At 41.6% G+C, this 217,668-nt stretch overlaps 11 protein-coding genes across 24 annotated transcripts; 5 read left to right on the top strand and 6 right to left on the bottom strand.

Moving 5' to 3' along the window:
* Window positions 1-7,007: 7,007 nt before the first annotated feature.
* LOC135494637 (remodeling and spacing factor 1-like) lies at window positions 7,008-17,549 on the bottom strand. The gene is made up of 16 exons (XM_064782788.1): window positions 17,405-17,549; window positions 16,940-17,031; window positions 16,515-16,607; window positions 16,245-16,373; window positions 15,957-16,033; window positions 15,569-15,681; window positions 12,979-15,428; window positions 12,418-12,706; window positions 12,092-12,174; window positions 11,813-11,917; window positions 11,413-11,544; window positions 10,905-11,157; window positions 10,654-10,701; window positions 10,170-10,440; window positions 9,697-9,857; window positions 7,008-9,418 (listed from the first exon to the last, which is right to left on the bottom strand). The coding sequence occupies exons 1-16, from the start codon at window positions 17,547-17,549 to the stop codon at window positions 8,562-8,564; spliced, it is 5,298 nt and encodes a 1,765-aa protein (XP_064638858.1). The 3' UTR covers window positions 7,008-8,561.
* A 238-nt stretch (window positions 17,550-17,787) lies between these two features.
* Window positions 17,788-22,722, top strand: LOC135494536 (iduronate 2-sulfatase-like). The gene is made up of 8 exons (XM_064782593.1): window positions 17,788-17,899; window positions 18,943-19,094; window positions 19,478-19,658; window positions 19,837-19,925; window positions 20,232-20,448; window positions 20,637-20,797; window positions 21,150-21,276; window positions 21,602-22,722. The coding sequence occupies exons 1-8, from the start codon at window positions 17,854-17,856 to the stop codon at window positions 22,387-22,389; spliced, it is 1,761 nt and encodes a 586-aa protein (XP_064638663.1). The 5' UTR covers window positions 17,788-17,853; the 3' UTR covers window positions 22,390-22,722.
* A 547-nt stretch (window positions 22,723-23,269) lies between these two features.
* Window positions 23,270-25,457, bottom strand: LOC135494873 (ragulator complex protein LAMTOR4-like). 2 transcript variants are annotated; one of them, XM_064783181.1, is made up of 4 exons: window positions 25,234-25,457; window positions 24,542-24,652; window positions 24,152-24,269; window positions 23,270-23,645 (listed from the first exon to the last, which is right to left on the bottom strand). In XM_064783181.1, exons 2-4 carry the CDS (start codon window positions 24,623-24,625, stop codon window positions 23,548-23,550), a joined length of 300 nt encoding a protein of 99 aa, XP_064639251.1. In that variant the 5' UTR covers window positions 24,626-24,652; window positions 25,234-25,457; the 3' UTR covers window positions 23,270-23,547. The 2 variants fall into 2 exon arrangements, with proteins under 2 accessions (XP_064639251.1, XP_064639252.1); XM_064783182.1 differs by lacking the exon at window positions 25,234-25,457 and adding an exon at window positions 25,038-25,165.
* Window positions 25,458-27,634: 2,177 nt separating this feature from the next.
* Window positions 27,635-32,801, top strand: LOC135494993 (UV radiation resistance-associated protein-like). Its single transcript, XM_064783375.1, has 9 exons — window positions 27,635-27,788; window positions 28,055-28,492; window positions 28,826-28,917; window positions 29,187-29,419; window positions 29,537-29,621; window positions 29,921-30,069; window positions 30,190-30,355; window positions 30,563-30,733; window positions 31,697-32,801. The coding sequence occupies exons 1-9, from the start codon at window positions 27,732-27,734 to the stop codon at window positions 32,577-32,579; spliced, it is 2,274 nt and encodes a 757-aa protein (XP_064639445.1). The 5' UTR covers window positions 27,635-27,731; the 3' UTR covers window positions 32,580-32,801.
* A 743-nt stretch (window positions 32,802-33,544) lies between these two features.
* Window positions 33,545-57,476, bottom strand: LOC135494253 (sodium leak channel NALCN-like). Of its 6 annotated transcripts, XM_064782116.1 has the most exons (36): window positions 57,370-57,476; window positions 56,218-56,945; window positions 55,624-55,853; window positions 55,335-55,463; window positions 54,872-55,017; window positions 54,483-54,625; window positions 54,208-54,312; window positions 53,797-54,021; window positions 53,406-53,579; window positions 53,070-53,129; window positions 52,801-52,932; window positions 52,062-52,214; window positions 50,963-51,100; window positions 49,451-49,599; window positions 48,999-49,247; window positions 48,700-48,810; window positions 47,393-47,425; window positions 45,014-45,169; window positions 44,719-44,898; window positions 44,203-44,323; window positions 43,809-43,940; window positions 43,352-43,519; window positions 42,912-43,016; window positions 42,444-42,547; window positions 42,071-42,191; window positions 41,346-41,645; window positions 40,907-41,101; window positions 40,566-40,649; window positions 40,127-40,369; window positions 39,744-39,873; window positions 39,370-39,485; window positions 38,993-39,150; window positions 38,663-38,813; window positions 38,179-38,361; window positions 37,231-37,359; window positions 33,545-35,311 (listed from the first exon to the last, which is right to left on the bottom strand). In XM_064782116.1, the coding sequence occupies exons 2-36, from the start codon at window positions 56,506-56,508 to the stop codon at window positions 35,033-35,035; spliced, it is 5,523 nt and encodes a 1,840-aa protein (XP_064638186.1). In that variant the 5' UTR covers window positions 56,509-56,945; window positions 57,370-57,476; the 3' UTR covers window positions 33,545-35,032. The 6 variants fall into 6 exon arrangements, with proteins under 6 accessions (XP_064638186.1, XP_064638188.1, XP_064638187.1 ...); XM_064782118.1 differs by lacking the exon at window positions 37,231-37,359; XM_064782117.1 differs by lacking the exon at window positions 47,393-47,425.
* A 110-nt stretch (window positions 57,477-57,586) lies between these two features.
* Window positions 57,587-62,600, top strand: LOC135494649 (uncharacterized). 6 transcript variants are annotated; one of them, XM_064782812.1, is made up of 9 exons: window positions 57,587-57,714; window positions 59,049-59,400; window positions 59,732-59,836; window positions 60,016-60,181; window positions 60,306-60,401; window positions 60,674-60,778; window positions 60,958-61,185; window positions 61,323-61,409; window positions 61,605-62,600. In XM_064782812.1, the coding sequence occupies exons 2-9, from the start codon at window positions 59,304-59,306 to the stop codon at window positions 62,266-62,268; spliced, it is 1,548 nt and encodes a 515-aa protein (XP_064638882.1). In that variant the 5' UTR covers window positions 57,587-57,714; window positions 59,049-59,303; the 3' UTR covers window positions 62,269-62,600. The 6 variants fall into 6 exon arrangements, with proteins under 6 accessions (XP_064638882.1, XP_064638883.1, XP_064638878.1 ...); XM_064782813.1 differs by lacking the exon at window positions 57,587-57,714 and adding an exon at window positions 58,461-58,488; XM_064782808.1 differs by lacking the exon at window positions 57,587-57,714 and adding an exon at window positions 58,464-58,518.
* Window positions 62,601-62,863: 263 nt separating this feature from the next.
* Window positions 62,864-65,400, top strand: LOC135495152 (uncharacterized). Its single transcript, XM_064783594.1, has 4 exons — window positions 62,864-63,057; window positions 63,567-63,718; window positions 63,986-64,217; window positions 64,879-65,400. The coding sequence occupies exons 1-4, from the start codon at window positions 62,988-62,990 to the stop codon at window positions 65,094-65,096; spliced, it is 672 nt and encodes a 223-aa protein (XP_064639664.1). The 5' UTR covers window positions 62,864-62,987; the 3' UTR covers window positions 65,097-65,400.
* A 93-nt stretch (window positions 65,401-65,493) lies between these two features.
* Window positions 65,494-68,722, bottom strand: LOC135495150 (thiamine transporter 1-like). The gene is made up of 5 exons (XM_064783593.1): window positions 68,349-68,722; window positions 67,069-68,090; window positions 66,508-66,700; window positions 66,169-66,310; window positions 65,494-65,781 (listed from the first exon to the last, which is right to left on the bottom strand). The coding sequence occupies exons 2-5, from the start codon at window positions 68,078-68,080 to the stop codon at window positions 65,641-65,643; spliced, it is 1,488 nt and encodes a 495-aa protein (XP_064639663.1). The 5' UTR covers window positions 68,081-68,090; window positions 68,349-68,722; the 3' UTR covers window positions 65,494-65,640.
* Window positions 68,723-69,327: 605 nt separating this feature from the next.
* On the top strand, window positions 69,328-82,118 carry LOC135494936 (protein Wnt-11b-2-like). 2 transcript variants are annotated; one of them, XM_064783285.1, is made up of 6 exons: window positions 69,328-69,758; window positions 73,074-73,312; window positions 75,532-75,938; window positions 78,547-78,675; window positions 80,470-80,633; window positions 81,003-82,118. In XM_064783285.1, the coding sequence occupies exons 1-6, from the start codon at window positions 69,679-69,681 to the stop codon at window positions 81,175-81,177; spliced, it is 1,194 nt and encodes a 397-aa protein (XP_064639355.1). In that variant the 5' UTR covers window positions 69,328-69,678; the 3' UTR covers window positions 81,178-82,118. The 2 variants fall into 2 exon arrangements, with proteins under 2 accessions (XP_064639355.1, XP_064639356.1); XM_064783286.1 differs by lacking the exon at window positions 69,328-69,758 and adding an exon at window positions 69,986-70,211.
* Window positions 82,119-83,253: 1,135 nt separating this feature from the next.
* LOC135494889 (uncharacterized) lies at window positions 83,254-88,519 on the bottom strand. The gene is made up of 12 exons (XM_064783202.1): window positions 88,305-88,519; window positions 87,971-88,085; window positions 87,412-87,556; window positions 86,976-87,063; window positions 86,637-86,822; window positions 86,285-86,459; window positions 85,866-85,994; window positions 85,391-85,497; window positions 85,122-85,231; window positions 84,749-84,915; window positions 84,392-84,540; window positions 83,254-84,168 (listed from the first exon to the last, which is right to left on the bottom strand). The coding sequence occupies exons 1-12, from the start codon at window positions 88,359-88,361 to the stop codon at window positions 83,860-83,862; spliced, it is 1,737 nt and encodes a 578-aa protein (XP_064639272.1). The 5' UTR covers window positions 88,362-88,519; the 3' UTR covers window positions 83,254-83,859.
* Window positions 88,520-95,262: 6,743 nt separating this feature from the next.
* LOC135494585 (neuroligin-4, X-linked-like) lies at window positions 95,263-211,640 on the bottom strand. 2 transcript variants are annotated; one of them, XM_064782687.1, is made up of 8 exons: window positions 210,720-211,640; window positions 110,616-110,771; window positions 106,718-106,903; window positions 105,797-106,462; window positions 105,164-105,296; window positions 104,712-104,827; window positions 103,653-103,685; window positions 95,263-100,517 (listed from the first exon to the last, which is right to left on the bottom strand). In XM_064782687.1, exons 1-8 carry the CDS (start codon window positions 211,153-211,155, stop codon window positions 99,709-99,711), a joined length of 2,535 nt encoding a protein of 844 aa, XP_064638757.1. In that variant the 5' UTR covers window positions 211,156-211,640; the 3' UTR covers window positions 95,263-99,708. The 2 variants fall into 2 exon arrangements, with proteins under 2 accessions (XP_064638757.1, XP_064638758.1); XM_064782688.1 differs by lacking the exon at window positions 103,653-103,685.
* Between the last annotated feature and the right edge of the window lie 6,028 nt (window positions 211,641-217,668).

Below are 217,668 nucleotides of genomic sequence, written 5' to 3'. Positions count from 1 at the left end.
CCCTATCTATGGTACTATATCGTTCTGGCAGCTAGAAAATGAGACGATCTGGTCATGTCTGCCATGTTTTATGACGTCACACGCCACGTGCTTGGCGCAATGTGTCACGTGCTCATAGCACATTCTATCTCTGAACCAATCAGCCCTTGATACTGTGACATGTGATATGTATGATGAGGACCTTGACCGGATCAGAAAGATAAGGCATACAATCGAAGTAGTTCAGAGACATTTACATGGCAGAAATTACCAATCGTCTCATTTCACCTCTGTGCTGCCAACTGTGCGACGATCGAGGATCAATCGGAGATCAGCATCCCAGAGATTTGATAAACCCTGCCAGTTGTTCCCAGGCTTGTGTTATGAAATGACCATGGTTTAGTGATATGCCTACCCCCTCTTGTATTCAGTGGTATTAAATGGACAACTGTGGCATGAGATATGGTGGTTTTTCCTACAAAAATGGCTTCCAGTCGAACCGTGACTTCTCAGTCCAAACAGGACAATTGAAATACATAAACAGTGCACACAAACTGGGTGTAACCTTAAGCTCTGTACACACTGACAACATTTTGGGAAACATGTTGGCCAACATGTTGTCCAGGTGCGATGTTATCGAAAATTTGGCCCTGTATACACATGACAACATTCGACAACATGTTGGGCAACTTGTTGTCGAATGTTTCCAAATGTTTCCGAACTGTACACACTGCCAACATTTTCGATAACATCGCACCTGGACAACATGTTGGCCAACATGTTTCCCAAAATGTTGTCAGTGTGTACAGAGCTTTAGGCCTGCCTCAATTTCACAGGTCATGTCCAAAACTGCCTCGCACACTGGAGAAAATCGTTATTTGAGATAAGTGGCGGCGCATGGTGACAAGCAGAGGTATTATCCTCCTGGCCAGGGAAATCCCACGCCCAGGTTGTCCCTTTAAATCTGACATGCATGCATAAAAACCCTGACGGCCAATAGAAAAGACGGAAAGGATGAAGTGCCGAGGGTTCCGAGTTCGAATCCGCTCGAGGAATATTTTTTTATTTCTCTGTGAAATGTCTCGTGAATGAACTTGTGTTTGTGCAGTCAAGTGTCCTGTCGCTGGGTGTCTATCATGTTTCAAGTGCAGTTTGTCTTTTGGTGGTCGGGCGTTTGTGTTTTCTATCTTTGTCGTTTGGGTTTTTATGCATGCATGTCAGCTTTAAGTGTGTTTTCGCGTGGTCACGAAGATGATAAATGTGATTAATGACACCAATGCATTGGCCCTGCGGTACGTGGTGGCTTTCAAAGATATCCTTGTGCCGTCGGTAGGAAGCTGCTGAAGCAGCAGCAAGCCAGCAGCAAACAAAAGACTTAGGCTACTTAAAATCTCTTTCGGGAGCAGTAATAATCTCGTCACCATTGAGTTTTACCTATGGCTCCTATACAAGTATAAAGACGTTGTGCGAAGATAAATTTCGGCCATTTTGTTACCATTTTAATATCTAACTGTATGCGCCTGCTTAATCGCTCGCCCGCCCTTTTCAGATAGACAGTTAGCCCATCTATCACTTCGATCTATCTGCCGTAGCTGTCATGGCCAATTCTTTTTTCTTTCAGAAGCCCCGACGTCCTTTGAACTTCAAGAAATGGTTGGGTTTGGTCAAGGGACTGGTATTGGATCTGATATATTATCATTGTTGTCACACCTTTTCGCTAAATATGAGGTCTTGAAAATGCTTGGTATTGCTCCTTGTGAGGTGTTACCCAACGTTAATGACGCCTGTCTGTATAAGTGGTACATACTTGACACCTAATGGCGAAGGATGAGCCAGTTATTTTCGAGTTTGTACTTTGGGTGCATCTCGTTCCTCGGGTTGCATTGCGCCCGCGACCCCATAGGAGTTCCTGGTCTTGTCTCTTCGCCCCCAACCCCGATAAACTCTATGTACCGTGAACGAATGCTCATCAGGTCGACAGTTATTTGACGACGTAAATCCATCCATATTAACTGGCGCTGCGGCTGCGCTCAATAGACTCCGTTGGGGAGTCTGAGCCTGATAGGGTGTACCAGTCCAGCCGGTTATGTACGGTTGGTATGCTCTATGATATGGATCTCCAGCCACCTGTCAGCTAGGGGCAGACCCCAGTGTCTCAACCCTGGGTCTCAGAGGCGGTAACTTCTAGTCAGGCAGCGCGCTATGTCTGGTTAGGCGACATGGGTTACCAGGGCATCCACAGCCAAAATGGTTTGCACATGGAGGTCATCGCGACCGACTTGTGAGGGGGAAGAAGTGATGTCCATGGCGGTTTCAAATTGATCTGACGACCCCCGCGTCTTTGGACCGGAGGGGTTCATGTGGCCAAATCCTGTCAGCTAAATCCTATCGTTAGCATCGTTCGCGGTACATGGAAACCAAGGGCATGGAACCCTTTTTTGTCTTGGTTTAATTTCTCTGAGGATTTCAATGATGATATATATATTTAGATCCACAGGTATAGTCGGTACATGTGGCAACTCGCCACATGAACATTTTAAAAGTTTTTTTCGAGCATTGTTAAAAGTTATGAGAATAAATTACTTCTTTGGACGTGTTTTTTTTTTTACCAGAATGACAATCAAAAAGTTTGTCACTGGAGAATTTCCCTATCCCCCACCCCAGCCCTAGAATAATATACAGACTAAATAGTATCTTTGGACTGTACTGGTAATATAGGTCAGTCACGAAAAATATAATATATATTGGACTGTACTGGTAATATAGGTCAGTCACGAAGAATAGAATATGTTTTGGACTGTACTGGTAATATAGGTCGGTCACGAAAAATGAAATATATACATGTATTGGACTGTACTGGTAATATAGGTCGGTCACAAAGAATAGAAGGATATTGGACTGTACTGGTAATAGAGGTCAGTCAAAAAAAAGAAATATATATTGGACTGTACTGGTAATATAGGTCAGTCACGAAAATATCTGAAAGTCTGTGCCCCATTGTTGACGAATATAATATCGTGAGGACTTTATCAATAGTCACGGTCCCTGTCCCCTCCCACATAAAAATCATTAGCAAGGTCACTGCAGGCAATAGCTTCAGCATTGTTATTGTATAAACATGTCTTAAACATTATAAACGGCCCTATTTGTGGGGTTACATTGGGTTCTTGCTGGGGTAATGATGTCCATGTCCGATTCTGCGTTTTGTGGACTTGTAAATCAGTCCAGCAGTGACATTGCGTTTTGTGGACATGTAAGTCTGTCCCGCAGTACCAAGTTTCACCCCAGCAATTACCAATAAGACCTGCACGTGACCTTAAAGTAAATAGCTATGCAAGTGTGGTCGAGACAAAACGCGATGTATGCATTTGAAGAAGGAAATCTGCGAAGAGGAGCTGGAACTGTCTGTCCAGCTCTCGTTTATGAAACAATGGGCGATTTGAAAGACGTCTCCTGAACAGATCGCCCATTGTTCACTGAAGCAGCATTCGAATTGTCTCCAATTTTTTCAGGTGGATTGCTCCATCTCGTGTGGTTTCGCTGTCCCGTCCCAAGAATCGAGCCAACGCGACCGAGGCCACTTCTGAGAGATAAATATTCAGGATGCCAGATTTGTGGAACACAATTGAGGTAAATGAGATAAAACTCGATAAGCTGGCTACAGTTGATGAAATGAGGCTTCAGGTCCGTCATCATGTGACTGATATTGGGACAATCCCGAGGCAGGTTGACCACCATTGCCTGACAATTCAATTTAATTGATTCATCTTATTAGTGCCAATGAGGCTGTCACAGGCATAGACATGTGTATAGACATATTTCTGATATGCTATAATTGAAGATTTTTAAAAAAAACGTCATGAAAAATGATCAAATACTTCACTTTCTTAAATTGTATATTTCAATGTTTCTTGGTATCTAAATCTTCCCTTTCTATTCCAGGCCAGTAGTCAAGAGCCATGATCAGGGAACAGCAGTTCCCAACGGAATTGACCCTTTTCTTGTTGTAATTCCTGCTGTTGGCTCAGAATGGGTTGACACTCACTTGTTTTCGACCCTGAAAATATGTGCTTATTCCTGAAATCAATAGCACTTCATGTATGTACTCGCTGATCCAGAATATTGCTATTTCTTGTTCCGTTTTCAATGTGGCAATCCATTTACCGTATCTGAGCTATTTCACAGCACAATAAGTGCAACATTACAACAATGGAGCTATTTCTTGATCACAGCAAAAATGTGTTTCTACATTGTTTTACTCAAATGATGCATGGATGAGCCTTATTGACATATTTGTTTTCAAGAGGAATTGGTTGTAGGTTTTTTTTCTTTTTTTGCAGGCCTTTAACAGAAGGCCTATATTTTAGGTAGGATATTATTTATACTATAGGCCCATATCAGTTTCGAGATCAATTTTCTCTTGAAGACAATAAACGTCAATCGAGTCTCTGCACCATTTTGATTGGGGGGTTTGGGCTAAAATACAGTACAAGAGAATGCTCCATTGGTGTTAACAGAATATGTCATTGTTTTGGTCAGCAATCCGTTCTTGCCACCTTGAAAGCGGTCACGGTTACTTACGACTTGTACATTGTTCCATTATTATTATGCTATTGTCATTGTCATTTGCCTTTGCCCCCCCCCCTCCTTATCGACACTCACAGTGCACAACCCTCCATCCCATGCCCCGCATGCGCACTGACCCAACATCTGATCCCTTGACACGCTTGCTCAAGCGGCTCAAGCGGCGTCAGCAGTATCAACGTTGTGTTATTGTATTCCAAGTTTTGCATTATTCATATGTATGTACTTGCCAAATAAATGTTGTCATATCATAACCTTCGTCTCTTGTCCTTCGGTCAATAAGTGTGCGGATCACTCCAAACAGGTTCGATTAACACACTACACTATCTTCACGTGCAACAATTTACGGTCAGCCTTTTCTGATTCCGCATGCCGGCCACTAATTCTAAGTTTTGTAATATATGTTATGTACTTGCCCAATAAAAGTTGCCATATCATCAGGCTTTGTCTCTTGTCCTTCGGTCTCTCAGCGTGGGGGACACTCTCGAAAAGTTAGATTTATGCACTTACCAAACGACACCAAATGCACCTTCCTCACCACTCATCCTGCAATGCTGTGCATCATGCATTTTCACATGACATGTACATCGCATGTAAATTGGACATTTCGCCCGGCGCCCGCGGAAATCTAATTGATAAACCTTTAGAACCAATTCCTTACTGGCCGTATCTATGCCCTGTGCGTTGTCTTCGGCTGGTCTCCGATACAAAGTGCCTATCAGACAGGCTTTCTTCACGAGGGCTGCGAATTTTTTTCCTGACCCTTTCAGCAAAGCTTTGATTTAGTAATGAAATCTTACTTAACTACTTAATACTTACTTCCCTAAGTACATCCTCTGGAACAACGTTGCCGTCCTGTCTTCTTCGAAACATCACTGACGGGACGTATATGATGTTTCGTTCTGTCTGAGGCAGGTTACCAGGCCGGTGTTTTGCTGGACGCTGGAGACACTAGACGACCACCAGTTACGCTGTACTCGGGGCAAATTTAACCAGGCCGGTGGTTGGTATGGTACCACTGCCATAGACGCACATTCTCTGAATCGACGCTTTTCGGAGACGAATTTAGGGAGACTAACCGCTTACTGAGACGCTGAGACACCAAAACCACGCCATGGACGTACATATAAAGACGCCAGAAAATCTCGCCGTATGCTGTCTTCGACGACATCTCGATCCCACGGTCGTATTCGAATGTTGTTGCTGTCGGAGGCAGGTCTAGTCCAGGCTGGTGTCTTGCTGGATGATGGAGACACTTCGACCGCCAGCGACAAATCGAAGTCGGCGCTGTCCGAGGCGAATATATAACCAGGCCAGTGTAAGACATCATGCCAACGCCAAGGACGCATGACATAAATATCGACGTCTTCACAACTTGCTGACCAATGGACATTTTTCCTGCTGCTATACAGGATGTCCTAGAATAGGACCTGTAGCTCTTCATGGCCTCACACGAAGACATTGTCACAACTCATCTCTGTCTGACCAGTTGGACAATCTTCTTTGTTCGTACAGGATGTCTCAGGAAAGGATCTGTAGTACCTCATGGTTTGATACGAGGACATCATTTCAAATCTATCAATATATCTGTCTGACCAAATGTACAACCTTTCTTGCTGTACAGGAGGTGCCAGAAACGGTTATTTAGAGCCTAAAGGGCCTGGCATGGAGACATCGTCACAACCCATCTCTGTCTGACCAGTTTGACAATTTTCCTTGCAATACAGGATGTCTCAGAAAAGGATCTGTAGTGTCTCATGGTTTGACACCAGGACATCATTTCAAAGAGCCTGGTTTGGAGACATCGTCACAGCCAGTCTGTCTGACCGTTTTTGCTATACAGCTCTTACATGCTCAAGGCCAGACGCAAAGATATTGTCACAACCTGTCTCTGACATAGACATGTCTGACCAGTCGCACAATCTTCCTTCGATTTCTATGCAGGATATCTGAGAAAAGGATGTAGAGCCTTAAAGCCATAAAGTATTGTCACAACCTATCACTGTCAGACCGGTTCAACAATCCCTCTCAGAAAAGTGAATGTAGAGCCTGGAAGGCCTGGCATGAAGACATCATCACAACCTAGCTCTGCTGACTGGAGTCATTGGACAATCTGCCATGTTATACAGGATGTCCCAGAAAAGGTTATGTAAAGCCTCCAGGGCCAGACACGAAGACATTGTCACAACCTGTCACTGTCTTGACCAGCTGGACAATCTTCCTTGGTCACTAACAACCTAGTTTTGACCAGGTTATTTAGTCCTTGTTAGAGGAGGTTGTGACACTGCATGGCCATGGCCAGATGAGTGCACTAAGTGATCCATGGTTAGAATCCGTCCTGCAGCGGAGAAGTTTCCCCATCCCAATCAAACAGTCCGATAGTGCTGTTTGGGCAAATGTGATCAAGTGAAGAATATCATTCTTTTCTTATCAAAAGACTTCATTTTTACTTCATTTTACATTTTAATATATTACAATAATCTATTTGAGGTTCATTTGTCAAGTACCTGATTGATATCAAATAATTGGGGGTAACTATCTAAAAGCTAGCTTGGGAACATGCGGTTGATGTGACAAACCCCAGAACTTATTAAATACCTCAGGCATGGATACTTTACAAATGATTATAAGCCTACAATAACCTGGGACTTCAACACTATAACTGTACTATAATACAACCATGATATGATGTAAGATTATTGTACATAGGTAAGCCATTCGAAGATAGAGACAGCATTAAGGACAAATTCAAGTAACAGCTATCATCCTGGTGAATCAGTCCCCAAACTCTCTGAAAACCAGTCGCGAAACATACTGTGAACCTTAAGAGGTTGGATTCTCCATAGGACAAACAATGAGGTTAAGATGGACCATCAACCACATCTAACCCTGGAATATCAGTCCCCCAACTCACTAAGAACCAAGTTTGGTCGGCGTCTCTAAAGGTCTAAAATGAGGTTTAGGCGGAGATGTAAGGTACGTCACGCCACAACTAACCATTGAGAATCAGATGCCAAACTCTCCAAGAGCCAAGTTTAAAGGGGTTGGCCTTTCTGAAGGACCAAATGATATTTCAGAGGCTATCAAATGCACATGATGCAACAGACCAGCTTCTCCCATTTTAGAGTTGAACGTTAGAACACAAAATTCACTTTGACAAATGTAAAATTTCGACAACAATGTTTTGCGACAACAAAATCTCATATGTATCAATTGTAAATCTACTTGTATGTGAACTTCATTATAGATGTCAGTGTAAACATATTAGAGAGTAATAAATGAAGTAGGTTTGGTGTCCGCCAGGTAGATAATATCACTATACCCTCCATCCAATTACAACAGTATGCGAGAGATTCAATTATTATCCCAGGTAAACACTGGATTTGTACATGTTTAGGATGCTTGAGAAAGACGTGAACGGATTATGTTGGTGACCTCAAAGGGAATGCATCCAATGGTAAATGACTTTCTCAAGTAAGCCCTGTAGTTTCACAAACCCAAAGGATACCAGTATTATACATATAGATACAAAAATGAACACTTAGACATCTACTCTTCAAAAATAAAGAACTGTCAATCAAATAAAAATGTCTGATTACTACCAATTACAATTAAGATGAACACCAACCAACTTTTGAAAGTTGCCTGTACAAAACTGAAAAATTCAATCAGAGAGTAAGTTGGCAAAACTGACAGTTGGCCAAAAAGACACATATGGATACAACAAGTGGAAGATGTTTTTACCTCATTAGCACAATGGAATGGCCTAATTTGCATGATGATCATATGACTTGGGTCATACCATTTTGGATTTACAGGTGTGAAAATAATCATCCTTTGATGAGCAGAATTGATTTACTGCTGGAAAATGAACAGAAGAAAGCATTGTCTTCAAATGTGAGTGCACTATAGGCATGAGACAGCCTGACAGTAAAGTACGCTACTATTCCTTGAAATTGTCAACTTTTTCACAAAATGTCTCACCAAATTCTCTCAGATCAATGTTGATCAATGTAGGAGACCAAATCTGAGACATCAGAAAGATCAGAGTTTGCAATTTCCTCATCCTCGGACACGCCAGCACCCTCTAAAAATGCCTCCTTGAACCCAGCGGACTTCATCACATCATCAAAACTACCCTGAACCGCTACTGATGACTTTTCACGATGTCCGTTCATTTTTTTCACTCGTGGTGCCTCATTTTCAGACTCAGATTCACTTTTCAAAGTCCGTGATTTTTTCGTTGATTTTGGTTCCTCCGATTTTTTAGCACTTTTTTCATCAGTTTCTGATTCACCCTCATTTTCCGAATCTTCGGAACTACTTTTGATAACATTACGCCGTTTAGCTTTTGGCTTTGATGGACTACTTTCCTTATCTGATTCCTCCGTCACCGACTCTGACGATTCAGACTTTGACTCCTCCTCCTCACTGTCCGACACCATACGCTGATAACTCCGACGCCTTGCTTTACATTTCACCGTCGCTTTTAACCGTGAAAACTTAGTTGCCATGGCAGCACTGTGGCGTTGAAAGCGAGACAATGGTTTGACCCGTATATGGTCCTCAAAGTCACTATCCTCCTCATAGCGTTTACGCTTTTTAACTGGTGTATCATCCTCTGTTTCCACCACATCTACTTCTGGTTCAGAATATGACGATGAGGATTTCTCACTGGCAGTATAGTCCTCTTCTGATTCATGCACACGACGTTTTTTCTTTGAGGTAGTAATGACCGGTGCAGAAACATCCGTGTCTGATGATTCGTTATATTTGACAGGTTTCTTTGCGGCAGCACGGCGTCTCGAGCGGCGCACACCGTCATCGCTGTAGTCACTTTCACTTTCTTCAACCACTGAAAGATGAACAGAATACTGTAAGATGAACAACAAGTATCACAATGTTTGCGTCGTCTTGGGAGCCATTGTTAGTAGTGTACTCACACACCATGTACGTATACTTGTGGCTGAAATACCATCAGCCTATACACTGCCATTTGTCTCATGGCAATACCTCTCACATCAGCCTGTACACTGCCATTTGTCTCATGGCAATACCTCTCACACCAGTGTAAGGTTATTTCTTCATAAAAGAAGCCACTGACTATTGAATGATCAACGAATGAATGCTCACCGAAATTATCCACCACATAGTCCTGCCATCTATTCGATCGCTTGCCTCGCTTGTTACGCGGTTGACGTCGGTGAGACTTGACAGACTGCCATTTGTAATCACTCTCCTCCGAGACGACGTCAGACAGACTGGCCTCTTCTTCCTCTTCATCAACAGAGTCCCTGCAAGGAAGCGATATCAACAGGTTATCAGGAGCCAGGAGATCAAGATATCATCTATCAATAAGATCACAGCAGCTGGTGCCATGGCCAGGCAAGCAAAGAGACATTTCAAGTAAGAACCATGAGAAGCCAGAGATGGATTGGCCCTCATCGATGCAGACAAGACTTGGCCTTGGTTTAACTCTTACCCCGACTGAATCTTTGTCACTAACTTTGTGACACGTGATTAACACAAAGACAAAGGCGGCGATGATACGAGGTGGTTATTCAGCAGATGTCAACACCAGCTCACCATCCGAATCACAAACTTACTCAGTAGCTCGGTACTCCTCACTGTCATCACCTTCCTCATAATCATCGAGGTTGGTCAGGCGAGGTTTGGGTGTTCTCTTTACGACTGGCGGGGGCCGCCCCTCATACTCCTCCTCCTCCTTCACCTCATCGCCACCATCTTTCTCGGATTCTTCGCTATCTTTTTCTGAGTCTTTTTCCTCGTCTTTCTTCTGCTCGAACTCCTGGAAGCAATCCTCCGTCTCTTGCATGGCCAGGATATTCTCCATGTCCTTACCACGACTCTTGGCAGCTGAAATCAAAGCAGACGAGAACATAAGATGAATAATACTGCAGATATGCTAATTCTTGTAGACATTGAAAAAAGTGTAGGTATCAAATGACAGTGGAACAGCCAAACTACACAACTCAGAACACTGACCCAATGAGTCCACTGGCCAACCTAAAAAAAGGACCACATCGCATTGTAAACAATCTAATACTTCAGTATTAAAGTTCAACTTACTTTTTTTCTTGACTTCTTTCTTAGGCTTTTCAACAGGAACATCAAGTGCTGAAATACACAAAACAAGACAACTGGATGAGTGAAAGTTCTATACAACACCAACAACCAACGATATCTGAGCTAACATACTGATCCACTATCAAAGACCTATATTCAGTTGGTTTTTTCTCTTGTTTATAAAACTGCTGACTATGAAAATTCATCTTTTGATCAAGGGTGTGTCAAGTGCTTTGCCAAAGGTTGCAACTCACCCGCAGGGTCATACTCCTCCTCCGCATCATCTGCTATGGCGCTATTAATCATTTGATCATAATCGGTGAAATTGTAATTAACGGTCTTGCGTTCTCGGGTTGATCGCGTGTACAACCATTCGTCATCTTCCTCAGATTCTTCCGTTTCCTCGATGAACCGTGGCCGCAGTCCACTCGACCGATGATGTGACTTCTCTTTCTTCTTCTTCTTCTTCTTCTTTTTATGGTGTTGAGGCTCTTCTTCTTCTTCTTGCTGAAATGTACAAAGTGACCAGTCTGGAAAAGTAGAGCCTGGGAAGCCTAAACTGGGTTAAGTTTGAAATGCACTTTTCTGTATGTCTAAAGTTCAAATCGACTACCGGTATTTGTACCAGCTCAATACCAATACTTGACAATAAGGATTGTACATTACTGTAGCAGGAACCAAGGCCATGATGGAAGTGTATACTCTTACAGATCAGTCCTCTATCACAAAACAAATGGTATGATTAGGTATCAAGCACCTTACCTTGAGGAGAATATTATCCAAACTGATGTTAACAAACGCCAATCTCTCTTTCCTTTTGACAAGACGCTCATTTTCCTTCAATTGTTTGTCAAGATCTTTCAATTTGAATTGTAATTTATCCAACAATTTAGCCTGAAAAGAAGATTGACGAATCATAAGACATGGACAATGCAATAAACGACATACCTGGTACAACAAAAACAAGAAAAACAAAAGAAGGACGATGCAATAATGTGTCTTGCTCAAAGAGTTAGGACACAGAAAAACAGTGAGAGTACTGAGAGTAGAACCCATCACTTCCTGAGAAACAGTGGAGGCCCTTCTGAGAGTAGAACCCATCACTTCCTGATCTTCTTCTTCTTTTTAGCATTCGATGACAGTACTCCTATTCAATACTTACATGTTCACATGGTGGGCAGAACCAGTCTCCCTCAGGGACCAGGAGTAGTGGGGGAAGGGTGCAGGTCGTGTGATAGCCAGCATCACACTTGTCGCACAATAAGATCTGAAATAAACAAAAAGTGTAGATTCCCGTAAGACTGAGAGGACATCATTCCCGTGAGACTGAGAGGACATCACTGGCTCTGCAAACAATATTGGTAGAAGGTATGAAAATATGAGGAAAACGGTGGAAAGGAAGTAGCTTTGGACAAAGAGAAAAGATTCTGAAAAAACTTACCAATTCAGGGTGGTCATATTTATGACATTTTGTACAAGGTTTATCATCTCCTACCACAACTGGTTCATCGCTGACGCCTTTACCTAAAATAGGAATTTAGAGTTACAAACAGCTTCAACATCCATGATAATGATCAACAAGTGCTCCAAACACAAGCAGTCAAACAACATGTACTCCGATTCAAACAATACAAGAGGGCATTTAACAGTATGTGAGCTCATCAACAAGCCAGCAGTGACTGAACTCACAGCCAAAAGTTACAGAACAGCCAAACTATTCACAAATGACACACATGATATCGAACTCTTAACCAATTCACTCCTTACCAACTATAGACATTGCTCTCTTATAGTTCCGTCCTAACTTTGGCGTAAAGTTCGGGTCGTTTTCTTCACAGGCGAACTCATCGTAGCTATTTTCACCGAAGCTGAGTTCTGATTCGCTCTCTTGCTGAAGATGGAGTAACTCAGCAAACTCGCTATCCTCACTCGATTCCACATCCGCTGACGACGAGTCTTGGTTTTTCCGTTTCTTGCCCCTCGACTTAATGGACTTGCCCTGCTTGCCTTTCTTCTTTGATAACACAAAGTCGCCATCGCTTTCTGGTTTACGTTTCTGTGGAGATGAATGGAGATTTAAACACATTGATGATTAGACTAGGTCTGGTTGACCATGTGTTTGAGGTAACTGGAAGGAGTGTACCCCTTGCTCCGGCTGTTAGAAACAGATATTAGCTCTTATCATCATGCTGACATGTTTGAAAACACTTTAAAAACATTTCAAATCAGTATTTCTAAAGTTCTCAAAGAAAACCCTTTCATTTCTGCACTTTTATCAAGTTGGTGACTAATTCTATAAGACTGACCTGAGAAAGAACCATGACTTACTCTATTCTTCTTTCCTTTCTTGCTGGTCGTTTCTTCCTCTTCTTCCGGTTCCTCCTCCACCTCCTCATAGTCCTCATCATCCTTCTTCTTCTTCTTGCTCTTCCTCTTCCCTTTGCCCTTCCCCTTCTTACGCACCTGACTCAGCGGGATATCATCGTCACTACTCTCGAGGGTCACCGTTGCCGCAGCCTTACGGTTCGCCTTCTGAGGCGACTTCTGTGGAGACTTGGGACTTGCCCGACTTTTGATCACTTTGACCGGTGGAACATTTTCTAAATCCTCCAGGATATTCGGCCGCTTCCTCTGACGAGAACTCCGGCGTAAGTTTTCCGTATCAATTGGAATCAGTTCCTGTTTCCGTGGACGTTTCCTCCCCCTCCGTTGCTCTCCATCTTTTTCCACAGCTCCAGTATCGCCATCTTTTTTCTCAGCCTGACTAGAGTCCTGATTGTCATTTCCTGCGATCTGTACCTCGTCCTCGACAACTTCAGAGCCTTTCTCATCGCCACACTCCCCATTCTCTTTTACCTCCTTCTCTGGACTTGGCTGATCCGCATCCTCTTTCCCCGAGCCTTCTTTCTCTCCCTCTTCAGAACCCGCATCGTCCTTTTCAGCTTTTCCTTTCCCCGTCCTCCCATTTTCTCCCTTCTCCATCTTCCCATCCTCTTCTTCCTCAGAAGGACCCGACGGCTCCTTCAACGTTATCTGTTTCTCGTTGGGAATTCCCTCATCCTCCTTCCTCACATCAGAAGCTTTTCGCTTGCCCTTCCTCTTCCCATTTCTTCCTTTCCTATTCTTCCCATCCTGTTCCTCCCCAGGACCTTTAGGAGACAGCTCCACGACATTGAGTGTCTCTATATCCCCACCACATCTGTCTCTCTTCGCTTCCTTCCCATCTTCTTTTCCGTCTGAGCATTCAGACATCTCCTTCTCCTCATTCTTTCCACCGCCCCCATCACAACCCCCTGATCCATCTCCTTCAGGAATCTCAACAGCCTCCTTCTCATCCTCAACCCTGTCATCTGCTTCAACACTTTTATCATCAGCTTCAACATTCTCATCGTCTGCTTCAACTTTTTCAATGTCTGCTCGTTGTTTCTTCCTTTCCTCATCAATCTCATCTACTCTTTGATCAGCTTCTGCCTTCTCTTCTCCAGTATCTCTCGTCTTGGTATCTGGTCTCCCTTCAGAGTCCTTTGCCTCCTCCTCTTGATCTTTCTCCTTCAAACAACCTCCGCCATCACCATCAACTGTTTCATCCATTTCCACTACATCACTCTTCTCTTCGACTGCCCTGCTCCCAGTCTCTTCCTCACTAGCTCCAACTTTCTTTCCATCACCAACAGAATCTTTCTCATCAGTTTCTTTCTCCTCAGTTTTCCCCACATCTCCCTCACTTAGTTCCTCTGCAACATCACATGGCGTCTGCTGCAGTGAATCCTTCAGATCACTTCCTCCATTCGGATCATCCTCTGACACCTTCTTGTTTTCATGACCCTTCCCAATCTCAGGTGATTCCCTCTCTCCCTCAGTCGTTTCTTCGTCAACATTCTCAGTATCAGCACCTTTGGAAGCATCACCACCATCTCCAGATTTACACTTCTCCTCTGTTTTATCCTTGACATCCCCCAGAGAGGAAGCTGCACCCTCTGTCTCCTCTGGCTCATGCTTATCAGAACCTTCTCCTGGTAGGTTTCCTCCATCAGCTGCCATCTCTAAATCTTTTTCCTCGACTTCTTTGTTGTTTTCATCTTTCTTTCTTTCCTTGTCCTCAAGAGCAAGATTTTCATCTGATGTCTTGGCATCCTCATCAACAGCATCATTGGACTGATCAATCTTACTACTAGTTTCCTTGGCAACGCTTCCATTCTTATCACCAGAAGCACCATCATGCTTGGAAACAGAACTATCCAGTGATTCATTAGCAACAGGGGTATCATCAGTTTCCTTTGCAACTGCAGCATCACCACAGCCATAATCTATTGATTCCTTTTCTTCCACATCCTCTGATACTACACTGATGTTTGTCTCTGGTGCTGTTCCACCACTATCCTGAATTTCATCTTTCCTTTCTTCAAAACTGTCCTTCCCTTTTTTCACGTCTATCTTGTCTTCCCCATCTTCATTGTCAGCATTATTTTCCTCCTCCTGAAATTCAGCTTCTTCATCTTTCACCACAGCATCTTTCTCAACCTTGTCCTCAGCTTCTTCCTTACATTCAGTAGCCTGGATACCAGGCTCAACTTTGACCTTGACATCATCTTCAACCTTGACCTCTTCACCACCTTTGACTTTCTCATGGTCTATTGCACTTTCTTCCTCTGTTTTGATTTTCTCACTCACTCCATCTTCACGTCTGCTGTTGTCTGCCTCATCTTTCTCTTCTGGCTCACACTCTCCTTGGAAGATCAACTTCTCTTCTTTGATTTCTCCAATGTTCGGTTTGACATCTGAAATACACAAAGAAAATCTGTCAAAAATTGTAATTATAAGAAAAAGATGCTGAGGTTTTGAATCCATAGCAGGTAGTGTTGGAACGTCAAACAGTCCTCAGGTTATAATCGCAAATATTGAGATTTATCAAGTTTACCTTTCTCATTACTGGCTGTAGTACTTGGTGTTGATGACCGGCTGTCCTCATCCTTAATAAATGGACTGCCTGTCGATAATTTCGAAATAAGACAAGCAAGTTCCTCCCGGGTTCTGAAATTCAAGAAACAAACCAGTTAAATGCAGTGTAAGAAACCCTTCCTGTTCACAGCTAGGCAGACAAGACTAATTCACAGCACAGCTGTAAGACATTATTATCTGAAATCATTTTTATGGAAGACCTTGACTATTATTGTCTGGTACTTTTTGACAGGGTTTTGTTGCTCATGGAATTAATTCACTTTAGAATATAAAACCTATCTACTGATGGTTCTGGTTTTGTGACTTCTTTCAAATCCCACCCCTTCTTCTCCTCTATTTCAACTCACTGGCAGACGAGTTTCCATCCTTCGTTTCCAGAATTGTCCGGTTCTTCTTGGTAAACGAGAAGATTCAGTTCTTTATCCTGTAAAAAAACAAACAGAGTTTAATCCTGAGAAAAAAACTTTTGCCAGTTTAAAAAACTGTCAAAGACAACCAGCCAGAACTTAGGGTCACAAAAAATAAAGGGGTTTCCATTATCATGAATCGTGCGCAAGCTGTAACATATCTTGGTTAATGATACAAGCTATACCTGATACTGCTAAATCAGGTTCTACAGGTATAGCATCACTTACCAGTAGATACCAATAGGCAAGTCCTGCCCGATCCCGTCCCAGGGGTTGAAAGCGTAGGTCCTCAGCTGTTTTCTCATTCACCTTCTCCTTGAATTTGGCAAAGCCATCAAACTGGGCTTCAAGCAGATTCTGAAAGAAAGAGAAATGAAAATGAGTGATCTGACTGAGTCTTCATACAATAACCCACATGACACCATCTAACATGTGCTGGATAAATATATAGAGAAGTTATTTCATTCATCAGCAACTTCACCTCGCTTAGATGCATACCTTCAATATCCTTAATTTCAAAGCAAGGTTTGAATTCTTGAAGCCGAATCTCTCCAGCTCCCAAGCATCGAACTGGGAATATTTATGGCAGAACTGAAACAAGAACAACACTGAATAAAAATAAAAGTTTTACAATGGAACTCATAAATAATTTCCAATGTCTAATTCTTGCATATGTAGCATTTAAAGCAATAGCATATGACTGGTTGCTAAATACTAGACGTCCCACATGAAACTGAACAACATAGCCTATTCAGCTGTCTTCATAATCATAATCATAAATCCTGATATTGAATTTTAAATCTGAAGTCCAGCAAATCTGAGAAGAGGTAACCTTGTATCTGTAATACCAGTGTCAGAAACCTTAAGATTTCTCAAATTCCGCAGAAGATGATATTATCATTGACATGATAACCCAGTAGTACCTTGATTAATCCCTTCTGCCATTTTTCAAATGTTATCTTCTGTCCAGTCCTTCTCATCAGCCGGACAAGGATGTTCAGGAGTTCATCATTCACTGCAAAGATACATGCAAGCATAAGGAATCCTACTGTAACCTGGGAAATTTTTATGAGCATTGTGTTTTTTGCGATGAGCAAAATTGGCAACAAAATATTGCAACAACAAACATCTTTTTAATTGAAATTATATTGCAGTTGGCCTTCCTTGGCCCTAGACCTTTTGTCATTGACATCAGAAAGGCCATACAATGAATATAGAATGTAAACAAATGCACATGATGATGTCATAATTTTGGCTTTGCTCTGTTCTGTAAGTCAAGTGTAGGCCTAGTCATCATCATATCATCATCATCATGTTGCTGTAAAAATGCCATTGTTGTTTTTTCAGGCATTTGCATTTAGGGGTAATTAGCACGAAAAATGGCTCACAATTTCTTGTATCCTCCAGGTAATTTTGAACATCTTTAAATGTCAGATCGGGAAGTCCCAAAAGTTCACCAAATTGATCTAGGAAGCTGCAAATAACAGCATAATTTGGGTCAGAAAGACAACAATTTTGGCTTGCAGAAGCCATTTTGGATGCAAACATAATTAGCCAGAGCTAGCAAAAAATTACAAGGCAGTTTCGAATATAATTTTCAATCGCCTTAATCTCCTTATCCAGCTATTGAATAATCACGAAAGTAGAAACAAGGCTTCTTTTAGACAAGTTCTTTTGATCTAGTTAGGCATCATATTTTAGGAATCGTTAATTACACTTTTACTCGTATTGAGTAATTGAGCAATTTGTTCAATCAAAGCTAGGAGGCAGCACTGACAATGAGGAAGTCATTGTGTTGACACCTATTTTGTTGGTATACAAAAATCATGACATAATAATGCGTAATATTGTGGTGTTGTTATTATCGTGTTATGGAGCATTTGGTGAGCTTCCCCCAAAGACAAGAATGATCCCTTGTCTGATGTGAACAGTACCGGTGTGACAGCGGATATAGTCCCCCTGGGGCCTGGAGTCATAGTCCGGTAGCATTGTATTTGATCAATTAAGCACTAAGCAGCATGCTATATTGTATTGTACCGCTAACCCTCACCAAAACATTTAGCAATGCGGGCTATTGTTACACGGACTATCAGCCCTGGGACTACTATCCCTTGCTCACCGGTTCCCTAGAGGATGTAGGGGCCTGAAATGGCTGCATCATGGGATTGGGAGGATAGGTCATGTCCCAGACAGCAACAATCGGTGATCCTCAATTTGGTCACCGTGGCATGCATGCCTATCTCAGAATAAATTAACTATGTTGCATATACATGGCTGTATAGCAAAATAGTCAAAATTAGCAAAGATATGCACATGTCACTGTGCTACGAGTATTTGGTCAGCAGGCGTTCGTCTATTACGCGATCACGACCACTTCGTTGAGCAGATAAACGAAAGTTTGATACCTAACTAATTTCTGAAAGATCAATATTTTGGTTTTGCTAATGTGCCTTCACTAATATGTTCTTTCGTTTTCATCACAAGAAATATCAACCTGAAAGTGATCTTGATTTTATCGATAGATACCTCTTACACTAATTAATATTCTAATGCAAGTGTTTTTTTTATATATTTGTCATAACAATTTTACATTACCCAAAATATGTGTGATACCAGCAGACCACAGGCCTAGTCCACATATAGGCCCCTATTATAAATCAGATACTTGGTCTTGGTCAATTGGACAGATTACCACTCGGAAGAGATTGTCCCCATGTTTATCAGAAATGTCTTCAGGACGGACTGACTGATGAGACTGTCCATATGATTATTGGAGATGTCTCTTGGACAAATTTCTCTTTGGGGAATTTCTAATTGAGGAGCCAGCACAATTAAATACTCCATTGGCATGTGTGATGTTATCATCAGTATCTTTGTCACTATTCTGTATTCACTTTCATCTCGGTTGTGTTGGCATTTGTTTCAGGTCTCGCACATTCCCAGAAACCCAATGTTTTGTTTATTGTTGTGGATGATTTGAGACCAGCTATTGGCTGCTATGGCTACAACAAGGTCCTCACTCCAAACATTGACCAGTTGGCTGCCAGGTCCATTAGATTTACCCAAGCACATACACAAGTAAGTTGTTTGTGGTGTCTCCTCTTTCCTCAGGTTGTGACTGATGTCTTTGCAGACGGCATGAACACTTGCACCCTTGGAAGTCTGAGAGGTTGTGACTGTCTCCTAACAAGATACATCTGGCACAGAAAATCATATAAATGATCAGACCGCAGAGGTGCTTGTGAAGTTGATGATGCTTTGGGGCACAGAGGCATTAACAAAGCTCCTCCATATCTGCTCTCTTTTTCTCGTTTTCTTAAGATGACACTCTTAAGGCAATGGTGCCCGAGTCCAATTGGTGCTCATGATTTGATCACCTGTGTGCTCTTGGAAGTCAAATACGCAAAGGCAAATAGCTGATTTATTACTAATAGTAATCTCTGATTTAAACTTATTTCCAGCAAGCAGTCTGTGCTCCTAGCCGGACCTCATTCTTGACTGGCAGGAGACCAGATTCGACCAGAGTGTTTGCCTTCCATCCCTACTACTGGAGAGATGCTGTGGGCAACTTTACAACTCTTCCACAGCACTTCAAGGAGAATGGGTACCATACTCACAGTATTGGCAAGATCTTTCATCATGGTGAGTACAGGGTGTCTCGACTCAATATCGGGATGGATGTAGTGACAATGTCACAATCAGGTTCCGAAGACGAATGAGACAAAGTCACAACCTCAACTATCATTGCAGTACACGACACAAACATCGAAGACAACTTCAATTTCTTATTTGTCCAAGATCGCACCTTTCTCTTTTTAAGGTCGACCCTCCAATAACACTGATGACTACCCATACAGCTGGTCCCAGCTTCCCTACCGACCGTCAACCATGGATTATAAGATGAAAAAGGTAAGTTGTGACCTTGGTCAAAACACTTTGACTTAATATCCGTCCCTTCTGTATGAATGAGACTTTGGTGCTACTTGTCATAGCTGCAATGGACAGTGAGGATGATCTTGAATAGTCACTTGATTGTTCTTGTAACTATGATTAACACCTTGAGTGCCCAATGACATGTCTTCAAAGCCCAACCATTCAGATCTATTTCTTCAAAGCCCAACCATTCACTGCCCAATTTCATAAAGCCTTGGGCACCCAAGGTGTTAAGAAATTTCGTGATTGCCTAGACATTTTCATGTATTGACATTGTTTAAGGTTTGTCCTGGACCGGGTGGGAACAAGTATATGAATCTCTTGTGTGCCGTTGATGTCTCCACCCAACCAGAGGAGACGCTACCAGATATACAAAATGCTGAACATGCCGTAGAGTTCCTCAAGACACGAGCCACGATGCAAGACAGCGAACCATTCTTTCTTGGCCTTGGGTTGTACAAGCCACACGTGCCTTTCAAGTTTCCTAAGAGGTATCTAGGTGAGTGGCCTACGCTGGCAGATATCCGTACACACCCAGAAGAAGACCTTCAACGAATCTGACTAATCTGGATGAAACGCTTCGAGTGTAGAAGAGTTTTAAAATTTTTGAAAATATTCTTTTGTCCTTTGTTTCCAGTACATACAAGCTTACTTCATGGATCTATAAATTTTCATGTGATCTTTCAGACCTGTACCCATTGTCAGACATCGATCCAGCACCTAACCCCCACCTTCCCCCTGGCTTGCCACCAGTCGCTTGGAACCCGTTCACCGCGATGAGGGTCAGGGATGACATAGCTCGCTACAATATCAGCTTCCCTTGGGGGCCTGTCCCTGATGATCTGGCGGTAAGTGAAATGCATTCCTCTCTCCGTTCTCAAGTGACCATTTTGGAGTTACAATGAGAGTAGTTCTACGATATTTGTTGGAGCCAAATTTCATACATGTAACAGAAATTGTAATGCTGACGGTCCTAGTTTAAACTGCCCCCTGTCACCTTGTAATGCTGACGGTCCATGAGTAGTTTAAACTGCCCCCTGTCACCTTGTAATGCTGACGGTCCTAGTTTAAACTGCCCCCTGTCACCTTGTAATGCTGACGGTCCATAAGTAGTTTAAACTGCCCCCTGTCACCTTGTAATGCTGACGGTCCATGAGTAGTTTAAACTGCCCCCTGTCACCTTGTATTTGTCCTTTTCAGCTCAAGATTCGTCAGCACTACTATGCGTCAACAACATACATGGATTACTACCTCGGTCAAGTCCTCTCAGCTCTGGACAAGTACGGCTTCAGTAATAATACAATTATCACATTCATGGGGGACCATGGTTAGTGTTCTTGGAAAAATCCTGCGTGAATGCATGTTTGTTAATATTTACAGTACGAGACAAAGTTGATAAGTATCTTTAAGTTTGAATTTGCCTCCAAGAGCTATCTTATCTTACTGTTTTGCCCTCGTTGGTAGCTTCAAATGACACCTTGGCAACTGAAGTGGGATGTGGTGTAGATATGTCCATGCTGTTAGAACTTGCCTGCAAGGATACTATAGTTGCAATCCACTTTCCACAACTTCAGTTGTGACTTGGAGCACTGAATTTAGATTTACTGATATATTGTACAGCGGACTGTTGATTGTTACTACTTTTATTCCAGGATGGTCCCTCGGTGAACATCAAGAGTGGTCCAAGTTCAGCTTGTTCGAGATCTCCACCAGGGTCCCAATGATGATCTATGTGCCACAACTCACACACTCTCCAACAGCACTTCCATTATTCACGCACATTGACCCATTCATCTCAAGAAGGAACTCTGTTTGGAAGAATGGCAGTACACTGAAGTTCCACGCTGGACTTGTCAGTGATGCCATGGTGGAATTAGTTGACATTTTCCCCACATTAGCTGACTTAGCAGGGCTGAAAGTGCCCCCTATTTGCCCTGAAAATCCCTACATGGTGGATTTGTGCACAGAAGGATCAAGCCTTGTGCCATTACTAGAGGAAAAGGTGAATGGTGTCGGAGGAATCTCACAATTTAGATGGAAAAATGCCACATTTAGTCAGTATCCACGACCATCAGATATGCCGCAGGAGGACAGTGATAAACCTTATCTGAAACATATCAAGATAATGGGTTATTCCATAACCACCTCATGTTGTCGTTACACCGAATGGGTCGGGTACAATCCAAAGACGTTCACAATAAACTGGCATGACGTGCATGCTCGCGAGTTGTACTTACATGAAACAGACTCCCTGGAGGACGAGAATCTGGCAGACAATCCTAACTATAAGGAATTGGTGGAGAAGTTTTCTTTTTCGTTGAAATTGGGTTGGAGAGCAGCTTTGCCAAATGTAGTTGCTGTGAATTTGGCAAACATGAATGACCATGCTTTCATTTTAAGTCTTTTCTGCGTTATGATCTGCAAGGTGCTGGATATTTAGGAGGCTGCCTTGTTCTCTGTGCCAAATTGGAAGTAAGTGGGTCTTAGGTCACACACGGACGAGTGGTGGAACATCACTTGTCAACACAGCAAACAAGTCCTTTACAATGGGTTTATTTACAAGTCGGGGGAAACCATCAGTATATTATTGGCTTGATTGTACGGGACATTCTGTGAAGGGTTGAAGCTGGAAGAAATAGAACAGTGCGAGTTGATCTGAGTATCTGAGAGATAGTCTGCCATTAGAATCTATGTAGTTGCTATAGACAGATATGTGTTCGTTTTGTATTTTCATACGGAATGTTCAAGTTTAATAAAATGGGTTTAACTATGAGAGATATTGTGCCTTGTGTCTTTGTTCTCTGAAGTGTCTTACGGCAACCTCAAGTGGTTGTCCCTTGTGAAAAGACATCAACGTTTTACTTGGGTTGTGATGTCACTTCATGTGACGTAAGAAGTGACCTAGCCAGTCACGAGAGCAGGGTGGTGTACAGTGATGAATAAGGGACATACAATCCAACCCCCACTCTAGAGCAAACTCGACATAAATCAGCCGTGTCAATCCATAATGGCGTCGGAAGGGTGTACAAGTCACAATCTATGGAGGTACAGACTTCTCAAGTTTGACAAGCATCCCAATACCACTTTCCATCTGAAGCCATGTAGACACCAACTCTCCAGGGGAGCGACCGCCCTGTCAGTATCCATATGGGGTTGTGGGAAATCACTTGCTAAGGGTTAACTAGTCTCAAAACGCATGCCATTCACAACCAATGATGTCATTGGAGTAACATGTCCTCCAAGGGTGAGATGAACTGGTATACAAGTTCGAGTATCCAAAAGGAATTCTAGACAAAAAGACAAACATGGAGATGAGAGTATAAGTAATTATATATTTTCATATTTACAATGTCAAATGCTGTTAGCATTGATCGTATCAAACTTAAATGCGGACAAAGAGTACTCCACATGTACCAAATTAGTCCAGGTGCATATAAGTCAAAATGCGCTCAATGAGGCTTGAAAAATATCAAATGGAAGTCCAAATTAAGATTAAATTGGATCCTAATGTAATAATATTTCATGATCTGAGGTCGAAATCATTCTGTTTATACATATAAATATACATTGTCTATCAGCACAATATCGCCGGCCCCTACTATACGTTGGCTGGTTCAGTGGGTATGTGGTGTCTCTTGCAGATATACACTTGGCCTGAAGTGGCAGTTATGACATACATGAAGTTGTCATACATAACTGAAATAATGAAAAATGAAAATACAGTGTTGTAAACCAAGCTATATTCTAATGTACACAGTATCTAACTTGCTCAACATTTCTCATGTTACTGTTAACAAAAGCTTGATTGCGAACAAACAAGCTCAAAGGATTCCAGGAAACTTATAGAGTAAGTAGATTAGAGCCACACTGCTTTTCATTACTGTAATCACAGCGAGCATTTGAAACAACCCAAAAACTTCTGGGACATCCTTCTTGGATATTACATAGTATGACGTCACTTTCCAAAACATGGCCGACGTCTGCTTTTGGTGCCGATATATTTGCGCTTTGAACGGCCGATTTAAATCCTCGATATAGGTCATGTAGCAATATTTCGGTACGGAAATTTGGTCATTTGTGATATATCGAGTTAATGTCTCACGGGTAAACCGTATTTCGAACGATTTTAAAAGCTTTTTACTTCGTCTTCAAACCTACACAATGTAGAGATGGATGAGCTTATGCTTCGAATTGGTTCTTACTTGATAATCTTTTTAATGGCGTCCTGTCATCAGCTGACATCTGTATCTTAGCAGCTTTCTGTATCAGGTTCATAAAAATATCTGCCTTAACTTCGTCATTCTCCAGTTCTCCACCAGACTGAAAGAGAGAAGTGATAAACCAACAATGTTATGAAATCAGCAAAACAGTTGAAAGCATACATTTCAACATATGACCGGTCATACACTGCTGTACAGTAATCAAACAGACCGTATTTTTACAGATCAATTCACTTACAAAATCTGTTATTGTCAAATCCAACTCAGCTCAGCTTGAGCTTGTAGCAACAACCTGACTCTGGCATCATTCTGTGGATAATCATGTTTGTTACTTATGCTTTTGCAGGCTTCACAAATCTGCCAGAAACTTACACCAAGTACAGCACCATCTTCATTGAGGACCAGAAAGCCGAGAGAATCGGGAATGCGATCAATTCCTTGGGTGATGGTGGACATTCTACCTGGTGGGCTGGTCACTGTTCACTAAAAGATTGGAGAAACAAGTCGTCACAATTCTGTTGGCGTCATATGCAATTTGAAGTGCAGCGGACGTCACGGTTGAACATAAGTTGTGCACTGGTTCAACGGAATACGCTGCATGACACAAGGGCCTCAACATCACAGTAGAAAAGAATCATATTGAATTTGGCTAAATCACAGGGCTGGGCCAGGGCTCTGAATCTGATATGGGGGGTGGGTGAGGCCAGGGGGTTGATCCAGCAGGCTGGCAGCGGACATTTGTCTTGACCTAGCTTGGCGCTGCTACAGCTTAAAGTGCTGTGGTGCAGCCTAGAAGCAGTGTCATCATTGGCGAAATCGACCCAAGTTTGTGAGGGACTGAGTTTCGTCCAAAAATAGATCTGTTTACACACAAATGGCAATGGCGTATTGCAGGTACACGTCAACGGGCCATTGTCGGACGTCAGTTCGCCAAGAAAACTAAAGGGAAAGGAATCGAAGGATTCATTGAACTCATCAACAAATCATTAGTTTTCAGTGAGGTTCAACTGTATTCCTAGGTAAATCACTTTGGTATATAGAGAGTAAGATTACAATTAACTCACGTTAAAGTTTGAGTTCCGGGGAGGTAGCGTTGTCAGTACGTTGGTTTAGGGGCGCAATAACCTAGCTTATAGCGAGCAATTAGTACACTAAGATTTCAGTGATTAACATAATAGTTGCAAGTATTTGGCATTTTAGACTCATATTTCGTGCTATAATAACTACGTTGTAAACATAATGCTCAAAATTGATTCATGAAAAAGTTGTTAGGGCAATATCAAGCAAGCAGTAATGGAAAAAAGTGTAATTCCATTAACTGAATATTGTTTTTAGACACTATAACATTTTAGGCCTACTTTTCCGTAAACCACGAGAACAATGTATGTGAAAAAAACAACACATATAAGTGAGGCGCCGAGTATACAGTAATTGTAAGGTAAAGAAAAGCTCGGTCTCTAAAGTCTGGAGGTCCGGAGTCCGTAAACGTGACGGTCACGAGAGTGATTTGTTCTTACGGATAGATCGAGAGGGCGGTTTGGGGTTCCGCCGACGGTGCTCGCATGCATTAGTCGTATCCCCGAAACCTTTACAACGCGAACAAAGCTCGTGGCATCCATGACGGTATAGGAATTGACGGTGAGGTAACAAAAAAACTCGTGGCATATCGGATGCGCATCCGATGACGGTAAAGAAATTGACGGTAAAGGATCTCGTGGCATATCGGATGCGCATCCGATGACGGTAAAGAAATTGACGGTAAAGGATCTCGTGGCATATCGGATGCGCATCCGAAGACGGTAAGGGAATTGACGGTGAAGGATCTCGTGGCATATCGGATGCGCATCCGATGACGGTAAAGAAATTGACGGTAAAGGATCTCGTGGCATATCGGATGCGCATCCGACGACGGTAAGGGAATTGACGGTGAAGGATCTCGTGGCGTATCGGATCCGAAGACGGTAAGGGAATTGACGGTGAAGGATCTCGTGGCATATCGGATGCGCATCTGATGACGGTAAGGGAATTGACGGTAAAGGATCTCGTGGCATATCGGATGCGCATCCGAAGACGGTAAGGGAATTGACGGTGAAGGATCTCGTGGCATATCGGATCCGAAGACGGTAAAGGAATTGACGGTGAAGGATCTCGTGGCAAATATAAATTTTAGTTTTACACTATTATGTAAGTGCAAGCTCCAGTGAGCTCACACAACTGTTTGACAGTCCTGGCTCCTCCATCGTGCTGACAACATGATGAGAGAGATGAGACAGTCACAGCCAGGCAAAAAAAGTCTTGGCTGCTCTGCCAAGTTGTCAACATGGTGAGAGAGATGAGGAAGTCACAGCCAGGCCGAATCAGTCCTGGCTGCTCCACCGTGTTGACAACATGATGCGTGTGATGAGACAGTCCGCATCAATCTTCGCCGCACTGCCTAGTTGTTAATAAGGCGAGAGAGATGAGACAGTCAGAGCCAGGCCGAATCAGTTCTGGCTGCTCCACCGTGTTGACAATAATTATGGTGAAAGAGATGAGACAGTCACAGCCAGGCCAAATCAGTCTTGGCTGCTCTGCCAAGTTGTCAACATGGTGAGAGAGATGAGGCAGTCACAGCCAGGCCGAATCAGTCCTGGCTGCTCCATCATGTTGACAACATGATGAGAAAGATGAGGAAGTCACAGCCAGGCCGAATCAATCCTGGCTGCTCCACCGTGCTGGCAACATGATGAGAGAGGTGAGGAAGTCACAGCCAGGCCGAATCAATCCTGGCTGCTCCACCGTACTGACAACATGATGCGAGTGATGAGACAGTCACAGCCAGGCCACATCAATCTTCGCCGCACTGTCTAGTTGTTAATATGGCGAGAGAGATGAGACAGTCACAGCCAGGCCGAATCAGTTCTGGCTGCTCCACCGTGTTGACAATAATTATGGTGAGAGAGATGAGACAGTCACAACCAGGCCAAATCAGTCTTTGGCTGCTCTGCCAAGTTGTCAACATGGTGAGAGAGATGAGGAAGTCACAGCCAGGCCGAATCAGTGGCTGCTCCACCGTGTTGACAACATGATGAGAGAGATGAGGAAGTCACAACGTGACAACCTCAACTTTCATTGCACCACACAACACAAACATCGAAGACAACTTGAATTTCTTTATTGTCCAAGATTGTACCATTCTCTTTTTAAGGTCGACCCTCCAATAACACTGATGACTACCCACACAGCTGGTGCCAGCTATAGTATCAAAAACTTTTGTCTCAAGATGATTAATATTTAAGTACTTTCTCAATACCCCCGAAAAGTCCCAGGGAGTCGAATTGGAGCGAAACGACTGGGGGCGAAAAGGTCAGGAAGCGAAACGACCGGATACCACGTGACCCTTACTCGCAAAAACCCAGGGAATCTCGCTGAAAATGTAAAGGAAATCAATTAGATCATGTGACAGGTGCGAGAAGTGCTCAAAATGGTGGACGGATGGCAAAAGTGATTCCACCTCCTTCAAAACTTTCACCGAATTCTCATTATTTGTGGCTGTTAATGGTCGATTGATTAGTTCTTCGTCATGGCCAGTTATTTCCAGACCCTCAGAGAGAAATTTGCAGGCCTCCCCACGCATCAGGTGAGCAGTTGTAATGACACAATTTTCAGTTTTGTTACAAAATCTGTTCACCTCCACCTGTGGAGTGTTCACTTTTGTCACTCTCACCACTCGCCCACTATCTGTCGTCAGTGTGTGACTTTTCGGGCGGACTTTTCAGAACTGTCTTTCTTCTGACTGTTCCTACAGTATCTCACCTGCTCACACTGCACATATACAGTAGCTACAAAATGTGTCATCATAGACGTCATAATAGGTCATAGCCTTTCTTTCACTTTTTATTCAAGTATCGGCTGAGACACCTGAAGAACATCGCTGCAAGAAACCTCATCCTTCCTGATGACTTGCAACACAGCGATGTCTCATATTTCCAAACCTATTTCACCCTCCACCAGACTGCAGAGTCCAAGGCTTTCTACACCAGTGAGATCATCGAGGGCTCATTAAATCCAAACTGGAGAAGTTTTGATCTTGTTCGATTCCAAGATGATATCAATACAGCTTCATCATCTTTCACCATCCGAGTCTGGGGTGGCAAGAACCACAACTTCCGCCTGATGTGCGAGTGGGTGCTCGACTTGAGTGGATTAGTTTTCCTTGGAGAGCAGACACAGAAAGATGCCATCAAGTATAAACCAAACTCATTGTTGTTTGGAATGTTCGATGTTTATTTTGGTGCTCCAATGGAAGAATTCCAAGAGTTCCCAGTGCAGGATGAAAGGGATGTGAGTATTTTAGAGAAAAAATGTATTAAATGATGAGAGTAATTGAGCATTGGGCACTATATCTACCAAATTATGTAAGCTACAATTGTGGTTTGCTACAGAAAAGCCTTCACTGGTATGTAACAACCAGCTGCCTCTTCAACAACAAATTTATTGCACCTTGTTTTAGCTGATATTTTCCAATGACGTTATCGGGACAAATTTGGTCAGTTTGAAGAAACTCATTTATAAATTTGTTGTCAGTTTTGACAAACAATAATACAGATACTTGATTTTTCTTTGGGAGAATCTGAGGCAGAATGAATGTGTAAATATTGATGTCTCTTCTGACAGGCTGGGCCACGGTCTCCTGATGTGCTGCTTCACTCAAGGAAAGTTGAACAGGCCTCAGTCAGGATGTCTTACACCACAAACTCCCTGGCAAGGTAACATCCCAGAAGCAACTTTCTTCTGTTTATTACTATCTCAGTTGTGCCATACTTTACTCAGGTCCTAAATGCATAGAGCATTAGACTGAGTGCCGGTTGGAGCTTTCAATTTCCCCCTTGTTAAGGAGAACTTGTCTCAGTTGGAGCTTTCAATTTCCCCCTTGTTAAGGAGAACTTGTCTCAGTGTCCTGTCACAAAGTCATGGACAAACTCTAACTTTTCACTTCGTGTTTGTGAGATACTTTTGATCTCTTTCTGTATTCCAGAATCATCACCGTTCTGCGCGCCATCAAACAAACGCAGGCTACAGTAAGGAAGGTGCGGACATCAATCGAGGACCGTCTCCTGCTGTCTCAGTCACGATCAAGGAAGCTGGCAGAGAGGGAGATGCTATTACTGAAGGTGAACCAAGCGAGGCAGGAGCTGGAGTGGCAGACCAACCAACTTCAACAGGAGAAGGATGCGTATGAGAGGCTGCAGGCTACCAACCATCAGAAAAGTAAGTTGCATTTGCGTAATATTAACCAGGGGAGAATTAATGCAAAAATTGGTTGTCAGTTACATGTCACTTTTCCTCTTTTAGTTTTATAATGAATTGTCTAATCTTTCTCAACAGATATCTCGCTGCGCAACCGGCATGACACATTGACAAGAGATGGTGACCGGCATATTGATAAATCCAAAGGATATTTTGATCAGAGGTAATTACCTTAAATCTTTCCTGCACTTATCAACCATTATTCTCTTATTCTCTTGTGTGGTTGGTACTGACCCAAATATTGTTGTCTAACTCTTGGCTCGTCTTTGCTTCAACAAGAACGGAAGGTCAAGGGTTCGAGCCTTGTTGGTTGATTAGCGGCCAGCTAGTTGAATACAGGATACAAACTGCGTTCTCACGAGGCGCCTGGCATCAAGAGATAAGAGTTTGGAAGTAAAGAGTGTCTCATAAGCCAAATCTGAGGGGCAACACTTTTATAAACAAACCTTACTTATTTTTCAGGGACAAGTATATCAAAACCAATGCACAACTCTTCATGAGAAGGAAACAACTGATTTCCGAGTTAGCCATCATCTACCCGATAGAAGAGAATAAAAACCAACAACATACAGTGTGTGGAGTCAGGCTGCCGAATTCAGAAGATTTTCAGGGTAAGTTCCCTAATGCTATTTCTGCAATTTCCAGTTCAGTACAAGATCCTAGCACTGCATTGTCTGTTGGTTATTTGAATGTAAAGATTGATCTGACTTTTATGTTGTCTATTCCTCCAGGTGAAGACGAGACGATGATAGCGTGTTCCCTCGGTTATACCTGCCACCTTGTCCAGATGATCAGTCAGTTCCTGGACATACCGCTACGCTACCCAATGGAGTTCGGCGTGTCGAGGTCGCGGATTCATGATCATATCATAGATAAACTATCCGACTCCGATAGAGAGTAAGTGGACTTCTTGTATTGCCGGGTGATATTTTGGAAAAGATCAAAATCTGATTTGAGATGCTGATTAATTAAAAAGAGAACTCTGATTGGTGGGAAAATATGCATTATTTCTGTTGGGTGTTATAGTAACCAAGGACATGGCCTCCATTGTGATTGACCAAAATATTTCGACAGTATCTGAATAGATTCAATGTTTTTTTTCAGGTTCCCATTATATAGCAAAGGAAAAGAACGCTTCAAATTCAACTATGCCGTTTTCCTCCTCAACAAGAATATAGCCCAGCTACGCAACTACTGCGGCCTTGGTACGACCGATCTCAGACTGACATTACCTAACCTGAAGAGTCTGTTGGAGCTTCGACTAGGAGTCCGATTGTAAGTCAGTTTGGAATACTCTCCTATTCTCAATCTAGTTTCAGTGATCTTACAAATTGCCTTGATGTTGTTCAGGCCAGTGTCTTTCAAATACAAGACCAAGCCACCATTTATGGCTGCTGCTACACCCGCTCAAAATAGGATTTTTATGGGTCCCACACTATTTAAGGAGGGTCTCTAGTGTTGTTACTAAAAGAGATTTCCAATCTGCAGTGGTCCTTTCTTCATTTTGGTTGGTAAAATGATACTTTTCAGGGATTAGCAGAAGCCCTGTTCCATAAGTTTATAAGAAGACCTTGTCCTTGTTAATCTCTGTTAGATGTGTTTAGGTGAAACAACGCACGACCAGTACCTTCTTCATCAGTGGTATCAATGTGAAAAGACAGGTTTATGCGGTGCTCTTCTGTTGTAACCAAGTTTTGCCATTTAGGTTTGAACTTTAGGAGCCATCTTGACAGTCATGTGTGAGATCTGTTTTCTGTCTATAGTTATAGTTATGGTAGCACCTAGTTGGTGTAGCCTTCAACTGCTAAAGGCAGACTTATGACTTGCATCATTTGTAGTTGTCTAATCGGTGAAGCACAATATAGTTTCTATGCTTACATTTAAGTTTATCACTTTTGATATCGATTAAATGCTTCGCCTTTCAAGAAAAAATACACCAGATTTTTGCCAAATAACACAGCCAGCTTGAATTTGACTTCACTAACTTGTGGTAGGGTTAGGTGTTTGCTTGAGTGTGTATAGCTGTCAACTGTGATGAATGTTGCCGAAGGCCGGTTTTATATAGATTTCACAATATGACAACAATTCGAAGGATAACTAGTAAATGGTCTTGCTCAATTTGGGTCAATCCACTATGTCAAAGTGCCAGATCAAGTGGTGCACTTCCAGCCTTTTTGGTGGTCAGTTTTAACTGTATCAAGATATATTGCTCTAAGAGATTTTTCAATATATTTGTAGTGACAGCCCTGAGAAGCTTCTGAGCGGTTCGACTAAAGACTTGTACATCCAGCACCGCAGTGAGAAGCGTCCGATGCAAGGCCAGAGTGCCAACACGTCTCCAAGCAAGACCCAAACTCAAAAGCAATCGCCAACCAAATCAGACAGCATGCTACAGCGGCGAAACAGCGGGTTCGACGACATTCTAATTCAAGAAGTGGCAAAAATGCAACCACCGAAATCTAACTACAATAGTAACAGTTTATCAAGCAGTCCAAAGAAGTCCTATCCACCTAGTCCAACGCAGAAATTGGATGCGGAGTTTGATGAAATCTTCAAAGGCTCGCCAGATAGTTTTTTCGAAGTGAAAAATCAGGTGGCGGAGATTGATGATAGCCGGGAAAGCAGTGTTGATAGAGGACATGATCAGTTATACCCTCTACGTGAACACTTTTTGAAAAATCGCAGCCGTGATAGCAGCCTGGAGCGGTCGGAGTGTGCAGAGACAATGAACGTGGACTTCTATAACACAGTGTCGGTGGAGTCGGACTTGTTGAAAGATAGTGACAATGGGGATGTAAACCGGGGGATGACGCCCCCTGATGGTGATAGTGAGAACTATGATTCTAAATTCAAAACGTGGCATAATACAACGCGGATAAACGCAGATGGAGCAGTGCAAATAGAACACGGTCATTCGTTGAATAAAAATGAACCGTTAGAAATACAAATTGGGGAAACTCGTGAAAACGATTCTGGCAATAATCAGGAGGATCATTTCACCGACAGGTTACATGCATTGTCTATTGGGTCGAGGTTTCAGATGCCAGTGGGTAACATTGTCTCCGCAGATCACTCGGATGATGACATTCATGTAGAATCGAGTGCTGGCGCTGGTGATTGATTGACAGCAATGTGACAGAGTGTCAGGTCTGTGATTGGTTGATGTGGATCATGTGTTCATTAGTCAATTAAGTGATTGGTTGTGATGTACATGTAGGTGCCATATCTGGACTATAACAAACGGTTTGAAGCTTTAGTCTAGGGGACGCCTCAGTCTCAAATCTGCCTGTCATTGAAAACCCCCAGAAGTTATTGAATCCTTGAAAATCTTGGGGGGGGGGGGGGGGGGGAAGAGTGCAGTACAGTACAGAAGGTCACAATTATTCTGTGATTTTGATGCAGATCTTTGAACTAGGAGCCTGACATGTCTTCTCCACAACATATTTGTCTCACTCAATGTTTGGAAGACATGATGATCTGTGATAATTTCTAGTTGGAGGAAGCAGCAGATATGTAAGATTTTCATCTTTCACAGTCCTGGTTACACTTGTAGTTCTGACAGTTTCAGAAGAAAAAACCTGGTAACAAGTGGGTCGGGGGTTTCTCACCGAGAAAAATAGGAAATTCCTTATTATTTTGACCATGGACCTTTCCGGATATTATTTGCTCATCATGTGAGTTTGTTCCTGAAGACTGTTGGTAGTCCAGGAAAGGGGGGTGTCTTGGGTATCAAAGCCCATCTTATATTGTATAGAAATTGTAAATTGTATATACATGTAATTGTAAACTATGAATGTGAATGTTGAAGTCCAAAACCTGAATAAAATTCATAAATATGATATTTCTTGTTTCTAGTCTTGTATCTCAGATATCTATATGAACCAGAATCAGCATTGCATTCAGAATTTCTTCTTCTGCCCTTTAACATAATTAGTCTCTTTTGACATGGATGTGCCCTGGAGCCTGAGCTCACAGACAGCGCCACCAAAATCACTCTAGCGGCAACGGGTAGAACTACAATGCAGACGATAGCAACCAGGTGTGATGACAGCGCGGCCGCCCGCAAATGATAAAGTTTCACTGACTAACGATCGTTCCTTGGTGCATTTGGTGTGGAAGTGGATCTTTTTGATAAACTTTGATCAAATGCAAACGGGCGCGCCAACCCTGTACATGTATAGTAGAGAAAGAAGTATCATTCAACTTTGCTACTGCATCAACAAAACAAGCTCCGTATCTCCAATAATGCATAGACATGAAAAACACAGTTATATCAGATTTATCTGCTTTCATTTATTTCTGACATACAAATCTCTTATGTACAGTCAACAACAATATATATTAATTTTGATAATAAAATTTATATCGATGTCTTACTAAATATAGAACAATCTCGCTAATTATCAGACAAGTTTTACATTCCGATGAAAGGTTGGGACCATGACTGGTTCGTGTTGTGTTGTAAAATGAAAGGAACACCAGATTGTGACCAAGACCACAGGGGGAGACACACTGAGAGGATGACGTCTTGTACACACGCCTTAATCATCATCACGGTCTGTTAACGTATAGTTCTGGTCCTTTACAAAGTGACATCAATACCTGGTTATCCATCCTTACTTGTCAACTAGCACCATTCATACACACATATCTCCACAACAAATATATTTACAATAAGTTAAAGCTGCAATGACATCTAATTCCATTGGGCGACCTGTATCGAACAAAGAAGTTATTTGGTAATTATCAATTATAACAGAATTACTGTGTCAACACTATTAAGCCAACTGAGGTGCATCTGTTTCCTATTACATGTAAAATAGGTCTCTTGTACAGGTGCCTCTTAACTGGCTCAATAGAATCAACACAGTATATGACCTGATTTCCAATCAATCAAGACCAAACTTCAACAAATCACAAATCAATAGACATTTAGGAAATCTGTGTCTATTTCAATTCAGTACACAGCCAGTTAACAGTATGCACCATAAAACATCCCATAGTCTCTATTAGTAAACAATTGATAACATTCACTCAGAAACAACATGGATCCTTTGCAAAAACCTGAACTTCGTCCAAACAGGTGTATTTAATCGACTTCAGGTCAAAATGGTGATTTCTAATGATATTTACAGTAATGAAATCACCTTGAAACAAGTCGCATCACCTTTAGATACATGTATTCCGTGCTAACATTCATAAACTTAATCTGTCATGTATTCTCTTGTGACTAGATTTTATAATAAATCGTACCATTTATAACTGAGCAATCACACATTTGTTTTACCTCAACAATCCGAATTCTGACCAAATCACAGTGTCAAGAGTTACTAACAATTTCCGACATCTATCAGTAATTTATGATTTTCTCATAGCCCCCCCCCCCCCCCCAGTGCATTAGGTCATGACAAGTCAGTTAACCTAATGGTGTGAAAATACACAGGAACCCTGTAGTTTGCCTCGAGCTTCCAATGAGCTTAACATTTAGAGATCACAACAGTTACTTTGAATCAGAACCTTCAAGATTGCACTCTTATTTCAAAATGCTCACATGTAAACCTGATTAAAACACAATCAATTACTATCAGAGTCGGAGCCGCTGTTGTAGTTCATCTGTTCCTTCCACCAATCCTTCACCTCGGCGGTGACATCACTGGTCGGTTGGCTGAATGACGAGATTGCTGCCTTGCTCACATCAGGTGGTGTTGTGACCTCCATGCCTTCAGTCACGTTAGCCAGACCCTTGCCTCCTTGTGCAATCCTCGTGTTCCTTTTCTTCAGTCCCGTTCTCTCCTTGTCTGTTCTCAGTGCTCCATCACTCAACGTCGGAGCGAGATATTTCCGGCTTGGTGCCTGAAATCAAGCAACTCAACAAATAAGCAAAGTGGAAACATGTAATTCATAGCACGATTTCTCCAAGGAGGACCTCACCTATTGGTAGATTAGGAGCCAATGATGTCATCTCCACTGCACTGGATGGCAACATTGCTTTGGCATTTTGCCGACCACAGCCACATTTTGAACAACATGAAATGTTGTACTTGAAGCGTCTCAGGCATGACTCAGAAGCAGATAGCTGAACGAACACATGCATACACAAAGCTATATTATGAAATCTAAATGGTAGAGCCCTTGGTTAAATAGCGGTTCATCAACTGGTTGACCAGGTGGCCCAAACTCCACACATGGTGAATTCATCTTCAGTGTTATGAGTGTATGAATTCACAACTAGGACCACCTTGCACATGTTTAGGGAGGAGCATAAAACAGCAGTTCTCGGAGGCCTCCTTGTAAACCAGTCCATAAACACACCTGGTCTCTGTACAACAAGATGGAATGTAAAGAGTACTCTAGTTTATCTAACATGGAATAGAATCATGAACTGTTACCGTCAGCTGCATTGGCAAAGTGGAGGTGAACATTGGAACAGAATTAGTGGAACAAACACAACAAGATGGAAAGAGATTCCTAAATGAAAAGTCGATTTTTTTCTTAACAAAGTGACTTGAATTCAAATATCAACTGATTTTTAGCTGGAAAATAAGTGATTATCATAAACATCAAGAACAGTAGTAGGAACTAGTGATGGCAACCCACAATATGACTTGTTGTTGTTTAGAAAGCAGTAGCCCCTCAACATTTACTTCAATATTGAACAAGAAGAAAGTTTAGAAGTGCCATCCAATACTCTTTTTAGGGCAATGAATCAGTGTGATTGGCAGAAGCTGGAAAGAATCGCCAGAGTTTATCTCTGGTTGCGCTTGCACATGAATGAAACACACAATGGGCCACATGAGCTCATTCATGCGCATGCGTTACCAAATAACAACTGAGATGTTCGTTCAAACGTCTGTCGACCGCGGTGCTGATGACAAGTCCAAGGATTATTCCAGATTTACATGTACATTTACAACAATATATTCTACAGTTCCGTTGGTAAATAATATCAGTGTGTGACCAATTCTATAACTTCTGTGTCGGATTACAAAAGCGAGCAAAGATTGAGTGAAAATGGGAGTGTGATAATAACACATGAAGAAGGAAAGAATCAAAGTGGCCAATTTTTTATCAAGCCGACGTATTTATGTCAACTGCAAAAGCAAAGCAGCAAAAGCGAAGCAGAGTTTCTGATTTTGGAGTTGGGTCATTCGTTTTGAGCGATAGTATCTTAATCTTATCATGCTTGAAGGTAGTGGTAGCACACCATCGGCATGGAGACTGCTAACAGCCGTCTGGTTGGCTTCAAGGGGAGACAGAAAAAGATGCTTTTATAGAGAAGAGAGGTTCATATGAAAGTTAAGTTGGAAATTGGTTCAAGTTGAAAGAGAAAAGGAGTTGAGAAAGAGTCAAGTAATTCAGAGAAGAGAAGAAAGTCGAAGAACTGGAAACATTAGAATTTGTAAACTTTGCAAAGGAATGCGAGATATGAAGCAAACATAGCAAGAAGCAAAGTCTAGAGGAACTAATGAAGATCTTGCCACAAATCAGGCGAGCAACGATCGTGGATACTGTCGTGTTATGTAGGAGGAGACTGGCAGAAGTTTGTGGTATGACAGCGAGTACAACTCAACCCTCACATGATGAGGAAGCTCTCTCATCGTGAATGCACAAACTCACAGACATGACCAGATATGAGTACTGTAAGTTAAGTATCATAGCTTGCCTGATTTGAGATGAAATTCATTGCAGCAGAAGCGTTTTAAACTTTAATTCAAAGTGAATGAGGAGGGATGGAGAAATTTAAGCAGCAAGAACATGGCACTCTAAATTACCAATTTTCTTTTTTGGCGGTAGACCGATTTCAACCGCGCCCACTTTCCACTGGCACCTAATTTTGTGGGCACTTTTGGAGAATGCGGGGCTTTGGGTGACGGAGGCCCCTCCGATGTCACCTCAGCTTCCTGAAACGTTCACAGACGACAAAACATGAAAAGCTGTTATCAGCAGACGATAGGTGAACATGTAAATAAACAGTGCAGACGTACAGAATGGACAAATACGTGTCAGAAGGTGGTCGATCACAGGATGTCTATTCAAACACCTCTTATAACAGCGAGCTTTAATACTCCATATAGCAACCCATTTTCAACCAGCGCCATCTAATGGAGCTCAGACAACAAACCTAGTTGCTGAAGCCACAACACCAACTGGTGACCTACAACCCCTAAGTTTAGACAAGCGACCACCTTCTAACACGCATGATGTTGTACAATGGTTTAACAGTGCTTGCTACAAAACAACAACAAAACAAACCAAAATGAACATCTTCACCAACACAAAACAAGTCCTCTATGAACCGGCCATTTCTCAACGGCATGAGAAGAATCACTAAATTCTTCTGTCAAATGAAAAACTGTTAACACAATCCAAAGAAAAATAGGAAACAAAGGTTATTGACTACAAATGCCGTACTTAAGTACGAATGCTGGCATCATTCTAATGGTTTAGCTTAGGCTACCGATGACTAGGTTGAGGCAGGCAAGGATTTCTTGCCTTATCATTCAAAGGCGACAAAAGCTGCTTCATATCAGGGAGGAGGGGTCTACACTGCACACCTACAATCGACATCAATCAAGAGATGTTCTCCACAAAGCAGCACATGAGTATGTTTCAACTCGGTACGTCACCTGGGGCACACATCAGCCAATTCTACATCAATTCACACGTTACACCTATCATACAATCAAACGATTTCAAAGTTGAATCCATGAAACGCTCACCTGTAGCATGCCAGGTGTTGGAGCGCTCGGATTCCTCTCCAATTTCTTCCTGGTTCTTGTTGTAGCGGCCGCTTCCTCCTTCCCGTCTTCCTTGGCCTCGTTAGGCATCTGAGCATGCTCAGTGACGGTGAAGAGAGGTTCATTGGTCGCACGGAGGTTCGTTATCAGATTAGAATGCTCTTTCTGTAATAAGAAGTAAGAGATATTTGAGTTGGTTGAAGAAGAAGCAATTTGGCATTTGAAGGAGAGAGACATATGAATTGCTCTGTGGACTGAAGACTTCAGCACCACCTAGTCATCATATCAAAGCGGCATCACCAGTCTTAGACAAGAGTCAAAGTAATCAGGATGGCTCCTTGACGACAAAGTGCAAATGACAATACAGACATATTCGAGATAAGAATTGTCAGTGTGATCCGATTCTGTTGATTACGCAGAAACCATGCCATGTTAACTGGGGAGGTGCTTGGCGTATCCTACTCACGGCCCTGATCCTCTTGAGACACTTGTCCAACCAGTTCCTGATTGTCTGTTTGGCCACCTCCTCCTCTATCGTGTACTCAAGCTCCTCTCGTGCCAGCAACTCTTCCAGCTGGAGACTCTTCCTGATGTCCACGGAGCGATACGCCAACATACTGAAAAGGTCAAGCAGGGATGGTATAAAAACTGACTGAGGTGATATTCTCCAGAGAGTATTCTTCCTCCAAATCGAATAAGAGAGAAGGTACGACAGTGATTTAGAGATTGATGTTTGTATGCACATCACTGTGTATGCAGTAGTTTGGAAATAGCCTAGCAGGCGTCTTCTTCTCACCTGAGGACGTCATGGAAGGTGACATCATTGCCGTTGTGTAGTTTCTCGATCTCATAACACATGTGCTTGAAGAGCAGACGGTCCCTCTCCAGGTCAACCTCCAGACGACCTTTCAAGAGCCGCAGGACGAACTTGACTCTCCGTACAGGTATCACTCCCTGAAAATAAGGAAGAAATGTCGAGTTTTTTTCATTTGCATTCACCCTTAAAGATCAGTAGAGTATCATACTGAGATGAGGGGTCCAACATGGCCCAGTCAGGGTTCAAACAAGGGCCAAGTATTCAAGATGTAAGAAGGTGTGCAAACGCCATTTCGTTTATAATCCACAGATTGTGGACCTGAATTCAGCCATCTCAGATGATACCACACTCCATACCTTTCTGTTGATATCGAGTAAGTTCCACGTGTTTTGATATTGTCTGATATCGTTGTAGCTGAGCAGGGCGTCTTCTTCATTGGAGTAGAACAGCGAGAAGTTCTCCATGATGATAGCTGAAACAGAGAGAGACACTCAAACATCACAATCAGGTCTAAGTATCTAGTCAACATGAAGAGTCTGAGTACTGGGTCATGACCAACACTCCTGCCTGCTCATCACTTATGTAACTGTCAGCTCCAAGTTTAGCCTACTCATGGTGGGGTTGGATGACTTCAATCCTCTGAGCAGATGTGGCCTGTCTGCTCGGCAATGTTATTCATATCGGAGACAAAAAACTGACCCAAACTCTGGCTGATGGTGGCCTAACTTACCCACAAGTAGATTGAGTACGATATAAGTGATGATGACGTAGAACGTGATGAAGTAGACCACGGATGCTGAGAAGTTGCCACAGTCAGAGTCCCAGAAGTTTGGACCTTTTGTGCAATATGGTGGACTGATCTGGAAAGGAATTGATGGGAAGTCATACTACACTGCTCTTCTCATGATAACAGCAGGTAGTACTTGATAATATCAGTCAAGACTGACACTGAAACCATCCTTGATCACCACGCCAAGCTCAAATGATGAGTCAAGTGTCTGAATCACCGGATATCTTCAATACTGTCATAGGTCCTCAACGTCAGCACTTGGACAACAGAAGTCGGTGACAAATGGAGTAGAGGTTGGTGTGGTCAAGGTGTATAGAACCTACCATACAGTCATGCATGATCTTATTCCAATCCTCTCCGGTTACGATGCGGAATAAAAGCATCACCGCATTAGAAGCTGTCTGGAAGTTCGCGTGTCGCCCTAGATTCTCTCCGAACTTGACGCAGCCGAAAAGGATGACTCCAGCAAAGGCATAGAACAGCATGAGGAAGAACATGCCCATGATGATGAAGAAACTCTTCAAGACGGACATGATGACTGTCAACATCAACATCTTCAGGGTCGCCTGCAAGTACACAATCAGGTAGCAGGTACAAGGCCTTGCAAGTCTATAACACCACAAGAGAATGGCAAGTTTTGGTCTGAGACATTTTCGTTATGATCTCTCGCTACTAGAATTCAGTTCTATCAGACTTTTATAATAAAAGTCAAGGCAATATGATTGAGTGTTGGATACCAGTGACACTATCAACATAACTTACATGTTTCCCAGTGATGGTAAACAACCTGAGGATGATGATGATCAGACCGATGTAGTTACTGATGACGCGTAGGTACTCTTTGAACTGAAAGACAGAAAACACAAGATGTCAATTGCAAGAGGAGAAGAATGTATCGAAAGCACATATCTTTTCTTCACAGTTACTGCTGTACACTTGATGTACTCCACATGTATCTAGTCAGTAGGTAAGTGCTGTCTTGACAGACTTTCTGAGGGTCTCATGCAGTGGACGGCTTAGCTTGCACTATCATTAGCCTATGGAATACAGTTCAAACGCCAGTAAATTTACAGCAAGGTAAATTCACAGCAAGGTAAACTTACAGCTAAACTAAAGTGTAGAACGATCCATACAACACCAAACATGGTGACCATGAGATCAAAGCGATTGCGACGACTCTGCCAGTATCCGCGGGGAGTGAGTGCCATCATCTTCATGACCACCTCCATCAGGAAGAGCAGCGTAAACACAGCAGACGTCGTCGCCAGTTTGAATGTGTCAGAATCTTCAACTGTCCACTGAAATCAGGAAAAATTTATAATTTGTAACTTGTCTGGTCTCGTTTGCTAACGAATGCTACACAAGTCTTGTTCTGATCTCAAAGATAATTCCAACTGGTTTCAACGAATTTGACTTCATAAGCTCAGACCTTGAGAATGTTGTTTTCTCCGGATTGCCAATTTTGTTATGGGGTGACTTTTGATTAAAGATAATGATCTGGATCTAAAGTAGGACGCTTGCACTAACAACCACGAAACTCACCGGTTTAGAAAGCAAGGCACAGTTTGCAATCACCATGATTGCCACCAGCCTCTTGAACAGTATGTTCTGTGTGATATCGTACATGATCGCCCTCAGCCCTTTCCCTTCCGGCCGCGGCGGTATATGCAGTGGCTGGGCAAGTTTAATCCTGCCTTTCAGGTCGAGCCAACGTTTCTGCTCGACGGTCATGAGTGCTGTTCCCTTGTTCTCGCTGTAGTTGGCGATGACAACACCGACAAACAGGGTGAGACCGATCATACAGCCGATGAAAACAAAGATGTGGACGTAGATACCATGGACCTATGATGGAGAATAGGAGGCATTCACACACGCAGAGATACTAAAGGCATTAAACAACTTAGCTTTTTAGCTTGAAGACTTGAACATTACATTGGTAATGTCATTTGTGTAACAGGACCTTACGTACATTGGCCTACTTTATAAAGTTGACAGTTGACAGTTGAGTTTAGCACGCCCTTGGTCACCAAGGCCTATCATACAAGTACAAATCTTCTGACCAAATCTGATTCCAATGAAATCACTCTTGAAGTGACTAGACATTTGTTTAGGATGAATACAAATGACACCGAAGGCAATATTCAGGTCCCAGATGTCTCAACTTATAGACATTTCAAACTTCTTCTATTCTGCAAGGGGTTGACTACCTGGCTTACTTAGCCTTCTTCCTTTCACTCGTCATAGGGACATACAGTATCAATACTCACGGCACCCACTCTCTCAATGATGATGTCTCTCACATCAACCCAGCCCTCCAAAGACAGCACCTCAAACAACGTCAGCATAGCATTGGCAATGTTGTCAAAGTTGAAGTTTCTTGGGTTGGACCTGGAATAAAAGAGCAAGGTGCACTTTTCTGCATGTTCACCTACAGGCTTGAGTTTTGTTCCAACTCGGTTGCCCAACTGTCATTAGAAAGAAATGCCAGCATTAACTCAAGTAGGCTTGAGCCCACAGAATCTTTTAGTGAATGTTTGGATCCAACTCCAGCCCACTGTGAGAGGAAGGTTATGTTCAGATCCCACCTCAGTCCAAACTAAATCCCATCTACATTTCATGAAAGTCGTAACTCAAACTTACCAGACCCTGGGCACCAATATAGCTGGATGAGCCTGATTCTCTCCTGGTCCAAGTTTCAGCTTGGTGACAAACACTCTCCTCATATAGTAACCTACACAGTCCTCCTGGAAAACACAACAGACTTTGGATAAGACACTCTGGACTAAGGGACTGCTCTTACAGCACATCACTTGATGTTCATATTGGGAGGAGAAAGTGGCCACCAGACCAGGTTCAACCCCTTTGAACCTTGGATTGGGAGCCAAACCACTGTGAAACCTTCCTTCACTTCACATCACTGGGTCTCCATCATAGCCTATGTTACCATCCTACAGTATGAAGAGACAAGCCAACATACAGCCAACTATTAAACGGATGAGATATGGACAGTGTGAAGCACTTGACCACTGGCACATTTGATGTTAACAATATTAACCTTGAAGGTGCAGCAAACCAATGCTTCTCAGTAGTTAGAGAATAGGCCCTTACCCTGGTAGTTATATTCCTGTCATTGCATCTTCCTAGCTTTCCACCAAAGAGTAGGACACCGTAACTCGCAAACATGAACATCAACACTATCAACAAGATTGAGACCTGGAATAGTCCAAAATGTTGTTTGAGACAGGTGTCATACTCTACCAATGCTCTCCACTGGGGTCTGTAGTTGTATTCTTGTCTCATGGTGAAGACTGGTGTACATGATACAGCCCGTAGGCCAAATTAGGGTAGAACTGAGTTCCTCTTTGGTCCTCAATGGCCCAATTAAAGGGGATCTGGAAGTTACATGTGTCAGCCATGTGAGGTTCCAGGATTAGCTTTTATCATCAACTTCAAGGATGAGTGAGGAGAGGATGAATCGTACCCCAGGTTTCACCCAATCTTGTCGGAAGCTGCTTGCCAGAGTTGAATACTAAGTCCAGATAACTTACCAGAACTATCTCCCTGAAGCCTCGACACAACTCAAACACGACTTTCCTCATATGGGGTACCAGTGTGAAGAGACGGAGAGGCCGCATACAGCGGAGCAACATGAGGGCCTGGGCACCCGACTGGGGGGAGACTGCATGGGGCATCCAGCACAGGAAGACTAGGCTCACCTGAAATGAGAAGGAGAATCAGACCAGGGTTAGGGTCACATACAGCGGAGCAACATGAGGGCCTGGGCACCCGACTGGGGGGAGACTGCGTGGGGCATCCAGCACAGGAAGACCAGGCTCACCTGAAATGAGAAGGAGAATCAGACCAGGTCTAGGGTCACATACAGCGGAGCAACATGGAGGCCTGGGCACCTGACTGGGGGAGACATTGTGTGGCATCCAGTAGACCTTAAGTGAAAGACAAACGACTGGCCAGGATCTTGTAAGTTCATGTTAGGTCTATGCTTACCATATAGATGAACACATCAAGTACACCCCCGAAGTCCTTGACCACTGCCTTAGGTGTGAAGAACAAACCGTTGGCCAGGATCTTGAGTGACATCTCCAGGCTCATTGCGATGACAAAGCTGTACTCCGCCACCTGGAGAGACAAGAGAAGAACTTATTGCAAAACAGAAGGCAGAAGGGTCAGACAAGTTTTCAGGTTGATAACCTGAACACTGTTCGAGTCCTTTGCCAAGTCACTTTTCTTTATTGTTAGTTCCAGCGACTGAGATATCGCACCATGTCTACTGCTACCTATGCCAAGGAGAACAATGATCGATACAAGTGAGCACTATGAGTATCTAGGGATGTACTCCTCTTCCCTGGCTGCGAATGAAGGAACGGTCCTGCTCACTCACCTTCAGCTCTTTCTTTACAACCACTCTGTAATGGGGCGTCTCAAACATCATAGATATGGAGGAGAGGATGGTGATGATTATCATCACCCAGTCGAGGTAGGTGACCAGGCCCAACAGTTTGCTGAAAAGGAGAAGCGGATAGCATGATGTTGTGGTGGATTACTACTGTTAGTAGAATGCCACCTGCTTGTCTGCTGGGCCTAGAGGCCATGGACTGGTGTGTCAGGCCAGTAAGCTCACTTGTGCCCCATGACGTCAACCAGACAAGATGGACACACTGCCTTGCAGCGTAGAGTGAAAGTGATGAGAATCTGGATGTCCATACTCGGGGCTCAAGTCACAACACTCAATAACCTTTCTACATCATAATAGATCAGCATATATCAACTCAATACCTCCAACAGAATTGCAGAGAAGACTGGAGACCTAAAGCTGCAATGTCGCCCCTACTGGTTGACATGCTTCTGACACTCTAAAACCAAACTGGGTCAAATAGTCCAACCACTGTCAACTTACTGTAACTGTTTATATTTGCTCTTGATCTCCTTCCCCGTGACAGGGTCTCGCATGATATGGGTGTACTTAGCATCGACCACCAGCTGACAGAACCGCCTCAGCCTGCTGTCGCGACCGACAGCGAATAACGGGGTGTCAAAGTACGGGTGGTTCTCGCGCAGGTCCTCTTCTTGCTGATTACTGAAATGAGAGGTGGAGGATCTCAACGGACTTAGAGTTTGAATAGATTGGAGAGTTGTCACAGCACAAAGAACTGATTTCATGATCACTGGGTAAACTATAGAAATCTATGTACCGTTTGAGTTCAGCCTGTTGTTTCCTCTGCTGCAGGATCTTGATGTCGATATCCTCTGTCCGTCTCGAGCTCGTCATCGTACCGATGTCACCATTTTCCTTCAGTGACTGATACTGCTTGATCTTGATGCTGCCCGAGTTACGACGACGTACGCTCCTACAAAACAGAAGAGGAATTGAAAGCGGGTACGAAGAGTAAGTTGTCTTTGCTGCAGGTCAGCCGGAACTGTCAGTCACTCGTGTGAAAATTCAAATTAGATTAATGGTACGGAGCAAACCACGCAACAGGGATGTTCTGCTTATCTGTCAAATGTATTCTTAGCTGCTGAATTGTCTGTTTTTCTTGAAAAGTTTGCTTCAAAATTGCAAATTTTCATACACGCACAATAGAACATAACTTTTTCTGTAAAAACCAGTGAACTGGATGACTTCTAGCACACTGTTAAATCTGTGTACATACTCTGTTTTGAAACGTTCGAATTCATCATTTGACACACAGAGATGATAGACAAAAGCACTGAGACATTTTCACCAGGGAATCAGCAGCTCACACTTGGGTTCAGGTCCATAGCCAAAGATGACTGGACAAAGGGGGGTGAAATGTTCACAAGGTGTACCCAAGCCTGATGAAGTGACACGGATCAAGATGTGGGGAGAGACTGAGAAAATGACAAGCCACAATTAGGGTATCAGCATCCCAATAGGTGGTGCTTTTTACTCGGGTATACATCGAAATGACATCAAACTGGGACAACTTGACGTCAACAAAGCAAACCCTAGTAAGAGTCAGCGCCATCTTTCAGCAACTGGAGTTTTGCTGGTACCCTATTGAGATAACAGTGCCATGTGGAGAGTCAAGACCGTCGTTACAAAGGGTTAAAAGGCACCAAAAGCTGAGAAGAGAAAAACCGAGACCGACCAGGTCTATAGAACACGGAGTTATAACAAATGATGAAAATGTTACCTTCCAAAGTTTGATGCTCCATGAGTATTGGTACTTAGACTTTATAAAGCATCACCAAATTGGTTGCAGAATAAAAATTTGAATATTTTAGAACAATTTGCAATATTATGATGTTGATGAAACTCTAATCTTAATAAGCACGCACCAATATCTAAGCTTGATAACTAATTTATTCAATATTCACGATAAACAGTGTAGCCCACCGGTTGTCTTGACCTCAGTGATTCTAGTAAAATATCAGCACAGAGGTGTACACACTGTTAATACTCGCCAGGAGAACAAGGAAGAACAATCTTGGCACATCTTTGCCAGGATCCAAAACCAACCTGCTCCACTATTCCCAGACTATGCCTGAAAATTTGATACACTTAGGCGAAGGTTTGATAGGAAAGGAGAGGCACCTAAAAGCCCTAAACCATGCCGAGTTTGAAGCGGTATACGATTAGTAAGCCCTAGGCAGTACACCAAAGCTTGTCAACATCCGGAGACATGAAGCTTATCGAAGCTGTACCTTGAAAAGTTGAGACAAAATAACTTGAGAAAAGAATATTTCTAGGCTGAAAATTAACCCCTTGAACCCCAGGCTCTTTGACCCACGTGCACTCCCCCACCCTGAGCTCCCAGACAAAGATTCACTGGAATGCTAAAAACTATAATAGACATTTAGTCTTTGATAAAAGTCAAAGAAGCAAAACTTGCAAGTGGGGTTCAAGGGGTTAAGTCAAGGTACCCTTTCCAGACCTAAATCAAAGCCACAAAACCCAGTTGATTCATTCGTTTCTTTATGAGCAAGTTGGTCCAAATTGAAAGAGTTCACACATAGTTTTTATGAAGCAGGGCAATGACTTTGTAAATTTTGGCCTACGCTTTTGATTACAACACTGATAACCACATGAAGCACAATTGTCTTCAAGAAAAGGCGTTTAATTGTTCTAAAGCAGCTGAAATGAAGGCGGTTAGATAGAGGGAATGTGGATGAACCAGATCTTTGGTTACGACGGGCGACAAAACGTGTGCTGTGAATGGAACCAGAAATGTGAGGTCACATCGAACACGCAGTGAAGAAATGAACAACACATCGCACACATATCACTTCTTCCTTTTTTCTCGCACAACATTTTCTAACACATTTTTTACACTATGACAGGCCAAGTTGATGACGTCATGACCAAAAGCAGGTATCATTCATGACGCATTGTGTTACGCTATGATTTGGGTTGTACCAAGTGTCATAACACGCTGAGCTGACCTCAGCAGTGCAACAATCTCCTACCCAAAATATGACACTTCTCTTCTATTCTTGTCTGGAAAGGGCCAAGCTTAAAAGAATTGCTATAGGCAGTTTATAGATAAAGAAAAAAAAGGTCCAAGATTTCAAGATAATTGACCAATGAAAAGAAAAAATAGAAAATTTACCTTCCAAGTTTGTAAGATCCGCGGGTACTCAAACTGTATACAAAATAAATCAAAGTTAGAGTCTTGCTCTGCGCGGAATTAGAGCATTCTAATGAACCACATTCTCCTGCATGGGATTCTGTCCCTTCTCAATTTCATGCAAACAGGACAACAGGAGTCTTTCACCTGAATCTTCATCAGCAGTAGACCAACAGAGCATTTTTGGTTTGCAAGTGCAATCATGTGTTCAGAATCAAAGCTGGCACACAAATTGTAGTGCATCATGGCAGGACGTGTATGGCAGAGTCTAGGGGGACATCAGTGTCTGTTGACTAAAGTGTACAACTCATTTAGTGACTTTGTGATTGTGAATCTGTGCAAAAATACCAATTGTGGAGAAAAATGCTACGCAGCCAGTACAAGAAAATTTGCATTCTTGATTTGGGTAGCAAATCCATCTATCATGCTAAATTTGCCTCTTTTCAGATGAGTACCTCTTGTTGGGTTGGAGCTCTGTTAGGGGAAATGCAATAGGAGTTCAATGAGGTCTCAACACATGATGGGTGCGGAATTCCGACAGTTATGTGACATCCATAACAGAACCCAACCACGACTTACTCATCTGGAAAAAGCGGAATTGGGGAGCGTTTTTCGTCCACATTCCAGAAAAGTAATGATTGTGAAATAACCTTGAAAGGAGATTTGTCACTGAGTAGCGGCCGAGTCTTAAGCTGAGGGGAAGAAATGGAAAATATCTGTAAATATCGACATATAAGGTATCCATGATCAACACGGATGCCAATGTTACACTGGTAGTAGGTCCAAGTGAGGCGTTTGTACTGAACTCTTCAATGATGTCAACTGATGGTTTGGTTCATGATGATGGTAACAACACAATGCCACCACACACCCAGTAAGTCATTCAACACTTAACCGCTGGCAAGATAGACTCAGGGGACAAGAACTGGGCAACTGCAAGGTATGGTTCAAGCTCGAGTTGTTCCAATCTGACCCAAGTCGTCTCCTTTCACATTACATACATTTGAAGCAAGCATTGATAATCACAACTTGAAGTTCCCAGGCTAAACATGGAACCAACCCGACCATGCTCATTATAACAACAACTACACACATGAAACCTTTGAAGAACCTTGACATGCCCATGAAGTTGTCGGATCAGATTATTGGTCTGATCATTCATACTCAGCCTGGTATAAAAGGTTCAATCGAGGACTAAATCACCTTGCAATAACTGGCTCAAACAAATAGAGCTGTATCGCAATAATGCCGACGCGTTTTGATACATCATTTGGTTCGTAGACACTCACCTCCTGTCCATTCTAATCTGATGCTGCTGAGAGAGTAGTGACTTGGTGCCCACATTGCCTGGAATCATCTGAGCTGACTCTCCTCCCAGGATCTTATGGCGGTTCGAATCCCTGAAGATCAAGCAAACATGTGAGAGTCAATTTTTCAGAATTTTGGCGGGAAAACCTAATCATGCATTTTGTCCCCAGATTTTCAACTTCACTAACGCGACCACCCCGGTAACGCGACCATTCAACCTCGGTCCCATGAGTGGCCGTGTTACCGGGTTCCAATGTAGTTAAAAACACCCCAAACCCACCTTATGATAGCCGACACCCCTGACATCTTCTGGTGTATATCTCCATTGCGATCCTGAGGTTTAAACGACAGCAGGTTATTCGTATCCTTCTTACGAAGCTTCGGGAATTCCTCCTGGGAGTTCCTCGTATCCATCACAAGGTCAAGGTCACCACTCGGCTCCACGAATTGTCGCATGAAGCTGTCGCGGACCTTCGGTGAGCTGAAGTCTGATGGAATCTTTGTCAGACTGATCATTTGGGGCCGATCACTGGAAACAAAATTGAAATCCATGAAGCTAAAAGTTTGAGATGTGCGGGGAAGTGTGCCTCCACTCGCTTCTCATTCACTGAAGGGAATGCTGCCAGAAGATCAGAGGAACCTGACAAGTACAAGATTCAGGGGTTTCAAGCTACTTCCAACATCAAACACAGAGAGAAAGTAGCAGATAAGACACCAAAACACGCTACTTACGGGAATTTCTCAAACACTCTCAACCTGAGTGGTAACGTCTGCTGGGTCTCAGCACTCGCCTCTCTTGCCTTGAGCTGTTTCAGCTTCTTGATATCCTCATCGAGCTCCAAGTTGTCCAGGATGACAGCCACAAACAAGCTGAGCACAATCTGGACAGGAGAAGGATGATGTAGAAGTGAAGAGGCATGATCCATAAGGCATCAATGAACAACATAATGCAATCAACAGACTAGTGTCTTACTGCAGCTGGTGATGCTCAGTACATAATGTGCGACCCATTGACTGGGTTGAAAGATCTTATTAATCTTCAGGCTCATTATCTTTATAGTCAAACTATTTTTGGGCACTTCCAGAATATGACATATCCCTCCTAAGGATTTATCTGCATGGGACCCTAGAAGCTCTCTACTTCAACAAATGACGAGGTTTTCAGTAAATCATGCAAAGTGCAAGGAAAACCTACTAACATTCCAAGTAAAGGTGCATATACAGTGTCTCCCCTGGCTGTTTTGAACACATCGGGCTGACGTGTTTTAAAAAAGTGTCAAACAACAAAAATGGCGTCCATGTAGTTCGGTAGGTCTAACATGTTCAAATCAAAAGCCCAGGGTAAACACTGAGATACATGCAGAGATTACAGTGTTGTCTCTAAAGGAGGCCATCAAGTATTTTTTCCGGCTGACAGTGACGTTTATTTCGGCTAATGTAAAGTCACAGTATTCCTCCCATTGACGGATTGTATCATGAAATCGTGTCCCGCCTGTTTGCGGCAGAAAACCACCTGATGAGATACTTAGAGACAACACTGGTCAGACATGGGGCAAAACTAAGCTCAGCAGAACCAGGCAAGTACAGGATCTGCATCAACCACTCTAATCAAGCAAAATAAAAACAATCGCTTACTACTTCAAACTGCACTCCCAGCATGCAACAGTGCGGACGAGACGCCCTGAAATTCATAGCACAAAACGTTACAAGTCCATGCAGAAGTAAGACAGATAGACAAGGTGACTACGAGTGGGGAGAAGGACAGGCTCGTAGAGAATCATGGAAGTTTCATTTGGACACAGTGCTTGAATAAGAACTCTACCTTCTGGACAGTGGCCGAGGGGAGGGGAAGGTAATTTGGGCCCCCCTAATTTGTAATACACCATTAAACGTTATAGGTTATGGGTAACTGAATGCCATGACTGAAGTTCTTGATGAGTTCCATAGATGTCAGTGCGGAGATGCGCATGGTTCGGTCGGAGCCAAGTGTACTGGGGGTAAGAAAAGATAACTGAATAGAAGAACAAGTGCAGGAGGGAACTTGGATTTAGAAATGTGTCGTTTGCCTCCAACCTGAATTCAACAGAGTGAACAGCGATCTACTACGATGCATAACAATAATCTATCATCTAACATCGACAAAAACGACATCAACCAGTTTCGAATTGCTGCTATAAGATCACACAACGTCAAAAAAGGATCATAAAGTGTGACCTCCACCTAGTGGCAGCAAACGGTACTCACCAGCGTAACAAACAAGTGATAACCTATGAAATAGATGGCGACGAGCGGTGCAAACCGCTCGCCCGTTTTCCACATGGTGACGTGCATCACCTCGACCCAACCTTTCTGGGTCAGGATTTGAAACATGGACATGAAGGCCTGCAGCATGGAATAGCAAGGGGAGAAAGAATAATTAGCTTGGGGTTGGGGGGAGGGGGAGGGGTTAGTCAGCCACAACAGACCTTTCTCATTCACCACTCTTCTCAAAAGCTCTCCCAAAGAGATAAACTTTGGGCGAGGATCAAATTCAAAAGTATCACAAAAATTAAATTTGGCATAATATTCAGTTTGAGGCTTGCCCCTACTTCTCAATTTCCTATTTGAAGTGGTGAATTAAAGACTGTTGTAGGTTAGCTGTTAGAAACTAGAAAGCTGGAAAACAAGAAGTTATAAATGTATTTGGGACAAAAAGTCTGAGCAACTGGATGAGTAATTCTAGTCTTCACTGAAACTCAAGGGAAGAAACAAATGGGGTGTTAAACTGCCCTTTAGATATAACTGTGTTCAGTGGGATTGTCTGATCAACATAACAAAAACAAAAAGCGAGCCAGACGCATGCAGGAACATAAACAGGACATAGTCTCAGCTGTAATCAGGAGATGATTAGTGTCTGTAGCAGTGTCCAAGCCCAACACAGCCATGCCTGCCAATAGGAGGCAGTACTTACCACACTTATAATGTTATGATAAACGACATAGATGACCGCCACAGGGATAACTGCATACTCGTTAACCGCCTGCATAGTCTCAATCATAATCTCGGTCCACGCTTCATTTGTTAGAAGTTGGAACATTGACGTAAAGGCCTAACAAGCAAGATAATTAAGGGAGAAAAAACACAAAATGAGGAGAGACTAGATATGTTTACATACAGTGTGACAAAGAAAGCCCATGCAAAGATCTCTATTGTTCCATGCGCTTGCAGAGCAATCTACTAGTAAGTGTGCTAGCTTTTCAAGAGTGACAAGGAGAAATGAGTGTCACAGCCTATCGTTGCCCAAGCAGTGAGTTCAGCTCTCCTTGACCACTGAAAAAGCCGCACCATTGCCCTTTTTACTCACCACACTGAGAACCATATGGTAAGTGACAAACAACACAGCGACCGGTATTACGGCGTAGTGCGTACCGGTGTGTTGGTGAACCTTCTGCATAGTCTCCACCATAACCTCCGTCCACGATTCTTGGGTAAGAATTTTGAAAATGCTGACGTAGGCCTTAACGGGAGAATGGACAACATCAAGACTCAACTACAGCGAGCAAGACAAGGACACAAACCAGGACAACATTCCAACAACATCCATCACAATACACATACGCTACACTTAAACAACTAAGTCACAATAGGGGCCATTATTTATTTCCTGAAGGATTTCAACATCGAAATGATTCCAGTTATCAGACTGGTTTATGCACAAATAACACAGGATTCAATAACAACCGTTAAGAGGGCTCTCCAACCACATGGCTTTGCAGATTGGCCCAAAACGCGCTCTCATTTTCTGGCATTCGCAGGTAATTTCTTGGTCATACCTATGCTTTGCCATTACAACACCCTCCTCCAGGAGGACTACAACATCAACATGCACTCACTAACACTTGACACGATCAAATTATATTTACACTTTAAAACATTAACAACACATTTTGGTCCATCCCTAAGGCCTGATGCCCCAGCACCAGGGACTAAGAGGACTAATTATGTTGGTCTATCCCTGTGTCCAAAAAAAGACACTTAACCCTCCATTGTGCAAACTCTGAGTGGCTGAAAATGAACACAAGACAGAGAGGTCGACGACTCACCTGCGGGAATGTATCAAACCGCTCGAAGTCCTTGACGAAGCAGAATAATTGTAAGCTGATGCTGGACGTGATAATCAACAAACACATGGTAAACAGCACAAGACTTCCTAACTTCTTCACGGGGCCAAAGATCTGAAATGGAGATGACGAAATGTATTTACATCCAAATTACTGCAAATATAGCGGTGAGAAAAGTGACGGCTTTTACAGTTGGTTTGTCAGCTGTGCTCATCTTGTACATCTGAGGCTGAGGTTCAAACTTGACTTACCTTAAAGCAGAAGTCCTCCAACATCGGTGAAGCCTTGATGAGGCGGACCACACGCAGACACTGCAAGATCAAAATGAAACTATAGGCTCAACAAACTTAGTCTACCTTTACTCTGCTCCCCTACTCTCTTATCGAAGTGTTTTCAGGGAAATCTTGATAAGATCAACCCCCACGAAGCAGCTTTCATGGAGTCGATAGGCCAAAACCAGCAAGGAGAAATCAACCTATGTTGGTATTGTATAAAGCCTGATGCGATCAAAGCCTGCTTGTAACTATAGAGCAACAGGTGGTGGGTCAAACCAAGAGAGTTGACGGTCAGCCTAGATAACTGCATACCTGGAAATATGTGAGTTGACTGTTTGACCTGTATAGACTTGGAATGAGGTGCAGTGACGTCCCGATGGCCAGCAGCAACTCAAACTTGTGCAGCGATCGTTTCCAGTAGCGTAAGAAGCCCAGACACCAGATCTTGAAGATGGCTTCGATGACGAAGAGGACAGTGAACACCACCTGAAATCAATGGCATAGTTTATTTTAAGGCTTTACCTTTCAACACTGCTACATTTTGAGCTGCTAAAGTCTCCTGTGACTTGTCGATTTCCTACACTTCAAGCCAGTCAGTGCACATGCCCCGAGTAGTTTGACAACGTTCCTAGACATTGCATCGTGAATCTCTTCTGTAGGGTTCAAGTCCATCAATCCCATTCAATCATCAAAGACATCCTACCTCAGCATAATAGTAGGCATCCAGTTTATCCTCGTACTTGACCTCTATGTGGGGGTCACACCGCACGCTTGCCATTGTGAACGCGTTCGCCAAGACGAGCAGGAGAATGATGCTGTGGAATACAGTTGATTTGAGGATCCGCTGGAACATAGGAGGCGCTGTGCCACGTGGTTTGCTCTCATCGACGGTCACCATTTTCCACTGGTTGCCATCTCCGTGAAGTACCTGAAAGAAGAAAGGTTCAAATGAGGTTAAAACAGACTAATCTTTATCGACCCTTTCAAACTGAAAGCAAGACTAAGCGACACAACTGACCAATGGAAAGCCTTGACGAACAATTCCTTCCGAATCTGACAGATTTTCAAAGGAAGAAAGACTTTTTTTAAATCTTCAATTCAGATACTTGCTTACCTGAGAGGCATCCGAGTCCAATGCTGACTTTGGTGAGCCCCACATCTGCTGGAAGTGAACACGGATCTCAGCGAACGTCTCAATGATGACAGCTATGAAGACATTCTGAAAGGGTGATGAATGAAGAGTCAGTTACGTACCCAGCTGTGCATACCCGAAGGAGAGTAATGGCTACCAAGTTTAGTTGACACAAAAACTTACTTTTAAACAACTGGGTCAAAAAGGAAGGCATGTGTAAGGAGATTTGGCACATGTGATCATAGCACACTACTTACTTTTACCATCCAAGCCAGGAAGAAGATCAGCGAGATGAAATAGATGAATGCCCAGTACGAGGGCAGGCTGTCAATGGATCGATACATGAGGAACACCCAGCCTTCTTGGGAGGCACTCTGGTACACAGTGAAGAAACTCGTTGCTGAAATCAAGGATACTTGGAGTAAAATGGTGAGAGGGCAGTTAAGATGCAGGTCATGTTGATGTATGATGGTACAGCGTCACAATGTAGAAAGAGACAGCAATGGGAAACAACCTGCTTTCCATTCTTCTAAGGTCTGATGGTGAATATGGGTTTTTGGGCTAGAATAATACCATCTTGAAACCTTATAAAAATAGCACAACTCCTGCCAAGTAAGAATATCCAAACAAAGAAAACACAGTCTACCTATTTCATCAAATCCATTGAATCCCCTATCATACTTGGAGAGCTGCAGGGCAAGGCATTTCATTCCTTTAGGACACTGGTAGCCAGACCTCTTATCCATGGAGCAATACACGTCGGGGATGGCGAGGTCATTGATGGTCACGTTCCTGGAAGGTAACAGCAAGACATCAATGATGGTACCAATGATGGTACCAATGGTGGTACCAATGATGGTATCAGTGATGGTACCAATGATGCATAAGGACACAACAAAGCAAAGACAACGAAACCAATACCAGTATTGATTTAGATATCTTGAATTACTCCAGATAGACACAATACTACAACCACTCACATCAATGTAGAGTCAGAGTAAGTATGTAGAGCAGAGTAAACTGATGACTTGTGACTGTATCAAAGACTGCTGGACTCTAATTTCACTTGAATGAGATGAGAGATCCTGGCCTTTTGACTGAACACTTACTCTGGAGAGACACCCTCCTTTACACAGTGGTGCTTGAGATGTCCGAACAGCTGGACACCAAGGATGCCAAGGAGAGACATGAAGAACAGGAAGAAGATGGTGACATTGTAGATCTGGTTACTCGAGCGCCTGAATACCAAAATACAAACGCTATTACACAGGTGGCGAGAACTTGAGCATATCATTGACAACTGAGTGCAGAATTGAACACAAGATTATGATAAGGATAAGTTGCCTTGTTCACCAAATGTAATAACTAACCAATAGAATAGGCTCTTGATATACATACTGCAAGATGGAGTTGATCCTATTCTTTGGGAGCTGGAACTTGAGGAAGACTCTGAACACTCTAACCAAGATGAGAGGTCTCGGACACCTCAGGATGGCCAGGTAGGAGTAGGACGGCTCCTCTGTCTCACGCAGCTCAAACGATTGAAGGATTACGGATACCCAGAGGAAGAAGACCATTGCACCATCAAACTGACACCATCGGTCTCGTAGGTAGGGGACTTCTGTATGCTGGAAATGACAGGATTCAGTAGATCTTATAGTTATACCAGTTCTATTAAATGCAGCAGGAAGCATTGTTGAATACATGTTTAACTGGTTAGTGTTTGATAAACATAGCGTCTGTGATCCATCTCCTTGTGACCTGAGGAATGGTACAAAGACAAAAGCACATCCACGGATTGAAAATGTCAATCTCATACTTCTTGTTTCAAAGAAATCAAGTTAAATAACTAAACTATCGCTGCTATTCAAGAGTGCCTTTCTTGATTGAATAAGTCACAGCAACTCTCCTGAAAAAGGTGAGTTTTTACCATCAGGAGTTAGAAAATATGAGATAGTGTTATGGCCGAAACCACATGGCTCATCACCTTACCTTCCATAAACCTCTTATTCGAATCTTGGCCACCATCTCTGCTGTGAACAAGAATGTTATGACCAGATCCACGGCGTATGTGATATACTTCAGCTCCGGATAGGAGACAAATGTTGCTGGTGTATTCATACTGACGGAGATCATACTCAGTAATGCACATCCACGCAATACCCAGCGCACCCAGTTTTTATTCACCCATTCAATGTCTGCACTGTCGTTTAATAATTCATCTGGACCATAGTCTGCCAGAGGGACGGCATCCCGCCCCATACTTTGCTTCCTAGTGAGCATTTTGACAAGGTCACAGTCAATTGTTAGTGATCAGAGATTTCTATGAAATGACCAGCAGGAACCAGCCACAATCTCATCAGTCATCAGTAATCTATTTGGTTCCCAACTTCAGAACCATTGCATTATAATGTTGTTTACACTTCTCATATCAATCAATTTCATATTAGATGAAATAAGTGAACTTGCTATTTCACTTCTGTTCTAACCATATCAAAATATAAAATTGCACTTTAAATCAATGCAACAATTGATGACGATAATCTTCACTTCATGTTCTAATCAATTATTAACTTTTTTCATGCAAAGACTTCCTGGTGTGTTCAACTACCACAAAGGAACTTTCCCTGCCTATCACAGTTCATGAGGGAGTCAATAGCACGATAGTGGTATCACGTTCTTCTCACACGCTGCAGTCTTGTAACTTCAGGAGTTGACACCTGAAAGGGAGGACAAATAACTCATTTTAGATGCAAGATCAAGACTTGTCGAGAGATGGTTATGCAAAATAATACTAGGCCTATAGGCCTAACTAAAACTATTACTATCGTCACGACGTCAGTATCGACTCGGCGTAAATGAACACAGAATGCACCATTCATCTACAGTGTAATTTCATGCAATGATGGTCATGATGAATGATATTGATATTGAACAAAGATAAATGTTGCAGATTTATCAACTGACAGTGACCTGTCAGTGTATGGTCTAATGAACATACATGCATGATGATACATGCAAACATTTGCATGTGAAATTGCAGAGCAAAATAACTTGTTGATTGTTGAGATGTTTCAGCTGCTGCAAAATCAAGGAAGATAGTCAACAAGCCAGACATGCTTTTCTTCACAGAAGGATTTTTACCTTATTTACAATAGAATAACAAAATCAATTAAATCCATAGAAGACTTCAGGTGAAATATATCATTTTTCGAGAGGATGCTGAGATTTTTTTCACATCCTCATCTTCTCAAAATACCCGGATGTTATTAGAGGCATCCGGTCGTTTCGATCCCGAACCTTTTCGCCCCCACTCGTTTCGCTCCAAATCGCCAGGACGTCTGGCTCGACCCGTCTTCGTGAGTCGGTCCAGGTCTGGGAATTCAGGGCTGACCCAGACCTGATTCCAGCCCAGCCAGGTCCAGCCAGTCACGGCCAGGTGTATTCCCAGTCCAGGGTTGGGCCGTACGTGCCAGGGCTGGCCAAAAGGTAGGAGTCCCTTCATCAGCATCAGGCCAGTCAGAGTATTTCATGGTGCGCCAGATCATATTTCTGACACCAGTACTCTGACCGGGGGACTGGAGGGGGTCCACCAAAGTGCAATGGTGGTCATCTCCAGAGGAACAACCCATAACATGAATCGTTCCAGATGAGCAGAATACCCGAGACCTGTACTTGAGAGAAACAAACAATGGTGTGGTGCCGAAAATTAACCTAAGGCAATCTGCCTGCATCTTAAACAAGTAGGTTATACAAAATAGGACGTTTTTTTCTTTTCTTGACTTGCTGTACGGCATGTATATGTAATTCTTATACAAAAAAACTGGTCAATTCCCAGTGCATTTATTTTAAAAAGACGATCTTGCAAATGCAGGTCAAGATGCCAAGCCAGGTCTGGGCCAGACCTGGAAAGCCAGGGTAAAGCCGGGGTCTTTTGTTTGCTGAAACGACTGGGGGCGAAAGGTCAGGGAGCGAATTCGTAATTAGTCCAAGAGATGGCGACGCTGTCTCAAGAAAAACCAACTGGAGCTTTGGAGTTGAGACTAATCTATATTAACGATTATGACCCTTTTAAAAAATTTTCGTCCGTGAAAATGCAAATTATCTCGAATAAATATAAAATAGTTGCTTTTGATAGATCACTATGATCAGAAATTTCGAAGAAATTTATCATTTTTTCCTGATATCGAATGTCATATCCCAACTTCCAATAGAGCCGCAATATTTACACTACCGACGAAACATGTGTGTTTGTGTGTGGAGGTATTGTTGACAGAAGTAAACAAATAATCCGTAAGAACTCCATCTGAAGGGCTCTGATCGCGATCAAAGGTTGTTGACAACCTGTGTATACGACTTAAGATAAATATATTCTATTTACAAAGCGTTTAAGGTTAAAACTGCTGAGAATCTCAATTCTGCATCGACTGTCACACTCGTAATGAACGAGGAAAACCATCAAAGCTGAACTGGCGCATTAAAACTAGCAGAATGTCAATCTGAACTGGGCAATTTGAATATAATATTTGAAGATTTGTATTTAGTTTCCCATTGCCTTGCTGCGCTAACTGTGACTGAGGTACAACATGTGCGTGTAGAGTGATCTTTCAATAGACGAATTTGAAGAACGCCAAAACAAATCAAATGCGCTCACACTGAACATGTCAGAAGGCCTTAGCCGACTTCAGACAATGCCTAGAGACACAGCGATCCTTTGTTCAAGGTGACATGTATGACTGGTCAGTGCCAAAACAAGCTTCTTCCAATTCGTCTATTCTAGCGAAGGCCTACTTCGTCTCAAAGACTGTTTTTAAAAATTTCAGATTAACAGAAATGTCGAGCTTCTGTCTGTAAATCTTGATCAATCCATGGAAAACCTGGTCAGCGCCATAATACATGAGGCAGAGTACGCGTCCAGTGATCGTGAGAGTTCGAGTGGCATTCCTGGTAGCCCAACATCTCTGGAGACCAGTCACACCAAGTTTTGAACCAGGACACCTACACTTCTGCTCATCCTAAAGGAGAGGGCACTGCTCCAGATAATGAGTAGGCCCCTACCCTTGGGCACATTTTAGACCATGTCACAGTCTTTGTCTGCACCAGGGCTTGTCTGGGAGATTGATGTTGGAGGTTGGCAGGGTACTGGTCCTACTCCACCCAACATTCCTAAAAAAGGTATAAGACAACGCTCCCTTGCATTCTCCCTTACATAAAAGCTTGGAAACTTTTCATGGACAATATTCTGCATTTCATTTTCTTGTGGTGCTAGTGGTAGTGAAGAGAATGTTGAATTCGATGAATGAGTATAAAAGTCCAATTGGAGTTCAAGTCATAATTCAGTTTATTGGCAAAAACATGACATGGTCCTCTATATTAGTGTGTATAGTCATAACCAGTGGGGCACTTGGGTCAGAAAAGAACATTATTTGGAAAGTCCATGATCATTCTCCCCTGCTAGTGCTAGCTCTGAGCAGGCAAGCTTATGGTTGAATGGTAATTTTTGCAGGTGTATTGAGAGGGAAAAAGAAGAAGGCTCCAAAAACAGGGAAGTGTGCTACTGGCCAGAGCAATGGAGATCGAGTGGGAAGTGGGAAGTCTCTGTCAGGGAGTGGTAAGTAACATAGTTTGAAATCACCGCCTGTTTACTTGCGAATCTGACAGCTATGATCATCATTTGTTCATTATTTCTAATTAACTCGATTTCTCTGCATGGTTTTTGAAAAGTCTCGAGTCAATGCGAGCTCAATTGTATGTCCATTTTGTTGCTCAAGCGAATATCTTGTTCTTCAGCTCTGCCAGACATCTCAACAGACGACATGCCTTCAGGTGATCTGAGGGAACACGACGAGGATGAGTCTGTCTTCGGAGATGACATGGCCATTGATTATGTCCCACCCAAGAATCATGCTACAGTTGATCTCATTTCACAACGGAAGTTCATCGATCTCAAGAAATGGTCAGTCTTCCCATCATCTCCTCTGCCAATTTCTGATACAGTCATTAAATGATTTTTGGTTCCCTAATTTCGATGTTGACTACTTGATACACACATTCACTTCTTTGCCACGTCTTATTTCTAGGTACTGTATCAGCCGGCCGCAATATTCCAAATCCTGTGGCATCTCGTCACTGGTGTCTTGTTGGAATTACCTCTTCAGTAAACTTGGTGCTGGAAGGTAAGTCTATAATCGCAGACTTCTCACCTTTGAACTGGTGGGTCTCTTTTGAGGAAACACACAATATACCCATTAAGCAAAATTCAAGTAGACAAGTTCAGACAGGATCTGCAGTCATATGGGCGTTCCAAACCTCTTGCTTTAAAATCCATTGCCAACCTATTTATGAAAACTTACATCAGGTTTTGGCATCCTTCTATAGTCATTTCTTCTACACCTGGCTACAGATTGTCGTACAAATAACAACTAAGAGTTCCTTCCTTGTTTTCCAGTCTTAAGCCCATCACTCAAGAAGAGGCTTTGACCGTCTTAGACTTCAAACCACCGTTTGGGCAAATTAAGTTTGGTCCCTTCACTGGTAATCAGACCCTGATGAGGTAAGCTGTCAAATGACTTGTCTCATAATCGTGATGAGGAGACAGTTACACAAACATGATAAGAACCTGAGTCAGTTCTTTCTCAGTGGAGTTCAACCCTTTCTTCTGGAGACATACATGTATGCATGAACTTTTCACAGATGAATAAATGATACATGATTGACGCTCTGTTTCTCTAGGTGGTTCAAGCAGCTGAATGATCACTATGGTGTTCGGGGTCGTGGCTACTTCCTCTACAAGCCCATTGGGAAGAACAGAACATCAGGTCTGAGAGGCGTGCAGGCTGTGACAAAACTGAAAGAGTGTTTGAGGAAGGATGATACGGCCATCATCTATCACTGCCTGAATCACTACTTCTGCCCGATCGGGTATGAGGAAGTCCCCCGCAAGGCTTGGGATGCTTACAGGTACATTTCTTCATGTGACCAGGGTGTTGGAGAATCAGTCACTGCTATCATTTCTTGAACAGATTGAAATGAAAGACCAAGCCAACACCTTTAAATGTTAATGTTATGTGTACTAGTGTATGTTTGTCTATCTTCAGCTGTGAGACGGTTCCCGAGAAAGACCTGACGACCTGGATCCTGGTTGGTGACCCCAGCAAGAAACATCCTGGCATGCACTGCATCAAGTGAGTAAGAGCTGCAGAATTTCAATCGTCATAGGTTACAATTGAAAGATGCCGAGTTTTAGGTAGAGGCTTTTCAAAGCATAAATCACTCTTTAATTTATTTAGTATACGAGTCTTTTAAAGGCAAATTTAACCGCTCAGTTATCCAACTTTTTACCGGCTTGTATGTACATATCCTCCTTGTCAACTTTTTAGATGGGACGACATCGAACAAGATCTGAACCTCGAGATGCCTGAGTTCCTGAATGTCCGTCAGCTGCACAAGGGAATTCAGAAACGTAACACGGCTAAGAAGTCTGGTAATATGCACTGTCTGATGGCCTTCCAGAGAAGTATGTGGCAGGGCAGGAAGAACAGTCTACAGAAGGGCATCAAGAAAACAAAGTGTACACAAAGAGATAAAATCGCAAAGACCGTGTTCAAGTCTAAGTCAGCTGGGAGACGACAAGACTTGTTGAAATCTGATACCGATTCTGATCTACATTTGCCACCAATAGGTGGTGCTAATAGCATGCTGAGCGACGAGATGGATGAGCTGATGCATTGGGTAGAGACTGGTGCTCTCACTGACTACAGACCAACTCATGAACTTGTGGATGAGGGGAATGCTTCTCAATCCGGCACATCATCTTGCGGACAAGATGAACAAGACGACTTTCCAAAAGTTGAAGGTCACAAAGTTCCTGAAAGATTAGAATTTGACGATGTTCCAAATGGACAGGAATGTGTTAAGTCTGTGATGAATCTCTCAATAGGTGGTGCTAATGTTTGCCATCATGAGGAAGATAGCACTACTGGACATGGAGCCGAGAATGATATGGAGACAGAGTCAGACTGTATGTCAGGGGAGGACCTGTAAGAGATGCAAATGACAGGTGAAAACCATGACAGCTGTCTGGTCCACCAGTGAGTGGAGGATAATTGTAATCATATCCTCAGGCTATACCTTGTGTGATAGGAGTGACCTTATCCTTATTCTGTACATTATGAGTGTCCATACATGTAACCCAGTGATGCAGAGAGGTGCTAAAATGAAGAGACATTTTTCCGTCCATGTTCAGTCCTACTTGTTGTACTGAACATACTTGTTGATATATATTGTTAGAATAGTAGCAGACACTGCAATCAGAATTGTTCAGTTGAGGTTAGAAAGTGTAACTACATTTGTGTGTGACCTTAGGTGTGACAAACATGAATAAACAAATAGTTTTATAGAAGACATCGCTACTCTTCATTCATGCTTTCATTTCAATGGATCATCTTCAAAACCACTCCACTCTGGTAGCAGAATGTGACTGCTGAGGACCAAACCATATGTCGTGGCTGGTCCCATACAACCAACAAGGTGCCATGTCGATCACATCCAGGTTTGTCCTGGACAGACGTAACAGGACAATGTCACAACCTGGTTATTAGTTTACGACTCTGCTGATAGAGGCGCTGCTAACCCGGAAGTTCCAGATGTAAACATTGAAATTGATCGAATTTGGCCTGAACAAAGTCACTGCAAACACGTCATCATGTGAAGAAAAGTGTGTCACTTTTGTTAAGAAAGTAGAGTGCTCATGAGAGAAGAAGATGGGACAAAGTTTCACCAAAAGTGTTGTCCGATTATTCAAACCAAGAGAGGTCCGTGTACTGGTTTCTGGTAGGTTTTCTGACGGATCACCGTCTCGGAGTCTGTTGTCAAGGCGAGTGTTTGGCCTTGCCTGGCACCCTTTGACTTGCTGTTGTAATTTTAATGTTTCAAGGCTGCTCGGCTGGATTTTTTTTAGTAAAGGTTGGCCAAATCATTAGTCTGTGATGCCACTGAGATCGTCTGCCTCAATCTTGATCTGGTGTAACAGGACAAAAGGTACAAGGGAATGTCATTCGGTCACCAAACATGGGTTCTGGGTCAGAGACAGAGTTAAGTCATCTCTTTGATACACAGACACGGCAATTATTGTGATCACACAAGTTAGACTCTTTCTCCAGTCTCGATCTCTTTCATTCAATCATTGCAGCAGAGTGGAGGGTCGAGACTTTCAAGGGAGCAACTAAAATTTTACCTACCTTGCTAACTAAAATTTGACCTACCTGGCTCCTGCCTATATTCTCCCTTTAATTCGATGACTATGCTCTATTCTTCATCTGTTCTTCTTTCTGATTCCACAGGTTTAGATGCTGCAGGAAAGACGCAGATGCTCTACAAGTTAAAGCTTGGTGAATGTATCACAACCATTCCTACTATTGGTTTTAATGTTGAGACGATACCCTACAAGAATTTGGCTTTTACTGTTTGGGATGTTAGTGGAAGAGATAAATTGGTAAGAACAGAAGAGTATGGATGCCGGTCTTGGATGATCCAAATAAAGTTGAAATAGAATAGCTATGTTGTGACTCTTCGTCTTTCTGGTTGTGACAGAAGTTGTGGGAGCATCCCAGGGCCATCCTTGGGGATCTTTGGGACGACTCGGGATCAGCTGGTTTTGGGTATGGTGACACAACCCTGGTGGAGACGCCATAAACCACGCCCGAAGTGATGACCACAAGCAATGAGATCATCAGTCCTCACCAAATGATCCTCTTTTCAGCGGCCTTTGTTGCGACACTATTACCAAGGAACCGACATCTGTATCTTGGTCGTTGATAGCAATAACCGGGAACGTCTACATGAGAGCCATGAAATACTCGGAGACTGGATGAATGGTGATGAACTTCAGGAGGCCGTCTTTGTCGGGATGGCAAATAAGCAAGATTTAAAAAATGCCATGTTTGCATCAGAAATGGAGACAATGATGAACAAAGGCTTACCTAGGCATGTCAGTAAGTAGGATGTCATTACTGGTCTGACTAGGCCTTCTTTTGGGATAAGCATCAAAGTTATCCAATTGTCGATTGTTCCAGTGTTGCTCGAAAGAGGTGAAAGATGTGCCTTGTACTGGGGAAGATCACTATGTTGTGCAAAGTAGACGACAGTTGTGGTTTTGATCGATTTATCTGTCAGATATAAGTGCGGTGATCGTTTTTTCCCCATCAATTAGGAAAGAGACCAGTGGTTGTGACTAAAGGTGTGACAACGCCGACTGCTCTAATGAATGCACTGTTTGCTCTGCCAACCATACTGCTGGTTGTGACGAAGACGACATTTGTGGTTCTGACCAGAGGTGCCAGTGGTTGTGAACATGACTGCTCTACTAAATCAATCAATCAATCAATCAACAATGTCTTATAGAGCGCCAAACTCCAGGTAAACCTGCTCAAGGCGCTACCTCCCCACCAAGAAATGCTTCCTCGAACAGCCAGGATTTTAGGAGAAATACAATTTGCTCTGTCAGCCATTCTGCTGGTTGTGACGAAGACATGGACACTATCTTGTGGTTGTGACACAAACCACTATGAAAATATTACCATTCAGATATTTAAACAATACCAGCATCTATCGAAGGCACATGCATTGCGCCTAATTACATCTTGCTCATTTCAGAATTCTTTCCAACTACAGCCACAACGGGTGAAGGACTCTACGAGTGTCTCGATTGGCTGGTTGATGAGATGAATGGCAAACACACGCTTGACATCGTATCAGAACCCTGGAAAGAAGTCGCCAAGGACATGAAAGAAGATGGAAAAGCTGGCTACAAAATCGTCTCAAGTACTCTGAAAACACTGCTGTATACGTTTGATTTGAACTCAAAAGTGTGACATGTGATTGTGACAAAAACATTTTACTGTAATTAAACATTTTATTAAGTACTGATATGGGAGTACAGTAAGCTTCGATCTTCTTGCAGCAGTATGGTATTATCAGTTCTGCGGTGCCTTACTTAATGTGGACAATCTGTCCTTCTTTTCATCACTGTTTTATTGCTGACCATGTCCTTCTGTCTATATGAACATGTAACTGATTACTGCCAGAAGAATGTATGTTGTATTTGTGTCAAATTATTGTTTTATTGCATTTGAATTTTTGTATCGAATTGATAATAAACCTTTATTGATAACAATCGATTCGTTTTTGGCTTGGACATGCAGTAGTGGGCACAAATTACATCTGAGGGGACAGGAACTTGGGCACTCCTAAAACTTATAAAGTCTCTGCGGAGACATTGTCACAATAGTGAAGGACACCCGTCATTCCTCATTCTGTCTCTTGACTGCTGACGAAGACAACAACACAGTTTAGAGTAGACTAGACATAAACAAATACATCTAGTCCTCCGTGACGGACATCATGAGACGGCCGTATTTAAGAAGATTGAACATTTGCTTCATCTGTGTGGCCTTGATTGTCGACCTCTGTTGCCCTCAGGCGGCGGTATGTGCTGTAGATTGCTGCTCCAGCGAATACTGCCGAAATGATGCCGAAGTAGCAGCCGTATACCACAAACTGGAACAAAGAAAATCAAAATTGAGCACAATCTACTGACAGAATGCTGGCTGGGCTGAGGACATCCTAAAGATCACGACTACGGCAGCTTGGTCATACTGTTCCCTAGCGCCGTTATTAGAACTTGTTCTTGCATTGAGGTTGTGACTTTGTCCTCAAAAATCGAATTTGCGACCAATGGAAACTGTGATCAGACACGTGCTTCACATCATTGTTATTGATGATTTGTTATGCCTCTATTTCCATGACAACTATGTTCGTGCGAAGCTAGGCTTATTGATGAAGGAACGGGAAGAAGTTTGGTCCATTTTCACAGCCCATGAAAATTCCTTTTTTGTGTGATATTTGATTGTGGAGGGAGATGGACAGCATTTAAACTGTATTCACCTGTGTCCTAATTGGTGTGTCTAACCCCCTCTTGTCCACGACTACAGCTGTGATGATAGTCTCGAGCAAAAGAGCCATGAACGTGTTACATCCGAAGACAAGTCCATGGCGGTCGGTTTTCAGATAAGATGCGATCTGGAAACTGGAGATTAAAAAGGAGAAATATAAAGTAATTTATATGGGCATGGATGCATTCTTCTGTTTGTTGGGACGCTATGCACACACGTGGATGGTCTCTCGTTCACCAGACTCCTGTATCCCTCGCACCAAGTCCAGGGAGGCGGTAGGGAGGGCCAAGAGAAGAGAGGGAGCAACTACTGTAGGTTTCCGGGCGCTTACCTTGCAGCTGTGATACCAGGCTGATAGAACGCCCTGAAGACTATGTACATAGCATAAGCCAGCCAGATATTGGTGGCCTGAGACATGACGAGCAAGCAGACACAATCCAAGGCTGTCACAATAAACAGTAACAGCTCCCCGTACTTTTGCCAGTCTGCCTTTATGAAGCCGGTTGCGAAAGCCATGACCGCCCCTGAAATTGATAAAATCACTATGAACTCGCTTCTGTGTGATCTCCTATGACTGCAGATGTCTATTTCCTGGCCAAGCGCATTATGATAGTTGGGTAATAAATACTTTTAATGAGATTATTGACTCTTGTGAGGTTGATCTCTTCTGTCGTATGGGACCTAAATCTCCATGTACATGTACACTAGGCCTTTCTGTACAAAACTGAAGTAAAAGCATTTACTAGTCTTTATTCATATCACCCATTATCCTAGGTTGTACCAATGTCTTTCTAATGGTTGTGCCATCAAGACGGAAGGCCGCCCATCCCAGCGAGTCACCACTTGGACGGCACACTGAGACCAGCAGCGGCAATGTGACTGTCCTCGTTACCTGTCAGTGTCGTAATCGCCTCCACTCCGCCGTTGTAAATCTTTGGATTGTCCCTAGAAGGGCTGATTTCATCCCAAAGATTCTGTCCGAAGTTTCCCACTTGGAAGAAGCCGCATGTCGCAAACGCCCACCACAGGGACCATTTCAACATGTTTGGGTTCGTGTAGCATTTGATGACGTCATAGAATAGGCTTCTCATCTCGAATTTGCATCGCTTGTTACACCGGTGGCAGCACCTCGTTTCAGAGAGGCTGACGTCGACGAAGCTGCTATCGTCGTCTGTTTCCTGGTTGCAGCACGTGCAACAGCTACAACCCCGCGGGGTTTCCATTTCCTCTGCCAAGGAGTCCGCTGTCACACCGACGTCACTTGTCGATATTTGGGCAGACGACATGGTGGAGACAGTCCTCTCTCGGAATGCATCATCAGCGTCCTTTTTGGCCGAGTTCAGTTTATTTGCGCATGGCAAAATAAGAGACATGATGAAAGCGACTCCAACGCAGGACATAGAAATATAATTCAGCTGCAAGTAGTTCATTGCATGCAGTGATATCACCAACTGCCCCACCACACCCGCCGTAAACCGTCCGCAAAGTAGCACCGCCCGAATCAGTCCAGTCAGTTTCTGATACTTATCCATAGAGACCACAAGATATATGTAACAAGAATAGGAGATCTCGGTGGCTGTAGCGAACCCATAGACAAACTGCATCAATTGCATTGCCATGACGCCCTCACCCCATATAAGGAGAGACCACGTGATCAGGTACATCACTCCTTCGAAAATGATGAGCGGGTTGTGACGCAGTAGATCCGTCGTCAACAGCACAAGGAAAAGGGCTGCGAGATAGGAATACGTCCAGACGGGGTATATCTGGTTGTTGACTTCATTTTCTGTAAGATTCTTGAAGTCACTTTTCAGGTATGGTGTCAGGAAGGCTTCGGACGGACGCAGCTCCTTGAAAAAGCCGTAGAGGCAGAGGATAAGGACAGCACGTTGCCAAGGCTCCATGGTCAGTAATCTGGTGAAGAGACAAATGCATCAGGGTCAAAAATCATCTGTAATGATGGAGGCCTCACATCACAATTTGTAGCGTAGAATGATGTTTGTCAGTTGCGAAACATGATAAAGGTGACGACCACGGGTGAAGACGTAAAGGGGGGGGGGGGGTGCAAGACCAAGATCAGCCTCCTTACGGCACAGAAGTGTTGATGACGTATATGCTTGAGTATCATGTCTGCTTTGGTGAATGGCACGAGATATGTGACAAAATACAAACCTTGCGACGATCTACTACAACTCTCCGAACGCAGTGAACCGGCCTCGTCCTGTCGCCCGGAAATAAGATAAGGATGACGAAATGGATTGCAGTCTACGGTCTACAGGCATCTACAATCACTACCAAGCGCCAGCGTCCGCAGTTTTCAATTGTAGAAGACTGAACCTACCACCGAAAGTCACAACTGATATGATTATTATCTCATGCGATACTCGTAGCTCCAATCGGCTGCCGAGACACATGCCCCAGCAGGCCTATAAAATGATAAACATTGTCAAAAATCATGGAGATAACAAACGTCTGCCCATTTTTTGTTGGTCAATTACAGGTTGTCCTTCGCTTCCGGGATCATATCGGACATGTCGGCCCATAAAGGATATGCAGCCTATCATTTAGGCCATGGAGCATGGCATACATGCCTGTACACCCCAATGACCTACATTTTCGAAAATATGCCACCATATGGCCTGGCCTATACACGAGTAGGCCTACTTTATAATACCAGAGGACACCACGCTGCGGAGCTGCTTTCCCGCCACGTGAGCGAACAGTTTTTATGAAGCACGTGCGCGTAGCATTACCATGGTTACATTGGTGTATGGAAACATTGAAATTTAGGGAACAAGCTCAGATGTAACACCGTCCTTACAGCTCGGTCAAGCAAGCTAAGAGTATCGCATCGCGCTCCGAGAGGGAGCGCCATAGGTTTGCGCCGACTTGTTCGAGAGAAAACATGACATGGAAGACCAATGGGTCCTGTCCTTCACATAGTCATGGGAGGGGGGGGGGGGGGGGGCGGGGCTAGTTTAAGACGAAGCGGGGTTTGTCTTTCTTGCTATACATCCCTTAGCACGCTGATTGAACAAAAGGGTAGAACGGCGAAGGGTAGGGGATTAAAGATACCTTTACACCGAGTTCTTTAACCGGAAGACGGCATATCAACGATGTACAGATTAGAAACTCTAGTCTCTATTTTATAGCGCTCTTCCCTGCCAGCGTGGGCAAGGCAATATACCTCAGCCAGGAGCCATAACATTGGTGAGTCAATGGCTTACTGCGCCGGTTCCTCTAATTGTACTGGCCAATACGGTCATAAATAATCCTGGAAACATTCTCCAGTGACTTTACGACCAGAGTGAAAAGTTAAATGGTTCCGCAGGATGACCGAGGAGCGCTAGGCCGTCCGTGGGCAGAGCCTCGCGAAACCAACGAAACAATCACACGCAGTGGAGGAGTAACTTGTCTTCTCGCTGGCCTAGTGAACGGAGATGTAGCGCCAAGGAATATTCCGTAGGATTATTACTAGGATTGTTACATAAGGACTCGGGGGATGCCGAATTCTATCTCACTTGTATTTGGTATACTCGTGTTGAGCCTGGCCGGGCCTGCCGTTGATGCCGTCAAATGGTTGTAAGTACCATTGTGTCCCTTATAAAATACTCCAGTCGCGCTCTCGCAACAACATTATCATTAAACTGATAATTAGGGCATGACAATCTACGGTCATAAATTGTTATTTTTATTCCAAACTCTGAACGAAATGACTTTATTGTGTGGTATATTTGGCTCATATCACTGGTCAAGGCTTGTTTTGGCGGCATGACCTGCCAAGCCTGCCGAGTCATCTCAATCTGATTTGGTCTGGCAATGCATCACGCAGAGCCCGATATAGCCAAATTTGGATACAAAGAACCGCATAATATTGCAATCTGGTATATATTGCTGAAAAGAACGTAATTATCTTGGATTTTTGTGGAGATTTGAGTTTTTTATCCAATACCGGAATTCCCAAGAAACTGGTATAGGTCCACAATAACACTGTCAGTAGCCCTATACTGACAAGGACCAGCAGAAATTGCCCAGGTAATTCAAATTATTCAGTTGTGAGTGTATGCTCTTAAAATACTTTTATCACCACAGTAAAAGTTATAATCAAACCACCACATTGAGAATCTGATGGATTTCAGCCGATATTACTTTTTCGATGAGACGAAAGAGATACGATCCTGAGATTCAAGTTCTACGTCGATTTACCAAAATCGAATAAAAAAAGTGAAAGAATTTTTCAGGAAAATAATAAATCGGGAAGATCATGATTCGTATAAACATGATAACGGAGGATTTAAATACTTAAGAATGAGTAGATGAAATTTGTCAAATTCTCCAATATTCCACTAACATTTCCTTGGAAAAGTTGGTAATCAAAGTATGGACATCCATGTATTTTTTCTTCGAAATGACTACAGTCTTAATTAATTGTTTAATTTTAGTGGAAAAATCTACTGAAAATTTGTGGCCAGTTTCCCGATTATCAAAAATATAAAAGTTCAGATTTTTGGATATTTTGGATTTTCAGATAGCGTTTGATAGAGCGTTTGATATGTTACAATTTTGAAATACATGTACAAATTATAAAATGGAGGGAACCACATTCCCTGGAATAGCTATCTTATGTAAGGAAATACCATATCCTCACGCCCACCGTCCAGGTTTTGGCTTATATATCTAATGGACACCAACCCTGGATATAAGATTTATATCCAATGGATTGGATGACTAAAAGTTTGCTTGGTAATTATCACCACCATCATCACTCTCTTTCTACTTAAATTGCCTCACCCCCAAAAGCAACCAGTACAATCAAAAAAGAAAAACAAAGCAGCCACACGCACTTGCGTACAAACTAATAAAGTTGTCTTTTCCTGGGAAGCGAGAAGCGGTGTACCACGAGTGCAGCCCGCTGACTAACGATATCTTCAATGACCTATACTGCTTATCAATCATAATCGGCATGTCTTAGTCACTTTGTTAGTAAACTCCATCAAACCTTGACGGAAGAATAACGTAATTAGATCAATAAAAAGAAATGTAAAATTGCATTAAATGTCAGATGATTTAGGTCATAATACGATTGATAAGACAGACGGCAGCCAACCCAAAGTGGCTGTGTATTTAGCTTTATTAGTTCTATGAAACAATAAGATCATATCAGATATTATAATTGGCTGCAAATATTTGTCATTGGTAGAACAATTATAGGCAAATGCTGTATAGTATGAACTATCAGTGCCCGCCATAGAGTACTTTTTGGGACTGATGATGTTTCTTCATTTTGAGCAGAAAAAAAGTTCATTTTTTGCTGGCTTTGTATATTTTGAGTACCATTCATGTACCACCTTGGAATCAGAGTTGTACGCTATGCCTGGTTTGATATGTGAAGAGACGCATGTCAGGAAATGCTCCTCGTGTTTAGTCTAGTTAGATAGCACATAGATTGATATTAATAGTTTCTTTTCCCATGTTTGCTACTAGAGAAAATAACGTGCATCATTCTCTGGTAACTCTATGTGCAGCACAAATGTACAGAGCTACATTGAGCCAAATGAAACAATCAGAAAACACAGGCATTTTTGAAATCATAATCAAGTACATATGTATTACTTTAACATATCATATAGAAATAATAGCATAAGCCTTTGTTTAATGGCAAGGATGAAGAACGGGAGCTTCAAAAATGAAGCAAACTTTACTCATAAAACTTCATTTACCGCCCGTTTGATAATTTTCGCAATAGACGTCCTTAACTTTGCCAAATAATTGTGGTCGAGACGATCTTATTTCGCACCACTGCGACAGCCATGTTTTCAGTACAGAGATCGCTATCATAGATCAAATTTGCTGATCAATCTCCGGATTTGTTTCAATGTTTGCACCTCAATTGATCCAGGATCATAACCCGACACTAGACGTGAGTTAATGGAGGTGATAGAGTAAAACAGAGGTAAACGCTTGACTTCTCAAAGCAGTAGAACCAAGTGACAAAATACCCCTCAACCAGTCCAGGAACATTCGACGTGTAACGCGTGGTGGGCGACTTCATAGATAGCGATCTCTTCGTAATCGGCCATTTGGGACCTGCATTTAAGTTGTGGTGATAAAGATCTATTCTCGTACCCGACAATCACGACTTTTCAGCAATAGCGAAAGTGCCAGTGTATTATTATTTCAGTGACGAAATATCATTTCCATTTGCAATACCTTCGCGCACCCATCAACGATCTATCCGTCTATGGGTGTTTTTGGATGCCACCAAATATCAAATAAGCACTCGTTCTGTCGTTATAATTAACCAATCATGTTTTCCCGAGATTCGGTTCAAATGAAATAAAATAGGTGCCATTGAACTAGTAATTGTGAAATTAAAATTCCGCATTGTCAGATGATATCATGATGAAGTTGCCTACAATGGTTTCAATTTTCTGATCCTAAAGGACGGAAGGCCAACATGTTTACTCACAGATCCTCTACGGCCTTACGTTACCTCTGACATTTTGTCTGATGCCTGACAGGGCTTGTCAGTTCGTATTCTCAACGTGCCAAGCGATAAAGAAGTCATAAAATCATCGCAAAAGTACTAGCAGAAAGGGGGATACAACATAAAACCCTCATAAAATCCTTGCCATGATTCACCCGGTTAGTTCTATTCTGAGTCTCGCCTCTTTCCCAAATCGCACCGAAGTAATGGACCTTGTCCATAAAATTATGGCCTAAATATTTAAGTGCATTTAGAAAGATGATGATGATGACGGATGATGATGATGATGCCAGACGCGGCGCGACGACGATGATAATGACGATAATGAAAATAATATTCTCTTTTTGGTAGGCCTATAAACTATTAGTTCATTTCGCGGTATCATAATTCTCCTCATTCTATCCTTTCAGAGCTCTTCACCGCACCGACCAAAGACACTGGAATCAAACAGTACATTGTGTTCGCTCAAAGGTCCATGGATTAGTATCGAAACAAGTGAAAATATGTAAGAACAATTTAGACTTGATGTCCCCTGTGGCGCACGCCACCCGGTTGACAGTCGCAGCGTGTCAACAATTATTTCAAGATAGAAGATGGAATTGCTCAAGTATTACAAATGCACCAAAATTACCTCCAGATCTTACCTCAGGCAAGTACTCAAAAAATGGAGAGAAATGTTTTTCCCGCTCTCCTCCAAAAGTGATAATATCTTAAGTGCAAAGTTCTCAATGGACAAGGAGAGGTAAATGTTGCTCAACTATATATGGTGCCGCACTGAAATCTTATCGCTCCAAGTCCCTTTATCGCCTAACTGTTGGACCCCATGCGTCCTACCATCAGATAAGATGTCTTGAAACCTTTTAATGGTCTTTTTAGACGTTTATTGGTCAAACATGTCGCCTTAAAAGCAATCAACTGATTTGGCACTTGTTGTTAAAATCTAAAACCGGTCACTTTCTAACATGTAGCTAGTGATGCGAAATAACACTAAAATCATTTGACGAAACTCAGCTTTTCCAGTTCGTTGACACTTGCATAGTGTACCTAACCTGATGAGAGTGATTCTTGCTCCCTGAGCAAACGGACAAACTTTATTTTGCAATGGAACTCATTGCTTCATTGCTTTATAGTTCGTTTAAAGGGCTATCAGCATTTCAGGATCGGGAGAGATATTGGCTCAAGAATATCATAAAAACAAGTGTTTCGTCTACGTTATGTTTCCGCATTGAACTTGTGAACTGCCATAAATATCAAATTTGGCTATGGTGGCTTGACTTTGCTATAAATGACCTCGTCATTGTCCATCAGGTACCTGACCTTGAAGTCTGCACTTTATTTCTCCAATCATTTTCATAAAAGCTGTCAAAATTATATCGCAATTTATCGCTTGCAATGGAACATTCATAGAGCAAGTCCGAAGTCATCGTTAGCTTAATCCCATATCGCCATTTTATACATTTTGACAGTTAACATACATATAGGGAAAGTTACCCTCGTAAACTATAAGATAGTACAATAACGTGATACATAATTTGGCAACTAATAAGGTTTATGTATCCATAGATCATCTTTGAATTATCATAATAAGTTAGACTTCCTTGCAAGAGGTGATTAATAACATCATGTTATTGAAAGCGTCATGCACCTTGCATTGAGTTGCCTATAGCTCGAGGGACATTCCTGGCCTGTTTGAAGCATGCATACATAGGTCAATTCAGACCAGTTCATAGATACGGTAATTGGGAAGATACTGTAATTGACGATAAGTGTCTGATGAGAGATGCTTTAATAAAAAAAACAGAGATGTCCTTGGAAAAAGTGTCTGGGGACGGAGGACTGTTAATTTCTGAGCTATTGACGGTCATGGTGGGTACGAAACCATACTTTAGTTCGTCACCATATAATAGGGACGGATATCTTGTCAGAGGAATGAGGAGGAGGGGGATTTTAGACTGTTGCACCGGTGCTAAAAATGTTTTCCGCAACCACATCAAAGGGCAGATAATCTACGCAGCAAAAATGAAATCTAGTAAATGTGGCCGGATATTCTGCAAGAGCTGATTTATACTGAAAATCATCTTATCGCTTAGAGTGTGCTTTCTAAGAGGCAAGGCAACCCTTTGTATCTTCGGCAACTTAGAGACGCCTGATTCAGGGATAGTGAAGCGGAACTAGCAATAGGACCGATTAATCTTAGGCTACAGGTATCCCACCCCAGTAATGTTTCCCTGACAGGCAAACACAAGGAGTATAGATTAAGCTGCCAGACTCGCTACAAAACAGGTTTGAAAACTCTGTCTGACGCTAGTGACGGCCAATTAACCACCATTGTGTTTTGACATGAATATCATCAATTCGAATTCTCTCATTTAAGACTTTTAACTATTGTGGCAATAATGGCCCGCCTCGAGGTTTGGAGTTGATCGATGATTTGGTAAAGTGTATACATCTAGAATGCATATGCGCTGGGAAACTAACTCCGATATTTTCTCTTGGAAGATTTAAACGCCCGAGGTCACTTTCAAACTAGTTTTTATACGTCAAGAAACTGAGACTGGGTGCGGTAAAAAGTGTCTTCAGAAACAACAAAATAATTGCGTTCGTTTTGAAAAAAACCCATGTGATCGCCGGAAACATGAATCGAAGTTCCACATGTATCATACTTAACACTGACAGAAACTTTAACACTGACTGAAATTTCCCCAGTAAATAACTCTAAAGGCTGGCTATTTGTGTTGGCCGGGGCCGAAACATCCCTAAAAGTATTTTCAAAGGTTAAATATTTTTTATTTCGGTGTTTACAATTTCACTACAGAGTAAAAAACTACAAGTGACAAACAATGTAACTGTATTTTTCTGAACTTTCAGGAACGAGAGAACAAGCTTTCGTGTACGCACTGTCAGCTGCGGCGGTGGCACATGCCGTGGCGCGGTCATGCAGCACGGGCGGCACCACACGGTGTAGCTGTGGACGACTCCCAAGAGAGGCCCCCGATGGGGACTTCAAGTGGGGAGGATGTAGTGACAATACGCGCTTCGGAGCACAATTCGGCAAATTATTCGTCGATGCACCATGGACAAAATCATCAAAAGAAGGATCAAACAAACGGACTAAAAGTTCATTGAATTCTGCGTCGAATTCTGCTTCGGCTGTTCCGCCACCGGAAGTGGTTACAACAGCGACTCCTGGCGTGAGGAAAAAGAAGCGGAAGGGATCGCATTCGCGATCAAAACGAGCGTTGATGAATCGACATAACAATGAAGCAGGGAGGCAGGTAAGAACAAGAAAAAATAAAAGCAGTCCTAAGAACACTGGCCTGCAATAATCGTCGCCTGGTACACTAACCTGAACATCACGACCATTGGTTGCCATGGATGGTAATCGATCGAATAAACGTTGTGTTTTTCAGAAAATAACGAGTCGACTCTAAACATTGAAGCCATCCAGAGGTGATTGGCACCGATCTTTCCATGTAATAGGGATGGCCAAGCGCATCATGGTCCAGTGTATTTTTTTTCATATCCGTTTGAAGTGCCGACAAACAACTTAAGATTACGACCGCAGAAATAGACCAAAACATCCCTTTACAACGGAAAAATAGGGGTCATCAAGTACATTTGTCAGACGCTACAGGTTAAAGAACATGGTCATTGATTTATACCTTTGCACCGAGTAGCCAGACCGGCTTGTTAAATTCTAAAACACCTTGGATAAAATTTACGTTTTGATATTGGACTACGGTCTCGTTTGGACCACAGAGGTCAGCTCTAGGTTGAAGTGTTTTAGCAGAGAAAATGATAGGCCTATATCACTGTCAGTTTTGGTTAGCGTAAGGAGCTGTCATTTCGCCTTAAACCGATGTTGACCTACATTAGTTGAACCCTCGTGGTATTTGGTGAGACAACAGCCAATAGAACCAGTTCGGTATCGGTTCCTCAAGCCACTTTCCTGTAGGCCTACTGACCAACTGAGGAGAGCCTCGCCAAGCTTGGGTTCCCATCATCAGTAAACCAATTGGGTTTCTTTGCTCTATCGTCTACATATAAGGGTTAACCTGCTTCTCTGTACGTCTGCGTGTATCTACGGTTGTTTCCTTGCTATTGCCAGGAGTAATTCTTTCGGCCCATAAATCTCATCAAAATCCGGAAGTGGCATCGTCAAGGTAGACGAACAAGAAATGCAGGTTCGCGTGGAGTTTTATTTACATGTATTTTAAGCTAGTTCGCCTCGTGTTGTACTTTTCTTAACGTGTACCAAGAAATACCCATAAAATACGTTATTATAGCTGTCAAAAGTATGCTAGGCCCATCTCCGACTCGACGAAGAATGAAGATGATCTTCATCTAAACGTATTCGATGATTTTTATCCGACAAGGCCAAGCCTTATCTACCTCTCCTTCTAAAAGCGTTTGAAAATTTCTTCAACTGGGAGTTAGCTCATATCCGCGCAATCCGATATAATGCTCACCACCCTGCATGGGGAAAAACCCCACTTTCAAAGGAATGCATTCACCAAAAAGTGCAATACCGGATGTTTTTCGCCATAAATCTGCAGTAGGCCTACCATTTATTCCGTCGTCATCCTAAAGACAAGTCCCGGACATGTAAACATGACTTCTTCCAGTGCCAAGGCGAACTGAGTCACATAGAAAGTCTCCTTGAACTACTTGCCATGGACCAAACTTGTTTTCCTTCATGGCCGTCATGCTGGAAAACAACTTTGAAATGAGGACACAAAACTCAAATTGAATCACACAACAGATAACCTTGTGCAACTCGATTCTGGCAGCTTCCTCGTCTCTGTTTATTCCTTGTTCAAAGATTTATGTCCTAGTTATACGCAAATTGTCCAGTCATATTCCGATAGCTACACGGCATGGCGTAGTATTTCAAACGGGCTGACATTAATGGCCTGAATATGGCATCTTCATGGTGTATCGTCTCAGTAATCATTGATTGACTTGTTCGAGGTCTCACTTCAGCGTTTATGTATCAAGCGGTGTTGACATAAGGCGATCTGAAATCAATTTCCATTGCTTGAGGTTAATCGATTGGGACTTTAAAGTACCCGGAATCAACCATATTGTTCACAAATTCACAAAAATACATTGATGTTTTCATTCACATATGTCATAATAAGTATTTCGCACTTGAAATTCTGATAACTGTTCATAAATATACAGGCAAAAGAGACCGTAGATAATCGAAACCGGCATATGAAATGGAGGAAGCGCATGTCAGAAGTCACTCTATATCAAATAATAACTATAAAATGTAGAAGTTTTTGTTTGACATTTTTCGCTTCCGCACATGATTTGTGTCGCCAGTCGTCTATAAATCGTTGAGCTCAGTGTTTGCCTGTCTCAACTGGGGAAATTAGCTAACCACGGGACGAGCAATACATTACCCCATTTAAATACCATGCTTGTTATATCCGCCTCATAAGTTTCTTTTTTAAAATGCGAACATGTTCCCTTTGATTTTCTCATGTGCAAACTACGAGGAAAACACCTAAGCGTTGCTGAAAAAAATGCATAACAATTTTAGGAAGAGAGGCAGGACGTTTCTCGGGAACGGTTCTACCGACCGCTTGTAACGAATACATCAATACTTCACTGAAATATATCAACGTTTTATAGTGCATTTCATTACATATCATATGAATACATTTATATGAGCGGTTTTCTGGCGTTCGTGTTATAATGTATCCTTTTCGATAAATATATCAGCGTTTTACAAATTTTGACGAGGCCATTTTAGTATGTCACTATATCAGCGTTTAAGCGCTTACTACGAATCGTTTCCAAATGAAACCGCTTATAACGAATGTATTCAATATTTCGCATTGATCAGTCAATTATTAAGGATATTCTATATTTCAGGCATTACTACTAAGTTTAGACAAATCATGTAAATGCCATGGAGTGTCTGGATCCTGCTCATTAAAAACATGCTGGAAAGCGCTTCCTGATCTCATAACAGTTGGGTCACTTATTAAAAAAAGATATCAGGTAAGTGTCATGATATGGATACACAATGTAATGTCTTAATCAAATCATTAATTTTTTTCTTAGAAGATTCTTACAACAAAAATCTTAAACCTTATTCTACTGTAGTACATTTACTGTTGTACACGTATCCCGCTTACATGTAGTAAGGAGTATGTAAGGTGGACTACTTTCTTAGGAATCTAAGGAAAGCGGGACAAGTCGCTTAAGGAGGACTCAGTGAACCTCACCGAGTAGTTCTAAGGGCGATCAATCGATTTCGTGGGGCTGAGATTGATCCAACCGCAAGTCTTAGCTAGAAGGCGTCCCTATTCTTCTTATTTTAGAGCAGAATCCCATAAAAATTCCCATTGATTTAATGAGAAACTAAAAGGCAGATTGGTAAACTAATCGCTGGAAAGTGTGCTAAATAATTGCTGAACAGTTTGTCAGTCTGTCTGCGGTAGGCGATCCCACCGCATGGCAAACCACCCAAGTAAGTACGATTTCGGCTTACAAGCAAACCGTCTCCTCACGGAGCCGGTTTGAGATATATCTGTTGAAGAATAATGCATTTCGCTGCCATAAATCTGTAACTTGTCCGACAACCACTTTATAGCTCCCCCCATAGATATGCCAGAGCAAACAGCAAGCAAATATACATTGGTGTTGGTGTAAGGGATTTTACAGTCAGGCGAAAGGAAAACAAACTTGGTTTCTGTTTTATACAAGATAATGATCAGAAGTTGCATCATGGCTTCACCATTTTCAGTGATTAGATTTTACATTTCCAAAATCACTGCAATATAACTGCTAAAACACTGCCCACTACTGGTTGTTTTAAATCCCATTTGACCATCCTTCATCCAAAATTGGCAAACGAGGGAATCTCTTAGAGAAACCACTAAGATATGGAAGGCTGAAACCCCCTACATTACACTGCTCTGTCCATTGGCAATAAGCGATCTACCTCCAGCGAGAGCGAATGGATAAAAAAGATTGAGTGTTCTCTTTGGTCGTCAGCAGAAGCGATGGATTTGTTTCTTGGCCTGCATTGGAATATTTCTCGAGTTCCCTCCCTTATCTCTGAAGCCATTAGCAGACTTGTATCTCATTTGCCTCGGCTATAACACCACTGCATATCACCAGAGAGAAATGTCCATCGTAAATTACTTGACCAATCACACGTTATTCATTTGAGCAATAGATGCGTTTAGTGAGATTGCGCCAAGAAGTATTGTTATAGCACCATAAGCAATGCAATTAATCACCGGGAACAGAGGACCAATTGATACTATCGAAGCCTGACTGGAGCAGGGACAAAATATTGGGCGGACCACCCCAAATTCCGGCCATAATCCTGAATATTTGCGGCAGAGACAGAATCTTTATGTTAATTGGTGTTTCTGTCCTTATTTATGGGCCATTTGTCTGTCGTTGATGCTGGCCAGGCGCCTCTAAGTGTGGAAGCACCCCTTAATTTCTGGATTACATATTTATGATGTTGTTTTGACAGTGCGTAGTTGTCCTTCGAAGGATGGCCACCCAAAATATTACCATACAACGCCAGTATATTTGATGTAAACTTGTATAAGGCTTGTCTACATGTTGTCCATATTCATCCAAAGTTTGGAGTTCTATGGTGACCAAATGCGGCGAGACCACCCAGTCCCGACAGTGGTCACTTTGGGACCCGGGTTGAATCCGCGACTCGAAAATTCGATGTCTTCAGTTTCAGTTGGCGTTGTTGGATCTCGAATCTCGGATCCTGGAATATACCAAACCCTCCAGTTTCATAACTGTACATTGCCATTTCAGATTGCTGTTGAAGTAGCTAAAAGGAAGGTTGGGAAGAAGAAGATGCTAGTCCCTATTGATTCCCAGAGGATATTGTTTAGAGCTGACGAGATGATATATTATACAAAATCACCCGATTATTGTAGTCCAGAGAAAAAGCTCGGCTCTATTGGCACGCACGGAAGGTGGGTTATAAGAGTTTTTCATCAACATCTTATAAAAAGATTCAAAATCACTTGAAAAGTAAACATCCCCTGTCAAGGAAAGTGTTTTGAGAAAAGTCATTGGCAAGTTTCTCACCCAAGTCAATTTCAAACTGATACGCCTTGTTTTTAGCAAGGTATTCATGAACAAGACTAGGCCAGACACAAGTTTTCTCGCTGATGCTGACGTTAACTTAACTTCGCTTTGGTCTAATGGAGTTAACTGAAGGAGATAACGGTAAAGTATGAGATAAAGTTAACGTCACGTGCCGATCTACCGGCGTTATGGCGCGTCAGTTGCCATCCTTCAAAACAGCGTTTGCCATCAGGTTCTAAATGTTATGATTTCAGGGAGTGTAAAAAAGGTTCCGAAGGTTCGGACGGGTGCGGCTCGATGTGCTGTGGGCGGGGATTCTACAGTTACACCAAGTTAGTCAAAGAACGTTGCCACTGTAAATACTACTGGTGTTGTTACGTCAAATGCAAAACATGCACGAAGAACGTTGAAGTACACACGTGTAAATGATGTGTTTACCAACAAAATGGGCAAAATGGCGGATATCTTTGAAGCAAATAGTTCGGACACGGAGGTCGCAAGGTCAGAACAACGTTTTGCTGCTGTACAGACTCTTAATCATGATTCAGTGCAAAGCTTATGGAGTGAATGCACACTATGTGTACATGTAGTTCTAATGCAAGTGTTGAAGCAGGGGAAGTATAATGCTCGGTTATGGTTAATAGCCGATACGTTTTTTATTGGAAAATGAAAATGTAAATGTGGTCACTATGGGCAGCTCAGAGCAAGAGTGGAGGTCATATCACCGTATAAAGTGCCTTTTCACTGTGACCGAACCCGTATTACCTCGTGCGTGCGTAGGGATTTATCAGAAATGGAGCTCCGTTGTCAGTCAAGGGACAAGAATACGAACCAAGTTTAACCGTAGACGAGTTCTTCTAGCTCTCCTAGCTGTAATGTCGACAGGGATTTTGTTCGTGTCCCCTGCCTCTGGACACAGGGAAGTCTGTTCTTCAGCATTGCTCCACCCGGCATTGTTTTTTTCTCTCCTTAAATTTATATTTTGAGCAGTTATATGTAAATAGTCTAAGATTAATCTCAAAAGAAGCAAACTAATGGCATATCCTTCTCAAATACGAACTCACATAAAACACTCTTTGAGGAATAAATTCGTCGAATGTCACACTCGTGTCTTGAAGAGCCTGAACGCTAATATCACCACCGAAGTTACATTCAAAGATAAAAACACGTGAAAATCACAAAGAGGTAACATAATTGGAAGAATCCTATCCTGGGTAGGCCTATGCATTTGTGCCTTTGACAAGATCCAACAGTATTATTGGAGGCTAACACGACTATTCATTAATTTTGTACATGTTGAATTAATATGATATGCATATGTTTATGGTGACGGTCTTAAATTAAACAAAATGTAAAAAAGTTATTTCCGAGAGGCGTTGTTTCCTTATTGTTAGTCAAAACTATAAAGGCCCCGGCCCAACATGGCTGGAGTTAGATTGCCTCGAAGTTAGATTGCCTGGAAGTTTTGTCTTTGATAGAAGGGAACTTTTTCAAGATATGTGATCGCGGGTCTCGGTATTCAGGAATACCGGAGCGCTCTAATCCTGGACCTGCCTCGTAATGCCTGCACTGGAGTTCAGGTGATGAGCAATGAGTGATTCCAGCTCCAGCTAGTGGCGTATATCAACGTTGTGGAAGTAGATTAGCTCAAAGTCAGTTCGCAGATCTGAGCGAGCGCAGATTACCTTTTCAAACACAAAACTGAGCAAGACCAAAAGCCACTGATGCAATCTTGGGCCGAGTTGCTCAATCGGTGTTGGAGACTAACGCCAGCGGTAGCTGAAGTATGCGTTATCTCCTTCATGAAAGTTTACAAGAGATTGGCATAAGGACTTGACACCAACATTACTGCTAACGCCGATTGAACTGATGAACAATGCACAAAACAACACGGCTCATAAACCTGTCCAAATGAAGGATACGGAGATCCCATTACAGACAATCTGATCCTATCTTTCGATGTTTTGTGCGATGTTATTGCTGTAGCCAGGATGACAGCAGACCATCTTAGGCGATTTACGATCGCAACATCTAAGAGTACATTCCGCGAAGCTCATTCAATGAAACAATAGCTGAGTTCCGCGTAACAACAAGGCAATTCTGATATGAGTATCGCCTTTATCTCGTTCATGAAACATGGAAGAAATAAAACAAGAGAGAGTACATTCGGAGGACATTCTAAAGTACACCAATCCTTGATAAAGAATGCTGCGCCCAGTTTACGATTTCTTCTTTTCTTGGTATCGGAATTTTGAAGACGTGATGTGACACATCAGTAACATAATCAGTGATATGACACTCATAAAGATAAACACAACACAGCCGACACAAGTAATGTCTGAACTTGGAATGCCGGAGATGGATGCTGTTGGCGCACCCACCTAAAAACTTTGAGTTGAGTGTTGTTGCCAACTATAGGACATTATTAGCTAAATCAGCTAATCAGACTAACTCAGCCATGATGTTGAAACAGAATAAAGATAAACACTGCTATAAAGTGCCAAATTTATTCAATATATATCCACTAATGATGATAGATATTTACAAAATATCATGGTTAGGAAATCATTTGCTGAAGGTGCTACATTTCCGATCCACTCGTTAAAGAAGAGCTCAGTCAGATGAGTAAAAAGAAGGGAATTTGTATGGAGAATGAACATGACGAAGTGTCGCGATCGCGAATACATAAGAATTTTTCAAGTTGAATATAGCATGTTAATAATAAAAACTGGATGAGTTAATCTTATGTGGCCTTTGACTGCAAGAGGTAGAAAAATTGGTATGATGTTCATTGTACAGTCGTTTAATGTATCATAGAAGATACTTCTCATGGCCGGTTGTTTCGACAGGTTGAACAAAAAACCAAATAAAGCAGGTAACGAGGAGACCTTCATACAATGAGCTAAATACACCGTCAGCATTTCCTTGACCTTGATAGTTCGAAACATATACACCAGTAAAGATTTGCTGAAGACTTCATGCATATTTTCACCGGAGGCCTTGCCGTACAAAACAACAGAAGTGAAATCTTTACCTGTCACGATCATCTCATGAGCTACATTTATCAGAGACGCCGATTACTTCCATACACTACATGACTATGGCGTGCGCTTACCAGCACAGGCCTACTATCCCGACCAAAACAACTGCTACGAAAACCACAGCAATACGGGCCCCAAGTTTAGGAACTCCACACTGCAGGGGCGTCGTGATTGGGGTAAGCTGGATCCTATTCTTAATAGCTGTGAATGGGTCATCCCCTTTCTTTGCAGCGCCTTCCTTGTTACAGAGAGGTGTCTTGCAGCAGATGGTACACTGTTTGTTGTTCCTGCAAGCTTCCTCGTTATTTACGCATGGCTCGGTCGGTAGGGCACATGACTTGCTAATTGTTAACGCGTCTCCCTGCTTCGTAACTTGTGTCTGAAAGTACAACACAATCAATTGCAGAATATTTCCGAGGCATATTCTCATTCAATGACGATGAATATCGGTTCGAGGCAAAAAAATCAGAATATTGAAGAATATCTGCAACTCTACAATGATGAACATAGTCATCACGATTCACCGTCACATCAAGAACTGTACCGATGGCTGCCGGTCACAAAATCTTTAACTATTGACTGATATGGAAAGTGAAACTTACATAGCACGAGCTGCCTGCTTCACATTTGATGGTATCAAGAGGGTTAAGTGTCGAGCCCAGAGCACACAGCGGATTGACACTAGAGTTGCAGTTGTAACAGTGGATAGGCTTGGTGGCGTCCCAGTTCTTTGTATCCGGTAGACAGAAACCTGGAGGTACACAAAGACGTAAGATTCCTTTATCAAAATATACATGTTCAACATATATGTCGTACCAACCGTGTATGACGTTATACACTGCTGGTCGTAGACATGTACACACCCTGCAAAACGAAACGAACAAAACACACCCCTTGATGAACGCCAAAGGACGCCTATGCTAATAGAAGTTCCAAGGTTTTCTATCGTGCCAACCTACCGACTTTCCCTTCGTCGTCTACGCATCCTTCAACAAACGAGAACTTGAAGCCGTTGCGACCTGTCTGCACTTTGTCTTCTGTCTTCCACGCCACTGCCATGTAGGAGAGCTGGGAACTGAACCACTTGTCAACGAAGGTCTTCTTAAGAAGTTCATTACAACTGAGCCTACAACATAAAAAGGTGGTTCAATTCCAGAAACCATTTCAAACTGTTAAATGTTGATTATATCTTTATCTGCTCTTATGAGACTTGTCCTGACTGACGGTTACTGACCTCCTAACCATCATACCACTTCCCCGAGAAATCTCAAATTAACCGACCGATATACTCGGACGTTCCCTTTGGCCGTGGTACTAAATCATCATACTCACGGGTGGAGGTCCACCTCTGGTCCGTACATGTAGATGGTCAGTTTTGATGTGTCGCATGATGAGTTGAATAGCTCCAAGTTGAACATGACCCTCCTCTTGGTATTCGTGGACTGAATGTAGAAACAATTCATCAGTAACTATTGCTAAGGTTAAAATATTTCAAACAGTTTCAAAATGTCTGGGTCACGAATAAAACTTGAAACGTACACTTGTCACACACATATACACAATGTAATTTTTGAATCAGTATTTTTATGCAGCCATCTCACCTTAATCAGCCAGAAGCAGTTCTCCCCAGTTGTGTAATCGTCAGGGAAATGTGGGGCTAGCACAGTCTTTAGGGTCTGTGTTGCTTTTGTTACGTTTCCACAGGTGGCTGAGAGAAAAACGATATTTGAATGATGTTAGAATCGAACTTTTCCAAGTCATACATAGTTCAAGACCAGTGTAGTATCTGCGAGTGTTTCCCCAACATCAGTAAATCTGCCCTCAAATGGTAGTTGTTCGGTAAGTGCCGAATGATCACCACCGAGATCCTAACTCAGAATTTGACATGATTCTCGAAGGAATCTGACAAGATACTAAGTAGTATATCAATAACGATTCTTACTGGGATTTTCGAAGTTTTAATTGGATGTGGTATTTTTCAATAGTTAGTATTGGCACTTCAGGATGTATTTCATTTATCATGTCTGAAAAACACTGTGGTACCGTAATCATTGGCTTAAGTTCGACTCTACTTACATGGCAGAAGGTTCTTCTTAGCAACCATTTGACACGTTGTTCCGTTAAGGCCTCGCGGGCATATACACTCACAACTGGCGTCAACGTAGCCACCGTTGTCACAGTCAGTAAGTGCACACAGACTGTCAACTATAGATAGAGAATAAGTCAGTATAGAGAGCTCGACATATTGGGTGATTTTTATCAGTTTTAAAATTTCGTGATGAACATTGCACTTCTTTGCCCACCAGCCGCGAATCTATATTATTCTATTCCTTAATATCGCCAGTAAAGGGAAAAAGTAAGCTAACTACAGCCAATTTTTCGTCCCAATTGGTCAAGGCACACGCACAATGTACATTTTAAGTATACATGTAGTTTAGAACTATCAATGATCTAAAAAATAGAGAATCGTTATCCTTAAAAACATCCCAACATACCATTCTCGCACTCGAAGTGACTGCTCAGCGTCTTGACATCTCTGAAACTTAGGTAATTCCCTTCCCTTGCCAACCTGGCTCCCATACCGAGGTTGTCGTACTTTTCATGTTGTAGCATCGGGAAGAGTGGCTGCAACTTCACCTTGGTACCAGTTTTGTTCTGATACAAACCAAACTGGAAAGTCAATGAATACAATAGGATTTGAGTAAAAACAAGCTCTTGTCACCCGCCGAGGCGTTCGCGCTGTTCTACGCATGGGTAGTCCTTGCTGTTGGAGAAAGAGTTGGTACAAACTCGGAGACTGGCCAAACTGTGTCTGAATAATTTGCTGTAGGAGGAAAGACGAACTACCTTATTCTTGTGGAGGAATGACGAGACGTCGTAGGGCACCTGATCAACATGCTGTATGTCGGCCGACGGGTATTCAGCATCTTCGAACCGACCGCTAGCGGCTTTGATGTAGTGGTTCCGGTCCGGGCTCCTGTCTTCGTACAGAAGGCCAAATGCGGTCACGGTCAAGTTCAAAACATGCATTGCCTGAAGAGGAACATTTGAGGCGTTTTAGTATAGAACTTAGTCCCCCACTGTCGGTACTAAAAGCGCTCGGATGGCGCCGTCGATTCTGACACCTCCAGTTTGACATCAATCCCCTACACAAAACATTGATTTATACTCATTTCAAATACATACATTTACGGCAGTAGCGGTAGTGTCATCTCCAATGAGGACGTCGATTACTGCAGAATCTTTATTTACGACAGCGATGCCTTTTGGGTGACTGAAACAACGAAGAACGTTTTAGTCAAGTCCTCGAAACGTCAACGCGAACGGCAACCACATTGTTCCGAGATCATCGATTGAGAGATATGTGATAGAAATCAACTGATAAACCGAATGCGGCAAGTCAACGGTCATGTATGGAAAGACTTCATTTATGGAAAGCAGCATTCGCCATTTTCCTCCCGCAAAATTGGCAGGCACTCCTGTCAGTATTACGGTAGCCAATCAGAGGTCCTATTTTCACCACGCCAATATTTTCGCTGAAGGCATAGAGGTCTTTTGGTCGATCTTACCTGGAAGCCAAATTGCTGATTACTGAAAGAAGCAAATGTGTTTGGCATCTTACCTCCGATTCGTCTTGACCAAGAAGTGTCGGGCGGTCCTAATAACCCAGGTATATAACTCAAACTTATTTATAAGGCACTTTTCCATTCCATAGGTCTCGATTGCCTTCTTTACTGCAGTGTTAAACGCTTTCGCCTTGGTTGTATCTAAAATGAGACAGCACATCTCCTCTCATTTGGAGTACGTTGGCATACATCACGACGTTGGTCCTTGATAATTTTTTTTTCGTTTTTGGTAATTTTCAAAGATATTGACCCTGTAGTTCCACAAACAAGTTGTGCATGGCCCATTTGTAAAGACTCCGTAGTACATTCGCTTGTGCATCGGATAAACGCAGTTTCATACTTTCGAACTCTACATCGGGCGAACCACTTCTACATGCGATAGCAAGACTAGTGTACTCTCTCTATCATAGTATACACCACTCAAAGGGTCCTGAGCTTCCACAAAAATTACATTTTGAATTGTGCAGTGGGTGAATAAGGCTTATAACAATGTCTTAGCCAATGCTCAGCTCTCAACTCAATATTAGATAGGAAATCTACGCATTACCACCTTACCATCTTCTGTCTTTGGTTTGACACGGATCGTGTTTTTAGCACCCCATTTCTTGAATGGGTATTTGGCAATAGCTCGCTTAGATCTTTCAGTTTCTCCAGAATCCACTTTGCTGACCTGGAGGAGGATTTGAATGGGCACAGTGAGAACTTCATCAATGAAATCATTTCAACTGGGTCGAATTTCTAATGCCAGGCTCATAAGGAGAATCGAAGCGTAAAGATACGCGTTAGCCTATGGCGGCTCAGTAGTTCGACATGACTACATGTATATCAAATGGATTAAAACTCAAAACAGAATCGAAAAAGTATCTAAACTGTGCAGTTGGATACTCACCTTGCTCAGACACAGAATAGCCAGCACTCCCAACCAAGTTGCTCCATAAAACATCATACTTTCTTCTAAATCTTATCTAATGTGATTGTTCACTGATGAGCGTACAAAGATACTTGTTGGTACAGTGCTTCGTCTTTTATAGCGGAGACATCCCTTTCATTTTACCTTATACAACACATTCAGCCTGATTGGTCGAACCGCAAAAATAACCTGCACTGATTTGGCACGTTCTCAGATTTCTTCAAACAAAACTGAAATTGTCATCTGATTCTATCGAATGTACTGCCGATGAGCTAGTATCAGCATTTTGTCTGTTTAGTTTCGATACAAACTATGTTATGACGAACTTTACTGAACTCTGGAAAAGCACAATAAACCCATCTATCAACAGAAAACAACTGAACACTGTCTATGTGTTGTTCGTTACTACTGTATTATGCGGTTGTTGCCTTAGTCGTGTTGATAAACAATAACATATACCACTTAATCTCATGTTGTTTTCTCAAATATTATAAATGGATCCATTTTTATGGCATATTTTGAATATCTTCTGGTATTTCGTACCCCTCCGCTTGAATCCAGCAATGTCCCAAGTTCACCCATGTCATGGTGGCCCCAACGTTTCAACGAGGTCTGTCTGCTACAACGAGATTATCGCCAATTCCTTCCTAATGTAAGAGTATAAGATTCCAATGTTAGTGAGGTTTCGCAACCACCCTGTTAGGCCCTTCGACGACGTTTATCTATTGTTCAGGTAAACTTACACAATAGATAAACGTCGTCGTAGGGCCTAAACGGGTGGTTGCGAAACCTCACTAATGTCATAGTGATGCCTTCTTATGATTCTATTCGATTCATTCAAAACCTAGTGAAATAATCACTGGTATAGTCTCGGCCTCAACCGGTTCTCGCTGGATACGACTGACTCTGGATTTTCGAGAATGGGGGGGGGGGGGAGGGTTGACCAAGAAGCCACGGTAGCAATTCCCTAATGATACAAACATAACCCAACTTTACAAAAATGTCATATTTATTGATCGGATGATATAATATGTTACATTCATGAACATCAGTGACTATGTTCCGTTCAGCGGTCATTTAACGAACCGCATGAGATCAAAAATAAACGAGAAAAATGAATTTATTTACAAATCGAATGACGAAAATCGACTGTAACTGGCGGATTCTAAACATATTTCACGTAATTCTCAGAATAATTCTGTAAACAACAAAAAATTCGCGTCCTATTATTTTAGCGATTCGGGAAAAAATTTCTGCAAAAATAATAAAAGAAATGACGATTTTTATTTTTGCAGACTATGAAATTTCTTCTGGTTTTTAAAATGATAGCATAAATTCGCGATTTTTTCCCACTAATTTAGATTATTCGCAAAATCAGCAAAAATAAAAAAAAAAATTTGACGGTTTTTCAGTAAGTGGGAAATGGAATCATTCACATGACACGAAGATAGCGACAGAAAATGTCTGTTCTGGCATGTGTACATTTCACACTGATTATCCTTCTCTCTTAGACTAGATAATCTTCGTAAAGCTACCAAAAGCACCAGCTCCATTACTCCGTGAAGCAAGTAAAGGCTCTTAGAAATACAGGTAGTTGAGCTTTTGAAAGACCTTGGAAGGGTTGTCGGCCAACGCAGAATGATTTTCGGAAAAGTGATAGACCCCTTCAGGCTATTTCATTTTGCGTGACATCCTCTTAGGGGTGCGTATTAACGAGAAAAAAACACACTTAGCACTCAATTTAGGACGAATGTCAATTATACACGAAGACAACCGAGTTGCTCTCAATGCACTGCAGTCATGACGCGGTTGATAATTCTCTGCTCTCGCAACAGGAAAGTTGAACAAGACAGGCGGAGGCTCTTTAACAGGAAGAAAGGGGCAATTGGTTCCATTTTGAGAAATATCTCGTAGGATAATTTCGCTGTTCTCCACGACCAACAAAGACTAACTGTGTAAGCCTGGCTCGATGAAAATGCATTTGACGAGTTGATATAAATAAAACATAAATGAGATTAAATTACTGGGGCTGAATGACAAGACTGAACCAGGTGATTCAATATTTGATATAAAAAACATAAATATACATCGCATCAATTTGAAACCGATACATTCAAATTCAGATGCGAGTAGCTAAAGGTAAAAACAGAACGCTGTACGATAAAATGTTGAAGAACGATGCATGGTTTAGGATTTATAGTAAGATAACTAACACAAACAATGGCAGCTTTACCACGGCAAGTGCGATTGTGAAATTGCGATTATCAAATATACTTTATATGTCACCAGTGTATGTCAGATTACTGAAGTTCAGACTGAGCTACATAATACAGACTGGTTAAGTGTATTTTTCCTTACACGCTCCCTTTTCTTTCTCATTCGCCGATACGCACCTAAAATACACAATTTGGGGGTTCCGACATGCAAGTGCTGAACGTATCAGCCAAAAGCAGTTAATACACACATCTCTTTCTCCTGTGCCACAGCTGTAAATCAAAATATTCGTCTGTGTTAAGATTTGAATACTCCTTCCCACAAGGGACCTAATTAACTTAAAAGAAACAAGGACAAATAACAATCATTGTCAATCATTTTAAACAAATATTACCTCATGGGTCAGTCATTTTCCCCGAAGGGGGTTGTTATTTTCCCGGCCTGACTCCGCTCTGGCAAAGCCTATGCAGCTAAACATTAATTTGCGTTGTTTTGCGTTAGTCTAGAAGTTTTACATGACCCTATCCCCTGGAAAGCATGTTCTACTCTATCATATGGTGCCATATTAAGGTGCAGTACTATTAGAGGCACAAGCTATCTAACGTAACATCAATTATGGTACAGCACGTTCTCAAAAGGTTTTCAATTGGCGCATTTAACGCGCAGCGCACGCTATCAAACAGAACATCAAACCTAACTCAAGTGTTTCAGTGGGTGCAATTTGCGAATTGCTTATCAGATGATGAGAAGAAATTAAAGACTAAGAGGACCTTACGTAACACTATTATAGTGCTCATTGTGCTTAGTTGGTATCAGTGCAAACACAATGGTTACAGAAAGCTAGAAACGCATTAGCAATACTATTTACATGGTCAGATCAAGACCAAGGTCACGTACAACCAAGAACAGTTTCCCCACATTTTCATTAATGCGACCTCACAGATTTATCGTTCAAGTAGTATTTTTTTGGAAGATGCTTCCACTTTAGAAGTAAGGGAAGAGTTGACAGTAACTGATTAGTGTCACGTGTTAACCTAATTAGCCCTGGACAACATGACCAGCCAAAACAGAATATTTGTAACGTGTGAGTTACAGAAACGTTCTACGGTACCTAGATAAAATAAAGCGTCCATGTGCGTGTCTTCCGTAGATGTGAAAACGTTTAAGATACCTTTAATGAATTAAAGCTCAAAATTTGAAATATACACGATAGTGCAATAGCATGGTTCTTCCGTCAATTTAAAAACTGTTTACAGAAGCGTATTTGCGGACTACTTGGCTAATTCAGATTTGAACACTATTGTTCTTTAGGAGTCAAACCGCATCCCGCCCGCCTGTCGACGCACATGCCATAGTGATGGCGACACTTATTTTCTTACACCAATATATTAGCAGACAGGACTGGATATAATTCTTTGCCGCTGGTATAAAACTTAAAAATACTGTTTCAAAAGTCAATGCCGGCTTAGACAATCACACATATGGGCCTGTTTCAACACCGAAGGGGGAATAAACTTAGAAATTAACCGAATTATACTACGGTTGGTAAGAGACCCGAGATACAAACGAATGAACAACTGGTTGCCATTTTTCATGTGTGAATGCGAATGACTCAGGTGAATGTTGCACTAAGCTCTTCAAATAAAGCTGATAACCAAAGATATAGATCAAGAAAGAAAGCCAAAGGACCTCGCAACAAAACCTTTCGTGAAAGTCACCTGCAGAACAATGCCATTTCATTGACGCAGAGGCTTTATCATGTTGCACTCAAAGGATGGTACAACACACCAACATGCACGAGTCAGAGAGAGCTTGTCGCCCAATGCCTTTTTTGGGCAACGCAGCATCAAATAACAATGACATTCAGTGACAAACGCTCTCTGAAAACGCGTATGCCGGGATGGACCATTTATTAAATGTATTTAGGAATACTTCACCATCTAGACGATAGGGCACCATACTCAAAATACAAAGATATATACAATATGTATAAACACACATAATACAAAAGTCTCTTATTTGAAACCTTTTCAGCCCAAAATGATATTTACAGTTTTATCAATGGATTGAAGAGTCCACGATGCAAAACAATGACCCGTCGCTATCTTCAAAGGAAGAAATATTTTTGCCCAAGCCATGCAAACGTGCTGCACCACAATCTTAAGGCCAAATACCAATTTTGAGAAGTAAACAAATAAGAAATAACATTGAATATTCGATCCTGCACTCAGGTACAATAATGCTCTTGTTGAAGAAGTTGCTTTTTGACTCACACATAGATTGTGTGATGTATACCCACTTCGCGATCACAGAACAGTGCTCAAATGCATACGTGATCTTGCCTACCGATTCAAAACGGAGACAACACACACAAGTTGATTTTTGAATAAACTAAAGGCCCTGAGGCCTAGTTAGCACAAAATCTTAGTACTTGATGACTGCTGGAAAATGTTACTACCAGATAATTCTCTTGTATCAGGAAACTGGTGCATGTTTATTTACACGATTTCTCGGTACGTCGCAATAAAGTTCGTCGTCAAAGCTCATGTTGTGCCCCACATGAACGCAGTATGATAACATGTTCAGATTTAAAAATAATGGTGATGTTCTTATAATGCACAGTAAACAACTAATATAAACACAAATTTAGGAATAATTTACACTCATAAAATGAATATCACATAATATGGGTTTTATATGGGTTTTGTAGTACTTTCGATTACCCAGCTGGATACGTTACATTCCACAAGTTCTAGCGACTCAGTGTGCCACAAGAATACTTTAGTTATAATGCACAGTTAATCTTCAAGTTTCAACGGCCATATCACGAAGGGGGCACATCATGCACTTGTATACATGCTTCCCGAAATTGGTGGCTTGCATTGGAACTAACTTTTTCCCCCTTGTCCGTCATTAAAGGCATTCAAGTGTGTTGGTCAACCATGACTATCTCCTTTGTCCCTCCACCATAAGGCCTAGTTTCCCCTTATGACATCACTATTTCGGACACTCAGCGCCCCATTTCTGGAAAGGTGTATACAGTGTCGTGGCATGTCTCTGCACGAGTAGGAGGTTTTTTCCTACTTCTTGAGGGTTTAAGGGAAAAAGCCTCCTACTAGAAATATGGTGGCATGTTATTTGTTGTGCTGTTTTGATCGGATGTCCCAATGCATTGTTAGGTTTCAACCACGAAGACTGAGGAGCATTCTAGAGTGACCAGGTTACTCTATAGCAAAGATCATACCCTTAATTCTACTTTTACCATATAAATGTACTGATTAACGAAAACAACACGACGTATAGGTATATCCAAGATGACAGAGGTATTCGCTAATGTGCCGCTTAGGTCACCCCAGCATGCCTTTGTGCTGATTTTGGATGATTAGTTAACAGCGATATTGTCGTTCGTGATACCAGTAGCATCGTCAGTCCCTATGAGTTGGCAATTAAAATCCAACTGGAGACTGCCAGGATAACTATCCGAATTTTTGTTTAGCCACTAATTGCCCGATTTAGCCCGCTGTGTTAAGTCATTTCATTCCTGAAGCAAGCCAAATATTCTGTTAGCAAAAACATTCTATTATTTCGTACAGCACCTCATGTAAAATCAGTCAGTATGTGATGAATGCACGCAATAATCGCTCATTTCGATCTATTATGCGATGTGGGGGAAATCTGGAAATTTCATTCAAAATCGAATAGTTAGAACCAGCGATTGATTGTAGAACAAAGAACTAGAAGCAGTCAAAGACTTAATAGTTAACAGGGTGTTTGTAGCCTTACGGTATGTTAGCACTTACTAACTGGTATATCCATAGGTAAAAACGTTTGACAATATCCATGCAGTACGAGGCACTTTGGAAAAAAGTGCTAAAAACCTGCTAAACTCATTATTATCACAAAATATCTACAAAGTAGAGTGAAACGGCCTCAGACAATAAATCACTAAAATGAATAAAAAGTCGGCTATTTTTCATTTGTTAAAATTGAACTATACTACGTCTTCTGTGCTGTACAAACATTGTGCCGATGGAGCTCATAACCTCAAACGCAGCTGATTGACGACTCTTACTTGTACAACAGTTATTTCCTACATATAGTTTTTAATCTTCACTTCGTCAAAGGACAAACATCCGTTCATCAGGCTATCCAACCCAAAGGACCAACATTTGTTCATTAGATAGTTCCGCATCAATGTTAGAGCTAGCCTGAGGAGAGGAGTGCGCTAAGGACCCTGTGGCTTGGATGCAATCTAGCCTAACATCAACTAGCTAATGACCATGTAGTCTGGATGCAATATGAGTAAAAGTAGCTTAGGACCATGACATCTGGATGCAATCTAGCCCAATTTGACAAACCAACGAGTGTCAACCGTGACATCAATCGATTAAGACTGACGATAGCAACGATTGGCAGTTGGATGAAGAAGAGTGACCCGTTATAAAGAAGAAAAACTCACCAAAAATGATAACACAAATTAAACCCTACACTGACACAAGAAGCATATCGTACAACCTTAGACAAAAAGGTTTTTAAGCTCCCAAAATATGCAACCCGGTGTGCAAGGGATAGTAGTCCTAGGGCTGATAGTCCGTGTAACAATAGCCCGCATTGCTAAATGTTTTGGTTAGGGTTAGCGGTACAATAGATCATGCTGCTTAATGGATCAAATACAATGCTACCGGACTATGACTCCAGGGGGACTATATCCGCTGTCACACCGGGTTGGCAGTCGTTATTAACCTGATTTTGGCGTCGTCTTGTATTCTTTGAGGACAACTTGTTGTCGCTAACTAAAATATCTCCTCGGACATAGGTTTTCACCCATTATTAAGTTACCCAACGAACGTCGCTAAACGATATCTTCGGTGACTTAGCTAGGTAAACTTGGTAAGATTTCATTTAGTAACGAGAATCGAAAGTGTTTTAATTGACGCGTATAGTAACTGCCAGGAACTGCACTGACGAGTAACTTAAGTGGCGACACCAGTCTGGAAGACAACTAGCTCCTTTAGTCTATGAATTGTTGGCAGAGAGACATTTGTCATTTTACCAAAACACGCACACTAAATGCCTTTAATATACATGTTCCCGTAAACCCTGTCTAAAACAGAGACATTGAGTCGAATTACAAACCCAAACTGCAAACTTAGACAACAGGCCGTAAGCACAATGATCTCGTTTTGCTTGCAAATGTTGCACAACACGTACTCGTACGATAGCTACCCATATAAGAAGTAATGATTACGACCTGAAACTCATCTGGATTTCGCTACCTCTTTAGCTATATATTAGAAAAATATCAACAAATCCGGTTATAGGCCTGATCAAGCATTTTTAAAACCAATCATTAACATGATCAACGAAATATCAAATTATGAAAGAGTGCCGGATTTTTGTCACCGTTACTCATTACACTGTCACTCGTTACATGCATTGTTACATAAATACACAGTACATGTTTGCGCGTGGATTATTACTTATATACACGCTTTCAGACTTATAATGAACATACTAGGCCAAGGTCATCGTATCTGGTTGGTTCACCATAAGAAAGAAATGTATCAGAATGGTGAAAGCATGAATGACAAATGAACACTTTCGTCACAGCTAGGAAGAACCGGTGGGTCTTGACCCCATCTGAAAGAACGTGCATTCCCAAGCGAATTAACACGATGATGAACATTGCAACATGTCTTTGATTTCTCCCGACCCCTTTCTATCTTCAATCTTGTTTTATTCTTTCCACATGATACATAATACACCTCTACATGATACACTATATTCCCTTCATTTATATCAAAATGAACACACCAGATGTATGGCCCTGATTTTTACCTAATCATGAAACAAAGATATCAAAGCGCTTTGTCACATCGCCCTACGATTCTGGAGTTACGATCAAGTCTTAAGCATATGTACAGCATCACGAATGTCTGGTGTGACGTTCAAAAGCAAAACAATGGAGCACAGAAACGACGACGCGTAAACCTTAACACTTCACCACAGTTTCAAGTGCCCCCAGTTTATGAACAGCGATATCTTTGTTGAAGTACGTGAAAGGCTAAGCATTGTATATGGCTTTGTTCTGCTCTGGCGGATCTCAATGTGATCGGATCATTCTGCCATGACAGGGTTGAGGGATCAACCTCGAGCCCTTGTTACCATGCTCATATGGTCTGATTCCATTGTGGTCCAATGAAGAGGAACAAAGCGGAACAACATCCAAGCTGTTTACTATTACGTGAATCACCATTGACACTTGACAGTATAAATCAAAACCTCCTGATGTTGTTCAAGCATGACTGTTTTGTAAACTGAAGACAAGAAAGCAATGACGTCTGTGACGAAATACTTGTGGCGTCTCTAGTTCGGTTTGTAAAGTAGATTGATAGCAATACATATGTGTATAGATACGTAGAAGCTGTACATTCCCGGTAATGCAACCCAGTGACTGATGGCAGTCCATCCGACATCTTTGTCCAGCCTTACTTGTTGTAATATCACCACCGAATTCTAACAGTTATGACCTTGGACCCAGAAAGCCAAATATTGTTACCAACTTGAGACCATGGATGGAAGAAAAGACTCCATTATTACGAGTATGATGCATCAAAATAAGAGGACACCAGCGAGTCTCAGAAAACCTCATTTCTTAGATTCACAAATGCTAAGACCAAAACAAGAGGCAGCACCAATACAATGCAATGCAATATTGTAACAACGCTCTTCCCTAGTGTCAGCTTTAGGTGGAATTAGCGAGGATACTGCAGGGGAGTTTAGGCGGTAACTAACAATTGTTGCTGGAGTAAGCTGCTCCAAGTCAAGTGACTGTCGGTTAAGTTCAAGCTCATGCTTCGGATGATGTCATCGGTACACGATCACGCCCTTTTTGATGTATAGGGGGCCTATATTTTTAAAACTTATCGATATGGAGACCTGTGTTCCAGTTTGGCACATATCCTCCGTGACACTGGTGCTTAACATTGGTGAAATTCATTCAAAGAAAACTCGATTAATCCTATGTAAAAATCGTAAATTATTTGTATCACCCGTACAAATGTACCGAACAAAAGATATGTGGTTACATACATAACAATGCTAAGTGACACTTTAATTTATGACTATAAGACGTGGCTTGACAAAAACGACTCATAATGCGCCGTCGATATTATTTTTTACGGCACGAATTCATAAAAATTGAATTAGATTATCGACTAGCTCCATTACATTTCGGTACAAAATCTTCCGGATACACCATCTAAAAACCTGTTTACATTCGATATTAGACTGATTGATAGGAGGCGCGACTAAACCAAGCTATGACGTCACCAATCCGTTACCCGAAATTAATGATAGACCATTTTAACCAGGGTTAGATCGCTTTAGACAACCAGCAGAGTTGATATCGGGACAGCAGTCGCAGTCGCATAATAGTCATCATAAACATTACTGCTACTGATATACGACCTTGTTGTACATCAGAGAGTGAGCGGACTTTCAATCTTGAAATCACGAATAGAATATTGCAGTGATGGTGGAATGGATTTTGCAGATTTAGTTCGCCGATGGTCAGAGAGTAAATCTCACATTTACGTCAGCTCGCTGGTCCGCAATGCATCTTGGTACCGCTGACTTTTCAAACGCTATCAGCAATTGATTAGCCAATGATAGTGCGGACTCCAACAAAAGAGTGATTAGTTTACATCCAGGGACAAATTCATAAAGGGCGTTTAGCTTAAAACAGCGCTTAGACAGATTCAGGTCCTTCATGTAAATCTTCACAGAATATGAATAGGCCCTGAAACTGATTAGAGAGAAGTTACACGCGTCTAACCCTTAAACGCCCTTTACGAATTCGGCCCTAAGGGACAAATTCATAAAGGGCGCTTAGCTTAAAACAGCGTTTAACATCTGAATAGACAGATTCAGGTCCTTCATGTAAATCTTCACAGAATATGAATAGGCCCTGAAACTGATTAGAGAGAAGTTACACGCGTCTAACCCTTAAACGCCCTTTACGAATTCGGCCCTAAGGGACAAATTCATAAAGGGCGCTTAGCTTAAAACAGCGTTTAACATCTGAATAGACAGATTCAGGTCCTTCATGTAAATCTTCACAGAATATGAATAGGCCCTGAAACTGATTAGAGAGAAGTTACACGCGTCTAACCCTTAAACGGCCTTTACGAATTCGGCCCTAAGCGACGGACTTAATTGTCAGTGACATACATTGCCTTCAATGACACTTTTCTTCACATGAACGGATTACAATAAATGGAGTCGACTAAATTCGACATTCCCGGCCGCGATATATGATGATTCGTAACATTGTCCGAAGTAATTTAGGTCCGGATTGTCTAATATTTAGATTTTTGCTCCCTCCGACACTCACTGGTAGCATGGAAATTCTTGAAATATATATGACTCAAGGAGGTGTATGTAAAAAGGTGCATTTGAACATCCACATTAAAGATACAGGTTTCAGCGCATATCATTATGGCGGTTCGGGACAATCTTGAATAGTTTTCTGACCAATATGATAAATGTATGAAAAAAAGTAGTGCTCGAACATAGCATTAACTGGCTAATGCTGGCGTTGACAAGACCTTTACTTTAATATTAACACATGTGTCTGGTGACGCCCCATTTTTGTCCCAATACCAGTTGTGCGCATGATCCACCAAATTTTGAAATAGCGGTTACAAGGCTCTATTTGTCTATACCCGTTAAATTTAAATGCCTATGACATAACTAATTGATTTGGAGGAAGTAGATTAGTAGTACAGGCAAGGGAACAACAGCATCTATCATTGTACAGCTGATTTATTATCCTATCCATGTTCAAACATGGTGAAAGACTTGGATTTGTTTATCGGATATAAATGAAACATTTTCATCCCCCATTATCTAGAAGTTGAAACGTGTGAAGCTTTTATAACGCATGGTTGTCCAAAGCGACCAAGGAAGAAAAAACCTAACAACCCACAATACCACGAGTTTGTGTTGAAACGGTACAACAGCAGGGAACTCCGTGTTCTAAAATACTTCAGAATGAATAGTTCAAGCTCAACCGACAGGAAACCGACACCACCTATCGGCCCAAGCCGAAAATCAAAACCGGAAATGATATACACACACTAATGAAGTAGTCTACCTGAAGATGGCGCTATACAACAGTCACAGGGTTCTTGCCGTCATCCGAATTGTCAGAATAAGTCCGCGTCATCGTTGAATATGGGGAGTTTCTGTGAGGTGGGGTGTCATATGGGGACCTATTCACAGGGGAACGGTGATGCGACCCCATTGCAGATGTAGTCCGTGGGGGCGGAGGAATGTGGTGCGCAGTCTGATTACCGACTAGGTGGTGATGTGTCATGTTAGAGTCCACGTGATTCATCTTGCGGTGGTCTGCTATTTCATGATTGTTAGGCGACCTTGCCTGATTCTTCTCATTGTCTTGTTTATGTCTTGCTTTATCCTCCTTCTTCTTCGTCTTCAGCTTATCGCGCTGATAATAAACTATTGCAAATACTAATATATTGAGGAACAGTAACGAGCAGCCCACAGCTATTGTTATACTTAGCGCCATACTTGAATCAGCATTCAAAACGGGCCGCCCGTTCGTTGGTGGGTCGGTCGGTCTGTATTTGTCCAGCATGACCGCCGATCCCTCTGTTGCCTGATTTAACCGCAAGTCGTCGAAATTAGGCTCTGGTGTCGTTGTCCTAGGTTTTACGACAACTTGATACGTAATTGGTGCCTCTGTTGGGGGATTCGTTGGCGGAGGCACTAAATACATTGGTATATCCACATTTTTCGTATTTTTTTCGAAACTTGACTTATTGTAGTAGTTGTTTAAGTAATGATGTCTTTTTGGTGTACCCTCTTCCTCCTTGTGTACCTTAGGAATCAGCTCCAGCCACAGCGCCACTTTGTTGCCACGGTAACGGCTACGGATGTCGGGCCTCATCCCTGCTTTAAAATAGAAATGTTAGAAAAAGCTAAAGCATCGTCATAAATAGCCAGCCTTTCTCCAGCAGCGCAGTTCGCTAGCCCGCAATGCCAAGCCGCAGTGCCGATTGCATCTACCAAGAAACTTACCCTATGGAGAGTGTCCCAGTTTTGTTTTTCGGTTAGATTTTTTCTCTTTTGCTGCTGAGGCCAAACTATTTATGAACGTGTTTTGTTTTTGTTTGTTTGTTGTCTTATTTTGTGAAGAAGAGACATCTACATGTACACATAAGCAGCCGATAAGAAGCAGTCGTGCAGGTGAGAGGTCAAAGTTCAAAGTTCAAAGTGCAGTCATTAACTCAGGATTTATAGCAAAGAATCTATGGTAACCATGGCCGTGATTTTGCGGTGGTTAGATGATTATAAGAGCGAGAACTTCGTGGATTTTTATCGTAATTGTAAATTTCGATACTCCGAATAAGATGTTCACTGCTTTGACAAGACTCAATATCTTTATTTGATATCCAGACAATCGTTTGATTTCTTATCTCTGACACTCACTTTAAACATTTCTGTCTAGATTGTTTTAAAAATGTCACTATTGTCACCTGACCAATCCTTGTTACTGGAAAAAAAAAAATAAAAAAAAAAAAAATAAAAAAAAAAATTATTAATTATTATTATATATTAAATTATTATTATATATTATATTATACTGTCCTTATCATTTGAGTCTTATTTCGATTATTCTAATTGTAATAATTGAGAGCTTATTTTTAATCCTTTATGCGACACTTAAGCATTAATCATTCTATACACTGAAGATTGCACATTGATCCATCCAATCCGTAACACTTAAACTAGTATTTTTAATTTTTTAGAGAAAAACACTTAACATACATTCAAGGTTGTGGTCAAAGTCACGTATGGAAGATAGGCAGCTCACAACTAGGTTGAGTTAATAAATCACACATAACAAGTCAAAGATCCATTTCATTACACTTAGTTCAGAGTAATAAATATGTTAAATTATAAATGTTTAAGGGATACGCCCCATGGACATTTAAAAGTAAAATGCAATCGTTCAAAATCGCCGTGCGCGGACGCAAGCGCATGCGCAGATAGACATATGTGACAGTGAGGCTATCGAGGAGACAGCTACATTGAAAGTATTAATGTTTTCATAATCCCTCGCTCTCTTTTGTTGGCCCGTGTCTTGCCCCTCAATAGCCTCAAACAGACATGAAGAAATTGAAGAAAGGAGGTAAAATTTGTTGTCGGTAGGGTTCAGCGCATCCGGGTCAGTTAAAGGATTATATCGGGATGTGGGGAGATGATTTGGTCGATATGTACCAATCATACAGAGCCGTGGGCATTCATGAAATGACATCAGGAAGTTGGCATACTTTTGAATAGAGTATGCTCTGTGGTTTTCAGCCTGAGACTTATGGGCATCGCATTTAGGCTGAACCCCCGAACAACGAAAGTAAGAGTTGCTAGAACCAGACATATCGCACATGAAAAGAATGTAAAGACGCAGCGAACTCATTCATAATCTTACAAATACAATAAAATGCATACTGAATTGTGAATGCTGAAAATGCTGTATTTTCAAAGGGGCGCTATGAGAACAGTCTTGCTGATGAATTGAAGTGAAATTGGACAGCAAAATAGTTGTTCGAAATATCTCGAGTAATCTGCGTGAGTCCATCACCATTTGATCACTGACTGATACAAAAGTTCTTTGATGAAGTTCATGGACCACATGATAACATCCTGTCTGGTCTTCACCAGCTTCTACATAATCACAAAAGAGCCTTAGAAGGGAAATAAGTGGGACTTTGAATAGGAATTTGCCAGATTAGGCCCTATCCTATAGCTTGCCGTTAAAAAAAGCATTTTCAGCAGCTAATGTGATAATTATGCCTTAAACATGCTAAAATGTGAACAAACTCATCTATGCGTGACTATAGTACTTTAAAACTATCTTACGCTACTTTACTGCCAAACGGCGAACCTGTCGACGAATTACCCGTGGACTGCGTTACGGCAAGGGCGACCCATTAACTATACGATATGCTTTCAACGTTTGGTGTGTATCAATACTTTCCAATGACAAATTCCTTAATAATCATCGTGTAAATAGGTCGTTCAGAGAATAGATAACGCAACTCAAATAAGAAATCCTAACTATAGAATCAGAAAAAACAAGTACTAAAGATAAATAAAAAAAGAAGCAAAATTGATTAAAAAGAACGTTGGAAGATAAGCTAGGATTGTCTCCCCATCATATTCGTTACACATTATATTCCCCACTTCTAAGTCCAAATATTTCTTTCACTTGTTTTTTTTGCTCAAAATGAAGAAACATCATCCACCCCAACAATTTTGGCTTTGAAATTTTTCATTCAACCTCGGTGCCATGAGTGGTTGTGTTACCGGGGTTCCACTGGTAACCTGCCAGAAAGAGAAGCATCAACCAAATCAGCGATGACAATCATTCAACGACATCATCTCTACCAATGTGACATCGAACTTGGATTTGAGGTCAAGATTCCTGGGTCAAAGCTGTAGTTTGCAAAGAGCGAATAGAAAGTGTGTATAAAATGCAAGTTTTATGTCAATGAAGGTGCAGAGAAGCGTCATAGTCGATACACGAGCTACAGGAGAAAATGCGTTAGGGCGTCAGATCAGATGTAAAAAAGAAGACAAGAATTCAGAAAGCGTGCTTCGTTCATCTTGTACAAGTCTAGACGACGTATGGAGAGATTCGTGATTTGACCCAGAACTCCCAATTATGAAATAAACAATCCTCGTTTCGATATCTATTTCATAACAATTCCATATGTTATTCTGTTTACATGAGAACTCATCTGTCTGGCTATATTATGGTTGCCTTGGATATCCGCTGATCCCAACAGTTAAGGTATGGAGGAATTCGTTCCGTTCTATATACTATCATTTGTGTTGATAACCCCCAACAAGGCCAGTCAGGAGTAAATTAACTATAGCGAAAAGTTATGAAGCATAAAAACACAGAAAAAAATCTACGAGCTGACTGGAATAGTCTAGTTAGTGTATGTAGCCTAGGAGGGATTGTGAAAGGGGTTGCTAAGAGCAGGTGGTTTGGTAGGGATCAGAATATACCAGAACACTCACATTTCTCTTTTAATGTTCCTTTCTTTAAATAGCCTGTCGAGGAAAGAGTTGCATTATCATTCGCGTACCTGCTGTCTAACAAAAAAACACGACGCTGCAGTGATGAGAAAAAGCGACGCACACAATACAATGCTGCCATCATCTAAACAAATGTAGCCAATTTCGTTGCATTCTGATGACCCACTGCCACAAAGAAACTGCTGTTGGCCAGATGGTTGTGGATGGAGCATTTCAGAAAGATTTCCGTATAATGCTCATGCCGAGTATCGGATAAAGGGTCTTTACTTGTTCGAGTCAATGAGCGGAAAAAATTTGTTACCAAATATTGAGTTCATTCTGTATATTCTGATGACGTCTTTTGACGCCAGGGTTGGTTGTGGTTTCAATCATAACTTGTTTTATTGTGTCATGTATGTATGACCAGAAGAGGAAGTCTTCTGATTGGTTTAGGAATTCGATAGTTAAAATACATTACTGAAGAAGACCATTATTCATATACTAGTCCGGTGAGTCGAAGAGCATTGAGAAGGTTTGGGTGCGGGGGGGGGCGGAGATTTTCGTGCATTGGTCTTAGTTTCATAGCAAGGGGACAGCTGGTCAATTCCACGTTCTGTTGCATGAAGGACTGCCCACTGTTGATTCCCTTCATATCACGACCCACCCCCTCCCAATATTGAATAGCCTGATCGACTTGTTCTTGTGATGAAACATAGGCAACTAAAGAAGACACAAGAATGAGTTACAGTGAACAAAGAGTGACTTGGCAAGACAGAGACAAGTTACGAAAGATTAGAGACAAAAACGTAACGAAAGTAAGACAGGACGCGCGCATTGCGGATGAGAGTCATATAGGCGAAGATAAAAAGAGAACGACTCAAAAGAACGCCAGTCCACTTAGGAGTGGGTTAATAAACTGTATCGACAATTCCAATTTGTTTTTATAATCTCCGGTCATCGTAAACTCAAGATGAAACAATTTCATCCTCAAGACTCAGTTTTGCAAGTCAGGTTGTTTCCTCACTAGTTGCATTCTACCTCTATCAAGATGCTGGTGGTTACCTATGTGCAGATATTTTTGCTCCGGCGGCATAAATACTGGCCATTCAAGGCCGATGAAACGGTTTTTGACACGCCCCCCTTGTAATGATGTCTGGGACTCCGGCAAATTTGGATTGCTGAAAAAAAGAGAGAGGTTTCTTCAATGCTGGAAAGATTTGCGATTAGTAAAAAAGTGATGTAGGTTAGATCTTCGAAAATATACGAGGATGCCATTTTGGAGATTGGTTCATTCCGCATTTATATGTATCACTCTGGTACATGTATCATTCCTATGAATCGATATCGGCCAATATCTCATTCATTTAACATACTTCTTACGCATTAGCACAGAGGACTTTAGACATAACATATTCCAAGCGTCTTTATAGCGCATCACAGACTTTGCGAGTGGATTACCTTTTAGAATAAAAGATATATCACCAATGGCAAAGTAATCTGTCAAAAAAACCTACCCGGTTTTCATAAAATTCGTCCAATATCTCATGACTGCTTCACTGAGCATGCGCTCTGACCTAGTATAGGTGGACGGAAACGGCGTAATCCCATCAGCCAGCGGGGCACCGAACACGTACATCAGATCTTCACCTGTTCATAGGGAAGAAAATATAATTTTAGATAACTGGGTTACAAGTGAAAAAGAAAAACAGAAAGCTTGCACCTTAAATAATTGCGCAACCAGGATGGCCATGTTAATTACTTTGAGTCGACGCTCTGGTTGGCCACTCATTTGGGAAGGTTTATTTTGATTCAGTGATGCGCTGCATTTTCCAATATCACCTCCTTTTCCATACAAGTTCTCTTTCCATTATACTCAGTGACCAATAGAAGCTTAGGCGACAACATAAATATTCTGGTACTATAGGCGTAAAAGACTCTTTAGATCTATATTCCACTCGAAATACTACTGCAAGACGATTGTTGGCTGAAAACTTTGGGTGATCGGTAGTATCAGGCATATTAGTTCAGAAGTTCAGCAACCAAACATATTGAGTCAATGGACGACTGGGCCCAAGATAAATTGATAGATAAGATAGATAAATGAGGACAATAGTTGATCAAATCATCTTTTCGATGTTCGTCCTTACCATGCACGCCACCGGCCCATCGTGGAAAGCTATCCAGCCGCGAAGGGTACGTGAAGGAGTAGAAGAATGTTCGCCCAATGGCGCTATGCCGCCGAGCCAAGTCAATGGCAGGCGCGGCAAACAACACATCCCCTAACATATCCATCATGTTATTAAGTAGCGTCTCATTGTCAGGCTCCCTCTCATAATCCATGTAATGGTGAGAAATGATATCGTATACTTTCTGTTTGTGAAACTCGTAAATATTTTTAACTAACGTCCGGATGATTTTGTCACGTTTTGATGGGGTTATTCCATTTTGTATCTCTTCTTCTTCAAAGAAGCAAAATCCCTCGTTTTTCATCACCCCAATAAGTAGTTCACTCCGCTCCGCGTCCATCGCGGCCCTTTCCATTAACTGCTTCACTGGCTGTGGCAGAATTGAACTTTTGTGTATCACTGGACCGAATGGTTCGAAATATTTCGGTGCCCTGACTTCAGCTTCCATCAGGTCGCTAGCTGAGAGCTCCCGGAGACACCCAAGCAGCGCTTTACTGTTGTCGAAGAACTCTGAGCAGTTCACGGCCTGCGCAAGCTTTTTGGCGTAGTATCTAGGGTGGTCACTGATTGCCCAAGGGGACAGCGCCGATCCGCTCATGACGATACCTCGCTTCAGAAGCGTACCATCTACAACGAAAGTAACATAGTCATATTATCAAGTCAGCAAGTGATAATCATTGTTTTCCCAACAACGCTAAGCATTCACACATAACTCTGGTCGGTATTGTTACGGGGATGCGACGGCTGCAAACACTGGATTTCGCTATAGGGAAGGACATTGAATGATTACCTTTCGTCGACGATGATACATTGACTAGAGATCCTCAAACCCTGGCTGCTGACTGTGACCAGCTCAGGCTCAATGCAAGTGATTGCCCTCACCTTTCGTAACTGGCGATACCATGAGTAGATTAACCAGGGCGCCTCCATAACCTTGCCCCATGACCGTGACCTGCTCGGGGTCACCCCCGAATGCTGCAATATTCTCCTTTGTCCACTGCAAGGCAGCCACAATGTCAAAGATGGCATAATTTCCAGGGGCGTGTTGGTCTCCCGTGGTCATAAAGCCTGAAATGGTAAAGGAAGTTGGCATGACTTGAGAGAAAATGAGAATGGCGATTGAGCCACGTGTAATACCGAAAATCTACGTACGATTAGTTACCGTGATATCGTCTGCGAAGAGTATCTACCAATAATCCTATGACATTTCGTAGTTTTGTATTGGTTCAGGCGTTTAAGCCCAGGTGGCTGACACAGTCTTCGTAGATGGAATCGTTAAGCTATTGACCAACTGATACATTGGTCCGATACTTTCATTTTCAACCAACTTGTACAATTTTTCTAAGACGATTCTAGAGAAATGAGACGAATTCTTTAAGAAGGCAGCGATTAATAAGCTCTTGTAGGCGATCGTACGACGGATGACTTTGTATCCAATTTCGAGGAAGATGGTTTGAGACTGATTTTATGCCTGAAGGAGATCTTGATTTCTCCTTGACTGGCACTTGTAGGCAGCGGAACATGAAGCTGGGACGAGATGGGTCGTGTGAGGGCAGCTCCCGTGACATCCTGGGCACGGAGGCAGAAACGCATTTAATGGTCAGTGCGGGGAAGTGTGCAGCAGGCTGGTCGATGGATAGTCACAGAAATATTCTGCACATTGATACGAATTGAATAGAACGAAGAATGATGAACAAAAACAATGGATGAAGAAGGAAAAGCTCGTTGCCGTTCACTGACCGCACATGGTCCCCTCTGTGTAAACAAGCCAGACTGGTCGCCAGTAATCCGAGATATTTCTTGACCATTTTTGTGTCCAACATGTCCAACTGTGATTGCTGGTCAATCCCAAAGGAAAATATTCCGAAGGCACGCGTGATTTATGGGAAAGAAAATGCGAATGGGGATGTTATGTTTCTAGATAGCTGCGGATGGTGACCGAAATGGCCTGTTATAAACATGCGATTGAACTGATTAGGAACAGGTTTCCGTTGTGCTTAGTAGCCGCATTCAATTTTGGACTCTGAGGAAACAAGTTTAATAATTTGATGAGCAATCATCTGGTTTGTGACTGAACACTGGAGAAGAGGAATACGTGTATATTGGGAACGATTTGTCTCCCATCTTCTGTGATAGGGCCCTGTCGTGATGTAGTCAAACAAATCCTACCTGGCGCTCTCAACGGAATCTTATTGAACAACTACTACGGACGGAGGTTTTTTATTAGGTAGTCAGACTCCAATTGGAGACTAACTGGCCGTCGTGATCCATCTCTTTTTCATTTTCATTACTGACCAAGATTTCGCCATGGACACATGCCTTTGAGCAGTTAGGTTACCGACGTAACTAAACCGCTAACATTGAGAACTTTCGTTAGGTATTCCATTGCCTACGGCCAAACGCTTGTTGTTGTTCAATAATCCTCCAGAACTGCTGTCTGTTTTTCTGGAGTCAGTCGTGATTGCAAACAGCCTCATGGGAAGGTCATATGACACCAGCTAAATGATTAATTGCAAAACAACTAGCGATGCAGTTCTTAATAACTGGCTTCATGCCCCATGATAAAGCAGATATTGACAAAATGTTTTCGCTCAGACGAAAAATGTTCGCCATAATTAGGTGGGATATTGTTTTTAGGAAGGGCAGGAGACATTAATATCTGGAGTATCGGATTTGACATGGCTTAGAATGTCTCTGGCATGATGGAACATTATATAAATGGCACTTGTTCTGGTCCGAACGAATAGTGGTTTTGATTTGTAGGCGTGTTTTGGATAGGTTGGTTTTGATGTAGACTACAAAGAGTAGAAAAGAATTCTCTTAGACTAAATACCACTGTGTTTAACAGATAATAGTAGCATCAATCCATCATACATGAAATACCACACTGCAATCCTCTAAAGACTTTACTAGAAGGCGGTATGAGACAAAGAGCTTACAGGGGTATACTATTGAAGTAACAGCCACAATCTGAACAACCAAACGGAGTTCTCTGGTATTAGAACTGGCGATGTCGAGTCAGATTTACGGACGTTGGTGGTGACAACTTTCGCTTTAATCAGAGTACAGCTAGCTGAAAGTGACACATTAAAATTAAATACTCAACTTTGAAGTTTCATTTTAATTAAAATGGCTTATATGAACCTCGAATGCAGATGTAGCAACTAGGTAAGATTAGTATCTAGTTCATATTGATACGAGATGGCAGAACTGACTGATTGGAACAGAATAGACTGCTGGCATCGATCTTTGTTACAGGATACAACCTGGGCCAACAACTAGTATTTGATGCAGCTTGGTCTTGATCAGAACGTCACGCGAGGGCGGGGTTGATATTATACCACGCCAATAAGGATATGTGTCCATATGGTTGATGTGTTTTGTCGCTGGATGTGATCGTAATGGACGAGTCTTGCAGCATTCCGTCTCCGCTCGGAGAAGATTCGATTTAAGCTTTTACATTAAAACAAAAACAAATCTTTCAAATCGCCATCACATCGCCTTTGAATGCATCCACCTCACGTCCCGCATATTTACTGTGCCGGCAATTCTATCTCCAATCTTAAAAACAAACAGAAGCGAGTACGACGATGTCTCAGTTGCGAAGGAAGTTCTGAGATTTGTAAAGAAACCTCAGATTTTGTGAAGAACTCATCAATCAGTGGGTCTGTTAGCTCAGCAAAAGGAGAATTGTGCATTTAGCATGTTGAGTAAATGCAATAAGAAGGAAATGTTCTCTGTGGTACTTGGCATGGGTCATTAATAAGTTGCTGCAAAGTTAAAGGTCAGTGGCCTACTAGCAGAGGCGGCAAAATCAAGCCGCACTGAATAAATGTACCTGCGACGCCAGCGGCCCTGTAGTGTATATCCTTGTTATATCTAGTAATGAGGTGACAACTTAAAAAATGGGAAAAAGATTTATGCAGCTCATGCAACAACTGCAAAGATCTCATTATTTTATCACAGCAACATCACAAGTGAAAGTGATTAGAAGTAATAGAATGACGACAAGAGGAAAGTTAAGGAAAAACCCCCTTTAGCTTTCGAGTTGCTTCGGGCGGCCCGTTTCCGATTGCCGTAATCGCAACAGGCTGATTTACGGTTGTCGTAATTTATTGCCCAATAGAATTTGCATTTCAGATTTGCTTAGAATTTCTCGCGGGATGCCAGAAGAATAGGCAACAAATCTCTTCTTTTTGGAAAGTGGGAACGTGTGCCTGCACTGATGTTGTGGTTGCGATTAAGAAAACCGCGTTTTTCATGATTTGTGGGAAAATAACTTGTCAGGTGTTCGCTGAATTCTGAAGGAGATCGCGGGAGATGGATCTAAATATCGCTGGTCTCTGATTTACAACATTTAGTTATGGCCATTGGTAAGGGTTGTGGTAGGTAATCGTGACTAAAATTGAATGGGCGTAAAGAAAATGGAAATTTAAAGGGCTTAGAACACATGGGAGACTTAAGGTGGGATACTGTCAGTGTCCGACTGTTGTCTGTTTGGTCGTCTGCTCATAAGAACATACAATGTGTCCTTACTACCACCAATCATACATCAAGCGTCATCTGTTAATCAATAGTATCGTCAAGTATGTACCAAATACATATAATTGGTAACATCGAACACTGAATCCAGATATGTATTTCAAAAGGCCACGAACTAGCATTATCATAGATTTTGATACTCAGCTAATATAACTAGCTTAAACCGCCTGATGCCCATTTTGACAAAAGGAGTTTCATGATATAGTTGATAAGAATGAAGAGAAATCAGTATGCTTACCCAAGGCACCTAAGCGGTAGTTGAGTGTGATGACAATGACTTCTCCAAAGCTTGCCAGGATGCTCCCATCGTAGGCGTTGCCAGTCCCCATGGCATAGGACTCACCATGGATAAACATCAAGATCGGAAATGGGTCAGCATTGGTGTTGTTTTCACCTGAAGTACAAAAGGAAAAACAGTGAAAAATAGTTTGAAGTGAACTTTGCGGCTGCAGAGCTTTCGACGTTACCCGAGCCCCATGTCTTCGATCCGAATGAAGAGTTATATTCGGAATAGGCCAGCGACTCAGTGCCTTTATCCCGACTTGAAATCATCATAGTTTGTCAAGTGAGAATAATACAACGTCTTCAGCATGGCGGGGAGGCTGTAAAGAGGCGTAAATAAAGTGAAGAATTCGTGTCAAAGTTAAGCAACCTCTTCTTTGCTTCATATTTTGTCTATATCTTTTTTTCATTTAGTAGCGGGTGGAGTATGCTACAGTAAAGATGGAACTCTGGACTTATACAAGTCTTTATGATGCCGATTGTCGTTTAGTGAATGTTAACACATTTCCTATCTTGTCGAGGAGTTGGAACCAGAGATCATCAATGTATCACTTGTCTATCCAGACCATTATCATAATAACAGTAGGCTGATAACATTTTCCTATCGTCTCATCTGTCGCTATCCAAAGCAATAGACTACTGATTGGGCCACTCCGCCCCAGCCCGGACATGGACTCTTCTGCCTCAGTATCATGCGGCGCCCGAAATCCATGATCAGTCCTCTCAGACATTCCGATTCTGAACCTAATGGTTGTATCTATGATTGCTCGTTATAGACTGTCGTCTGCCATTAGCGAAAATAAGGAATTGATCTCGTGCAATTTCGTTAACGATTTATTATAAGCGCCATGATCAATCATACGTTTATGCCAGCGGGACAGACCAAAATCAGGGAATTCGAAATTCAACCAGAGCCTACATCAACGAACTGCCCGAGACCCTACGAGTACCGGTATCTATCATGTCTGATCTGTAATATAAGATTTGGGCCAACCTCAGGTCATTGCCCACCAGGCGCAAACATCATAACAGTTACGGTGGTCACTACAAGAACGCTTTCATTAGCTGCAGGAGCGCAATAGACAATTGCCTGTAGCAGGTATTGGCGTTAATATCGGGTACGACTTGGCAATGTCTGTGACCAACGTAGATTTAATCAGAGCAAATGACTGCGAACTACTGCAGATCGTGTTCGAGTCGTTAGGGTTAAGAAGCTGGCCGGGCACGATTTCTCGGCTGAAGTTGATTGTTTTGTCATCGGATGCGCTCATTGGATGTAAAGTAATGTGAGATACTTTCAGTCATTTGCCAAGCAAACAATTACGCCCAAAACTCCGTAATTTCGTGTCAGTTTGAGCAGTTCATTTTTCCCATCATATCAACGACCTCCTCCACAAGTCGTTGAACCAGGTTTATGGCGAGTGGTCTAAACCAAGTTTGCAAAGCCGAAGAAAATATAATAACCTTAGATAGAGGGATTCCCTGTGAACCTGCAAGCTAAATTAGAGTGAACTGGACCACCCGATTCATTAACATATCTCCCTGTGTCCTGGCAATGGAGACAAATACTGTTAAGATAGGACGCCTCGGAGCCAAAATGCCAGCGGGGATCCCAAACCAAGCTGATTACTCCAGTCGGTTGAGCATGATTAATACTGATTCGGTTGAAAGATAAATCTTCCAACAGAAATCCGATGCAAACCAGCATTAATTGAAGGCTACATATAGCAAGGATAGCCTATGGCTGAGGAGGAATCGAATTCCCTCCTGACCCTGCATGTTCTGAGCGGCTAGAACCATTGACAGCACGTTTAAGATTTAACTTTTGGTATGAAGTTTAAATAAGATTCGACTTCGGTGAAGCTTTACAACGTAAGGGTTGGTAAACAATGCGACTGAAAAGCTTAGGTTAATGGATGAGATGATGTTTTTGAGTGGAACGAAAAATGTATTGACGATAGTCACTGGTATCTAAGAGGAAAAATCACGACGATAAGTTAAAAAACTAAAAGAAGGCCTCAACGAGATTCGAACTTACTAGACAGGCGCTTTAACCAACTAAGCCATGAGGCCAGTTGGAAGCCCACTGTACCGTACAAATACATGAACATGAACAAGAGGACTGCTTGAATGAAGGCAGAGACAATAATTCAGGAATAAAAACCATCATGCCACCGAGCAAATAGATACAGAATGATGCAACCAGTAGTCATTTGTTTCGGCCAAAAACAGTGAAAAAGAGCGTCAGGCTTTGCCAAACGAACATGAGCCCCACGCCAGCTCCTGATTGAACTGTCAAATATCATAAGAAACCCTATCGCAACGATTTGACCAAGCGAGGCAAAGCCGAGATAACATCTACTTGTGGCCGATTTTTGACATATGATATCGGCTTCTGATATCAAAACTCGGGGCTGACGTTGACCAAGTTACATTTCATTGACGTTAAAGCTTGATGTGTTTAGAACCAAGTATTTGAATTGTGATCGGTCATATTTCTTCTCTTCGCATACCCGATCATTCAGTGCCATGAGATGGGAATCAACGATTACAACTTGAGCTTGCAGGCGTAATGCGATTAAGAGATGATGAACATGCAGTCGTTATTTTAGTAAGAGCTGCTGGTTGTCTAGAAGGGATCAGCAGAATAGCCCATGTGGTTGAGTAGTAGTGGCCAGATGTACTCACGACTGACCACACCCCTCCCAACCCTGTCTGTGTCAGATTCGCGGCTTTACCAGCTTCAGACAGGCTTCTGTATCTTAAACGGACAAATCCTTTACTAAACGCTGGTGAAATCGTGTTAGTTCCCGGTGCATCTTCTCAAACTAGGATTCCGAGCATCCTCAACCTTACCAGTGGAGACTTTGCTATTGATCGGCTCAACAGCTAATTGGCAAGCACCATGATTCCATCAGTCTGTTCTTCTCCCTTTTTCTCATTCAGAATCTGTGATCATATCAATTCCAATGGATATCTTGGGGATATCAGCCAGTTTTTCAGTCTTCGCGGCGAATTTTTAATCGCCTTGGTTATTAGGTCAACCTCTTAACACACAGTATCACTCGATCACTTTCTAATTGGCCTTTCTTTTTTTATTAGGCTTTCGAAGCCGTATCTGTTTTACCGTTGTGTCTAAGACTGACGTTAGACAGCTTTTCAACCTCTGCTTATTTCGTTGTGGCATCGATCGCTAGTTTACTAAGCAGGCAATAACGATGTTCTTTTTACTCTAGGCAGACCAGTTTCTTGAGACTTCACGATGACGTCTCTGTTGCCGTGTTATCCAATCAGCCCCCGGGCATACGGCATCATCCCATCACTTTCTTAATCGGCTTCAGGGCAATCTTTGTTTTTATACTCTACGAGGTTGAAATCCTATCAGTTCCCTAAGTGTCGTAAACTGACGCCAACCAGATTCTTTAACCTTCACGGTGAGTTGGCTATCAGCTGTTTTTCATCGAAGTCATCATCCATTGACCTTAAGAAACCCTATCAATGTCACCTTGTCATTCAAGCCAGAAAAACATCACCATTCACTCTAGGATATCGGTAGAATCAAGATTCCGTAGGAATTATCTGCTTGGCAATGTAGTCAGTGTCAGATTACCAAAGTTTTTTATGTTTATAGAGTTAGCGCAACCGTCATAAGGTATCTTGAAAAAATCAATTCAGCCCCCGAGTTCAACAAGCTCGGAACTGTTCAAGTAGCGGTACCAGCTTACTCAGTTGATACAGACACCTGCGAGTTGCAAAGGATTAGTCCGCTGTGTTGGCGACAGCTACATGAAAACCTTTCAAACAGACGAACCTAAGTCGAAAACTTGAAACCGGCTTGGAAGACCGAGCCCAATAAGAAGACCTGGAGACTATATTTGGCTCACCATGATCGCTGATTGAGAAACAAGTTCATATCGGGGAAACAGCCCGCTGCATCTGATCTGATTTTCACCTACAGCCTACAGTTTGCTGGAAACGTCTGGCAAAGCGATATCCTTTAGAGTGCAGCCAAAAACCTAAAAGTACAGCCACAAACACGGTACAAACACATTATAAAGGAGACAGCGAGCCATCTCGGCCGACACTTATCCAATATGAGAGCAGCCGATGATCAGTTGTGACAATACAATTTATCCCTTTACACATTCGACTGTCACGTGCCCAACTGACCGTGAGGGAGACTCAGCAAAGCGTATTGGAGGCTGATATAGGATATTCTGAAACTAAATGAAGGAAAGAGCTGGTCAGCTGGGCGTGATGATTGCAGGAATGTGACTTTGGCGGGTGTCGGGTACCGCAAAGTCAACAGTCTAAAATAACGGTCACTGGAAGCAAGGACTCACGCTCGAGAAATGTAACAAATCTGTTGTATTTCTTGATAGTTCGTTTTCCTTCTGAGCAAGGTTAGAATATTCACCTGCCTTGTTCACCGACGACAGTCGATGTGGCATGGGCCGGGGTATTCCTAAAACCTCAAGTGCAGTCCAAGGCACATGAGACAGCAGTAACAAACCTAATCCTCTTCGCATTGTTTTCCTAGCATTGTCCTCGGTAACGTACGGTCAGATATCGGAGATGCTGGCTACTATCACCGAAGCTGATCAAATACTTCAGAATCGATCGGCGGAGATCAATCAGCAAGGGACCACAGTCCTATTGACAGTGTCGAGATTATAGATTACACGGTAGCAAGGGAAGCGTAGTCGAACAGCCGGTATGGAGGATGTAGATCTGATGTATTGGACACCCCGGATGTTCAGTTGTCGCCTATTTGGTGCAGGGTCATACATGGGTAGGATAAGGTACGGTAAGCTCTACGCGATAGCGGGTAGCCAGAGACGGCACCGCCCCTGAATTGCAGCCCCAGTATTAAGAAAAGCAAAGTCTGGTATATGGCAAGCGTGGAGAGCAATGGTATTGGAGACAGTGGTTTTCCAGTAGATGTTCATTTGGCAAGAATCATACGTTCATGGTCGCATATTGGTTTGGACAAGCTATAGGTCAGATGATCAACAGCTAACTGCAGCAAACTAAAGTTGACAATAATTGGAGCAATCGCAGCAACTATGGAGCTTCATGCAGAGGTGAAATTCGGATATCCTGTCAGAAAATGTTCCCGAATGTCATCAACCTTGAATAGGCTCAAGTCAACACAAATTGGATTCTGATTAGGACTTATCGGAAATGTCGTATGCTAACTAGATATTGATAACTTGTTAACGCACTTTAATACATTTACCTCACAAACGTCAGCCAAGCCATAGGCAAGGTTAAATCTTCATGAAGATTGACGCCAATGCCCAACCAATCTACCTTGTCATATAACAAGCCCAACGCCTCATCTTAAATCAGACGAGGCTGAAGGCGTGTGTGCCCTGCTTAATTAAGGTGACATAACCTTACAGTCAGTTCAGTTATTTTTTCTAAAAGGCTAAGACACCTTCAGGATTAATGTAAAAAAACAGCCGATACATTCCGAGAAGGCGTTTTGATCACGGGCTGATGAGGTTTTTGGCCGGGAAATCACCACAGCTGAGTGACATTTTGCTTAATGATCCGCCTACGTAACATCATGCAGAGCAGAGCGTCGGAGGCATCATACTGCAATATACTGTACAATGTTTGATCTGTCAGGTAACGCCCATTCCTTCTTTCATTGTGGCTAATTGTGCCCAATTAACTTAAAAGTAGGCTGGTGTCATCTTCTCTAAATGACAAAGTACGTTAAAAGCAGGTGTCGCCCTCTTTACAGGGCCCTGATAGCATCATTTACCGCTTACAAGTCATCTGCTTGGACGCCATTTGTAGCGAAAAGTGTCTGCCAGACAACATGTTGAGATGTCAATAACTGCCAGGGTGTAGATAGCCTCATTTCCCATGACTCTCAAACACACTTCATCTACTAAAACTAGTACTATAGCATCGAGGGCGGGAGACGACGCAACCGAGACAACACGCAAGAAACTGGCAACCGAGACAACACGCAAGAAACTGGCAACAATGAAAGCTAGTGTCAGTTTAGGTCTGATCAGTTATTGCGATGGTGTTTGAAAATGCACGAGGAAAAACGAATCCAACATCGGAAGTCTATACTATCATTCTATCCAAAGCTAACCTAAGGAATGACAATGACTATAGACATCGTAAAAAGTTGTTCGGGCAGAGCTTGTGCTAAGTGCAGGGTCTGGTTGTTCAAAGGTGGGTCCAGGGATGATCGGGAGAAAAAGTAACCATGTGCTCAAGGGAACGGAGATCAGGATTCGCCTCCCATGAAAAACAGAAATGACGCCATTATCTAAGTACGTGAAGGCAAGCAATAAATTAACATGTATTTCGTTTACTTGACTGTGAGGACTATATTCATTCCAGGTCTTCGTTAGTGTAACAGCTCTTTCAACCAATTTGAGCTCATTTAACGTTTTTAAGATGAAGGATGTTGACGCAAACCAGATGATTTGATAAACGTACTGCCTCTGGGTTAACGTTACCACATTCTGGCAGTCTCAATGAATACCACCATGTCCTTTCAGGAAAGTACTCTAATCACTCGAACAACATGTGAGTCGGTTAGCTAAATCTAACGATTAAACAAAACCACCCGCCGATCTATTTCCAAATGGGAAAGGCAAACGGAGGCTAATCATCAAATCCTTCTCAATCTTCTCTTGATCCTTTAAACCTCTCTTCACTTCTATCGACACATAACGAGTCGGCCATTAAATTGGCCATTCCGCTGCTATTCCATCAGAACCAAACCATCGACACAATTCGATTAGGGAACCGACCGACTCTGAAAATAAGAAATCTCCATGACTTTGCCGTGCCTTTCATGTTGCTAAATTGACCTTAGCAAATAGTCAATTTGAAAATTGCTTTACTAGCTAGCTAAATTAGGCTGGGCTATGCCGGCGTTCGCCATACACGTCAGGTGTGGCGACGCTGCATTCATGTGATGATGTGCATTTCAAGTGAAATGCACGGGGGTGCAGATTGCGGATCTGAACAGCTGATATTTCCGAAAAGGGGATGGGATTGGTTTTTGAAATATTGTCAATTTAGCTGATACATGAAGAGAGATGTACCCATCTAATTGAAGTGCCCTCAAAGTTGATGAAATCAATTGTTCATTTTTTCAATACCAGAATCGAGAGACTGGTTTCATGTACGTCGATCGGGACGATTGGCCAGAAAAAGCTTACAAAGAATACACCAGCTACTACATTTTGTACCCTTTCTTTGGTTTTATTTACACATGTTACTGTAGTGTTATAGGAGACACACATGGGCTAAATGTCAAACAAGAATAAACACCCATCACACAAACAAAGACAGGCGGAAACATGAGTTGATCTGGGAAGAAAGTAGACTCTATTGTGAGGATCTGGTATACAAAATATCTTAACACTACAAAGGAGAGCATCTCTACCAGTTTCTATTCATAACAGCGAGCATCCTCTGAAGGACTAATTGGCCAGGGGAGATTGAAGGGAGAATAATGGTTGAAGGGACGTCTCAAGTGGCATCAATTGGATCAGAGATGCACCTCAGCTAATGTCGATTTCACTGAAGTCTGGTGGTCATTTTACACGGGTCTAGTATAAAGCACTAAATGGGTAGCTGACGGGAAAATAGACCTGGCGCCGTACATTTGAAAAGGATATAAAAGAGCTGGGAAACATTTACTGGCTCACTGCTGATTGAATAGGCTGGAGACTTACGTACCTCCAAGCTGTATGGCACTAAAATATACTCGAGATTATGGCATGGTGATCCTGAAGCTAATTTGACCTAAATACGACCTCGTGTTATACCTTAAGACTTTTCTAAATATCTCAGAAGAAATATCATGATGGAAAACGCTAAAGAAGGCAAGATAATTTGCGAGCGCAACTTTCAGTAACACCAGATTATACCATTAGAAAACTTACAGCCAATAATTGAAACACTAGAAAAACAAATCGAAGAATTGTTCACGCCATCCGAGAGCAAGTCACCAATAATGTAACACTCGTCTGTACCCAAGCCGCCACCAGCCACCAACCCTAGGGCACGAGGAAAAGCAAGCAGCACCAGTTAACCAGAAACAAAACGGTGTTCTCGTCCCTGGAGAGGCATTTAGATGTCTCATCCGTCAATTATGGAAATATGCCTCCTCACCATGAAAGGTTTTCCTAACGAAGCAACGACTTCGTGGGTGTCTTAAGACAGTTGTCCTTCCGGGTGTTTGAAAGAACATCACTTTCATTTCTGAATGCCATCATGATCAATGGAAGATGCAACCGAATTCTCGCAAAAGAGTTTGTTCCTGTCGTAAGTTGTTGCTGATAAGGTGTCATCATCGCGCGGTTTTGATTCATGGCTTGCCTGACATAGCCTGGTTTCGCACATCTTCCTCGAGGGCATCTGCCTTTTTGGTTGGTACCACGATCACTTACTTCATTTTTGAATGCGACCATTCCGTTTGTTTTCAAATGCTCTGACGAGCCTGCTCCTGACAAAATTGCGGCTAATCAGGTGTGATTATTGCACGTTTCTATCTTTCAGCTTGCCTTACCATGCCACGGTTCCTCGGCTACCACGCATACATTTGTCTCGTCGGAGCCTGAAAACACGCTTAAATCGGAATATTCGCATTATCTAATTTTAAACCACCAAGACAAATAACAATTCATTCTCTAATGAACTTGTCCTGTCGTTAGGTCGTGTTAATTATGTGCCAGTATTCCTCAATAGTGGCAAACTTGCATGCAAAGGCAATTACGGCCTTGCCTTTGGATTGTTAAACATAACTTTTGCCAAGAAAAACGGATGGTTCTTAATCCTGGTTGCCAACGTGACAAATTAGTTTTCATCAGTACCTTTGCATCAGAGAGAGAGCTGAAAACAAAGTGCTGGCTTTGTATTTTCTGTTTGACATTTGGCATTTGATTTGAAACCACTTCGTCGAGAATAAAGACGAAAGTGAGACTTTGTGTCTGGCAGATACCCTGTTCCAATGTAACCTCTCTTTCAAGGTTTCTGCTATATTGTACTAAGAATAATTACAAAGGCTTAGAGTTTATTCTAGATCGCACTCATGTGAAAAAAAGTTCATGACTTGTCGCATCTTGCTGGCTGCAAATAAGGAACCCTCCCACTGTGGAACGGAGCGAAAATGTCACGAAGTCAAAAACATTACAACAGCCTTCTCGTAGTGTCTCCTCCAAGTTTATTTAAAAATAAAAGTGTTATTCCTCCCTAACTGGCGCGCCCGCGGTGTAAGGCGTCTTAATGAAACCATAAACATGTTTGATACGAAATGTGACTTCTGGCGGTGTATTTTGAGAAGTTGACGAGTTTCCCCATAGCCGTAGGGAAAATGGTACTAACTGATGGGTTCGTTGAATGTGATATCATAAGAAATATCATAAAAAGTCAGCCTTCATTCCGGACAGCTCATTGCTGCTAGGAAGACGACTGTAGGGCAGATCTGAGGATAACGTGTGACATTTCTAACCAGCAGTCGGTAGCCTCGGGATGTATACTATGATTTCTCTCGCAACGGGCAACTTGCTCCGTTCAAATATTACTGTCATCGATACAAGATCAGTTTGAAAACCTATAAATGGCTCCATAGGAGTCCAGGAATATCCTCACCACAATGAGGCAGTTACACTGACCCAGTTTAGAGACTTCAATATGTGACAGGATAGTTTGTAGCCTTGACTAGCGAGGAGGGCTACCTTTGGACAGGTTGTTGCCGATTTCACAGGGTCGGGCGTTGAGAATGGGAAGGAGAAACAACAACAGCGTATCACTGCAACACTCAAGTGACGTTTACTTTTTCCAGTCTACCTTTGACCTTTTCCGTCATGCCCTTGGCAAAAAATCTTATTTCCTAAACACTGCGGCCAACTCTGATTGTGATCGATTCGCCTTTGTGCCCACTGCTTATAGCACGGCTTGCATGTTTCACAAATACCCGATCGGATCAAAGGATATTGGCGAAAATCCAATACAGTATATCGATCCTTCCTACCGATCATTTAAGCCAACTTTAACAAGTGCATACAGGATGCTGACCTCACATTTTGATATGCGGTCTAATACAGTTAAGTCTTGGAAAATAGGACCCCTTTGGTGAGATAGGTTAAAGTGAAAAAAGACTGACGTGTAATATTGGTAGTCAGCAATTTGTGCGTCACCCAGATAGCTGTTATCCAATATGAGGCAGTTTGCAATCTCTAAGCTGGTAAATTGAAGCACCAGCTTAAAAATCAAAAGAATCTCTAATGGTGTGTTCACACTGGATGCGAATTGAAACCGAATTCCGTAGAGCGCTCTCCGGAATACGAATTGGTTAATCCAGTTTCAGAACGGTCGCGTCACACTGGCCCGAATACGCATTCAAATCGGTTTAAAACGCGCCACACTCAATGCATACTAACGACGCGCCATCTATTATTATTATTATTATTATTATTATTATTATTTATTAACCTCCCATATGGGGGAATAAAATTTCAAGTACAAAACATATAAGTATATAATATCACAGTTTCACACAGTCATTATTAACAAGTTAAAATCGCGTAAGGTGCTTGACCATTTCCATCTCCCGGCCATGCCTATTGCCAAAGTTCGGGTCAAAGAGGAGTGTCCTCAGCGAGTCAACACCACCGTCGCTAAATGCGGAGAATCCCGGCCTCGCCCTCGAAAACGAGGCCAAAACCGGGGAAAACCCCGCCGCGACGATGTTGCTGACCAGTGTACCTTTGACCAACGAACCGGCGGCAACATACCTTGCCAGGAAATGGAAATGCAAGTCACGTGCAAGGGAGTTGATTTTTCCCTATTCTATGGCATAACGAAAAACGATTTGAGTTAATGAGATCATTTAAATACATCAGTTAACTAGTTCGGAGCACTAGTTCCCGCGGTCAAAGGTCACTTTCCATGCGCCGGGCGCATGCGCAGTGCGATCGAAAACCTTAATTCGTATCAAGCGCGTCACACTTGAAATCTCAATACGGTTTCGTTGATTCGGATTAGCTGATTCGCATTCAATTCGGTTTAAGAACCGTGTTGGTTAAAGCGGATTGAGATCGGTATGAACCGAATTGAGTGTGACGCCCCAATACGTATCAACGTTTTAATTCGAATTCAATTCGTGTTAAAACCCCAGTGTGACCACGGCACTAGTCTTTCAATCCCTGAATCAAACGTATTGACATCGTGGTAAGACAGCTTCGGTTTTGCTTCATCTCTAATGTCAAGTGAGGGACTATTTAATGCTGAAATGACGCTGTCATCTCCCAAATTGGAAGACGTAATTATATAATTCAATTAGAACTGCATCGAAAGTAGATTAGGCTGTCATTACTTGAGGCGGTTCCCCGGGGGCTGCGCCAGCAAGCAGATTTTGTCTTTAGGCAGAAAAAGTGTTGGTGGTGAGGCTAGAATCGGAGCAGAGTTTTTTGCGTTTTCTAATGTACATGGGAATGTACTCGTACTTCATTCAGTGTCATCTGCATAACTGCCGCAGTACATTGCAGCATAGTCTAGCCAAACTGATTCCTGCCTACAGCCTCCATTTAACGCCAGTCGTAGTTTATTGGAAATCGACGAATAAATTTACAACACGTATATATATGACCTCATGCTGAGTGTAGTCTCCATTGCTGAATTGATAAAAGTAAGCAATCATACTTCACTCCATATAAATTGGGAAATTTTAAATGTCAGCATATCAATGGAACGTGCCTCGGGTTAAAATATGGTTATAAGATATTTAGACCACAGGGCAACACAAAAGAGTGTTATTGACTTGCTGTAAATGCAATATAAGTAGTAAATATATAGTATGAAAGGTACCAACTCATTATAACAAACAGCATCCTGAGGAAATTGTAACTTGATGTCGGAAAAGCGCACACTCGAGGTGGGCGAACATACACATCTGGTTTGAAATTTTCCGAGCTTAGTGGGTCCTGCAAGTCAGGCGTGCTGGAGAATAAGGTGGGTCCTATAAGTCAGGCGTGCTGGAGTATAAGGTGGGTCCTATAAGCCAGGCGTGCTGGAGTATAAGGTGGGTCCTATAAGTCAGGCGTGCTGGAGTATAAGGTGGGTCCTATAAGCCAGGCGTGCTGGAGTATAAGGTGGGTCCTATAAGCCAGGCGTGCTGGAGTATAAGGTGGGTCCTATAAACCAGGCGTGCTGGAGTATAAGGTGGGTCCTATAAGTCAGGCGTGCTGGAGTATAAGGTGGGTCCTATAAGCCAGGCGTGCTGGAGTATAAGGTGGGTCCTATAAGTCAGGCGTGCTGGAGTATAAGGTGGGTCCAATATGTGAGGCGTGCTGGGGTAAAGTCTTGAACAGTGCCATATCACAAATACTGTATGAACGAATTAGACGAGGCTGAACATATGTTGTTCTTTGGTCACCCCATCATCGTTTTCGTTCTTCACACTCCGTCGAAGACCTTCAGGTGCCAATATCTTGTACCCTCGCGATTTCCCCAATAGTTTGTAAAGTGGCTTGGCCAACATTAGTGTTCATCAATCTTTACGTGGGAAAGTTGATCACAATCATCAACAGCCGCAAAATGCATGACAGGCTTCGTTCCTTCACACTGACGGAAAAAAGAGTGATAGCATACGGAACACGGTTGACAGCGATTTCCTTCAGCGGTATGGTTGACCGTTGAGTGATAGTTCATACGTTTTTACAATTGCCCGAATAGGCTTCCTTTGCAGATGCTATGAATAGAGAGGATGTGATATTTTCATCATAGAACCAAAGGATGGGTAATCCAAGTTTTATTCAGAACCAGGTAAGGTGTGTATTGTGGGCGTTGGAAATCATTATCTTACTAGCTTGCCGTTAGAGAAAGAAGGGAGGGCTAAGTGCCACCGTGTTGGTTTTAGATACCCGAGCGTCAGATGCAGATAACTACTGAAAAGTTGCTGGCGTCTCTAATTAAAGTAAAACCATGAAAGAGAGACGTTTGTATCAGTATTGCGTCCACTCATGTGTTAGGAGATAAGATATCTGAAGAAGACTTCTCTTGTCATGATTGTTGTCTTGGTACTTCCAACTGACACGACACATACCTTGTAGAGACATGTTACACCACGTAAGGGAACACGACAGATTCCACCGTTGGATAGCACATCCAAGGAAGACCTGTCAGACCCTGACGACAGAATTATGTACCCTGGAGAGAAGACCCTGTCACTGTCATGTTAAGAAAATCGAACCAGACTTGGAATAACATAAAAAGTTCACGCCCGTCTTTAAGGCGGGGACGATTTACATCCGTTTCTCCCAGCATTACTCCCACGGGTACGTCGTCTATTCGTATCATGTAGTATTAATGGTCCACGGTAGGGGAGCTCTTTCGTTTGAATTGACCAGAACTTGGTATAACTGTCCTTAAAGACTGAAACACGGCAGGGGCGTTAGGGAGGAAATACTTTCGTTTAAATTGACCAGAACCTGGTATAACTGTCCTTAAAGACTGGTCCGGAGTAGTCTCTTTATGTAATTAAGGGTGACTTTGACCTCGTGCTCTCCTCATTCAGATGGACAGCTACACATGATTAGAATCCTGGAGAAAAGACAACCCGGATCATGTCACATCTAGTCGAGACAAGGAACAACACTTGACGAAAGTGACCCGCTGACAGTCCAATGTCTTTGGTGTGCCTAAGTCGGTGATGCCCAAAATGCGAACAGCCCTTTCCCTGGGGACATCGTTAAGACAAAATCTACCCCGACTGTTGAGTTGTGCCCAGGAGACCTGAGGAAGATGCACCACGGTATGCTGAGGCATGGCCCGCTTGATTGAAAGAGACATAAACATTGACAGCTTGTGATTGATGGCCGTTAAGCGGCGTGCGCATGTTCCGTTTGATTTGACGAGCATCGACTTTGACGCAACATTTCCTTTGCCGAAGTCGAAGGATATTGGTCATGGCGTAACGCTGGTAGGTATTTGCCGCTTTGGATGGAAACTTCGTAAAATTCGTTTTATTTCCGCCCGGACTTCGATCGTGTGGCAATTAATTTCCTCTCTTTTGTTTTTTAGTGGAGGCTGTGTAACATTGTCAAAACAACGCTTGTAAAGCATTTGCTTCCTTCAGAAGCGAATTACAAAACGTGACGTCATTTCCTCTCGATAACTCTCACTTCTGCCAACAAGAGGAAGCTATTGGTCGACGTAATTACGCCACAAGTCGATCTCATTGGACTTAAATACTGCACCAATATGAATGCACTACCAGAATGAAAATAATCTTGACGACTAAAACGTTTTAGCCAGTTGAACTCGGCTGTTTTGCTGATATATCATGCTTCAAATTTACAAACACTTAAATGCATACCGAGATTTCTCTTGCGTCTGGGCATGTACCAATAAGCCTGATATCAAGTGGTAAGATTCTCCAGCTATTTATAAAACTGACAATGCACTTTATATGTATTCTCTTACATATAGCCAGCTTCTGGCATGGTCATTGCTATTTGGGAATCTTTGTTCCCCCATTCCGCTGGAATAGCAAGAAATGGAATTCGATCGGTCCTTTGGCAGCGAGTGTACTCCCTATCCGCTCATAAAACATCTCAATTTTTCTGCTCTAAATTGCATTTATGGCATAGAAACCAGAGATGAGAATAATTAGCTCGTTGAGAAATCTCCAAGCATGAATAGCTTAGTTCTTTATTGACGAGCCGGCACAGGGGAATCTGGCGATGGAGAGTGTGGTTTCTCGCTCATTCTTTAACAGTACGCCTCATCTTTATGTACAGGTTAGAGTCTAGAAAGTACACATATAAACTCTTCTTCCAGAGATTGCTAATTCTGAGAAGGTCTCCAAAGAGTAGGTTAGAATGGATATGTGCTTTGGATTTTTCTATCCATGGTGCTTATTTTTCAATTGTATTATTGGGTACGGGAACTCGCTACACAACGGTGTATCTTGTCTAAACGAAGATTCCGAACACAGTGACAAATGCATTACTTCGATGTACAGAAACACATAAAACTTCAGCGGTTATTTCTTTCATGCACGCCTTCTTGACCCAATCACTTAGATAGCACCTCAAGACGGCAGCTGTCTCGTAAATTGACCAACTGAGGAAATTACCTTTTGCTGAGAGACATTACTGCCACTCGGTAAACGCACACTCTTCCTGTACATCATTAAGCCATCAACGCGACCGATGTGAGGTGCTAAAGAATAACACGGTATCGCACGACCAGGATTGAACAGAAAAGATACAAAAACCCACATGAACTATGAGTTTGAGTTGCTCACACCGAGACCACTGAATCCTCTCGTTATGGCTCGCCGGGGCCATCAAATGGCCACATATCACGAGAGAGCGGTTAACCGTGTCACGATCGGCATCAATTACCGCAAGCATCAGCGCCGTGCTGTCCGTGATCTTGTGAGTATTCCAAAGGATTGTCGGGGGAACGGACAGCTTTCTTACATCCCAAGTTGACTAATGTGGCACGCCACGCTTGTAGGAATGCTTTATAGGAGGAGGGTGGCCTTGGCGTTGTTTTCCCAACTGCTGCAGCTGCTCTAAAAATGTCGCTTTCAGGTTGATGTTAAGGAACATGAATTTGAAGTTTAGTAGATTGATGACCCTGTGGCACTTTTGTTAGATTCTTTGGTGTTTTTTTCACCAGTTTCGACGTGGAAGTGTCCCCGGTGTCGATGTTGCTTCAATTATGGACTGCATTACTGCCAGATTGACCGGAAATTGAACGGGCTATCTGGGAAAGACTTTTTAATGACTATAAGTTGGACATGGTGCAGTGCAATTTATTCTGAAATCTATCTTCTGTGTATCTCAAGACATTTTTTTGCAGGGAATTCAATCATTCTTATGGGTCAGGCTGTTCAATTTGGTCACAAATTGCGAAATACTTGACTCGCGTTATCTACTACTGCAATTTATTCTGAAATCTATCTTCTGTGTATCTCAAGACATTTTTTTGCAGGGAATTCAATCATTCTTATGGGTCAGGCTGTTCAATTTGGTCACAAATTGCGAAATACTTGACTCGCGTTATCTACTACTAGAATGTGCTATTTGGAACAACTGGATCGTGGACCTCCTCTATCACTAATTTGAGATGTATGTCCTATCTCTAATTAAACCTATGCCAGGTCGTTTCTGCAGACCTTTCGTCGAATAGCACTCGCCCAACATGGGTTATTTCATCCTAATGAAATTATGGGCTATGTTTGCCTCTTTGGTCATGCCTGCACCCTGTTTGTGTACAATGCTCGAGAAGCAATGTCACCCACTAATTTCCTCAAGATTGGACATGCAATGGCCTTGACTGGAATGTGTTGCTGCTTATCTCATGAACAGTATTGGCATTAATGACTGTCACCAACCCACGTTTACACGTTGATACTCTACGCTCAGTTATTCAGTATTAATTGTGATTTTATGAGATTTTGATTACGTTGTCGGACGGGTGTCAAAATACCATTAGGCGGATTACACCATTGAGGATCATTATTGCCAGTGGTGATGAATGAAAGAGTAACAACATAATTCATAATCGGTTCTGGGACAATTTGCCAGTTTGAAAGTTTAATTAGTATGGATAAAAGCATCACAGCTTTAACGAACACTAATCAACTTTACTGTCAGAAAGCATTTTGCAAATAGCTTCCAATAACATGTACATGGTTCTTGTATGCAACGCTGTGTACAAAATGACCTTTTATTCCAGTGAAGTCAAATACGTTTTGGAATCATCTCCAACTTTCTCACAATTCCGATTGATAAAATGAAGGGTTTATATTTTTAACTTGGAATGAGCAAGGGATCTTATGCATACAGCATTGACAGATTACGTTGGTCATTCAACAAGTTTCTTCAAAGGGCCTGAATAAAAACGAGGGACAACGAGGAGGAAGATATCATAAGGGTCGAACATACGACATATATACGAACTCACTTAAAGGTGTTGAAAAACACTATGAATTGCGATTGATCCAACCCTTGACGTGCTTCTCAAGACTCTCACTACAGCTCTAGCATTTTTTCTCACCCATTGTGGACAAACAGATGATATAGTTAACCATAACAAACTATAACTGGTCTCCATCAACTACTCCACATTAGGTTGTGGGTAACAGGATCAGAGATGCACTGGAGCCTAATCTAATATCGTTAAACAACCGGTGGTCTTCATTTGCCAAATATTCCACAGATACAGTAATCTTGTTGTGGAGTTTTTTTCTTGCTCCGAGCAAATGCTGTAGGGCAATGACAATTACACTGTTCCTTGCCTTGAGCTCTCCGCAAATTGCAGAAGGAAAAAGCTTGATTGGTTGGCTCGGTTCATTACAGCGAACGAGTCATGTTAGGTTGTATGTAATTCGTATCTCGATTATACCATTAGGTGTGGTTTGAGATGTTGATTAGAAAACCTCTCTTGATTGTTAACAGTGTTACAAGTTTGTGCATGTCTGCTAACTAAAGGGCAATCGACGTGGTTGTTTTACATTCTTTACTGAAACGGGTCACGACGATGCCCAGTGTAATAACAGAAGACGAAATACTAACATTGCAAAGGCAGGCAGTTAATACAAAGTCATTCTTTCAGTTTACATGTTTTCCTTAAAAAGCAACACTCTATCAGCTTCAAGCAACAAAACATATTTGAAATCGAATATTCCAAAAACCTGCTACCCTGGGATGCTAAAGAGAATGACAGGTCTAGTTTCATCAATAGTATCAAGGTGTTGTAGAAATGACCAATATTTATCCCGACTTGTTTTAGAGAAATATAAGAAGGCTTTACCAAATATAACTGTAGTTCAGCTATGCACTTGATATGTCTACCTTTGAGTCCGACTGAAAATGACAAGGATTAGCTCGTCTCATTTTATTCTGATATTTTCTAATGGCATCAGAAAGGCGTTTGTAGGCAACAAGTTTCAGACGCTGACATTCTGTTTGTATCTGATCGGGACCAGTTTATTTAAAACCTAATCAGAAAAGAAGAAATTGTCTTTCATTGTCCGTTGTCCGGCATATAGCTGAAGATGAAAGCGGCGACTCTTTTCTAGCTAAAACGAACACATTACAGGATTTAGGACTTGGCTAATGTTTTATTTCAGTGATCACCGATTCTTCACATATTAATCCTTCTCTAGTTTTCGACATGAATGCTTAAAGAATAAAAATACACATGGCAAACGAACAAAGAGAAAACCTCTGTAGACTTGAGTACGATGTATTTTTAAAAAAAACACCACTATCAGCAAATTTCACTTCGTCAAACTTCTTATAGCACAAAAAGCAGAGAGAGGAGGGGCCACAATGTCTCAATCCTCACATGTTAAAGACTAGTTCTTGCCTCAAACAGTCAAACATGTCAAACATTATCACCTGATCCTAGCGCATCCTGAACTTCATCTATTGCTGAGTAGCAATTTCTTAATCCCATGTCAGATAAACCCGATCGGAAGTTTCCCGATACCATGAATACCATCACAAAGTCAGCAAGTTTGACTAACCGTATACATGGTGACCCCGTCACATTACTACTCGCCGAGGTGAAGAAATACCTTCTTTGATATTGATATTGCCCAATGCGAGAATGAATAGACTGGTCATATCAAGTGTTCTCACTGACGCCAATGCAATAGGTTTTTATAAACAATGATAGCGATTTGAAAGAATATCAAGAGGATTGGGAGGTTTAATCAGGCATGTTCTATACTTGGAAATCACGCCAGGTTTATACAGGATGTCGATATAAGAAGGCGTCAAAAATGACTGTGCCTCTTTGAATTCATAACAGTAATGGCAAGCAGATTGCCTGGTGTTAATAGGCTTGTTATACATCAGCATGAACATCTCATCAAAAGCCTATTACATCGTCATTTCGAACCTTTTCGGGGGCAAGTTAGGGAAAATTTGAACTAACACTGTTACTTTGACCTTCGATCAATCAAATCCAATCGGGCTTATTAGGGCTTACAATCTGTTCACAAATGTTTGATACTTGAAGTCTTAAGGATACGTTACCATAAGCAAATCAAATGTTGATTCTGCAGCGGAATAACTTAACCCGTAATTGACTGATAGCACTGTTTAGGCCAATTTGTGATAACGTCTTCCAGGATCGCTGTAACCAATTGCATTGCTGATTAATGCTGGGATCAAAGTCTCTCTGGTAAAATATGTAAATCAGTTCTTACTACGGCTTCGTACTACCCTCAGTTTATTACAATTCTCGGTTAACCTCATCACTCCATCTAGAGTTGAACGAGGCCTTAATGTATTTATCCGACTGTCAAATAGTGCAGCTGGTCACAAGGACTTGGAGGGCATTGTCAAGCTGTGAAGGTCAGTCACCGGTAACTTTGTTACGCACGTTCTTCCATTCGACCACAAGTTCAATAGTAAAACCAACGAAACGTCGTCAAGGACATTGCTGATCAGAGCAAAGATAATTCAGTGACACAGTACTGTATCCCTCGATCACCAGCAGTGACTTAATTACGAGGGATGGGAATGCAGAATACAACATAAAGTCTTTCCCTCCTTCTTGATGACGAATATCACGGACGTCGAGCAAAACTCAAGGATGAGTTGGGGCATTGGTCCAATGCTATATCACTGTACCCCCTCGATCACGTACACTTGTTGCCACTCGATTACGAGCGTTCACTTGTCAAGTCCCGGTAACGTTGTTATATCTTGCCTCCGTTTCAACGCCGAATGCGACAGATACGAGCTTGTCACGTCAGCTTTTAATAGGATTCACCAGATCGGATTTAGTTGAATCAATGTCACACGTGATGTTCAACTCAAATTTCATGAACACGTGATTAAGTCACGTGTCGTGCTACTTGGGGCAACTGCGTCATATTCCTGGCTGGAACTTTCGGTTTTTGTAAATCAACAAGGATTACAAGGTTACATTGAAGGTAACCGACTAAGTTTGCAAGGGACGAGTTCACCGACCTTCGCCTTCATTACGACGTGTATAATGGACAAATATCTTCTTCGTGTTCTCTCAGCTTCAAAGAAATTCACCAATAGAAATGCGCTGGAGCACGTGTATCAGATGCTTACAGTGTCCCAGTACTTTGTGAGCTTGCGGACATATCTGCATTACGCACCATCATTTGATTGAGTGGATTCTTGAACTGCAGGTTATGCCAGGGGAGTATTCTGAAGCCCTAAACATGTTCAAGCCATGCTAACGAGTAGATAACCTCTTGAAAAACAAGGAGAAATTCCGCCATGCAGAAGTAGCAAATGTAATATATTATACCAGCGCACAGTGAGATTCTCTAAAAATTGAAGAAGAAAAAGCCCGGATTGAATATCAGTGCTCAGTGCTTTAATAAGATGTGACTGGGATATCCGCTTTTATTGCTGCAAACTTCCGTCGTCTCAAATTAACTGATGTGTTATTAAGAAGACTTTTGCTATCGTAATAAAAGGTTGGTTTATTACTTCATTTAAGATGTTGAAGAAGGTCGCCTATGGTTTATCAACAGCGTTTGTTTTCCAGTGTTTTATAACGAATTTGCTACCAAATGAATATCAACGTATTCCATCAAGAAGTAGTCAGAAGTTTTACCGTGGCAAATATCTGTAACGTTTACTAGGGCATTAAGATCTGGGGCTCTTTGGGAAGTCGAAATGTTACATTAAAACCTCCATCCAGTAGGCTGATTCAAGGAAAAAAACTTCTGATTGGATTTCTTTTTCCTTAAGATACATTCAATTAAGTTATAAGCATACATCTTTGTGACAATATCTCGATGAGTGTGGACTTTACCATCCGCACATTTGGCATTCTGAAAATTTCCCCTGTCCTCGGAGTGCAGCTTACCCCATGTTGTCTGTGGAGAATGCTGTGCTTGTGAGTTGTGCTCTGGACCATTATTGTCCAATGACAATACACACATCTGTCACAAAGTTTTACATAATTCATAGACTTTAGGCGCCAACTATTGTTGTCATCATTGGAATTTTGACTAACTTTTATCTTGAACTCAATTCACGTAACTATCAGTATGATTTACTAAATATTCCAGACGAGATTTTAGTACCGAGTAACCTGCTACACCAATTATCACCATTTAGAACGAGTGCGGTGAACGTACTTTATGAACATATTTTGACCTGGATATTCTAAATCATATGCTCAAACTCAGGTGTTTGGCACCTTTTTCTACGTTCGACATCTGCATTGGGTACCAAAATCGACAACCTGCCGAGGCAGCAATAAAATTACACCACGAAATAAGATTTATATCACACACAAGGATATTCAGAACGCTTGAAGTTGCTCCTAGTTGGAGGGTGATCACTGCCATGAGCCTTACACAGAGCCACAGAGGCTATGAAAAATTGAAACAGCCCTTTTTCCGCTGGCCACTCTTCCATTAAACCGTCGTTTATTTGCAATGGTTAGTTACTCCCCACACTGCTAACTACCCGACGAACTGAGAAACCCATCTATATTCACTAATGTTCCAAGTCCCATATCGCCGCGAATTCAAATCGCCTTGCAAGCCGACACCGTGTCTTTACGAGCAGAGCCTTGGGCGACCACAGCGCCGAGTCGCAGCCCGTCCTGCCAACTTTTATCAGAATATTGCCTCCTAAAGCAGAAATCAATGTATATAATTTAATTATCTAATGAGAGAGAGAACGAGTTCGGTGCTGGGATTCCTGGCTCCGGGTCATTCTTACTTTCGTCGCTGTGCAGCAGCAGTCTGAGTGGCACAACCACTTCAGGCCACGTCTGAGCATCTTTTAAGCGCTATTTTTTCGAGACCTTTTGAGCCAATTCCATGGCACATGTATATGTTCTTGTATCTGGTAATTGCTTAGTTATGTTTTGTCATAAGCCGATGTTTATGATGAAAGATAACTATAGCTTGAGGCTTAGCATGTGGTGACATTTATTTCCGCTTCAGACGTTCGGAAGGCCAGGCAAATCGATATGAAATACGAATATTACTTTTTCACATGATTCTGACAAGGTGCACCGATAGCATTGTAACGATCTACTATACCGGCATGACTGGTCACTCACGAGACGACTTCAGCCAGACTGGCTTACGGACAATGCAACAACTCAACAACTGATGCTGAGGTTCTAACTACTCCATGATGGCATGAATCACCTACATTCTGAAGCCAATTGAAACTTTTTTCATTAAAAAAACATGATTTTCTAGTTTCAATTCGTAGACATGCCTCTCTACATGTAGCATGGTAATCGTAGTGAGAAACATTCTTATCAACATTGAGAAATGTGCTGATGACAAGGCAAGGTAGCCAAACCCGACATGCTGAAGTCCAGCTAGCGGTCGATTGTCTCCGATGACCGCACCACCAAGCTCACCATGATGATATCATGTATAAATACACGAGTTTTGACGCTGAATCATCAGTGCTGATGAGGATAAGCCGGGTGGATGAATTTTAGATCATCATTTAATGTGCTGGCGGTCTCTCCTGCAGAGGATGAACGCCCAAAGTTCAGTCCAAACAACTGCATATGCTGCCGGAGACACGCGACAATTTGTCGTGAAGTTAAGACAAAAAGCTAAGTGCTATAATGGTCCTTTTTATCTAAACGCGACCTATGTCGTGAATTTAAGACAAAGAGCTAAGTGCTATAATGGTCAGTCCTTTTAAAGATATGCCAGAGGTTGCAGAGGCCGCTTCAGGTAATGGATATGTTTAGAATGCTCTCAGTTATCTTAATGTGCGGTCTATAAATCTAAATGCCTGAGGGCGTATTCGGTCATGATGTGTTGCTCAACAGAACTCGTACCACGCAATGATCAAAACATTGACCACGTTATCATTTGACGATAAGAACTGAAAGGATTCCGTTTATACGAACGGATGTTCCTCTTCCACAAAGCAGCATTTTATATCTCAAAATGTACGTCCACAATGACTTCTTTCGTTTTTCGATGTTGGAGACGTAAATCGATCCTTCCCAGTGATCTTGTCACCACAAGTAGTTCATTAAACATTCAAACTTCAGGAACCAGCAGAACGCAGCCCATGCATGTCTATCCCAGTCGCAATCTCGTCACAAGCTCGCTGCAGCCGGCAGCCTCTTGATAGTCAATCGAAATTCGTCACGCATTGTGACCAAGGAAAACAAGAACAGCAGTTCACAACCCCCGTGAACTGCTGATATCAGAATGCAACCCATGTCTTTCCTCGCAATCTCAACACCAGCTCGCTGTAGCCAGAAGCTCTTAACAGTCAATCTCCGATATATTGCTCACGCATTCAACAGGCATTAGAACTTCTTATGGAACGCTTCAAGCAGAACAGTTTCATTTCATTTCTTTAAGTTTTATTAACCTAATCTGTCTTAGACGGTTTTAGTTACGCCATATCTGTGACAGATCTTCGTGTTTTCACTAGCGTTTGATCGTGTTGATGGGGAGGGAGAAAATTCCCGAAGCATTGCATATTATAGGATTAGAGGCAGGAAATAACGCAATCTTGGAGGCGCTGGTTGGGGGAGATTTTCAGCTTTCGATAACAAGCTTTCCTACTTGGGGGAGATTAGACAAGTTCTGAAGCTGTCACCACAGTTGGATGAATATCAAGAATGTTTAAAAACAAGTTGAGTTTCTGAATAGGTTTTATTAAAAAATTTAAAAAAACGTTGCAGGAGTTTTTTATTGACTCTTATGAAGAAAATGCATTAAACACGACGATTCAAACATGTACAACAGCATGTAAAGCAATTAGATATAGTCAACCATTGCTGGATATAGTAAGACTGCTTTTATTCACTGCATGAGTTAGGAGTTCCTCAGTACTTTACTGAGAATCTAACACATTCAAATACTTATATATGAATTCTATTGATTAGCTTTCAAGACACTACGCCAGGCTCATAAATCGTCAGCGTATACATTACATTAAAATATCTAAAACTAAATTAAAAGGTTCCAAACGACTTCGAAGGCAATAAGCCATATTTTGAAGTGGTTTGTGATTAAAGGCAAACATCTTGATTGCATCATTGTCTACAGGAAGACGAAAGTCGAGTGCTTCCAATAATTATTATACTCTTTACATGGAGAAATATGATAATTATACCAAACAGTGCAGACAGTTCACCGAATCAGTCAGTGAGAATTCATTCAAACGAACAATTATATTTGAATGAATCACGCCGTCAGTTTGCCCCGTCCCGGAATCACTTGCTATTGGACGTTTCTTAATACAAATATAGCGCTCATTGCTGCATCTCTGAATTTGTAAGTGTAACCAGTGACTTAGGTGATTAATCCTGCGTGTCAATTCGAGACACGATTCAAGATGGATGGGCATGAGGCGGCCCATTGTAGGACATGTTAGAATTAAGAGGAAGACATTTTTCAATTTGCAAATAGTGCACTGGATGTCCTGCTTGACGTTTTAAAATTGAATGCTACTGAATATGAATAACGAATGCATGAGACCCAAGACGTACAGGTTTTTCATTTATAAGTTAGAGCAACTGAACATATAGAAGTGTTATTACTGACTTATCAAACGAATAAGTCTGACAACGTAAGTGTAATGTTTCCACCTCTCTTCATCGTCAAGACGTGATTTTGGATGGCGGGACGGGGAAGGGTAATAATTAAGATCGCAGCACTCAACTGCACAATTTAGCCCGCTTATCAAGGGACACCCTTATCGCTTAACACACGCCCCTCTACTCGCCAACATCCTGTATTCATCCCCACTCCGCTGATCTCGCCTCTGAACAGGCACACCGGATCGACCCCACTACTGCGGAATAATATTTGCATCAGCAATCCAGCCTAGTCTGCTGATCAAGGGCCACCAAATGCTAAATTGCCTCTGGGACCCTTCTCTATTTCTCAATCCTGAATCCAGCCCAGATGCTGACCTCGCTGTGGAGCAGGCAAACCATATCGACCTCACGTTTCCAAGCAGCCCCACTTCATTAGCGAAGCCAGCATGCAAGATTTATGGTGAAGTAACCATTAAGGAGACTTCTGCGTTAATTTGACTCGATCTCAGGCAACAATGGCCCTACCCTTTGGAGGAGGCACCGCACATTGTAGAGAGCTCTCCACCCCGGCTTGATCATGAAGAAAAGCGAAATCAATTCCCCTGACGTCTAGTAGCTGTTCCCAAATGCACCGCCACTTTTTATCACCATATCTTTCTGCTCCGTAAAGAATCGATCTTTTAGAATAAGTTTAGGATGATAAAATGGTTTCCAGAGCTATTCTTATGGGCTATAAATATCATTAAGAACTGTCTGCCTTTTGAATAGACTCAGTAAGAAATCATCTCTAAAACTTGTACATGTAGAAAACGGTATGAGCATTTGCCATAAAAGTGCCCCGATTCCTAATCAGTCCTTGAAGACAATGAGGACACTACTGTTGTTTTTCAAATGCAAGCTATAAGGGCTCCTGTCTGCGCTGGTTTAAAACAGCAGGCTGAAGCTAGGGAATGGACACAAGGTTTTCAAGATGTCACCCCTGGGTCACCAAAAACGATTTTTGCCAGTATCCAGACTGATTGAGGACCAAAGAGGTGCTTTGCCCCCCACCCCTCCTGACCAAAAAGCATACTACTGACCTAACTACCCTCTCTTATCTTTGAGTTCACACTAGGAAAAGTCGGTATGCTATTTTGAGCTGTTATCTCTTATATTAAGAACGATTTTCGAAACGGCCAGTAATGGCAGAGAGAAAATTGATATATTCTGGCTCGACTGTCGTTCCGAGTGATATACTTTGTTAGCCGCATGGATCAGACCATATAAGAGTTCAGTCTGGCTATTTTGGGTCAATTTGCCGGAAGCTTTCTCCTTGCCACAACGATGAGGCACGCTGTTGACTGAGTCGATGGCTTTAGGCAAAGGTTTTAGGCGGTTAAAAGAGCCAGGAATCAGACTGACTGCGAACACAAGTTTGAGATAAAATACAACGTTCAGATACTCCTCCAATGCATGAAGACCAAATACCAAATGCTATTGAGATAATTCCCCATGGGTAACTTAATGAAAATTAAAAGGCTGTTGCTTCTTCAATCTGACGCAGCTGGTTTGCAATCATCCCTGATTAAACAATCTGTTTTTATTCATTTAGTAAATCAATTTTTCGCTAGAATTGCAAAATCTAAATTAACTTGCACTGACAGACTCTAAAGAGCATCGTGTCTCTTAAATGAAAGAAGTGTTCACTGTGGGGTTTAGTCTTATAGAGGAGTATTAACTGGGGAAAATCACTAATACTTTTACTCCAACCATTTTTTGGACATTGCTAGAAAGCTAAAAAATGAAAAAGTTATTTTTGACCGATCGGATGTGTCCCATGTATATCTTTCTTAAATAGCAGTGAACTTCTTTGGGTGCTTTCAGATTTCTTCTCCACCGAGACAGGTGGCAGCAATCGCCATCAAAGTTCAATGGTGAAAGAACCACTTGTAATCGCACTGTCTGGGCAAATATTTGTGAACCTGAATCTCAGACACCTCGAAAGGTCAAAGACATTCCTTTCGTTTCTCACCAAGCATGCCAGGCGATGGATCTACACAGCCTTGGCGGAAATAGGTTACTAAATCTTTAATATCCGTGATGTTTTAAAGAATCGTACGTCATGTACGTGGCTTCATTCGTGAGCGGTCAGGCACTGCTTGCTGATGGCTTTCATAAAAATGTCAAGTTGAAAGTGCTTGGATGCCGAATGCTAGGACATGGCATGGTGGCTCCGAGACGAAAAGCCCTCGAGACGATTGTGACATGACCTCCTTTATTGTTACACCTCCTAGCTCGTTCAGCAGACAGAGACAAGCCTCACTTAACTATCTGATTCGTGAGGAAGACCATGGGAGGCGAATGTGGCAGTCGATCACAGCGGATCACCCATGATACAGCTTTATATCCGTTAATACCTTGCTTGAGTAGCTTTACGCTCGTATCAATCACGAAAGGGCCAGGATTAACCAACCAGCAGAACACCTTACAGCTTTGGCTGGTTTGAAAAGGTAGGCTCACTCTGGCCACTCTGGTTGTTTCCTGTGGGAAAGTACTGTATCAAACCGCCATCACATGCTGCCTTTCCCGTGGAGGAAATAGACTAGACAGATATTGTCAATGGAAGAGTCGCATCGCATTTGTGCATAGACACTGCCGATCACCGCTGACGAGTGGTGGACAATCACCACAACTTTCAAAGCAACACGTTTCTGTCGCTTACCGTATGGAAGACATCTTTTTAGATTGCGAATGTTGTGTAGTAATCAAACATGAATAAAGCTTGCTTTTAGCAAATCGGTAATAGGTAAAGGGAACCATTTGAACTCCTCTCGACTAATCAGCGAGCTTTATGATTGGCCTGGATCTCGCACGAAGTGTACAGACGTGTACAAGGATTGCGGACAGGATCAGCCGACAAGTGGTCTTTTCAGTTCAACTATCATCTTGCCTTTTGCCGCATTGATTTCATGTTAGCTTAACACTATATCATAACTGCTAAAAATATTCCTGTCCGAATGAGCCGGTATCTACTAGCATCTGCGTCAACAGGTTCACCAGTTGTTTTGGGTCGCGGTATCTTTTTTTCATTACTCCATCACAAAGTCATATCATTTTTTGCAATATCGGAAACGAAGCCCCTGCGGCTGCAACCATCATCGGATAAGGTGATCACATGTATTACTATTACAGAGTCACTCCCAAACCTAATTGCCAGTCCAGATCAACCGTGGGTTGTGGACACTGGGAACACTATTACACTTATTGGATCCGGCCAAAGTCGCGCAATCCATTTTCAGGCAGGAGAACACGTCAGGCGAAGAGGATGAAAGTCATCATTCTGTAAGCTGGATTAGATCAGGAAAGAATGCAGCTGATGTGATATGCAAAATGATAGTATTTACAATACTGACTGCTAGCCATATTCTGTTGGACTTGGGTACAAGGAAGGCAAAGGGATGAAGGCTATCATTCTGTTGGTTTGATTAGGAAAAGATGAAGCAGTCACATGCAAAGTAATCATTGCCTGTCAGATATCAAAGGCAGGCTATTATGACCCGATTGGCAAATATCATTTTTCATATGACGATTTGATGGAAAGGAGAGTTGCCAGTCTTTACAGATATCGTATGCTTTGGTACAAAGAATGATAGTGTGGCAGGCTCGAGCAGAGAGGCTGCAGCTAGCGGTAAGAATTTTATTCCGCGCGCAGCAAACAGAGTGCCGCGTTTCATTTCTTCTTCACACAAAGCTGACAAAGTATCAAACTTAAATGTATTTGACTTTGAACTTTACAATTTGATTACCAAGAAATAAAGACTGAACATGCGTATGCGTTGAAAAAATGTCTTACAGTTCACTTGCATTTCATTTTGAGGATTGATGTGATATGATCTTAATTAGATTTCAAAGATCTACGTGATTTTTTTCCACCGATGTTATTATATCAAAATTCATCACGTCTTCTCTCGTTTTCACGCCAGTGGTTTCTAAAGCTTATAACCGGATTGAAATTATAGGACGGTATGAGGATAATACGATAACGCCACAGTTTCAATCTGAAGAGGAAAACAAATAAGATGCTCCTCATGATGACGGCTGTTTCGGGCAAAAAGACGCTGTTGAATGTAATAGAGTCGATTCCTTCCTAATCACGAAACACAAAATTTACGAAAGCAACAATGACACAATGGCTCATTGATTGCTTTATAAATGTTAATGTTCACCGAGTTTCGGAAACGGAATCCAGTCGTCAGCAGTTTCTCAAAAGGCCAACAGTTATTCTTCCCCTTCCAATGAACAACCATCAGATTACGGAGGCGATTACCACCAACGAGACGAAAGAACACAATCTCTCATTTACACGGTTCTACTCTTAGGCTCAGACGATGGAAACCTTAATCAAAGGGGATTAGGCTATATTTATGTGACATTATAGCACCTATCACGGAGTTGGTGGACAATGTTAATATCGAAGGAAATTTGGCCTATGACATTTTTAGCAACCTTGATTCGATTGTTTAACCTTCTTGTTAGTCTTGTTGGATGGGGGTGAAATACGTTTTAAACATTCCATTATTTACATTTCAGTCATTACCCAGGTCTTCTCATCGGGCCGATATGCACTGCCTCATTCAGACATGATGTCACGGCCTCTCTTAAGCCAGCATGGCCAATCGGTTGCAGAGCTACCAGGATATTACACATGCAAATTTGACTGAGGATGTCAAAACTTTTTTGCTTGTCCATAGCAACCAAACTTCCGGAGTCATTCTGGCTCCAATCTTCAAAGCTGTGATTGCATAGTAGCTCGATATGGCGATAATCATCAATTTTGTCTTGTGACGCACAAAGGGACGAGTGGTCACTCTACCAAATATCACATTGATATGTAACTGGTTCGTCACCCGACACACAATCCATTTCTCGGACAGTCCCCTTCCCCACTTGATTTTATTGGCCATCTCCGGTGCCATGTCCTGGTCACACTTTCCCCAACACTAATAACATTCGCATAATACCAGCTATTAGTCAAATTGTCTTAGACATTAGCACTACAGGTAGACAGGCGCTCGTTACTATCGGTGCTTAGCTAGAGATCGATATTGGAAGAATAACTGTTGGTGGCGGTGGATATCGCCCAAAGGAATGGTCAATAGTATTGTTTGTTCTCCGACTTATTCTCTCGTGTATTTATTGTTAGCCAAGATGACCGTGACAGTACTGTGCCTGCGGCAAAGAGGAATTATTTTGTTTTGTTTATTTGATACCAAACGGACTGGAAATGTGAAATTAAAGACTGAACGAATTAGTTTTTACTCCATATCAATTGTTTACACTGTCACGCGAGGTTGGCAGAGTAGCTTTGATCAAAGAGCGTCGCCATGAAGCATTTATCGGTACAGTTTGAAATATTCAGTGGCACCTCAGAGCCCAGTTATACCCGCTTGCTGTATTTAGCGTGATAAAAATGCTGCTGTGAAAAAAAATAACAAGAAGGTTCTTGATTAAGTGCCCAATGGCAACAGGAGTCATGAATTGTTGATATCAAACATAGAAAATACAAATATTATTACCATTAGATTCAACTATACAGCAATGCACACACAGAAGCGCTTTTCGCTTTATGATTAAATAATGAGAAGACTGGCAAATACTACAAAAGACAATTAATTTGATATCAGACCCACTTGATAAGGATAATGAATCGATAGAGAAAAACAGACTGGTGAGGTTCATTCGTTTAATGATATATCATTAAGCTGGAGTAATAAGTTCCATGGTTGAATGTAGGAAGGATCTTTAGAAAAGGCAACTGACCCTCTTTCAAAGTGGCAAGCACACACAAATTCTCCAAGTTTTCAACATGGCTTTATCGTTATCATTGTTATCTTGAGAAAAAAAAACTAAACCCGAACTTAACAAACAAAATTGAAATGACATGGGGTGAAATGGTAAATGAATGATAGTTCCTTTGCTGGAGACAATGGCTGAGAAACAATGCACACTTTTCATTCGGACTACTACAAGAAATCAACGAATTGGTTACGTGTTTACAAACTGCCTTTCTATGGCTCTCGTATACCATAATAATGAGCTCAAAAGACCATGTCACGTCGCGTGACGGTATATTCAGGTTGACATATTAATTTCAATCTATGGGGAAGGATTTCCAGATGTATGCGTGTATATCGCCGTTGTATGAACAAGGTGTGGTCAATAGAGTTGCAAATACGTCAGGAGTAATTTGAAGCAATAAGCGTTTGTCTTGGCTGCAGACTGTTCATATAGAACCAGCACTTGCACTACGCAGAATAAGCATTTGAACACAGTTTCTAAATGAACAGACGAAGTGTGAACGCCAAATGGTCGACCAGACAATACAATAAGGACAAAGCCTTAAAGAACAATGAACGAGGCCATACCAGCGGGACACGGTTACTGCCCAAATCGTCATGGTGTTGATTTCAAACAATTGCCCCCATTAACAAGTTGTTGGATTGTACTTTTCACAGTAAATCTAATCGAATTCAAAGCATCTAGCAGAGCATCACAAGCTTATCTCTATGCCATAGGCGTGGGCTGTAGATTTTCATTATCGCGCGAATTCTTGTGGAAATTTAGTCTGATACCATCCACTCTTGGAATCCCAATGAATATTTATAGTGACTAAGTTGAGGTGCGTATAGGGTCTAACGAGGAATACATAAAACCATCAAAGATTAAAACAAATCGCTCTGAGAGCATAGTTGGGTTCCTTAGAAGTCGACCATTAAGGTGATGTGAATTATGTATAGAGCCACACTTCCTCTACTGTTGCCCATTAATGAGGAAAGCCCCAGGGTGATGGGGACGAGTTGATGTTTTGATCTTGGCCCCCGTCGTTTGATTTACGTAGTTTGAATCGTGCCCGTCCCAGTGACGTTTACGGTGGACCGATTCTTATTTCACCTTCTGGTGCAAGTTCCAAGTCCCCAGGACGCAGAAAGATATTTTGCAACAAAACGAAACTGCAACATCTCATTTCGAAGGAAAGGGTGCAACCATACGGTAACGACTACATTTGCCTGTGATATTAACCCGGAACACTTCCTGATACCATTTCAAGTTAGGCTATCTGACGTGAAAGGTTTTTCCAAGAAGTAGGTCAAACACAAAAAGATTGTGACACACCTTGAAAGTTGTGTTCCCAGTCCATCAGTAGAGGGCTTCAGGCCACTCTATCCTCCCTTAACAAGTACAAGAATAACACATTAGCATTCGTCTAAGCCTCCCTGCCCTCAGGGACAAAGACCATGTTTCCCTCGCTAAAAGATCAAATAAGTCTTCGTTAAGTCGCGATTTGTCATTTATGAGAGGCTGACATGCTAAGATGTCGGCGAATGCTCAGGGCACATTATCTCATTACTTGTTACCTCAATTTACAATATTCACAACAGTATTAGGCCCATTACTGGTAATTCTCAGCCTAATCCTGGCTATTTCCCTAGCCAATATTGCTATCTGAATAGAACTATATCGGGGTGTAATAACGCACTAACTGGCTGCAGCCAAACACATGTTAACAGCGTTACGGATACCTCATTATCGGTAAACAATTGTACATACATATGATTGAATTACAATCATTGTTAGGAGAACATTTTGTTAGTGGGACATTTTGGTTCATTTGCCAAATTGCCCCATATCAATACCATTTTTACAGGGTTTATCAGAATACGTACAACATTCTCTTATTCGCATTAAGAATGGTTAACAGACAGTGAATTGTGGGAAATATTTGGTCATGTATTTGATATCCGAATAGCTGGCTCGGACTTTTTGCTTGATCGTGTATTCTGATGCAACCAAAAAGTTGGCCAACACGTTTCACTTTGTGATTCACTTGACACCCGCAGTAAACATTAACTTAACCAGGCTAGTTACGGAGTACTTCGGAAACTGCATCAATGCATTCAAGGTTTGATCACTTACCTAAAATGAAAAACTAAAACATATTAAGTTAATCGGTCAAAACGTACCGTGTGAATTGGACAAAATGTACCGTGATAACAGTAAACCATATGCAGACTCCGCCCCACCATTAAACCTGTTGACTAGTATCATCTCTTAGAAGCTGTTCACCATCTCTCAGTATGCAAAACGTGCTGACTTGTATATTACACGTCTACTTCAAAATCCTAGCTTTCCGGTCATAACTACATTGCACGCCTGCACGTTCATCTCTCAATAGGATAAATGATCATTTTCCAACTGTTTTATTCAGATCGACTTTAACACTGACGATTCTTGAAGGAGTAAAACGATTTGCAAACGAACTTAAAAACTTCCGACTGGTGTCATCATGAGTCAAGTGGCTCAAATTTTCCATTACACATGAATTTGGATGGTAAATGTCCATGTACTTTACTACTTGATCTTAAGTGGTTCATGGGACTTTTGCTGGATTCATTTTATAGTGTTTTGGCATACCTCCAACGACCCTTAAGCAAGATACTGCAGAAGTGCCCCTGTTACTGCTCTTCCCTATCATATTGACATACCAGTTGTTTTCGCCAAACAGTCAGTCAGACAGTGAACTATCAGAAGCAGAAGAACTGTGAACGAAATTGAAACCTTACTCGTGTGCTTTCACGATGAAGATATATAGGGATGCCCGATATTACAGCATGACAACAGAATATGCTATGTCATTCTCTAATATTGGCTAAATTTCTCTCAAGAGCAAGTATAGTTGAGAAACAAGGAAAAACGAGGTTTGTAGCAAGTCTGATCATCAAATGAAACTGAATAAACACATTCACGAGGTTAAGTTTCTGACTGCACCTTCCATGTATCGCCAATACAAATCAATCAGATATCGACAAGTAGACTATAATCGATCCGTTTACCACTTTGCTAACTTAGCACATTTTAATCACTTTGGCTGACGTGTCGTCGAAAATCAATTTATGCCTATCAAATTAAACAAGAATTCCAATTTTCGTGCGCTGTTTTCATCGCGTGTTTCCCTTGAGGATTGTAAGCTTGATTGTGGTGATGGACCTGAATTAGTAGAGGTGTGGTGACGTAAAGTATCATGGCAAGTCTCAACTGGCGCCAGTTGTGCAATTTGAGTGTCTAAGTTTTTTAACTGCTCTTCATATGCGTTTGACCTTTTAACACAACCCAATAGCATCTGTTTTCCCGAGGTGTAAGCCATCACGTGTTTAAAGTTCTAAAGTTCTACAACGAAATAAAACAATCCTCAATATGCTACTTAATAAGCACTAAAATGTAGCTCAATAATTTCCATTGCCTTATCAGTTGCTGAGGATTTCTCTCAAATTATCTTCCCAACTGTATCCAGTCCTCTTGCCTGGTATACAGTCGGATCATATTCGCCGCGGGACGAACCAAAACATGCCTATTTCTCTCAATAATTCATGAGAAATACCATACAGATATTTTGGTCGAGAAACATCAACAGCTACAAAAACCCATAAGCAGTGCATCGCTGTATACATGATGTACAGGTGGATTGTTCATGTTGTGATAGAGCTTTTAACACGTGGACGACCAATAGATGATGTATTGGCACAGTATACAGTAGAACCAGATTTTTTGGCGAGAACGTACTTGGGAGGTTGTCTCAAGTGGGAGTTGGTAACCGTACTCGACGGAACAAATTCCCCATGATATTGATGTTCTGCGTGAATATCCTAGGGTATGTTTACACGCGGAGGTGTATCAACAGGACGGTTGAGGATGCGGACAACCCCGAAAGGATGTCAATTTCATGGTATGTTTTGGGAAAGGGTGAGGGGTAAAGCATGACGATAACCTCCACTACTGTTGATATCGTACTGTTAAACCCCTGAACTTTCTTACAACTAAATGGTAACCTCGGACGGACTCAACTTGGCAACCAGACCCCCATCAGGACGAAATAAGATTGGCACCTCAAGGGACTGCTACGTATACTGATGAGTTAGATTGTTACACACCTGCCTTCTTCCCAATGTTACTCATACGGATTGAAACGGTAGAGTCAGGAAAATATTACCCCGAAATTAGTTTGGCACCTTCGTTGAGTGTGAAAACTGACTGCTTCGTATACTAATGTGTGAGACCGTGACGCATCTGCCTTCTCCCCGCTGTTACTCATACGGATTGAAAAGAGTGAATCAGTGACATGATAGCTTTAAGCATACCAAAATGTTACTACCCGCTTCCATCAGATCCTGATGTGCAGCTCGCAGTAAAGAGCTTTAAGGAGCTATCTGCATCCACATTCGATCGCCTCTTGACAACTGTAGACACGAGTCGATGGGGCTTGCAAACAAAATCGATACAAATTAAAAATCTTGAAAGGATTTTTTTAAATGATAAGGAGCTGTTAAGATCTTCATTTCCCGAGGTACATGAAGTTGGTTGTATAAAGTTAAGTGACATAAAACCTATATGATGTTTTATAGAGACAGATTTGTACACAATGCATACATCTTTATAAAGTTAGTATAGTATATATAGGATAGTGCTGTTATTGGGGTACTTCACTACATGTTGAATGTACATAATTGTCTCTATTGGCATATCAATGGACAAGAAAAAATTGAAAACTGCGTTTATTTCTTTGGGCGCCATTTAAGACAGTAGATGTAGTGTCAATTTGGTAATAAGTTACTCTCAATTTCAAGATGTAATTTACGTCAAGGGCCTTCCCTGAAATTAACTTTTGTAAAAGTTTTAGACATAAAATCATTTAAGCACTTTGGCTATACAGAGTAGCAACTGTTTTGTGTGCAACGAAGTTAATGACAGGTTCACGGATCTATGGTGCGATGAAGACTATTTCAAAATCCACAAACCCGTGTGATGAACCCAACGGAATGTGCCGTAGTCCAGTATGAACCATAAAAAAAGGCATATCAGAATGAAAAGGTTCAGTTATGTTCAAAACAGAGGTTCATAAATGCAAACAACAAGTAACTTGGATTCGCATAAAACCAGAGACAATCAGAATCCTATGATGTTAGTCCCCTTTGAAATAAAGATACTGCTATTAGACTGGATGATTACCCAGCCGGGTAATGATAGACTCGGAAATAAATGCCGGTCTCATATTTCGTAATCACACAAAATAGAAGCGTTGTCCTCGTTTTGTTATCATGTGAATGTATCCTAGTTTGAAAATGTCAATTTTTATTTTGAAGGTCAGCGTGAAGTAAAAATACTCGAGTTCAAGAATACTCTCATTAGGACTCTGAACCAAGTCTGCACAAGTTGAAGAAATAGAGCAAAACTCAAAACTCGGTCAAGAACTTGTGAAACCGGATAAAAAATCAGGAGATTTTGTTCAAACTTCTGCCGATAGTGGCGCTGAGTCAAAGGCCTTCATTGAATATCAGTAAAGCAGATTTCATTGAAGATGGTCTGAAACGAAAGCGTGCAATTTAGAACATTAGCGAAACAAATCAATAACTTGATCGGAATGATGTCATTCATAACCATATAACTATATAGACATCCTTTGAAATCGATATCGCATTATCTGACTAGCAAAAATGTACTAACATCACTGCTAATAATGTGTGAAGATTTAGTCGTAAACCAATCCGAAAATACCCCTCTTCATCGCACTGTTCCAACAAGTAATTGGTGGTCTCGAATTAATAAAGACCTCGCCCAAAATGTTTTGAAATCAATGTGTGTTCTTATCCATATGAACCAAACCAAGAATGGTGAGCAGTACTGTTCAACATCCGATGACATGAGAGGGACAAGAAAATAAGACAACTGCTTATTAATTATTACTTTTGATAACATGATATTGAAGGTTCCATCATTCTGCCGAACACAGTTTCTAGCAACGTTTCTGTTGGTATGGCCGCAGCGGTAGTCTCGCAACCATAATCGTGTGATGCTGATCTTCATCAGTAATTCCAGTTAAAAGTAAATTATATCAAAGAAACAAAGACTTCTTAAACACACTTTCTGTTCTCATGAAGTAGATTGCTACAGCTCAATTCATGAGCCTTCAGGGGCAGACCTTCGATGTGAGAATCAAAACAAGGAATGCACTTCGAACACTATTGACATGATTGATATCGATGAGGCTACCTGAGGAAGCCACATGTTATTTCAGAACTGAACACGGTCGATGGACCTTCGATCAGGGAACGTGGAACTAGAACTATATTGGTTTGGCTCTTTTAGTGTTAATACAGTCATGCCCATCGACGTGATTTCGTTTTTCTTGATATGATATGAACAATTTCAATTGGACCCGGTCACTCTTTTTACATCTGTTATCGGCAAGTTTATTCTTACACACAATATACATTGCTTCAAGCACTAGCCAAGTATCCACTATATTATGCACTACAGAAGTACCTACTATTGTAAAATTGACACGTTGTCTTCGGAAAAGTGTGAAGAGTGTCGACGGGTGCACTTCTACTACTTTTCAGTAGTCAGCATGGTTTAGTCATCTCTGTAACGTGTGTCACTGTTCACTACACTGCGACGATTATAACCATGGAGCAAGTTTGTCTGACAGCTCGAGCATAAGCTCTAGGAAGATCGAGAAATGTTAATAAGTGCTCGGCTTCTTTTAAATCTAGTTCCACCACTGATGTAATTGACACGCCAGGCGATGAGCAAGGTCTACTGGGCCCGGTTGTTTTAAATAAGATGCTAGTAAATCCCTAACCTGCCGATCATTTCAACAAGTGTAATCTACTTCAATTAAGCCCAGTCAACGTTACGCCAGTTAAACATAACGCCAAGTTAATATCCAACTTAGGTCCAGATCTGTAACTCATCAGCATGGTCAATAGATTGTTTGCAGTACAGATCACTGAAATCCAACAATTTTACAGTGAAATATCATGTTATTATTACACATATATTTCCCTTGGTCTGTTGGTTCATCTTTCCTGCCTATTCTATTGATATATTGATGTCACCTTGGTACTTAATTTGCTCGAGTCGATGTCAATTGTCAAAGGGACAACGCCCAAAACAAAGGTTGACATTGGGGTTGGTAATTCAAGTCAGAGCGGTAGGTTGCATTGAAATCAATAGTGCACTTATCTGTGAATGGACGGTCAACTAGTATGAGATGCTTTTCGAATTACATTTACAAAATTGTAAACATCTGCATGCATCAGAAGCGAGTGTTTAAATGCACCAGAATATTATCAAATCTGATCACTCGAACATTTGCTATCGGTGACATTTATCATTTATCTGTGACATTTATCAGCTAATCTATCGACTGCCCCATTCCCTCCATCACAACAGACAAAATCTGATGTTTCTATTCTGTTCCTGCATTCACTCACTGAATCTTTTTTTTCCCTCTGTCGTTGTTGCATATTTCAACTCTACACAATACAGTTCGCATTACAAAGGAAATCAATGGAACATGTCCAATTATTGCATTTTTAAGGTAAAAGGGTATCTGTTTTTACATAAGTGCCTCCATAACGATATTTGATAATAGTAATTTGAATCCATTTGAACAGAGTGAAGTACTGTTATTGAAGACAATTCATCGATTTGAAAATTCAAAATAACAAAATTATGATATAAAGAAGGACATATGATTCCCTTGGGGTGTGGCTGTAGGAGGTGTGGTTCGCCGCAAGATTAAAAGGGAATAGGCTTCATTTTTTCGGAACCAACGAACACATTGTATTCAAATCATAGACAGTTTAGTGGCCTCAGTGCTCTGGCATAACTAAAAACCATAATTATTTTCATTTTTTTTTGATGATGAACTATAACAACGATACTAGGGATGGTTTGTTTCAAATGTTTTTTGGGAAGGCAATATCGAAATCATTTGATACCGATACCGCTCTTTCTCTGCCACTAGGAAATATGGGAATATGATTCAAAATTTGAGCACCCATAGTAACTTGTAACGTTTGGCTGCCATATCGTGAAATAACCGATTTCCCCTTCACACCATCAAGAGAGAAATCCTAGTCTGTCGCAGTGCGCCCTAGTTTCATTTGGAATTTCCCACAAACAACGCTCTGAGTGGCATACATTAATTCAACATTGCCAATGGCAGGTTATCTGTTAAGTCGAGCCCTAAGAGCCTTTTCAAGGATCGAATGGGCATTTGTTCTTCTGTCACTTCAGCCTCAAGAGACTGTTCAATTCGGTATAAAATGCATGTAGTGGGACCATTTGGAATCGAATAACATTTGCAGTTGTTCTAAAAAACATTGATTTTCTCTTAATGTATAGGAGGGAGGAAGGCGAAAGGAGACGGGGAAGAAGATGCTTGGTTACTGTAGTGACCTAGCTTGAACGAAGTGTATTTTAGTACGTGGCCTTCAGAGATTGTCTGTGTTTATCTGTTTCAAAAAGATCCCAACAACCGACACTGCCAATAACAATTTCCAACGCCACTAGAATCTGCAAATCATGTTCTCTACCCTGTACCGTTGAGATGAAACCAATCAACATAATAGCTAAAAAAATCAACAGAAAGTCGCGAGCTAATAGTGATGGAGGATATTAGTCTGGGATCAAAGACGCTGACGTCACAAGGGGCAGCCTTGCACACTGTCAACATTGCCTCATGCATGAAACGCCACTCTCTGGCCAGATGCTCTAAAGTGCAATTTTCAAGCTATTATACGACAGATCGCTCATAAGTAGAGGTTGTTTTGCCAAACATAAGGAATAGGTTTAAGCAGTGTTGATGTCATTGTCATGATATTGCGAAATAATTATCATGGAAGGAATAGATCTTCTATGAATGCATTGAACTTTTGACACCACTTGTGATATCTGCGATAAGAAAGTTAGATTTGATGGACCAGAATGATCCATTAGTTAAACGTTGACCATGATAAGTTTCTCGCCCAATCATCTAGTAGCAAACATGAAGCGGAAGAAAAGACAAGAGTCGAAAATAATCAGCTAAGTTCGATATTTTTGATTTGTTCTTCAAGGATGTGTTAAATTTGTGGCCAAAGGTTATAGTCAACACTACTACCAGCTGTCATTATGACCCTCTCCTAACTAAGGTCAAGGATAAGTCAGGGGAGAAGATGCAAATGCCACATTTATTAATGTATTACAACTTTGATCCTTAAATTCCAATGCTAGCAAGATAGAGGTATCAGATAGTAAGGAACAGAGGAATGGGAGGTTGCTTTCAGAAGAAGCAAGGAAAGGATATAGAACAGAAATGCACTCTTTGTTATAAATCACATAATTTCTCCATGGACATGAGGCTGCGAATGGTGGTATGACCTTTATACAGTGGGTTCTATTCTGTAGACTTCATTCAATGTATAATATGCAAATGCAAAGCAATTGTCCATGTCTTCATGAGTCTTCTGCCTTTGATCTAGAATTTTTCATAGTCAATGCCAGAATGACCGATAGAGGTATTCAACTCTTCTGTGTACATCCACGTTGTCGAAAAAGTATGCCAGACCGAATTGACGGTGGCTTTAATAGGCATCGAATACAATGAATGAAAGCATCGAAGAGACAGCATACCGCTAGAGAGAGTAGGATAACACCACCACTCTGGCAGACTGTAAAAAAACGTAAAACGTGCCAAAAAGTGGTACAGTGTTCCAAATTGCAAATTGCTGAGAATCAAAAAAAATTTTCATGACTATTTACAGCTAAACGTGACACCTCTGATAGTCATCCGACTGCTAAAGGTACAAGTTGCATAAATCGCCCCCTTTTACAATAAGTGGGCTGTCTTAAAAACAGTGAATCGTGTCAGAAGACGATTCTCACAAGAGGAACCATAAAAAATCAGCTCATCATCGATAATAGAATAAGACAGCCATTTCAAAAAACGTCAGCTGTTTTGCAGGAACCAATGATATCGTCTGTGTGTGGGGAGAAGGTATCTGCTAAACGGCTTTGTTGTATCTGATACGTATTGGATAAGTTACTAGTCGAGTGACGGTTTCTGTTTTCGATCCAGATACGACAAAATCACTCGTGAAATGGATGCTTATGTTGCAGAGACACCTTATTTTCAGTTCAAGAAGGCTGTGTCCGCGAGTTATAGTATAAAGTTATCAGAATTTGTTTTCCTCTTGTTAGGTCGAGAATTGTCTGCAACAGAAACATTTCCCTCTTGGCTCTGGCTTTGTCAACAGTTTCTTTAAAAAACCTACGTAAACTACTACTACACACTGTAATAAACCAAGCCAGATAGAGCATGGGGAAGTCTTCCCACTGACTAAGATTATTACCTTCAGTGTTTTCTTAAGTTCTTTTACAAACAGTTGATGCTTCCAAGAAGATCCAGGCATCTAATTCAACGAAATATTATGTTCTCTGTCAATGACTTTTCGCATCGGGTCCCACAAAAATCGCTTTGAGCGCAATCCGAACGAATGACTTTTTAGTAACTGCCTCCATAGCAGTTCCGAGAATCAGACAGATAGATCAACCCACATTTCTTTCCAGTTAAACCTATGACATTTTCTGTGTCATCCAACACAAAACTCTGACAACAACCTGCTAACAACTGAGAATTAAACGCCATCATCGTTGAAAGTGAGACATCTTCAGAGCCAGCTACGCTTAAAGACTTAAAAACAATACCACACCAATCGCGAAATCTCTTTGAGGTGCAGTTTATTTATACCACTTAATGACAAACCTTTGAAATGCAACGATCGTACTGGCCATTCCAAGAACTGACCTGCAACTCGCATGAAAGTTTGCTTTGTCAACATAATCTGCATTGATACAACCATTAAAGTGCAGATGCTCTCAGTCAACAAACTTGTCACTACACAACCAAATAAAAGCACACTTCGCAACAAAGAAAGTGTTCTTCATTTTGCCTCAGGCATGACAGATTTACACCAGCGACCGAATTTGAAAACACTACATTACTGGCAACACTACAGGCAAATATCGCATCAAATATTAACCTGCCATTATCAGGTCTAACTTTGTGAGGTAGGATTCCAACAGTGCCACTGGAGTCAGTGCTAAATCTGATTATTAAGTTTGATTGCGGATGTGGATGTTTGACCAAAGCGTTAGTTTCTTGAACGTGTTCAAATATATCTCGATGTAACAGAACATTCTGTCTCAACTAAGTTCACAGCTACGACAAACTGATTACTTGGGAGAAACTCAAAGAAATATAGGATACATCACGTGCAATCAACAACGATGACACACTTTCAGCTTTTTTAGAAATTGTTAGTGCATCTATCGATGACACACGCGATTGCCGTGAAAGCTGGGCGTTGGCGACGGTTAAATGTCTTCAAACACTCCTCGAGGCCAAAGTTGGATATGGATAGCAGATTTGAAGTTGAGATGATATCTTAGTCACGTATTGATTTTAGAACTGACCATGAGACGCCGACATCAATTTTGTTAGTGGGCCAGAATTGAGTTAAAAAGAGGCTAACAATGCATACATGCAATCATCTATATGGTTGTCCATGTAATTATTGGATTGTGCATCCTTTGAAGTAGGTGCACGCTACTATGCAATGAACTACTCGCCCACAACATGCGTTAAAAAAAAACATACATCGATTATGGTGATAGACTATCAGCTTATGAACATGTATTTGCAGTATGCTGTGAAATTGAGATAACGTGTACTATCCTTTCTGCTGTCTGAATTTATTCTTCAGGTAACCGAGCATCAAGTCAATAAACTCTGAACAGATTTAAGTTGGATTTTCACGGGAGGACTTCTGGTTGCATGAATGAGGTAATTTGCTTCTTAACGACATGATTCAAGGTTCTTCAAAACAATTTGAAAATACCGTACGGTTGATTCTTCTACTTATTCACTTAAATTCAAATTCCTCTTCTCGAGACGACGGTAATAGTCTACTGAAATACTATAGCACGATGCCTTCGGTTGAAAAAGATGAAGATGATACTAGCTTTCTTTCTGCACGGTTTAGGAGAGCCTACAGACTGAAGACCGAGTGACAGCCTTAACGGAAATTAATATTTTTTTCATTCTGTCTGATTTATTACTTTGGCGGAAATGAGCACATCATCATCCGTGTCAGATGGACAGCTGTGGATATGAGCAATGGTAGCGAATGAATTGACATCTCCGTGACGTACAGCAGTTGAAAAGGATGGCTATCTTCAGCCGGTTGATTGAGGTACGGTAGAGGTATCTGCATCAAACTGATGGACGTTGACTAACCTTATCATGTGTTTCAGTTTAGCAGGCAAACAGGGTGGAAGTACCATTACTGAAGTAGCATCAAATATTGGAGTCAAAGCGGCATACTTGAGCAGTACATGCACGTACGCTTCTCTTCCGTATTCCAGATGAAAACAAGAAGTCCTAAAATGCTAGGCATTATCAATTTTCTGATGTTGTCATGCCCCTCCTTGCAATAAGGCTGCAATAATCATAAAATGTTTTATGAAAACATACATGATTTCTGATCAAACTACTGCATCCATGTGACCAATAATCTGCGTGACTGACATGATAATGCGTCAGTTTAGATGAAAACCAAGTCAATTCTACGGTACTAATGAAGCTGGTACATATGACCATTCTGGTCACTCAAAGCCTAGGGCCATGTAACTTATACGTTTCACGGCTCGGTAAGCAAGAATAAATGAATCACCGACCAGTGCACACTCAAATGCCAAGAGCAACAAGCAGCCGCACTCGATTTCGCATGCAACTTGAACGAAAGTGTTTCGCTTCGAATCAGTCTCAATTGAATATGCTAGACCAGTTCCAATTTGCTTGTAGTGTTAAGAATAACTCTCTCCCGAAGCTTCGTTATAGCATTTTTGAGCAACAGCCAATTTGGATCAGATATTTTTTAACATTTGCTGAATACCTACTTTGATTGGGGCCGTGTTCCCGTCAGGCTACATTCTCAAGAGACGGTTTCAGTTATTGACAGATTTAACTGAGTATTCACTGCGGGAAATGCAAGGAGATGTTTAATCAAGCCAGGTTGGAATCACTCAAATCGGTTTCAAATCAGGTTGCTAGTTTGACAATATATCCTGTCTAAACATTTTGGGATGTGTGGGATGAACTCCATCTGGGGTCGAATTCAGGACGTTTGTGAAAGTGCGATCTTCAACACCACAAGACGGGGTGCTTGCTGCATGTAGGTCTCTCACGATCACGAACTTTAATCCCCTGTAATATGTTCTCATCTGAACCATGAAACGTGCATGTAGCTTTGGCTGACATTGCTTACTGCATCTTCAGTAACTTTTAAAACAATAAATGTCAAGCCAAGCAAAGCAGGTACTAGTACCATCAGTTTACCCCTGTTTACTCCAAGGTTTATCTCAAATAGCAGTAGGATTTCACTCGGTCACATCAATATTCCGTTACTCATCGAATATCCTACTTTCCATGTATTCGTGGCAGATGGTCCGTGATCAATACTCGATATACTTATCTCCGAACATGTCCTCATAAAGTACACCAGAAACGTTCACTCTACAGATTACAGGAACGTCAGAGACCTTCAACTCATGTGACATTTTTCTCTCTAATTTTACCCGTATGAAGGACAGACTACGAGGGTGTGCCGTGTCATCACGTCCTGGGCTATTTCATTTACCAAACTCTCGCAAATCATCTTTTATACTTAGTTATGGAAACTTTCAAAACAATTGTCGATAAAATACATTGTGTACATTTACATATTTCGTATTTCGTCTTCCGTAAGGCTCGCAAAACCTGCCTGTTCCCACCGACAAAGAAGGCTGGAATTAACCATCGAATGTAAAAGCAACACATTTTGCGAAAGGATGTATTCTCCGTCTCCCCTGCGATAATTGCATTTCTAAGCCAGGTCCTGGGTTAACTACCCCTAGGGATTTACACTTTCGTCACGTTAGGGTTGGGTCTAGTCAAGCAAGAGGTTACTTAAATATGCGAAAGCTCTTGAAAGCATCGAGTGTGTTGATGGCTTCCATTTTCTTCAGATAAGAATGCAGGTTACGGAAAGAGAAAAAGTGGTGGGTCTCATAAAATGTATTGGTCTAAAGAATACCAGATCCAGCGTAGGCGAAAAACGAACCAATCGGGCTTATCATGTTTAAGGTGATGCGTCATGACATTGCGCAAGTACGGACCTCATATTGGCGACTGTCACTAAATCTTTACCGTTACTCGTCAAAGTTCGAACCTCCACTCCACCAGAAGGCCTCCACTGAACTTGGTGAATTGAAAACCAATAGTTTGAGAAGAGTACGATTTTGAAATCATAAGTGTTAGGTTTCATCAGAAACTTAACGAAATGGACGTTGTGGAGTTGATAGACAATGGTCGTCGAAGAGGACAGTGCTAAATGGAAGAGAGACAAGAGAGGCACCTGAAGAGGATCTAGTCTTCCCATAACTAGAAAGCAATGCTGTCTTCGCTCCTACGTTAGCTCAACAACATTACACCTTGTTGAACCGGAGTTGAGGGCTTGCGACATATTCATTAATCCATCTATTAGTCGTCATTAGCACCCATTGATCACTGATAACCGCGTTTAATTTAATTATTCATGTAAGTACGAGTCTGTGATCCGAGAGCGATCAAACCCCTGGGGTTAGACACCACACCTCACTGATGTGATTACTCTGGGCAGGTGTGGCCCGTGGGTCTAGCCAGGTCTCATGGCCTTTCCGTCAGGAATGGGTTTTCGATTATGACCTGCATCTAATTCCCAAAGCTGTCAATGGGAGTAGTTATCTATAAAGGTAATGGGTTTCTTTACACCTCAACGACTTCTCCACCTTTGAACAATATGGCCGAATTCTCATGTATGGTTGGTTGTATTCAGTTGGCATTTCCATGCCAGACTGCTTTTGGAGGAATAACCTCATTATATTCTCAAACAACATAAACAGAAAAATGTGTAACATGGGAAAAGGTATGATTCGGATACCCTTGCTTTCAGGGACTCCACGCAGGTAGAGGTGGAATGGGGACGTACATGTCGTAAACAGTTCTGACAACACTTGAGCACCACGGTATGGACTTGAAGATGCTGTTCGTCCTTGACACCGTTTCCCCTGTTTGGCAAATAACCCCTAATATGATATCCTACACAGCTGTTATCGCAGAATAAGTACGAGTGCAAGCTAAATGACCACTGGGACCATGACATATTAGAGTCATCACCTTGTGTGTGGTAGTACCAGCCTTATTTGATGACAGGTGCGCCAGGGGAGGCTTGCCAAAGGCTAATCGCTCCAAGATAAGTGGCGCGCGGAGGGATCAGACGACATAGTCATGGCCTAATCAGGAAATAGAAAACCTGGCCTTCGAGTAGCAGAGGAGTAGGGCAGTGGTGTCACATTCGTATGAACCTTGGCCTTGGCACTACATCTGTAGGTTCTCCTACCCAATTGCTATAGCCGTAAGTAAGAGTGCAAACTAAATGACCACTGGGACCATCATTATACTAGGGTCATCACCTTGTGTGTGTAGGTCTAATATTATTGAAGACTGGCGCGACCGTGGAGAGTAGCTGAGGGCTAATCGTTCTCCGATAAGTGATGCGTGGAGGAATCCGTCACAGGCTAATCAGGTCGTAGGATATTTGGCGTTACAGCAGTACTGGAACCAGGGCAGGTGTCTCATGTATAGGTGTATGAACGTCGGGTAGTAGTCTTTACAACATGTTTTGTAATAGAAGATATATTGGCCGGGCGAGGTAAACGCTTGGCGATAGTCGATGTTTTTGTAGTGCAATGTATCAGGTAAAACATCAGCATCATGTTCGGCGTTATACCTTATCATCTCAAAAGGCCCATGGCAGCTTTTAGAGATGGTCTCGACGTATGTGGTCGCGCAGAAAAAACTCATTCCAAATTTTTATGAGAGCCTGTACTTCATAAAACATTACTTTGACGAAAGAAACCCTTTTCTGTTTGCAGGTGAAAACGAGAGTCTGTCCTCAGCCAGAAGGTATATCTTCGTCTAGATCCTACGCGATTGTTTATCGCAACTCGAGAGCCAAAAATCAAACTCCTAGCCCAATTCGAATACTTCCTCATCCGTAAACAAGCGTGAAGAGGCGGAATTACCGATACTTAAAGGCAGGCAGTGTGCCCACTAAAATGTTGACACGACCTCGTAATTCAATCCGAGCTGAGTCATCGATTTCTTTAGGAGTATGCCTCCGCTACTTCTGCAAAGCTTTCGGAACCGGGTTTGGAGTAATCGTATAATAGCTTGCCACTCCACCTGACAGCGAGGACTTCAGTCCGGAATAGGATTTTGTGAATATTATGTATATGCAGACGCATGTAGAAGTTTGAGGATAGTGGTGTTTAGCTTCAACGAGTTTCGTGCTGAGTTCAAAAAGGTTTGGAGATCAGTCAATTGTCTACCAAGTAGCGGCAGAAATAAGGAAACATCAAAACTTCTGGTGTAACGAGGTTCTTGTAGGATTCGTAATCAAGAACTTATTTAAGAATCTTACAGTGATTTTCGTCGTTGGCCGGCCAAATATACTGTGAGTACGTTCGATTAGAAAAGCTGGGCAATGGACCATCGGCGCTCTACCTCGAGTCGACGTGTTTGTATTTGAAAATGACCGATCATGCTAGCGATGATAATACAGTGTTGTACACGTAAAACTAATATTAACATCTCGACTATCGAAATATACTCCAGGACGACCGCGTGTTGAAGTTCAGCTGAATAATGAAACAGTGTCCATTGTCAACACCGTTGTAGTTGACAGTATTGCCTCGATGGTCGATATATGTTTTGTAAAGACCACAGCTTCATTACAACGTCCGGTACCAACAGGAGAATGGCTTAGTTGCCAATCAAATGGTTTACCCAATTCAGTTGCCATGCATTGAGGAGAGAGTCAGCGAGCTACACCACGGGGTGAATCGAGTAGGTAAGCCTCCGTAAAGCTAATAAACTATGGGCATTGTCGAAGAATCCGTTGAAAGCCACATTGCCCTGGAAGCCGCGTATTTCAACAAGACCACAAGTTCGGTACAGCAACTATTTCGAACAATAGAGTGGCTTAGCGGCCTCATGGTTTACCCCGCTCAGTTGCTTCCTTGAGGAGAGTGTCATTTTACAGTTGAATACGTATAAGACGAAAGTCACCCCCGGGACAAGTTTACCCGATAGGTTTTACGACTGAGAGCACCTGTCTCATAACACGCAGTTCTATTGTCAGGCAATGCGGCTGGACAATGCGTATGAACTGTGTACAAGAGGAATACATTTGACCTTTACGTTCGGTATGGGTCAGAAAGAAAGGGAGTCTGGTGCAGCTTGGGGGAATCATACAAAGTCATCCATGAGGGACGAAGGTTTTCCTATCTGAACGCACCAGGCCATGCGGTTAAAGTTCCTGAATGAAGTTCTTCTTCAAGCACTTCAGTAAAAAGATGAACCAGTGATAACAACTTGAATTTGAAGTAATACAAAACTCTCTGTGAAGTCAAGCTCTTGCGCACGATCAAATCTTCTTTGCAAACGCAACATTGCTCTCAAACCAAAAACACACACTTTAAACGTGTTAACTTTGATTTCACACGAAAAATAGCTCAATACCTGCAAAGGCACCATTCCTTCAATTAGAGATAATTGAGTTGCTGACCACGGCGGTGATAGAATGGAAACAGGAGTTATTTTGCTTTTTATCAAAGCCACCCGTTACACGTACAGGTTCATAAACTCCTGCAGGTGAACACCTCAACCTCCCATCGCTGTGTCAGTCAGATGTTTCAAATCAAGGAGCAAATCAACAGTTACATTCCTTCTGCCAACCTGACAAGGTGTAAGTTAGTTTAACTAAAGAGATGTTATTATAGCTTTGCCTCCAACCTCGCAGATGTGCAGTTACTCTTCAGATGTTTCAATATCGGTCGGTAGAGTATTGAAAAGTAGGCTAGCATCCGATGTTCAAGCAATGATCAAGCTGTGTGCTTGTTGTAAGAAAACTTATTTTGAAGAATACGATTCCTTCAAACAGTCAGTGAACCTGGAAGGTAACAGCCAAGATTTTCGGTTCATTTATCATTCCTTAAATCAGGTTGATATCTGATGTTTGAGTCATAGATCAATCGGTATAGGAGACTGTTTGATGGGTTATTATGTTGAAGACAAATTGAGGTTAAAAAAGAAGCTTTACCAGTATGTTTTAAAATAGCGATAATTCTTTCGATAAAGTGTGTAGTTTACGCAAGAATGGAATACTTCATCAGAGAATTGACTGTGAGTGTACTCAAAGGAAATCGTTTTCAAGAACAGATAGTTCATCAGGGTAGAAACTATCCACGTGAGCCTTGCAATCAGCCTCCGTCTTGGCACGTGAGACCGCAAAGAAAAACTAGTTACGATTGCACAAACTTCCCCTACTAAGAAACTAGATTTAAATGAAGCAATCAGAATTAAGATCAAAATACGTACCATCCTGAAAACAGTGAGAGTCTATATTTTGAAATGTCGTGAAATTTAGACACACTCCAGGTCTTTGACACATTTACTACGGAAGGAACTACGCCGAAGAAAATATTCTTTGTTATGATTAATAAAGAGAGTACATTTCAGTAAAAGTTGAACGAGTGATCTGTCGGAGATGAACATGTCCCAAGAAACAGAAGTCGAGAACAACGCAACATGAAAATAATCCTACTGATACTTCAAAACACCTTCAAATATCCCGGAGTCTGAGGTATCTAAAGACTTCCAAAGTCAGATGGTAAAGGAATCAAAAAAAGTGGTAAAATAACGTCAACATTTGATAATTTTAGAATACTCAAATTCACGTAGGTGGTATCTCGGTGTACGGGTTTCGTTGAAAAGAGATGATGTTATAAAGGATAGAAAGGAGGTTGTCTGAAATATAACCCGACTCGAGTTAGTATTAGCCGCTGGCATTGTAACTTGTGGTAAAGTGTGGGTGTGACATGAAATTTATCATTAGAGATTGTAACATTTTGTTTGTGATACTACGCACGTAGCGGCATCATTATGTCCCCGAATCTGTATCTGAACCTATGGCAGTCTGCTTGACAAGTCAAATCTCGATAGAAACATCTTCAAACACACCAACTTTGACATGCCACGATTTCACGTTGTGATAGAAATAGAGTGCAACTGGAGGCAGCGATACCGAGATGTTTGATCACTATCACAGACACAGTTTGAATAATTAAGTGGAATACAGTCAACATTAGACCCTGGCTGACATGTGGTATCAGCCTGCTTATCTTGTTCGGCTGCCGTATCTGAGCATTTTGGATAGCGTTGGTCCACATGGCTCAGCACTCTGAGAACTAAGAAACATCTTTACCTAACTGGAAACGCAGCCTGGACCCGCATGTTCTCGATGTCTGTCTCCGGGAACGTCCAATAATACTATTCATTGCGATACCAAGCAATATCATGCTTGATAACGTGAAAACAAATCTAAGAACCGTAACTTGGCAGACATATTCTGTATTGTCTTGCCTGTTGTTCCAGTTCGACGTATCCAGAAAGAGTATGGTTGACTGGATCTTGGCCACTGTCTGATAGAGTAGTCAGACGCTGCCCCCCCCAGCCATAGTGGCGAGTCTAGTATCCACATCGATCCACGCATCCTTCCCCTTGGCGTGAAGAACACGATATTCGCACCCAGTCATTGAGAAGGATCAGTTACACTATTTGAGGAATGCATTATTTGATTAGTCACCACTTGTCTCAAATATTGCACTTTGTAAATTAAATTGACGTTTAGTTACCGTGAGAAGCGTGATTCAGGCATCTGATTAGGCACGGGGCAGGGGTTAGTATATGCAAGGACATGTCTCCGTGTGCTTGCAGTTAGTTGAGTTTGAATGAAATGGTTGTTCCGTGAAGCCGTTTACCTAATACAGAAAAATAGAAGATGTAGGCGTTGTAGATAAAGAGGGAATTGTGTAAAATCTCAGTCAAGACGGCTTCGAGATCATGCCGCCCCTTCTACCACTTAACATAATCACCGTCAGCTAAGGTAAGGTATGAGGGTAAGATGGACCATAACCCAATATATGAAATACTATACTTTCAAGTGAATGTCAAATACTAATTCGGACCTGTCCTATGAAACGTGAGAAAGTGGAAAATGACAAGAAGAGAGTCGACCACAACAAGATAGGTAAAGAAAAGGCTTGCAACCAGTCAATGGTTTGTATTGTTACATCTTTGATACTCGAATATCCTTTTATTTCCTCAAGTTGCAATAAAACCGACCAGCACACACGTTATTGAACGCTGTGGAACACTTAGCAATTACCTACTTCAATTTAAACCGAGAGACTGCAATAAACCAACCATAGGAATGCACTTTAATTATATTATCGTTCAAATTGCCTTTCCACTACACCAGCATTGCCATTCTTTTGGCTAATTTTACCTTAATCACCCAATCGCATGTATAACCTTGCCAATGTAACTATGGTAGAAGCAATCTTTACTGAAACACCTTATTGCCCATGTTATGAAATACAAGACATTATTGTCGATTCTGATCAGGATGTAAACCTTTTCAGCGTACTACTATGAAAAATAGGTCCACACCCATACTAAATGTAGTTCCAACATGGCGGAACCTCTACATCAAAGAGACATTATTACCATGTATTGAGTCTAGCCTGTTCACTATTTCTATTTTCTATTTTTCTTTTTCAATGCAATCAAGAAGTTCATAAAATTTCGTCGAATCATTTTCGTGCACGCGATAGGTTATTGAGCGCATTAGGGCGAACCGAGGTCTACCTTGTTAAGCGATTTGCAGCTGCCACCCATTAGCCTATCGAAATCATCGGCGAAGGGGATCACAATCATGACATTGAGGAGTTTATAATGAATCTGTGACCCTGTGTTTGACTTTGATACGTCCTGATTCATTTGCAGATTATTTGAAAAGTCAATCACTTGTCTCAGTTTTAATGAAAAGGTGCTTTTGGCAATTAATAGTATACCAAGATAACTGATGAATCCAATGGGAGTTTAATTGCCAGCCACAAGTCAACTCTGAAACACGAAAACATTTCTGAGTCCAAATGATTTGTTCAGTGTTTATTTCTGCTCAAATGAAGAAACAGCATCAGTCTCAAAATTTTTTTTGACTTTAAAAATTTTCAGAATTTTTAACTTGTATTAAACAAATTCAACTCGGAAAGATGAACAAAATATTTAGTCCAAATATGTGGCAATATGCGACACATGTTGAAAGGTGAACTGTCCTTTAGTATACATGTAGATGGTATATGTGGGTGAATTCTATTGAACCGTTGCCCAAAACGATATCGGCGAAAACATCTGGATGATATCCCATTTTATGTAGCACTTATGATGACTAGTGTATCTGCATAGAAGTACCTACTCCTGTAAAGTTTCCTCACCACTTATCCCGCGAACCCCTGAATCGCCCCATGAATCACTGTGCCATATCTTTATGCGAGATAGACTCTATAGGAATCGTCTAGTGTGGCAACGCCCCCACATTTCGAGACCTACCCGTTTGCATGGTTCAAAGCAGTTGCACCTTCTTTACAAAACGTGACCATCACCTCTAAAATAAGATTATCATTTCATAAATCGCCTCTACATCCCAGTAGTTTAACACCTCCACATCTTCTACGATAACCAGATCCTATTTGTTTATGAGTTTGTTTCGACAAGATCTTCTAAGACTGTAGCTTAATCATACAATCTTAGCCAAAGCCAAACCAATTAGGCGCCTAAAGTGAAAGTTAGGATAATACTATTCAAAGGGTATGATGAAGACTTTTCCAATGACACTTATCCGGAGTTGATAAATTAGATTGTGTTCAAGTCATTGGTCGTTGAGTCTCTGCCTTAGTTGTATCGAACTTCAAATACGCTACTGAATAAACACCTTCAATTAGGTGGCTACTTCAGGTGGCAGCCGAGGCGGTAACGGAAATGATATTAGGGAAGCACGGGCTAGGTTTCACAACGAATACAAAGAGGACATTCGACCTTTAGTCGAGCAAGGCAGAGTGAGTAGATACTGTTTCAAAACCACAATTGAAAAGAGAGAGAAAGAGAGCTCACGATATGGCCAAACACTGAAGTGAATAAAAGAACTGGTTGTGGCTGCGGGTTGTCTTTGACTACCGAAGCTGCTACGACACCATATATACATAATGCCGATTAGTTTGCAACTCATTTAGTTTAATTTTAGTAATCAAGCGCCAGATAGAAAGAGTGAATCCTACACTGCATTATCTTCTTCTTCTTCTTCTTCTTCAGCGTTCGCTCTGCACTTGGAGGGGTCATTCTCCAAGGAGTAATCCTCCTCCAAGGCGGGATGAGCGTATCCTGCGTGCCACTACGGTTAGGCGCCAATTGGGTTTATTGGCCTAGTGGTCCGACTTTGGCGAGAGAGATAGAGTCCAAGCAAGCTACTCATGTTTCTCACTTGGTGGGGGTCTTAGCTTGCCCTGGCATAGACACCAGGTACAAGGAACCTCGGTTTTGAGTCTCATTCGAAGGACTGTGAAGAGCCAGGAATTGTAGTTCCTTGAAAGCCACGCCGGTTCATCCAGACATACGATCCTGGGTTCTCCCCGGGATCGAACCCGGGCCCTATTGCGTGGTGGCCAGCAGTGTTAACCACTAGGCCATGAGGCTCCTTCACTGCATTATCCAGGGGCCGAAAACACTTCTCTTGATGCGCATTTTGCTGAACTCATCGCGATATGAAGACTCTTCAGTGATCGGTACTAAGCACTTTAAAAGCTACACCTAATTATTTATTAATGCGTTGTCCGTAAAAATCAAGCACTGGATGTGCTTTTAACTTTTAAGTGTGTACCTGAGGACTATTGACACATTTAACTCATAATTCAATATGTAAAGAGTACCGAAAATATTTACTCAAAAAGTAGTACAGGAACCCTTGTCGTTATGTTAATTAATTAACAACTATGCCCTTGACTGTTCGATGGACACTGGCATAGGTAGGCTAACGGTTACTATAACATGCCTACAGTTGTCGTATTGGGGATTACCAATGCACAGGCGCAGCATATCAGCAAAGCGCTTGAAGGCCAAAACAACACTGTCAAGATAAATTCCCAGCAACCGATGTTAAATGAAATATTCATCATGCTGCACAAAATGGCAAGAGCAAACATTAGATAGTTGAAGAGTTGTCATCATAATACATATAATCTGAAGTGTGGCTGCTTATATCGTTTTCAATGTTGTTTTTGTCACTGGTCACTTCAAGCCATGTTTTCGCGCCTGCTTTAGATAGTGATCAGTATTTAAGTCATGCTTTAAGCTTTTCAAGCACGCAAGGAAATCAAATTTCAAAGATGAGTGCCACGATTTTAACTCCGAGGAATCTTTCAAATAAGTATGAATATGATATCCAATGAACGAAATCATGAGGACATACACTTCGTAAGTTCCTCTATACGAGCCCCGAAAATATATCACCGGTTTGATTGAGAAGCGAAAGATCATGAAGCTGTGCTTAAGTAAAAACAGCTAGTATGCTGCCGGCGAAAAAAAAACACGATAATGATAAAGCACTGACTTTGATCGGTAGTGGTGATCGTGGAACGTCAGACATGCAAGGCCTTAGGCGGAAGGTCCCTTGTGAGAGAAGTGGTGTTTGCGACGAAAGTCAAGGGAACATGTCAAACATTACGCTGCAGGTTTTATCTTTTCTCCCATCTACGGCCTGTGAAATAGTGTAGTCGTGATGTATCAATTGGTTGAGGCTCAAGTGACCATACCAACGAAAACATTACAAGTAGGAGTTTGTAAGCAAGAATGTTGGCACTTTGGCACCTACCAGCTGCTAACAACGGACTATACGCTGTGAGTAATGCAAGGACAATCTTGCTGCCAAATTATCAGAATGGTTATAACAATCTTATTACCATTCATATTGAGTATTCACATTACCAGATACGACTTGCTTAAACTCTGCACAAACTGACATCCACCGCTGCGCCATTACAATTTTACCCACACTAATCATGAGCCAATGCAACAAATTCTGTCATCATTCTCCTTCCATTATTTCATAGCCAAGACGTGCAGGATAAGCTAGCCCAGGCAATACCAGAGGAAAGAAAACACAGTTCCTAAAGCTAGAAGAGGAACACTGATTGTTTATACATTGCTGTTGTCAAGTTGTGGCCACCAAGGAATGATCGCCACTTGGACAAAGCCAGCGCATGTCAAATGACAATGTTGGTTGATGAATACACTAGTCTCCCGTTGGCAAGTAATAGGCCCAAAACAGGAAAGACATCTTTCAAGCTACTCATACAAGCAAAATTGAGCCCCAGATCCTAAAGGTTTTACTGGCATCCAAACATGGTCCACGTGGAATTGACCACGACTCAGGCAGAGCCCACTGAAACACGTCATAAGACACAAACTACCCAGGGTAATGGCTAAACATGTCCCCTGTCGGCAATTGACGGGCAAAAAACGAGAAAACACTATTTGAAGCTGACGATACTATGCAAGAGCCCCGGCTCCTAAAATCACTTCGAGAAAGGAACAACAATGACCCTAAATCCGAGGTGCTCCTTGGCATCTCTGCCGACCACAGTCACGTAATCTCTAGTCTCTTACGAGTGATCGCGACTCTGCCTGACAAATCCAGCTCAAAGGATCGCGCCGCTGTTATAATGAATTACCATCGGATTGCTCTGGCTGCATTTGTATTGGCTTCGTTATTAGTAGCGTTGGTATGCGGCTGAGATTGATGAATGTAAGCAGGCGAAAAATGGATGAAGATTTTGGATCGAATGTCGATATTTCATTTCGAAATAAAGTTCAGCCCTTTGGGTTTACTTCACAATAGCATGTAAAAATAACAAAGTCGATTTATTCAATGAGAAATGGGAACCAATTCAATACTTACTGTAAAATTTAGTCAGGGGGGTGGGGGGGGGGGGGTTGTCTTGTTTCAATACCAAAAAAATCAAATGTATGTGATGTATTAATATTATAGGTCAATAAATTGTAAAGGAGCATGGTGGTGTAATTTGCCGGCATGTTCCTAGCAAAAGTTCCATGTAATGACATATGTTTGATTAAATAAAAAACAACAACAAAAAACAAAACAAAAAACAACAACAAAAACACCAAAGATGCATGTCAGCATGCCCTGTGCCTGTTTCAAACTCAACACCATCTCCATAATGCCCTGAAAAGCCATGGCAAGACAGCAGTTTGAGATGTGATTATGTGCGAATCATGATGACGTCTACTGTCATCAACGACACCCTCCATTCTGGTATGTCACCTTCTTTCAGCTTGTTTTTCTAGTTGTTTCTTTCCTGGCGAACAAAGCAATCACGAGACATGCCATCCCTTGACACAACTAACCTGTAACCTTTGAACATCCACCCCGGGAACATGCCTATTAGATATAGTACCCAACATAACCTGACACTAAATAGCCGAAGCGGACACACTGCTCAGGCCAATAAACTGCATCCAGACTAATGCATCAGGACGTGGTCGTGTGCGGAATTTCATCTGGAATAACATGATATGGCCAGAGGGAAATTTGTGGTGGTTATCATCCAGGACGGTCAGCCTATCACTGTTCCTCGCTGCAGTCGTCATCCTCGTCATTCTCCGCATGAAGAGTGTCGCTTTTGTCAAGAAAAATATCGTAAGAAGGCTAGTGCACTGCCTCTCGAAAGCTTCATTCGTAGCAAGATTACATATCATGGATACTTCTTTAAAGGTCACGATGTCAATAAGATAAGTGTACAAAAGGGCCAGTCAAACTCTGTCAAAATATGACATGCTTTTTACATCCTACGTCAAGGTAATCATAGAAAGAGTTTACACTGCCATTCGAAACATTCGTTTAACGCAAGATAGATACATGTATATCTCTTCTTTATAGATCATAAGGTGAAGAATCAAAAGGACCAATTAGGGCAAAAACCAGTCAAATTAGTGCTTCTTATGGCGTCTACAATATATCATCTTATATCATAGTAGGGGTTCTTCCTCAATACCAATTGCATTTGTAATTGAAATACGTGAATGGGCTGACTGCAACTCGATCCTTATTTATCGATGGCTTTGTGTGCATCGTCAATAGGGTGCATTCTATAATCTGGCTTGTTGAGGAAAGGGGGTGGGCTTATGGTTTCTTATACGAACTTTACCATTAAGTGTATCGGCGTAGGGTATTTTTTTAAACTAAGAATATAAGGTTTCCTCTGGTTGTCGCTGGATATCTGGTAAGTTATAGGAGTTGTTTCTTTCCGTCGAGTGATATTTGATTACACATTGCTTTGAACATGACACGTACCATAGTGACTTTATTTTCGAACCAAGGATGGTTTGCAAACCGTGCTTGCAATAAGCGATGCAAAGATTGTTACAGGTCGTCGGCCAATGATTTCCTTGGGGCACCATATTCCCGTAACGATAAAGACAACTCGTGATATGGATTGATTGGGGATCGTTTGTAGATTACATCAGTAGGACAGGTGAGCTCTTTGGTTTGAGCATATCTAAGTCTGGGGCTTGAAACAGAATACAACCAACTGTTACAGGTGCCATGGTGTGTCAGGAACAGCCAGTCGTAACACAATGTGATAAAAAATCATGGAGTCCGGGTGTAAAGTACGACAATCCAAACCTTACGACCTTGCCTACCAAGCACCCAACTCACCAAACCAGTCTAAATACCATATGATCATAGACCCTCTTGGTCAATCAATAAACTGTGATGAAGTACACAATGTTTGGCACGTCTTGCAACTCTAATGGATGAGTCCTCCGGGCATTCCTGCTATTGGTTCAGTAATTAAATTCATGTTGTTAGTGGTTAGCATAACACTGAGGACGTCGGTGTATTCCTCTGTTCGCGATGAGGTAAAGAGACAAATACCTTTCCCAAGTTTCATTTTATCTTATTAGCTGAAGGACCTTTTTAGATTGTTAATGAAACTGGTGTTCTAATTTGACTTGAATTTCTAATAATGTTTTTTCAGAATGTGCAAGACTACATAGTGCCACCTGGTTTGCGCAATGCAAATAGTGAATTTCTTCTCGATACATTTTGAAAGGAAAAGCTTCAGTAACGGGAGAGATATCAGCTAATATGGCAAGTAAGCTATGCCTGAACTCAACATTCGCTACATTTGACCTAGTCAGAGATCAGACCCAAACGCCTTTCTATGAAATCCGACAGACACCAGTCCAGACACAATATCTCTTAACCTCTGAAGTTACCACTCACACCCTACACCGCTGTCCACTTTCTAATTAAGTATGTGTGTCCTTGTTCTCAGACGTAATTCGATAAAAAAACAGTGGACAATCACCGCCACAGAGAATCAATACAAAGTAGAGGCACTGACCAATCATTTTGAGAAAAGAAGCGGCTGTATTGATGTGCCAGGGCAAACCAGGGCTGGTTCCTTACCACTACAAGCAACACCATGTGCATCTCGCTCGGAAAGGCTGTTATAATACTCCTATGAACCGTTGGTAAAGAAGCATCTTAATCATCCTTGGACCAAACTACATGACTCTCCATGCCGGCGACCTCTGCTTAATAGTCACTTTGGCAGTATAGCAGTTCGGTTGCACGAAATCGATCCAGAGGTCTAGCCAGGACAACCAAGGCTAGGAAAGCTTTTTGAAGTTGAAAGTAACTCCCCAAATGTCTGAGAGAGGAAGCATCACGTCCGTTATATACCCACTGGTAACATCATCTTGGAAGTGTATTGCTGGTCAGGGAGGTCAGGGAGCCAAGGCAAGTCGCCTATCATTAATGGATAGGATGTTCAGGTCAGAACATCGCATGTTTGAACACCAGCATCATTAACAACAATGTTGTATATCAGCGATCATCTGCCGTATCGCTGTCCAGGACTTCAATAAGTCCCACCAAGGTCATTTTGTCTTGAGCTCCTTTATTGGATATAGGAGAAGATAATCAAGACATCGTATATCAATAGTAAAGCACTAATGACCACGTGGTAGAAGATGGTAACATCACCATCTTTATTGATTGATGCAAAAAGACGGGTAGTGGTGAATACCTTTGATGTGTTGAAAAACAGATTCGTTGAGTCTAGAGACGTTTCGATGACGTACGATGAATCGTATGAGTGTACTACAGGAAACTGGCACCAGAAATGAGAGCCCATTCTCTTTTATTTTAGATCAGCAGTGCTGGTCAGGTGAAATAACCGATAGGATAAGGAAACAAGCCGATTATCACTAGACATTATATTACTGGCAGGTGCTGGGCATGTACCGACAATAGGAAATCGGGTACTCTTCCAAGGTACTTTTACCGGCCAGTTACTCATTGATGGGGTGCGTCCATACTAGATAGCGAAGGTGTGTCTGTGTACTTTAAGATTATTACTATCATTCATATTGCATTGCTGACAATAACACTCATTCCCGAGGGTCAGGACACGGCACCTGGTCAGCACCCGGCAACTGGCATGACTGGTATCAGTAAATAGGACCGATAGTCCGTACCATCAAGTCAATACACAGCAAGTCACGCCCCCAGTTAATTGCAGCAGAAATAATTTGAGAAGTTGCTGCTATCATGTAGAGATACAAAAAAGGATCAAACCTCATGAAGTAGCGTAAATGCCACTATCACACACGATTCGCTATGATAGCCAATCGTCGTTTAAATAAAACGATCTCAACCGCAAAAAAAGTTCCTTTTTCCGACTCAATATCTCGATATGAAATGTCAGCCGCCACTTTCCGCCCACTGACCGTATATCACCACCTCTCACCAAGTACGCTTGACACGGTCCACTAGTGCTAATGCATTGCTACCTTCCCATCAATCGTCATCGATTTCTATGTGCAGATCAATGCCATGGATGGCTGGTCAATGAAGCACCTCTGATGACATGATATTACTCCCAGGTGCAACTCGCATGGGATAGAGAAGCGGTGAGGTGTTTTTTTCAGGAGGCCAGTACTTCTAATATGTTCTGCATGTGATGCCATTTCTGTATTGGTGAGTCCTGTACCACGCTGGTCATACCTTGTGGGATAGCATGATTGCTGGATTAATGCTTGTTCTCTTATTAAGAGTAAAAGTCAAAAGCTGACATTATATTCAGGAGGATGTTCACGAGGACAGTACCTCGAGCTGAACGACTTTTTGGTAATCCTAGCAACAAGCTTCACAAATATGCAAAACCTCTTCCTTACGAGCCAGAACTACTCCGTCATCACCATTCAAGTTGCAGGTTTTGCGACGAGCTGGATTTAAAAGGATCAATACCGCCGTACTAAAAAGTAGAATGCATCATCATGTAACCTAATGAATTATCCTCAGTATGACAGATTGACAGGCATTAAACTAAAGCATGAAATAGTATCTGCTCCGGCATCACGCTTGGCGAGAAAACGAGTGACCTGGTGATTACTTGAGATGAGTAGTGTAGTGGCTTCACTGATGTGATAATAAAGAATGTAAATCATTGGGAATAAATCAAAGGTCATAGGAAAGAACAAACGTATCCTAAACCTCAGCTGCGGGTTTCGATTGAGTGAACACAAGATGTGTTTAGTCTATTGACTCAGATGTTGGCAGTACGGACTGTTTGTGTACCGAAAATTAAGGATGAATCGGTTCGTTTCTGTTGCGATTTCAGTGAATCCGGTCCTGAAAATAAAGTTTTCATGATTCAAAATTGACAATATGGTGGAGATGCTGTTGATTAACTTTCCGGTTCCGCATCTGAGAACAATCAAACAGTCTTACCGACCAGCATCAGCTTGAAGATCCACAGTCACCACTTGGCCTGCCACGAACCCATTGCTATAATAATAAGACATTCCCACACAGCCAGGAGCTTGATAATATCGACCCTCCTCATCCCCGCAAGCCACTCTTGTCCCCTAATACGCTGCACTCTTATTATCCTGTCTTAGCCCAAGGCTACATGTCCTAAACAACCAACCAATTAGTTGATACAGGAATGACACAGACAAGACTCTTCAGTTCAAGAAACCCATCATAATTGTCAGGAGTTCTTGAAAAAATCTATACCATCTGAGCCAGCTGCCATACTACTAGTAATCAACGCCCATGAAAACTGCTTTCAAATCAAAACAATGTATTTTTCATTAAATTTGATATTCCATCTTACTCGTTCAGCCGAGGTACCTTTATTGTGTCAGCGACGATATCTCGGTCACATAGCCATCTCTTCTGAAGAAAATCGTGAATTCTGTCCGCCTTTCGCGAGGACGCTAATGCTCCAAATTAGCCTACTGAACGAGTACCAGCATAATGTGGTTGCTTTGATTAAAGAATCCACGTTTGAACTGTGGTGATTTCTCCTACTTTGTGCTAAATTCACTATAAATCATTAAAGAATGAATCCAAGTCACCCTTTCATTGGCGAATGTTAGAAAACCTAATGAGAGAATGTTCACTCTCCGCGAGCTGTAGTTCATACAATACATGGAATGATATCTTGAGGTTGTGGTATCTTGGGTGGAGATTGGTAGCACCTAATCAGTGCCGATAGTGACTTAGCATCATTTGGCAAATGGATAGGCCATCACTCACATCGCATTCCTTAGCATGCAAGATATTGGCAACGGGGAATTGCTGATGACGTCAAATGCTCGCTCAGACGCGTGAATACGTTGATGGTACTCGGCGTGTAGGGATTAAGCTGTAAGATTGGAAAGAAACAGAATGCATCTGGCATGGTTTCTCATGGGAATTGACAATGTGTCGGAATGCGCCAATTGAATGATCGAAACAAATTGATGAAAACGTTAGAAAATACGACGGCTGGGAGTAGATTGGAGTATCCAATTGGAAAAGTACACGAAGAAAAGAATCGATAAGTTTGCATGGCTGGATTCATGTGTCCAATGTTGCACGTTTGAAATACGCATGAACCGCACAGCCAGTGGAAATCTGACAGCTAGCAAATGGAAGTTTCCATCCTGTTCAAAAGTAGTCCATATAGCATTCCCCATCTGGCGAATAAGAGGGTCATTTTCAAGGCGAATCCCGTATCAAAGGGTAAAGCTATAGCTTTTAACACTTTTGCCCAGGCAGTCGATTCGGGCTTTGAATTGATGCCAATATGCTATTAGTTGTCCTCGCTGGTGACCGCAATGACCCGCTGAGGCTGATGGCGGCACACGATTCTCAACAAGCTACCAGATAATTTGACAATAGCTAACAAGGATAGTACTTCAGAAACCATCTCCAAGTCACACGAATTATTCAGATGAATGAAAGCACTAACTAACCAGCGGGCTGTGAAGCTGTGGCAATCATGTCACACTCACAGAAGTCATGGAGATGAAGTAAATGTCAAATCAAGGTGACTTGATCAGTATGTGCATTTATACACTGTGCGTAGTTAGTTATATCGAACAGGAGCGAGTAATGTTAGTTTGGAATTGAATACATGGAATGGTATGGATCAAATCCGACATGATGTAAGATGACATGTAGCATAGAGAGAACCATAATCATTGTGAGGACACGAGTCGAGGGGTAGTACAAAACACTTCTTCATGTATTGACAATACATTCGTTGGACGGATGGGGACATTTGAATACTAACGAACGGATGGGGACATTTGAATACTAACGAACACGCTTGTAGTACATAATGGATTGATTTTGTCGATCAGAGTGCATGGTTCGTGTGACATGCACCACGACCCTTGGTAACAGTCAGACTCTAGGGCGGTTGACTCACTTTGATCAGTCTGATAATTCAAGAAACACAAGGTGCGTCTTGTTAAGGTGATAGCTGAACACTTCATTGACGCACTCAACCACATTTCAACACATAAACATAAACATAACACTGAGTAGTCTTAGTAACATTGTCACGTCAGTTTGGTCTGCAGTTAACCTTCAACGGTATCCAGGGTGGCCTGCAGCCGAATGTAAAGTAGTTTTCTCATCCCGATGCGTCATGTATTAGATTTTCAGTTTCAAGTTGATTAAACTGTGGACAAGCGAGCTATTCCGAACAGCAGACGCGTGTAATATAAGTATTTCACGCATGTCTGGCCATTGGGTAATATATATGTATATAACGTTCTACTTAAAACCATCATAGCACCAGATCTAAGAGTCAGAATCAGCTATTTTGATATCGTTTTTATGAAATCACTCGTTAGGAAAGCCAGGTATGCATTTCAAGCAATCCCCTCCACCCCAAAAGAAATCTATGCACCGTACGTAAGTTATAACTGGTTAAAATAGTGCACTTCAAACCAATGACCTACAGACCGCAAGCAAAAGGTCAATGCACGGCTACAGCTCAGAATAAGAAAAACGTGACTAATTGGTACTAGTCCGTGGATCAAATCGGAGCCAATGATTCGCTGAGCTGGATTAAAGCCATCCAGGCTTAAGTAAATACACTAAGCCTGTCCCCCTAAATAAGAATTTGATTAAAATTTAATACATCCAGATATATTTCGATCGATATCTGTTCAATGTATTGAAAGACGGTTCATGTTAGTAGCCTATGTACTGTACATGTATATATATTGGAATTCCAGCTCCGATTTTGCCTATGAAGGAAGAATATTTTGCCGTACCTTGTGATTAGTTGCTGATGTTTATGAACGTAATTCATACTCGACAAGATACAGATAAATTGATGATTAATAAGCTAATATTCGTCTGAAGACATTTATTAGAGGCAGATTTCTTCTTTACTGAAGATATGTGTGCACAATTGTCAGACCTCAGAGCATGCTAGACCACAATTTGTAAAACGCCAATTCCAAAATAGTCCACAGGTTTTCAGAGTTAACATCTGCTGATGGAGGGGAGGTAAACTCTCGGATCTGTTGACAATTTTAAAACGTACATTTCAAGAGAATTGATTCAATAAGACTCATCGTAAGACCACTGCATGTATATCATCCATCCCAGCCTGGAACGATCATGTACCATATCATTAAACCTGGAGCATACTTATACACACCCAGCTCCAACCTTACCACAGCAGAACATGCAACCTGAGATCATGCACCGCCAACCTTAACCACAGCTCCCTGGTGCGTGCGCCGCGCGCCATTGCCGTGAGATCGGCTTTTCCGAGTGCTGTAAAATTAATACAGATTTATTGGTGGTCTAATTAATTTCGAAATGCGTACATTTGGTTCTATTACTTCCGTGGGTTGTTATGTCCGGGGTTTATTTATAACCATATGCCAACGCTCTTTGAATTTTCACCACCATTACAAGTGCGAGATGAGAATATGGTGAATAAAAGTATTGCACCGGCGGAAGCAACCAGTGGCTGAATAATAACAAGTGGCTGAATAATGAAGAGAGGTTGGCAGAGCATGCAAGTTTTTCATAACTGGTAGTCATGACATTAGATGTCCAGACTTATAAGGTTTTGTTCGTGGTCAGCGACCCCGCTTACCAACAGTCCTCCAGAACCTGGAAACCGCAGCTATGATAATCAGAGGAGGCCAAAGAAGCAAGAAAGTGCAGAGTTCATAATCTTTGTCGTCAACACTGCAAACCTCTTTAGTATTCGGAGTACAGAAACGTCTCGCTACTCATTCAACTGAAAGCAGCTTAAAAACCGAAACATACCCTATACTCGCGACTAGGGGACTTAGAGTAAAGCATCGCAAGATATGCCACATAATCGACAATAGTGTCCTGTCCCTGAACCTGGATGGATTCATTGATCAAAACAATAAAGAGACTAATCATACTACAGAATAATCATTCCCGACAGCACACGCATTGACATAGTGTGAAACGGTTCGATCATGTGAAGATTACTTTACCAAAGGTATGTTGCACAAACAATAGACACGCTTACAAATTGTCACCTTCTGATTCAATGACAAAGTCATCCTAATTCATCCCCATTCCCGTGCATCTAGCATTCTACTTCAGCCTGTTACCAGACATCGGAAAGTCTAGCTACTTAAGCGTTAAAGATAGATATCAAGCGCACACAATGGTCTATCCTGTCCTGACATAGAGACGCTCGTAACGTGAAATGAGTTATTGATCATTGTTGATACCATGATGACACGGTTTATGTGACGACCAATCAAAGCAGACGCGGCCATTGCTGCGGACTGAATATCATAGCCTTTGATCCCACTTATTACATTTGGGGATCTCAGGAGAGGAAGTCTTAAAGACTGACACTTTCTATAAACATTCGGTTGAGGGGGATTGAATTGAAGGTTTTGATGACCACATTGTCGTAACCGGCTCTCTCCTTTGGAGATCTTTGAATGTGTCGCCGATCATAAGTGTAAGAGGACTTTTTTTACTGGTGTAAGAAAAGGTTAGAAATGATAGGTCGTCATGAGTCTGACACAATCTTCTGACTACATTATGAGGAATTTGTGGCATGCAGTTGTATCGACATTATCGGCTCATAGGGTTGAGATTTATAATGAACTCGACCTACTGAGTACTAAAGAAGACCTAGTATCAGAAATTCTCCATTTATCGCTCAGCTCTAACTACGAAGTACTGATCACAACCTCATCTGGTATCGACATATCAATAGATTAGAGTAACTTAGACCAGATATAAAGTGAAATATCTGGTTTCCCATCCTCCCTGACACGTTAGCTTTTTTCTATCATGATCAACAAGAAATATTCCCCCCAAAGGAGCCTCGACCGCTAGCCAGACAGACAACAAAGATATTTAACCGACTTTCGCTTTTTCATGAAATTCCAAAGGTTCAGACCATCTGCCAATCTGATCGCCACAAGCTATTACTAACACAGCATCGTTTATTTCCATATGTTAAAAACGGCTGGTATCTTGGAGGGAAGGTTGCATGAATGTTAAATGGAGATTAAGACACGATATCTTAATTGATTAAATGGCATTTCCCATTGGAGATGTTTACCTGCTCACGTCGACTATCTCGATGTTCTTAGCACCGTTAAGATGTAGATCAACGTTCGTCAACTACTGATATAAATTAGTCCACGATATTGCAACGATTTTCCTCTATTTATTCAGTTATTCACTCATTTTATGCATAAAACTCCAGCAAAGAGTGTTGTGAAATTGTCTCGCTTTCTTTTATCGGCAGAGACGCGACATGTAGATTTCCCGAAATGCCAGGTATTTAAGTTGCATTCAAATCTGTATTGATTTGCAGCATTCGATTGATCAGAACTTTCTTTCATCGTTAATCGATTGTTGAAGACATGTACTCAGTTAAAATAAGAATTCAAGTACCATTTCAACAAGTTGGATGAACTTTAGAGTATCTGTGCATTGAATGCACCAGTTCGGAGAAATTCTTTACATCTTCTCCTGTCCGATTGTCGAAGATAATATTTTCGAAGCGGAACGGTCGTCACAAATTCCCCTCTTCTAACTACCCCATACCGGGTTTTTCTATCGACGTAAGTTGTACAACAGAAGATAACGCTTAGTTGAGCTAAGACTGGCATTTGTCTCTAAAACCAATTGAGCAATAGGGCCCTGGTTGTTATTTCGATTTACAACCAATCGAATTCGTAAATGTCGATCAGTGTTTTCTTCTGTTAAAATCTTAACACTCTATTTGGGATATGTCTGGGTTCAATTGGAAATCAATAAGTCTGCCAGATCAATTGGTGGCCGAGGGTTTATTATTTGCTCTCAAACGATACAGGCCTGAGCTGACGAAACTCTGCTTTAATGTCGGTGAGCAAAATGTCAAGGGTTAGCCGCTAGACTTTACAGACTTTGATTACGATGGAACAAATGAAGATGTCAACAAAACAAAACGCTCTGATACTTTCTTGGGGATATGTGGACATTCTCAAGAATCACTCTGATGTTCTCCCGTGTGAGTGCTTATTAGCACTTATTATGGTTTTTTTTAACTGGATTAAGCTAGAATATGGTCGTTTCTGATTCCTATCACTTATAGTGTTCAGGTCAAAATAAACCATTACATATATAATTATTATTGCAGGCTATAATTCAAGTATCAGCTATTATAAGCATTATGGATTTTACAGAATGGAAAAATTCCTGTTCAGTCCAAAGTTATAGGCATTTGAACTTCGCAAGATTGGGACATTTTGACCAAGGGCTCCAAAGGGAAAATGCATGATACCAAACTTGAGTATTGGTTTCATTCATATACTCCTGAAGTATGAATACATAAATTTAGTGCTACTTTTTCCCATTCTCTCACTAAACCGGTGAGCAAGCAACACCGTGAAGACTGCCTGCAGTAATTGTAAAGTGTCTCGTCTCGAATTGAGTTCACAAGCAAATTTACCTTGAGGTATTTCACAGTACTAACGCTCACATGTTTCACAAAACATGCATCTGAACAGAAAACCAGTACCCATTTGAAAAAATAAACAGTAACACGTTTTGACAAGTGTACACAATGACGATACAGATAAGATATTTTTCCTCAACAGATATATCGGTGTAGATCCGATGTATTGCCTCGGGTTATTTGCTAACACATAATGGCGGCCTTCTCATGCCACTTTAGTCAGTTTACTTAAACAATAACCTGATCCTCAATACTTTGAAATACACAAAGATAAACAAACAACTATTTCGATTATTGGAAATGAAATATTTTAAACTGTATTCTACTAGACTAGACCCGAGTGCGTAGGCATTAGATCAATGTGTTGAACACAGATATCTGATGCCGAATGAGTGAACTTCATGACACCAGTAGTACTTTTGAAAAATCAATTTCCAGCTTGACGAGAATCAGACCCTTTAGGTTGTCGAACTGACCTGTAAGGCGAAAGTTTTAGATCATTTTGGAATAACTGTGTTGTTAGAGACTTCAACGGAATAACCATGGAGGTACGGATGACAGTCATTGTCTATTGGTAAAGCTGTCATCTCATTTCTTATTCATCAGGCCTGAAGCAACATAATACGATCCTTCATCTTCTAATGATTAATCGATGACATTCTGATAGCATTCCTTTCCAAATGTAGTAAGTTATTTGTATGCGCTAACCGACTAAAAAAGTTGTGAAAATGCCCAGAAGCTTCCCCTTAGGCCTACCCACAGATGATGCAAGCGTTGGTTAATAAAGGGCTGTGTTCACATATTGCTAGGCCTAGAGAGGCGATGCACTAATACACATCATTCAATCACGGTCGGCAGAAGTTCGAATGAAATTTACAGAATTTGCTTCGGTTACACACATGCCCATGAATAAGTATCCCTTTGTTATGATGTAACTGTTCTCCCATGAAAACAAAACATCGGTTAATGACTTGTTAAAAATTCATTACCGAAAATAATTCACAGGCTGATGAGCTATTTAGACAAGCTTAAGTTGGTGTCCTCGATTTAGAAGCATTACTATTCTTCATCATTACATTCTATCTAGCTCTCCTGCCAGGCACCACAGCTCATCGTGGCTTCCACTCTGGTGATGCAAATTACCTAATGCATTGTTTGTATGCAGATTATAAGCCCCGGCGTAATAACTTTCAAAACGGACGTTAATCCTGATTTACAGCATGCCACTTAGAGTCGATCAATTCCTAAAGAACCACCATCATTCTGCCACTGTGTGCTTGAAAGTACATGATTCTGATATCTAAATAGCTTCCAAGTTACAGTTACCAAAGATACCAATTGAAATTCTAATAGAATCATGAAATTACCGCAGAGTTTATTAGCACGCAGTCAAGCGCTCTTCGTCAACACTTCATGTGACTTGTTTTATGAAACTACTTTTAATAGTCACTTGCTGACTAGGTTAATGAAGGCAAGCGTTCTTCAAACCGTAAAGCTGGTTTGAAGTGAGGAGCAAAATGCACATTAGAATAGATTGTAACTGCTCTTCTAATTGAAATGATAAAGAAGGCGGGACAGTGGTTTTGAATCTTGCTGTGGAAATGTAAATTTTACGTGTACATTCGACTGGTTGATAGACACACCCTATTAGGTTTTGATATCTACGACTATATTGATATAAAAATTGAACTCAGATCTATAGATAAATCGTTATGAGTGAATCATTATGCCATTTGAACATCTTTGTAAAAAACGGGTTTGAAGGTATACATTGATATAATGATTGCAGATAGAACACTACATGGTCTGTATAGTCGACGCTACATGTGCGTGTGATTTATCATCACACTATTATTTCATCGTCGTTCAGTATTATTCTAATTTTAACCTCTTCGGTTTATCAACGTCAGCAGTTAAATCAAATTAGGGATACCTTGATTTTATTGAACCTAAAACGCAACAAATGCGTATTTACCAAAAGAAGTGTACATGAAACTATGCGTCAGAACTCAGCGTCTCAGTAACCTTTGATCAATTATCAAAGATGCTTCGACGTTGACAAGGTTCATCCATGGAGGGCCTCAATATATGTCAGGATTACTTATATGGAGAAGAACGCATCTTACTCGCTGACACCAACACAGTGGGAATGTCCAGTGGTTCAACTTACCTGAAAAGAAAAAAAGATAAGAACGAATTAGAAAAAGACATAGATGTACAAGTTTCGAAAGAAGGAGTAGTTGGATCAAGATAGCGTTATTCATCAGACGAGTGGAACCGTCTGAACAGCTTTGCTTTAGAAGCTGAAGATGAAGAAGAGTATAATGACATGCAACATTATATTAAACTCGTCTTTTCGGATATTAATTCCCACTAGAGATGTGCTCAAGTGCAATTTTTAGCACCGCACGTAAATCTGACGTTTCGTTCACGGGTGAAGAGGCGGGAGAATGCAACTGGAGTGGATTCGACTCAGTATACAAAACATCGGAGAAGACGACAGTGGAAGTAATACAACAACCTGATGCTCTTGAGGGTAGAGATGTGGAGATTTTGAAAACATAGCGTAGTTTTGTATTGATCGATGCAATGTAACTGAAAAAAGCGTCCTTGATGAAAAATGTGATTCCTGGATAACAGAAAAGTTTCCATTGAAGTGGCAAAACTTGTTGAAGCAACTTATTTCTAGGCAAACCCGTACAATTTACTTATGAGTGATTTCGGCTGTTCCGTGCTTTACGAGAATGTCTGTAACAGAACCACTGAGTCAATTGGTTCTGCGTAGGTTTTTTTAACTTTGGAAATGGCCGCTTAATCCCAATAGCTGCTTTTAAGTCAGAATCTTAATTGATTTGGACGTTCAAATTAGATTTGACAGATTACGTGTTCTGCAGGCGCCAATATTTTTGTTTTCATTTCGATTACCGTATTGCTAAATCTATTGTAGATTTAATTTCCCAAGTTGAAGCAGGCAATGGGGCACAGAATGATTGGCATTTAACATTTCTTCTTCTTTTAGTGAATTTTAGTGAGAAAGTGACAATAGTTGCATGGCAGTATTTTTCATATGTATCGGGTGCGGCACACAAAAAGCGGGACCTATCAAAAACGAAACTGTGTAAAAAGTAAGAGAACTGTATCTCTCACTCATGATCATCACTGTCAGTCACAAGGCCGTCTTTCCAGCAGTGACGATCCAACTGTAGCCTCAACGTCTTTCGCCTGTTCAGAATCTGTTTCCTAAAGAAGATACGCAGGCCAGGTTCACACCAGGGAATATCGCACTGAACAATAGGAAAGCTCCAGTAAGTCTTTGTTAGCTCCATGTTTCCTCTTTCCTGTTAATTGATGACAGAAAAAGCTCCATGTTTCCTCTTTCCTGTTAATTGATGACAGAAAAGCACACAACTTGTCTCAAAGAGTCAAATGCATTTCCCAACCTTCCGGCTGAATATTCTCTTTGTTTGAACGTCCTTGGTAGAACATTGATGAATAATTCATCATTTCCTCAATGGTTCCCTGTGAGCTGTAGCTTTGATTGATAACATACTCAAACAAGTAACTACAATGCTGAATGCACTGCCCATCACGTTCCCGCAGCCTACAACACCATACACTCAAGTAAATACATGTAACATTGATACTGATTGCTTATCTAGCCATATAACCAGAACGAAAAACAAGTTCACAATATATCGCATAGCACCCCAAGTGACTCTGTCCAATTTCCGGTAAATGCGTGCACCACGACAGTGAAATACATTTGAGCGCCAAATGCATCCCTTACAGTAGCTATGAATACTGACCCATAGATACTTCCATAACGACTTGATTGCTGTAAATAGGATACATCATGGGTCCTGTTACTGTGTAAATTCACATGGTTTATGGTAGCTTTGAGCTATCCATCTGTATGTAATGCCAATCACAGTAGCTGGCCTTGCTCAATATATGCGGCCGAGCTTACCAAACAGTTACAGCGGTTTGAATGTATTGCACAGCATTTTACAAGCTTACTCATACATCACATCCGGACCAAGAAGTGAAGTATTCTATCCAACAGAGTAAAGCATGACAAAAAGGAAAAGCATCTGCCGGATACTAAGTCATAAATGCTGGTGTCATTTTACATTGGGCCTATACCTAGACAGTAAGATGATAAGCGACTCGTGAGAGGCAACATCTCGCTAACATCTGCCCCTCCATCCTGCAGGGACCACGGCTTAGCATCATACCCACACCCCTCGAAATTCTACCCAGCTTAGATAGTCTGGATTCGCTTCCCACTACCCTCGCCAACCCTCGCCAACCCTCGCCGACTCTCCTCGACATACCCGGAGGCTACGGCTCAAACAGCAGTCCAATAGTACAGCAAGAAGAGACATATTTTCATCATCCGCCTCTAAAAAAGCCATATGAAGGTAGATCGTATGACCAGACATCGGCTTCCTACTACCCTCGCCAACCCTCGCCGACTCTCCTCGACATACCCGGAGGCTACGGCTCAAACAGCAGTCCAATGGTACAGCAAGAAGAGACATATTTTCATCATCCGCCTCTAAAAAAGCCATATGAAGGTAGATCGTATGACCAGACATCGGCTTCCTACTACCCTCGCCAACCCTTGCCGACTCTCCTCGACATACCCGGAGGCTACGGCTCAAACGGCAGACCAGTAGTAATCAGATTAAGCCTCATCGATAGTCGACCATTGAATTGTCATATTGAAATTGCTACAGACATATAAGGGATTAGCTCATAACAATCTGATAGCTGAAATAGGAGCTAGCTCTCGTGGGACTGAGATGTATGTATGATTGCTCGGATAATGCTGCCAATGGAAAGGTTAAAGATTCCCCTGATTTGCCCCTATGATGCTGTTGATCATTGTTAGAGCAGTAGAGATAGTCTTACAGGTCAACTGCTCAGGGTAGGAGCCACCACTGTTAAGAGAAATATCCACCCACCCGCCCCGCCCGGTCTTTCGATCCCATGTGTTCGGCTTTATGAGCACGATTATCGTTACAGTTTTTCGTCAACTTTTCTGGGAACCAAACGAGGAACTAAAGTGACAATGATCCGGGAAAGAGATAAAGCTTCGACCGATACGTATAGGCAATTTCAAAAGAAAAAAAACTGGCCACGTAATAAGAATTGCATTAATATGGATGTCTTGATTGATGAGAGGAATCCAAGAAAAAACAGGTGCCATCGCCAGCATATATATTACATACATGTTCTTACTGAGTTATTGATGACGAAGTGAGGTTTTCGTTTTTTACCAGAGAGCAATGCGAGGCCAGAGATTGATTCGCGTAACCTGTGGCGATGGTAGCGGCGAAAGTTCGAGTTTAGAAAACGATTTTAGATTGTGTCTGGGTCCGTTACGCAAGTTCGGGCGCAACACAACAATATCCAGAATGGTTCAATCATTCTTCATACATACACCAATATCTGAACTATATATCATCTACTTCCCCTCTACAGAATCCAATAGAGATTTACTGATAAATTTACCCTTACCTCAATTTATCCACATTTTTCATGAAATTCTTCCACCTGCTCAAAGGGAAAACTATTTCTGGGTAGAAGATGTTTTATAGATACAGCGTACCACCCGTTTTGCTCACTTTCGTCTCATTAACGACATCGCAATTATTCTCTTCTCGAAGCCATAATTGAATCTGCGGTGTCGTGAACGCGTAATTTTTTTTGCTACAAATGTTAATTGTTTTTTGTGAGATTTAGAATGGGGCTAGAGGCGTCTAATGTAATGGATCTCAGACTCGTCCTACTTTATCATTTCAATAAATAGGTTATGTCACTTAATATAGCGTGTATCTAGGAAGTAAATTTGCAAGTTAATCAAACCGGACTGACGATATACCGAGGATGAATTTGCAAAACGGATCTAAAGATATATTAGCCGTCCGTCCGGACATCGCGGTTGCTTGAGAAGGTTTGGTCAACACAGGCACACGACGCTAGCAGCTACCTGATATGGCAATGCGTTTTGTACAAAGAGAGCTCCGTGAAAATAAAAAAATAAAAAAATTATATATCCCTCGATCGGGTTCGAACTCGGAACCCTCACCACCCGACCCATACCGTCTTACCCACTATGCCATGAAGTCATTATTTTAAAGGAAATATTTTTCAGGTTTTGATTTCACGTACATGCACAAGCTTGACAGAATGGCGCCTTTTGTGCCATTTGTACCATGTTAAGTTTCAAAGTGGCCTTTAAAATTGGTCCTTTTACAATACTGGCAAAGTGAATTCATAAGATACATAATCAGGAGAAGAACATGACACCCTGTGATGATTATAGGAGCACGCAGCTATTTTATGAGTTTTTAAGATGCAAAACGATTTCCCGCTTTGCTAGTATTAAAACCATGCGTGTATTGAGGAACTGTCTGATGAGGTGGCATTCGATTTCAAATAATGGTCGCAACGGCCACTTGGAGTAAGACATATCAACTGATGCTCATATCTGAGCTCCACATCCAGCAGTCCTCTGTTGGAGAATACGGTAGCGCCACTGCGGCCTACTGGTAGTCTTATCATATCTGAGGGCGTTTGACACATGGCTGAACGGTCGTTGGAAATATGGTAGACAGGCGTTAGTGTTTCTAGTTTTAAAACATTCTATCAAGTGTCTGCGAAGAAGCCTCCACATATACATCAAGCAACGTGTTTCAACCCAGGAACTGCATGAGAGGAGAGCTCAGCAAACCGCGGTCCAGGAGACCGGGAGTTATCAAACGCTAACGGAGGTTGTTGGGCGACACTGGTAGGAAGCCCATAGCCTGTCCAGGCATTCCTCAAGCCTGGACTTGTAATCCTCAAGGAAGAAGGCGGCCGAAGAATACCTGGCAGTGAGACATCACCACGAAACGAGATCGGCGGGGGACGGTTGAAATGAAATCGAAAAGCTGGCCAAGAACAGGCAGGGACGGCAGAGGTTTGATGAAGTCTTACTGTCGTAATGGCACCAACAAGGTATAAGTAGGTGTCCATTTAACCTGCGTTGCATCATTTAGCCACCCCACCAATATTTTTTTCTCAACACAATTACTGATTTACTTTTGCTTACTCCGGATGGCAATTTCCAATAGCAAATCCATTCTATGCAAGATCACGCCTGCACATCAATTGGTTCTAATCTCCATATCCACAATCGCAATCCTTTCAAATCAATCCCTCGTTCAAACATGTCAACGGTATAATAAATTCAGGACAAATTTCATCGATCTGAATAAAAACATATCGCAATCTCTAAATGTTTGCAGTGAAGCTAAAGCTGTGATATAATCAGTGCAGATTGCATGCATCGTCAACAGAAAGCGTAAGGGTAATGGGCTTGTCACGCATTAAGAAGTGTAAGCTCTGATAATTAGAGCTGTAAGTAAAGCAATAAATCTCCCGAAACCTCGAGGAAATCTCATGAAGATGTTAACCCTGCCACTACGAAAAATAATGCTTCCGTCTTTTATTCAACCAACTGTTTCATTGTTAAAGACAATCAACAGGGTATATCCAATATTTGATAATATCACGCATTTGGTATGTAGTGCTCATACCAACATGTTTCCCATAATAACCCCACTGACACTCAGATCGGGTCGCAAAGTCATTTTGACCTTTACCCGGTTGTTTATACCGATATCTGCGAGTCCAAATATCTACTCTGGCATTTTGTCTTTGGGACAGGGTTTTAAGTGACGGTCACTTTATCTGCTTAACAAATGCGTTGCAAGAGTCCCAAGAACAGAGATCGATGTCGCATGCACGCAACACGTATACATACCATGCCACATATCACGTGGCAAATCTTATCATATTTAAAATGTACGAGACAAGAGATACTTCAATGTCAAGGATTTAAAAGGCAGGTCCAACGTCAGATTTTACCACACTAAGAATACCACTTTATCACTACATGTCCGTACACTTGTTGCACTTGTACAAGATTTCGGTTAAGCTCAAGTCGTGGATCGATGTTGATATCAACCAGCAGAAGAGAGGCACTTGAAACTTCAGCATTTGAAATGTCTGCCCAATGTCGATGACGGAATAAGTGTGATGAGCATGAGCATGACCACTACAGGTCTGTTTGAGATGCTGAAGCTCACGTATAACATTATTATTGAAGGTTCAGTCATGGGAAATAGAAAATTGCAGCGACGATAGATTAGATATTGTCCGATTTGCTTGAACAACAAGGGAAGCAATTGAAAAAATCAGCAAGAAACGGACTCTCAATCCATAATAACAACTAGGCAGCCACTTTCCGCTGCAGGTTTTGTCAGAAAAAAGCAGTCGTGCTTTTGCAATGATAGCCTCTTTCCTGCGAAGGCTGATCACGAAAAATCACGTTTTTACAATATTTACAAGATTAAAACGCGAAGTAAAATATCCGTCATGTAATCGCTTTATGATGACTTTCCATCGATTGTCAATTCGTCCGTCAAGAATTGATCAAAACACTGATTGGACCATTTCACGTGGGATTGCTTACCATTTTAACCATTTTATTGTTCAATTTTAGTGTTGGTAGTCGCTCTTTCTTGTAAACTTCGCGCCAAAAATTAGAATAATAATTAAGAGAGAGCAAAACCACGAAATACTAACGCGAACCAGGCGCAACGGCTGTGTCCCTGTCCTCATCATTCCATATTCCATCCCCGTCTCTCCCGATCCCCGCTGTAGGCATGATTACCTTCTTTCTCTACTCACTCTGTGGCCTGTGACCGCGGGCTCTCTCGACGTATTTAAGATGCAGTGTCAGTCACTTGAATCGTAGCTAATCTTGGGTGGTAAGAATACATGACTTTGTCATTTGGTGTTGGGGGAAACTATTCGCTGAAAGGACTGAGCGATCTTCCACAAACCTGTTTGTCCAATTATGTCTAGCCACTAACTCGCCTCAGAGCTATATCAATATGATAAACAATCCCAGCAATTCTACTACAGGACAGAAAAGAGGCGAATAGGCACATTATCCTCCTGGTCACATAACTCCCACACCCAAGTTCTCCCTCTAGATCACAGTGAGCCGTATCAATACGACTACATATAGACTAAATGACGACGATGACCAATTTGACCCTTCTACATATTGTCCCGCTCAGTTCGAAGGCGTAGTACACTATCATAGCCAATCTTTCGAGCTTCCATTGAACTGTTAAACTGATGATTAAATTTAGCTGAGCAATTCATCAGTCATGTATCCCGAGGCCCCCTTTGTGCATTAGACATCTGACTACCACAAAGTATTCATATGTCTCAGTGGGTCACCGATAAGGTCAGTTCTGGTCATCCGTTTTTGGAAATAGATTCCTTTGAGAATTGTTGAGGTGATTTCCCTGGTCCCCATCTTGGGTCTCTGTGTCTGCAAATTGACATAGTTTCATCTGGTACTTCAAAGGCTCTCCAATTTCTTACTGGTTTGAGTCGGAAAAAAACAAGTGAGACAGTCAGTCCACATCCTATCAAACAGGTCAGACATAAGACCAGTATCATGAGCTTACAAAGCTTGACAACCTACTTGGTACCATGGTGACCTCAGGCAGACTGGAAGTGGCCTCGACGTACGGCGTGACCGCTCTCCAATCGTTGGTAAACCTGCCTACGACAAGGTGGGAAATACGAAAGATAGATTGCGGTTACCTCCATCTACCGCAGGGCAGAACCGCATTATCTTCATACCAACCGGCTGAAACAGATTCTCGAATCTGCGCATGACCATAATTCTAGACTTAGACGTTAACAAAAAGACTCCAATATGTGCATAATAACCGTAACACCCTCATCTACAATGCATTCTTTGTAACATACACATCCTGATTTTTACAGAGTCGATTTTCATGGGTATAATGTGTACATAGTAAAACAAAAAACATCAACAAGAGTACATTTCTGTAGGAAGACAACAATGTTCTGAAATCGATGTGCGTACTTGAGGGGGTATCAGAGTGTTTTCATTGTCAGCAGACAGCGGAAGTAGCTCAAGTACATATTGCTGCGTCTGTAAGAGGAGTAAATCATGATTGCTGCAGAGTTTTCAACGCCGGACGTTGCTACTGTACAATGCGTATTTCCGGGAAACGGATAATAAGCCATTCGAAAATTGCGCCAATCTTCATTTCTGCTGATTTTGCAACGTATATTTGTCACTTTTTTCAAGCAAAAACATCATCATTTCCCAGGTACATTGGCCAATTAGAAGCCCGGTAAGCCCCCTAGTCCATGCTTTCTGAAACCAACAGGCATGATTGGTTGGCTGATTGGCCAATACCTGTTCGGATGTGCAACAATCCCGACCTGCCTGAGGAATGTTGTGATTAGTGGTATTTCTGACATCGAAGTCTTGGCGATATCGACTTGTCTGCTCATAGAATATCAACTCCACTAGCTTCGCGAGTATACTCCATCCATAGCTCAGCTATAAGACCGGTATTGAGTGTAATTAACCGTGCCCTTATGGGACAAAAAAGTAATAAGTCGCCTATTGCATGGAAATGACCATAATTTGGAATGAACCTCCAGTGGCTCTGGTTGAGGACAAGGGAGCGATAAGCAATGAAATATGGCTGAAGGTTAGTGGGGAATCTGGCGTGGTCAGGGTTAGGAGTGCAGGAATAGGTACTCGGCCGGTAGATGGTTTGATAGAGAAGAGATGGTGGATTTCATCTCAGAAGAGGGGCGCTGTTGCAAGTATAAGGTGGCGTGGGATGGAGAGACAAGGTCTATATTTGGTACATTAGAAGTTCTAGATCACAGGAATTGACAAGAAGCAGAAATATTATGCTCAAATACGTTACATGCACGTTAGTTTCAGTCCTTTAAATCGAATGCACTCCTTTTTAGGTGTATTTGAGCTGAGGCAAGAAGTGTTACCTTTTTGGAAGTGATAAAGGCAAAAAGTCATACAATGAACACGATGGCATAGCGAACACACGACAATCTCTTGCTAAATGTACTTGACACAGAGGACGACCTCACGCGCTACTCAGAAACCCTTGTCTCCTGTTTTATCTACCGCTGGTTAATTTCAAGTCGTCTGCGGATGAATTATTGAATAGTCATCGACAGCTTTAACATGATGAGCTGAGTTTTCAACAAATCGCATGAAAGATGAAGGAAAAGATATTTTCACGAAGCGATTTGCATTTTAAGTGATCGAGAAGCACATAACTTATGCTTCAAGCTTCAGAACAAGGCTAAGCTACGATTATTGTATGACTCAATGACGACAGCATTAAGTTTAAGCCAATTTAAATTCTGTCCCAGGCGGGAGAGTTTCAAAGTGATCTCATTACCCAATGATGTCATAATAAATTGAAACAAGGCCGATGGATTGTGGATTAATTTCTTAAGGATGACGAATGTCTCATATAATGGGGTTGAAGGTGATCTAACTTGTCTGACTCAACCAAGTTTAACATCTCCACTTATTCCCACTAAGATTTAGATTTAAAGCGGTTAAGTGACACAGGGTTCACAGAGGTTATCAAAGACTCCGACATCGCCACTTGGATGTTGATGATAGTCTGGCGGCGCAAATATGCAATTCGCGTCACCACATCCACACGATTACAATAGGTAAATACATATGTGTGCTGCAATAAACCACCAAATAAATGACTTACATGTATCCGCTGTTTATATTCAGCCTGTACCAAGTCACATCCTATATTTGTATCGGGCAATCAACATTTCTCTTCACGAGTCAACTTGATAAATTACAAGCAATGGCTCTACCAATTTCTCTGCGGAAACAGTGCAGCCTTCCTTACATCGATATTCAAATATTACTCTCTAGGGACGGCCATTTTGGAGTCCGCAAATGGAAGTATACATGAATCAATCTCTTTTCAAAATTCTGTCCAATTATGGAATATTCGAACTAATGCAATTATTTGTGAGAACTGCCATTATAAAGTGGCCATAAAATTCTACGAATAACGATTTACGTGATATGTACCGCACATAAATGCTCCTTTGGCTGGTTTTAAATTCTCTCTCGTCGCATGGCACAAACAAACACAGACATAAAATTATATGATGTAATTATCGATAACCATAACCAAAAATAACATTTGCTTCTTAGAAAAAAATCACTTTTATGACTCGATCAGCTCAACGAAGATGGGAACTGATTTTCACTTTGCAATAATATTATGCATAACCCGCTGTACACACAGAATCTCAAGCGGTTCAAATTGAATTTCAAGGCATAAAAACTGCAGCATATTGAACTAGGGCGAGCCTACAGGTTATTAAATTCATTGAGGGGACTCCTCCAGATGGAAATTTGTTAGATTAACTCTTGTAATAAGCTAGAGTTGATGAATGAATATTAATTTGAAGCCAAACACTCTATGTATATTGATTTTATGTTAACGCTGCGATAACTCGCCTGCTAAACAGATAATATTCACTTAAATATTGTGTAGGCAAGGATACATCTTCTGTTTTGATCATGACAGACATTTTGTCTTTCAGTCAACAGCTATGTTTGGCTGTTGCTGACATGCTTTAAATGATATAGACGTAGCTTCATATTTCATCATTGGTATTTAAAACCAAGGCCAAGTTGACACTGTTGATCTCCAAGAGTGGTTTCAAAATCGTGACTCTACCATATCTAAGGTTCTCAAGAAGTACAGGTTGTTGTTAGCGAGGCCCAGGAAATAAATGAAGGCAACCGAGTCAACAAATTGAAGGTCGACAATTCGAATACAGGAGTTATATTTTGGAGTGTTTCAATTTTTGTTTCCTTTCACTGTTCGTATGTAAGCTGGAAAACATGAGTGATTCTCTGTATTCAAAAACCTTTCACCGGGCTGCCCAGAAAATGTCTACATTTACAAAACACTGCCAACAAGTCTAACGAATCAAATGAGCAGCATAATCTACTTTGATATCACCTATTACACCCAGTTTATGACCATTTCTAAAACTGTGTACCAGTTGACAGTTTACACAGTGCTCTTTATGAAGTATGTTAGCATGGAGTAAACCATTAGGACAAATATCACTAAAACATCATTACCGGTTGCAAACACTGAGCCAGTAGAATGGCAGAGTGGGCGACAATGGCACTATACATGGAGAAAACATTATAATTAGAGGAATTGATAGCTTGACTACTGGCATAAGGTCAGCGAGAACAGTCGTGTCTATATTGACGTCAATATATGAGAATAAATCCTATAATTAATACCCAGACACATACTGCACTTTGAGATGATGGCACCGTACACTTCATACCAGATGACCTCAAACTATAACCTCCCAGGTTCTTTAAAGTATCGCATGCGAGACGTACATTAGATTTAATTATTCTTCAGCAGCCATAAAACCAGAGTTAAATTCTGCTCAACCTCACGTCAGGGTACAACCAACATGTGCAGATGTACCAAGGCGTCGAAGGTTGCCAGAGTGAACGTTTTGATTGGATATTACCCCAAGCAGCTTAACTCATAAAAGTCACTTTAACGGGTCTGATCTTGTCAAGTTAATGTTAAAGGTTGTTTGCCGTATCTTTCAAAATGTCATGGGTCGCTGCATGAACAAGCTAAAGGCAACTTTCAACCAACCGCTTAAAGATCGGGGAGAGCTCTTAGCCAGGTCTGCCCTTAACATCTGCGAGGTGCTTTGCTAAGATTGGTACCCGATCGATCGATGGCTGGTCAAAATGAGAAGATCGGTTTTTAATATGATTATTTTTTTACTTATGTTTATATGCAGCTTCCTAGGACTGAGGCAATGTATCAACACCCGGCCACGCCTTTTTGAAACAGTACATCTTCACTTCAAGTACTGGACGCGGGTCAAATCTAATACTCCTCCTGTAAACGTTGCTTTAGTTCATTAAGATACATGTAACTCAATATCGCGGGGAGAGATGGGCAATTTCAAGTGAAATCCTACCTACGAAACCTCCCCTGTCTGTATTGCTAAGTGCAAATGATGCATGATTACATATATATCCAGACAAACGCAACCCAGATTTTGATATACGCAATTATCTGAATTTGAATATAGTGATATTGGAGACATTTTAAAATGAAAGGATTGTGGAGAATTCTATTGCCGTTATATTATCCGATCACAATTATATATTCCATTGGAGGGCTATTACGTTATGATTGGTTCTTTGACATTTAAAATATTATCCTGGAAACTTGTTCATACATTTTCTGCTCTTGATCATTTTAGCATCTATAGATATTTATGTCAGATTTCATTGTTTTGGAATTGGCTTCTACATACTATGAGCACAATGGTAATCAGCAAACTTCGCACTGGATGGGCTGATTAAAGTTACATAGGAGACAATTACAGCAGATGACATTTCCCATGGCTAGATCTATGGATATGATGAGGATACTGGAGGAGTCATGTGAACCAAAGGCAAATTATATATGTATATAGTTTTGCTGCATTTGAAGTAGATATGTTGCCTTCACCTTGCTGTATATCGATATAGCTCTAGTTAAAGGCCACAAGCAGATATCTATCAGTATCAGCTGACTATCAGTTCGGTTATAACGCCTCCCGGCAATAGTAACATGAAATTATTAACTGCAAAGTAAAATAGGAGATAATGATTGCTCTACATATCTGTATTTCCCTTTGCAAATCAAAGCTGTTTTTTAAATATACATAGAAAAATCGCGCGCCAAATATTACATCAAGTGCATATGTAGCCTTGGGCGTACATCATATACCTCATTTTAAAATTCAAACCAATGATTACGGGAGGAAAAAAATCCTTGAAATAAAACCCACCTAAGGCTCCGGCTCAGGTTAATTTAGAATCCCTTTTACATCTAATGATTTTCTATGTTTTTTTCCCGATAAATTCCATCGCGATGAAAATATTTTAAGTATGTTGGATGTTTTTCAGTCGCAATCAGGCACATCAATAAATAAGGGATCGAAGTAGTTTTCCGTCTCGATCGATAAAACACCCTGTATGTACTATCTATAGCAAAACAACTTACATTAGGCGCAACGTTCGAACACTTGTCAACGCCAAACATAGGCCTTTAGGCGAAGCGCATTTATATTCGCACATGGTCAGGTGACATAAAAAAGTTATCATGTGCCAATGTATGGGTCAAAGGCGCACTGTGCTACGCAACTTACCCACGTCATAAAGAATGCTACACAAACGTTAAAATAAGGCAACTTCCCATAGTCAACCCAGCCCCACAGCCCCTGACGTGGATTAGAATACTTGGTGCGAGGCACGGTTATCCAACAAACACAATCGGTGGATTGGAGACTCCTTTCTAAACTTTAACCGTTACAAAATCAATGTTTTTACATCCAGCATGCATGTTTCCCCCCGAGATTAATTTCCTTCAAACTACAGACTATTCCCTCTCGTCCCAACTCACAAACTCTCACATTTGTCGTTGAAATCTACGTGCAATCCCAGAAATGAAATTGACAAGATAATTGAAATGAATCTGAACGATAAACCGCCGTATCAGCCAGCGACTTACGGGATTTGCACTCGTCTCAAAGAAGGTCAGTGAAATCGAGAAAACAGCAGATGCGCAAGGAGATTGCATAGGAGAAATTCGATTCGGAGTTGCACATTTGGTTTTCGCAAAAAGAATGAATTAATCGGGAACTGTGACATCCTGACAGCGAAAGATGGTGCTGTAGGGTCACTGGGTGACTGTATTCACATTCGATCGGTACAAGTTATTAGGAATCGAAGGAGGAATCGGGGCGCCAAACTATGACAAGATGGCATTTACTTTGGTTGTTGTTGTCGGCTGCGATACTGAACACGAGTCTCTAGTCTTGTAAAAGAACGTCCAGTTTATCGCATGATTTTTATTCCTCTGAGCCGTTTAGACGGGTTGCTATGATGGATGCAGAGGATCAGACAGGAGTCAAGCCAACCCTCTCGTTGTACAATCTCGAACAAGACACTCCCAGTCACATGATCGGATGATGTGGTATTTGACTCAATTAGTTGAGGGATCATGATACGACTTTTTCGGAAGTGAGGTTGTGATTGCACGCGATGTTTTCACCAACAACAGAAATACGACTACACCTACGCAAGGATTAATTTCAGAATCCTGCTCACAGGATAAATGGAATCATTGGAAAAATAACTCTCAAGCTGATATAAATTCACATTACCCTGACAGGAGCGTCAGTTGTTGCAACGGGATCAGGATGCAGTCTGAGTGGTAGAAAGACATAGGCAACAGGGCCAACATGCTGGGGGTAAATTATTGCCATTGCATTGATTGACCCAGGCATGCCAGTTGGGTTGGGATGAAGTGCCCATGTCATTTATATCCCCATGACCAGGGTCAATGCAGTCGCAAACGCACTCCACGACGTGAATGCAAGCTTTTGAAAGTTTTTGTCCGAGTTTCTTGTCACGGAGTTGGCCTGCCAGGCTCAGGGTCACATACCAAGCATCCGAACGCTTAACTTGATCGATACAGGCATCACCCATTTCGGTCACATTCTTGCGTTGTAGGATTTCCACCTTATTGTTCATCACAACACGGAGTCGACTTAACTGAATCAATGGGAAAGTAGTCATATCGTGTTTTATTAACAAAAAACATTTGTAATATGGTCACATAGCTACTAAGTGAGGGTTTCACCCAACAAGAAAAAAAACAACGCACGACAAAGTTCATCCGGATCGCCCGACATGCGCTGTAACTGTTAGCAAAGTGTGACTCTCTCCCAATTGTCCAGAAAGAAAAAGGTCACCTCTTACTGGACCAAAGATCTGAAGAATTGTATACTCATCGACTTTCTGTCAGATCTGTCGGCAGGAGAATTGTCCAATTTCGCGATCCGCTTGCCGCACATCTGGGTGCCATAAATTTGTCAATCTTGGCCGCGAATCATTCGGCGAAATATGATTTAGCAATCTGACTCGGAGCCTTTCAAATGGTGATAACCTTATGAGTGAGTTAGCCAGGATCTGCGTGTCACCAAGAAGATGTCACGTACACTTTTGTGACAGAGCAGTAGAGTAATTTGTCGATGGCTACTACCATGCTCACTGTTGAGTTTTGAAAGTGACTGGGCAGCCAACAACTTGGTAATAAAGCCCTTGATAACTCCGTAGGTCCTTAAAATTTACTGCTCATTCGTGACGGCTGTATTTCGGAGCACAGCACCCACATAAACAAGTCAGTTTTAATGGATGTTGTGGGTCACCTAATGGGCCGGGCAATGGAGACACCCACAGCGGCCGTTCAGAATGTCCACTGCTGTAAATAGTTATGAGGAGAATGTCACGAGCAGACTACATTATGTTTTTATACTTCATGGTCTGGCATCATTGGTATTTTACTGGGATGTCCGCACTACATGTTGTCATGTGGATAGCCTACAGCTGAAAAAAGTCATTGCTTTGTCGTTTGCTGTGTGCATCCTGAAAGTGTCCCCTGACTGTGCTCTCTCATGTCCAGTCGAAGATGTTGTCATTGAACCAAATTCGCTCATATTGGTTGACAGCTTAAGATACAATCGACGTGTAAGAGTTGCCTTTTCTAACTCGCTGCAGATTGACATATGGAGCTGACACGTGGCTGAATGGTGTAATCATGTACAAGAAGATAGCGACGACCACTGACTCACTTTTTCTCACCACGAATTGGCAGTCCAATGATATGTTGTCCACTGGCATCTCGCTGAGACAAACACAGAGAAGTGACAGCTCGCGTTTTTTTATCATATTACGGGGACAGATGGTCAGATGATCAATTGCATTATTTAGTGGTGAAAACGCAATCAATCTGACGCATTCGCGTAGTAGTCACCTCATTTTACAGGGAATGTCATTGTAAAGCTATCGTGACAAAATGTTTTCGGGTGATTCAAAATAACTGAGAAGTTTGTCAGCTTGGTCTTACTTTACGACTCAAGACTATGACCGCAACCCTGGGCAAGGAATGACTTGGTACAAAACACTGGTAGTGAGCACTGCTTGGCCTTGCACATCCCAATCCCCTAGTATCTGGAAGTATGGAATCAATAAACCTTTGCATGAATAACGGTGCCGATATATTGACAATACAGTCAGTCTTTAAAACAAAGGTAGACACCATTTACTTCCCGATCATTAAGACTGATAACATTAAAAAATCCATTACCGCGGCTGTGTATATTGAGTGCATTATGCATATTTTTCATGAGGATTACGTCTGCTGAGACAATTACTTATCAATGCAATTAATGCACATAGCCAGAGGGAGCAGATACTGCAAGCATAAATAACATCGACCAGCTTTGCCAATGTTTTTAAGGGAGTAATCAGCAGATAGTCGCTAATAGTAGACAAAAGAGGCCCAAAGGCAGAGTTTTTTGCGTGGAAGAATGATGGGCTTACACATCAGGGATCAGTTAGTCACTTGGTTTCGGTTACTCAACGTTTAATACGCTAGATAAGCGATTAATGAGGGTTTTTGTTGGTGATCAGATGTTCCTGCGTGGTTGCTTAGTGGTGGAGCTGAACTGCTAATAAACAAAGCAACTTGGTTGATCACAAACTCAGGGAAAAGCAGTATGATGATGCTGATGGAGATACGTTAGCATGGGCAATGTCAGTCACTTAGATACAAAGTGGCTGCAAATGAAATGGTCTCAGGTCATTATGTACGTACGTTCATTATGTACGTACGTTCATTACGTACGTACGTTCATTATGTACGTACTCCTGCAACCGGTACAACTCTATTTGTTTTACGAACATAGAGTAAACATCCGATACCAATCCACAATAAATCTTGTTCCCAAGTCAATAAGTCTAATATCAATTTTCTCAACAATTCCTCTGGGCAAAACACATCAGCCGAACAGAGGTCGATCGCGGAACAAAAGAATTCGCGTGATTCAACTATATTTGTCGACGAAGCATGATATTTTCAGATATATGGTGATTGACTTTAACACTTTCATACCTCCAGGATACCTAACTCTGATCTACTCTCAAGTTATGACGATATTTTGGTAATCAAACCTACAGATATTGGCGAACTCTCCAGTCAATGGTTGTCGATTTCGATCATATGGACGGAATGAAAGTTCATGTAGGTAGATGCATTGTCATAACAATCACTAGCGCATATTGGAAACTTGGTATGTCCAATGGTGATATCTCTGTCGTGTAGAACCTAGAACTCACATTTGTCAATGGTGCAGTGAATCATCAAGTAGCTTACTCAGTGCCAGGGTATAGATTTTTCATATTTACCATCGTTTAAAAAATTGTAACGGGAGATGTGTGCTCCAATGTTATGTAGTGAGGCGAAAATACATGGAGTGAGCATTCTTTGATGCTTTTCTTCCATCGTCAAGCTGCTGTGCTATCACAGTTACAATTTTACGATGTGGTCCGAACACTTGCAGTCATCAGACAGGTAATAACTGTAGAGGTTATTGGCAGAGTCACTGCCTTTTCGTGTATTCGCCACCGTTGATAAAGGGCCACTAGACTCCCCGAGAAGGTGGTTGACACACGATCTGATCTTGAAATCGCTACAACTGTGACCACTCTTTAAGCAGAGAGCTTTTTGATCTACAACATTTCCCGCTTGTTTAAACCACTACAAAACAAACGTAGATGCTCAGACTCAATGGGGTTGCTGCTCTCCAACGATAAGCACCGTGGACTTGAGACTGATGAGCTGTAATTGATACGAATGCACTACACGGCAACTGATTGATACACGAGAGACACCAAGAACCATGATATCACCACCACGCTTACCTAAACCAAAAAACATACCATGTCAACGTAGCATATAGATCAACCAGGTACCAAGCTCGCCCATGTGGCATAAAACATCTGAACAATACAAATAAGGCAGCAAGAACCTAAACCTGGCCACGCTGCTGCGCCGCAACCAACCTAAGAAACATACTATGTCAAGCTAGCATTTATCGAGCGGGTAGCAAGTGGGCTTACTGATGCAAGAGGCGAGTACATCTGATTAATATAAAGGAGACGAGAGCCGATCAATCAGGATCCGAGGAAATCAAAGACGACGTGGAGCTAACCAGCCATTTCTGCGGACGCATTACTCCACTTACTGGCCTCATATAAATGATAATGAAGGTCACAACAGATGGCCCTGTAAGGTTGAGGAGCGTGGTTGCTCCACGGCATGGACCAAAACGTGTCCTGCTTACCAGCATCAACAAAGACAATTGATAATGGTCACAGATGGCCCAGTGGCGGTGGGTCTATGTGACATGTTGGTGTTGGCACTGACGGCCGCAACGTTTGACTGATAATTTCAACAGAACCTATGGACTCCTGTTGTGGACACCAAGCGACCCTCACTGAAATGCATGATAAAGAGCCTTTCATTCAATCCACAAAGATAATATACTGGTGCAACACATCCTTCCCACAAGAACTTCAGAGCAAAACAGAAACCATGTCGTTCGCCTCAGGCAGAAGAGTTCGTAAAAACTGAGACACCTGAGCCAGCGAAGTATCCATAGAGAAGTGGTTCGATTGATCATACAACATGGTAAAAAATTCAATACTTGAAGCACCGCGAGTACTTGAGAGCAGCAGATAAAACCAATATATGTAGCCATCAAACGTTACCAGTCAGAGTATAGATTTTCACTTACCGAAGGCAACTCGGTGTAAGCTTACTGACATGACTGAGATAGTTTTAAAATCAGACTACTCTCAAAACATAACAACAAATTCTTCGTTTGATCCTTTGAAGCTGAATTCTCTTGTGGTGCAACGTCTGCGACACATTTCTATGGCTCTGGTGAGGTTTAAAAGATTGTGTAGTGCAAGAGATGCATGTCAGGTGCAACTGGATGCAAGAATTCGAGAGAAAATCTATCTTATCATTGACTGGCCTGTTATTTTGAGAAATAGCCAGTGGCAGTAAAAACGAATCTGTAAAATTATGTTATTTTCAACAATCAAAAGGCTGGCTTCGTGATCAGGGAGTGGTGATGTCCGCGTTAAATTACTAGTTGTACCATACAGGTTTGTTTGTTCTTGTGGTGCATAACCAATAATTTACGGGTAAGAATATAATCATATATTGATATTTGTTTTTGTATCAAAGCTGACACTTAAGCTTCCTTTTATCTGAACTAGACAAAGGTATTTGTGGACAAATGTATCACGATAACACGACAGTCTAGTAATCATGCGACATAATTGGCGTGAAAATTCAGACAAGCCCTGTTTTTCTTCATAGACATGTATCAAGGCACTAACAACTTGCAGCACATAAAACCTTTCCAATCAGGCATGCGCAACCACTGGGTAAAAGATATGTTGTTTAAACCACTATTCCGAATATCAACAGCATGCTTAACTAAGGCTTTCTCCATCCTCGCACCCGAAGGTCAGTTACATGCACCCCTCCCCCTGTGGAGGCATTACTCAGGTTACTACAAGTGGTAAAAGGCAAGAATGCCCCCATTTCAGCCATCCTTCACTCGCTCACTTTCTCACTGACCCATCATTCAGTTTCGTGACCTATGGTCACTTGGCACCAAGACAGCAGGCAGATTTCTGTCGTCCAGATGAGGTGAGATGTTGTGTGGTCGGTCCACTCCAATATTATCTAACCATGTACTCCTTATCTTCCGTGTCTTCCATGGCCTGTGGCAAAACTGCCATAATTCTTTTCCTATATGAAAACCATGTCATTTTTCATTCACCAGATACGTCAACGAATGCGCACTGTTCAGACCAGCGGAAGCGGATATAAATCTTGCATAGCAGAGGTGCAGTAAAGTGGTAAACGGGTGACATGGGAGGGTATAAAAATGATAGATACCCGGAAGATGTGTGTACGGCTGTACATCCTGATATTCGGCGATATTTATGGTGGATGCAGTGGAGCTGAAAGTTGATATGGTTTTGGCTTTTGACTGAGAGAAGGGCAATATGCTTGGAAATTGTCTTATCCTCCTTCCAAAGTTGAGTATGGTTCGTTTTATGATTGACTTAGTGTGATCATGAGTACCTAATACAACAACTACGGGGCTGAAGCCATGTCCTCACACCTCACCTTCTAGTTGTGCCACATGATGTAAATTGCGACATTATACTGCGAAGTATGGTCTAGAACTTCGCTAAAACTCAGGTGATTTCCTTTAAGCGAATAAGAATCACTGAAAAATAAGTTGTTTCGAAGTGAACATACCACTGGTCCTTGCATTGTACCTTGGCACTGAAGGACTACGGATGTCTTAACGAGACCGCGACTAGGCGGAGATATTGCTATTACTAGAAGAGAAGAAAATGTGACTATTGCATTCATTGTGAGACCCTAGACAGCTGTGTCACCACAAAATAATCTTCAGGAAACGTCAGCATAACATGCTTGTTGACGTGTCTTGTAAGACTTCCAGCAGAAAAAGCGATGATATCAATGACTAATGGCATCTTCAAACATCAAAGCCCACCCACACCCACAAAATGAACGAGAATTAAAAACTATGTGTTCGTGTGTTAATTGAGGCTTCAATTATGAGGGGAAACTTCATTACTGTTGGCAGTCGCAGTTACAGATATTCCTAGAGTTGCACTTTACAAAGAATGCAAACAGAGTTCAGTCAAGCAATATATCAAACTGGTAGTTACATTTTGTCTTGATCCTTGGTTTTTTGGACAGTATATCAGTGCTCATATTTACTTATGCATTGGTGCGTATCAACGCATTGCACGTAAAGACAGCACTCTGTGCACACTACTTGATAACTCCAGTGAAGTTATCCTGTGGCGTTTCAATTAACGACAACCCAGGTCACATTAAACTGAATTCAGCTCAAGGCTAAGTTTGAAAAGGATCCATCAACGAGGAGTTTTGATTGATCAAACCTCATCATCCTTCTCAGCACTACGTCTCCCCTCTGGTGATACCCAACTTACACTAATGGTTGCATGTCATGACTCAGTTTTTTACTTTTTCATTCGTTGAAACAAGTAGCTAATCGATTCATTTCGTGCTTGAAACAACTGGCCACAATCAGTGATGCTAATATCCACATCACCTTGAGAGTATGGCAATATTGACGGACAAATATCGATTTCTGAATTCAGCTTTTGCTTTGCGAAAGTACCAGTGGGTATTGACAATGTCACCGAAAGGAAAACATCACTTCGTTTTTAGCACTGTTGGAGTTTATCGCCGAGTACAGAGTGTAAACTGTGGTGGAGTGAGATTTGGTGCAGCCACGTGAAAATGGTCATAACGCAAACAGTGTTATACCTTGATTTCGAAAATGGAACGTTATCGGTTATGAGACGTCTTCTCAAGCAACGTTGTACTAGCAATGTTGAACAAATACGAACATTTTAATCGATTAGTTCCACAAACCAATAGATTAGAATATCGAATACACAGAGTTCTACATACTGAAGAACTGAAAGATGTCTTCAACAACCCAGCGGATTGTATAGAGCTTATTTCATATCGGAGTGTTCAAATTCTTCCAACGCCTTGGGGACTATTGCGTATAGTGGAAGTTCTAAATGTTGAAGAATGGTCGCTGGAACAACTGAAGCTTCGGTTACTCACAGACAACTACTGAAAAGTCGTTGGAAGCTAGAAGTGCTGCTGATTGATCTAGTGCGCGGGCTTCAGGTAATCTTCAAAGATCTGAAGTCTCTCTTCCCAGCGGGTATTTACGTAATTGTAACCATGAACTACACTCAGCAAAAACAAGATATCCAACTAGTATTTTCTGGGCATGCGAGTTGTGCGAATCATATTACTACCTCCGAAATGACATCATCATCGTCTCATGTAGTGATGCTTTGAAATGTTGACTATAGAGGGACCTGCCCTTTTGAAACTGGATGTGATCATTAGCAAGGCAAAAGAAATAATTGCGGTAAAAAACCGAAGGTTCGCAGCGGTTTCCAACTTAGATAAAGCAATATTATAGCAATTTGAATGAAATATGATCAGTGACAACATTATAAAAAGGGAGATCTAGAAGTGGTTAGTAGGTTATCAGACTGGGCTGGTTCATGTTGACTACTTATTCTTCAGCCTGCATTACCAGCAGTCAGCTGAATTGGGCCTAAGTCAAAAAGGTTTAACAATTGCAGTTACAGCGAAGTAGACTGAGCAATAAGCGAACGCATACTCCTTTAAAAAATGATTCACATCTGAAACAGTATCAGTATCGCAGCCAGCAACAAGACTTCGCTTGTTGCCAGGACAGCTCCGGAAGCATGCTGCAAGTAGGTCATGTACCCACAACCTTAAATCACATACCCGGAGTATAAGTACCACTATATCAATTATTAAGGACAGGATCACCTAAAAGGATACCGTGGCAGTAGATTTTAATTAGAGTGATAGGGGAGAATAATACAGGAGGAATTGCCCCCGTGTGGTTTCCAAGCCGGGCGAAATTACCCGCAGGGGACTACTATAAGCTGAATGAGACGATAGAGCGGCATAATGTAATGGAATGGCCATGTGAACTTCGATAGAATCGTTGAATGCTGTCAGTTGTTGTCTGGGGAGCTACTGAAGTAAGATGTCGTTAAAGGCGGCTCCAGAAGAGATCAAGTATACAGGTATTAGCACAAGTTGGAGTTACCTGCACTATTAACGGGTTTTGTCATATTCTTGATAACCGCATAAGGTAAGCTACAGGTTCGGCGTACCTCCATGTCTGGTATATTAATCATTCAAAATAAGTTTAAAAGGCATGTGCCACATTCTTCTTCATTGAACCATGGGCTAGAACACTATATCCTGATGGACACAGATTCATGTCACACCAGATATCAAAAGGTTCAACCAGTAAGCCTTAATGTCAGCCCATAATTCCACCAATAGCTTGCAATGAGTTACTTCTTGTAAAGATTTACGCAAATCCGACTGTCCACTGCCTCAAAAATGAGCTTAGCTTGTCTGGGCTGGTGCTAAGGAGGCCAGGCGAACCATTCGGATGGAGAATATTGCCCATTCTGTAGCCCGCCTGGAATCCAAGATAGCTTTAGAACAATGAGTCACGCTCATATGTATTGGTCAATTTCAGAATTCCGATTTTTTTTTTCTTCTCCAAAATGATGAAGAAATGAAGATGTATATCGGAATGTCTGAGGCAAGAAACGGATTGCAGGAGAAAATTCTTCCAACAAGCTCCGAGACGAACACCATAACGTCAAGAAGGGGACTCTTGCCAATGTTTTTGAAATCGCCCTCTCAAGAATAGTGCATCGACTAGGTAAACAACCACCCACACACTGTGTTGGTCAGCGTCCAAAAGAAACGCACACTGAATTCGATCTCAGTTACTAGAAACAATACTTTGTAATTCTTATATCTCTTTGTTACCTCTATCCATCAAAGAGTCACGGGATCTGCTGACGGAGTAATTCTATAGTATCTCTTCGATTGTGGATAAATCGATGTGAAATAGGGACATCCGTTAAGTACTTGTTATTTTTATATGTCACACCTTTATAAGGTAATATTGCATTTTTTTCAGTGGAATACAGCCGAGGGTCTAGATCCGGTGAGGCAGGCTTCACGAATAATGTGAATTTTATCAAATAAGCTTGGTGATGATACGTTTATTCCATCGGTGGATACCATGCAATGGCCTGCTGATATCTATCAGCAGAGAGCAGGTCTACTTTGGCAGGCTGTAAAGTAACACGTTAGTTCCTGAATATACAACAAGATGTACGTCTGAATCCACAGCCAAATGAATTCAACCTGAGTAGACGAAGTCTCAAGTAAACCTTGGGAAAAAAACGAAAAGAGAAAACAGGCAACTTATTGTCCCCACAAGTCTACTTCTGCTCAAATAACGTATACGATAGACCAGCCCTGTCGACTCTTCAAGGGGCTAAAGATAGATAAATGGCTTTGGAACGTGGTATGGATGGCTGGGGAATGGTCGCATTAGGTCAGAATGCTTAAAGGCATGCAGGAAAGGTTCGTGCGTATAAGGACAGCAACTATAGTTCTTTTCACTTCAGAATGACAAGCAGGGATGACTACTGCTGTTCGTTATCAGCCTTGTCGTAGTGATGCTGGTTAGGCACAATATAGAAATTCATGGAAGAGCACCAAAAATGCCAATGATCAACACAAGCATTTTACAAGTTTTGAGAAAGAGAGCTGTCAGACTTCGATTAGAGCTAGAAAAAATGAAGCCCTAGAGCAAATACTACCTTGGACCCCCGTCCAGCTCAAATAATATTTACCCTTAGTAATTTCAATCCTACGCCATTCCATTTCATTTTAGTTTCTATTATTATCACTGACAATTCATAAAGCAAATTTAAGCTGGTAAAGTGGATAACTAATAATCGTGTTAAATTTGTTATTAGAATGTGCCACAGAGAATTACGATGATTTAAATCATAAACATGTGATTAAAATCAATATTGATACAAATGAACTAATATCTAATGAAAACGTAATGCAATTTGAAACACTGCCACTACTGATATGCAAGCGACAGTTTATTAGAATTGATTCACCTTTTTAAACTTGGGGAAGAATGCTTTAGATAATGGGCAACCACTCGAACTGTTTGTACTGTGGGTAATCTGGGTACATATCGATCAATCAGCACTTTATTTGTTATTTAAAAGTTCTGCTGTTGGAGTGCTTTCGGTCTATATCTGCAGGCTGTTTTGCCAAACATTGTCATACCATTACAATGTTGTCATACCATTACAATGTTGTCATACCATTACAATGTTGTCATACCATTACAATGTTGTCATACCATTACAATGTTGTCATACCATTACAATGTTGTGATGTTATGGATCTGATGGACAGGAGTGTTCAGCATTGTTTTGATGAGGGCAGAGATTATTGACAAATACTTCAGCCGCCTTGTTTAGTAGTACTTCAAACCAGCATGTACCAGTTGGTCTCTTTTGTTATATCAATATCGCATGTAGGTAGATGAGAGATTCCAATGTACACCGTATATTTGATATTTCGCATGGTATTGGATTACGCAGAAATATAAGTACGTGCCATGTCAATGACATCTCACTGAAGTTCTTTCACTTTGGTGTGACGAGGCTCTTTCATCCGATTTGCATTCGAACTCAACCCAAAACCATTATTAGAGCAAATTCTTTGTACTTTAAGTATCTTATTGTACCTGCTATATGCTTGTTACAAGAGTTTCTAATAATTGGTTATCCTTCTTTCCCAGAGCAGGTCTCGATGCTACTCTCGAAGTCAACAAAATGTTCCCCTGCGAAAACAAATAAGATAGGTTGACACCTGAAAGAAATAGTAATGTGAACCTTAACGTTCGTGTACATTTGATTATTATATATCTTGAATTTTTCTAGCGTCAAGCTACCAAATAACGTTAATGCATTAAGAAATAGTAAAAGCCTACTCTAACACCTACACGTGCTTACATGTGGCTACGGGATGGTTTTTCCTTGAATATGCATCATAAAACTAACATATGAACCCACACAGTTCCATTTCATTATCTAACAAGTAACAGCAGAATATTTATATTCCCGCGTGAGTGGTAAGGGAACGACAAAGGAGCCTTTGTCGAAAGTCTGCAAGCTGAAATGTCACGATGTACTTCTGCATCAAAATGCAGTAGAAAGGAAAATGGATCAAGGACATCCACAGAGTGTAAGGTGATTAGGCCTAACCACTCCCTAAAGTTAAACATTACTTCCCGCAAAATGATTACTTTAAAAAAAATTTAACCAACTATCAACAGCCTTCACAACTCCAAACAATAAAACATGCTGCTATTCTTGGTAAATAACATCCCAATATTATTGTTGTTTAGCTGTTCCACTCCCTGAAATCCAATAACATGTCATTTCGATCTTTATTTGAGAGAAATTCATTGAATTAACCAGTTAAATATTCATATCCGTCAGAAAATCGAAGTTGACCTTGAAATGTCAGATTGCCAAACGCTTTCACTTGGTTCTTGCGTTTAAATGAGTCACGAATTGAAACTGGCACATTGCATAAGCGAAGTATCTGCAGGACATCCCACCAAAAGAGGCCATTAGTGCTTTTTGACAAGTTATCAAATGTGCCAATATGTTAATTGTGAGTAGGTATGGGTAGTCATTAGCTCAACTTTACAATGCAGTTAATTTGAACTTAACAATACCCGAAACAGGACGCAAAACAATCGATCCATTAACCAACAACAGATATCTTTGAAATTTTATAACCCATGGACCATTATGTGTAAATATATATCATAGTTCATTCAGCAGCAAGATTCTCAATTTCAAACTTAATAATTCACCTGACTTGAACGACAAACTCGTTATTGTAACAAGTTTCAGAACATCCATTTCACATGAACTAGAACACAAAGATTTCAGCAAATAGATACATGTATATTGATGCATGGCTTTAATAACTGACAAAATTTGAAAACTGTATCTGGTGATGGTTGCAAGCTAACTAGCTTTTTTCATCAATACTTAGCATGTGTTTTGTAGCAAAACTAATAAAGTGAATGTGAATCGGAATTTCTCTAATGCCACGTTTAACATCTACATAATTCATTCACACCGATAAACATCGGTGTTCAAGCTCTAGTCAAATATTTGTCGATTGAAAAAAATCTGCATGCATTGAAGTCTTTTATATCAGTTAAGCCTACGTGGCCTTAACATGGATACATCATACGCTGTATTCAAGGTAAAGTTTAAGAGCAAAAACCTACATTTTGTTGTTTACTTTTGAATCGGAATTTATTTTTTGCTGTACTGTACTTGATATATTGGGATTCGGAATAATTGAGATGGTTCTTCCATTCTTTCATCAGCCATGGTTGATCAACGATTCTCTTCCCTTATTTAATAATAGCCGCCTCACACACTTTAGGAAAACCAATGAGGAAAGAGCATTTTGCAACGTCTTTTTTAATCAGCCATGGTTAGTCATTCTAGCTTTGAATAGCAAGCTTACATACAATTCCGATATGCAAAAACGAGCATGCGTTACATCTAGCGTTTGCAACTTCGATTCGATTTGAAGATATGTTTTCTTTTCCCTGATTTTGTCTATGAATGTCGTGTAGGTTGGTTTACTAGTGAGGAGGTGTTTCACAAAAGTACTTTAGGAAAGATTTTTAACTCGGCAAGAGCAAATACGTATCACATTTGGATTTCAACATTGCCGTTGAGTAGACAAAAATACAACTGCTATCTTTTCACCAAACTTCAGCAAAGTAGCATACATGATAACTGCACCCCGGCACTGTGTATTTCAGTTTGAGGTTCCTGACCCACGATGAAAGACGAACGGTTTTCCACTTTAAATCAAAGTCAGCTCTACGTCTGAACGGTTCATTTAAACGACACGCTGAAGGATAAGTAGATTTGAATGACATTCCCAGGTTGAAATTCATTTTCCGTCGTAATCCAACCTTATTTGACCTAAACCTTACAGGTTATATGCATTGATATCACAGTCGTCTCATGTTCAGTTCATGCAACATCTCAGCCGGGCTTGGAACTTGTAACATATGCATCAACTGCACATGGAGTACACTATTTTAGACCAAGCTATAAACTGGTGTCAGTCGATTCACGATCATGGAGAACGAGTAACAAGATATGGTAACAATTGAATTTTTTCTCTAGCGGGATGTGCATGTCTCACACGAGATGAGAGACTGGTTTAGTGACGAGGAATCTGCTGGTAAATTTATTTTTTGAACATATTCAAAAGGTTTGGATTTCATGGTTTTAAATGAGATAGGAGAATTCTGAATCGTATGCATGTATCAGTCGTGTTCGGCAGAGGAGGAACGCAGATGAGAGACTGTCAAAGCTATATTTTGCTTCGATTGGTCATATCGCCCAACAGGAATTAAAAACACTTGCATCCTAAAGGAATGCATTGCATATCACTTCAAAGTCATCATTACTAGCTTCAGGCATGTAAGCACGTTCATTCTACAAACTCCCCTGGACACAAGGTATTTGCGAGTTGATAACAGCCAGCCATTCTTGTCTGTATCAGCTCGAATCTCGATTTAGAAGCTAGTGCCTACGAGGATGATCGAAAGGTCGTGTGATGCCAAACTAATGAATGACTTCATTGACGTGAATGCACTGGAACCAATAGCCGTCAGGCAAAGTGCTTCCATACCAAGTATCTACAAACGTAATGGGTTAGTTGTATCACTATAAAACGCAGATGAAAACGATAACATCACACAGACAACCTTTTTAGCTGCAACTAAATGCATCACGTTAAGTAATTAATTGACTGACTGAGGGTTTAATGACCAGTTTTATGAGAGCGTCACATTAAGGGGTCACAGTTACAATGGACCATTAAGATCAGTTATGGACTTAGATTCCATTAGAACTGATGGGATGGGATTGTACTTTTCAACATACTAGTAGTCCATGTTTTTGACGGGGATGGTTTATTAGGGTATTGAAACCAATCTGAGCGGCTTCACAGGAATCACAGGAACATCAATTTAGACAGGTTATAGCCAACGCTTTCAGTAGAGGCTTTCTCGGCGATTTGCCATGTTCATGAAAGCGAGGCCACTTTGGTGAAGTTTGTCTCAAATCCAAGATGGCCGACAAATTTCATAATGGCACCTGTTTATGGTTTCCAAATAGCCATAACTGTTTCCTCTGAAGGTCAGTGCATTCATAGAATTAAGTCATCATCATGTGGAAATGGATTAGTGGTCGTTTGTAATGTGGCTTTGTCACGAGCAATTGATCAGTTTGTTCTCAGTTGAGATTAAATTATCCTTAACCACCCTCTTGTTCTAACTCCAATCAGCCATTATTCAGGCGACAAAGCACGTGTGGGCGCCAGTCAAGCATGTGGCATTGTCCTTTTTAGTAATTTATAAGTAAATCAAGTTGATCAATAGATTATCAAATTGTCCATTGTTAAGTACGAACAACAGACACACATTACCTATTGTCAATGCATAATACTTTTACCTAACTCCTCAATTAGCAGATTATTAACTTAAAATGGAACTGGACTAGCTTGTGGCCAGATAAACAATCGCTTGGTGGGAAAGTACATTTTCCATGGCTTCAAAAGGTTAAATATATTCCTGCCGATCAGACCGGCGCCCTTACATACTTTATCCATATAACCATATTCATTGCTGTCAGGAGCCATCAGGCCGATCAAAAGCGACAGTTAGCAAGAATCGATTGCATAGAAACCTTATAGTGTGGTGACAAAGATATCACCACTTCTCTCAATATAGCACTCTTGAAACTAGAGCATCAAGCCTCTTTTAAGGCTTTGGCCACAACATTTCAACACTGCCCGTACAGCAAAGTTATCAAAATTGTTGAAAATGTCTTCTTTCGTCTGAGTTTACGTATCTAGCACGGACAGTCGTTTGTGAATGTCAGTCTTTAAGATGCCTTGATCTACACCAAAGCGAAAATTCCTCAAAAGGTACATTTTTGTGGGTCGTGAAAATTTAGCTATCACTTCCTGTTCTTTCCATGATAGGCTTAGATGACGAGCCCATTGCAACATCTATCGTAATTGAAAGACAAAAACCTCATCATTTCCAGAGGACCAAGTCACAATCAGAATGCAGGGATGAGTTAACTCATCAAATTTGACAACGGTCAACAATGTACTCTTAGCATAGGTCATCAGGTAGCTTCGTTCAATTTCGTGTCCACATATTTTCAAAAAGGTATCACTGTCACTGTACAATGTATTTTAGCAAAGGAGAAACTAGTGAACTATCACATTTCGGCATTGATTTCAACTTCAACAAAATTTGAACAAAACAAGCCCAGTCTACACTTGACATTACTAATACATTTCAAAGATGATAACCCACACCATCGCAAGTGTAAAAATCGCTGGCGGTTAAATCGATCCAAGTACTTTTGTTTTAACTCCCACAATGCTTTATGTGTGGCAAGTTATTGAAATATCAATCAGACAATATTGGGTCTGCGGTCAGGGATTTAAAGATACCAATACTGTATTCGGGAAGAGTGGAGTGTGTCTCACGTGACCGGTGAAGGTCACGTGAGTCAGCTTATTTAGATGTTCACCTTTGACCTAAAATGGCAAATTGAAAATTTCGTGGGCAAGAATTTGGATTTTGATATTTTATACACCAAAGGTATTTTTAAGGTCGACTATGTGTTGAATACAACGTGGAAATCTACTCAAAGGGACCAAAAATATATGGTAAGGTCAACTTGATTGTCTCTTCCTGGAAATGTACTTCTTTTACTGCAATCCTCAAGAAAAATGAAGCAAAAATTGAGTATTCACAGTCTTTGGCAGTGATAAACAATCGCCCAAAGCTAGCACTGAAGCTTGTCTTCAGGATGGATTGTTCCGCCAGTTCACGCCCAGAGCTTGCACTGATCCGTCTTCAAGATAGGGTGTTCCCCTGATGTAGACCATGGCGGTATTGCGCATGCATCCCCCTCTCCTACCCCACCCTCAAACAGCCACACCACACCTCCTCACCCTCCAAGCAGAATTAGCCAACTTAGAAAATTCTTAATGATGAAGCAGCAGTAACTAACTACTAGCTCAAGCTGCATGTTATGACAACTTAGAAATGAATACGCCAGCCATCAACAAGAACAAACAATAATCGGTAATATTGATGACTTTCTATGATTAATGACAGGTACATGGGGAGGAGTAATTAGATCGACACATCGACTTCACATGTACACGGGATGTGCAGACTTCCGACTTCGATTTTCAAATAATTGTGATGAATATCAGTTTGGCGTTGTTGCTATTGTCACAAAGGAAAACCAATTGCAACTGTTTCAAATTTTGAAATATGGCGAGAAGTATCAGTTTGGAGTAATTGCTATTGTCCCAAAGGAGAACCAGTTACAACGTGTCCATTCCGCCAACCCTAACTTATAGGGGTTTGATATAACCGTTAGTTACGTTGGTCTTACAGAAGACTAGGCCAGAATGAAATCTTTTAAGACGACTGTCATTTCCGAAAACTAAACGCGTTTTGTTAGTAAGAATAGGCAGGATTGCAAGAAACAGAGGCAAGAAGATGATCAACAGACGACCCGCAGAAAGGTATCTTTACATTTGTGATTATTTAGTAGACTTAAGCACTCTTATAGAGTAAAAAAGAGTGCTGTTTTTCACACGGTTTACACCAATTTGGTAAGAGATGCGTTGGCTTTGTAATAGTCAAGCATTCTACAATTATAAGACTGCTGAAAACTATTAAAAGATGGGAGAGTGTGTCTTACCTCTAGTTGGTACATAGACGTTTAAATTTAGGCAGTCCTCGTTCTGATCCTTAAGAAATGGTATCAAACGTTTAAAATGCTCCATGCGACCCTTAGGGTACTTCGCAGCTAGTTCTTCCTCAGTGGGGATCTTCTGCGGACACACAGGGCGGTGAGTGATGGCCACCCGGACACCATTCCACTGTTCCATAGGGCTGGTCGGCGGCATGAAACGGAGGTTCCCGCCAAGAAGAGAGGCGTAACCCAGTCCCAAGTAGGCTTCGACCGGCGGGAGGTGTTTGTTTGGTATCTCCACGAGCATGCCCCGCAGCTTTCCATACTTTGTTTCGATCGTCCGTGGACTCATATCACGGGTGTAGACCCTGCCCTGTGCCCCATCGGGTTGGTCGGCCAACACAGCCAGGAATTGTAAGAGGAGAATCCAAAGCTTCGTCATCCCGATATCGTTAATCCCGTGTCAGAATCCAAATTTTATGTCGTACATTTTAAACGGATTGCAAAATCTGTCCTCGCACTTACTTACACTGGAATTCTTGAAATAAGCACCAATAACATTAACTCTTTTGCCATTTGCCAAGGATACTTCAATATTATCATCAGCCTCTAAATAAACCAATTGTAAGTCGCTAACGCCACATTAACAGAATGTCCTATGTATCCGTTATATGCAAAATGCCAAAATCGGACAACAACTTTCGAGGAAGATATCAAATGTCTTTATGTACCCTATTATCCTAGTCTTCCATATAAATCCGTTGCTCCGATCCTCAAAACACTTAAGAAATCCTTAGATACTCCTTAGCGAATCAAGTTATCCCACTGCCCCGGTTGAGAACATCTTTCTCGTTGATGAAGCATTACCCAATGAATTATCCGTTCCGTCCTGTAGCGTGTGACTCGACAATAGCCAGCGAGCTAGTCGATAGCTCTGGTTAGCTACGCTAAGATTCAGCGACTGAACGCAGTGGATGGTGAGCCAGCACCGCTGCTCAACCTCGCCATGGGATCAATACTGCATTAAGCCTGCAGGCCAGGTCGGTACTGTCTTGCGCAATGGTTTGATTTTAGATAAATGAATGAATATTTTGCTCATATTGGTCTCGTTCAGTGTCACTCTTCACAGCCACTGTTTAGTTTCAATCAAAGTTCTATCAGTATCCCTCCCCCTTAAATTTCGTCTCCTGCTTCCGTTGTTAGATGTATTCATCATCATCATCATTAATCTTCGCTTTGTGGCCCAAACACAGTAATTATCATCAACATATTCAAAAGAACAAGCACAACTTTGGGTCCCTGACCACAACCTCCTACCCCCACCCCCACCCCACCCAACCCCGCCACATTTCATAACAGTACAGAGATGCTCGATAAAGGATAGCGAACTACAGACCTTACCGGATAAGGTAACGCGATTTTCTGAGTGAACAAAAGAAGCGATGAGTAACTTTACTGCTCTTGATACAGACAGAAACTCATCGACTATGAGACCACCAGAGGCATCTAGCACAATATCATAACACAGTCGGTCACATCTTTCTTCTATCACGTGTTCTTTTTCATTTCGCGACTTGCCAACTGAGAGATGACATCTCTAACAGCAACAGGCAAGGAACCCCCATTGGTTGCTTTTCATCAATATATCTATCAGAAGGTACACGCAATTCCTCCTTATGAACGTCTACCAGAGAGAAAAAAGTTTTCTCACACTTTACTCACCGTTCATTACAGACAGGGCTCTGATGATCTGCTGAAAACAACAATATAGATTTTTATCATCAGTAAGTACACGCAATTGTTCCGTATTATGAACGGTTTCAAACTCAAAAAGACAACTGAAGCAACAGTTTATAAGACATCGTGTTGCTACTATCTTAGACTAGTAGCTGTTATATTGGCTGTTGTCAGGCTGTTGTCTCTATTTTGCTTCTATACTCTTAACGAGGGGCCGTGTCTTCCCTTTACCATTACTAGGTGCTGATACCTGCTGGGGTTGAGAGATTACTTATAAAAATACTTAGCTCTCAACAGGCAGAAATGAGATGTCTGGCGTGACAAGCTGTATTCTTCATCATCATCAACATCATTGGCATGCAGCAATGAAGTATTTGAGCATCATTGTGTTTGCAGTGCTTGGTTATGAAATCATCATCATCTACATCATCATTATAGCATCATTGTCTTTGTTGCGCCTTGTCATAAAGGAATATATCTCTGAAAATAAGAAAAAAAAGAACTACAGTAGTGTGACACCCCTACACTGATCCAGTGAGAGAGATCATTACAAAAATACTTAGCTCTCAATAGGCAGAAATGAGATGTCTGGCGTGGCAAGCTGTATTCTTCATCATCATCAACATCATTGGCATCGCAGTAATGAAGTATTTGAGCATCATTGGGTTTGCAGTGCTTGGATATGAAATCATCATCATCATCATCATCATCATTACAGTATCATGGTCTTTGTTGCGCCTTGTCATAAAGGAATATATATCTGAAAATAAGAAAAAGAACTACAGTAGTGTGACACCCCTACACTGATCCAGTGAGAGAGATTATTACAAAAATACTTAGCTCTCAACAGGCAGAAATGAGATGTCTGGTGTGACAAGCTATATTCTTCATCATCATCAACATCATTGGCATGGCAGCATTGAAGTATTTGAGCATCAGTGTGTTTGCAGTGCTTGGTTATGAAATCATCATCATCTACATCATCATTATCTTCATCCTTATAGCATCATGGTCTTTGTTGCGCCTTGTCATAAAGGAATATATCTCTGAAAATAAGAAAAAAAAGAACTACAGTAGTGTGACACCCGTACACTGATCCAGTGAGAGAGATTATTACAAAAATACTTAGCTCTCAACAGGCAGAAATGAGATGTCTGGCGTGACAAGCTGTATTCTTCATCATCATCAACATCATTGGCAGCAATGAAGTATTCGAGCATCAGTGTGTTTGCAGTGCTTGGTTATGAAATCATCATCATCTACATCATCATTATCTTCATCCTTATAGCATCATGGTCTTTGTTGCGCCTTGTCATAAAGGAATATATCTCTGAAAATAAGAAAAAAAAGAACTACAGTAGTGTGACACCCGTACACTGATCCAGTGAGAGAGATTATTACAAAAATACTTAGCTCTCAACAGGCAGAAATGAGATGTCTGGCGTGACAAGCTGTATTCTTCATCATCATCAACATCATTGGCAGCAATGAAGTATTCGAGCATCAGTGTGTTTGCAGTGCTTGGTTATGAAATCATCATCATCTACATCATCATTATCTTCATCCTTATAGCATCATGGTCTTTGTTGCGCCTTGTCATAAAGGAATATATCTCTGAAAATAAGAAAAAAAAGAACTACAGTAGTGTGACACCCGTACACTGATCCAGTGAGAGAGATTATTACAAAAATACTTAGCTCTCAACAGGCAGAAATGAGATGTCTGGCGTGGCGGTATTCTTCATCATCATCAACATCATTGGCATTGCAGCAATGAAGATTTGAGCATCATTGTGCTTGCAGTGCTTGGATATGAAATCATCATTATCTTCATCCTTATAGCATCATGGTCTTTGCTGCGCTTAGAATACACCTACCGAAAGTAAGAATACAAATAACAGTGTGACATCCGTGTTCTGAGCCTGACCAGTGTTTACGAGATATTTGAGACTGTTTGCCGGGTGTCAAAGCCTCAGCTGTGAATTTTACACAAGTCAGACTGTCGTCTTCTACATTGCTTTGCCTAACAAAGGACCATATCTTCCCTTAACAAAGTGTTATTTTGAATTTTGTAATTTACCGACACTATGAAATGATGACACATATCACAGCAACAGACGAAGGACACCCATAGGGACACTACTAAACATGGATACGTATAGACAGATATTAATAAGTTTACGCAAGCGTTCCTTTTTGGTTGAAAGACGATAACTGCTGGGCAACTGATACCCGTTGCTGGTGAGAGATTTGTTATAAAGATACTTGGTCCTCAGCAGGTAGGAATGAGATGCCTGGCAATATGATTTGTATTCATCATCATCATCGGCATCATTGGCATGGTAGCATTGAAGTATTGTAGCTTCATTGTATTTGCTGTGTTTGGATATGAAAACATCAACATCATCATCATCATCATCATCATCATCATCAACATCGTCAGCAATATTATTGTATTAACAGCGACACTGAAAATAAGAAGGAAAAAGATACCATTCCAAACAAAGTTGTAGTTTTTGTTTTTTGCCTGGTCGTACTAATGAGAGTTTTCAATGACAATTAACTACAGAGTTGGGATGCCTCTGGCGGCTACCCCTTAACGAATTTGTTCCCGGTCCAGATGGAACCTAACTGGAAGAAGACACACGAGCGTTTAGATACTATCACCAATGAGTAGACAGTCCGGAAAGACAACTCCATCGATTACAAGTGAAACAAACTAGTATAATGTAACCATTGGCCTAATGGTGCGACATCCGTACACTGATCAAATGTTTACGCAGGGTAGAGGTAATTGTATCGGAGTCTCCGCAAAGAATGTCACTCATGGTGTGGCAAACCCATAACTAATGCATGGAGACAGAGCGCGCTAACCCTTGCAACCTGCTTGCTGGTTAACATTGCTTCAGCTAGTTCAACTTGTGGCTAATTGGACAGAAATTGCAATATTGCGATGAATTAACTGCGTTCTTGTCCAGCCTAACTGTTGCTTTGCTGGTTTGCTGCACTTTCAAACCTTAAAGTGAATGTGTAATTGGGTCGAATTACTCTGAGTGAGTTCCTATTTGTAGCATGCTGATTCGAAAACAGTCACTGCTGTTTCGAAAATGACTTCAAAGTGAGCGATTCGCAAAACGATGCCGGCAATGTCCGACAGTGGCCTCTTATGACGTCAAGCTGCTTGTTTTAGGGGTTGCTCTGCCTACAGTTTTATCAATTGGCAGACCTACATGGGTACCCTAATGAATGAACAAGCATTGAATAAGAGAGACAGCTTTTCAGGCCTACATGGGTAACCCACATGAATGTAGAAGCAGGGAAGCTGGATAAAAAAGTCGCTTTTCAGTCGGCCTATAGAACTACGTCTATCATGTCTTTTCTTTGACAAGAATGCAACAAAAGAAGGACTCAGCCTGCCTACTTGAATGTTGAACAGTACATGCACACAATGCAACAACGTGAAGATTACAGGCGATATTTCGTGTGAGCCCAATTTACGCGGAAATGGACCATATTCGTGAACGAGACTGAAGTCCTGAAGAATGGACTGGCCTAATGATATTTTGGTGTATACCTATAGTACCAAGTAGAGGGGAAGTAATTAGTGAGTCGCAATACCTACCATCTTCTTCCTCTTCGTTCAGACGTCACGTAACATTTGCATCATATCCGCAGGTCATGTGCCGTGACAAAATCTTTATCAGAGGACAAAGCAGTTACATGGAGCCCTTTCAGGCGCTGGTGGAGTGTGCAGTGCCCTGAACGCAGACGATATATGGAGACTTGGCCTTTTCTGTCAAGTTGATGAAAGCTGTCTTTCGACTCTGGTAGCCATCAGTCTCGTCTCTCTAGCTTTGTCTTGGGAGTGTTCTTGATTCACGGTAGGTCGTTCTGGTTTCGGGTTGGTGTTGCTTGCTACCTTCCTTCGTCAATTGATCTCAGAACATTCCGTTACGCAAACCAAACAACCGTTCGAAGATGAGGAAACAAATACATTTCAATTATACGGCGGATGCGCGTGCGACCTCATGTTATCAAGTGCAAACAAACGATATCTCGCAAACATTTGTATACGCGATGTCCGCCATTATCATAGCACAATGCCAACAAAACCTCCTTACGAAGTGATCATCATGAGACTTGTCAAGGAGTCTTGTTTATATATCACTACGACTTTCTGTATCGAATTCCCGTCGGAAATGCGCAATGTTTGACAAGTACGACATGTGCAAATGAATGGATGACGGACACGATATGTCTGCAACCCTATAGTTGGATTAGGAGGTAGTGGTAGTAGGAGGTATGGTCGTCCCCTCAATAAAACCATGATGGATGACAACGTTATCCTTATTCCAAATGACCTTTGAACTACCTTCCTATCCAATGACATTTGAACTACCATCCTATCAAGTTTAGGGTTGCAGGACATAGAGTAAGGAGTAGGCTTACACTAAATGCGATTGAGACATGGCATACGGTACTGCTTTATCATTTCACGACGAACTACACCTGAACAAAACAAAAGTTGCTGGCGATTTGAAATTCATGCGAAATCGCGTCCAGTGGAAACGTATATGTTCCACTTAGTGAGATTGTGACAACGAATGCAGTAACGATACCGTTCTGGTTTTGGATACCGTTCTGGTTTTGGATACCGTTCTGGTTTTGGATACCGTTCTGGTTTTGGATACCGTTCTGGTTTTGGATACCGTTCTAGTTTTGGATACCGTTCTGGTTTTGGATACCGTTCTAGTTTTGGATACCGTTCTGGTTTTGGATACCGTTCTGGTTTTGGATACCGTTCTGGTTTTGGATACCGTTCTGGTTTTGGATACCGTTCTGGTTTTGGATACCGTTCTGGTTTTGGATACCGTTCTGGTTTTGGATACCGTTCTGGTTTTGGATACCGTTCTGGTTTTGGATACCGTTCTGGTTTTGGATACCGTTCTGGTTTTGGATACCGTTCTGGTTTTGGATACCGTTCTGGTTTTGGATACCGTTCTGGTTTTGGATACCGTTCTGGTTTTGGATACCGTTCTGGTTTTGGATACCGTTCTGGTTTTGGATACCGTTCTGGTTTTGGATACCGTTCTGGTTTTGGATACCGTTCTGGTTTTGGATACCGTTCTGGTTTTGGATACCGTTCTGGTTTTGGATACCGTTCTGGTTTTGGATACCGTTCTGGTTTTGGATACCGTTCTGGTTTTGGATACCGTTCT

Source organism: Lineus longissimus, chromosome 10 (genome assembly GCF_910592395.1).
Source record: "Lineus longissimus chromosome 10, tnLinLong1.2, whole genome shotgun sequence".
NCBI classification, from domain to species: Eukaryota; Metazoa; Nemertea; class Pilidiophora; order Heteronemertea; family Lineidae; genus Lineus; species Lineus longissimus.
The sequence above is the reverse complement of the archived record's forward strand: the minus strand, read 5'-3'. Positions and strand labels throughout refer to the sequence as shown.

What these genes read in the sequence shown, in the direction of transcription:
- LOC135494637 (XM_064782788.1), bottom strand. Translation starts at nt 17,549, where the DNA reads ATGGCTTCTGCAAGCCAAAATTGTTGTCTTTCTGACCCAAATTATGCT. An exon ending in TACAGCCAGTAATGAGAAAG is followed by an intron (nt 15,429 to 15,568) that starts GTAAACTTGATA and finishes TGTGTATTTCAG; the next exon opens with ATGTCAAACCGAACATTGGA. An exon ending in TGGATAATATTCTCCTCAAG is followed by an intron (nt 11,158 to 11,412) that starts GTAAGGTGCTTG and finishes TGTACATTTCAG; the next exon opens with CAAGAAGAAGAAGAAGAGCC.
- LOC135494536 (XM_064782593.1), top strand. Translation starts at nt 17,854, where the DNA reads ATGCGTAATATTGTGGTGTTGTTATTATCGTGTTATGGAGCATTTG. An exon ending in GTTTCCTAAGAGGTATCTAG is followed by an intron (nt 20,449 to 20,636) that starts GTGAGTGGCCTA and finishes GTGATCTTTCAG; the next exon opens with ACCTGTACCCATTGTCAGAC. An exon ending in CACATTCATGGGGGACCATG is followed by an intron (nt 21,277 to 21,601) that starts GTTAGTGTTCTT and finishes CTTTTATTCCAG; the next exon opens with GATGGTCCCTCGGTGAACAT.
- LOC135494873 (XM_064783181.1), bottom strand. Translation starts at nt 24,625, where the DNA reads ATGTCCACCATCACCCAAGGAATTGATCGCATTCCCGATTCTCTCGGC. An exon ending in AAGATGGTGCTGTACTTGGT is followed by an intron (nt 24,270 to 24,541) that starts GTAAGTTTCTGG and finishes TCTCTCTTTCAG; the next exon opens with TCTGGTGGAGAACTGGAGAA. An exon ending in GCCATTAAAAAGATTATCAA is followed by an intron (nt 23,646 to 24,151) that starts GTAAGAACCAAT and finishes TCATTATTTCAG; the next exon opens with TTATGTATGACAACTTCATG.
- LOC135494993 (XM_064783375.1), top strand. Translation starts at nt 27,732, where the DNA reads ATGGCCAGTTATTTCCAGACCCTCAGAGAGAAATTTGCAGGCCTCCCC. An exon ending in CAGGCCTCCCCACGCATCAG is followed by an intron (nt 27,789 to 28,054) that starts GTGAGCAGTTGT and finishes TTTTTATTCAAG; the next exon opens with TATCGGCTGAGACACCTGAA. An exon ending in GGCTACCAACCATCAGAAAA is followed by an intron (nt 29,420 to 29,536) that starts GTAAGTTGCATT and finishes CTTTCTCAACAG; the next exon opens with ATATCTCGCTGCGCAACCGG.
- LOC135494253 (XM_064782116.1), bottom strand. Translation starts at nt 56,508, where the DNA reads ATGCTCACTAGGAAGCAAAGTATGGGGCGGGATGCCGTCCCTCTGGCA. An exon ending in GGGGTGTCGGCTATCATAAG is followed by an intron (nt 48,811 to 48,998) that starts GTGGGTTTGGGG and finishes CTTGATCTTCAG; the next exon opens with GGATTCGAACCGCCATAAGA. An exon ending in TTCTACACTTTAGTTTAGCT is followed by an intron (nt 40,650 to 40,906) that starts GTAAGTTTACCT and finishes TCTGTCTTTCAG; the next exon opens with TTCAAAGAGTACCTACGCGT.
- LOC135494649 (XM_064782812.1), top strand. Translation starts at nt 59,304, where the DNA reads ATGTCACAGTCTTTGTCTGCACCAGGGCTTGTCTGGGAGATTGATGTT. An exon ending in TTCATCGATCTCAAGAAATG is followed by an intron (nt 60,182 to 60,305) that starts GTCAGTCTTCCC and finishes TCTTATTTCTAG; the next exon opens with GTACTGTATCAGCCGGCCGC. An exon ending in AAGGCTTGGGATGCTTACAG is followed by an intron (nt 61,186 to 61,322) that starts GTACATTTCTTC and finishes GTCTATCTTCAG; the next exon opens with CTGTGAGACGGTTCCCGAGA.
- LOC135495152 (XM_064783594.1), top strand. Translation starts at nt 62,988, where the DNA reads ATGGGACAAAGTTTCACCAAAAGTGTTGTCCGATTATTCAAACCAAGA. An exon ending in GGTCCGTGTACTGGTTTCTG is followed by an intron (nt 63,058 to 63,566) that starts GTAGGTTTTCTG and finishes CTGATTCCACAG; the next exon opens with GTTTAGATGCTGCAGGAAAG. An exon ending in AGGCTTACCTAGGCATGTCA is followed by an intron (nt 64,218 to 64,878) that starts GTAAGTAGGATG and finishes TGCTCATTTCAG; the next exon opens with AATTCTTTCCAACTACAGCC.
- LOC135495150 (XM_064783593.1), bottom strand. Translation starts at nt 68,080, where the DNA reads ATGGAGCCTTGGCAACGTGCTGTCCTTATCCTCTGCCTCTACGGCTTT. An exon ending in GGCGATTACGACACTGACAG is followed by an intron (nt 66,701 to 67,068) that starts GTAACGAGGACA and finishes TATCAATTTCAG; the next exon opens with GGGCGGTCATGGCTTTCGCA. An exon ending in CCTGGTATCACAGCTGCAAG is followed by an intron (nt 66,311 to 66,507) that starts GTAAGCGCCCGG and finishes TTTAATCTCCAG; the next exon opens with TTTCCAGATCGCATCTTATC.
- LOC135494936 (XM_064783285.1), top strand. Translation starts at nt 69,679, where the DNA reads ATGCCGAATTCTATCTCACTTGTATTTGGTATACTCGTGTTGAGCCTG. An exon ending in GTTGATGCCGTCAAATGGTT is followed by an intron (nt 69,759 to 73,073) that starts GTAAGTACCATT and finishes CTATCCTTTCAG; the next exon opens with AGCTCTTCACCGCACCGACC. An exon ending in ACCTCCAGATCTTACCTCAG is followed by an intron (nt 73,313 to 75,531) that starts GCAAGTACTCAA and finishes CTGAACTTTCAG; the next exon opens with GAACGAGAGAACAAGCTTTC.
- LOC135494889 (XM_064783202.1), bottom strand. Translation starts at nt 88,361, where the DNA reads ATGATGTTTTATGGAGCAACTTGGTTGGGAGTGCTGGCTATTCTGTGT. An exon ending in TTGGTCAAGACGAATCGGAG is followed by an intron (nt 87,064 to 87,411) that starts GTAAGATGCCAA and finishes TCGTTGTTTCAG; the next exon opens with TCACCCAAAAGGCATCGCTG. An exon ending in AGACGACGAAGGGAAAGTCG is followed by an intron (nt 84,541 to 84,748) that starts GTAGGTTGGCAC and finishes GTGTACCTCCAG; the next exon opens with GTTTCTGTCTACCGGATACA.
- LOC135494585 (XM_064782687.1), bottom strand. Translation starts at nt 211,155, where the DNA reads ATGACGAAGCTTTGGATTCTCCTCTTACAATTCCTGGCTGTGTTGGCC. An exon ending in ATGGGCCGGTGGCGTGCATG is followed by an intron (nt 105,297 to 105,796) that starts GTAAGGACGAAC and finishes CCCTATGAACAG; the next exon opens with GTGAAGATCTGATGTACGTG. An exon ending in AGGAACATTAAAAGAGAAAT is followed by an intron (nt 100,518 to 103,652) that starts GTGAGTGTTCTG and finishes TCTATTTTAAAG; the next exon opens with CAGGGATGAGGCCCGACATC.